General features: G+C 39.8%; 5 protein-coding genes across 10 annotated transcripts; 3 read left to right on the forward strand and 2 right to left on the reverse strand.

The window, feature by feature from the left end:
- Nucleotides 1-12,108: 12,108 nt before the first annotated feature.
- On the forward strand, nt 12,109-47,544 carry LOC138720380 (microtubule-associated tumor suppressor 1 homolog). The gene is made up of 2 exons (XM_069856567.1): nt 12,109-12,127; nt 45,315-47,544. The coding sequence occupies exon 2, from the start codon at nt 45,493-45,495 to the stop codon at nt 47,542-47,544; it is 2,052 nt and encodes a 683-aa protein (XP_069712668.1). The 5' UTR covers nt 12,109-12,127; nt 45,315-45,492.
- A 2,106-nt stretch (nt 47,545-49,650) lies between these two features.
- LOC138720383 (microtubule-associated tumor suppressor 1 homolog) lies at nt 49,651-70,560 on the forward strand. Its single transcript, XM_069856568.1, has 7 exons — nt 49,651-49,874; nt 61,580-61,735; nt 66,279-66,413; nt 68,472-68,576; nt 69,788-69,835; nt 70,035-70,158; nt 70,464-70,560. Exons 1-7 carry the CDS (start codon nt 49,679-49,681, stop codon nt 70,558-70,560), a joined length of 861 nt encoding a protein of 286 aa, XP_069712669.1. The 5' UTR covers nt 49,651-49,678.
- A 10,214-nt stretch (nt 70,561-80,774) lies between these two features.
- On the forward strand, nt 80,775-135,652 carry LOC138720128 (microtubule-associated tumor suppressor 1 homolog). Of its 3 annotated transcripts, none has more exons than XM_069855970.1 (10): nt 80,775-81,248; nt 104,108-104,325; nt 119,021-119,087; nt 127,443-127,645; nt 128,137-128,242; nt 129,947-130,020; nt 130,125-130,220; nt 132,624-132,740; nt 134,070-134,167; nt 134,973-135,652. In XM_069855970.1, exons 1-10 carry the CDS (start codon nt 81,128-81,130, stop codon nt 135,187-135,189), a joined length of 1,317 nt encoding a protein of 438 aa, XP_069712071.1. In that variant the 5' UTR covers nt 80,775-81,127; the 3' UTR covers nt 135,190-135,652. The 3 variants fall into 3 exon arrangements, with proteins under 3 accessions (XP_069712071.1, XP_069712070.1, XP_069712072.1); XM_069855969.1 differs by lacking the exon at nt 80,775-81,248 and adding an exon at nt 99,784-100,494; XM_069855971.1 differs by lacking the exons at nt 80,775-81,248; nt 104,108-104,325 and adding an exon at nt 118,021-118,211.
- Nucleotides 135,653-140,062: 4,410 nt separating this feature from the next.
- On the reverse strand, nt 140,063-161,831 carry PDGFRL (platelet derived growth factor receptor like). The gene is made up of 6 exons (XM_069854889.1): nt 161,777-161,831; nt 155,156-155,450; nt 147,060-147,211; nt 145,343-145,636; nt 144,895-145,034; nt 140,063-140,768 (listed from the first exon to the last, which is right to left on the reverse strand). Exons 1-6 carry the CDS (start codon nt 161,817-161,819, stop codon nt 140,577-140,579), a joined length of 1,116 nt encoding a protein of 371 aa, XP_069710990.1. The 5' UTR covers nt 161,820-161,831; the 3' UTR covers nt 140,063-140,576.
- Nucleotides 161,832-170,421: 8,590 nt separating this feature from the next.
- SLC7A2 (solute carrier family 7 member 2) lies at nt 170,422-193,926 on the reverse strand. 4 transcript variants are annotated; one of them, XM_069855952.1, is made up of 12 exons: nt 193,772-193,926; nt 188,842-189,232; nt 186,702-186,857; nt 185,110-185,275; nt 184,067-184,203; nt 183,206-183,428; nt 180,003-180,139; nt 176,838-176,940; nt 174,783-174,988; nt 174,330-174,496; nt 173,242-173,350; nt 170,422-172,630 (listed from the first exon to the last, which is right to left on the reverse strand). In XM_069855952.1, exons 2-12 carry the CDS (start codon nt 189,215-189,217, stop codon nt 172,443-172,445), a joined length of 1,968 nt encoding a protein of 655 aa, XP_069712053.1. In that variant the 5' UTR covers nt 189,218-189,232; nt 193,772-193,926; the 3' UTR covers nt 170,422-172,442. The 4 variants fall into 4 exon arrangements, with proteins under 4 accessions (XP_069712053.1, XP_069712050.1, XP_069712054.1 ...); XM_069855949.1 differs by lacking the exon at nt 180,003-180,139 and adding an exon at nt 180,540-180,679; XM_069855953.1 differs by lacking the exon at nt 193,772-193,926 and adding an exon at nt 191,745-191,849.
- Between the last annotated feature and the right edge of the window lie 49,157 nt (nt 193,927-243,083).

Here is a 243,083-nt window from a genome sequence, read left to right on the forward strand (position 1 = left end):
ACCCTCAAAGACAAAATTCTGGAGAAATAAAGACATCCTTCAGCTTTTCAAGGAACATCATTACTAAAGATGAGGAATGAGCATCAGCCTGTCCAATACAGGAAGAATTCCTGACAAAAATAATAATGTTATCAAATTCACTTTTCAGGTCTTTGGGTGCATCACAAAGTGATTGTAGGAAAAATATGGACTTACTTAGAGAACACTACCATAATGATTTCCTGTATAGATATAGTTACCTTTGTTTCTTACCTGATGGGCAGCCTCTTCATCTAAGACAGCTTTAAAAAACACCAAACTCTGTATCATAGACTTTGCTCACAAAAAGCTCTTACCAGGTGCACAAGGAAACATGCCACATTATGGTTCTTTACAATATCATTGAAGATACAGATATTTTTGAAGAACACAGTGGAAACTGATCTCTGGGAGCTGCCTTGTCTCTGTTATTCACCTCCTTTATTTCATTTACAGTATCCCCTTTCAATTGAATAGTGCTAAAACCAAAAATGTAAAATGAGACTTGAGAGAAGTCAGCTGCTAATAAAAGGTTCTACTGTCCTTTCTTGCTGACCCACTAATTTAAATGCAAGCAACTCTGATGTGATACCAGAGAAAGCCTTCACTGGGGTGTATTTATGCTTACTCACTAAACCCAACAAGTTTCAGCAGACTTAATAAATATTTTAAGCATGTATTATTCCCTGAAAGAAAAGACTACTGCAGACTTCATGGCCTATTTTACCATCAAAGAGACCAATCATAGCAGGAAAAGAACAAGTGACCAAAATTAAAATCCCTTTTCTAGGATGTATAGATTTTAAAGGCAGGGAAAATCTGGAATCCTTCTGACCTATGGGTCTCATTTTCTTAATATGAAGAACAATAAAAACTAAATACATCATAGATGTAAGAGTGAGAAGGAATATTTTCCCCCAACACCTCTGATTTTTTCTGTATCACGCAGCAAGTCACTGAATTCTTTGATACTCTCATCACGTATGAAAGAAATATGATTTAAGCATTTTACAGTGCACTTCAAAACCTCCTCAAGAAGCATGTAACTTAGGGACTACATTTTATTCTATTACAAGCATAGCCTACTCACTCTGTCTGATCCTGATCTATAGTCAGGATTCTTCAGTTTTTTCACTTGGAGAAAACCTAACTAGCAGTAGTTCCTAAACTGCATACAACATAGGAAGAGAGGTTAAGGCTTTTGTGCGCTGTCTGGGTAGTGGTTTAAGGTAGCAGAATGGCTCCCTTTCAGAAGTAGTTTCCACAGTCTCTGGGAGAGGTGTACTAAGCAAGTATTTCCGGGTATATTTAAATTGTCCACAGTTTTCCTTTAAAGATCACCCTTGCTAGCTTATATCCATGCTGTGAATTTAAAGAAAACAGGCACTGACTAAAGCAGAAGGCTCCACTATACTTAGACCTTATTGTCTTCAGTTTCTAGACTGGCATGATTAATTAAGGAAGTCTGCAGCTTGTGCTTCCATAGAGACAGCAGTGCTGAAGAGCAGGAAGTAATCAACTCTAGTTGGCACCACCATCCATTACATCGATATTCACAGAGAGAGACAGGATCAGTAACTCTTAATAAGAGCACTGCCTGGTATGGCCATTTTAAACACACTGCAAGCTGCTGGTTGTAAATGGCAATAAAATACAGAAGTACAAGTCAATGTGCATAGTATGGTACTTGAGTCGCTTTTCTGTGACATACACGAAGGAGGGGAAAAAAACCTCAGGCATACAAGAATTCCTTGGAGAATTCTAGTAGTACACAGGGGCTTAGAAAATGCTTTTTGCTACTACAGTTCGCATTTCAGACTATGACAAATACCCACTAATAGAAGGCTGAGCAACAGATTGTGGTTAAGGAGGGCGCCATGTGGGACAGGAGGGATGAGTACGTTTCCGCTGTACATCCCAACTCTGACTCAGAAGCTGGTCATAATAGAAAACATACATGTTTTTATAATCCCTTGTACAAATAAACTGACTTCTGCCTTCAAAAGATTCTGACATTGCATCTTGGTGGCTTACCTACATGCTAGTCTTAAGTTCAGCTGAAAGAAAGCAAGTAGCTAGCAATGAAGAAGAGAACATATTCATTCTCACTCCAATTCAATTTTTCCTCCTACTATCCAGGACTACTGGCCTATCAGAAAAAGGATTAGAAGTTAAAACAAAGAAAGAAAATGTCAATGAGTTTGTGATTTTATATGTCTGCCTTTTTCTTTTTCTGTTACAGTTCCTTATATAAAATAACACGCCTAAAATAGTAATTCAAAATTTATCTGGTTTATTAATAACTTTACTTACAATATCTTTACAGTATGAAATATCAACGACACATAATTTCATAGACAAATCCTGCTGCATCCCAGGTGAAGAGTGCTGGTGACATATTATACATATACCAAGTTTTTCATTTACCTGCAGTTTTCCAAGAAAATAATGTTCTTATTTCTGGTGCACCTGATTGAACAGTAATCTTGTTCAGCTTGCAAAGTCAAGTGGCTTGAACCCTAGACAGGACAGTATTTTCTTATGTAAGGCTTGTCCAGCCATTAAACTATGCCAAGAACACCAGCCTTCAAGACTGTTGCATTAAAGTTGTGGCGTTTTTCCCTAGTAAAGTTTCTTTGGTCAGTTAGAACAAGTATTCAGTGGAACAAAAGCAATACATCGGACTCATTCTAAGGAAAATAAGGATTGTTCCAGATATGACTTCATGTGAGATTTCTAAGTGATCTATGCTATAATGGAAAACATGGACCAAAACACATTAACTGCAAATAGGAAAATTTGTAATTTTTTCCCACCATTGCATAATTTTCCAACCAAATTCAGTATGAGTTTTCTCACTTTCTTCCCTTTGGCTTGTGTTACCACCTGGTAATGAATTCACATTCATTTTCTTGGTCCCATTGGATGCATATCCTTTCTTAAAAATGACATGGAGAAAAGGCTTGTTTTGTGTTTTCTTTACTTGTTTTCTCCCAGTCTCTTATTGTCCATTCAATAATCTTTCAAGCATAAAGAACAGCACTTAGTTTCAATCACCAAATCAAAAGCACAAACTGTCCCTCCATTAATACCAGAATTCATCTGTCCAGATGAGAGAAGACAGGGAATGAGAAAAGTTTTTCATTCTCTGGTTATCTGACTTTTCACCCTTTTGAGCAATCAGGACTAAATCCTGCCATAGGCTGCTGCAACAGCTTCCTCACAGCATTGCTTTGTGCCATCCTGTCTCAGTAGGGCTCAGATAGGCACATCCAGTTTCAAGCTCTTCCTCTGTGTTTCGTTGGCGCAAGTCTCTGTGTAGCACCCACCACCTTTATCACCATTACTGTCATCTCTCTGTTGTTTTTGTCTTGTTACAGATACCATACCTACTTCTAAATAGGACTATGCCAGCATAACTTGCAATATTAAGGTGCTGTGTGTCTAATGCAATGCACATTCACATACACAGAGATCTGAAACACCTAGAAGCCTAATGAAAGGCCAGAAAAGTCCTATTACTTATAGAACAAGGTCTAAGCAAAGAGCAGTGCAGTAGACCACTTTATATTGTCTTGTGAGCTGAGAAGCACCATCAAGTTAGCACCTATTTAAAACTGATTATGCATCAGCTGGTCTGGAGAAGTTGTCAGCATGTATTACTTGGCATTTGCTACAGGCAAAACGTGTGCAAGTTAGCTGAGCCTTCTCTCCTGTCAGAACACGCCACATCATTGTGCATTTGCCAGTGGCTAAGAGCCTCTTCATCCCCATATCCATATTCATCACTGTGCAAATGATACTTGCCAAACCATGCTAAGTTAATCTCACGTCCAAGCCTCACATTGGAGAGATGCTCCAATAGCAATATGACTTATTTGTTCCTTAATCACAGAAAAGTCATAGAAGCAAATAGTATTCAGCACTATTTAAACCACTGACCTGCTACAGGTAAGAATGGAATTGGTTTTACTTCAGCAAAATCTTATTTCTTCAAAATATTACACCTGTAGTGAGCTAGTGATGAAATCACTGAAAAGTAGGAAAATAAACTGGTTGTGTAAGCTTTTAATTTTATTATTTTCTCTTAAATAAGTCTTAATGCCAACAATTCTTCTGCAGATCCCTGTTTATACAGCTGATGGCAAACACATCTGGAACTGTTGCAGAGGCAGAGCCCTTAAAGGCTAAGGAGCAGTTTGCTTCCTGGCAAGAAACACTCTGAAATAGGGCTGTGCAACAGTCTCCTTGGACTTTTATCTTCACCTCCTTTCTTTCCCACAGATGATTCCTGGAACAGAAAGATCTTAAGGAGAACTTTTAGAAGAAAAGGTATTTTCCTGTAAAGAAAAAAAAAAAAGAAAGCAAAACCCAATCAATAATAGAAAAAAGCAAGAATGTGTGGTGCCATCTGCTTTTCATCCTGCACTCAAGACTGAAAGCCTCCATTCCCTGTTCACTGTGTCTAGTAGCTAGATTATCTCTCGCTCCTCTTCCAGTTTCTCTGACTTATTGCCAGTATCTTGTCTGTCTCAAATTTCTCCTCTAATTTGCTATGGGGTGCCACAGAAATTTGTTGTCAACCAGTGTCTCTTTATCACATCAAATAGTCCCACCTGTAGAGAGATCCAACAAGCATCTCTAGGCGCCTTTTCCATAGGTCTCTTCCTCTCTCACTACTTTTGATCTTTATCAGGTTAATGCCCTCATTTGAATATCAGCTCCAGTTCAGCATGACTGAAAACCAGGATTCTGAATTTTCTTTCTGTTGAGTCATCTCTTGACATCTACCACTGTTCTCTTAGGAAAGGACTAGGAAGTTTGACTGGAAGTCTTCACATTGTGGAATTAAGTGTCTCTCTCAAACATTTTCTTCACACAATCTGCAATTTAACCTTCTTTAGCAGCCATCCTCCCAGCTACTATGCTTTTTCAAGGTTTAGCCATCTCCCCTGCTGTAATATCCCTTCCCCACTGCCTTGACAAAGACAATGAAATTCACAACTGTACTCAGAGGGATTGAAAATACTGTTATAAAGATAACTGCTGGGCTGTTATGTTCACTATAAAATCTCCTTTTTTTTTCCTGTCTGAATAGACAAATAGCCATATTTGGTATTTTTGCATAAATCAGCTGATTTGGAAGTATTTTTGCTTAGGAAATGGCATATGTGGAAAATACCAAGGGATTACATCTGCAGGTACAGAACAGTGAAGTTGTCATTCTGTATATGGCTATGTAAGCTCAATGAAATAACACTAAAGAAGTAAGGGGGAAAATCAGTCAACTTTTCTTCTTACTAGAAAAAACAGAAGAGTAATTAAAATAGTCTAGAAGAATAATAGACAAATTCTCAGTCACTAATATCAGGAAGGAAAAAAACTATATAGATTTCTCAAAATATTCATAGGAATAAAACTGTTAAACTGATATCTTAACTCCATAGAAGATAAAACTCACTGTTTTCCATCCATATTACTCTATTTGCTATGAGAAAATGCTTACAAAAATTAGTGAACCAAGTAGTTCTCATGAATTGTACTAGATAGCACAAACCAATTCTTTAATGTGCATTTTAGAATAATGGAAGGAATAAATAATTAATAACACATACAATGTAGGACTTTATCTAACAGATAATGGCCCATGAAAGGAAGAGTTTTATTACATTAGGGAATCAAGTGAACTACAATTCTAGTGGTTAAAGCATTAGGAGTATGTTCTAATTCTTCATCAGTGCTGCTCATAAGTAGAAGACTGAACATTTTTTTAGTGAAAAGCATAGGAAAAAAATTCTTAAGGGATTAATTTAGCCCAGAGGTCTCTGACTTGTTCACCAGTACTTTTTGTGGGGATACCCACAGTCTGATTGTTTCCTGAACTGTGAAGGAGAAATAACCAGGATTCTTAGAATGAGCTTACTTATAGCCATTACAGGTAAAATCATCAGTAAAATGACAGGATTGAGCCCAAATTACCATTCAAAGATATTTTCAACATTTTCAGCAGGACTACTCCTAACGATTTTCTCCAGCACACATCATCAGTAAGTTGTCAAAACAGGAAGTATACTATTTCATTCAAATAGTCCTTAGGCAGAAAGAAGTCATATGAATGTGAAGTGTGTGGTAACAAAAAATAAAGAATATTCATTAGTAATTGAGCCTCAGAAGATAATGAAGACTTTCAACTGTGGTGCTATACTTTTCTTCAACCAAAATTGGCATTGGCCTCCAGAAAGGTTTGCTTTATGTTGCGCAGTACTTTAAATGCAGCCTGTATAATCAAACAAGAACTTGCCACTTGCCAAAAAAATTAAATGCAGTTATCAACATTCATTACATGTCTCCACTGGCCCTCTCCCCACCTCAAAGCAAAAAAAAGAAAAAAAAAAAAAGGAAAATCACAAGAGTGCGTTAACCTCTGCCCTGCTGGAATTTTATCTGACAGAACACACCTTTGTGATGCTGAGAATTAACCATAAACGCACCACTATGTAACATGAACAAACCCACAACATGGTGTTTTCCCAAATATGGCCAAGGTAAGACTTACTGCAGACTGTGACTCCACCACAGGCCCAGCTGCTGCAGTGTTAAAAGCTGCATCCCCGAAGCCTTGGCACCAGTTCCCGAGCCAGGAGACTGGCCACATGCCCTCACTCCCCACCACACCAGAGCCTTGGACCAGAATCTCTAACATCCAGCAAGAGAAGCATCTGAGCTGCCAGTTACTGAGACTACAACTACAACCTTCCTAGACATAGAGCATTTAGTTCTTGAGTTATACTTAAGCAGGATCTGCACTTAGACTTTGTCATCTTTCAAAAGCATGACAGGAGGAAGGGAAAGTCCTCTCAGCAGGTGAACAGATAGAGCTTAGTTCTAGAGACTCCCAAGGACAACACTGAATCCATATCTGACGCTTCCTAGGACATTCCCTTCATCAACAGTCCAGAGGCTAGCTGGAAGGTACGCCTTTCATTGTGCCTGCTGAAGGGCTGTTATTCTGAACAAACTAATCCACATTTATTGGGCCAGGGAAGCAAGGCATCACTTTGCAATGCAACAATTAAGGTACCTGACTGGGAGGGGGGAAATTTGAATTTCAATCCCTGTTACAAGACTGCTTTTCTAGTCGATTACCATATAATATTAAAGTGCACCAGTAACCATTAAAAGTCAAGAGCAGAAACTGAGTGAGCTACCTAATAACCTATTTAAACCCATCCATTACCCTGGACACCAACAGGACACAGACTTGGCCATCCTGTGCTGCTGCATTTTTACTGCTATTGATACTCAAGTTACCTGGTACTATTTCAAATGACTTACACCTGCTGCAATCCTATCTATTATTAAAGACAGACATGCACCTTATCTCAGGGTAGACTTTCTTTACAGCTCCTTCAGAGGTGTTTGTGGAGTCTACTCCTGATAAGCTCCTACTGACAAGAAATGAGGAAACACTGTTAAAAAATGCCTGTTACTCCTTTCTCTCCTTTTCCACTGTGTGATAGTCACCCCTTGCTCTGGTCTCCAGTTCTTTCCCATGCTTTATTCATTTTTGTGGTCTGGGTTACCTTTTCCTTCATCATCCCTTGTTTTCCATTTTTCCTCCTCATGTAAGTTTTTTTTTGCCTTTCTTCCCTCTTTTTCCTCCTCTTTCTTCTCCTTCATGTTCATTTTTAGCATTAAATAACATGATACTGTAATCTTCCTCCTAAATTTGTGAAACTCAAAATGCATGGACCAGAAGAGCTAAGGAGGGAAAAAAAGGCAGAGAAGCAAAAGTCATTTCATGGCTATTTAGCAAGAGAAGGAAGGGCTGTCATGCGGTTTTGATAAGAAAAACTGTTTTCCAACAGCTTTTGATAAGAGTCCTAGGAAGGGACTTCCAAGAGCAAATAATGCAAAAAAATGTGAAGTATGCACACCTCAATGACCTCTCTGGTTCCTTCTCCTTCCTTGCACTGAGAGCCCTTGGCCACTTTGAAATCCTCCGTGATGAGGTTTGACAAAAATTTTCACCTTGTAGTGATTTCAACTATCACCATCAACCTGAATACAATCTTCCCGGTGGCAAGATTTTAAAGGAATACCAGTGCAACTATCCTGAATTCCCTCATTATTATATAATTTTAAAAGAATCCATGTCTCTATTTTTTAAATTTACTTTTCCCCCGCTTTGGTTACTGCTGTATGAAAGGCCTAGATAAGCAACAAAGCCAGGACAAATGAAAGAGCCATCAGAGGGCAATGGCTGCAGTGAATGCTGAATGAACTGTGATCTTTGGTGGGATAAAGATAACATGAAAAGCTTTCAGCTGTAGTGATCAGGCGATGCTTCTGCAACAGGCATTTTCAAGTTGTAATTGAGATTAGCCTGGATACATACAGTTGGAGGCATGCCTGTGAACTTCCCTAAAAGGCTGGCTATGTAAACTATCTATTACTCAGTTTCACATGAACAGTAATCTAATGACACCACAAAAATCTCACCATGTCCCTCACTCCACACGTCCAGCCACAGCAGTGGACTTCAGCCAGGGTGCTTCAGCTGTGCTATGGAAAGGCTTGACTCCCAAGGTCTGGAGCACCATATAGACCCTCACTAACGATCAGCATTATTCCCTATTGGGATGTCAAAGTCTTGTACAATGCACAGTCTTGTAGCCTGAATGTCTCTTGCTCTAAGACAGATCACTAGATTTGCTTTTGTGTGCTAACTTAAAGCTCATGCATGATACTACTGATTCCAGCACGCTCTGGATGAAGCCTGTAAAGATGGGCAAGATTGCTTTCCATGGATGAGAATAAAATATTTTGTTTGTACTACTAAGCTAACCACAAACAAATAGCTTGCTTTCATGTGGTGATGAAACAAAGCAATCATGCTATATTCCTTTTTTAATTATTAGGTTGAAAGATTCAGTGTCTTCCTGGCATGTTAAATTCTGAATCATATTCATCATATAATATAAATAGTAGGCAACTGTATATAGTAGTGGAGGTGGAGGGGAAGGTCAGGGAATTAGCTTGATGTCAAGAAAGCATTTCCTATGGAGTCACCAAATCTGTCCTGGATACAAACTCCTACCTTGGCCCACAGTGAGAGGAAGGCTGCTGTGCCCTTTTGCACCAGACATGCTGGGTATGTGTCTCCAACCTTGCTGGCATTTGAAAGCTTCTCCTTGGACATTACACAGGTAAAACTTAGCTTGGGGGTTTTGTAAAGATGAGTAAAAGATTTTCCCTCTCTGCCTCCTGCTATGGGCAAGCCAGTGCTTTAGTACCAAATCCCCAGCAGTTACTCCATGAGGTCAGGGAGACTGCCACAGGATGTACCTTCCCACTGAGAGCCCGGAGAGGACAGATCCTAGAGGGAAGCATTGGCTCTAACTACCATTCAAATCCAGGATGTCAAGCATAAAGAAGTGGCAGCAAGAAATGCTGCGGCCACAGTGCTAAAAGGCAGAATTAAGGTTGTGGCCAGTCACCACTAAATTCAATCACTTTGTACCTGGGTTGCATCTGTAAACTATTTTGCATAAACACAGAGATTAGCAGAAGTCTGGCATCGAGCAGCTTAGGCCGTGGGGAAAATTAAGCCAGAACTTCCTGGGATTTTCTGTTGCTGTAACCTGGCTATTGCCCAAGTGTTGCTGCAGGCCATTATGCCAACCTCGTACCCACCACAGCTCTCAGCTGATTTTGCAGGAACAATCTTTGGAAGCTCCCTCTCTGGAAGTGTTCAAGGCCAGGTTGGATGGGGCCTTGAGCAGCCTGGTCTGATGGGAGTTGTCCTTGTCCATGGCAGGGGCGTTGGAGCTGAATTATCTTTAAGGTACCTTCCAACCCAAACCATTCCATGGTTCTAATCTGCCTTTTCGACACTTCCTTGTGATGCTGTGAAAAAGCCAAACTCAATAATCAATGCCAATTTGATTATTAAGCAGGTATTCTTTTAATAAACGGCACTGGGGTATACAGAGGGTAACCCACCTAATGTGTCCAGCTATTGAGATTGGTTACATGACTTTTATACTGGTTAAACATATATATTCATATAGATTCTGGGAAATAGTGGTTAAGCATACGTAGAATCACAGAATAGTTTTGGTTGGAGGGGACCTTAAAGATCATCTAGTTCCAACCCCCCTGCCATTGGCAAGGATGTCTTCAGAAGCATCTGATGGTCTTTATGTTACCTCCTTCCTCATTGTGTCCTCTTGGTGAGCTCAGGACTACCCTTTCAATACTTGATTTGTCCCTTGTTTCAACTAGTAGACAAGCTAAACTCCTGTTACAATCACATTCTTTCTATCTGCAAACTGACCAAGATTTGATTCTGTGAGAATTAATTGATAAGTTTTACTACAGCTGGTCTGTATGTTTAATTATCTTGTAATATAAATCTGTCTTGTACCAAGAGATAACATGCAGACAATCTCCATGCATGTACCAATAACCTGAAATAAACACTCTTTTAGACTTGCAAGAATTTATTGACGTGCTTAATTGTCTTGTAAGATGTAGCTGTTTTAGATCGAGAAACAACTTGTTGCAGGGCTGAAAGAATTTATTAATATGCTTAATTAACTTGTAAGATGTAGTTGTCTTAGGTCATGAGATAACCTTAAGGAAGTCTCCAGACATGGTTGTATAACCTAAATAAACATTCTTTGAGGACTTACATGGTTCTTTGTCTAAAACTAGTATGTATATCCACTGCTTTTGTAAGATGGTTTGCCTTTTCTAGAACAGCATCCAACTGAGTGCTGAATTGTAAAATTCAAATACCTTTGCTTTGAAGACTTTTTCCTTTTCAATAATTTTTGAGAGCTGCCCTGCAAAGAAGGACTTGTGGGTGCTGGTTGATGATTAGCTTGATATGAGCCAGCAATGTGCGCTCACAGCCCAGAGGCCAGCTGTGTCCTGGGCTGCATCAAAAGAAGTGTGGCCAGCAGGTCAAGGGAGGGGATTCTGCCCCTCTATTCCTCTCTTGTGAGACCCCATCTGGAGTATTATGTCTGGTTCTGGAACACTCAACATAAGAAGGAGATGGAGCTGTTGGAACAGGTCCAGAGGAGGGCTACGAGGACAATCAGAGGGCTGGAGCACCTTCCATACAGGGACAGGCTGAGGGAGTTGGGGTTGTTCAGCCAGGAGAAGGCTCTGAGGAGATCTTATAGCAACCTTTCAGTACCTGAAAGGGGCTACAATAAAGCTGGGGAGGGACTGTTTACAAAGCCTTTGAGTGATATGACTAGGAGCAATGGGTATAAACTGGAGAGTGGAACATTTAAACTAGACATAAGGAAGAAATTCTTCACCATGAGAGTGGTGAGGCACTGGCACAGGGAAGCTGTGGCTGCCCCATCCCTGGAGGTGTTCAAGGCCAGGCTGGATGGGACCTTGGGCAGCCTGAGCTAGCGGGAGGAACTAGATGATCTTTGAGGTCCCTTCCGACCCAGATTATTTTATGACTCTGTGCTTGCCAGTGAACAAGCGTTTCTCACAATTCTTGTCACCCTTATTGTTGCTTAAGCGAATTCATTCCCCTAACACTCTCCCGTCACTCGTTCGGGACGGCGCGGCGGGGCCAGGGCTCCGCTCCGCTTTCCTCCCCCCGCGCTTCAAAGCGGAGGCCGAGGGAGGTTTCTCCGCTGCCGGCGGAGCCCCGGCCGGCCGGGAGCCTCCCCTCCTCGCTGCCGCGCGGTATTTTTAGTCGCTGACCCAGTTCCCCGCGCGGGGCGGTGCCCGGCTCGGCGCCAGGTGAGCGCGGGGCCGCAGGTGAGGTGGGGGGGGGAGGAGAGGAGCCGCCCCCGGGGCCGCTGCGCTCGGGGGAGCTCGGTGTAACCCGGCTGCGAGCGGCGGCGGCGGCGTAAGGACCGACTTCTTGCTTTCTTTTCTTTCTTTCTTTCTTCTGAAAGAGCGCGAGTTTCTCGCGCCGGCGCCCGGATAACGGGGAGCGGGGACGGGGCTGGGTGCTTGGGGCGGGGAGGGGAGCTCAGTGCGGCCCACGGAGGGGGCGCGTCCCGGGGGGGGGCGCTGAGACTGTGGAGATCGGTCCTAGGACGGCGCTGGGTCGGTGCCGGGGACGCAGGTTGCGGGACGGGGGCGGGGAGGGGGGCGCGGGGCCGGGCGCTGGGTCCATTCCGCGCGTGGAGATGGCGATGGGGGGCGAGGCGGCGAGGGGTCCGCGCCGGGGGCTGGGGAGGGGGTGTCCGTGAGCCTCGGGGCGTTAGGTCTGCGTTTGCCTTTTTTTTTTTTTTTTAAATTATTATTCTGTGTTTTTAAAGGTACGGGCGCTACGCGTAGCTTTCTCGGTAGTGGGACTCTGGAGTCGCGGTTGACGCGTTTAAAACGCGGTTGAGGTTGCGCTCCCGGGCCGCTTGGGTCCTGCCGCCGGAGCACGAACGCTCCGGAGGGTTCAGAAAAGTATCTTTAACACTCGCTCCTCCGCTTGCTGCTATTTATACCACGCAGGATTGGCGAGGAGAGGAGAGCCGCTGTTTGGGAAGGACGTCGGGCTTAAACTTGATACCTTTGCGCCAAGGCGAGAACGCGGGTATTTAACGTTAAACGAAGGGAAAAGAGCCCCAGCAAACGCTCCCCTCGGAGCAGCCAAACCCCCACGCCACCTGCACTCCTCGCCCCCCTGGTGTTTTTCTAGTTCACGGTCAGAGCGGAGAACCAAGCGTCCCCTTCTGGTTAGGGGTACGTGGGTTCTTACTTAAGAAGTGGCTCTGTCAGTTTTGGCAGGTTGGTTGGTTTGTGCCTGTGGTGTGATGGACGCTACAGCTGGGTAACCCAACCCCACCTGAGGGGCTTGTCTAAAAGGTGAAGTCTCACGCTGTGGCAGATACGTGACTTTCACTGGATTATGTAAAATAAATCGCTATTGGTAGCTGCTTAGGCTTTATAAGGTTGGCAAGAGTTTAAAGGTATCTGAAATACAAAATATTCTTAATACCAAGTCTGTCAAATTAGGAGATGCTTACACTAATGAATAGATATTTATGGTTAATTTTCTAAGTGAACTCAATACACAGTAATACCTCTCTCTCTAAAGCGAGGAGAGTTAAGCTTTTCATATAAGGCAACTTTTGTGGGAACAGAAAAGCTTCAACGTGCTTGATTTATATCACTGAGATTCTCGGAATGGATGGTGATAAACAATGTGGCACAGCTCACTGTCTGGATTACTAAAACAGGTATTAAGAATTGTTTATTCTTTGTGACGTGCACTGTGCCGCTGTGGAACTACAGCGATGCATTGTGCTCACATGACTCCATACCAGACACTGGGTCTGACTGAGTTCTCCTAATGCTAATTATTGTGGGTGAGCAATAGATTGCTTTTTGAGCTCTGTTTTTATGGAACTTAATTGTACAGGTGGTAACGAGGCTGTATTTAAAATTCAGACAGTCACTTCTAGACTATTGCAGAGTTCTGATTTCTGGCCGAGATCAGGCTGTCTCAGAACTTTGGCTAAAATAGCGGTAATAATCTGCTAACTCTGGTGCCAAAACTTTACCTAGCATTGCTTTTCATCCAGGGTAAACATGATTCTATGTGTAAAGATTCCATAACTTCAAAATATTTGAACAAATGTCAGACTTTTTAGTAGCTGGCACCTTTAAACTGGTTTTATGTTATCTTTTTTGAACAATTCAGATTCACTAAATAGAAAGCCCTATTGTTGTTGTTCCTGGTTTTCAAATGTTTTACTTAGTCACTTCTGAGTTATTGATTTCAGCTGTGAGGCTGTGATGCAATGTAAAGGCCTTGAGAAAGTCAAGTATTGGCAAGAGTAATGGCACCTCTAATACATTTGGGGTTCCTGTTTGTAACTCTTGCACTTTATGGTTTCAAACTTTTATCTACAATCAAATATGGAAGAAGTGGGGGGTTTTTTTATTATGAAAAGCCCAGATTCTTGTACAGAGGTAGGTTGTTACAAAAAATTACGCCTTTTCAGGAGGCCCTCTTATTTTCTTTTTAATTGTAGGATTTAGCATTGAACTCAAATCTATTATGTCAAGTAGCTAATTATCTCAGCAATCTAGCAAAATAATTACTTAGACTTGTAATAGAAACTGTGGAATGCAGATTAGCTAGCTAGCAATGTGGGACTGATTTTATATCTATAAAAATTAAAGCATACATATGTTTTATATGTAAATATGCATTTTATACATGTATAAATGCATACATTATATATAAAAATGCGGCATGTTACATATTCTTATAAGGTGCTGAAGTGTGCCATTGCTGTATCATGATTGATTGTTTTTTAGAGAAACCTATATGAGTGAAAGCATCACATGTGGTATGACCCCACAGAAGCTTCTGAAGTGATTGCCTGCACAGAAGTCTTTGTTTAAGGAATTTTCTTCTCTTCATTCAGTTTCATAGTATATGCTGATAGTACCATTTAATTAGGAAAATCAAACCCTTTTGAAGTTACCTTTATCCTATGAATTCAGAGGATTACTGTCCGAGCTTGTGGAACCTGCTACTCAGACTACAGTAGTCTAGAGTGAAAGCTAGACAAGGTTAATGCTCTTTATTCTGCTTTACTTTGTTTCTTGTGCAGAGGGAAACAAAGAGTTAGTGCTTCTTCAGTGTTTGCGAAGTGTAACTGGCTGTTGTACAGTTTGTTTTAAGCAAACATAAAAATGAGAATGATAACAGTCTAGTTCGTTTTGAGGGAGTACTTGCACTGTGGAGGTTGTTCCTTTTCCTAATTCGTGTATGAAGATGTTTTGTTGACACGGCAGTTGAGCAGTTGTTCTGATAGATCCACGCGAAGAGTTGTTTTCTGCTTTCCTACTTTCTGTCGTCACTGAAATTATTCCGTAAAGTACATAGACTTTGCATAGGTATAGTTTATTACTTGAAAAACAGTCAGTGCTGTTGGATAATTTTATTTTTCCTATAAGTGACAAAATAATACTAATTATGAGTCTTGGTTTTATACATTACTAATGTCAGCACTTAACTTTCCACCAAACAGTAGATTTCTGTTTCTTGTATATTAACAGTGGTTTTATCTAATTTACATTTTCTTCCCTTGGATGAATTGCATTAATCCTTAATCATTCTGGTACTTTTCCACTGACGTAACTTACCTCAGACTGCTTCAGTTGGTGTTCTGTTTAGTTTTTGCATCAGGAAGAAGCGAAGCTGCTGCTAGTGGATGGCTGTGATGCGATCTGTGCATCGCCTGCTTGTATTGACTGTCCAGTTTGTGTCATTGCCATTTAGATTGTTCCCCTGTCACTTTATTTGACTTTATCATTAACCTTGTTTGGCTCTGCCGATTTACTGCAATCTAAACACTGAGTTGCCAGTGTGCTCTCAGCCATGTTCAAATATTTAGAGATTTCACAACTTATTTTTCTTTTTGCAATCTGTAATATCGATTTTAAAAATGGACACCAGCTCATTTTTGCATTTAATTACCACATTGCCACACAATGTGGGAATTCTGCAGGGAAATGAAACTAACATGCAAAGCACTTTGGAGTCAAGGTGTTGTAACGCGCATTGGGTTTTGATGAACTGGTTCCTAGAGCAGACCCCACTAAATGTGCACGTGGTGGTTGTCTTTCTGTTCAGAGTGACAGTGGTCATCGGCTGTACAGCAAGCTCCCTGAGGGTGAGGTAAAATAATCTGAAAGTTTGTGGTGTAGCATTTTATTCTAATGGCTGATATTCTTAAGTATCTCCAAAACCTTTTACTGTGTACTCTGTATACTGCCTCTTACAGCAAGAAATGAGAAAACCTTGCTTCCAGACCCAGTTTCCCTGCTGTTTACTCATTCACTTCAGTAGTGGACTGACAGGGTGGACAGGCCTTTCTCAAGCGACAACGGGGCTATTGAAGGAGGAATTTTCATTACTATTAAAAATATTTTTATGGCTATGTTAAGTAACTCTGTTTTTCCCCTGATCTGGCAATGTATGGTCAAAATAGGTCCAAATAGTGTACCCTGGACTTGTTTGTTTAGTTTGATGGCATCAGCCAACATCCATGTGAAATTATTTCCTTTTTCCTTTGAGATCAGCTGTAAATCCACACAACTGGGGAAAAAAAAAAAAAAAAGAAATCCTTCTAGTCACTGTACTCCTGAATGAGTGTGATTGTACTTTTGGGTGAGTGTGAGTGTTTGATACTGGGAGGATTACATACTTCTGATTTGCCTCTGTTCACCTCCTTTGAACCGCTAGGCCAGTACATCCAGAAGTGGCTTGCATCAGGCTCCTGGGGAGATGTGCTAACTGGTCATGTCTCTAATGTTGAATTGCAGCCGAGTGAATCATCTTGTCTGAAGAACTGAGGAAGCAGGAGTAGAAATGGGGTTCCCAAACCCCATTCCAGGAGGGTTTGGGAACTAAAGATGGGTATGCCAACAGGCAGTCCAACAAAGTTGTGGTAAAGAATATGGGCTGGTAAATAACCTGCTATGAAACAAGAAAGGCTATGAACTTTTCCAGTAGATATGGTTTGTGTACCCATTCTCACAATAAACAGGCTGTATCTCTGATTTTTCTTGGTGTTTATCCTGTATGCTCCTAGTGAGTCAAATGTGATTACTCTTAACTTGAGAAGGCTAAAAGCAAGGTAATTGTAGTATTTCAAGACCATGATGTGAGACCACTTTTAAACTGAGGCTTGTGCATAGCATGTGTCCTGTTAATGCCTGATCTGCAAGAGTCATCAGTTCTTGGGTAGAGTTTGAAGTGCTTGTTATTAATATCTGATACAAATGTTTTAGTGGTAGTGAAGTATTTCCTTTACTGTAATTATTAGAGATGCTTGAAATACCAGTGATGTGACTGTAAAAAGGGGAGCCAGGAATTGGTTGCAGAATACTTTCTCTGAGTTTGCATTTTTCCTTAAAAAACTCTTTAATTTACAGAATTACTGATTGGCTGGGAGATATTTTTGCAGGTCACTTTTTCCAGCCTCCACATCAAAACAGGCCCACTGCCTGTGCTTGATCAGGCCAGCCATGGCAGGGTCTGAGCCTTGAAAATATCCATGGATGGCAGTCTGTAACCTATTTGGATATTCTTGCAAATAACTTTGTTCAAGGAAAGAAGTAACTTGAACTAGAATGGCCAGTGAGTCATTTTAAGGATTACAGGCGAGGGTACTACAGAAGTCAGTTGGCAATTGTATCCAGTTTTGGGTTTTGGCACTGTGATCTTTCAGATGGAATGCAAAGAGATGTTAAAGGAAATTGGTCTGAAGTAGGGTATTGGTACCCCTTGCCTGTAAAATTATACTGTTGATGACCAGATAATTCATCCTGTTGCTGTTCAGGGCCCCAGCTCTTTATTGCAGCTCCAAGTTGTGAAAAGATGATAGTTCTAACTGCAGGTGCTTTGCAGTCCTTTGATTTCTGGCACCTGCTGTGAGAAATTTCCATATGCCCCCTTTGGGTTTACTTGCCTCCCATTTGACCTGCCTGTCCTTTCATCCTGTTGAGGTTGGGGAGTGTCACGTCCTTAGAATTAAACTTTAAGTTTTGAGAAAAAAATCCGCAAGTTTCCTGGGAGAAATTATCAGGAAGCCTGACTTTCTCTAGTGATATGTAGGTAAATGATGATAAATTGGAAGTCTGGTTTGTGGTTATAAGTACAGGTAGCTGGATAAGTAATTATCCTGCAGAAAAGCAGCATATGTACAATGTGTAAACTGGGAAGTTTGTGTAAGCTTTATCTAAGGTTTCTGGAGTTCTCCTAACCTGTGCTGGGTGGTGGTCAGTACGGCTTCCAGTCTGTGGAGCAAAAGCTATGGTAGACAGTTGTCACTTGTAAACTGGTTGTCCAGTCTTAGAGAAGCATGAAGGATTGTTTTATTTGAAGTAGTCAAAATCGGATATGCTTTCCCTCCCCTTTTTTTGCTTCTCATGCTTATTTTATTAATTTTGGTGTATTGAGTTCTGTGTTAGTTAGTGTGACTACTGTGTAGCTGCAGTATTCCATACTGGTAGTTTTCTTGTGTCTGTCTTGGCCTTTAATTTGCTCTGTTAAAAATACAGCTTGTGGCAAACTCATTCACCATGAATATTTGGAAATAACTGGAGTAGGTATTCCTGTTGGAAGATGTTGATCCAAAACCAAAACTGATATGCAGTATGCATCTCAATGTTAGGAAATTCTATTTGTAGAAACATTAAAACATGAATTAAACATTTAAATTAAAAGTCAACAGAAAACTTTCTTTAACAGCATCAAGGCACTGTCCAGTTATTGAATTTACCATAGAATGGTTTGAATTGGAAGGGACCTTAAAGATCATCCAGTTCTAATCCCCCTCCCACGGCTTCCATTAAAGCAAGTTGCTCAAAGCCTTACACAACCTGGCCTTCAACACTGCCAGGGATGGGGCATCCACAGCTTTACTGGACAACCTATTCCAATGCCTTACCACTCTCACAGGAAAATTCTTCCTAATACCTAATCTATATTTCCGTTCTTTCAGCTTAAAACTATTCCCCCATGTCCTATAACTACACTCCTTGATGAAGAGCCCTGCCACAGCTTTTTTGTAGGCCCCCTTTAAGTACTGAAAGGCTGCTGTAACATCATTCAGTCCTGTGTGTACATTATTTATGACTCATAGCTAAAGCTCTTGATGGTCCTGTGGGTTCTTTGTTGATGCTGACTACCTAATCATGTGAAGGGCTTCCCATTGATGCTGTCTCCACTGAGTCCACGTGAACAATGGTGCATGGGAGTGTAAACCTCACTTCTGGTACTACTTGTTTATGGCTGCTTGATGCAGGCCACTTCTGGATGTACTGGCCTAACGATTCCATAAGCAGTGTCCATCTATTGCAGCACTCTCTCATCTGATCTGTACACTGGTTATTGCTTTTCTTCCAGCAGCAGTCAAGGATCTCGAAACCATTAGTCTATGCTTGACTATAATCTAATCTTGGGAAGCATGTTGATGGTGGTATTCCCCTGTTGCAATGCTGCCTGATTGCATGGCTTGTCTGCAGGTTTTGCCTCTGCAAGACACCCTTGATGCTGACTCAACAGTTTTATTGAATTATAGATATGTAGGAGATGTCTGTAGAAATTTGGTGTTTCTTGGTGCTAGTTCTACTATCTGGACCCCTGCCTGTTTTCGAGTATGTTCTCTACCAGATATCATGTCATTGCAGGCATGCTTCAGGTGTAAGATTGCAGGAGCTAAACTCTGCTGCAGATTTCCACTACAGATAATGCTATTTTGTTTATTTGATTTACTCCTTGTTTAGGCTTACAGCACTTTATTTTCTTACCTCTCAAGCAGTGTGGAGCATGGGCTGTTTTCATTATCTCTGAAATCCCATCCTTTTCAAGTCTCCATTACCAGAAGCAGGGAAGTATTGGAAGAAAGGCTGCTGATAGGATTTGTAGTTCATAGAGCAGCATTATCACATAACATGTGGCTCAACCTAATAAATTTGTTGCCAGCATTGTCCTTCTAAGCAATGTTTTCCCTCACATAACAGACCACTTATCATGCGCTATTTTTGGATGCACTGAGGGTAAACTTATTTGATGCTCAGTTGCAGGTCATGAGATTTTTGTCAAGTTTGTATCTACAGGTGGATCGATGGGGTTGTTCCTTTGCAAGCTTTCTGTGAGTGAAAGGAACTCCTCACAGATATTAGTTCTGGTTGTGTCCTTACTTATAACTCGGTATAAACGCATCTCAAAGCTACAGATGCCCCCGTAATACATCTCTTTCCTCTCTTTTGTTTAGTGCTTATAAACTGTCCATGGGACCTGTTCAGGAATTGTTATAGCTGAATATTATGAAACTGAATTGTCTGAGTGTTGTCTCCTACTACAGTAATATAATCAGCTAGAGCCTTGATGCCAGGAGATAGTAATAGCTGGTTTTGCAATTGGCAGGGGTTGGCGGCCTTCGGCAGCTGGATGCCTTTTGCCATTTGCATTCTCAGTAGCTGCCTGGAAAGATGGTAGAGGCTAGCCAAGCAGCTAGGAAGCTCACTTATTTCAGCATGCTTAAATCTGTAGTTGCAGAATAAATGTTTTTACTCTGCACCCACTCATCTAATGAGTACTATCTTCTGATATGCATTTGGAGTTTTGCGGAGCACTGCTTCACCTAAGGCGACTTCTTCAACCTCTGTAGCTCCGTAATATTCTAGTAGTGAGTAATTCAAACCTTGTAAGCTTGACAGTTTTCTCAGGAGACTGTAAAGGCTCTTGGTGTTATCCACTTCATTATGTATACTGCTTGTGGTAAAAGTTTGCTTCTACCTTATTACACAATCACACAGATCAAGATATCTGAGCAGTTCTCTATGTGGTTAAGAATCATCATTACCTTTCTTTCCTTGCCCTGAACTTATTTGGGTTTGTGTGCCATAGGCTTCATGTCATAAAATGTCCTGCTGTGCTCAGCAAATGGACTCCAAAGTCAAATACCATGAAGCAAGTGACAAACTTATTGTAGGTTTCACAGTGGCTGTATTGGACATGGATAATATTTATTTGTGCTTCTCTGCTGTAATAGTGGGGCATCTCAACACTCAAGATAGTAAATCTGGTTCCAAATTGCAGCAAACTTGAGCTGGTGTTTCATTTAATAGCTTAGTTGCAAGGTGATAATTGAATAGCAGCTGTCTTCAGTTTCCTGGATGAGGAGGTTGTATCATTAGACCTTCTGAAGTCTTTCTAAAAGCTACCTCTACTGAAAGAGGTACTGTAGCTTTAGCAATTATTTTTGCAAGAAAAGTATTGAGTATGCTTTGTTGTTGTATTGGACTAGTAGTTTCCCTGCTTGCCCTGTAGCCTGTTATCTGGATGCTTCAAGCACAGAGCAGTGATGCCTGCCAGATTAGTTGGGGTGCCTGGAACTTCTTCCAACATACAGCTTTTTCTGCCTCTCCTAGCCTGGTGGCAATCAGTATTGTAATTCTTTCCCTCTACGCCCAATAATCTTTATAGCAGTGTCTTCTGAAAGCTGAACTGTTGATGTCCCATAGGTCACTGCACTGTTGAGCTTACCTTACTCTACAGTGATGTGTAGTCACAAACACACATTGGTGAAAATGTACTTTTTAGACAAGTAAATGCTGTGGAGCCTTGAGAGGAGTGACCATAATGTACCCAAAACTGAGAAGACCGAAAGTAATGAACTGCACTGGTTAGAGCATCTCCTCCAGCAGGAAGCTTGACATTTCAGCTGTACAGCTTGGCAAGTGGGCACACCTCCAGCTTTACTCTTGTGTGGAGTACCCGGTAGGTAAGTTGTCAGCTAAATATAGTAAGCTTGTCTAGTGTGTTTCCCCCCCCGCCCCCCCCACAATGATCTATTTTCAGTGCATAGTAAGTGGGAGAGTTTTGTCTTCTACAAGGTCACTCCATCATCGGCTTTCCGATATTTTCAGCTGTTTATCTTTCTTATTGAAGAAAATGTGGAAGCTGAACGGAGGTCTTTGGGATTGGCCTTTCTGGTCAAGGTCCCACCTGTAATGAGATGCGTGTAACTGATAAAAGAAGCCTGGTTCTTTAGAGGTCATTCCATATTATCCACAGAAGTTATATTTAGAGCTTCTTTATATCTGATTTGTGTCAGAGTAAAGCTACTGTTACAAACTGCTTATTTATAAACACACAGTGAATGCCAGCTTCCTGTAGATAGGCAGCTTCAAGCTCTTCGTAAAGTTCCAGAGGAAAAGACTTCTAGGAAAAAAATCAGTTGCAGTGTGTTCTTGATGGCTTTGTTTGTTTGCCTACCAATTGCTTCATATAAAACTATATTTATACTTGTCAGGTGTATATAGAACCAGTTACTGTAGAAAAGGTAGGTTTCTCAATCTCAGGACTAATCATGGTCTCCAGGTAGCAGAAAGTGGCTTACAAAACAGTTGCAAAAGAGCCTGCTGGCTCCTTCCCTGTTCTCTTTGCCTGATGTTCTCCCCCTCCCTCAAAAAAAAATCATGTAAAAATGCATTGATCGTATTTGTCCCATTTCTTATTTCGTTGTGAGTGGAGAATTGTAATGGTACAGCAGAATCTTGAATCTCCTAAATGTTGATGACCTTTCAGTGTTTGTTTTCTGATTTTGTCTGAGAAAAGCACAATTGCAGAGAAATCTTGAGTGGCAAATTCAACTTTTTTTTCCTCAAACTAACATTGACTAATATCTGTAATTGTACAACCTATTAAGAAGAATAATTGTAGCCACATTGTGCTTGTACATTCAGCTTTTAGTTGTAATTTATTTCACAAAGGTAGATGTGAGCTCAGTGTTTAGTTTTTAGATTATTTTGGTGCTTTGATTTTCTTTTGGATTTTTCTCGTAAGCCCTTGGCACCGTTTTACCAAAGGAAAAATTGCCTATGAAGTCTTTAAAACTTTCTGACTTTCCTAATGTGAAACAGTAGTGTTTTTAAACGCTACATATGAATCTGTAGCACCAGAAGGGGAAAAAAACACATAATGTGCCTGCGTCCTTATTCCAAAGAAAAGAAGTCTGTCACTGAAATGTTTATGGATACTCCAGAAACTTTTCCATGCTTTTTAGCTCTTCCTGAAATCACTTTCATAAAGTGTGAAAATGGCCTTTGTTCTCAGTGATACTGCCTGGAGAACAAATTTGACCTCTCCGAGCTAATGACTGCCTTTCTGGAAGCCAGTGACTTTGATGTTAATGTTTAAATATTTAAATGGATTTGGCATATTGCCATTTAAGTAGAACAGCATGTGCTTAACCCCGAGATTCAAACAGTTCCCTGGGTAGTCAAAAAAAAAAAAAAATTACTCAATAGTACAGTGATCTGGTAACTTAAAGGACTATAATTTAAGGCTAATCCTGAACAAGAGTATCCTAAAGGAGGACTATTGGTCTGATTCTTCTATTTAATTGATAGTGAAGAAAATTTTACACATGATATCAGAGCTTCTAAGGTGGATCAAAGTCCAGTATAAACTAGCTAGCTAAACTCTAGGAAATATAATCCTAAAGCATACTGATTTGCATGTAGGAATTTGAAACTTGTTGCAAACTGGGTAGCTTGTTAAATTCAGGTAACTTCTAATTCTTTATTCTTTTTGTTTGGGTTGGAACTCCAGCGGTAAGGAAATGTTTGATGAATGTAAAGCTCAAGTACTGAAACTCCCAAATTAAGTTTATGACTGGAAATGTAAAAAGTTAAATAAGAAAGCCAAAGGCAATTGTACTGGTGTTCTTCAGATGTCTAGCACTCTTTACATTAATCCAGAGGACTGCCTTGCCTGTGTCTGGAAGAGAAATGGGAGCTCCAACCGCGGGACTGCATCTCTAATCCAATTTTATTCTGACCTTAAGTTTACCAAGAATTCTGCTAAAACCATCCCTCTGGAGAGAGTGCTTCTCCCTTCTTGTGCCGGATAATGCAAACGCAGGTTTTCTGCCAAGTATCCCAACTATGTTCTGTTATTGGCCAGGTCACAGCCTTGCTCCGTTGGTGACTGAATGCTCTCTGTAAATTGCGGGAATGAAGCAGCATACAAGGCATGCTGAGATAAGCCTGGCTGCGAAAGGGGAGACAATTTTCTTTCCTCATCTTACTTTGCTACACAGATCTTACGTTCAAGTTAAGCAAGTACGTGAATTTTTCAACGTGTCAGTGTGAAACCTCACACTTGAGAACTCTGAATGAAAGTGATTATAAGTCCCGTAACTTCAAGCCTACGAAATAAATACTTGAGGTTGCAACAGCTACCCAAACAAACTAGTATTTACCTAACTCTCATTAAGTTGTGTGGTATTTGTATTTCAGCACAAAGTACAATGCTCTGGGCCAGTGTTACTGTTAATTGCTTCAGCTCATGTTTGCATATCCTAAAGAAAGGAATGATATTGCAAATGGCCAGCACAGAATTAATACATCACGTATTACAATATGATTTATGTGGCCTAGAGGGGTGGCACCTAAGTAAATGGTTATGAAATATGTGCAGTGCCAAAATGCATCTTCCTGCCAGCAGCGTGAGTGCTACAACTCTAACTTTAGTATGAAGTGAGCTACTTACTCTTTTGTATAATTCAAGCCAATAGTTGGAGACAAAATGTTATCATGATTTCATGTATTTGGGGATTTCATTATGAATGAAATAAATTTCTGAATAAGTAGCTGTTTCAGGCACCATGCCAGAAGGGGAAGGCAGATGTGCTTTTGGTTGACTAGCCTCTTCCTTCATGTCATCTGCTGGTGGTTCAGAGGAAAAGGGAATATCAAACTAAAGAGATCAGTGTTCACTTTTGAGTGCTTTACAGGTGGATAATAAAAAGGATAATGTGACAGTGAATATCTCTACTAGAAAACTTTTAATAGGAGCTTTACTGTACCTTCCATTTAAGATGAAATTTTAAAATCTTGCTTCTGAAGGAAAAGGCTCTTTTATAATGCTTGCGTGTTAAGTTGGATGAAGGAGAAAAGCGTATTCAGACTGTTGGCTCAGCTCTTAGAATTTTATGGTCATCTCTGCCCAGCACTGCCGTGTGTAGTTGGCTTGCTCTGGCACCGCCCCTAAACGTTCTTAGTCAAGAGAAAAGACTCCAGCAGTTGAAGTGGTAGGCAAACAATTTGAGAAACTTGTCCAAGAAAGCAGGTAGAACAAGTTTAATCAGTTGATGAAATATGAATGGATGGGTCAAACACGGTAAATTTGGATCTGTGTTGTTCTGAAGGGGAAAGGGAGGACAGAAGATTGGTTTGTGATCTCTTTTCTTGTAGGGATATGTTTGAGTTGTATTTAAATAGAGTGAAACCATTTAATCTTCATGAGGGAGATTATCATGAGTGAAGTGGGGAGTAGTAAAGGAGAAACATTTGCCCACAGCTCTGTGTTGACTGAGAGCAGCTTTTCAGAAAACCTGGATGTCATGAACAAGCCATAACAATTTCAAGTAGGGATCCAGGAAGGTCAGATAGTGATGAGCTGTTGACAGGCATGGCACGGCAGGAGTTTGGGGGCATATGGCTTGCACACATAATTTTTGGCTGGTGATGTTTTTATTTTGGAGGTGGTGGTGGCAAGCTGCCGTGTCCTATGTGCTAGCTGAGCAGCCGCAGGACTTAGCACTCAGGGACACTGTGAGTAGAGAATGCCTGTGGTACTGGGAGGGGAATGGTGGGTCTCTTTCAAATTGGATATCCCCCTGGTTAACGGATACATGCTTATAGCTCTAGTTCTGTTTGATTTCTGTGTGTGAGAGGTTGTTTGTTTTTTTTTTGTTCTGAGAGATGACTGGAACCTGCAGACAGCTATACCTGTCTGCAGCTACTTGTCCCTCTGCTTTTTTCTCACGGTGATGCATTGAACTGGCAGCCAGTATTTGAGGCATTGAGATGGGTTCTCAGTGACAAGCTGTGTAGGGCTGAACTTCTGTCTCTTCCAGTATTGTCATCTTCCATTGGTAACTCAGCAGAGCTGTAGTATGCTGCATTAGATGGAGGTTGAAGCCCATTGCAATGTAGGTGATTTTCACAAGACTCTTTCAAGAACAGAAGGAGACTTGGATTTTCCAAATTAGTTCATTTGACACCTTGAAGTTCTTTAATGCTACATAATTCACTGGTAGAGATTGTCATCCAGGAACGTGGGATAGCTTAAAGAGTTATTTCCTGTTCTGAGAGCAAGCATTTTATTCATTTGACATCTGCTAAAGGATGTCTTGGTAATATAAGAGTTTTCATCTATTTCTCTGTAGGAAATAGAGTTAATTGATATGCTGTGCCTTCTTTTAAGGATGGCGCATTATCAATTCTCCATTATAATACAAGGTAACTGTATAATTTCTTGTAAAACTTAGCTGCATCCTCTTGGTGATAAGGCATTTTATACCTTAGACTCCAGGCCTTTTTTTTTTTCCCCAGAAGTATTAGAGATGTTTTTTTCAAATTTCTTTGATTTTGTGACCTTTTATGAGATTTCAAGTTGGTTTCATTTCTTATAGCTTGAAAACCCAGTCATTTAACTGAACAAATTAAATGGAGAGAAAGTTCTGTTTCTTATTCAGAAAGAAATTATTCGGAGATGTTTAACTCTTCAACTCTAAGTTTCTGTACCGAAAGCCAGTGGTTTGTGTTTAAGACTCTGGCAGTGAGCACATAACACTAGGTTGTCTTGATTTGAACGGTGACTTGATTTTAATATAACTCTCATAAATTTACATTTAAATTGACTTTGTTAAAATGTACTGGTTCATATTTATTGCAATTCTTTTATACCCTGGGGAGAGAAATACTTGTAGAGGGTGAGAGTAACTTTACACTATCTATGTAAAATAGTGTTGTTATAGCTTTCCTTTTTTTCATTTTTTTTCATTTACTTTTCCTGCAATGCTGAATTGAGGAGGCAGTAGTGAATAGGTACAAAGGCAAATTATCCACTTTGAGGGTAAACCTATGATGTGGTTAAATTGAGTAGCGCAAAGTCTCCAGTTCAGCTTTTTGGAAGCACTGTATTCATCTTTCCTTGCCTGTAGCAGACAGGAGTAACAGACTGCGGTTTATGTCAGTTAAAAAAGGTGAGGGAGAGCTGTTAGCTCTGTAGGGCAAAAGTGAAAAATTGTTTGACATGTTGCAATATCACTTTTCCAAACAACTGTTCTTTCCTGAGGCTATCTTAAGGTAGGCTGAAATGAAATTTGTCCAAGCTGCTTTGCAGACTTTTTAACATAAAAGTATCTTCTAGTATAGCTAGCTGTTTGTTCTAATTCATGATGCAGAAGGGAAGAGTAGCAGTGGGGACGGCAAACATCTGCATGTCCATGTTCACTTCTCTTTGTGACTTGGAGTTCAGGGGCAATATTTTACACCCCTCTTCCCATCCCCCCTCTCCTATCCTCAGCATCTTGCAGTGCGAGCTCAGAACATCCCACTCCTTGTTGGAGCCCTGTGCAGACAGCATGGGTGGTACTGTGCCAAAACTCCTGGACACCGCAGCTGCTATGGAGTAAGTTTGTAGTCTGGCTCTGTATTTGAGTTGTGGTCGCGCACAGCTGTATGAAAACAGCAGTTTGTGTTTTAAGTCTTAAGGGTCCTTCAGTAACAGAAAGGGGAGTTGAGTCCTCCTCTCGTTCCTGATCCATCCAGACAGACCAGTTGCTTACTTTGTTGAACAGAGCTTTTGTCCCTCATTGTAAATAAAGTGTGAAGTGTTAAAGAAAAATACTTTGCAAGTATCATGTGTCAAATCTATGAAGTCCTCGTCAAACCTGCTCTGAAGACGTGTTGCTAGCACGCAGGGAGCTTTTGATGCAATGCTGGCAGCGAGTCCAAGGAAAATTCTTCAGCCTGAGCCTTTTATTGCTGCGTGGCTGAACGGATCTTTGAAAGCTGAAATCTCATGAGAGGGCTCTGTGTAGCCTGGCTTCTGTGTTTTTGTTTTGTTTTCTTTTCCCCTTAATGATTGCTTGTGCTCTGATTTATGCCACTGAGGACAGCTTTTGATGACTAACTCAGCCTCAACTCAACTCTTTTCAGAGGCTCGTGCTTTCACTGTGGTAAGTAGTTTGTGGTGTGTCTTTCCATGATGTCCTGTGAAAGGTGCTACTGTATTCCAAATAACTTTCTAAGTGTATTTCTTGAATTTGTTTATTCCATGCATGCTGCTATATGTGGCTCTTGCATTTATTCTTTGCTACTTAGAGGATAGTAAGATAACTTGTACATTATGAAGCTGCATGCCCAAAAGTAGTCCAAAGTAAACCTGTTAGTTGCAAAAATTACGTAGAAGCTCATGATCTTAGGGAGGGAGGTTTGGTAACCTCTATGAGATGAAGACCACGTACTGTCATTGATTTAACGTTCCCTTCTGTCTTAAATTTAACAGCTAAAACAGAAGCATTAGTGGCTTTTACAATTAATGTTAAAACCATGCCAGGCTGAGAGAGAAATGCCAAAAAACCCCCGTGCAAGTAGTTTCCATATGTTGCTGACACATTATTTCCTGGAAGGCTGGCTGATGTGTTGGCAAAACTAGTATTAAATGCCATTTGCTATTAAAGTTTGGGAAGAACGATCAAGTTGCAGCTCTTAAAATGGAGAGTTGGGAATGATAAAAGGCCTCCACTTAATGGTTTACTTTGTTCTCAGTGTTGGTGGTGGTCTTTGATCATTGATCTTTTCATGATAAGGCACTGCTTTTGTCTGTTGCTATCTTTAGCTAAGCTAAGCTACTAAAAAACTAGCTACAAGTATTTGAAGTCTAAATTGAAGGAAATTTCAATCACACTTCCCCTTATGGCAGGTGGGGAAGACCTATATCTAGAATGGGGAAAAATAGGAAATTAATGGTAATATTACAAAATGTATTTAAACCAACACAGTTCCTGACTTGAATGTATTATTAAATCATGATAAATACTTTCTTGTAGGCAGAACTAACTAACCTACAAACAGGCATCCAGTGTTCAAGGATAGAAACGAATGTCAGGGACAGGCAGATCAGTGACTATTTAAAAAGCTACAGTTCAAGTGATAGGGAGCTGCTTTTGGTACTGCTCTCCCTTGGTGATTCAAGGAGGTTTGGGTCAAGTAAACAGGTAGCCATGGCTTCTTAACTTTTGGCTCTGCTATGATTTTTACCTTTCTTTCTGAAGCAGATATGAAGGAGGGAAGGCTGAATGCGGGAGTAAGACCTGCAAATGGGGCTCTGTTAGTTAAAAGTAACAATTATTTCTAAAGAAATCAGAGAAGTAGCTTTTGAAGGATTGTAGTGCAATGGGTAGTATCTTAATAAATAAATTCGTCTAACAAAATTTTAAGAGTAATATCCGTTTTCGTGTCCCCGATTCTAAACCTGAAATGGCAGAGGAGGAATGAAGGAATTGGTTTGTTCCATGCCTGCATTTCTATACCTCACATCTTCACCTATGGCTTTCTCTTACTGCAAAGTAGGACTGGTAACAATGCTTCTCCAAAAAGCTCAAGGTCTGTCTTAATAAAATGCCTTTACCTTACTGCCACTGAAAGGTGAAAAGTGCATGCAAGGAAGTGTGTGCCTGTGAGGAATAGTGTCTAATACGCTGAAACCATCCAACTGGAAACTGGCTGGTGTCAGGTGTCCTGCACAGCCAGACAGGGTTAGCCTGTAGCACAGTGGACTAACATCTCCAACCAGAAGGTCTGGAAAAGTGCATTAAACCAAATCTGCTTAAATATTTAATGAAACAGTAATGATGAAACTGTTGTGGGCTCTGACCTACACTGCTGTCTGTGTTGAGCACAGATTTTTTTTTTAGAATGAAAAAGGGAATCGTTGTCATAGCTGACTAACGAGCTGCTTTTCATTAGTCTCTGGTCCTTCCCTCAACAGATGGAGTGGAGGAGTGCAGGCTGTGGAGACAGCAGTAGGGACCCTTAACTGATTCCCCTACTATGATCTGGGGGAGCATGGGATCTGAAGTGATCACATAGTACCAATTGCTGCCCGGGAATGGGGCAGGAGGTGGGGGAAAGGAAAAGTTGTATGATCCTCACACATCTTGTCCTGTTCCTGGTCACCCTACCTTAGACAGGGCTGGTTGTGGCAATGCATTGGGGTACTTGAGTAGCAAATGTGTCTTGCAGCTGAGGGTTCCTGACTTTCAGCTGTCAGCCTGGTGCTCTGCTTTGAGATGAGGCTTTGGGTGGTGAAAGCAGGTGATTTGTATTTGCATCAATATAGAGGCTGATCTCTGTTTGGTGTAGGAAATGTCTTTTGCCCTTCAACCGCTTGACTAGTACCTGAAAGTCTGTAAACACCTTCTATTATGAGAAGGAGCCAGTGACTGTTATTTCTCTGTATGTATTCTTTCTAAATAAGCATGACAGCAGTGGCATCTTGTTTCTTTCTGCATATGGTATGTATTAAGCAGAATACTTGTGACTCTCACTCACCTTTTTTTTTTCCTAGTCAGTAATCTAAAAGTCATCTTTGCTGTTCTGCTTTGGGTGGGGACTGTTATTCAGGCATGCTTTCACAGGTAGGATCTTATTTTTACTTTCTATGTGGATTAAAACTTTGATAAGGCATTAGACAATGGCAGGACAGAATAAACTACCAGGCTAGATCAGATAGGAGCTGAAAATGCTGGGTAGCCTTTAACTATTCCCCTGCCCTGCCAGGCATCCATAGCTTTCTAAAGTGTGTGGACTTATTGGGTTTTTTTCTTCTTGTGAGGAAAGTGTGGGGTAGCCTGCAGTCAGGAGAGTCTGGTTTTAGGGTGCATGTCCATGTCCCCCCCCCCCATCCTGTTAATGATACAGGCCTTGTATTTGTTGTTGCTGTTTTAAGTGAATGAGCAGCTCCAATTGCTCCAGTTCTATCCTTTTAGCTGTTAAGAGCTGCTGAGGTGGTTCTTTTTATGCTGGAGGGAAAGTCAGCTTTTGTGGACCTCAGCTGGTTCTGTGCATCTCAGCAGAGAGGTGGGATGGCATGAGAGGGCTGTCAAATGCTTGTGGCTTGTGTAACATGAGATGTATGAAACTTGGCAGCTTCCATTTGAGAGAGGTCTGGTGGTGAGACCACAGGAATGTTTTCTAAGTTGGTATTTGGTTTCCCTTCCTATACTGAATATTTTGAATGTGTTGACCTTCTGGGTACGTGCAAGATGAATCCGTGCAGGCCATGGTGTCGAGTCTGTGCAAATGTGGACTCTTGCTTAGTGAAGCGATGCTTATGGCTGCTAGTGCTCCGATTTCAGTTTATGCAGCCCAACTTCGTTACCTTACTTGATTCAGAATAGAAGTAATTCGCCTGTGGTTGGTTTGGGATTTAAATTAGTCACTGATCTAACTGTTGATTTGCATACTTGTTCTATGTTGGATGCTTAATTTAACAGGGATCTTGGCAAATATATTTGGTGTTATTTAAAGAACTAGTATTTTATATTTCTGTACTAGATCTAGTGTTTTCTTCTTGTACAATATAAATGAATTGCTCTTTATGTCAAAGCATAAGACAGAGATAGGCATCTGATTCATTGAATTATCCTAACAGTAAGCTCTAAAGTGTTATTGCAGTAAATCTCTGGCTGTGATAAAACTTGCGATTGCTTTGTCAAATAGCTTTAAAATGTGTTTTTCCTCTGTGCGGTCTTAATGAGCAAACATGCAAGTACCTCATGTAGTAATAAAGCTGAATACTGAGGTTTATTCAATTTTATTTGTGCATGTGGAAGTTAATGCTGAGCAGTCTTGTTACCACTCTCCTGCTGTGCTTACTCTGTCTGGCGTGCAGTTTGTTCTCTGCAAAATATCTGAAATATGCTTTAGTGTGATACACTAGAGATGTAAAAATTGACTGCTAAGCTGATGCACCAAGATTAGAGTTGAAGAGGAGAAGATACTGGTGGCTGTAGTGATTCCTGTGTTAGTCAAGATTACTTTGCTTAACGTACTCTCTAGTTTGCTGATATGTGAATGTCCACTTATTCTCAAGGTGTAATGCTCTTTCAGTGGCGTCTCTGGGAATCTCTCAAATATAATGGAGATAACCATTCTCTGATAGTATCCTGAATGCTCCTTCTCTGCCATAGCAAGTGCTTGGCTTGTGTTTGGTTTGTGTTACCACTTGATATGTAAAACACAGTCTCTTTGTAGTACGTGCTGATTTGTATACCTAAAATAATTTTTAGGGTTAAGTGTAGTTCATCCATAGCACTTAAAAGTTGGCAACTAACTAATTTGTAATGTAGATGGGAATGATTGAAGCCTCCAGATTCTCAGTCTTAATATGCAAAATTGGAATGCAGGGACACAATGCAGAGTCAATACAAATCAGATCATGTGCCACTACTTATACAGGGGTGGATGGTAAACTGGTAAGACTTAAAACTTTTAGAAACTGGGAGCTTAAACAGACAGTTGCTGTTGCTTCTGCTTTGAGTAAGGAGAGGAAGATTATGTGAAACAATACAGGAAACAATTAAGGAGACTTTAGTTTAATGTTATGGAAATGGTTACTTCTGACTTTCACATCTGCCATTCTCTGTAATACAGTAGTTTGTGAAGAAGGTGGTTGAAGGACTCAGTCTAACTAATTTGAGCACTTAGTGCTTGTAGGCAAGTTGAATCTTGGCCTTATGCCTGAGAGTTGTCCTGGTTGCTGTTGACAGTCCTGTTCTACTGACTTTCAGCATCCCCAGTTTTGACTTGGAACATCTTTGTAGGTGCAGTAAATCTAGCCCAAGGAGGCTTGCTATACTGAGTGTATTCCTGCATCTATTTTGATAGATATCCGTTCCTCTATTTTTTTGTTTCAGAAACTTTTTGGAACCATTTTAAGTGTAAGCACCAAATACTGCTTTGCAACCCTGAAGGCTTAGGCATAAATAGACTTTCCAGAGACCTCAAGTGAGTTGTTTCCAGGTGCCAATCCCTTCCACCCTTGCTTCTTGTGAGGCAGATTGCTCTGGAGAAAGTTCCTACTGCAACATTAATTACTTGCAGTTGAAGTTGTGAGCTCCGTGTTACCCAAATGACATGTGAAAATGCCTCTGGTATGTTTATCTTGGCTGTGAGAAAACAGAACCCCAGTGCTGGATTTGAAGGATAAACATCAAGGTGGAAGCAGTCTCCTCTTCCAGGAACATCCTGCTACCTGGTGAAGGAACGAGAGAGCACTCTAATACATACTTTCAGAAATTAGAGACATGAAAACGAGAGATCAAGAGGGTGGAGATGTATTGTGGATTACACCTGGATGGTGTGCAAAGCTCAACTCTTGTTTTTCCTTAGCATTCAGCAGTTAGGGTTATATATTTTCCTAACAAGAGAAGCTTCGTGACTTTCTCCCTCCTATTTATTTTCTCGGATTATTTGGCACTGGGTGCGTTTGTGGTTTAGGGTTTTTTTTCTGTTTTCTCAGAGTTTGTTGTTTGGTTTTTTTTAACTCATTCTGCCTAAGCAACCCTTCTCAATTCAGGCTTCTCCAGTGTTCTGGGATTTTGTGTACCAGAGAACTTGTTTCAACAAATTGTGCATTCAGAGTCCTGATTATAAGAATCCCTTGTCTGCGCACTGTGAATTGGTGGATTTCTAGATGGCAATGTAGAAACCGCAGCATTGCTAACATGTTCTGGTGAATTGATGCTGATAGATGAAGTAATTCTGTCACGCAATTTTAGGCTTTCTGAGACTGCTTTGGAAAAAATGTGTTCATCCTTCACAGGACAGTATTCACTTGTGCCAATTCAGTTAACTTTTTAATAGGTGTGAAGTAAGTAACTTTTTTTTTTTTTAAAGTGTTTCTTCCTCATTCCCACAAAAAAACCCAACACCCAAAACAAACCAACAAAAATCCCTCTTCTGCTATGCACAGCCCAAATTCCTGTCCAAATGTGAGAATTATTTTCTTGCTTCTTTAAGCTGAAACACCAGAAGCAGAGTTACTTATGAGTGTCCCAAACTAATATCAACTCTATGAAGCTGCTGAACTATGTTTATTTGTGTTAGCCCTGTGTAGGAGATTTGCACCCACATTGCAGAGGGGGGCAATACTTGCTGTATGAGATGCTGATGTTTGACTTCTGATATGGATCATGGCTTTCTGTACTGTTAAGTGACTGTCTGACCCAGCAGCTGCCACTTGGTTTTGGTACTTAAAAGAATTAAATAATGAAGGTCTGTGATCGACAGAAATCCAGAAATAGTTTTCTGTCTCCGTTGGCCTCTCAGTGATGGATGTGTTGTGTCCTAGGAGGAACAGCACAGAAAGCACAGTTTTGGAGAAATTTGGTCATAGTGAAGCTGTACCTCCTGATGATTTATGCAGTTTGGAGCAGGGGAAGTTTTGACTGTAAGAATATGAAGGCATCATTTAACTTGAATCTTTATGTTGTTGCCTGGCCCTGTGCAGCATCTCTGGAAGTTGCAGTATTTTTTTTCCGGTAACACTTTTTTTTTTTTTTTAATGTCAGTAATGGAAAAGCCCTTTTATCTGTGTTTTCTCCCAGCTGTTTTCTGCTGCAGATTGGTGTGTCTTACATGTGATTCAGCCCAAGAAATATAATTTGATAATTTACTGACAAAAAACTGAGCATCTGGCTGTAGGATGAATGCTTAAAGTATGCCAGATCAAACCAGTCCTCTAAATCATCAGGTAATGATCATCTAATGATCATGTAGTGTTTGTGTCTAATTCAGGCTTTCCTGGATTTGGCTTATGAAGCTAGTGAAGTCAAAGCCTAACGGGTTAAGTGTGAGATGAGCTACACTGCAGACTGGGTAGTTTATACCAAATCCTAGAGACTCCAGAGAACCAATCTGTGTCTGAGTGAACAGTCTGACTGAGGGAGCTGCATGGTAAAAGTTAATGTTTGATCAGTCCTTGCAAAGAGAGACAGAGCTGATCCTCAGAAAAGAACAGCCAAAGGAGAAGAAAGGCAGTTTTTGCCTGTTAGTCTTGTAACTTCTGTTAGGTTTTCAGTTATTCAAGGGTTATGATCTAGTTTATTATAAAGCCTGGATGTTGCTTTTTCACTTCGTAGCACAGAGACAGTACTTAACTGGTGTGTGCAGTGTCCTTGAGTTGTGTGCATCCTTTATCTCAAGGGAGGCTGTAGCAGAAGCTGAAACTCACTTGAATGCATCAGGTATGGATGTGGCACTGGATTTATAATGCTCTGTCACTGCCCCATGTGTTGATTTTGGTTAGTCTTGAGTTGAAATCAAAGCTGATGTTTCCATATAATGTACAGCTGTAGTTCCAGGGTGTCTGCAATGATTTGGTGATGTATATACACTTTACTCTTGTGGGAAGCTGCCAAGTTAGTAAAATTATTGAATGTGGAGAACCGTTTGAGAGGCTACCTTTTGAAGTTAAACACTTTCCAGCTCTCTGATTAAAGCCCTGGTGTAGAGGTTTGGCTATCCTGTAAAAGAAAAGGTAGGCTATAGGAAGCAAGCAGTATTTGGATTTGATCCCTAATTTTAAGCAACTTGATTTAAGGACAAATATTAAAATAATGGATTTGCACCACTGGAATCTTAAGGAAGAAGTTCTTTGCAAGATTACTGCATTCCTCTGGAGTCTCAGAGGGACTGACAGTACAGTTCTGCACAGGAGTTTTGAGCCCCGCTGGTGCCCTGCTGCAGAACCCTCAGCAGAAGTGCTGCTGCTCAGGGCTCAAGTGGAGCTCCTTCCCCAGAGCCAAGGGGATCTGCAGCTTACCACATATCTGCGTATCTGGATCCCTTCCAGATCACTGGGTGAGACAAATAACCTTGTCCTGGGAGCCTTTGATGCAATGTATGCCCAGTTCTTCTTTCTCTCCAGCCCTACTCCCACCATGTCCTGGTGGAATTTGAATCCTCACAGGGCTGCAGGCGGCCTTTCGGCGGCTATGTAAGTGGCATAGGGTGTTTGTACTTTCTAGAGAGCACTGGCTGCAGCCTGCTACCTAGTAGTGTTGCATAAATCAAGACATGTTCCATGAACAGCTCTGCCAAACTGTCAGGGCTTCTTTCTTGTTATTTGTCTGTCATAAGTGCAGTGCTGCGTTTAGCTTTACCCTCTTGAATTTGGAGGCTTTTCTCTTCTGGGATTGAGAGCAAACAAACAAAAAAATGTAGAAGGAATAAAAGATAAAAATAAACTCTTGTAGCAGGACTGATCGAACAGTGAGAAACAGTTTCCTTTGTAGGGAACATAATATTTTTTGACTATAAAAACAATGTCTGTGTTTTTTTTTCTCCTGAGACTACAACGTTTGGAACAATGGTTGTGAATCACCCAGTTGCTCTGTATGCTAGTTGTGCAACACTGCAAGGGAAATATTGGTGAAACTGTTAGTATTGATAGGATTTAAACTACTCCTCAGCAATACTTATTGAAAGTCCTCAACAACTGCTGCACCTTTATCATCACTGGGCTGGAGCTCTTAGCTGTTTGGCTGTTTGTTGTTTCCTGTAACCAGCTTATTGCAGTTTGGGTTGATTTTGTTGACTATATATAATCAATAGCCTTGAATGTGTTTGTTTTTTGTTTGTTTGGTTTTTTTTGTTTGTTTTAAGAGTAATAATAGCTGGTCTTTACTTGGCAAATACAGCAGCTTCAAAATTTAATTCTGCTCTGATGTTGTTGCTGTGTGAAAGTGCAGTCCTTACTTAGTTGCAGAATTTCTTGTAGAGTAAGTGGAAATTTATATTTGACTGGCTGTAGGCTTTCTGAATGAATGACCACTTGTGCATAGAAAACGTCTTTGAGTATGCAAAGCCTGCAAGCTGATTAAACTTCTGACCTGCTTAATGTGAGAAATCCTAAGCATATTGATTGATTCTTTGATCAACTCTTCAATTTTTACTGCGAAAGGGTATTGTGGTAAGGATGCTGCTTTTTCAGTCATTAGAGGCTGTTGATCTGCTTTCAGATAAATTGATCAGGTTATAGATCTTTTTTTATACTGATCAATCCACTGGAGCGAAGTAAAACTGCTATATTTACTGTATCTTGCTTCACTACAGGTTATGTTGAGAGTTCTCCAAATGCTGTGTAAACTAGTTCATATTATATGTTTGTATTTAAATATAGTTAGTTGCAGAACAGCTTCTCAGTTTTAGGTGGAGATCTGAAAGGATGCACAGTGCACAGGAGAAGATGAGTCTTTCTGTGGCCTTAACTGTCTGATTCCATTGACACAGTCACTGTCCTAGCCAGAATACTGATGTCTGCCACTGACAGTAGAGCTGAGGGCACAGATGCTTCATAAAAAGGTTCAAGAATATGAAAAGCTTCAAGTACTTCCTTAAGTAGTCTCAGCAGATGCTACCTAACACATTGTGGTAAACTTGCTTGACATTAAAACTGGATTGTAAAGGCAAATTTTTATTGCAGGAGTTATTTCAGTGGTAATGGCTAAAGCCATCTCTGCTCTAACTTGCCAAATGAATGACTAAGTTGTGGCTCATTGTTAGGAAACAAACCCCACTTTTTTTTCCAGGGTTATGACTGGCATTTTAGCTACCACCTGCTTCTTCTGCGGAGTATTTTTGCCATTTTGTACTTGCTGTTTTGTAAAAGCCTTGTAGTTGTCAGTCAAGAGGGTATTAGCAGCAGACAAAGTCTTCACCTAATTAAATATTTGTAGACCTAATAATTGGAGGGAGTATTTTAAAACAAAATTTATTTGAAAAAAACCCACAACCAAACAATAAAAGCAAATGAGAGCCCTGCCAAAACACCACCAGCAACAACAACCTGTCCACCCCAGTTTGTCTTGAGAATCCAAGGTATAATTGCTGTTCTGCACTGCTTCTCCGTCTGCTTCCTTCTCTATGAGGTTTGACTTCAGCTAGGATAAGCAGCACGTGGGGAATATAAGGCAAGCTAAGAGGATTGACATCTATGTAAGAGGAGAAATGTGTAATGGAGAGTAGAAAGGTTACTGAAAGGGCTGACCACTTAGTTCAGAACTGGTCTGCCCAACTTCTACTTTGAATGTTAGAATTTTAAGCAGAGGAAGAAGATGAGCAGCAAGGATGCTGATGGCTGAAGTTTCTTTAAAGTTTGATGAGAGACTTTAAAGTTTTACTTATTTGCTGTATGTGAGTGTCTGGGCAGATGCAGCAAGAATTCACAAAGCATTTTGTTTTCCCTGTCTTCCGACACAGATAATATTTTAGTCTTGGAGGGAAAATTCCTGTGAATAATCCTGGCTCACAGTTTTCATAACCTGAAGATACTAAAATGTGCAAATGTACCCTTTAAATGGTAGCAATAGAGAAAATCAGTTTGGCTGAATTCCAGGAAACAGAATGTGAGCAGTATTTGTAACCCATATCTAGTCAAGGAGCTTGAACACTGGTTAGGATTGTTGATCACAGGGCTCTGATAGTCTCAGTCTTGTTTGTGCTTAGCTATTCAATCAAGTCTTTCAAAAAGAAGGACTGGAGCTTTGACCTTCCAAGAAAGTGCCATGAATGTGCTGGTTTTTTTGGTTTGTGTTTTTTTTTTTTTTGAAGTTCCAGCTCCTTACTTTCATTTTGACCTGTAAGTTTATCCTTCTTTGCACAAGGACATACACTTCTGCTAAACAATTTACTTGTGATAAAATAGCAAAAAAAATCCCCAAAGCACCTTCCTAAAAAGGTAATGACCAGGAGGTAATAACCTCAAGTCATTCTTTGAAGTTCCTAAGGAGTAACAGACTGAATATTCATCTCATGGAAACCTTGGCACAGCTTTTGTTTATGACTGCAGTTGATAAGTGAATGATACTCAAGTGTATTATAACTGACCTTGTGTACAGTTGTGTACTGCATCACACTTTGAAATCCCTGTGAGTAGTCTGTGCTACTTTTAGCAATTAGTGCTGTCTTAATAAAGCTACAAATGAGACCTTGATTAAGTCGTAAGAGAGCGCTGGAATATCCAAGTGAGAGGCTTGTTGGTGTTCTCAGCTGCACATTTGAATACATAGCTTTGGTTTTGTTTGATCATGCACTTAATCGTGAATAATAAGGTACACTTCCTTGCACTGCCTTAACAGCTAGCATTTGGCATGTGTATGCTTATCTTTATTACTTCTGTGAATTTCCTCTTGTCAGTTACTGTAAAACAGAGTTGGGGAAAGGCAAGTGTATTTGCAGAACTTCCTGGTCTATGGGGTTGCACCTCTTAATCCCCAGAGTACTAGATGCCATATCTAGACACTGTTTTCAAGTATCTTGGTTATCTAAGCAAAAGATGGACTATGTTTAGAAAAGTCACTGGACCAGTTGTTCACTTTGAATGAAATGTTCTCCCAGAACATACCTTACAATAAAAATCAGAAGTTGGCAATTATTAGAGGCAGGAGAGTTGTCTTATCAAGACACTATAAATCCATTGGAATGTCTGAGTGTATTATATACTTTGAGTCAGCAGTGTGCCTTGGCAGCCATGAGGGCAAACAGCATCCTGAGGTGCATTAAACACAGCATAACCAGCCAGTCAGAAGAGGTGATTATCCTGCTGTATTTGGTGTTGGTGCACCCTCACCTTGAGTACCGTGTGCAGTGCTGGGCCCCGCAATTTAAGAAGGATGTGAAGGTTCTTGAATGCCTCCAGAGGAGGGCAACAAAGGTTTTGAAAGGGCTGGAAAGCATGTCTTAGAGGGAGTGGGTAAGGACTGTGGACTTGTCTAGTTTGGAGAAAAGGAAGCTAAGAGGTGACGTTATTCCTCTTACAGCTTCCTGAGGAGGTGGAGAGGGAGACATTGAGCTCTTCTCCTTGGTATCCAGTGGCAGGACATGTGGGACTGGCTCAAAGCTGTACCAGGGAACGTTTAGGCTGGTCATTAGGAAGCGTTTCTTTACAGAGAGGGTGGTCAAACCCTTGAACAGGCTTCCTAGAGAGGTGGTTGATGCACTAATCCTATCAGTGTTTGAAGCATTTGGACAGTGCCCTTAACAAGAGGCTTTAACTTTTGGTCAGCTTTCAAGTGGTGCGGCAGGTGGACTCCACGGTCATTGCAGGTCCCTTCCAACAGAAATGGTCTGGTCTTTTCTAATAGCTTTTTTTTTTCCCTATTTGAGGAAATTTGCTCAGTCTTATGTTTGTTTATTTAACTGTGCTTAGAGCTAATAGTCTGAACCTGAAGACAGAGACAGTAGTCTAATGTTCTTGAGGACAAGCCAACAAGGATGGCCAGCTTATGAAGAATTAAGTAGATAAAGACCCTTCCTCTTAGGAAAACTTTGGCTGTAGGCAAAGAAAAAAGTGTCCAAAAGCAGCTGAATGTTTGCATTGAACCAGCGCTCTGAGGTCTTGGTTAAAGTGCAAGCATTTCTGTCTCTGTTGGACAACCATTTAGTCACTGGTAGGAGAAAGCTGCTTGGATAGATGTACCTGTTGAACGAGCAGTCATGTTTTGTCCCAAGTCAGTGTCTCTCAGGCAACTTCAGGATGTCAATTTTCTGCAGCTGTATGCTGAATTGCCTTTCCGCTTGACCTCTTTGATACCTTAGCACCAAGATTTAGCAGCTTAAAATTTGTGTTCCTTGGTTACTATCACTTAGGTAATGCTGGTGCTTCAGTCTTTAAGCAGGGTCACAAATGGTCAAGTAGGCAGCAAAGCCTGATGGTCCATGCCTGTGAAAATGATGCTACTCATTCAGTCAACTGTGGCTGCATGATTGCTTGCAAACATAACATGCATGTTTTTTCTGATTACTGTAGCAAAAGCTTTTGGTTTGGGTTTTGGTTTTTTTTTAAATCATAGAATATTTTGCGTTGGAAGGTACCTTAAAGATCATCTAGTTCCAATCCCCCTGCCATCGGCAGGGACATCCCACTAGATCAGGCTGCCCAAGGCCCCATCCAGCCTGGCCTTGAACACATCCAGGGATGGGGCAGCCACAGTTTCCCTTGGCAACCTGTTCCCATGCCTCAACACTCTCATGGTGAAGAAATTCTTCCTTATGTCTAGTCTAAATCTGCCCCTCTCCAGTTTATAGCCATTGTCCCTCGTCCTGTCACTACAAGCCTTTGTGAACAGTCCTTCCCTTTAATGTTAAAATGGATTTCAGCAAAGCATGTATATGTTACTTAGCTGCCCTGTGGAATGTTTTTGTTGTTACACAGCACCTTCGTAGTGCCAGCACTTGATGATACTGTTTGTTCTTAGGCAATGCCATTAGCACATGGGCACTTCGTGTAATTCCATTCCTGGAGTATGTTGTACTTGTAATGTTATAAGTGCTTTAGTGAAATTGTTTTTAGAGCTTAACTCATTCTCTCTTCTAATAGTTTGATTTAGCTTGGTAACAGGCTAGTTCACGTCCATATGTGACACTACTGAGGCTATACAGGGAGAATTGAAATTGTGATTCTGTGCAAATGCAGCATTACTTCAAATTGCATTTCTTCCCAGTGCTTTCTTACGGAACCTGTGAGAGCAACACCGGACACAGAATGTTGGGAGGGATTCCTAGTCGCTGCAGATGTTTCAATAGACTCTTTTCTGGATGCTGCTATCTCTGCCTTCACGTGCACATGCTGAAAAGTTTAATGTGTGATTGTCTTGTATTCCAGAACACTGTCAAGTAAACTGGTTTGCAGTGTAATGTGTTGACATATGGAGTGTCTTTAATGGTTTCTGACTTCAGTGACACTGGTAATCATGACTGTAACATGGTTTTCTGCTTAACTACAAATACTGAAGACACGTTTTATCAGTGTATGTTCAGTTGAGTAGAGCATTTTTAGACTGCCTTCCCACATGTCTGGGCACAGCCTCTCCTTTCAGATGGCTTTTTTCCCTCTTTATACAGACTGTACAAACATAACTGATGGGTTTGAGTAAACATTATGTGATTGTGTGGGTAAAAGAACAGAGTTCCAGGTGGAGTAGTGGGAAAAGTGTAAAATATTACTGTCTGTGTTGTGACACTAATGCAAACTGACTTGCAATTCTTGCAGTAGTTTGTAGCCTTTTAGCTTGGATTGTGTACAGTAATGGATATGGCTTTGATTCCTATTTGCTCAGTGCTGAAGGAGTCTCTGTCCCTCTACATTTTTACAGCACACCCTTGGACACTCCTTGTAGGTTAGCGTAAGTAACAAAGTCTTGCTCTGCACCCAGTACTGCATGTTTTAGGGTATTTATCTTTGATCTGGATCGTCTGGCAGCTGATCACTTCTCCTTTTAGGAGGGTGTGCTTGCTGAGCTCCTTTTATCTTTTTGCCGAAGTGATGCTTCTGTTACCCCAAGCTCTTGCATCTGTTGAGGAAGTGGAAAGCTTAGAGCTCCGTTACCTAGGATTTCTTTGCAGTGTGTAAGCGCTTGAAATATGCAACTAAAATTTGTATAGTTGAGCTTTACTGAAGGCACAAAACAGCTCAAGTCTTTTGCAGCATACTGTAGGTCACATGAAGGCCAGGCATGTATAATACATCTTGATGTAAGACAAAGAAAACAAGCTTATTAATAGTATTTAGTTTAGAGAATTCCCAAAGTCATTAGTTGCCAGGAACAGTGTATTCTTGGGAAAGGCACTGTCACGTCTGTTTATCTGCTATTGACCAATGCTACACAGGAGGTGCTGCCTAAGGTTAATTTGTTATTCATCCTTCTGTGGTTGATCTTAAATCCAGAGAATGTCTCATCACCAGGAAGCATTCCTGTAAGCCTGATGAGCATATTGGTACCTGCAGAATTACATGTCACTTTTTTGTGGGCTGATGTTCATCTAAGTTACAGGTTTTGCAGGAATACCTCATTTTTTATGCAGGATACTTTTAGGACTTCACATGGGGGCATGAAGCTGGTCTAGTTGCTCATGAAGTATTGATTACTAAAGTGAAAATTTGCTTTAGAAATCAGTGGTTTATTTTTGTATATTCTTTGGTTATGTGAAAGTTAAGAGCACGGAATGAGCAGACTTCTATATGTACATGTACACATTTTTTATATGCAACTTTAACACTCTTACTCATGTGTCTACTCGGTCTCCAAACTACTTTTGTTTTTCTTGGAGCTTCTGCAGCATTGACTGGATCAAGGTTCACTTAGCTGCCTGTGTTGTTTCAAACTTTGGCATTCTTAGCTATGTATAGTGGAAGCTAACATGTCATTCTTGAAATTCTTTGGATCTCAGTCTCGATAAGTCTTGGCATATTGGAATTCTCTATTTTCAGCAGTGAGAATGCTCTTGAAAGAGATAAGACTGCTGGTTGGATCTGAGCTAATAGTGAATCAGAATGGAATCATAAATTTTTGTTTCATGACTGGATGAGCAAGCTCTGTTATGGGCTGGTCTCCAGACAAGTAGAAACGAGTTTTAATATGTAAAAACAACTGTGAAGGCAAAATTGGCAAATATTTTCCAGCAGTTGATTCTGTGATTGACTTAAAATAATAGAAAATTATTTAGGACTGGTTCTTGCCCCTCCTCCAGGGAAGATTTTTTTTTTTGCAAGAACTCTGCCTCAGGTTTCCTAATGGAAGATTAAAATGAGCGCACTAAAATTTGTTCATGCTTCTGTAGGGATTGTATGATAGTGGGTAGGCAAAGGGTCTGGACCAACCTTAAGGAATGAGGAGATTTTAAGTAGTCAAGCCATTTCATCTTATGGGAGAAAGGGGGAGCAGAGGAGGGTGCTGTCTGATCTCAATAGCCTGTTTCCTTGTTCCGTGATGTTTTTACCCTCGTTCCGAGCCAGATGTTCCAAGTTCCATGGAAAGACAAGGTTGGGGGCCGGTTCCAGCAGTTCTAGAATGATCTTAATTTGAGTGCTGCTTTTGTACTCAAAACTGCTCATGGGCCCTACAGCCCATCTGGAAAGCTTTATACTTTTCATTATTATGAAAAAAAAGATTTATTTTGACTGTAATTATTCAAACTATGTTTCTAGCTGAAGTAAATAAGGTTTAAGGAAAAAAATGTCAGCTTTTTGGATGATACATTCTTACTTCTTGTAACATCTTTCATTACTTAGCGCACTGGCTTTATTTTACATTTTCTGAGGTATTTGTTAAGAGTGTTTTCTTTCTCCTGCTGTGATTTCCAAAATGATTTCTATGGCTTCTCTGAGGGTTTAAATTTCTTTGTTAGAGAACAAATCTCCTGTGATGACAAGCTTGCTTACCAAAGCAGTCATTGATTCCTGTGCAGAAACATGATAAGGCAATCATTCTTCTATGTGCCCAGTCAATGCTGAGATACCAAAAATCTCCCATTATTATTATTAATAAGTATCAATAATTATTATTTTCGATCTTGTAGCCTCCTTGACCTATCTCAGTGTATTGCAACCTGTTTTGTCATCCTGGTTGAGCGAGTTGGTACGCATATAAATTATTCTGGTTTTCTGTTAGCTCTGGATTTATAATCTGTAGGGACTCTGCTACTCATTGTGGTTAACTTAAAATCAAAGAATTTCAGACTTCAATATAATTCTCACGTTACTTTGCATTATTCTGTCCATATTATATACTTAATCCTAATCATGGAATCTTAGAATAGTTAGGGTTGAAAGGGACCTTAGAGGTCATCTAATTCCACCCACACTGCCACGGGCAGGGACATCCCACTAGATCAGGTTACCCAAAGCCCCATCCAACCTGGCCTTGAACACCTCCAGAACACCACAAATTTCCTTGTCAACCTGTTCCAGTGTCTTACCACTGTTGTGGTGAAGAAAATCTTGCTAATGTTCATGTCCTGCTGCTCTCTTCCGTTGTTATATCAGTATCATTTGAGGACACCACACTCCATTTGCTCATCTTTTTTGATGACAAGTGTCCTCCTCCTTCCTGCTCTTTGATTGGCTGTCACTCCAGCTGTGTGATGCTTTATTTCAGCTTAGGTGTCTTAAGACGAATCTTTGAAGATCTTGAGCTGCCGTGCTATCCACTGCTTCCTCATAAGGCAGGGCAAAGGCCTTTAGTGCAGAGGAAAAACTGCTATCTGAGATTGTGACTGCCTTTGCTATGTCCATCAAGGGACGGACACTGAAATTTTTCTTAAGTTGGATTCTTAGTGTTACTTCTAATGTTGCTGCTCTGTTGTCTGTTCTAGACTTGAGCTTATACAGCAGCTTTTTATCCTTATTACAATTTAGATCTCTTTTCATTTCCTGTCTTCATGCAAACTTGTATTTAAGACCATATGCGTGACCAGGCATGGTCAGACTGAAGATCCACCTAATGCTGTGGCCCATCTCCAGCAGTAACCAGGGCTGAATGAAGAGTATAAGAACAAGATGAACATGTAGTGGTTATTTTCTAGAGTTCTGATAGCTTCTTGCAGCTTGTGACTTGAGTCAGCTGGGTATTCAGTTGTCGACAGATTTTTCTTACATGGCTCTTATCTGCTTGTGTAAGCTTTTGTCTTCCGAACACTGTGCAATAAGAAGCTTCATAGCTTGACTATGCACCATGTGAGGAACCATGCTGTTTTGTTGGGTACTGACTATTGGAAGAGGGGCAAATGATGGTTCATTTTCTTGTGTACTCCCACAGATACATTTTTCCTGTTGAGGAGCCATGTCTTTTGACTTGTTTTCTTGATTGTGTAGAAGTGAAGCAAGCCAAGTATCTGAGAATGCAACCCTAAAGTCACACTTGATTGGAACTGACTAAAGGCTTCAAAAGTTGCTTGGCAATGAAGGAAGTGGAAATGGTTTGTGAAGGTGAATGTATACAGATGGCATCATTGCTAAAGCCTAGTTTCCTTGAGGAAGGAAGGTCAGAATGGCTGCACTTGATTTAGACACATAGCTTAAGAATGGTTTCTGTCCTAGAATCCTGGTTTGGCTAATCTTTTTTAAATTTCTTTTTTAATACCAGGACTTTTGAATCATCTTGGTAAACATGAAAACAAAGAACTACTTTTCAACTATCTTACAGGACGGTTGACATGGTCCAGAGAAAAGCTATTTTTTTTCTTCAAAGAACAAAAGACTCTCCATTCTCTAGAATTTTAAATAAGTATAAAATGAAACTAGTTTAAAACTTAGCCTTCAAAATGAATGTTGAAAAGTTTGATGACAAAGCAAATAATGGCTTGAAGTCTTTAAGGGATGAAAATGGAAATAACTATGCATGTGACAGAGCTGCACCTTCTTCCAAGATTCATGGTAATTCAGCTGACCAAAATATAGTGACTGAGCTTGAAGATGATACTGCTCTTGAAAATAGGAGTAACTTTAGAAGTAGTCTTTTAAAACAGCAGTGTATTGAAGCACTTCACCTGCAGGAGACACCTGGTACACACAACTGCACAGGAGCGATGTTGGGAGATGCAGATGCTGCATGCCCATCTTCTGTCATTGAACAGACTTGTGCGTGTTCTTTGAACTGTGACTTGAAAGAAACAGGGAACTTACTGAAAGGTAACATTGCTATGGCAAAAATGCAAAATCAGAGTATCAAACAATCAGTGCCTTACAGTCAGACAGACCCCAAGCATGTATTGCCTCTTCCTGCTTCAGAGCAGAACATGCAGTCCCTGGTAAAGGACAGGGCATGCTGCCACTTGAGTACATTGGATGTTACTCATGTTATAGGTGAAACTCGGGGAACTGATCAGAATGATGACATGCATCTGAGGGAAACACTGATCTCTTCAGAAGCATGTATGAGAGAGAAATTTTATAGGAATGGCTCACCTGATTTCTCCTCCACAATAGTGATTTCAGAAAGCCCAGTTGCCTGTTCAGAGCTTGAAGTATGTCATCCTGCCTCTGCGTGTGTCGAGCGCTATCTAAAAAACACTGACAAGACTGATAAAGAATCACGGGAACAGGAAGCAGAGTCTGTAAAACTAGCTGCTGGATGTATAGATCCCTATAGGAGAGATACATTCTCACAATGCATTGATATTAATGAAGGCGACCAAGTGCAAACCTTGCAGGATACCTCTGGCCATGGTGGAACTGAGAATTCCAATGCTGAAAAATGCCAGGATAGTCCTGTAAGTAATGTACACCTTCTCCCACTAGGTAAAAAGAGTGAAGAACAAGTATCAAAGAAAACCACTGAACTCTTAACCAAAGAACAAAGTATCTCTGGAAATGCTGCTCTTCACTACACGCATGATGCCTCTTTCATATCTTGCAGTGTACCAAAATTTAAGAAGACTGTTTTGCCAGACCTGAAATGTGAAGCAACTTTTTTGGTCTTCAGTCCTGTGGCTGGTGAAAGCGATCCTGCTCAAAGTACCTCAACGCCTAAAGAAACATCAAAAAATATGACTTTTTCTGTTTCAGCCTTGGCAGAACTTGGAGACAAGTCTCCTAAACTAAGACCAAACAAGACATGTGTCAGAGGGAATGATAAAAGGCCTTTGCTTAAAGCTAGTTCAGATCAAAATGCAGGAAAACCAGTGAGCGGTTCTCCTGTTGTGTCAATGATGACCAAAGCAAAGAAATCAGAGATTGTTAGTTTTCCCAAACCTAATTTCAAAAACTTGAAGCCAAAGGTTATATCTAGGCCACAGTCAAGAGACAGTGCAGCATTAAAACAGTCTCTCCAGTCTGCCCCAAAACGATCAGCTGTCTCCTCACCTTCACTGGTTTCTTCCCCAAGGCAAATGTCCCCCTCTGTAAAAGTGCTGAAAAAGAAAGTAGATCTAGCTAAAGATACTAAAGTGGAACTGCCTGCGAATAAGCCCCATAAGCTACATCTTAACAAACAGCTCTTCACTAGCCAAGCCGTACATGCCACAACACGTCCCAGAAGTGCTTCCCACAAGGTTTCAAAGACACCTGTGTTAAAGCAGAACCCGGAAGACATTGGCAAAGCAAGCTCTACCCATTCGGCGTTCTTGTCTGCTTCTCCTGCACTTCCCACATGTGCAGAGAATTCAAAAGAGATGCTGAATGATAAAATGGAAAGTTCAGGCTCTTTATTGCAGCCCTGTGCTCTGAACATCTACCCACCCAGAGGTGAAAAAGAACAAAGCAGCAACATGGGAGTTCTTCTGGAAGGAGCCCTGTCAAAAGATGTAGCAAATGAAACGTTTGACCTGCACTCTGTTCCTTTGGTAAGCTTTTTTCTTTACATACTTACATACTGAATTATGTGATTTGTACATTTGGAAAAAAAGGGATTCTGCATGGCAGAAAGGGTGGAAAAGGTTTTGTGTCTGCAAATGTAACTGTTGTGTTGGTTTCTGAGGTGAAGTCTTTTGCTAATAAAGGGGGAAAAGAAATAACTTTTTACAAACTAGAAAAGTTTACAGTCTTCAGCTTTCATCTTATTCGATGGTATCCTTTTTTTTTTTTTTGGTCAAGTCTTTTTAAGACAGTACAGTTGATAAGATTTCTAATAAAAGCAAAGAAGTCTTAGTCAAACTGGTAAAATTGCATAGCATGACTCGATGAGTTTTTATAAATTTAACTTTTAACATGTGGTTTTATCAAGATAATTCTAGTGGTGCTGTCACTTTAAATAGACATTAGAGATAAATTGCTGTTTTCAGTATTTTCTTTCAACACATAATTTAGAACTAGATTACACTTCCTAAATTTACCTATAGAAATGCTGTATGTATATTAACAATAATGTTAAGTCACGCAAAACTTAAAGACCAACAAGTTGGCCAAGCATTTTATTTTTAACATCTTAATGTAACTGTCTGCTTTGAATGATTTGGGAGTTGATTTATTTGAAGTAGAACCAGGACTCATTAGAATAGTTAAGAGTAGCCACGAAGTACTTCTCAGCAGAGGGCATATACCTGGTTTTGGGCAGTCAGCCAGCTGGAAGGTGCAAACTTCCTGGCCGGGAGGTATGCGTGTGCTGGTTGGTTGGGAAATATTTTCAGATCAGTCAGCTGCCTGCCAGGAGAAATGTACAGCTTTTAAATACTCTGAAAGAAGGTTAAAAGAAAAGGAATGGTAGGGAAAGAAGGGGAGAGCTTCAGGGTTGATTTGATCAAGACCTTGGGCATCGTAGTAGGGATGTAGAGTTGGAGTCTTGATTCTATATGGAACCCCTCCTGTTGCTCACTTGTGTGTTCAGCAGTTTTCGCTCAATCCATGAAATGGATGCAACAGCTGTTGTCTGAGTTTTTGTCAGGATTTACTGGTTAGCCAGAAAAACTCCAGTGAAGCTCAGTATATGGAGGAAGCTACTTCAGGTAAAATAGAAGTAGCTGTCCACTTTTTTTAATGTTACAGAAGAAATTAGTCATTAGTATTTATTTATTATAGTAAGTAATTTAACTTGAAAACCTAAATTAACATGAAAAACTATTTTTAATTCTAAAGTCTTTAAGAGCTTGGCTTCTGTTTCATTCTTTCCTTTTGGTGCTGAGAATCGGAGGGAGTGCTTTTAATTCACTCTGTTGCCAAGGTGGAAAATTTTATGATACTAATTGTTCTACTGGTACCTGGAAAAAGCACTAGAACAATTTCTAGAAAATGTGTAGTAGACCAATCAGCTAGACTAAAATTAAGTGGTCTTCTGAAAAGTACAGATTAACTTCTGAAAATGAAGATGAGGATTGGAGTCAAACGTGGAAAGCTAATAAATATAACCAAATTGCTGCATATCAGCTTGAGTCACAGAAAAGCATATGAAGATCTTACATTCTTATGAGATTACCTTTACGGCCTTAACTTCACAGCATTAGTGGTCATAAATTAGTGCCTGTATAAACTGGAAAAAGAATTCTCTATGAAAGATAGGTGACTGCTACATAGAACCAGTTACTTAAACCTGTTCTGGGTCTGCTTCTGGATTTATGTTTTCTGTATGGCAGCTGTGTGTGAAAGATTTTAACCTCTTTCTGTGTTGTAACTTAAGACTTAGGCCAGGAAGCATATTGGAATGGCTGGTAAAGTAAATCAACCTAGATTAAGTGCAGTCATGTAACTGAATGATTTAATTTGAGTTTGGGGAGGGAGAGGAAGAAACTGTAAAATGACTTCTGTAGCCTCTTCAGTGTGTTTGTCATTTCCAGTGATTAGCTTCAGGCTTAGAGTATTGTGTTACTGAGAGACGTTCAGGAGATGATTCTTCAGGTTCTGAACTGCAGATGCGGACAATGTGACTGCAACAGCTAAGCATATACCTTACCTGTGTGGTCAGTATTTCATTTCAGATGCTGTAAAGGAAGATATTCAGCTTCTCACGGTGGTGTTGTGTGATTAAGGTGTTGTGGGTTTGTTTGTTTTTTGTTTTGTTTTTTTTTTAAAAAAAACCAGATGCCTTCTGTGAAAGATGGGACAGCACAAGGGACAAACATATCGAAGAAAAGCCCGGTCACACTACAAAGTGTATCTGCTCCCAAGGCTAAAGTGATGCCATCTGTGGTGCCCTTGAAGAAAGTGTGTGAAAATAGAACTGTCTGTCCTAATAAAGCACCTCCTCACAAAGGAGCTGTTCTGTCACCAAGCTCTGGTAAGAAAATTTTTCACTGGAATGCTACCACTTAACCAGTTTCTTAAAATTAAGATGCCTTATGTAACTTATTGCTGACAGAACTTTAAGGATGGTACGGAGCTGTAGTTCTGGTGCTAGAGATGATTCCATATAAATAGCAAATTGTTAATTCTGGAGGGGGGGGAAGGCAGGTTACGCCCCATCACTGCAAAATCTCGTCTTGTAAAGAATCTGTTTGAGAGGGTGCAGTGCTATTGGAAGAAGCAATATTTAAATATAATTATTAAGTAGAATTACAACTAAAATTACTCAAAATGAAGCAGTGAAGAGGATAAAATACATAGCTAGGATACAAAGCATTTATGGTAACTAACTATATGCTATCCCAGTGGGAGTAAGCCCTTATTTCAGGACATAATGTATTTTGTTCAGCCTAATTTTGATACAGCTCTATAGTTTCTAGAGAACATAATTGAAGGAGACACTACTGCTTGAGCTGCTAATTAAACTCAGACTTATTAATATCAAGGATGTGGTAGGGGAGGGAATCTCAAAATTGGTCTGTAGGCTACTGTTCAAATCCTGTGGCTGGAAACTACATCCTGTAATTCTACTCTAGAGATTCAGAAATGCTCTTGTAGGTTATGTGCTTTTTAAACTAAATGTGGCAATACAGCTAATGGCAAAGGTAGCCTAGCTATAAATGACTATACTACTGTACACTGTAATTGGGAAAGCGTGCACGCCCAGCTATACCCAGTAAAACCTGTTCATCGTTGTTTTTTTTTTTTTTTAACCCACTCGATCTAAGATTATAAACCAAAATACTCCTCGTAATTATTTAGAGGTGGTGAAGCATGATAAAAATCTGTTTCTGTAGTCCTTAATGGGATGAATCCCTCAAAGAAAGTAGATAGTAGGCTCTTTTCTGACTTGATCCTTGCTAATGTGAGGGTCTTGCTCAGTGAACTAGGTCCCTACCTGTAATCCACCAATTTCTTGGAAGACCTCTCTGTATACTAATTTACAAGTTTCCTATTTGTTACTAATATCTTAGAAGAACTGAGATGAATATAGATGTAGATGTATATCTGTCTCTTAAATATTGATGTGGAGTAGATTATGACACTTTCACTACAAATAAATGTAAACATGGCTAGGTTATTGGACTAACTTCTTCCCTTTGTAAGAAAATCAGATGCAGTTTGAGAAGCAGAAGTCATTTGCTGTTGAAAGCCTTTACTCCCCAAGTTTCTTGAGCTAAAGCTGTCACTCCTTAGTTTGTTTTATGTTGAAATTGAAGTAGTCAGTAGAAGACTCTTCCAAATTTTTCCTATTAGAAAAAGGCTGCTGAAGGTAAAATATGAAGCAGCACCTCAATGTTTCAGACTCATGCTATCATCTAATAATACTGAAACTTTAATGCTGCCCGTGATTAGAATCTTTTTTTCATGCTCTCTCCCCAGCCACCCTGGCAATACCCACCAGTCCTAGCGCATCTTACCATTGCTTATGTTGTGTTTTAGTGCGACAAAGTAGGATTTGATGCATTTAGCTACGTTGGGCTAATTTCCCCATCCCTTGCCAAGGGATTTCTTAAACAGGGTTCCTTGCTGTCTGGTAAACGTAGTACTGACACAGATCAGAGAATGGAAGTATGGAGTGGGAGAAACAAGGATGGGGAAAGGTAGGCGTTACTTAGTGGGGCTTTAGTAGCAACACCGTATTATATGACCACATCTTTCAGGTAAAACTTTATCTACTGCTGCTTACCCCATATATTTTTGATGTTTTTAAGGTAAAACTTTATAAGCACTTACTGTGGCCAAGTGCCATTAGCTAAAGCCTTCCTGTAGGAAGTAACTGTTTCTTTCAGTTAGGTCATTTGAGCACATCAGTATTGTGCCTTGATATAATTCCAACAGCACAGATAAATAACTTGGTAGCTGTACAGTTCTTTGCTGTCAGGATTTTTCCAGCCTACAGACAGACTAGCTAAATCCAGCGTGGTAGGGACTTCGGAAGGTCACCTAGTCCACCCTCCCCCACCTTCCCCTCCCCCACTGGCTGTAACTGGGTCAGCACTAAATTCAGACTGGGTTGTTCAGGCATTTGTCAAGTAAAATCTTAAAAATGTCCAAATCCTAACGACCTCATTGCTTCATGAGGTGCCAGCATAAATGCAACTAATTCTTAAGCAGTTGCTGGCAGTATTTAGATCGTTGGGCAGGAAGACAAATCAGTGTAATGAGTCCATTAAATATGCCAAACAAGGGAAATGATGATGTAACTCTGTCATTTCTAGTGTGTATGTTGTGGGAGACAAGCAGTTCTTTTGTCCAAAATGTATTAAAATATGTATCGTTCCCAAAATAATCAAGAGCGTGTAAACAGTAAATTCTGTCATGCACAGTCATTGTGAATTGGAAGCAGGAAACTCCCTTACAACCAAGAAACTAAAAAACAACCAACCAACCCTGTATAAAACACTAGTTATAAGATCCTTGTAATTTGGCAGGAGTTGAGATTTTGGCAATTTTCTTTCACTTGTAAATGTAAACCTTAAGTTTTCAGCATTAACGTAGTAGGAGCATGTCTTCTAAGGAAATTCCTCAATCCTCACCTGATAGGAGGTGGTGTAAGAACAGAAAGACTCATATGTCAGGTGTTACATTTTTGTGAGATTATTTGCAGAGCACATTAAGCTAGAAATACTTGCAGATGAGTGTTTGCCAGTATTGGTGTATCTTGGCTAACGTAAAGCCCGACTTTGCTTCTTTCTTTGCCTTAAACATCTTGTGGCACCAGCAATGAATAGTGGGGGTGGTGCAGTAGCAGATCTCCCCAAGGATGGAGCTTGGGATATCACCTGAGGACGTTATCTGTGGCACTGAGTTCAATGGAGGGGAGGTGCAGGAGTAAGCACCGCTCCACCTTGCTGGACCGAGCTCAAGGTCCAGAGCTGGCTGCTATGGGGGGAGATGATGCAGTGGTAGGCGCTGCCCCCCGCCCTGCCATCTTCCTCCACACACTGGACTGCCTGGGCTGAACCATCCCAAAAGACATGTGGCAGGGGGAGCACCCCAGCACGTACTGATGAGGGTCAGATGGGCCTTATAAAAGAACTTGTGAGGAACCACGTGGGGGGTTCTCACTCCCATGCTCTCTCTTGCCTATCACTTTGATCGGACCAGCCTGGACCATATAGCCTGGAAGAAGCTGCTGCCGTGACCACATGTTCCCGAGGAACTGCCGCTGCCCATTGATGTGATGACTTCTTTCCTTTTCTCTCTCTCTGGCTTTCTCTCTGTCTCCCTCCTGTTACCTTACAGTGTGCATGTGTGATCAGATCCGAGTGGCCACGGCTGCGTTCAGGGTCAGATTGTGATCTGAACAGGTTGGGATTTGTTCCTGTAACTTTGAGAAATTGCACCCCGATATCTCAGCTGTGCATCTTATTATTTTGATTTGTTTGTTTGCTGGAGCCAGGATAAATGTTGCTTTTGTTTTTTGCCCTGGGAATGACCTTGTTGGCCTCTGGATTGCTGCACAGATAAAGAAATCCACCTTCCCCAGTCAGGCCTGGATGCAAGCATATGGCTTGTGGGTTTGGGACATGACAGCTGTAACTCTGGAGTATTTGCTGAATTAGAAATTGGTTCTGGAAAAGGTGAGCCCAGCTTCATTCAGTGAACCAAAGTGGTTTGTGAAATGGCGAAGCCCCATTTCTGCAGCAAATCTAGAAGTTGGGTCACTTTTGCAAGCTGGACATCTCAAAATGATTTCTGTATCTATTTGTCTCAATTTCTCCATAAAGGAGAATGACCTGCAACTGCATACTCATTCTCAAACAAGTCTTATTTCTCTACAGCTAATTTTTCTGTGCTGGTGTGCGTAGATTTCTGTAGAACTGGATGACAGGCAGGATGTATTTTGCTGTGTTAGTTTTTCATCAGTGAAGACATTTACTAGAACTGAGAATACAGAATAAGTTGAGTTACCTGTTTTTTCCTAGAGGGCATGTGTAATTTTGGAGCCCTGGTTCAGGACTTTGAACCAGTCCCAGAATGAAAGCAAGTGTTGTTTTTGTTCCTAGCAGTTGCATGCAACCTTCTAATTGGATGTGCTTAACCATTGTGGAGGAGTAATTGCCCTGCTAATAGTTGAGAAATTATGGTTTGGGAAGAGTCACGAATTTCTCTCACTTGAAGGGAGGGGTGTGGAATGGGACTGGAGGAACCAAAAACCTTTGATGGTCCTATGGAACTAACTCTAGGTTCTTCTACTGTCAGCCTGTCCCAGCAACTGCATGTTACCACCCGTGCAGTTACACAGAAGCACTGTGATAGCTTGAGCCACAGGAAATGGTTAAATTTGTGTTTGAAAAGCATAAAATAGGGATGTAAATGACTTAATATAGATATAAAAATGTCAATGTCCAGCACTGCCTTTTTTTCTCCTACTGCTGACTACAACCTACCTACAAGTATGTAATGGGAGGGAACTTTATTTGCAGGGAAGAATTCTGATATGCTAGTACTTCACCTGCACTTCTACCTTAATATTATACCATTGAGTTAAACTTCCCATTATGTGGAATTTCACATTGTTGATGATGTCTTAACTGCAGGAGCTCTGTCAAGCTTTATGTGTAATTGAAACCATTTGAGGATACGAAGGCAGCAAAAATATTTACTGTTCAAGTCTTCCAGAAGTTAATGAAAGCCACATAAACCATCTTTGTAACCAAAACTTTTTTCACTGACAGTTAATTCTGACATTTTGTGTGCCATTTTGTCTCTGATTTAAGTCACTGATACACTGATTTAGTTCTTTGATGAGCCTAACTCAGTGGTATTCCCTCTTTTCCTTGCTCTTATTTTCATAGCATTTCACTAGCATAATGAAAGCTTGCAAGCTTGCATATAGAGAAGCTTCACAGTCTGAATTGTGTGTTACCTTAGAGATGATTTAGGACAAGTGAGACATTTTCCCGATGAGGAGTTTATCATACTGAAGAACTTCTGGTCTTCTGCAGCTGACTGAAGATTGGGGAAAATAATTGCCCATGTGCTATAGGAAGTATATTGAAATTGCATTAGATGACAGCAGGTTTAGTGATACTTTGAAAATACCAATCTGCTTGTTATTTTATAATTGCTAAATTCCTTTTGGTTGAATTTTGGCTTGATCTTACACGTCATTTTGGAAGCTTCTCTGAATTACACATTTAAAACCAGAGCAGGCTGTGACACATTGACTGTGTTCATTGAGTGTTGTTGCTGTTTATTTCACAAAGAAAGGCTTGTCATTTGTCAAGTCAAAACCAAATGATTTCAGTGGGTTTTCATACAGTTGGAAACATAAGCTTTGTAACTCAGGACTTACTGGTGTAGCCTTTTACAATACTAGTAAAGCAAAACCAAAATAATTTAGTTCCAATGAGCATTCCCACAATCCCTGAGTCTCTGTTCTGATAGTGAACCAGGAGCTAAACCAAGCATGGCTACTGCAAATCACTTTTCAAAATCACTTTTCCTGCTATCTACCATGTTACTCTCTAATGTTGGATTGAGGTGCTGCCAAGAGGAAACAAAATATTTTAAAAGGCAAAGATAGTTTCCACGTTCTTTGGCCTGAAACAGTCAGGACTTTTTTCAAAATGCTGGAGTGGAGGGTTACTGGTAAGTGTATCCATGTACTTTATCATGAATAAATCTGAAATACACCGGGATCCACAAATAATGCTTAAAATTTAGTTTCAACCAGTCTTTCTATGCTTTGTTTTTACTTTTGCAGAACAGCTAGCTTCTTTTATGGACCATAAAGGCAGATGTCTTACATGCTAGCTTATACAAGATAATTATTTGTCCTTATGAGATTATTTGGTCCCCTTTTCGCTTTCTTTAATACGTATATAGGGCTTCATTCCAGTAATTAAAGCCTGTGTTGAAAGTGTGCTTAAAACTCCCATATGCCCCTTCAGAGAGGTGATAAGGAGGAAACCAGTGTATCCGTCTTCATGGAGCATAATTTGCATAGACTATAGTATCGAACTTATCAAATGTATCTGAAAAGACTTCTGTCCAGCTGATCTGTTTGCAAGAGTTCAGAAAGCAGAGTAAGTTGTGACTTAGGAGCCTTGCAAGTCATCCTTTCTCTGATTGCTTTAGTTGGACTTCCTTGATGATGTCTCCACTCCACTTTGCCCTCACTTCTTGTCCATCCTCAAGAGGAATGGTTTGCTGGAAGCTGCCTGGAGCAATGTATATCCTTGTGCCAAGTATTGAGCTCCAAGCCTGTGCTTAGATATTGGGTCATTTGTGTACAGAATGGTCAATTCACAATTGGAAGCTAGAAAGGAGGCATAAAATGATGTAATCTGAATTCAGTTTAGTCAATTTGCTTTTAGCTTTTGTCACGTGCCTAGCAGAAAAATTTGGTATAACTTATCTGTTTTCTTTTGTAGCTTTTCATTAACAAGGAGCTCTCACTGTGGGATGGGTACTGCTCATGTTCTGCAAGCTTTCTATGGGTTTCAGCTTAAAAACACCTATTTAGAATGAACTATTTTGCATTTAGTTTTCTACATCAAATTGACATTGTAAAATGAGTAAAAGCGGAAGTGTTTTAGTTTGTGAGGTAATATGAGATATTGTTACTCAGTCCTTGGATGCAGTCTACTCAGGTTTTGGGGTACGGGAGGAGAAGGAGGAGATTGGAAACATTTGAAGATTAACTTAAACAATTTTTATTTCATTTTTATTTTTATGTATGACATATAAATGCTGTCAGAAATGTGGATGCATGTATAAGAACATGCTCCTTTAGGACTGAGGCGTGCACTGCTTCTTTACAGAAGAATTTCTTGGTGCCTAGTAATTTACTTGCAAGGGTATGCTGATGTGTCTTCAAGTAACTCTTCACCTGTACTGGTTAGTTCTGAATTCTCTGAGTGGTGGTAAAGGAAGAGAGAAATAGAAGTCCTCTTCCTGAAGAAAGTTGTACTTAAGTTTTGCTGTGGTGAGGGTTTGCAATGAATGCACAAACTCCTGCAACAGAATTTTCAAACATTTATAAATAATGTGGGTATAAAAGCTGCAAAAATTCTCAGTGCATAACATGAAGGAATGTGTGGTATGAAAAGCTGGAAAATAATGCAAACCATAATTGGACGTGGTTTGTGGTTTTCTTTGGTCTCAGCTTTTCTTGTAGTGTGTTGATTTGACTTTTCCTTGTGCCCACTATTACTAAAAGAACAGAACTTTCCAATAGCTCCATTAAAGCTAGTGAATTGGGGATTGTTTAAGTTGTGATGCAAACAGCTTATGACAGTCTCCTGGCAAAGCTGGAGTGGACAAGCTTTGCCACCACTGTGCAGCTGCCCTGCAAGGTGGCATAAAACTGCCTGCTGTCTGGAGACTTTCTGCCTGGGGTCATAGGAGAAGACAGCATGAATGTGCATACGTAGCCTCTAATAGTGCTGCTCTAGTTCAACCTGCAAAACGAAAAATTTAAAACTGAGTAAATCCAAAGGCAGCACGATGGCAGACAGTATTAGAGGTGGGGGAGCAGGTGTAAGTCCAGACTTGAGATCAGGGAGAAGAGCTATTTCTAGGTGCTGGAGAGGTCACATGCAAGGAGTTGATCCTGAGGAAAAATGGGGAAAGAATCTGCTAATATAATGCTAACGTAATGCCCTGTAGCACTGATGATCAGTTTCCAGTTTTAGACTGGGAATATTGAACTGTGAGAGGATGAACACATGAATACTTACCCATGTGGCAGCTCGGTTTTGGTTTTGGCACTAGCTTGCTGCTGGTTCTTTGATACCTGTGCCAAAGAGGAGCACTTCCATACAGGTTGTAGGTGAAGAGGAACCATCCATGGAAGGCTGCATCAGATGGGGAGTTGGGTCTTGCCTTAGTATGTAAACTGTTGTCTGATCAACTGTTATCCCTTGGACAAATAAATTTGTCTCATATAAATATTTCAAGACCCAGCAATAACTTAATATTCCCTGTCTTTGTCCGTGTATATTTTTAGCGGTTCAGGCATTATCAACAGGGTAATGTAACTGCATGCTGCCTTTTCTTTGGTAATTGACTTAAAAGAGAGGGCTAACTAGAAAAAGATTACCTGTAGGTCTCTGGCAGAATAGTGGAATGTGCTATAACCCTGCTCTATTACTCGAAAGAACACTTATATATGTATAGCATGTTATAGTATAACTAATATTGCTGAAGGGCTGATCAGGCAACCTGGGGAGCTTGCAGCTATCAGGAATCTGTTAATATTGCTATTGCTTTACAGTGCTCAAAATAGCAGCCATAGTTGTAAGAACATTTATGTTAAGATCAGTCTGTTGGAAAAAATACTGGAGTCCAGTTTGTCTTTCCATGACTTACTTGCTGTTTTTTGGCATCTATTGAAAGGAGCATGTTTTCTTGAAGGTTTACTCCCCTTGTACTGTAGACTTAGACTGCGCTTTTTCATCCTGCTTTTTTTTTTTTTTAAAAAAAAAAAGCTAAAAAGTTTCAGAGTCCTAAAATAAAGCCTTCTGGATTTTTAGAAATGCATGATACAAAAATTTCAAATTCAACATATTCAAGAGGAAGGCAAGGGAAGGCCAGACCAACTATTATTGTTAGCTTTAGGATTAAACAAAAACAGTGATGACAGAAGGCATCCATCCAAAGACTCCTTTTGCACTTAGTCTGCCCTAAGTTTCTGTTCAGGAAAGTGTTCCAACCATTTGTTTCCAGGTGTCATATAGTTCTGTGAGGGCTAGTTGTTCTGGTTGTAAAATGTGTCAATATGGTTTGAAATGATGGAGTTTGAATACATATTCAGCTTTACAGTCTGCCTTGTGTCAACGAAGTCCCAAGTTCACCAATACTAGCATATGTTTATTTTCTCAACTGGAATTTTTCAGGCTCCAATGCTATTTAAAGGAGGCTGTAATTTATTCTTGACAATAACCAGCTATGAGGGATTCATATGAGAGGATGACAATTTAAGTAAGCATATGAAACCTGACTCCAGAGCTGCTTGAAAAATGAGCTTTGCTCTTTGATTATTTCTATTCCAATATAAGAGATACTTTAACATAGTTGAAGTATTATGGCTGTTGCATAGAGACTTTTTTCTAAAGAACTGCTAACTCATTACATCACTGTAGAGGAATGTGATATTTCTAGTATTACACTTCAATGACTAGATTAAATAACTAATGAAATCCTATTACTTTGATGCACTTGCTTGTTGTCTTTATAATAATGGTTCACTAAATATCCTGCTTTTGTGCTTGTTTTTAGTACTTCTGTTTATATACTATATCTTCCTGCTTCTGTGCTCAAAACCTTTGCATTTAATTCTGTGCAACTCCTTTCTTAGGGAATAGTACTTGGAAAAATAAAGTAATTACTATAATCAAAGCCTTATAGCAAAGTACCGAGCAGTAGAAGAACTAGGAAGAGAGCGAAAGGTCATCTGTTTGACATCCTTCTGACACTGGGCATCATCAAGTTTGCTGTGCTCACTGCAGGAGTTTGAGTTCACGGCTGGTTTAGAGCACCACTGGATTCTGCTGTCTGCAGAGAAGCTGGGCTGGCTGCAAATTGTATATAAGGAACATGCTGTATGAGAAAAGACCAAATGTTTTCACGTGCTTGCCTTCACCCCACTTGAGTGAAGAAAACAGGGGTTTGTTTCTGTACCTTTTAAACTGGATGAACAATTCCAGTACAATACTGTTCAAGCATGCAACTTCGTCTTTAAACATAAGCAGTAAAATGCAGCTGATAAGCTGTGTTTGTTCCTCAAGCTGCCTTTTGAAAAGTATGACTTAGTAAGTTAAAGCTTTACAAACTTTGAGTGCAATTTTTTTACAGTGGTCTGGTTTTTGTTGTAGTTTGTTTCCTTTTGGGGAGGTGGGCTTTGTTTGGGTTTTGCATTTATTTTGCTGAGAGGCTTTTTAGAAAAAAATTTGGACTGGTCTGGGTTAATTACTTTTCTGGTATGTTTATACCAGGCTACATAAAGCCATATACAGAAGCCTGCATAGTAAGGCCAAGCATGTAGTAAAAGTGCACCTGTGAAGAGAGGTCTGACGTAAAGCATGGTTAATGACTCATTGAAGCTGTTATTAAACATGCATTAGGATATTATATAGGTGTTGTATATAGGGCTTCTCTTCTGTTACCAAGCTGATGTGAACTGAGGGAAATAGTTTGGATGTACCTTCCTTTATTAGTACTGTTCATGGTTTTGGGCGTTTGATTCAGAATACTTGGAGACACGTTATCTAATCCTGTCACACCACCTACTGTTGAAAAGCAGACATTGGCCGTGAATGTTCTTGCCTAAGTCTTAATGTTATCTTCTTAATGTTGTGCTTTCTTGGTTTTAGTGCAAACTGATGATTTCTTGGTCGATGGTATTTCAGTGTGGAGATCCTGCAGATGTCACAGCTAATTTTGTCATATTTTAACATCCTCTTATATAGGTTAAGCATAATGAAAATGTGGTTTATAGGGACAAGAATAAAGGGAAGGGTTTTCCCAACTAAATAGAAATTTAATTCTTCTAAGTCAAATCTGAAACGCTTTAGCTGTCTCTTTTCAAGTAAGATAAACTGCATCTCTCAGATTTGAAAACCGTAGTGACATCAGAAGCTAAGATGATTTGTAAAATGTCTTTTGTTATAGTAAGTAACAAAATATATATGTTTTTAAAAAGTAGCTAAATATCTTCTATATCTCCATTTTTGTTCTTGTACAAAAATGAAAACCTCTTTTCCATAGTTATTCAGAGGACTTTTTCTGAAGATCTTGATGTCGAAACTGACAGTGCTGGAAAGACAAGTCTTTGTGTACATGACTTCCTTTGGGTGGTTGTAGTTTTAATCTGGGTGCACCCGTTTCAGGAATAAAATAAAGGCTTAATTTAACTAAACTCACACTTTCTTGCAGAAAGTGTAGTTGCTGTGTTAGCAGTACAGGAATAAACTCCTTCTGAAGGTGACACATCTGTCTCCTTTATAGACGTTCCTCCTGTTTAAGTTAGCTGTTGGGCATTTTAATTAAACAAGCTGAAATGAAAGGAGTAATTAATGCAAAAATGTGCCTGCCCCAGTTGGCCATTAAGAACTTAGTTCTGGGCAGTGCTGTTTAACTAGTTCTGCAAAACTAGTCAGTTTTCAGTATGTTACATGAATAGAAAGTAGTTTGATACTCTGGTGTTGTGTTTGTCCTTGAAACTGTATTATCTTTTGAAGTGCCTGCTCAAATGCAAGGGGCGTGGGGAAACGTGTTTTGAGGGTGGGAACAAACAAAAGAATCTTTCTTGAATTGTCTTGGAGCCAGAGGTTATTTTTATGGGATCAGCAGTACAGCCAACCATAACACATGGACGTAGGAGAATGCTAGGAAGACTTCTTTTATGTGTGGAAATGTCTGCCTTGAAGGCCAGTCTCTAAAGCTCTTATCTTGTTCCTGAGATAAATCACAGGTAAAACAGGATCCTTTAAATCCTTGAACTGTTTTTCAGCTTTACAGGATTTTTAACTATGTCAATATGAGGTAGGTCAAGACATGTTTATATGTTATTTTCATGTGTAAATCTTTTACTTCTAGGCACGTATGTAGAATAAGCAATTGCTTGAAATTTTTTGCAACTCCTTTTGTTCTTTTCTCTCCCTCCATCTTTCCCCTAATTGACAGGTATAGGATCATTGCCGAGGGAGAAGCATACCTCGGTGAAAAAATCTACAGCCTCCTGGGCTAGCTCGGGTAAACTGCTCACCAAATCCAAAGTGCCTGTCAAAAGATCAGCGCTTGAGAGGACACCTAGCATCTCATCAGTCAGCAGCACGCAGAGTGAGCAAAGTCATTTCAGCAGTAATTTTAACTTTTCCTCTGGGTTATGGGTTTTAACTGATAGCCAGCATCAACTGCTTCTTGAAAAACCCCCTTGAAGGAAGTCCTCTCTGACAATGGCGTGTGTGACTTCTCATCATACGAAATATTATTAGTTCTCAGTCTTACTCTGTTTGCCTCTTAACTTTCCTTCTTGAGACGTTCCGCCTGAAGGAGCCTTGAGCCCTAGATTTTAATTTGATATGTAGAGGTTCCAGTACATCTCCTCTACCATCCTGAAACATTGCAAAAACAGTGGGCATTCCTGAGCAAAAATGACTTTTTTTACATATGGTGTAATTAGAAATAAGTCTGAACTGTGTGGATGGATTACCTGTCATAATATTTGGAACAGCACATTACAGAGTTTTGATACTAAGTGCTCTTTTTGCACTAGATCTCATCTGCTTTCAGAGTGTTAAGGCACAATATGTAGATGAGATCAAAAGAAGGTAAGTGAAACTGCTTTTAGAAGGTAAAACTTTGTGTGGGAATACTTCCGTAATTTCCAAGAAAAGTGTTAGCATTGGTGTATTACCTGAACCCCAAATCCATCTGGATTAAAACTAGGGAGAAAAATAACAGAACTAGCTTTGAGTTGAAGCTTTGCAAAGGGTCTGTACCAGGAGTTCTAGAGACAAAAAAAATCGAAGGAAATAACACAACTGACTGTCAAACACACTAGTATGCCTAGCTACGCATATTCAAATGAGCACATTCAAATATTCTGTTACTATCACGTCGTTTGTTGTATCTTGGAGACTGGGCAAAGGCCTTTCTTTTGTGCTAGATGTCATTTACATCTGTCTTCAATAGACTAAAGCAAACTGTGGTTTGATGTGTCTCTAGTTTATGTATGCGCATATGCATACATGTATAACTAAATTTTCTCTTGTTCTCCCCCCCCGCCCCCAACCTTGTAGCACCCTCATTTAAAAAAAGTAAGACCTAACATATTCCTCAAAGGAATAATAGTATATGTAATAAAATATGCAGTGTGTGATCCTGTGTAACCGGCTTGGTTCGGCTGCTGTGACGGCCATGTTGACTTTTGCTGTTCGGTTTAGGACTGTATCTGGAATGCCTAAGCAGCTTTGTCCTTCCTTCGCTTTACTGCCTCTTGTAACAAAGGAAAGGGTCATCGCTTCGTAACAAAGAAGTGTATTCAGATTAAGTATCCAAACAGATGACTCCTTATTTAGCCTGATTTGCTAGCTGGTTTAATCTGTTTTATCCACTGCCTTCCAGCTTACAATTTTTTCCACTCCGATTCACGAAGAGCAAGCAGGACCAATATGAGAGGTTGAACATGGCTGCAGTCTCTTTAGCTTTAAGCTCGCTTTGATCCTTTTTAAATGACTATACCAGGAGGACTCCGCAGTTGCACAGAAACTAATTTTTCTCCTATTATTTTCATCAATTCTACACTAACGCCACCGAGTGACTCGGGAAGCCACTGTGATATTACCTTACTGACATTGCTGTTAGTGGGATCTTACAGCTTTTGTATTATTCCTTTGTTAGCCACGTTTACTGGGAAAAGAAGTAGGTTGTATTCCTTTTTATTTCTATTTTACAGCATGTATTTTTTTTTTAGAGACCGGTCTATTTATGCAATGTTTTGACTTGTTGAGTTTCCACAAGATGAATTTTCTTTAGTTAATTTCTTATGCTTGATGGAATTTGTGTGATGGTCAAGTTTTGCAAGTACAAGTGTAGGTTACATACAAATTTGTATATCAGTGAGGTAAAGTTTTTTTGCTGAATCAAATTGGAATGAACTAATGAATATACTTTGTACTTTAATATTAAATGCAGTGCTGTTCCTGAATTTTATTCTTTTGTTTAGCCTATTATACAATAATGTAATGGGAGGGGGAGGGGAAATCTGTTTTTATAAACCTAATGTTTTTATTAGATTGTTGGAACACGCAAAGATCAAGATGGGAGGCTTATGCTGTGACTGTCATGAAATTTACAACAAACTATTGTGGTTTTCTCAACAGTTATAAATTGTCAGTCTCTTAGAGTCTGCCTTGTGTTAGTAGAGAAAAAAAATTTCAGAAGAGGCTTCTCCTGCTGTGTCAGATCAGCCCTTTGTTATGGGATGTCCTTGGATTGGTAGTTTCCTGTGGCAGTTTTAGGGGTTTTCTTTGTCTAACGAGAACTGGAGTTTTATGAATCTTTTCTCTAAAAACTTTATTTGAGAAGTTTGGAAATCATGAGTTAGAAATGCTTTTGTTAGTGAAAGCCTATTTTTGCATGCAAGCTATCAGTTTGAGCACTGGAAAATTTAGTTTTTAACAGTGGAAGGAACTTTTCCTTTTTTAGTCTTAAGCTAAAAATACTGTCATTTGAAGACACTGAAAAATTTAAACTCATGAGGTTAAGAGCAGAAATTAATTTTAATTGCATTAGAGGGATTGCCTATAAAGGAAAGTGTTTCAGAAGTTAAAAATGTTATTCTAGCAATTGATCTCAAGCTGCATTTCTGTACAGTCAGTACTTCACTAAACTTCCTTTAATGTGCTAAGTTTTCAAACTCTTCAAATCTTGGCCCAGGTGAGATCACTTCATACCTGTCCATATTTCAAGATTGCAGTAGCTACTCCATAGTAGTAGCTATTTCTATGAGTAACCATCTTTGAATTGCGTAGTGGTCAAAATTCGCAAGTTTGCCTTTTTTTCTGCATAGAGCCTGGGTAGCTGACTCCAGAGCCTCTAATAGGACTAAACAGAGCCCTAAAGAGTCCCACACTAGAAGTGTGCATCTGTACCCCAAGTGTTACTTCTATGGCATGCTTCTGCTTTAGAGGAAAGTAGCACAGCATCTTGTAGGCAGTTGTTAACTGCTTGCAGTAAGATCTGGGCAAAAATCCTTCATTTAGGGATTTACAGAAAAAGTTGAGGACTGCTTCAGATCTCAATACTTGACTCAAACCAAATTGTTTTAGTTATCTGATATTAATTGGGGTCAGTTTCTGGCAGAACAACTGTGTTAAGGATGTGTTGTGCAAATTTTTCCTAGTATACAGGTTTTTTGCAACTATTTAGCTTTTGTGCCTTTAAAGAAGCTCTAAGTTTCCAAGTGGAGGACTGCGGTTGCATATGTTTCTAAACTGGAAGGCAATTCTGTCTCTGTTTCTGTGGTTGAAAATGTATTGATTAATGGCCAAAAAGCATCTTTTTGAAGCAGTTAACTCAGATGGTTCATGGAGATGCATTTAAAGATACTACAGTAATCTCAAAACTGTATGTTCTATGTTTCAATGAACAACATTAGAGATGTAGTTCATGCTACCTTTAAAAAAATCACTTTAAAGATAACTTTAAAATATCACTTTTAAAACCCAAACACTAATCTGAGACAAACCTGGTATTGTACAACATCCTTCCCCCATCTTTTTTTTTTTTTTCTTTAAATGACTAGAGAAAAAAGCTACAGTGAGAGAAACTGTTCCAGTGTGACAGTTTTTGTTTGTCTCTGGTAAATGCTATGTCAATTTCTTATTCTTTGACTTGTCAGTACATAATTTTCTAGTAATTGAACCGAAGTGTACTCAGTCTACACTTTAGAAATGTTTTCATATTTTTTCTGGGAAAATAATGCTTTCCTCAAACTTCAGTTTTCTTCAAGGAAAAAAATTCATTGTGACAATAAGCTGAAACCTCACAAGTTCTTTTGATATGGAAGCAAATGTCTTCTGTAGCAACTGCACTGTTAGTAGTAAACCAGATTTTGATGTTAGATAGCAATTACTTATTGTCTCTCCTTTCCCAGTTTGGGTCCGTCTCCCTCTTTTTTGAGAAAGTTTTTTTGTTGCATGACTTCAGCTGACACAGGATGGGATCAGGGTAGCATAGGCAGCCTTCTGCTGTCACTGGGAAGATCACTGTTATGAACAGAGACTACAGGAACCTTTGATAAAACTTGTGGCTGGCGGATGCAGTTGGGCTTGCACGTGGTGGGTTTGATTTTTTTTTTTTTTTTAGTGCCCTGCAAGTAGGACAGGAGTGCAGAATCTGCTGGTGGTGTGTGCACGATATCATTGAAACAGTGCACTCAGCTGAAATGAGCAAGAACAGAGGAAGGTGTTGTGTGAGGAAGCTGTCTGAGTTTTATTTAGGTTTAATTTTAACAGTCAGCTCTGTGGCCAGAAAGTCTTTGTGTGCTAATGATGTTTATTCTTTTCTGTATTTTCTTTGTACAAAAAGATAAGACTTATGTATCTTGATCAATATACTTGTATATATAAAACCCCTTCTTATGCATAGTTCAAAACTTCATGTCTAGTTCTAGGAAGTGTTTCTAATAGTCATAGGCTGATCTGTTACAGTTCATCAGTCTGTCTGTACTGAAGATATCACAGGTGGTCATAATATTTTTATTTCAACTTGTTTTTCTCCTGACTTTAGCCAGGAGTAAAATAGGCTTGTTTTAGGATGTAGTTTTCCCCCAGCTAGATACTGCCTAGAGTCAATACTTTGTTGTTCTGTGTTGCAGCTGCAGGTGCCACAGTCGTGATCAAGAATGGAGAACGGCCTTCAAAACCAGTCTGCCAGAATGGTACTTCAGGATCTGTCCCTTTGAAAGCAGTGCCAAGACCTAGATTACACTCACTGAAGTCAAGTCCAAAAGGTATGTGAGTCTGTGTATAGATAGGGTGACACTACAGTTACTACTGTTAGGGTACCTCACCTTTTGCAGGTGGCTGCCTCCTGAAGCAACGTTTATTAAACAGTGGTCTCTGAAAGTAGTACAAAGAAGTGAAATCATAGCAGTGGTGCTTCAAGTTTTATAAGTTTTCATAGGAAGGCTGAAACGTCCTTTGTATTGTCCTAATTGACTGGGGTATTTCAGGCAAATGAGGAGGAGGTCTGTACTGGGATATGGCTAGGGTTTTCATGGTACAGGGACTAAATGCACTTTGCTATGTGGCAGGTGTCATTGCGTGGGGTTTATGTTGTTTTAATAAGATTCTTTTCTGTCACAAAGCTCAGGCATAGACTCTGTGGCTGCTGGTGATCTGTAGAGTGGACCTACCTTGAATTTATCCTGAGTGTATTGTTCATTGTCCTTGTATTCATACAGCCTTTGCATTATCTCTACCCCTTTCAGGACAGAAAGGACCTTTGGGGTCAGAGATGTTTTTTTGAATAAGGTACTATTAAATGAAATATCTTTTATAAATTAATGACATTACCCCATCTTTCCAAAGGAAGAATCCCAGAAACAGCTTAGCTCTTCATGCTGCTTTTTCTTGCTATTTTTTGTACTGACAGAAGTGGAAGCAGAGGTTTGCTCTGATTTTTAGCAGAGATAAGACAATAATGTTTCATTATCTGGTTCTGAAGGAAACATTATTTTTATATATAGTTTCTGGTTTTGTATTAAACACTGCTCTGCCTATTCTTATGCGACCAGAACCCCTTGATCAGCTAACAGTGCTTCTCCACTCAAGCCACAAACAGCAGTTGACAACTCATTCTCTGGCCAAAATTAAAGATATAATGGGAGCAGATAAATAAGCTTGCTCTCTCCCTCTCCTAAATCCTAGTTATAATCAGCTTGCTCCTGACCATCTTTGTGGTTAACTGGCTACTGTAATTGGATAAACGTGATTAAATACTGTGCTTCTGCTTTACGCTTAAGTTTTAAGCTGGTATCTAACATAACAGAATAAATAGAAGAGATGGCTGGCAAGTGTCATGCTTTAATGACATGCTTTAAAAAGATAAACAGTGAAAAGAAACAATTTGCCACAAACTGTAAATCACTTTGAAACGAGACGGATTACATGGCTGTCTGACAAGCTGATGCTTTTTGTTGGGGTCTAACACATGCAACGCAACTATGCATTGCTCAACATCTTCAGTGACATGGGTGCTGCAGTACCTGTGGGAGCAGTGTTGCCAGAAGAAGCTGGTATTCCCCCCTCGACCTGGTGTTTCTTGGGTTGTTCTGTTGTTTTGGGCCCTTTCCATTTGAAGAGGGCTGTTTGAAACTGGAAGAGTCACCTGGAGACTTAGGAAGATGATTAGAGTCTCTAACTATATTACCTATGAGCCTGTGTAGTCAGACAAAAAGGACAGTAAGGAGAGAAACTGTAACAGTCTGCAGTAACTTGAAAAGGACAACTATGAATGTGGTGGTGTCAAACTCTTCTCAGTAGTATCAGATGATGTGACAATGGGAAATGATTGCAAATGGTAGAGTGGGGGTTGAAACATTGCCCAGTAGGGCCACAGAGTCTCCTTTCCTGGAGGTTTTCAAGGCTGAGCTAGAAAAAATCATTGTCTACTGATCTTGTTTTGTTGGTGGCCCTACTCTGAATGGGAGGCGGGGTAGCTGGCCTTTGGAGGTCCATTTCAGCCAACGTTTCTGTAGCTGTGCTTTATTTGTTGCTGTTTCGAGAGTTGAGTAATTTCATTTTAGTGCTGAAGTGACATTTTTTTACTGATGTTTTCTTCTGCCTAGAGGCTTTATTAAAAGTATCTTTTTATTTCTTCCAATGTGAGCTCTTATAAAGCAAAGCTAAGTTTAAATATACTTGAAGTTTTCTAGAGAAGTGTCTTTCTGTATTTATTTGAGTAGATTTGTACATCTTGTACTTAATTGTAAATATGTAGTATTAGGCATGCCTTTAACTGCTGTCATAGTTCTACTTTTAAACCTAATCTAAGCTTCTGCTTCTAGGAACCAGGGCAAGGTCTGCCTCACTGAACCAGTGCACACCAAAATCATCTGGGCCAGTGCAATTGGCAAGGAAAGCCAATGAGGGCAGAGGTAATCAGCTGTTGGGTAAAGTCAGTTTTCACTTGTATTGTTGAATCCCTCTGTCTTGAGAAAAAGCAGCTATGCTCTGACTTCAGAGCCTGCTCTTTTTCCTTGTCGTTCACAGTATTGGAGACTGACTCTGCAGTGCTCCTTATGGAATTTTTTTATCTACAGTGGAAATAAAGGGCATTTGTTGTCCACTGTTGTTAAACTTGCATCACATGAGGACTCGGAATACTTGATTATGTCTGTTAAATGATATTCTGTCACCTGCTTGTAAGTGCATATAATTGCAGGACACAAACCAGACTGGATTTCCCAAGTTAATGTTTAATTTGAGCATGGTTCTTGTTAGAGCATGCTAATCGGCTTTGGCTGTTGAGGATAATATTTACTCCACTCTTTAACTTCCAATTGAAATTAGTAATTTTTAGCAGAGTGCATCGAAAGAATAGGTCTGGATCCTCAGGCATGCTTTGTATAACAATTTTCACTTTGGGAGCAAAGTTCTGTTTGTGTGACTGAGGTGCAGGAAACATGAACGGTAGGAGTGTGAAGCAAACTGTTTCCTATTGAAACACCTGCTATAGATCAGACAGTACTTCCAAAGCCTGAAGAAACCCGAGGGGTGTTGTCAACAGATGTCGTATACACTTCTACACCTGACTTTAGCACTTATACCTAGCAGTCTGAAAGAGTGCTTTCATTTAATTAATATCTTTTGAAATAATGAGGTTCTTGGGTCAGTTTTCACATGACTGTAAAACAATACAGTAATGGTAAATTAACCTTATCGCTGCTTTCGTTTATCTATTACTTGATTGCTAGCACATTTGAGAACTTTTAACTTATACCTCCTTTATATAGGTAAAATAACTGTAGCATATACGTGGAAAAAAGTTACTATGACAGTGGTGAAGAGGATAGTTTATCTGTGGTCCCTTATGAATAAGTAACATAAAACGGTGCTACCTCAATTAAATGAAGGGTGATAGTTGTAATGGAAAAAAATATTTAGCTTACTGGGAGTTCATCATGAATTTTCCAAATAGTTTAACCTTGTAATGCTAAATCTTACTGTTGAATGTGCTATCGGCCATTGCAAGAAAGGAACTGAAATTGCTAAGTTTGAGGGACTTGTGTGGAAAAAAAATCTAGAAAAGGCCCCTTACTGGCTTGAAGTGTAATTCTTTTTTTTTTTTTTTTTTTTTTTTTTTATTTTCTGATCATCATAGGTGCTCCTGGAAAAAATCGACACCAAAGCCTGTCTTGTTTGGGTTCCGGTGAGTTTTCTGAAGGCATTTTGTTTTCAGTGTTGCAACTTAAGTTAGGTTTATACATCATATTACTATATTGGTTCTTTTTTTTTGGGAGAACAGTTTTGCAATAGGTAATTCTGTAAACCAGCACTGAATTCCAGTTTCAAGGGATATGGAGAAAAGTCTGGGGTTTTTTTGTCCTTACTGTCTTCTGGCTACTCAGCTCTTAGAATATGCAGTCTGTGTCAGTCTGTGTTTCCAGTGAAGCATAAGGAGACTTTAACTGTAACCAAAAAAGGCATGGTGATGAAACTTGGATGTAGTTTTTGCTGTTTAGCCACAGTGAGGTAAGTAATGATTAAAGCTTCTGTATTGTGCCTTTAAAAAAAAAATAAATAGAATAGTCATGCAGAATAACAGGGTTTTCTTGAAGGTTCATGGTAAATGACCTTTTGGTGTCAGCTGTCTCTGTGTGTTAATGCAGACTACACTTGGATATGAATTTGAAATCATCTGAGTGTGTTGATGTGTGTGTCTGCCTGTATGGCAGTGGGAGGAATTACAGCTGATTAAGTGGCAGATGGTATTCCAAAATCTGGCTGAGTTTTAAGGGCTTCATATTGGGTTTGTTTTTCGTGTTTATGCCAATTAGGACACCTGGTGCTGGTTTCTATCTGCCAGAGAAGTCTTCAGATGATGTTTCTGCTCATAGCAATTTCCTGGTCTTTTCAAGAGAGTTGGCAGTCTAAATTAGTTTCCCAGTCAGCAGTGTGTATTTGTTGAATTAAAAGCTGCTTGTAATTAATTACTTGTTGAAAAGCCATTTTTGAAAGCTACTGAAGATCACTGGAAAGCCCTATGTCCTCTGAGTGAATAGCAGATGCCTTTCTGAGAGATCTGTTATAGCCAAGCAGATGTTATGAATTTGACTGTGGAATTATTGGATAAATCAGTTCTGACCTCTAATTCTGGTATTGTGACAGTATGTTTTTAAGTTCCTGTAGTCATAATGTGAGTCTAGTTGTTTTGCCTTTTGCTGTTTTGGTTCTCAAAACCATATAAATTGTGACTGAGTACTGACCTAGGTATCTTATAGCATAGCATAGCGTCACCAGGTTGGAAAAGACCCATCGGATCATCAAGTCCAACCATTTCTATCAAACACTAAACCATGTCCCTCAGCACCTCGTCCACCCGTCCCTTAAACCCCTCCAGGGAAGGGGACTCAACCCCCTCCCTGGGCAGCCTCTGCCAGGGACCAATCACCCTTTCCATGAAAAATTTCTTTCCTAATGTCCATCCTGAGCCTCCCCTGGTGGAGCTTGAGGCCATTCCCTCTTGTCCTGTCCCCTGTCCCTTGGGAGAAGAGGCCAGCAACCACCTCTCTACAACCTCCTCTCAGGGAGTTGCAGAGAGCAATGAGGTCTCCCCTCAGCCTCCTCTTCTCCAGGCTAAACACCCGCTGAACCTCGCTAGCAAGCATAAGACTTTGTACAAAATGCTTGCTTTTTTGTTTGTTGCTTTTATTGATACTTGGCTGAGCTAAGGTTAGTTTAGCTGTAGCCTGTCACCAAGTTTCATGAGCTCATGTGTAGTCCTTAGAGGAGGATCATACAGCTAGCAACATGTGTCATCTGAGGAAAATCTGGATAAGCAACAAAGTTTCTAAACTACAAACAGAAAATAAAATTATTTTTTCTTCCACTTACTTTTGATAGTTTTAAAATATAAGCCCTAAATTTAGCATGGTGCTTTCTCTGTTTTCCATGAAGATGAGTGATTAGTATGCCCCTCCTTTTTATTAGTTTAATATAATTTTGCTTGTGATTTATCTTTTCCAGCCTAATAAAGAATGTAGCTATGTAGCCTTGAAGTATTTGATGCTGTAAAAACACAGTTATAAACTCCAAATTTGCTGTAACATTTGGTGATTGTTTAGCAAATGCTCTTTAGCATCATAGTTTCGCTAGCTGAATAGCTTTATATCAGTGTTTGTCTTAATAAACCTGAAGTGTTACCTCCTGTGGTGAGTCAGCTTCCAAAATTGAATGTTAGGCTTTCAAGTTTCTAACTTGTACAGAGCACGAGTGTAATTTCCCATGTATGAATGCAGAGCTTTCTGATCGAAGATTTTGGTTTTTTAAGAAAGATTTGTTCCATCTTCACAATTGCAGATAGTTCTTACAGAATGAAAATATTGTGTGGCTGTTTGGATGTTCTGCAGTACAACGCCTTACATTTTAAGAAAAGACAAATGATCTATTTTGTAAAGAACTGAAATAATGCCAGCTGGTACCATGGAGAATGGGGTCCACTATCTTTTTTTTTTTTTTTTTTTTAGTGGCCTTGGTATTATAGTGAAGCTTTGTTCTAGTGATTTTTAGCTAGTCTAAAGTTTCTGTTCTTCTATTTCAGTGCTTTAGTTAACACTACAATTTTTAGCCTCATTCAGTGAGGAGATTCAACACCACTTCTGTTTCTTGTCTATATGCTCTGTCTGAAGAGTCAGGACTAATGTATTGCTTCAGGACTGTGATAATTACAATATTAAGGCATTGATTAAGTGTCTAGCTCAGTTGTTAATCTTGCTTTCCACATTACTTCAAGGATGGAAAAATACTGGGCATTTCTAGGATATCGTCTCTGTTCTCTGACTGCTTGAGCTCCTTATCCGTTTTCCGTTCACTTACAGCAATGATGCAAAGCCAGAATCTGCTTGACAAAGCAAGGCACAACATACTGTTAGTATGCCTGTAAAATCAGAGATGTATGTACTAGAAGCTCTTCATTACTTGTTCATGTTACTTACGTATTCCTTTTTGCGAATTCTGTATTTTTCATGGATGATATCTACAAGCTCTGTGATGTATTGTTAAAAGCAAAGGCAAAATTAACTTCTTGAGCATATTATGTTTTATTATACTTTTTAACCTGCTAACTTCAGGTAAGAATGTACATGTGCATTGTCATGTCTTAGTGTAAATATGACTAAAATGTTGCCTTTTTTGAGATGTCATTTTGAACTAGATGCAAAACCACCTTAAAATGCAAAATATTAGTCCTCTTTCCTTGTTTCAGAGAATATAGGCTGACCTTGTTTTTTTTTTCTCGAGTACCCAACTCTTGTTCAGAAGAACATTTATATAAAACACATCCTAGAGGTCTTAAACAGCATCAGAAAAAGCAAACCAACAAACAAAACAAAAACTTCACCCCTAAACCCCAACAATTATCGTGAAGAGTGTGTTGCAAAGACAGTTTTTCAAACAAGTGGTTTTTAAGTTTAACATATCCATTTTTATTTTGCACCACGAGAATGGTTAAACATTGGAATAATCTTCCCAGGGAAGTGATGGTTTTCTCTACACTGGAAGCTTTTAAGGCTCAGCTTGACAGGGTGCTAGGCCATCTCATTTAAGCTGTATATCACGTAAAAAGGCTGGAATAGATAATCTCTGAGGTCCCTTCCAACCTGGCATTCTATGAATAGTAGTATGTGGGATTTTTCCATGAACTAAAACTGCTGTTGAACCAACTCTGCTCTTCTTCCAGTGTCTTTTAGTACTGTACTCTGCAACTCATGGGAAATCAATTCCCTTAAGAGTCATACAGGAAACAGTTTGATGGGTAAATATCTTACTTTTTATAGCTCTTTCCTGTTCTGCACTGGAATAAACGAGGTACCTTGTGCAGTGAAGTTAAAAACAGGAGGAAGTTTCTGCTGTTGCTGGTATTTTGTCCCATGCTTAAGGCACTCTGTAGAAAAGAAGTATTTAAGTGCTTGTTAAAACTGGGCTGAGCCACAAGGACTTTGGTCCAGGTGCTCCATATTTCAGAGTTAACATCCGTAACTATTTCTAACCAGGAATTTGACTTTAGATGCTTTGAGGCTGAATTCTCGATCTCTAATAAGAGCTTCAGCTTTTGGAAATAAGTTGAGTTCATCAGTTTTTCTGTTTCTTCCCTTCTCTCCAAAAGAAAAGCCTGGAAGTTTTTCAGAAAAACTTTAACGGTTTTGTAAACCCTGTGGGACAAAGCAGGAACAAGATTAGATTCAGTATTAGTTTAATGTATTCAATATTTTATACATTGGAAATTCAAGGAGTCAAATAGCATAAATTAGCGTTTTTCCTTTATCCCTTGAAAAGCAACAAAAAGAAAAGGCCTGAACTCCTTTTTGCAGATATTGTACTGTGTCGTGTACTGTTTTTGTTGCCTTTCTAGCTGTGATTAAAAACCCAGCTATGGTCTTTTTTTAGATGTTTTTCATCTATGTGAATTACGAGGACTGTCTGAATGACTTAGTTGTTTTGTGTGATCTAGTCTTGGAATACCTTCAGGGCAATAAGGAATGTTCTTATAAACAAACAGCAAAGCTACTTAAGCTGTTACATGTGAACCAGCTATAAAATCAGGTCTTTATTTCACCATTTTTTGTAGAAATAAATGCAGAATTTATCTAAATCTATGCAAATTCTAGTTTCTTATTAAATGCATTCATTAGGGAGATATAACAATTTTTATTTTGAAGAGTTAAGGGAATATCTATAAACTTGAAATAACCTTTGATACCCAATAGCTGTTACTTTCTTAGCCAGAATTTTATAGTGTTAGGAAATAAAGTATAGTACAGCAACTGGATCTCAGAATTTAATTCCTTGGGTGAGAACTACTATGTTCCAGAAGCCTTCAAAGTGAAGCGGCTCGTGCTGATGTTCACAGAATGCCACCCTAGACTCTGAAGTCATCTGCTTTGAGTGGTGTTGATTTTTGGTTTTGGGGTGCATGGTGGGGTTTTTTTGATTTTTTTTATTTTTTTTTTTCAAAAAAAAGCCACATTCTCCTGAGGTAGCATATTTGTCAGAGAATAGGATTCAAAAACCAGAGACACGTGACAACACAGTCTTAATGTATTCTAGGTTGGTCCCTTCAGCTGTCAAGTAAGTGTATCAGTTTATTTGCATGCATGTTCCTAGTGTTCTTTCCAAACTCAATCTTCTAAAAAATAACATTTTGAGAAGGTTGTCTCTTGTTCCATGCTGAAAATCAGTACTGCTCCCTGGGCCTTCAACAGGTAGCTTTACAAAAAACAATGAATTTTGAAACCTCAAGACTTAGTATGGAATAACACATGGCCCAGGTCTGCTGGTATTCTGCTGCTAGTTTCTCAGATTGGTGGACCGAAAACTCTGGGATTATTTTTTCAACTCCAGTAATGAAGACTTGATGAGGGTCCTACCAGTTTTCCTATAGCGACAGAACTTTGTTCATTAAGGCCTCTTGTAGCATAATCCAAATGGTTCTCACGCTACAAGGTCTGCTTTTTTTCTGTTCATGCTTTTAAGGACGGACCTGTTTTCTGGATTGTAAATTAGATATTTCAGAGATGTTTATTATTAAATTGCAAACTTCTGTGAGAAACTTGCTCTCCAGCTCCACAGTCGTACTCCAAACTCTTGGTGACAAGTATGCAGACTTTCTATGGAGGATATGTTTGTAGTTCACTTCTGTGGTATTTATTCTGATGTTGGGAGCAATGTATGTAGTTCTTTTCCATGGTATTTATTTTGATGTTTCACAATAACAAGCCACACAGGAGGAGAACACAGAGCTGCGGTTTTCTCATACTTGTCTAAATACTGAATAGGCCAGCATAAGTAGAGGGGGCAGCTGAAATGGGTATCCACAGATTTTATAAGCTCAGTGCAAGAGATGGTTATAGAGAATTTCCCACCTGGAGTTCAAGGCTTTTCTATTGTGGAAGTCTGTCCTAATGGTTTTAAATTCTAGATTGTGTTTTTTTAGGATTAGCCAGAGCTGGTGTTTTCATTATTATTCTGTCTGAATGGATTTTAAATATCTAAATTCTCCCTGTTCTTTTAAGTAACTAGGGGGACAGTAGGTTTTTATTTTGTTAAGAGGCTTCAGAGATTTGACTGACCATCAGGGTCACATATCAGTAGGAAGCTGGTTTTGGTTTGTTATAGCCAACTGAGTTACTGTATGCAATGCTGAGTTACATGACCTTGGAAATGCCCTTCTAGTACTTGGTTCTTTCTCCGTCTTCTTGTCCCTTCCTTCTCCAGTTAAACCTATATATAGATCTTTTCTGATGTACTCAGACTTCTTCTTTCTCTCTGGAGTTCCTTAGATTGTGCACACTGTTTACATGTTAGCAATTAACAGTGAGTAATTCAGTGTCCTAATGGAATTCTTCCTTAACTTTGAGATGACGTGTATGGGGTATCCTGACTATTAGTGTCCTCTTACACTATATTTTTTGAAGTTACTTTAAAGTCCTATGACTTCTTCCTTCTAGCTTTCTTTAAGTACTTTCTTTCCCTGTATTTCTTAAGATATCTTTCAGCCAATACAGTAGCTGCCTGTATTGTTGTCATTAGCCCCTGTTAGGGAGAGACGTTGACATAATACTTCAAAGACTGTGGACTGTCCCAGAGATGTGAAACACATGGGTCATGTATCAAAGTAGGTTCAACAGCATGGAAACTGAATAAACATCTAAACATATAGAATTTGCCTGTGCACCTGAGTCTGTGAAGAACATACAAAGCTGACGGAGATAAGAAAAACACACCTGTCATGAGCTGCCTGTTATCTGTTCTGTGATATCCTGATAAACCACTAGCATATATTAGGACATATGCCTACCTCAGCTGTCCTTATCTGCAGTGTTGGTTTTCAGTAGTCTGTCTGGGTGGTGGTGTTGTGAGACCATAGATGAAGAGTTGCACAGTGCACATAAATCAGTATTGTGTAAATAAATAATTAATAAATCTGCAAGCTGTGGGCCTAAGTAAAACTTCTATTTTTCCTCTATTCCTTGAGGCCTGAGCTCACTTGCATATACACCTACTTTCTGTTTGATAGAGTACTGAATTTATAATGAGTAAAGGCTTTTGTGTAATAGAAGGAACCTAAATTATTTAGGATTTTAGTTCCTGCTCAGAGGCAGGAAGGGGTTTCCTTTTTTTTCCTCAGGTGAGGTTTGGAGCTTAAAATGAGTCCCAAAGCTGCAGACTGCATTTGGCACATCAGTGGATACTGTTGCCTGCAGGAAGGTTAGCTTTTAAACTGGAGCACTGACTGGAATCCAGATGGTCACAGGAAAGTGGAGAGGGGACAGTCATTTTTCAGAAGTAAAAATCAGGACAGAGATGACTCTATTGGCTCTTAGCAGTCTCTGGCTTATTACATCTCTCTTTGCATAAGTAATCAACTCTGAGTTCTTCCTGAAGTAAAGCATGCCAGTAAAATCCATCTGCTCCACACTGCCCATGCTGTCTTGTGACACTGAGTCAGGTGTCCTCTATGTAGGCTTCTTGGATCTAAAGATCTAGCCTCTGCATGCTTAACTGTGCTCTGATGGCTTTCTTAGTGATTGTTGGATGTAGAAAGAGGGACAGAGACACAGCAGAAACACATATGGGTGCTGCAGACTTGGCTTCGTGAGGCTTAATTGAAGAGCCTACAAATGCCACTGCCCTTTGCTCCATTCTTCTCAGATGGCTAATGCTCCCAGGGACTGGCAGATTTTAAATCTGCTGGGCTTAAAATAGGTCTAGCCGCACCATCAGTCCAATGGTTTTACTGGGTATTGATGCATTTAGCAATCCAGACTCAATTACATGATCAGAAGAGAATAGAGCCCCTTCGTCCATGCTGATCACCATTTTTGCCCTTGGAGCTGGAGAGAAGCCAGCAGTAAGGTGCTAGTAAATAAAATCTGTCAGTCCTTTTGCCCTCTGTCTGGGCTATATATCCTATTTTATTCTGCTGTTTTCTGATGCTATTTTCCATCACCCTTATCCAATGTCAAGATAGAAAAAGACCTCATTGTGATCTTCATGTTACACATGAAATGTAGACAGTACATGTCTGGCATGCTGCATTAGGATTCCATGGATTACATCCTGGCTTTGTACCCTGCCAGCACCAGGCACTAGATGGTCATAGTAGGAGTACAGACAGACTCGGAGGGGCTGGTTTTTCTGAGCCAAGAAAACAACACTAGCAAGTGCACAGGACCACGATGGAGTGTGGTGTGGTGGAACACAGAGCATCAGAAAGGCTATATGGGAGGAAACTCTCCAAGTTAAATCTCCCCTGGGAGCTGTTCAGATAGGGATGGGCAGTCCTGTTGCTGGCTGCTGTCAGAGCTCTGAGCATTGGGTGCAGGGTGAGGCTGACATGCATGGCAGGGAGTTGGAACTAGATCATCTTTAAGGTCCCATCCAACCCAAACAATTCTATGATTCTATTGCTTTTTATTAGTGCTGTCAGATCTGCTACTTCCTAAAGCAGACTTGTTTTAGATTTCTGGGGTTTAACAGGATTCCAGCCCTAGAGGTTAGAAAGGCATTTTCCATAAATGAGAAGGGTTTTTTTAAAAAGATGCCGTGATGTATCTGTTTATTCCTGGCCTACTTTCAAACAGACTAAGGATGGGAAAGAAGAGGCAATGCAGCTATTTGTGTGTCTCTTCAAGAGGAGTTTTGGTCTCTGCTACAAGGATTTTGATGTCCATATAGAGCTTTTATCTGTTCATATTTTGCCTGGTGATTCATTCCTTCCTCAGTCTCCAGACTGGTTCATTACATCGTTTGCCCTCTATTGAGATTCCTTGTTCTAGCTCCTGTTACTGGGAAGGAAGTTACTATTTCAGTCGGGTACTTCAACTTCTCTGATTTTACAGGCTCCTGAGAGGTCCTCTACCTTTCTGTGAGGTACTATCACTAAGATGGTAGGGGAGAGACAGTCGGTTGTTCTTTTGGTGTGGGGGTTTTGGTTTGGGATTCTTCTTTATCTTTTTTTTCTTCTTTCCTTTTTTTTTTTTTTTTAACCTGATTGGACTGCTTCTGCCTTTGTGAGAGCATCAAATTGGAATGGTGAAAGAACATCCTTTCCTTGGGGAGCTGTGGGTGACAGGAGGAAAATAAAAGGGATGTCCTGTGGGTGCCCTGGCAGAATGGTAAAACCTGATATGGCTGGGTGTTGAGCAGTGTTTGAAGACTGGCTGTAGGACCAGTCAGAATCTCAGATGCCTTCATTAAGAAAGGATTTGACCATAGTGATCTAATATTTGAAGAGATAGGCTAATGAACTATGATAAATATGCAAGGCTACTCCAGTGTACTGTAACAAGACTTCTTGTTTACTGCTGAGTGTATTTGCCAAGTGTAATAGTCTTCCAGCACAGAAAGGTATTTATGTCTTTGATAGTGGTAGATTAGGAGAGGGTTTGGATCTGCAGATTGTTGGAAAGATAGACGAACACACATTGCTAATGTGAAAGCTCTTCAGACTAGAAGGAATAGAGGATTTTATAGGAGTAATAACATGCATGCCCTCTATGTGCAGAGGCTTCCCTGGGAAGCAAACAAAAAAAGCTAATTTACTGTCTTTATCCTTATTTTGAATGGATTTGTGCAGGCTGAAGAAGCATTATAGTACTTCAGAGTTGGTGATATATCAACATGGTGGGGCATTAATATTTTGGTGCATGATCATAAAACATTGAGCAGTTTTCTCCCGCAGTATGTTGCGAAGGCTGGCTTGATGAGTCTGACAGTCTTGATGCTGGGCTGGAACTCTTCTGCTCTACTTACAGCGAGCTGCTTTATTGTCACTGCGCTGGCCTGTGTGATGCTAGAGATACTTGGGAACCAGGATGAAGTGACAACAAGCTATTTTTAGTTATAGGTGATGTTGTAAATAACCTAGAGAATTTAAAATGTTGTATGTCTTGAGAAAATGAGACATAGTATTCAAATGTAATAGATTTGTGGTAAGGAGGGGTCACGTAAGGCACCACTGGGATGAGACCTGTCAGTGCGATTACATGTGCTTTGGTTTATACCTGCTTCAGAGCAAGTTGGGTTAATTGTTTCTGGAACTGGAAAAAAAACATCAGAGGGATAGGGGCTAGAGAGCATTAACTGTGGTTTGGTGAAATGGTAGAAGTGCAGAATTAATGGACAAGTACCTAAATCTGTTGTCTATGAAAAAACAGGACACTGGAGGGCAGCTTTTCAAGCAACCCAGAAGAAGGTATGAACTGTTACTGTCTGGCCTCCTGCGCTGGCTGTAAAATATTTGGGTGTCCCTGCTCCTATTGCTGCCTAGCAAGGCACCTACTGACTGCAGGCAAAGTAGTGAAACATTTCTCTTTACACAGGAAGGTGGTTGGTGCAAGTTTGTAGTGCTTCAACAGCATGTATTTATAGTCATGGTTGTAGGTGAGAAAGATGGCATTTTGCGATCTCTAAAAAAGTGTTATTCCTCTGTTTTTCATTTTATTTTTATTAGTGGCTGCTGAAAAGGACTAAGGTATAGGCAAAACTCTTGAGCTCAATAAGTAGTAAGAAGTAATATTTTTTGAAGATAGCCAATTAAATATGTAGACAGCATCTGTTTTGAAGGAACCCCTGTAATACTGCATGTTTGCTGCAGTGTTTGGGTGCCTTCAAAACCCAGCTGGCAGAGACCTGTTCTACATTAATGCCTGCTTCCTTGCTGCTTTTCTGATAAATGGAAGCATCTGCAGTGTTGAGCTGCCAAGCTAAACAGTGTTTTCTTTAAGCAGATCTCAAATACTGAATTGTTCCTAAAGAATAGAAGTGTTTGTGGTTTTGTTAGGACTTCAAATGTTGACATAATTTTTAATGCCGAAAGAAACTGTGTGGAAAATATTAAGTGATAAATCTGTTTTGATAAATTCATGTCAATTGAAATAAATTGTTTAAAAAAAATGCACCCTGAAAATATTCTTGAAGAGTAGAGCTAGAATATGATTTCAGGAATATTCAAACAAACTCTTTAACAGTATCCAAAGAACAATTACATGGTCTGTGACATTGCTGGATGATATATTCATCTGTGGAGACCACCCACTTCCTCCTCCTCCCCTCTCCTCCTCCTCCCTTTTCTCCTTTCCTAGCTCCCAATCCCACGGAGTCCCATAGCAGATTAAGCATCAATGCTGTGATGCAATTCAGAGGCTGTTGGTTTTCTGAATCACTAAGTTGGTTTTATTCTGAGGACAAGTTTTGTTTCCACAACATCTGGTGAGGAGAAGCAGCCAGGAGCGTTTATGCTGTGGATATCTGCTTTGATGGATTTTTTGCATTTCTGTGCATAAGGAATAAGAGCAGAGGAATAGAGACTTGATTATTTCTTCAAACCTGTTTTCTTTAGCAAGAATTGCTTCACTTCTGCTGGTAGTAATTTAAAAACGTAGTATGTGATAGTACATGGAGGCTATTTCTTGCTTGTTTATCTTCCAATTGCACTGAAGACATGTTATGGTCCCCGAAATTTTCCTTATCCAACATGCGTGTACAGCTGACGGCAAAGGGGTTGCTCCGAAACATTCGTCTACCTTCTGGCTACAAGAAAAGCACGATTATATTTCATACAGGTTTGTGGTTTTGTTTTTTTTTTTAAATATGACAATTAGAGCATGTATTGAGGGAATATCTTGTTTACTTCAACAGTAGCTTATCTTCAGAAAATAAAACTACTCTGGGCATGAAAGTTTTAGAATTTAATACAGAAGTCTGACTTTTGAACAAAGTAGTTTCATATTCTAAGTCTCTGTGTGCGTGCAGCTGTGCTGAGCTGCTTGTTTGAAAGATGGTTATTCTGTTTATGAAACACAAATTGGAATTTACTCTTTCCTACCACAAGTGCAAAAATAGTATCAGGAAGTCTGTGCTTTTAAATATTTATCTAATCATTTTAATAATAATCTTCTGGGAGCGTTGTCTTTTCTATACATTGATCAAGTGCAGAAGAGAAACAGGGAGGGAAGTGCTAGCACAGTGAATATAGGCTGTCAGGATGTGGCTTTCTGTCTGAGAAATATTTGAGTATTTGCATGTATTATCTGTTACCATACGTGTCATGTTAAACACGTCTTATTTGCAAGTAGGAGAAGCAAACTTGTATGCTCACTTGTGTCCATACAAACCTAAAAAATATGTTTTAAACACATTCAAGACAAAAGCATGTGTGTTTAGCCCCTTAGCCCCCCCCCCCCCCCCCCAAAAAAAGCAAAAAACCCAAAAAAATAGACCCCAAAAAACCAAAACAACAAAGAAAAACAAGCAAACAAGCAGACAATTCTCATCTCGCTCTGACCTGATTTTCATCTTCAGTAGCAGGTAAAGCAAATAAAGCAAGTGTCTGGAACAGGAGCAAGATTATGGAAGCAGAGCTTTATTTCAGGACATACCTAACTCATTTTGGCAGAGAGTGGCAGTTTTTTGTTTATTTGTTTTAGCGAAGATGCATGACTTCTAGAGAAAATTATGACAGCCTACATATTACATAAGTCTTTTTTTCCACACCACTGTTTGTAATTTTCTTTCATTTCATTTAGGGAGGAGCAAGCATCTACATAAACTAGTTTTGCAGAAGCTCTTCCTCTCAGGCATTTCCTTGCTGTCTTGAACACCACCCTCTTTCCTTTTATTTTTTGGAGTTCAGTTCTATCAGTCAACTTTCTTTCACGTCCTCGCATTTCATATGGCAGCTTAAACCATTCTCCTTGTCATTACATATCCCTGGCAAAATAAATCCAGTTTCTTAGTTTTTCTGGATGATAAATTCAGTTACGAAAAATACAGGCTGAGTAGCCAAACGTTATATAGGCTTCTATTTGCAGCTTGCTTGAGTGACTTTAAGCTAGGATTTAAATACCTTGATGCTAAAGTATCTTATATAAGGGAATCTTTGTGTGTACACCTACATCCCTGATGTTGTAGAAGCGTTTATTTCTACAAAGCACATGTTTCAGGGACTAAAGTCCTAAAAGAAAAGGGGGGAAATAATGTACAGTCTTCCAAATGTTCATTAACTGCTACTAAAGTTTGTATAATTTTGAAAAATAAAATCAGATCTTAGTGCATATTAAGGGAATTGTAAAATTATAAGAATCTTTTTGTGGTTTTCTTCCATTTGAGTGGATGTGAAAGCAAAATCTGCATCCAGTATGCCTCTGTTAAATACAGCATGTAAAATAGATTGCTAACCCTGCATTCCAGTTAAGCAGCACTTCACTAAATTAGAAGTGCTGAACAGACCTTCTGTGTATTTTCCCTATGTGCAGCACATACAGATTAATCATATAGCATTGAAAGATCAGAGAGGTTTTTGCCTGGTCTTCCCATTTTGCTTTCCTTTCCCTGTGTCTTTTAGGAAGTCAGTGTGCTAGCCTGAAGTTGACCAGTGGTTAGCTAGAGCTGAATATACCTAAAAATAGGGCATCTGAAAATCAGGTCATGCTCTGTAGTGAAGAGTGCAAGTATGTATAGATATGCTGTGGTGCTAGAAACTGTGGAATTCATTGAAGCTTGTTAGTAATTATTTCAGGTTCATGAAACTTGGTGACAGTGGATCAGGCAATGAAAATGTAAATCACAAGCGTAAAAGGTTCTTTTTTTGTTAAATGCCAGGAGGAGCCATATTTGCTTTTGCAGCGCCAGTATATTTTTCTCGTAGTGGTTTAATTGGATTAAAATGATACGCAGCTTATTTCTGAGGTCACATGAGCGATGAGAAATAGAATATACTGGGGACTATATCAACAAATATATCTAAGAAGGGCGCAATTAGGGCGGAGGTGGGGGACAGGTGTGAGGAATTTTGGGGTCCGTGCAGGAATGTGAGTATGCATGAGTGTTATGTAAGCAACATACATTTCCAGTTTTGACATAGACTGCAATTTTCATAAGCAGTATCATTGATTTCATCCTTTGCTCCCTTTCATAATAGCATAGAGTGACAATCTTGCGTGACAGTAGAACATCCTTGAGATACTAGTTGAAATGTAGAGTTTTTAACTAGCATAGCGTGCAGGCAAAGTTGGATTCTTTGGTTACCATGTCCTGGCTAATGGTTTGCAGTGCAGTAACTTGAAGTTAGGATGTAAGCACTATTGGGAGGAAGAGGATGGAATTCGCTCTTGGGTCTTCATTCTGACTTGGAGATATTTTGTAGCGACATGGTGCAGTTTTTTCACAGTATGTAGTGTGGCTGGGTGTACTATGGCCAGACATACAGTTATTTACATGGTTAAGTTAACCTAGGTTAGTCATTGCTTTTGTAATCAAATGGGTCCTTGGGCTGGAGTATGTTTGCTCTGTTTGCATCTGGTCCCTGTGAAGGTGTCCAAGTAATTGGAGTAGTTCAGATATCTTACAGCATAAGCATACAGCCCCTTCAGGGAAAGCTAAATGAAATTGGATTTATTTTTTTTTTCTAGGAATGGAATAAATCCAGAGGAAATTTGCTGTGAAATTTGAAGTGGTTCTTAAGGTCATTCAGTTTGTTGCCTTGTACCTAGCTTCTACCACTGTGTGCTTTACACTGCTTCAAGGTCATCGTATCCAAAAGTTTCTTCTCCCTTTACATGCAGGCAGTGTCACTTTTCTCAGCAGCTAAAAGTATAGTACACCCGCACTGTTTGGTATATGTAACAGGTGTCCTCTTCAGCAAAATGAAAAGACTGAAACGCTTCAGGAAATACTTAATTTACCCATCCTATGACTTGTAAAGCTTATTCATACCAAGTAACTGCAACAAAAATCTCAACTCTTCAGAACTGCATAAAAATTAACATTTGCCTTCTATATGAAACTGTTAAGGATTTTTACCAAAGACTGACTGAAGTGCTCTAATGCTTTTCATACATAAAGAAGTGTGACAGAGTGAATAGTCATCTATGCATGTTTTTGTGTAAATGGCCAGAGAAAGACATTCTATTATGAATGATCCAAATTAGTCATTTTGAGTTTCTTATGTTTTCTCTTGCATAAAGGTAAAATTGTAGATAAGGAATAGGTTTTTCAAATGGAGGTCTAAGCTCTTGTGCTTTTTGTTCAGAGTTATTCTGAGGATTGTATACTGAACTGTACTGTTGCTTTTGTGGTAAACTGTTTTGTCTCAAAATGTTTTCATCCAGCCCTACCTCCTGCTCTTCCTCATCTTTCCCTGAGAAAACCATACTTAGTGCTCTTATCTCTCTGGTGACATCTATTGCTTACTAAACCTAGTTACTTTCTTATTACCTCAGGAATAAGAGATGTCTTGGAGGATGAACAGTAGATGTCTTTTCAGCAATACCAATTTAAAAAAAAATTTTTCTTTGTCTTGCTAGTAACAAGCAAACGTCACAGACCTGTTTATTTGAGCAGATGACATCCTTCTCCAATGCTATTTCTTTCCTAAATCCTGCTTCAGAGCACATTGGAAACAATGACATTACTTCTGCACATCACACAGCAGTGCACTTACAGGAAGATTTTGAAAGCCTTAAAGGGTCACAAGTTGCTTCATTGTTTATATGCTTCCCTTCCACCATCTTCACTTCTCCCCCACCCCTCTTGCACAAAGATTAACTGAAATCCAGAATCATGTCTGATACTAGTAGTGTCAATAACCAATACACTCAAGCCTGCTAAGTATTCTAAATCTAAAATTCTGATAGAGAGATTTGATACAGGACAAATATGTGAAATAGTTATGTTACTTACCAAGGAAAAATACCGTTTAGAAGTAAAGCCAGCTTGCTTGTTCTGGGCAAAAGAAGTTGAATAGTTGAAAATCATTTGTCATGAGGGGTTTTGGATTTAATCATATTCCTGCTGAAGACAATGAGACTTTCTGTTCCTGACTTAATCTGTTCAAGACTGGACACTAAATTACCTTCCTGATGTGCTTGATTTTATTCTTAAGTCACAGCCTCAGTAACCATGTAGGTGATGGCTAAATGGAGGTTCTTATTTTCAGGTGTCGGGGCTCTGTATTTTTCTGTTTGTGTCTATAGTTTGTACTTTGTACAAGTCTCATCCAGTCGGTGCATTTACAAGAGGTATAAAATGGAGGTAACACTAATTCTTTTGAAGGAAGCCTGAATAGCAAAAGTATAAAGCTGCTGCAAAACCCAAACCAAAACAAAAAGAAAAACCTGAACAGTGACAAAACATCACACATCACACCAAAATCAAAACTATAACTTATATGTGATCTTAGCACTTAAATTTTGCCTATATTTGATAAAGCATGAAAATGAATGTAAATTAATAGCTTTGCTGAAAAAAAAAACCTTTTGAGAAAGAACTGGAGCGCTGTCAAAAGCAAATACACAGCAACTTTAGCATTCTGGCTCCATTGTAGTGAGTAATGCTGGATTTTGTTATTCCTTCACTTAAATGGATTAATTACATGTGAAGGATGTCTCGCATATTTGTCAACATGAAATAAGTATAGCTGCTGCTTCAAGCTCAGCTTCATAGAAGAATAGCTAATTGGAGAGTAAATGTAGAAGAAAGAATATGCTTGTTAAGTGTGCATTTGTTCCCACTTGATAGGTCTAATAGGTGATAAAGATCTGGCTGCAGCTTCTATTGCTGTGAAATAGGGTGAGGTTTGAAAGTGGCAGGCAGCTACCATTACACTTAAAAACCTGAAGAGCTTTTGAATTACCTCAGAGGATTTCCAGCGTGGTAAAACTGGACTTAATCTTTTAAAAGCTGTCTCTACCAGATTTTCTTAGCTTGTGCAAATGAATCTGTTACCATAGTAGAAAAGACTTGCAGCATTCAAATAAGGCATTACTACTTATTCAGCCCTTTTAATTTGAGCTGTCTAAGGCATAAAGCAATAGGTTTTTTTGAGGAAAATGATACCATGAAATTTCAGTGCTAGAATGCAATGTTTTGAGTATTTACAGCCAGTTGGCTCACTCTTTTGTGCTACTACTCCTTGCTTTGTTGGCACAGGCAACTGAAAGTGGGAGGAAGGTGGAAGGCAAAAAAATTTCTTGCATATGCAATTAATCAGATATAATTTTATGTTGAGTATTGTGGAAAGGGTACTGATTTGGGACCACGCTTAACCGTTCTCATTGCAATCAGTGGCAAGAGATGATAATTTCTTATTATGGATTGGCTGTTAATTTAGTGTCATGTAATGAAACACTGTCTCCATTGTTTTTATTATTTAGTAATTAATATGGTAAACTAATGCTGAACTGTTAATTAAAGATTTAGATTAGTTACTGCTATCACCAGCACCTTTCTAGCCATGCCCACCAGCAAAGCTCTTTCCCGTTATTGTTTCTATTCTCCATCCTCCAGGGAGAGGAAAATAGCATTTGATCTTCTGAAAAATGAATACATAGCAGCATGACTTATATCTTTAAATTGTCTTTTTAAAAGAAGAAAACAGCCAACGGATCTACTCAGTTTATCTGTTTGCTTACTTAGATGTAAAAATAACTCACTTTAAATAACCCGGCTTGTATCTGGCCGAGGTATTTCTTTACAGTTGCTGTTTGTGAACCTTCCATTGGTGTCATCTTTACTAATGTCTACTGATTGTAGCAAGGATGCTAATAATGGTGGATCCTATGTTCAACTCCTAGTTAAGTTTATTTTTACTACTTCTTGTCATGGCAGTATGCTGCTTATACATTTATAGCAAGTAAAGGTTCTTCTGCAAGATGCTTGTATAAACAGTTTATATGTGATGTTATAGAAATACTTCTAGTTAGGCAGAAAACAGGACAGCTGGGAACATCTGTGGTGAAATCTCATACTTTTCTTAAAGAGAACTGGCAGTCCTTCCGTAGAGAAGTCTGGAAAGTATGAAAAGTAATACTCACTGATGACTTTACTTATTCAGTAATATTTTTAGACTCTCAGATATTTCAGTGGCCTTCATGTTTATGTGTGAGAATATTGCTAATATCAGAAGCACTTAAATTATTAAAGGTGTTATGCTTATACTTATTACAAGAATAGAATCTGTGCTAAGTCTTTTCAAATATTCAAAGTAGTAAAACAAGTATATTAGAAATGCTTCCACCAGAAGAATAAGCGATCTTAGTTATAAAGCCAGTTGCAAAGTATTTTTCTCCAGTTAAGCCAGAAGGCTAGAAACCTTTGCTTTTCTTAGCCATGAGCATGGGCTACTTGTATAACCAATACAAAATCAAGGCTCATTTATTTCTATGTATTCTGCTGTACAACACACAAGCTTAACTCGCTTATCAAATGAAGGTGTTTTGCCAGAAAAAAAAGGTCCTAATAATTGAATAGCATAACCCTATTAAACCTGTATTTCTGGGTTTGGGAGGGACCTCTCAGCCATGACCTAGGGTCAAGGAAGTCAAGATGCACTGTAATGTGCAGTGAATATTTTTCTTACCACATTCGTTACCAGCACAAGTTGGGATGTTTGTAGTTAAAGAACTTTAGTAGGGATTCACCTCACTTATGGGTTTTGCCCTTTGTGGTAAGTTTGGTATAACCCAGTGAACACCACAGTAACCCAAGATATCAGCTCCTCAAGAAAATTTCTGTAGTCTTCTTTCCCTCCTTTGCTATTCACCACTCTATAAAGCAAAACTGTAAGTCTGCCACCTTTGAAGTTGTTTGTTAGCTTAAACAGAAGAAACTTGAGATAACATTAAATGCTAAGAATGATGTAGTGAGTGTGTTAAACTTCTTCCACAGGAGCTACATGGTCTACACAGCAGGCACAGCAAGGAATCGCTTCTTGAGGAGAATGCTGGTAGCTGTCAGGCAGCCTTTGCCAAAGCTATCTTTAGTTGCACAGTTAGGTTAGGAGTCATTGGGAAGAGAAGTTGCTTAACTTCCAGATGCAGTCGGCAAGCAGTGGAAGGACTGTGCATCTCTCAAAGGGTGGAGATATATTTTATCTTGTGGCTAATAAAAGTGCTGGGTGCTGCCCACTTCTTTCTTTTGTTTTTAGCTTGGCAAGGTGTTGTCATATGGGCTCCGTTTGGTTGCACTCAGGCGGTTCCTGAAACAATGGTGTGCAACGTTCTAGGCATGTCCCTGGGGAGACATCTTTGCTGCTTAATAACAGGAAAGCTGTTTAACGTAACAGGAAATACACAAATAGGTCCTTAACTATGACATGGTGACTGCCAGGAATTGTGTAAGTGCATGTTGTGTGCCTTTTGAAAAGGGGATGTTCCAGCAGCACTTAGAGCTGGTATGGAGCACTTAAGATGCCATAGTTTTGGTCTTATATTTGCACTGAAACATGGAAGATTAAGTTCACATGGATGATTTTAACCAGAAGTAATTAAGTGGCTCTATTAAGATGCCGTTTTATTGTGTTGACCAGCAAATTGTGGTTCACAGCTTGGGTAGCTTTAAAGTTCCATTTCAAGGTTAATTCTAGACATGTATTCAACTACGCAGGTACTCCTTAAAACACACTATGCTGCTGCCTCCTAAAGTAAGTTTTCCTAAAGTTGTGAGGTTATATCTAATTTTGGCCATTGGTTAAATTTTCCTTCATTCCACAGAGACTTTACTTCATGTTAACTGTGTTTATATGTGTAATAAAAGGATGAATAGCACAGGTGCTTAAATTGTAAATCAAAATAGTAATATATATATATATAAAAGTAAATTTGACTTGTGCTATGTGAACCAGCCCAGTGGAGGTGGATATGTGCAAATACCATTTCTTGTCTTAGAAAAACAGTACTGATACAGAGTAACTCAGAGTCTTAACTGAGCTTTGAAACCATTGTAGAAATAGATATTCCTCTCCTTATGTATAGAAGCTTAATGCAACTTCCCCTACGTGATCTTCTAAACATAGCAGGTTAGTCCTCTGCAAACAGGGTAAATGTTTGCCTCTGCTCTGTTGTGTGAATGGATTAACACTTCTTGCAAAGTAATTGCTTGGTTATTTTTCAGTTCTGGGAAAACACTTAATTTGGGACTGAACCTGAACTCAAAGGAACTCAGTGTAGGTGGGGAGGAGCAGTCTGCTGTGTTGCCATTTTGGGCTGTGATTGAAACCGGTCCAGATATTGATTGAAACAAGGTCACTGGGTGATATCACAATGAACATTACTGACAATACCACATTAGCTTTTTCTGTATAGCTCCAAAGGGCTCTAGGAGTGATCGTCAAACGGATGTGCTAAGTCGAACAGTTACTGTAAACTTCACTTTTCTCAGGTCATTTCCTACAGATAAGCTTATTCTTGCCTCTATCATCACTGAATTTAATGTAATTTTTCATCCATGGACAAAATTTATGTCCTAGCTTCATCTCTATTTTATTCTCAGATATTTGTGACTTCTGAAATGTGAATCTGTATGTACGAAAAGGACAACTTCTATGTTAGCTATTCATTTTGTGGCTTGAAATTGCAGACTGAAGTAATCAATTTTATGAGGAAAATCTAAGAATTCAACTTCATAGTGATCTTTTGGTAGACAAAGTATGAATATTACAGCTTAGAAGTGCTATCATCTTGCTTTTTAAAGAACCATGTTAGAGAATTTGAGTCTAATCTGGATTTATTTGTCTTTAAATGTTTGTAGAGTTTGATAAACACAGGAAGCTGTTGCTGGATATGTTCAGAAGCAGTTTTGGCATAAAGGCAGTAATAGAAAATATAACTAAAGCTCTGGAGGCTTTTTAAATTCCCACTGCTTGTCCTACTTTTTCATCCATAGTATCCTTTAGGCAGCATTTCAGTGCCACACTTAAGTCCAGTGACATTTGTTACAGTCATATAACATCAGCTCATACTAGTGTGATTGAATAAATAGCTTCCAAGTTCAGACTAAAAGCCATTCTGTCCTCTCCATCCAAGACAGCTGCAGATACTGTGCAGGAAGGGACCTTGCATATTAATGTGCTAGTCTTGTGGCCAAAAATGCATTTTAAAGGTCTCTTATACAGTTGTTTTCACGTAAAGATTATGAATCCTTGCAGATTACTGAGCGTTACATAGACTCTTACTCTGAAAGATCTTGAGTAGTTCAAAAAAACTAGAAGGAAATATCAACTTATTGAATCTAACATTGTTGAGCAAATTGATGTTCTGGTAGTTAACTAATCATGTGTTGGTTGTGAAGGAAGCATTGGGACAGGCACAGTTAATTAAATGAAGTTCAGTCATTAACTTCCAAATTAGTTCTGGGTTAACTGGGATATGTGTCTTTGTGTTTATTGCAACAAAGTGGACCTCCATAGCACATAAGTAGAGAGTGACTTTCAAACTTACAGACTTAATACTTTATGCTACAAGAATACTGTGAATTACTTTTCAGTTCTTCCTTACAATTGGCGGTTAAACTCGAAGATTGTTGGAGCCAATTATAATTCATAGACTTAGAATAAATTTATGATGCATGAACTTTGTGGCACATAGAACGATTGTGTCAGTGATTTAATCTATATGAAGCCAGGTGAAGCCAGGGTTTGAGCTGGAAAAAAAGGTGTAAAAAAACCACAGGGAGGTGTTTTGTGCCAAGACTTGAAACAGTTGAGCAGTCTGCTGAAATGCCTTTTATGTCTAGGTAGTGTTTACCTTGCCTCAGCAGAGATTGATGAAAATGGCTTCTGGAGGCTTCTTCCAGCCTTACGTTTCTGATGCTGAGTGTGGTAGGGTAGACTACAGTATTAAGGAAAAAATGAGTTCAAGCATTGCAACTCAAATGGCTTTTTTTTTTTTTTTTTTTTTTTGACTGTGCTTCAGCCATTTCACCCCTGATTGCATGTGAGAGCTGGGAGCTTCAGAAAGGCTGGAAAAGAAAGGTTGTCTTGACATAACCCTGCTCTCTGGTGTTGTGTGAGCATTTCCTATACGTGCATGGATAATATAGCAGGCTTCTTCCTGAAACTGTACACACACACTCACTCACTCTGTCCCTGTTGAAAGTGCGTTCCCAGGTGTGAAGCTACACCATGTCTAAGTATCTGCAAACAGGGAAATTGGCAGCCCTGAGTGTATCCAAGAAGGATGTGGAGGTAAGAGGGAGGGATCAGGATTTGCACGGGGGAAGCAATTAATGGGATCTGGGAAGAGCTTGCAGATGGTATGAACTAATCATGGTGGGATTCCCTGTCCAGATGACTCTGGGTCCTGACTTCGTAGACAGAAGCTGTGGCACAAAGGGCAGAAATATGCCATGCCATGTACTTGTGTTGAAGCAGTAGAGGGCACCAGACAACAAGTAGCAACTTCTTGTACAGGAGGTGGAAATGGAAAGAAAAGACAGCAAAGGGAATAGGAGCAGAGAGGAGTGAGGAACATCAGTCTTCAACATCACTCTGCTTGTCTCTTCGGGCACGTGTGTGTTCTGGGGATGACAAGGCACAGCTGCTGCTATGAGAAGGTATGCAAGAAAACTAGGACTGCTTCAGATGTCTCTTTGCCTACCTGAATTAGAAACTTCCTTAAATGTAAACCCCTTATGTAAACTTAATTGCTGTCTTCCAGTACAGCATTTTTTTTCCTTGAAAAGCTAGGGAATTCAAAAATTTAAGATTGCCTGAGGCATGTATTATCATAGAATCATTAAGTTGGAAAAGACCTTTGAGATCATCAACTTCAACCCTACCTGTCTACTACTAAATCACATCTTTAAGTACTTCATCTACCTGTCTTTTAAATACCTGGGATGGTGACTCAACCACTTCTCTGGGCAGCCTGTTCCGGTGCATGATGACCCTTTCTGTGAAGAAATTTTTCCTTATGTCCAATCTAAACTTCCCTTGATATGGCTTAAGACCATTCCCTCTTGTACTGCCACCTATCACTTGGGAGAAGAGACCAACACCCTTCTCTCTACAATCTCCTTTCAGGTAGTTGTAGACAGTGGTAAGGTCTCCCCTCAGCCTTCTCTTCTTTGAGCAAAACAACCCCACTCCCCTCAGGCGCTCCTCATAAGACTTGTTCTCCAGACCCTCCACCAGCTTCGTCGCTTTTCTCTGGACATGCTTCAGAGCCTCAACATCCTTCTTGTGGTGAGGGGACCAGAACTGAACACAGTACTTGAGGTGCAGCCTCACCAGTGCTGGATACAAGGGCAGAATCGCTTCCCTGGTCCTGCTGGCCACACAGTTTCTGATACAAGCCAAGATGCTATCAGCTTTCTTGGCCACCTGGGCACACTGCTGGCTTATGTTCAGTTGCTGTCAACCAACACCCCCAGGTCTTTTTCTGCCAGGCAGCTTTCCAGCCACTGTACCCCAAGCCTGTAGCACTGCACGGGCTTGTTCTGTCCAAAGTGGAGGACACTGCACTTGGCCTTGTTAAACGTCATCCCATTGGCCTCAGCCCATCGATCCAACCTGTTCAGGTACCTCTGTAGAGCTTCCCTACCCTCCAGCAGATTGACACTTCCTCCCGGTTTAGTGTTGTCTACAAACTTGCTAAGGGTACATTCATTCCCCTCATCCAGGTCATTGATAAAGATATTGAACAGGACTGGTACCCAGCACTGAGCCCTGGGGAACACCACTTGTTACCAGCCTCTAGCTGGAAACAACTCCGTTCACCATCACTCTTTGGGCCGGGCCTTCCAGCCAGTTATTAACCCAGCAGGGAGTACACCTGATGAACTGAGGTAGAAAAATTCAGATGCCTAAACCAAGATAATAGATAGAGATATAGTTCACAGAGTGTAACTTGGTCCTCATTGGCCAAAGCATCAGCATACTGTAACACTTTCTCATGCAATTATTTTCCATATTGTTGTTGTCTTTGTACTTAAAAGTAGATGACTTGCTGCAGTGGGTTGTGGTTTTTTCAGTTGTATGAAGAGATGTTTCCTTAGTGCACATATGGTCAATCCCTCTCATATCGTAACATCCATGCTATAGGATTTGTATTACTAGTACAGTAAGCTAGTTTCACCATTCCTTTTCTCTTTCCTTAGACATGGATATGTAGCACCCCGTGGTTAACTAGCAAGTGTCAGGTTTTGTTCTAATAAAGAACAAGCTAAGAAACCAAGCATCAATATTGCTCTTGGTTATTTAGAAAATAATCAAAACAAGCCTTGTTCTACTGGTAGTCCAGCTAGTGCATGTTAAGGTTGTCTTCTGTAAATTGCATGTTTGGTTTGTATTTATCCTTGATACATACAGGCTAGATGAAAGGCTAAATCAACTGTAGGTGTTATGGTTCCACTATACTTGACTATGTATATTATGGGTACAATATTAAGACAGAATCACTTAATATTAAGTGTTCAAAACACAGTTAGTGCTTGTATAAGACAGGCCTGTGGCACATGAGGTAAAAAGTGTTAGAGACACAATGCTCAGATTTCAGAGCATTAGTCAGGCTTATGTTTGTACTATGCATTTAATAGGCAGACATCTGTCTGATACATTAATTACATACTTAAAGCAGTCCCAGACTTGAACATTAAGTCCTTAGTAAAACATGACTTCTGAAGATTATCCCTTTCAATCTTATAATCTGCTAGAAAATTTGGACGTTGTTTTTTCAAGTGGTTTGTTTGTTTTGTTTTGTTTTTTAAGTTCTTCACTGTCATCAGGGTTGACAAAATGTGTGGCTTTTTGACATCATCTCACCTGATACTAGCTTTGTCATCATCAAGACTGGAAAAGAAACTAATGATGAAGTGACAAAGAACACAGTATAAGGCACAGTTCAGGAGAGCCTTTATCATCAGACTTTCCTTCCAAACTTGCTCTTTAAAAATACAAAGGTTGCTTGATCAGGCAGTTGCAGCAATGACTGGTTGAGCTAACAATTTTCTTTGTGCTTTTATTTTGGAAGGCACCAGCATTCTGGAAGATAATGCTTTTTCTCGGGTGTGGTTTTAAGTATCTTCACAAACATCATAACCTAGCTCCTTGCCAAGCTTCAATATAACTTTAATTTAGGTTTTAAAAAAAAATTATGATCTCCAAAAATATAAGTCAATGCAACGTGGAGATAGCGCTTAATCAGTATAGCAACATATCATACCAAATTACCGACAAACAAAAATGTGTGTTGTTAAAATGTTTCCAGTAGGGGGAAGAGCACTGTGTTCCACATGATCAGTGTTGTGTTTGAGTGTCCTAAAACAGTTGTACAAGCTTGAGAGCCATATGCCATAGGACAGATGACATCTTAGGGAAACAAAGACACATCGGTGTTAATCACTCGCATGAAGGCATGTTTTTGGTTGAGAAATACTGAGGCTTTAATGGATTGTTAATTTTAATAGGCATGTACTCACAAGGAACCCAGTTCAAAGGCTTTTGTGGGTAAGAGTGTGTTTGGGTATGAACTGGAAAGATGATGTACTGAGGCTTACCTAAGAGCTGTAGTGCAATGTCATGCTTGTGTTGTTGATATTTTCCTTGCGTTGGATTCATGGCTGCCTCTATCATTTCCCGACTGCAGGGAGAGCTCTCTCACCCTCATAGAAAGATAGCAGGCACACGTTCCTAGCTCAGCAGAAGTCTAGACCATCACACTGCAGGGCAGAGGACTTGCTACATGCTGTTAGGTTATCACCTCAGAGCCTGAAAGTGTGTGAATTATGTGTCAGATTAACTGGCAAAGAGTAGGCTGGCGTCTGATTTCAGAACACTTGTGCAGAAGTAGTTAAGGGGTTGCTTGGGGTTGATAAGCCTTTTATCGAGACTGTGCAAAAGCTTGCTTATAAAGGTGTGTGGTTGGAAAACCGACCTTGCTTGCTCTCACTTAGTTTCTTCCCAGTTGCCTCTACTGCATGTTTCCTCTTCCACCCCTGTTTTTGTGTAAAATACCTGGTAACAAAATGGTGCCCTTGTTTCATGCTGTGATTTTTTCTGTCAACAAGCAGGAAACCATTAAAGAGCTGTGTGTGGTATATTATGGTTTCTAGGTAACAGCTTTAGGCTGCAGGACTCTGGCGTCGTCTGAAAACAATTGGTTTCTTACCTAATAGTCAGCTTTGTAACGGACAGGGAAGCGTTTGATATGCTAATACGTTCTGCTTCAGAAGAGACTTGTTCCTACCAGTGTGAAACTCCATGTGGCCAGTGCCGCAAGATATGTGTGTGTTAAGCATGCAATTAAAACATTACACAGGCATAGAGCTCTTTGAAGTACATAAGTACATCTGAGATTTCCTTTCCTTTTCGCTTTTTTGTGTATACTGAGGATATCCAGTTTTGTAGTAGAACTGAGGAGTGAAAAGGGACAGGATTTAAAACGCTTTGCTGCGGCTAGAAGTCAGTGCTGTAATACTGTAACTCAGTCAATGAGTTGTTATGAGAGGACAGACACAAACTTCAGAAACAGTGCTTCAGAGTGAATGCCTGGAATAAGATGTGATGAATCTGCACTTACCTTCCAGGCTGTACCAGCATTTAAGGAAAAATATGCTGAAACACCTTTGTACCCTTGCAAAGAAAGGTGGAGGGATTTCTGCTATGCATGTGTTAATCCTGCTGAGTCAGTTTAAGCATCTAGGTCAGTTTCTACCTGCCTGCAGTTAAATTTTGTTCAGTTCTTGCGACCTTTTTTAAAACATGTGATGGATACTGTTTATTTTATTCAGAACAACTTGAAAAGGATTTGATCACAAATCAAAATATGCTGGTGTTCCTGGACACAGGCTAGTGGCTGACCAAGAGTAGGGGAAACTCAAGAGGTTACAGTAAGAATAAAGGAAAGGGAGAGCTGCAGTTCTGCTCTATAAAGCATTTACTCATTTTCTTGAGCTTTAGACCATGTTGATGCAAAGGGAGATGTTAAGATGGGAAGTGCTGTTTCTCATTCCCCAGCTTCTTAAGACAGGACCAGTTGAATAAGTAGCTAGAAGAGTTTGAGATACAGTGTCTGCTTCAGAATTTCTGTTGGGCAAATTATTCAGGCACAACTCTGAAAAATAAAGTTGGTTTCCTGTGGATTGGAATGGGCTCATGACTGGTGTGCTTGACTTATGAACAGAGCAAGTTGGGGCTATCTGCACCAGCTTATACAGACAGGCCTGGGGCAAAGCTTAGAAATGGAGCATCCCTTTTTCAAGAGTCTGTTTGTACAGTCAACAGCTTGACTAAGAGAGACACAGCACCAAGGTGTGTGTTAGCTGCTTGCCAAGCTGGATGCCAGCAAAAATTACAGTTGACTGAGCTGTGCAGTGTCTGGGGGTATTGAAAGAATTAAATCCAAGTCTAGGCTGTTGAGCCCCCCAGAGACACTGTTAATTTCCTTTTGTGACTACTTTCCCAGTATATTTGTCTGAAACTGCTTCTGGGGGTTTATAGCCCAGAGCAGGAGATTTGAAAGAATTCAGTGTGGTAATTTACAGCTAGCCAAATTTCCAGGTCCTCTCAAACATAATGTATGTACTGCTGCAGATTAAACACATCTGCTTCCTTATTTGTGTGGATATTCTTAAGTCTCCCTCTCTGAAGCGCTGTAGTTTGTCACAGGGCGAACTTTAATATCAAAACTGTGAGATCAAATGGCTGATCAGTCGTTCTGCTGCATTACTTGAATAGCTTGTATGTGTTCTGGCAGGGGGAGGGTGGCGGGACAGGATGGTGGTAGAGTTGTAGAGGTTTTCTGAGGCTTCAGAACTAGCTTTGTAAAGATTAACAGACAAGGTGAAGTTATGTATTGACCCATGGGCTATTTCAGATGTGAGACTAAGATTTGATAACTCCTGAAGGGAAAAAAAAACCCAGCATCAGGCCCATGGGTAATGCAGTGCTGGGTCAATGGGACTAGCTCGCTCACAGGAGGAAAAGGTAGAGTATCTAAAGGTCAGCAGTGTACGTGCGTGTGTTCTTCAGGCTCTAATCAAAACAGGTAGACCTTCAAGTTTACTTTAGTGTTTATCAGTGAATTTGGAGAAATTAGATCCAGCTCAAAACTCCCCTGAACAAATTTAGCTATGAGTGTTTCATGACTGTTAATTTTGCAGAATACATGTTTTGTAATGCTTTCTATAACTTATTTCAGTGTAGGTTGTAGGATATGTTGGCAGCATTTCCTTAGTTCTGTTTTTCAGCTGTGATTTGGCTGATTTTATAAATATGAGTATATGTTTACTTTGCGAAGATATATTCTCATCCAAATGTTCTATCCTGTTACGTGTAGCCAGTACTCTACTCTGTAGCCCTCTCTAGTCCTTGCCCTATTTTTTTATTTCCAAGGAGAGCTTTTCTTTATGGTATTATATTATAGCAGAGAGCACTTGGCAATTGGGATGTGTTTGCACACATGTAGAAAGGAGGTTGCAGCCTTTGGGTTGTCAGAAAGAGTTAGATCTTGAACAGTAAGTCAATGAGCCAGGGGGATACTCCCTCCCCTCTCACAGAGAGACACCCCTTCCTTACCTGTATCATACTTGAAGCAGAAGAAATCAATTCAGCTGATTTCTCATTTGCTGCCAGGAAGTGTCTGACAAGGGCCTTGCAAGTGTTCACCTTTGTGAGATTTTTAGGAGCCACTAAGGTTGGTTCCTTACTGGTGAAGGCTGGACTTAAGTGTTACACTGCTGAGCTGAATTACTGCAGGTGTTGTTCTAGGTATGCAGAAATATGCTAGTGCTTATACCTGGCTCTCTTCACCTACCTAAATCTTTTGTCAAAGGATTCAAACTTCAGATTATGCTTCTGCAGTCTGTTTTGCGTACTGGTCCTAGTGGTGACTGTGTGACTAATAACGCTCAGGAGCTCTCAGGATGGCTGTCCAACTAGAAATGGGGCAAGGGGATGGGGGGGAAAGAAACTACACCTAAAGCTTGTAGCTTTGTGGAGGAAATCCTGTTAGAAAGCCTGTGTCTTGCCTTTTGGCAGGTGGTGTGGAGACTCAGGAAAAAGGTCCACCATCAGCATTGTGTCCACCAAGGGCTGTCATGCCACTGCAGTAGCAGGACAGTTGGAGGTACCTGTAAACCTTGAGGTGATCTATGGAGAGGATGTCTCTCTGATGCTTTCCTGGTCCCATGAGTATGCCTGCAGTAGTGTAGAAGGTGAACTGGAAAGGGGTAAACTTTGACTGCAAGCAGATCTCCCCAGATTGCTACTGGTCAAAGAAACATTGTGGCGAGTTGGAATCCTGCATCTGTGCATGCATGGATAATCAGCATTCTTTGTAACACTTCCCAGTCTAAAACAGTGCTGATGGGAATTACTGTGGTTTTGGATGGATAACATAGATCCTTTGCTCTGGAGTGTCTGTGGGATCATTACTGTCTTCGCAAGCATCCTGGAGCCATGACAGGGCAAAGACTATGGTGTCAAAGCTCTCCTGAGCTCCATCTTGTGTGCTGCTCCAAGTCCTGCTCTGAATGCTCGGTATTGCACTGAATACAGCTCACCTCTTTGAAGGCAGAGGCTGACACCTTCAGTAGACCAAGATCTACATTTTTTTGGTCACTTTTTTTCCAAACAAATCTAGTGACTGAGTAATTAAATAGCTATGTAGTAAAACAGTTAAAAGTGTGGCCATTAATTTGCCCATTTTTACTTGGAATCCAGACCTGTAGTGAGTTCTGTGCCTAAAAGTAAGAAGCCTTAGCTTCTACAAAGAAAACTTATAAGTTAGACCTGATAACTAAAAGGCTTAGTCACCTTAACCTGCCAAAAATATCTCATTAGACATTTTTCCCACATTGGTCTGGTAACTGTTTATTGTTTGTGGACTAGAGAGCTTCCTTGGAATCTGGCTTCTTCCAAAGATTCCTAAAAGTATTGCTAGCTGTGGGGATGAGGAGGGCATTCAGTGGGAGTGGGTCAATGTCCAAGGTGTTCACAGATGTACTCCCAAACCCTCACTGCAAATATTAGCAGGAGGATGGGTACATAAGCACCTTGTTGAATATACACTTGAAATAGCTAAGCACTGTTGAACTGTTTGGCTTTCAGCTCCTGCAGGCAATGTGGGCCCCTTTTGAGCTTTTTTGTTGGAAAGGAAGGGCCCTCTGGTTCCTGCAGAGTGCTTGGCTGCATTGTGACAAACCTGGTTACTGATGCCCCGGCACGCTTTGGTTGATGCACAGATCAAATGACTGTTGGGAGTGGCTTTTGGAGCGACATCCCACATACAATGACGTCAGCAAAAGATTTTAAAAAATTCAGGTGTGGCATAATCTGCCAATTAAACTGATTAGTGCTCTGGCTGAGTCCTGAGAAGGAGCTCTGGCTTATTTAAGTGTTTACTTAGTGCCTTTGTCTTGCCTTGAACAAGACTTCTACCTAGTACTTTTGCTGTAGCAGGCTGTGAATTGCAGTAGGATACCATACCAAGGGCTATGTGCTAGCTCTCTTGCTATCAAGGGAAATCTGCACCAGCTCACAAATGTCCCTGACTGCTTGGAAGCTGTGACACTGGAAGAGGTCCTACGACTCCCGTGGGATCAGGATGGCGTGCCTTGCTGCTCTGTTGGCAGAAGTTAAAGCTAGCCAGGAGGCAATGCATGCTGAACAGAAGGAGCTGAAGCATGATGTGGAAACATCGCAAAAGGAAATCAGAACAATGTTGGCACTACAGAGGAGCCAGCAACAGGTGAAAGAAGATCTCAAAGCAGAGGTGAAATCCAGTCACATGGATATAAGAACTGTGCTTGAGGAAATCCAGCGAGTAAGAGAAGAAATGGAAGTTCGATTAAATACTCAGGCTGATCTGGTCTTACTGATCAAAGAAGTGAGCACCAATTTAATGTGTGTAGACAAGGCTTTCCAGAAAATGGAGGAGAGACAGAAAGTTTTTACCAGCCTGCATCTTCCTACAAGAGAAGATGCTGAGCAAGGATTTTTCTTTGAAAAATGCTTACACAAGACACACATGGGTTTTGAAAAACCTGTGGAAGCTAACAAATTGGATGAGGAATGTGAAAAGGAGGTGCTTAGGGGTAAGACAATGGTGACTGCAAAAGCTGGGGAGAGAAGTGAAGTTGTTCCTATTTGTGTTTGTCAGGTAGTTTGTTTAGGCTACTTGGAAAGCTTTTAAGAAATGTTATCTTTTTAGGAATTTCATCTCTTGTTTAAAGAAGTAAGGTTTTTAGCTAGTGTAGGTGTTACTGCACAGACCTTCCTAGTACATGATAGGCAATGGATGGCTTTGATTTGGCTCTGCAAACCAAATAGTGGGTGATAGATGTTTCACCTGGTATTCCAGTAAGTGCACAAGATAGAGGGGCTCGTGAACCCAGCAGCACCAGGCAAGTTCTGAGATAGACAGCCAAGCATAACGTCAAGCAGTGGGCAATAACCTGGCATTTGGATGTAACTTTATGGAAGCCACCCTGATGTACAGACAGTTGTGTGTTTCTTGCTTTTGAATGCCTGCTAACTAGAGAAACCATGCATGGGAAAACACACTTTATGGAAAAGCTTGTGATGGGTCTAGTACTCTTTCCAAAGAACTGGAGTGGGCTGCTCCCATCCGTGTAGCAACTGCAGAGGGAGTGGGAGGGTTTTTGGACCTTTTCCAAAGTCAGGGTGTTCTTTTGCCAGCAAAGTCAAATCTGTGAAAGATTGAGGGATAAAAAGGCTTGTTCTTTGCAAAAAAAAAAACTGGTAATGTTTTGGGTTTGGCATTTGTTTCGTGGTATCGAGAAGGATAGGATCTTAGATGGTGGTTCTGTCAAGTTACTGTGCTACATGTGGTAGTTGAGAATCTGATTTCTAGTCTTCAGTCTGGTTGAAAGGCTTGATTTCTGATTGCGATGTTTTCAAGCCTGTTGTAGAGGAGTCCAGAACCTAACTTAAGGATGAAATTTGTTCTGCTTTATAAGTCTGCTGTACAAAGGAGGCAAAGAAAAGGCTAAAGTGAAATGGACTTGGGCTGGTAATCAGTACTGTCTTTAATTTAGTGCATCATTGATGTGTTGTGTCAATAATTAGACTTGGGACACTTGTTTTAATGAAAGCATGGCTTTTGTTTTAACATCACACTGTGCCTTCTATACAAGTCTGGAAACAATCTGTCATTGCCCAGGGGTACACAGGCCATAAATAAACATCAGAGTGTCACTGGTGTTAATCTGTAGAGGCAGCTCGTGGTACAGAGGGTTTATGCCAGCAGAGAAATGCTTTTCAACATTTGAAGTGACTGTGTACAGCACATGTCTATGATAAAATTGCCAGCAGGAATGTCACTGAATATATCTAGTGCATGTGTTTCGTTCAGCTTTTTTTAGTATAGTATCCAGGTTTGGCTTGGTTGGATGTTTGAATGAGCTTCTAGGAAAAGACTTGGTAGTCTGGGCACCATGGTAATAGCAGCAATGTGAAACTGGCAGACTGATAAAGGGTGGCTGAGTTCTGGAAACAATGGATATCTGGTGTCTTGTCATTTGCGCCTATGTCCCTGTATTTAAATAAAAAAAAAAACACAACACTTCATTAGGTAACAGTATATGATGCAGTTTTTTTCCACGAATAAAAATTGTCTGCAAACATTTGTCCAGGTTTACACAGCTTTGTCAGGGGCCTAAAAATGGATATGAAAGTCATTTCATATAGTTATTTAAATTATGACCTTGTAGCATCTGTATCAGTGAATTTACCCAGTACCCTTAAATCAAGAAGAGTGCTCTAGTTCTCTAGTTACAGTAAATGGAGCACTCAGGAAGGGAGGTGCAGTACGTGAGCCAGTAGGGCAGGGAAGGACTGACTGTCCATGTTTATTCTCTATTCCCTGCTCTTTTTTTCCTTTCCACTTGATTGTGGTTTCTTGTGATTGCTGAATGAGATTCAGAAGGTAACCATTATTATCCTAAACACAGTATTCTCCATAACATTGCTGGAAATCAGACATGGTTGCTTTCAAATGTGAGCTGTCATTCAATTAAGAGGTCTACTTAAGTAGGACATTGTTATGTCTGCACTGCAAGAAAAAAAGTGGTTGCATTAGTTAAAATGGTGGTAAAATTACACTGACTAGAACTGTCAGCCAAGCTTTTTTTTTTTTTCTTTCTTTTCCCCCTACAGATTTGTATTTTGATTTGAGTTATCCTGTTAATATACCTTTTAACAGCTCTACTTTACACTGCAAGACAGTGTGTTTCTAACTGAAGATATACCCCTTAGCAGTCAGCATCTCTGAGAAGTGTGGTGAACTCTTCAAGAATACAGGAGGATATGAACATGATAAAGCAATAAGCTGATAGTTCTCTAAGTATGAGGGATGACGGAAAATCCTGCCTAGAGAGGATTTCTTTGGGAAATTCATAAGTTCAGGATGCATTTGACACTTGGCTCAGTAAGAAAGGGACAGAGGACATCAGTATTTTGAACAGGAAAAGCATTTTCAAATGCCTGGAAAACAAGTGAAGGCTGTGCAAGACTGATATGTTAATGCAATATTTGATGTGTTGGTCAGACCAACATTAACGGAGAATCAAAACTTTTGTTATTAATACTGTCTCCAGTTGTGTGATTAAACCTTACGCTGCTAGGACTATTCCAGAGTCACTTGACAACCTTTAAACCAGGTGCCTTGGCTTAAGAAAGGATACATAAGCAACTACTTCTATTTGGTTAGTTTGTCTCCCCTTTTTTCCTGCATGTTTTTATTTTTCTTTTCTCCAGATCTCCCCTCTTGGTTTTTTTCTGTGCTAAGTAATCTGCTAAGATGTCTTCATTAAATTACCAAGAGATACTTATGTATTGCATCAGCCTTTTATTGCAGAAATGTTTGCTTCTTCCCTGTGTGGTCAAACAGGGAAGACTGGCCCTATCTGCACAGCTGTACTGTTCTACCTTTTGAGTCTGTAGGCAGCAGAGAAACCTGTAAGGACCATGGTGTTTACAAATCAAGCCTGGATTATGTAATGTGGTTTCCTCTGACATGAGATTGTGGTATACTGCGAAAGGATTGAGGTTGCAACATAGGTAGGAATGTTCAAGTAATGATGTAATACTTGGATGTGACTAGTGGAGGGCAAACTTTAATATATTACATTTTAGAGCATTTTTTAAAGTCTCTTCCATCTGACTGAAATTGCTGACACTATGAAATGCTTTAAGACCTCTGGTTTTCAAAGCTCAAACCTGAGTTGCAGAGAGGGGAGTTCTTGCCATGGAAATATATGAAAGGAAGAAAAAAGATCAAGTAAAATGGTTTTGTATTCAGTAGTACTTCAGAGCGCACGAAATATGAAAACCATGTTGCAAACAGAAGTGATCAACTCTTATGTTAGAAATTAGTTACTGGATAGGTAAGATGACAGAAATCTTGCATTTTTCTGAAATATTTATTCAAATCAGTGTGAAGAGTATGTTGAAAATTAAGCCACAAAATATGTGAAGGTAAGGATGAAGTGCAAAATATAGTATATGAGGTTATGGTGTTAGAAATAAACCTGGCAGGTGGTCGTGTCTGCTCACAATGCAATAAATCTTTCTCCTAGGTAGTATTTCAGGAAGTGTTTTTAAGAATTTAACTACTTTCTTTTGTGCCTGTCTTAAGTTTTGGTGAGACTTCAACGTAGAGTGTGTATTAATTTGTTGTTGTTTCAGTTGACAAGGGCAAGCAACGGAGTCCTCGGAGCTCATGTGTACAGACTCGAGCCTCCACAGATGTGCGTTCGACTGGCACAAAAACAGCTGAGTTGACACAGTACAAAACAAAATGTGAGACACAAAGTGGTATTATCCTGCAGCTGAAAAAATTCCTGACAAGCGGTAACCAGAAGTTTGAAGCATTAACACTGGTAATCCAGCACCTGCAATCTAAGGTAAGAAGTCACAGCTAATCAAGTTTTACTTGAATTTGTTGAACCCTTCTCAACAAGGGCTTCTGAAAATATGAATGTACTAATAAATAACATCTGTTTCCATTCCAGTGGTTTCTGTTTTTTATTGTGGAGGTAGCAGTAAACCTGCTCCTGGCATCAGCTGGACAGAAAAAAGTACAACCCCTGACCCCAAGTTTTAACTGCCTCTTTGCAGCTTCCCATCCTTTTTAGAAGGGAAGTTTTTTTAGGTGTTTGTAGTCAGTCCTTCAGGGTTGAGTATGTATCCAAGTATATACTTAAAGTTCTGCCCTTGTAGGAAGGACAAGTTTCAACAGTTAATCTGCACAACCTTGCTTTGTTATCTAACATTGGGTAGAAGGGTATATATGGGGTAGATATGGTTTTGAGCTATTTAAAATAGTGTGAGTTATAATGGTTTTATTTATTGAATCCTGCATTATTGGTGGTGTTTTAAAATTATCCACATTTCATTAAAAAAAATCTGAAATGCACCTGTTATTTAGAGTGGAATTAATCTGATGTGGTTTAATACTTGTTTCTTCTGGTCAGTTTGACATATGTAGTGACCTTAACAGTTTGATGTTATGCTAGAAATATTTGGTCTGCCTTGAAAACTTTAGAGAGTAAAAAAAACTGAAGTTAAGGAAAGGAAGGCTGGTTGGCAAAGTCTCATGGGAGACAGTACTTAAGGGCAAGAGAGCCCATGAGGGCTGGGAGCTGTTCAAAAAGGAAATCCTAGCAGCTCAGGAGAAAGCCATCCCCATGTTCCGGAAAAAAAGCCGGCAGAGGAAAAGACCAGCTTGGTTGAACAGAGAGATCTTGAGTGATATCAAGAAGAGGAGAAGTGTTTATGGGCTCTGGAAGAGGGGACAGGCCTCTTGGGTGGACTACAGGAGGAAAGTGAGATTGTGTAGAGAAAAAATCAGAAGGGCTAAGGCTCAACTAGAAATCAGATTGGCAAAGTCTGTGAAAGATAACAAAAAATCCTTCCATAAATATATAAACAATAAAAGGAGGACTAGGGAGACCATACAGTCCCTATTGGACGCAGAAGGAACAACAGTGACAGGGGATGAGGAAAAGGCTGAGGTACTTAATGCCTTCTTTGCCTCAGTCTTTAATTGTAAAGAAAGTTGTTCTGTCTGTCTACAAACCCAGGAGCTAGAGGAGCAAAATGAGGCTCCCATGATCCAAGAGGAGGTGGTCAGAGCCTTGCTAGCCGGACTAGACACCCACAAGTCTATGGGGCCGGATGGGATTCATCCAAGGGTATTGAAGGAGCTGGCGGATGTGCTGGCCAAACCCCTTTCCATCATCTTCCAACAGTCCTGGAAGACTGGGGAAGTCCCACTGGACTGGAGGCTGGCTGATGTTGTGCCCATCTACAAGAAGGGTCGCAGGGAGGACCCAGGAAACTACAGGCCTGTCAGTCTGACCTCAGTGCCAGGGAAAGTCATGGAGCTGGTGATCTTGAGTGCTATCATGAAGCACATGCAAGAGAACCGGGTGATCAGGCCCAGTCAACATGGGTTCACAAAAGGCAGGTCTTGCCAAACTAACCTGATCGCCTTCTATGACAAAGTGACTCGGCTGCTGGATGAGGGAAAGGCTGTGGATGTGGTCTTCCTGGACTTCAGTAAAGCCTTTGACACAGTTTCTCACAGCATTCTGCTTGAGAAACTGTCAGCCTCTGGCCTGGACAGGCGCACACTCTCCTGGGTGGAAAACTGGTTGGATGGCCGGGCCCAGAGAGTGGTGGGAAATGGTGTGAAATCCAGCTGGAGGCCAGTGACAAGTGGGGTTCCCCAGGGCTCAGTGCTGGGTCCAGCCCTGTTCAATGTCTTTATCAATGACCTGGATGAAGGCATTGAGTGCTCCCTTAGCAAGTTTGCGGACGACACTAAGCTGAGTGGAAGTGTTGATGTGCTGGAGGGTAGGGAGGCTCTGCAAAGGGATCTGAACAGGCTGGACCACTTGGCAGAGTCCAATGGCATGAGGTTTAACAAGGCCAAATGCCGGGTCCTGCACTTGGGGCACAACAACCCTATGCAGTGCTACAGACTGGGAGAAGTCTGTCTAGAAAGCTACCTGGAGGAGAGGGACCTGGGGGTGTTGGTTGACAGCCGACTGAACATGAGCCAGCAGTGTGCCCAGGTGGCCAAGAAGGCCAATGGCATCTTGGCTTGTATCAGAAACGGTGTGACCAGCAGGTCCAGGGAGGTTATCCCCCCTCTGTACTCGGCACTGGTGAGACCGCTCCTCGAATACTGTGTTCAGTTCTGGGCCCCTCACCACAAGAAGGATGTTGAGGCTCCGGAGCGAGTCCAGAGAAGAGCAACAAAGCTGGTGAAGGGGCTGGAGAACAGGCCTTATGGGGAACGGCTGAGAGAGCTGGGGTTGTTTAGCCTGGAGAAGAGGAGGCTGAGGGGAGACCTCATTGCTCTCTATAACTACCTGAAAGGAGGTTGTAGAGAGGAGGGTGCTGGCCTCTTCTCCCAAGTGACAGGGGACAGGACAAGAGGGAATGGCCTCAAGCTCTGCCAGGGGAGGTTCAGGCTGAACATTAGGAAAAGAATTTTCACAGAAAGGGTCACTGGGCACTGGCAGAGGCTGCCCAGGGAGGTCGTTGATTCACCTTCCCTGGAGGTATTTAAGGCACGGGTGGACAAGGTGCTAAGGGGCATGGTTTAGTGTTTGATAGGAATGGTTGGACTCGATGATCTGGTGGGTCTCTTCCAAATTGGTTAGTCTATGATTCTGTGATAGCAGTTACGGATTTATGCTGCAGCAATTGATGCAGGCTTTAGTAGCAGTTGCTCTCACATTTAAAACTAATGTTTCAAGATTGGTATAACTTTAATTTCAGCTTTTCCAATATGCACCGATTTTTATAGTCTGGTATACAAAAAGGCACTGAGTTGTCTTCGTATGTTGACAGAATCATAGCATCCTCTTCTTGTGGGCTAATATCCGATCACTCCCATTTAATTTTAAAATACTGCATTTAAGTCAAAGTCTGGTTCAGCTCATTAAGAACAGTGACTCTTAGCTGGTTTTGTGAGTTTTTTTTGATTGGATTTTTTTTTTACTCTTGACTGGAACACCTTTATCTGCTAGGGAACGAGTTTAAGTTCTTCAAAGCTATTTGATACGGGATTTTTGGAAGCCTGTCATCTAATATGAAATTATGAAACTTATATGTGAAATTTTTGCTGTTAAACTTCTGTACAATCTTGTAATTACATTATAATAAGCACCTTGATTTTTGGTAACTTTTGTAACTCAGCATCTTGGCCTAGATTCTTCTCTTAAGTATTTTGTATGGCAACCTTTTCAAATTCAGGGATACTCCAAGAAGCAGTGTTGAAAATAGAAGAGAGAACTATGAGGAAAAAAATAGTGATTTTGCTCCTTCTTCCTCTTTGTTATTCTTTTGCAAACAGAAAGAAAAAAATGTTACTTCTATCAAGTAGTATAAAATGAGTAATCTTTGAGAATTATGTCGAAGCACATGCAACCAGCAGTAGTTTGGTAGCTAGCTGAGGGAAAGACTTGGTAGGATTTGGATACTTTAGAGAACGCCAGAGGCTTGTTTTGGTTTTGTGGTTGTTCTGGTTTGTGTGTTTGTGGTTGATTTTGCTTGTTTGTTTGTTTTATTTGGGGTTTTTTGGTTGGGTGTTTTTTTTTTTTCCTTTCTGGTGGTGAGGTGTGGAGTTTAGTATAGCTAACTTAATCTCAACTGGCCATATGTTTACTTTCCTGAAGTATCTCTTGAGGACCCCTTTCTAGTCTTCAAACTCTTTGGGTAGGCTCACGGAGAAACTTGGTGTTAAGTTTTAACTCTTAAAGCAAGAGCATATAGCTTAATTGCTGTAGAGCCAACTGGAAGTAGCTTCAGCTTTTCTGGCTTAAAATTGAATAAATAAATCATGCTTAGGTGTTTACATGAAGAACAAAGCTGTGCTTCCATTCCTCCCAGCAGAATAAGTGTTAAGTGACCTGATGCCATGTAAGCTGATGAAACAGCTTTCCGTAACCAGGAGTTCCTCCTCTGGTGTTGGGCTGTGCCTACAGAAGGCTGATTCAGCTTGCAACTACCAGAAAGCTAACTGAGCCACAGAGAGTGTCTGCCAGACTAGTGACATGGGCCATTCTAAAGTGTGGTCAGAGCCAGTGTGAAGGTGAAGTAGGGTTGAGGATGGGCTGCCTAGCAAAATGGAGAAAAGAGCTGGAGTGAGCTGCTGGGTCATTTTGAGGCTTTGCAGCCCAACCCAAGTCTCTTGGCAAAACCTGCTCCAGCCTCTCCCACTTTCTCTGCAAAGCTGAAGTTACTGGGAGGTGATTCAGCTGTTGCATTTGCTTGGGTTTACTTTCCTTTTTTTTTTAGCTTTTCCTCGAGTCCAGTGCATTTCTGCACAAAAGCTTAAAGTTGCTTCTTATGACCTCATTTGAAATGGGATAGAGCTGCAAATGGTAATGACCTCTGTTGAAAATGCAGCCAGCCCATCTGGAGTGAAGTTGGGAGGCTGCTGTCAAGGGGTTAGATGAGATTGAGCAATGCTGCTATGCTGTTTCTGTCAGAGCAGGAATCTCTTGCAAAACTCTGCTTGAGCTCAAACTTCTTCAAGCTGTCACTATTGACAGCTGGCTCTGAAAATGCCTTCATTCTTGAGCTATCAGGGTTTGTCCAGCACGGGCTTATGCTTAACTACCTTTAACAAGTCTGTTCCGAATTAGAAAATCCTATAAACCTAATTTCTACCTTACAGGAGCTACTGTTGCGCTGGGTTAATACCAGATGGAAACCCTCTTTGCATCTAGAATACTTGAGAGCAATGGATGGTGTGGCCAGTGAGCACACCAGGCTGTGCTAAGTTTTTCCATTGTTAGACAGCTGTATGTTTACTAGTGGTGTTTGCAGTTTGAAACGTACTTCTGCCACAGAAGCAGGCTTAGTCTTTCTAGATTGCTGCGGTCCCCTATATCCACTGCTAATTCCTGTGACTTCATAACTATTTTCCTGTTTTTAAGTCCAGACTAGAAAGGAAAAGTGGCAGTACAGAGGAAATGGTGAAATTGGCTATTTACAGTAAGGGCTTAAAGTGCCAAGGAAAGCCATCTTCTGTTAACCTTTAGCTGCATTAAGCTCTGAAATTTGCGTCGCTGCATTTTAGCTGGTCTTTTAACTTCCCCTGGTATTAATTTGGCATATTAGTTTTGAATTTATTTTTTTGCCCCTTCAGTAACAGATGCATTTAAAGAAGCTTTAAATACATGGTTTAGCATGTCTGAGGTAAATCAGGACGTGGCTGCCGGTTGTGTATCCCTGCCCTCCCTTCCCTTGCCCTCATGTCTGCATAGGCTGGTGCTCTCCTGGCCTTGAGGAACCAGTTCAGGCATCCAGTCAGGAAGAATGATTGATTAGTTTTACAGGTCTGCCCATACCTGAAGTGTTACAGGCATGCCCCCTTGCAGAGGTTCACTGCCAGAAGGAGTGGGATAGGAGAACCAGCAGCACTGGGGTAGGATGGGAATGTGTGCCTGAGAGGTCCACAGCTGTGGGTAGTAGCCACATGCTCCCCTGGGAAGGAAAGCTCCAAACTTGGGTTACTTTTGTGATGTCATGCAGAAGTACATCACCAGCTGATGAGACTGGGACCATAATGACTCCTGCATGAGCTTCTACTTCTTGCCTCCTGAGGGGTCTCAGCCCCTTCTCCTGCCGCAGGGCTGCATCAGTGCTGCAGCTGGACAGTTTGAAAATCTTACATTTTCTGTCATGTGGGCTGGTTTTGGTTTTTTTTTTAACAGCACAGTACTACTTCGGTTTTAAATCTCATTGTGACTGTTTTAGGGAGATTTAGCTTTCAGGTAGAAAGGTAATGTATGAGGGTTACAAATGTTAGAGTGACTTCAGCGGCTTTGTGACTTTCAAGTGTGTCTTTTCCTTTCCTTTTAATGCATAAATTGCCACATTCAGAACTACTCAGACTGTTTTAAAGAAACTTTGGATAGTAAAAAGTCTAACTGTTATAAACAGTTATTTCTATTTTTCTGTTTAGTAAATTAATCTAAGTGTTTAGAGAACTCTCAACAGATTCTGGTGTAGAAATGAGCTTTAAATTTGTGTTTGTGCCTCAGGGTATTACAGAATTCAACAGAAACTGAATTTCACAGTTGTGCTTCTCTTGGTGTGGTTACAGGAAGACTGTTATTTGCAGTATGACCTTTACTTGGGAATAACTGTGATGACATCTTAAAGAAGTTTTCCTCATAGAGGGAAATGCCATTTGAGAGGCTATAAAGCCATGGCAATAATATGTGAATGTTACTAGTTGTGGATGTGACACAGGAAGCACCGCAAGTAATGTGCTAGAAATTGGTGGCTGAAACAGGCTTTTGTACTTCTGTGTGGAAATAGTAATTAACCATTAGTACATGAGCTACTACAGCTGGCATTTCCTGATGTATTTTGACTCTACAGTCTCTACAGTCATCCATATTAGTTTTTTTGGGAGCTCCTTTGCACTTTAGAGAGTTCTTTTCCATTTAGGAATACATGAACACTTGTATCAGAAAAAAAATTGTCCTGGCCTTTGTGGACATTCAGCAAAAGATGTGTTAATAAAATGATAAATGCATATCCAGCTTATGGAGCACAAATACACATTGCATGACTAAACACAAAACCACTTATACTAAAAGAAAGAGATTTGGAACAGTCTTTTTTTTTGGCCTATAAATCCAAATTATATTGGTAGGCCTATCACTTAGAGCAGTTGCCATTTGAGTTAAGTTTATAGTTTTGATTGTCTAGAACCTAACACCAAGCTTGGCTGCTTCATGTTAAGATTTTCATCCAAAGTGTACTTCTGCTCTTGAAATCTGGCTTTCCAAAATATTGACACAACTTTTTACAAGAGAGAATAAGGATATTTGATTTAGATAATGTTCATGACAGTAGCAAATTAGATATATTAATTGCATAATCAAAATTAATGGGAGTAGTTGGTGAAAGAAAGAAGATAATTGATTCTTGTTTCCCTCTTCTGTTGTACTGCCTTTTCAGATTGAATTCTAAACAGCTTTAAAAATGGAGTGTCATAAAGAAAATACTGTAATATTTTGCTCAAGCATAGGATCTCATGTTCTTAACATTTCAAAGAACTATGAAGATAATTAAAATTTTATAGACATGAGAACTCTTAAGTTGTGACAGTATAACTTGTCCAAGGGTCTTGGTATCTGATGGAGACTGTCATACTCGGAAGAGATGAACTGAGACAAAGAACTTTAGAAAATACTGAGCAGTAAGAACTTGGATAGTAAAGCTTAGATTTTTTAATTAGATCAGAATTTCTACAGGGAAGGAAGGAGTCATTTTATGTGGCAAGTGAAAACTAATATTGGGAGTTCAAAAACTCTGTAAAGGAGGAAACAGGCCATTACAGAGAATTAGAGTTAAATAGTGCTTATTACTAAATCTGGACCTAACTTTACAAATCTGTTGCACTAAAGTGGACATCACTTCTAAATAGGAAGGCAAAGATCACACATGAGCATAAGATCCTGTGTAAAGCTTGTAAAAGCATAAGGAGCCACAAGTGTATGATCTGTGTTAAATATTAAGTGACTCATAGGAATCCTGTTTGGCTGGTTCTCTGCTTTAGCGTTTCATGCACTACACATCAGGGAATAAACATCTGATTATCTACAAATAGTCTTACCAAATGGGAGTAGTAAAATATTCAATATTACAATGGACCTCTGGTAGCAAATCATGTAAGTGTTATCTTCTGAGGTTTTTGAAGTAGTAAGTCAAGGTGAAAACTGATTGCATATTTCAATTGGTAAGAAAGCAACACGTAACGCTAACAAGGCCAAGAATAATTTAGTAATAATAATTTCACTGTATATTTATTGTTTTGAGATGGTTAATGACATTATCACTTTATTACCATAATAATCTGCTACTTCTTTCAAAAGTCAACATGGAGTAGAGGATGTGAATCCTGTTTCCTGTGCCACTTCCTTGGTTCCTTTCTTTAGCTTGCTTTTGCCCCCGAGTGACTTGAAAGAAATGACATTTCCAGAGTGTCTTAAGTGGGATGCTGGGCAGGTGAGATTTAAAAAAAAAATCTAAAATCACTGACTTCTAACTACAAGATTTATTTAGAGGATTGGATTGGGCTGACAAAGAAGGAGCAGGAACTGGTAGAAATACTGTAGTATAAGGACCAAAATAGTCAAAGTAAATGTCATACTGCGAAGCGGATATGAATGGCCCTTTTGTTACCCCTTCATAATTACCTCCAGGCTATAGCTGATGACACATGAGTGAGTGGAGTTTATGCAAAGATGTGATTCAATTTTAACGTTACAGCCAATAGTGATGCTCATCTTTTCGTGAGTAGTGCAGGACAAGGATGGAGTAGACTCTAATTTCTAATGCTTTGTCCATAAGAGGAATAGCTGCTCAGATGAGAAACACTCATCTGGTATTAAGACTGTTGCAACTGAGACTGCACCAGTATTTAATAGTTAAATGATAGTCTATTCTTCCATACAAACCAAATCCACTTTCTGTAAGATCTAAATTACAGAACTGCGTGCAAATAATCATCTTTCTTTTTTTTTTTTTTTTAAGATGTTCAGAATTTCTCTCTAAGTTCAGATTTTTAGAGATAAGTGCATGTGGTTTGAAAAAAGATTTTTAAAAATCAGGCTGTCCTTTCCAGAGTAAAATTGATTTGGACCTGTGTGTGAAAGTAAAACGTGTTAAGTGCTTCCTGGCTGTTTTACGCACTCTGAACAAATTTTTATTTAGTGTGGTCTAATAAATTGTTTTTTCAAAAGGTATCATAATGCTTTTATATTTAACACCTGATGTTCTTCTTCCATAAGTCTTGACTCTTGAAATGCCTTGTTCATCTGTATTGCTGATAAGAACAGAAAGCTGATCCACAGCCTTCCGGTTCAGAGCCGTTTCCACCTTCCAGTTCTGCCTGTGACAGGTACAGCTCCTGCTCTCTGTATGAGACACAAAGCTTGCCTGCCCACGTGCTGTGGAATGCTTGGTACCAGCATTGTCTGGGTTTTTCTCCATCTTCTCTAGGCAGGGACCAGGTCACATTCCAGCATTAAGAGGGCATGTTCCAGCATGGTCACTATGTTTGTGTCATGGGAAAAGTTCCACGACGCAACCTGATTTCCTGAGATATTTCAGGACCTATGTGTGGGCAGTGTCTGTTCCTTTGCATTGTACTGGGATTTTGCCATTTTCTGTTCCAGTAATACATAATGCTGCTTCTGAACCTGTTCAGATACAAGGGTTTACAGCAGTACAATTTTGAGGGAGGTCTGGAAACATTTATCTAAGGATAAAAAAACTGAGGGAGAGGGTTTTGTTAAGTGATGGGGGCTTGCTAAGAATTTTGAAATACCACAAAGCTTCTGGACGAGGTGATAATGTTATGTGTGGTAGACTAGATAGCTGCGATAGGCAGCTTATCACAAAGATACTGGTGTGACAGAGCTGCTTGAAATCAAAAGCAACAGCCAGTCTTTCATATTTTGTTACATAAATGCAAACTCTCAGTATTGGTGTTTATGAATTCTTCTTTAGTACAACTCCAGAAGAGTACAGGTTTTGTTTCCAGAAGGAAAATGTAGTTGTCCCAAACGTGAACTGTGATGTACGTATAGTTAATAACAGAAGGGTAAAGTTAGCTTATATGCATACTTGAAACCCAGATTCTACTGTGGTTTGCTTTTTTACATCAAGTAGCTGTTGAAGGACTTGTAGATCTTAACATGGATGAAAAACTTGCAAAAGGTGACTAAGGTGTTTTGTCTGTGACTCTCAAAGGCAGAGTATGGGGCTGCCACACCAGGGCCACCTCATGTGGCACCAGCAGGGCTGTGCTGGGAAACCTGAAATGGTTTGTCTAGCTATTTGCACATCCTCTTAACAAAATAAGTGTTGCCAGTTTCCCATAAAACTGCATGCTTCTGGATTTGGGCTCTGCAAAGAGCTGTGAGATCTTTGAGGAACACCTACCCATTCCAGCTTGATAACTGCTCATAACCTGACCTCTTGGAAGTATGTTGTACCTTTCTGCCACAAACATTTGGTATAGGTATCTAGCCGGTTGGTTGGTTATGTGCTTGGTATAAATACCCTTTTGTTCATTCTGAAGTGTGAACTTTTGTAGAGCTTTCTGCTTTTAAAACAGAGTGATAGAAACTGTTTAGATGTTGATGCATATTCACTGTCATTTGTATCTAAAATGACCATAGGCTGATCTGTTTGAATCTCAAGCTGTGGCAAAAATAGCTAGTTGCCAGCAAAAATACTCTAAAGCCTGTGATTGGGCTGTGCAACTGCCAGTAACACAATCATAAATGACAAATTTCATGATTTATCCCTTTCCTGACTTGGTCATTTTTGTCTTCTTGAAATTGTAACGTTCTCCAACTCCCTAGCTGTGACTTCTTTTTCCATCCAGTTGTTGTGGGGCATACCTCACCTTCCCAAAAGCTTGCTATGGTGCACACGTTACCCCGAACTCCATTGTCAAGTTTTCAAAACATTTAATGGGTTTTTAACTGCCTAATCTTTCACAGAATAAGAAATGTTCAAGTCTCCTGCTTTATGCTGAGAATGTTTTGTAGCATCCAGTAGCAGAGGTGCGCTGCTTTTATTGCCTGTGGCAAAGCTTCTATACCCAAATTCTGTTCTTGTTCCTTCCTACACCTTCCATGTTTATGGTAGGGGGAATGTTTTGGCTAAAGCTCGATTGGACTTCTTGTGCCTTTAGAGTAGATTATTTTGAAATAAGAGAAATAAGTACTTAGTCATCCTTATATGATCTTGGCATAGATTCATAAATCTTACCAGAAACAGCTATAAATTGGATGAAAACCCTCATTGAGTCTCTGACAACTTAAGCGAGGATGATCCCTTTTGCCAGATTTGCCTGTATAAATGAACCATGACAAAATTGCTCTGTGCTGTATGCTCCCCCTTGGTTCTGCTCTCTCAAATTCTGGTATTGCTTTTTCAACTAGAGTCTTGTAAAGCATAATGTAGCAGGTTGCTCTATATTCCAGTTCAAAACACGTGCATGTCTGTCTTTAAATACTGAAGATGTCCCTTATGGAATTTTTCAAGTGGGTTTTGGTATTTCACTGCACTTAGACTTCAGGTCTTGTAAATGTGCATGTTTTCTTGGGGAGATCTCTCTATCAGTCATAGAATCATAGAATTATTTGGGTTAGAAGTGACCTCAAAGGTCATCTAATTCCACCCACTCTGCCATGGGCAGGGATACCTTCCATTGTATCAGGCTGCTCAAAGCTGCACCCAGCCTGGCCTTGAACACCTCCAGGGATGGGGCATCCACAGCTTCCCTGGGCAACCTGTTCCAATGCCTCACCACCCTCACAGTAAAATATTTCTTTCTAACATCTAATCTAAATCTCCACTCTTTCAGCTTAAAATCGCTCTCCCTTGTCCTATCCCTGCACTCCTGACAAAGGGCCACTTCCCCCTTTGCTGTAGGCTGTTATAAGGTCTCCCTGGAGCCTTCTCTGAGTCAAACAAACCCAAGTCTCTTAGCCTGTCTTTGGATGGGAGGTGCTATGGGAGTTCTCTCAGAACTTTTATATGAATGTGCTAAATTAACTGATAATCAGTCTGACTACCTCTTCTGGCTGCTTAACCATATGAGCAACTTACTTTTCTTATTTTAGGCTGGCAGTCTCTGTGGCTAGCTTTTTTTGAGTATATTCTTTAGCAGGAGGTGATGATACAAGCCTGTCTTGATATGTGAATCTATGAAGGGACAAGCTTGAGGCCCAGGTGCAACCAACACTACCAGTAAAAGCAAAAAGGGCTTAAGAGCAGCATAAAGCAAGAAATGTTTTAAATGTTTTTAAAAAATAAATTAGTAAGCTAGTGTTATTCTGGTTTTATTTTGGGTTTTTAGTCTCCACCTCTGTAAGTCCTTAGTATATTATGATTTCATGTACCCTTTTCTCATCAAATTGGTTTAAATAAAAAGAAATACAAAATGCGTGGACCATGAAGCAGGCCTTTTGGTGGAAACACTAACCAAAACTGATAGCCTTTCCAAAGTCTGCAGCATGGCCCAGCCTCTAGGCTGGGGGAGGGAAATTTGAAACGTTTTACTAACAGAGTGGGCTGGGAGAAATCAGGCAAGAATGATATTTTGAGAATTAGAATGAAGAATGAATGTGCAAACAAACAAACAAAAAAAACCCCAAACCAAAACAAAAAAAAAAGCAGCAAGATCTACTAAGTGTGTTTGTACTCTGGTTTAGTAATGGACAAGGTTACTGTAAAAGCATTGGAAAATCCCCTCAGGAGATCACAGCATTTGATAGTTAACTTTCTTGCAGGTCCCCTATGTGATTGTGTCCTAGCATGCTAAGATGCAGCTCAAATAACTGCAGCATTCACATTTTCATCATCAGATGCTGTGTCCGTAGCACAAACAGGAGCGAGATGACTCATCTCTCCTTCCTAAGCAGGGAAGAGCAGGGCAAGTCCTTTCAATAACCGAGTTTTCTGCTCTCTTGAGAATTTACTGTGGAGGGCAAGGCGTGGTTTTCAATCTTAGCCCACTGTCAGTGTAAAAAGCTCTTAAGTGCTTAATGTAAACTGCAACACAGCTACTTAATACCCCTGCCAGTATGTCAGTGTCCAAATAACTGTTGTGACTGCTGAAACTGTAGTGATTAAAAGGGAATCTTTCCCATACAAGGTCAGAAGGACAAATGTTTGTGTTATAGGGCTGTCCCTTTCTTCTAACCAGCCTTTTTAGCTGCAGAATAATTTCCAATAACTTGCAGCAGATGAGAGTGAGTAGCATAAAAATCACCCATTTTGATTAGTTTTGTGTCAAACCTCAATGCATGACTAGTTTCTGGATGCTCATTCCCTCAATTTTTTTCTTAAGAATGGTGTATTTTATTGCTTTATTTGTTTTGCAGTGTATATTCCCCACCTCCAGGACAGGGCGCTGTAAACTGGGGGACCTGGTGAGTGAGTACTGATACTAGCCTGGGGTCGAATTGCAGTAAGAGTGACCGGGGCAAACAGGGAACCTGCTGTACAGGTGAGGTTTTCCTTGGGGAAAACCAGGTGCAGGTGTGGCCTTGCAGTGTGCGAACTCATCTGCCATGGTCAGTTGCATAGTAGCTAATAGAAAAAGTCTAAGTGATTTTGGTGTCAGTTCAATGTTATTTTTTCTTTAATGTTTCCTAGCGAAAGGAAAAGCATGCAAAGTGAATTTTAAGCTCTTGCCCGCATAGGGGCAATGAACACAAGCCTGGGCATTGACAGCAGCAAAGCTGCTGTATCTGTGGCTCTCCCATTCAGCTCAGGCCTCCCGTGGCTTATGTTTGTATCGACAAATTAAGTGTGAAAGCAGAGTATAGCAATCTCAAAATAGCTAAAAATAAGCTCCATTATCCACAGAGAAGAGCAGCGTTTTCTTTCGCAGCCCTGGCTGTCATTTAAGCAAGTGGAGATCGATCGGTCTAATGTCTGGGGCTCGCCTTTCATAAAAGAAGGGCTGTGGCTTTAAGTAGTCGCTGTCTGCTTGTGCCAATTGCAGAAGCTGCAGTATCTGCTGCTGTCGGAGCGATCAGCGCGGAAGTAGGAGAACGTGGGGGTACAAGGTCCAGTCTTGCCGCTTGGCCGTGGCCAGACCAGCCTGGCTGGTGGTGCCACCAACTGCACGTCGCCTATGAGTGCCGAGGAGCTGCCGGAGTAGGACGGACCGATGGGCTGCTCTAGCAGCAAACTGTGCCTTTATTCTCAGTGTGCTGCAGCAAGGGTAATTTGTATTTGTTTCATAGCGTTTTGCGATGGCAGGGAGCTGGGTAGGAGCTTGGCGGTGAGCAAGGTGAAAGCGCCCCAGCAGTGAGAAGCCTGGACCTTGTCACCTTCACACTGCGTACGTGGGTATGAGGTGCTGGTTGCTGAGCTCTGCAGCCACTCAGCTGTGGCTGTGACAGTGCCTGCACATCTCCCTGGGCCGTGGGTCAGGGACAGAGGAGCCTGGCCGGCTCTTTTACCCTGTGGAAATGGGTGCTTCTGCTTGTTTTGAACACAGATTTGTTGTGATTCTCTAAATATAAGAAAATCATCTATCTTAAAATTAACTGTGAGCTATGGAGTGTATTGTATTCAGCTTTGAGCAGGGCTGTGCCTTTTCTTCATGGAAGACTGAGCAGACTGGAATATTCAGCAAAGTTTTGGGGTTTGTTTGATTAAGCTTAAGGTAAATATTTAATGCATGCATCTTTCACATATGTACTCTACTTCTGTGCCCTTGACAGCTATCAGTTGATTTGTTCTGGAGGCTTACGTTCCTACACCCACCATAAAATATATGGTTAATTGCTGCAAAGTAGGATTTTAATTGCAATTTTATCCTGGAAAAAGCTGTTCTTTTGTTTTAAAGTATAACTTCCTTAACAACAGAAGAACATCTGTGTATTTTGTAACAGCAGAATTGTTATCCTAAATGATTCATATCTTGGCTTCTTGCTCCTGCCTCTTGTTTTCCTACTAATAATTGGAAGGTGCCCTGCTCAGATCACTAGTAACCAAATGTTTGGGTTTGTGTTTTTGTTTCTGCAGAGGGAAGAAGCACTGAAACAGTGTAAAGAGTTATCTCAAGAACTAGTTAACCTTCGAGGAGAACTAGGTAAGACTTGGGTTTTTTTATTCTTCATGAGAATAAAAATGCACCAAAACAGATCTATTGAAAGGCAGATGCTCTGGTATTGTAATGGCAGTCATTTAATTCTCTAACTGAATTCTGCTCAGATGCTTTAATTGCTGCATTTCTCTGGAGCCCTGACAGCATGACCCCAGGTTCACCGAATTCCTGGCACTGTTCTCGCTGCGCCTAGCAGGGCCTCCTCTCAAAACATGTGTCTGATGACCAAATCACTCACTTTCTTAAAAAATGGGAGGATGGCTGACAGCATGTATACTTCTGTTTGATCCCAAACTTATTTATATCTGTCTCCTAGAGACTTCCTGGCAAATATCCATTGACATGTAATATATACTGAGCAAAATCTGCATATTGCTTTACTGCTTTGTAGGTGTATGAGTGTAAATGCTATCAGGCTGAGATTAAATCTTTGAACTCATTCTAGTGGACAGTTACAATATGAAATTGAGCTGTAATATGTAGAGGCTGGTTCTGTCAGTTTTGAACCTTGATATAATTGCATTTTATGGTAACTTCATATAATTTATTTGAATTAAGAGCATAATCATCTAGTGGAGAGCAAAAAGTTATTGGATTGAAAATGGTAGCACTTGAAAGTGAAGCTGCAGTTTATAAAAGCACACTTCTGTTATGATGAAGCCACTTTAAAAAAGGAAAAAGAAAAAGCATTGAAAGCAGAAGTACTACATGCAGAGCAGTTTCAGATGCATCACTTATTGAAAACTTGGAAATGTTTGTTTTAACACGATTTGGAAATCGCGTATTGTCTCAGGCAAACTTGAGTGGGAATGTAGGTTTTGTTATGTGCAGGTGGTGTGTCTAATATTCAGATTATTTTTTAGCACTGATTAATAAAGCAGGCATATATTGGCAACTCCTCAGAGCTGGAATGGTGGTAGGGAGGGAGGGGTCTCCCCATCCCTCCAGCTGAAGCAGCAGAGCACAGCTTCTCCACTTGTCATTATTGTTGTCACGCAGTTTAGCAGGTGATGTTAAAATGCAGCTTTGTGGGAGCTTTATTTGACGCTGCATAAAATTGCAAATGTGTGAATGGGAGGTATTACAAGCAGAGAAAGCCTTGCAGTCTAAGTAGATAGATGAGCATACCAAGGACACTGCAGAAAGGTTCTTTCTTGAAGCATGGCACTAAAAAGCTGAGTCTTCTCTGGAGCTTGGTGCAATCTGGCATCTGTCGAGCTGCAGCTGTTAACCTGCCTTCTGATGAAGCACCTGGACTGCAGTTTTGCAATTGTTTTGGGCAGGTCTTAGGGGTGAGCCTGGCCTTCCTCTGCCTTTGTGTCCCTCTGTTCTACGTTGTGCCAGCGCTGCTGCTCAGGCAGCCATGCACCGAGCCCTGCTGCGAGCTGCCTGGGTAGCTAGAGCCAGCTGAAAACTAGTGGGTTCAGATGCTGCTGTATCAAAGCTGCCTGGTCTGGCTCAGTACATGGCTGGAGGAGCACCGGTGCCAGAGCAGAAAACGGAGAAGGAGCAGCAGGATGGAAGGTTGTTCCCCCATCGGCTGAGCCAGCACTTCTGTCACCCTAGAGTGGCAACAGAAAACTGAACTCTTAGTGTGGAAATGGGCTGCTTTCATTCCTAAAAACTTGTGTTATAAATACTATAAACTATACTCAGTTATTTTCATTTCTTCAGAAGAATTGCTATCAGAGCAAGAAAGTTTTTTCTTCCATGTGCTTGAATCTTAAGTATTAATTTTCCTTGATCAGTCCTGGGATTATGTTTGTCACTTCTCAGGAAAGGAAAAAATCAGCTTAGATGGGCAGACCAAAAACTAGCCAGCACTTTTGCCCGTTAACACTTCTTTTTTTTGAACACTTAGTTTTTCCCAAGGGTGCCTTACTCTTAAATGAGCTTCCCAAAAACCTATGTTCATGCTTTTTTTTTTATCAGCCTGCTGAGCTCATACATGGGACTTCTTGCAAGAATATATCATTCAGTAGGTTGGTAATTAGAAAGAACTTCAAATGCAACCAAGCTTGATGGATCTGTGATGCCCAAGTGCACAGAGCTATCAGCTCGGGATGCTGGCTCGCATGCTGCTGGATGAAGTCATCAGCCATTGCCCTCCCAGAGCTGATCTTTCTGGGTCAGCTCTGCAGGAGGATGTGAATGGCGGCCTCAGGCTCCCTTCCCTTTGTAAGGTTTCCAGACCGTGGTTTCAGTGGAGCATTTACCTTCATGCAGCTTCTTTGTCTCAAAACCGTCACACTTCTAGCCTATCTGTACTTCTCTTTGCAGCACATAAAGGGAGTGAATGTAATCATAGAAATTATAAACTGTGCAAGTCTTCAATTCCATCTGGCTTTAAAAGATTTGTTTCAAAAATAAAAATTAGGAAAAATAAATAAGCTAGCCAGACCTACCTTGTTTACAAGGTGTTAGAAAAGGATTCTTGTAACAGCAGCGTTAGCTGAAAATAATCTATTTAAATACACACCTGCTAATCAGCTTTCTACTGCCTCTGTTAAATGGATATAGCTGAACTGAAGGTTTCCATAGGCTATTTTGATATAAGTACTGTGATTTTTTGATTCACAGTATGATCTAGGCACACATGGGCTCAGAAAGTATAAGTACAGTTTGAATCTTACTTCAGCCATGTGTACGTGCTTTTTGGAGTCCCAGCTGCCGTGTATTTAATGCCTGTTGGTTTGCAATTTGGGAACCAATAGTCCTAAGAAAAGGAACCCGTTGTGCCCAGCTTGGGGTAGTCTGAGCCCTGGTGAGTTTGAGAGGCATGTGAAGTCTCCTGCAGCTTGCACCCTGCAGTTGGGACTCCTCAATTTCTTTTTTTATTGTTTAATTGCGCACAATCCTAGGCTCCTTGATTTACCTTGCAAAACCAAATTGGCTTGCTGTCAAATTGTCCATTTTGCTATGTTATTCTGCATGACTCCTACCGAAACACCTTTTTGTTGAATTAAATGAATATGCAATATGATCCCTGAACCCGCCTTCGGAAGCAACTGTGTGGCTGTGAGGGGAGGACAGTTACCAGACACTGCTTTCTGCTTTTAGTAGCTGAGGGTGAATGTGTGAGGGTTAGCAATGATGATGTGTTTGGGGATGGGCTTTTCCAAAGGAGTTAAAATTTGCTAACAGTTGAGTTCTGAACTTGGATTTCCTTAAAAATCACCATCCACAAACAGTATGTTTTGTGGCTTGGATGTGAACACCTTGGTTCTGGAAGCCCAGAGCAGGTATGGATGTCCTGTTTGTCACCCATTCCCTTCTTATTAAGGTGCAAATTAGTGTATAAATTATTTCTAGATACTTGTTTAGTTATGTAAGTAGAAGTTGCAAGATCTGCATATTTCTTCAAAGATATGAAAAGTACTCCTCTAAATTAATTGCACTCCAAACTGTTTCGGAGCCTCTTTGCATCTATGCTGGACATGGTCCAGCTCAGTCCTACTACAAAACAGCAGATGCAGAGCTGACTCAACCCGTACCCGCATTGGCCCTTTGAAAATTGCTGTTTATGCGCCTTTTTCAGCGGGCTGGAGAGGCCTGTGTGTATCCTGTGCAGCCAGATGCCAAACCCCTCTCTCCCTGCTCCATTTGCTGCATTGCAATTGATAAACAGTATTTTCTTCAAAATACCTTCATGCTATTTTTTTATTACTAAACAAACTTTAAAATGTTTTCAAAGTTGGGACAAAAACAAGGCTGTTGTGTTTTACAAACAGATGGAGTGAATGTGATTTGGTTTTCAGGTTTTTGTGATGGTTAAAAATTCTTGGCAGACATTTCTATCAATCATTGGCGGTAGAGCCTAATTTGCCATAAGTCGTATACTTGCATGCCTGTAGTGTTTTCAGCATTGGAGCTTATCTCCTGGCAGATATCTAAATGTTTCACACATGTATTCAACCATACCCACTTAAATGTAGCTTAAAGTATGGGGTTTTGGGTTTACCTGCCTTGTTTCAACTTGCCCAAGACCAAAAATATGAAATGTGGCTTAACATATCCTGTACTTTTAGTCTCATTATAGAAGTAACACGCAGAGAAATGTGGTCATAAACTTTGAAAGCTTGTCTAGGTAGAAGAACTGGATAACTTTTTTTACAAAGTACAGTATGGGGTAGGAAATGAGCCTTTGTGTCCACATTAGACTTGCTGATCAACGGAATGTATGCAATAGATCTTGAAATGTGAAATAGAAAAATAGAACAATGAAGTGTTACGCACTGTGACATAATGCCATGCTAAAGATTTGATGCTTTCTGGTAATTATCCCCTTTCCACATCCCCCCCAGCTACTAAAATGTTGCCGGTTACTGGCCTAGTGACCTCTGTTTCCGCATGTCAGACGGTCTAATGGCTTTCCATAAATCCTAACTAGACCAGCAAGTTACTTAGACAATTTTATAAAGATAAATTCTGTTAGAAAACTGTTTAGGATTTTTTTAAAAAAATCTTTTATGTTCTATCATCTTAGACCTATGGATAGGGTGACTTCAGGGGAATGTGAGACGAAAAATGTTTTCTGTAAATATTTTACCTATAAGGACTGAACTGGATGATCAATTGCTTTATAATTAGAATAAGAAAAAAAATGTAAGAATGATATATTGCACTACTCTAAGATCTTATCTCTTGGCTACTTTTACCGAAAATATGAAGTATTTCTTGGGGACACTACAAAATAAGGCAACTTTTGCTGTCCTGTCCTTCAGCTGGTGCTGCTGTGCGCGCAATTTGGATCCACTGCCCTTTTTACAGTTGCAGGGAATTACTGTGTGCCTTGTTCTCTTGGCTTCAGTCTTGCAGGCATTTGTTTTATAGTTCTGACACATGGAAAGCTTTGCAATGAAGTACCCAAGATGCAAGAGAACCTTGTTAGCTACTACAGATGAATGTTAATTTTACACATGAAAAAAAAAATATTGCATGTTTGGTTAGAAGATACACTGTTACCAAATCTCAGAAACTTCCTGTGAGTGCTGGAGGTCACGGTTCTGCCCAGAACCGTCAGACTTTTTTTTTTGTTTGTTTAAATAGGTGTTTATAAACTTAAAAACACAGATTAATCTTGCTCCCTGTTTTAATTATACAGAGGAAGGCAGTGTTTTATGATTGGGAGGAGAGGCTGGGGCAGCAAAGTAGAGGAAAAATACTAATAATGACTTTGCTATTTGAATAAAGAAGTAAATCTTGCTTCTGGTGGCCAGGTACACCATCCCATATGCTCTATCCTTATAACTGTTTGGTGTTACAGATGAGATTGAATAAACTATTGGACAAATGGATAGCACATCATTTAATCTCTCTGGCTTGATTTTTCTCTCAAATGCTGTTGGACCATTTGCATCCTCCTCATGTTTTGCTAAAGGTCTGTGGTCTGTTACAATGCGTGGCATAACAAAGATGCAGAATTGTGGAGGGAAGCACTTTGAGAGGAAGCACAGTAGTTGTACAAAAACTCTGAAGCATGCTCTTCAAGTGTCTCTGAAGTGGATGAAAAGTCTAAATAGTGATTTTGTGTGTGCTGCTGCAAGAGCACTTATTCCAGTTATAAACTGTTCTTCAAAATCAAGCACCATTTCTATGTTTGGTTAATCAGAAGTTTTGCAGCATTCCCCTTTAAGTGAATGAGCGGCCAAACTAAGGAGTTACTTGCCTTTTTTATGGCTTGTTCTTTTCTTAAAACAAGGTAATTTACAGTTATAAAATACATGATTCGGACTGGAGATGGATTGGGCTGGGCAAAGTACTTGCTGCAGAAACTTGAATCTCAAGTATGAGGATAAATTTTGGATTATAGGACTTCTCCTAATTCCAAATCAAAATTCTTCAGTTGATGATTTTGCTAAAACTTCACACGTGCTGTTTCTTGCACCACCATGATACTGGGACCTTACTGGTGGTGTTCTGCTGCTGGTTAGGACAGCAAGGATTTGAGCTAGGCTTGCTGTCTGTAAGGAAGCTTTGCAGCCTTCAGCTTTGCAGAGGCCAGATGTTACCTTCAAGGTAATACAGCATTTAACTGCTAATGCAGGTTTTAAAAGTTGTTGCTTGCCTTTCTAACATTAGTCTTCTCATAAATCTGAATTGCAGACTGGCTGAACAAGAACCCATGTGTCTATTTTCTTTGACAAGGGCGTGGTTTGCTATTTGCTTTTTTCTGAAGTGTTTTGCATCATCTGAAGTTCTGTGTGCTGACATTTAAAGATAAGACAGAGATAGTTAGCACATTCTTCTAGCTAAATGGAGGCAACGAAATGGCTCTGGCCTTACAAATAAAGAATTGGATCCCCCATTGAAGGAAGGAATTGAATCATTTTGAGGATTTTGCTACAGTTATCTCAAATGAGGCTTGTGAGTTGTCTGTCCTTCAGCAATACCACCCTTGCTCTGCTATAGATGGTCAGATCCATTTTGCATACAGTTAGCCATGTAATGTCTCCATTTGGCTCTGTGCCTGGTTCCTTGCAGTGTAAAATAATGTCCCCTACCTGTGATGTTTTCCCTTCCCTAAAAGGTGACAATACCAGCATATATATTCAATAACGTTACACCAAAGCAATGTGAAAGATGTGTGAATGCTAGTTCTTCTGGTTTTGTTGCGAAGAGGGCAACAGAACTGTTACAACAGAAGTTTGTAAAAGGAATAAAGATAAATAAATAAAAATCTTTCTTGGTGATTGTGCAAAAAGTATAGAAAACTGAAATCTGCTTGGGTTGCAGAGGATGTTATGGTACATTTCAGTTGAGCCATTAGTTGCATTGTTGCCAGGCACAGGATGAACAGCTTGGTTTAAACCTGTCCTGATCAGCAGATCTTTCATACAGAGCTAAGCCTGCTGTTACAACTAATTCAGGCAGACACACATACAGATTGATTTCCATGTAGTGCAGGTCACTCTCCTACACTTTCTAGTTCAACTGCAGGTTCCAAGTGATGACAGCAAGGCCAAAACTTCTTTAGTTTCCTTAGAAGAGAGTGCAGATACTGTCCATCAACTTACTCACCCTTGATGAGCCATAGCAAAGGGGGAATTGGACATTGTGAGGTGCTCTGCTGGGCCAGACTGCTTTCCCTAGAGCTGAGCCCAGTACTGTTTTGGGAATAGGTTCTTGAAGATACTGTAATTTCTATTTCTTAAAGCTCAAACACAGCTACGATGAAAATTTCCTGTACTGCTTGTATAAAAATTCATGAATCTTCCCATGCTCTTACGTGGAGTTTGGGTCATGTGCCAAGCTGCTGTGACGTGTATGTGTGGACTTCTCCCATGTTTTATTCAAAATCAAGTTAATATTTTAGTGGATTTTTCTCTTACAGTAGACACTCATTGGACTAATTTATTTTAAACCAAAGTGCTAGAGTTTGTATAGAAGCACCTTTTCTTAAGGTTGCTTTGACCATATGCTAGCGTTAAAGGTCCTGTTTCACCATCCTTCCAGGCTTTGGGTACAGCTGGAACTGTGTAAGGTACTTGCTCCAGTCATATTAACAGTAGGAAAATGACTCCTCCTATTTGGGTGTCTCTGTCTGGAGATGGGAATGCTAAATTTCAAACTCAACAGTACACATAACTAAATTCTGCTTTTGTCTTTTAATTAGCTGTAAATACGGGGAGACAAACCCAGGCAGTCTTCTTAGCAGAAGTTAATGTTACAGAATTACACAGCATTTCTTTGTTTTCTTATTACTCTGCAGTTTCTGCCTGAAACTGCTCTGTATCTTGCATATTTAAATATCTTTGCATATGCACATTAGCAGTGTGTTTCAAATTGGTGGCTCTGTATTGCTTTGTATCAGGATGTCTGTGTCAGGCTAGACTTCTTCTTTGCTGCATATCTAATTATGAATAACATGCTGAGTGGATGATCTTCAGGATATGAAGACTTTCAAATTTAGCTAAGTGGTTAATATATCAGCAAGTGAAGTACCCTGACAAATACACTACAGAAATGGGACCAAATTAGGTGAAGTAGCAAATCCAATTAACTGTTTCATTGCAGCATTCCAGGATGTCTCCTGAGACATGCATTCTTCTGTGTCAAGACAAACTGTCACACTTGTGCTTTTTATATGGGTTCCTGGTTTAACTAGATTCAATTAATTTGCAGTGTAAGAAGCAGTGAATTAGATATTTTTGCAAAGATCTTTTCATGTGTTCTTGGAGATGGTATTCATTTAATGGATAAATTATATTTGTCTTTGGATTTTGCCGTGTTGCTGTGCAGAGTGTTTACTATCTTTAATACTTGGAATGAAGACAGTGAAATTCGCATAGAACTTGTTCCAATTACTATTTTTTTGGTTTTCTGTTTTGTCACCTCCAGTAACCACTTCTGCAGCTTGTGAAAAATTGGAGACAGACAGGAATGAGCTGCAAGTTGCTTATGAAAAGCTAAACCAGCAATATCAGAATGATTTTGCTGAGCGGGAGGAGAGGCTTAAACAGTTTTACTCTGCAGAATTTAAGAAACTCCAAGGTATCTGCACTGAAGAAGTCGAAAAGTACAAAGCGCAACTCCAGGAACAGGTTTGTGGTATTTGAAGTATAAATGTTCTCTAGCAATCGCTTTCTGCTACAAATAACCCTTCAGATAATATTGTTTTATTAATAATGGAGCTTTTTTAGTGGAGGTGAAACTCTACTTTGCTGCATCTGTAAGAATATTACTACACTATGCTGTCCAGATCTTAAGCTTGTGTTTAATCACAGTGGTGATTCCTTGGAGCTTGACTTTTAAGATTTATAAAGACACATACAATCTGCAACCTTGTTCTGCAACACCTACGTATGTGTGACAGATGCATACATCATCCTGTTGGTAGCAGTAAACAGTAAGGCATCATTCTCATCTATTGAGTGTTGTACGTGGCGTAGCTTTTCCTGTGACAACTCTTTAATGCTACCCAGACTATTTAAAACATACTCAGTTTACCGCATAAAGTCATTAGAACAATACTTTAAACAAGGGTTAAGTTGACGTATGTAAGGGAGGCAGAAATCATGGTGTCTTCTTGTAGGTGGACAACTTGCATATTGCGCATGAAAAGTTTAAGCTGGACCTCGAAAACAGCCATTCAGAAAGAATAGAGGAGCTGAAAAAGGAGCATGAATCCTCTTTTTCAGGCAAGTATTTTGTATTCAAGTACCCTATATTACTGCTAGTTACGTTCAGACTTTTTCATTGGCTGAATTCCTTGTTTTGGAACTGAACAAGTCTCATTTTATGTAAAGAAATCCCCATGATCCCCTTGTAGTTGAATCACAGAATCATAGAATGGTTTGAGTTGGAAGGGACCTTAAAGACCATCTAATTCCAACCCCCCTGACGTGAACAGGGACACATCCCACTAAATCAGTCTTCCCAAGGCCTCATCCACCCTGGTCTTGAATAGCTCCAAGGAGGGACTATCCACAGCTTCCCTAGGTAACCTGTTCCAGTGCCTCACCACCTTCATTGTGAAGAATTTCCTCCTAAGGTCTTCCCCTCTCCAATTTATAGCCATTCCCCGTTGACCTATCACTACATGCCCTTGTAAGAAGGCCCTCCCCAGCTTTCTTGTAGATCACCTTCAGGTGCTGGAAGGTCACCATGAGTCTCCTTAGATTAGAGCCTTCTCTTCTCCAGGCTGAATGACCCCAGCTTTCTCAGCCTGTCCTTGTATGGGAAGTGCTCCAGCCCTCTGATCATCTTTGTAGCCCTCCTCTGCACTTGTTCCAACAATTACATATCCTTCTTATGTTGAGGATTCCAGAACTGGACACAGTACTCCAGGTGAGGTCTCATAAGAGAAGAATAGAGGGGCAGAATCACCTCCCTTGACCTGCTGGCCACGCTTCTTTCAACGCAGCCCAGGATACAGTTGGCATTCTGGGCTGTGAGTGCACATTGCCAGCTCATGTTGAGCTTTTAATCAACCAGCACCCCCAAGTCCTTCTCTGCAGGGCAGCTCTCAATCACATCATCCCCCATCCTGTGTGGAAACCACAGATTGCCCTGACCCAGGTGCAGGACCTTGCACTTGGCATTATTGAAACTTTTAAAACAGTGAGTGGAGATGACATTTTATTTCAGTAAAATAAATCTTCAGTAAAAGATGTCTGAATTTTTGTCTGAGCTCAAAATCTCAAGTTGATGAGTAATTGTTCCCGCTCCCTTATCTCAATAAGGAGCACCTCAAAATTGAAACTGAGGATAAAAGTAGGGTTGTGTGTTTCCCAGATGACATGGGGAATATTGAGAAATATTACGCTCTGCTTACTGCATATTGGGGCAAAGGTTGTTTTTTCTGGAAGTGGTGGTGAGTGGGCTTTGTTTTAAATGGCATTCATCTAATTGATTTACATGATGATGACTTTCATCCTCCCTCCAAATCCACTTGATAGCCAAGTTTCCAATGATGCTTCTGCATCATGAAAACTGGTGACGCTTCCACTGCAATCAATGAGGAAACTCCTTTGCATGGCGTCTCCACAGTAGGAAAGGAAGTGTTTTCCTAGAGGCTTGTGGAAGACACAGTTTGAATTTTTTGCTGTTTTTCATCAGAAACCCTGCTTTTGTCAGATGTGGCTCGAAGAATTGAGCATATAGATGAATGCTTTAAAAATCTACATGCTGTCAGCTAATGAAATGCATGTGTGAGGGGACAATCAACAAATCTGAAGCATCAACAAATCTGTACGTGCATTGTATCAGTTAATGATAAGTGTTCTTTCCATGTTGTCACTGACTCTGCATCTGTGTGTATATGCATTGGCTGACTGTGCTGCTTTTCAAAAACTTTCACGTCTTACATGGTATTAAGAATCTGCAAAAATGGTTTGTTGCAGAGCTCAAGAGCACCCATGAATCTGAAAAGAAGTCTCTTGAAGATTCCTTTAAAGAGAAGCAGGAATTTCTAGAGGTTTGTTAAGGGTTGGGGTCACTGCAACAGTCTAAAACTTAAAAGGCAGTTTGGAGATAAGCACTGAATTCTTGGCCTGACTGTACTGTATGTTTTAATTTCAGAAAAAAATTGATGAATTAAAATGTGAAAATGACTCCCTGAGCGAGAAGTTGAAATTAGAAGAGCAAAAACAAATAGCCAAAGAAAAAGCCAATCTTGTAAGTTTTGATCTTCAAAAATAATGCCGATGAGCATATATTGTAAGCCTGGGTTTATTCTGGTGCATAATATGATAGTTTTGCAATCCAGCCAGATAGGGCTTCCATGCTTATTAATCTTTTATGTAAATGGCTGACCTGCCAGGAGTTTTTCTCAAGCACTACAATGTTGTCTAATAATGTTACCATTATAAATCTATAAAGCTGCTGAATGTCTAAGTCAGTGGTGTAAGTTATAGCCTAAGCTGAATTCAAGACCTACGTGTATGCAGAGGTTGTAACACAGCTTTCTTCTGGACAGTTGATAAATGTTGTAGTGGCGCTGCGATCCTTGTGGGCTTACGTTATAACCACAAAAGTTTTTTCTTGTACTTGTCTGTAATGCATTTATTTAAATGTTGATTCATAATTGTTCTTGATTTATCCTTCAGATAAACTTTTACTTTGTTCTGCCTTTCCTCCCAAGGCTGCTTTTTATCTGTGATGCTTCTGAGATAGAAATGTGGTCTGAGAGAAGTTTTTCATGCACTGGGAGGGTTAGACACACAAACATGTTTTTCTTTGTGGTTACCTGGAAATAGCTGGAATACCACTATATTGCTTATCCAACAAAGAGAAATTCCATGTTTAAAAACTCACTTAGGATGCTTCTAGTACGAGTTGCCCTAGCTTTGACTGGAATTTTTTTTTCCCTCTTACTGCTTATTCTAGTAGCAGGACAGAGCTGCCACAAGAAGAATCTATAGCCACAATATGATGCTGTAGTTGGGAGAGATGATAGCAAAAAGAACGTGTCGTACACTGCACTTAGGAGATTGAACTATATTCCATAGGCATGTTCAGATATTGTTTAATTTAAAGGAACAATAGTCGAATGCCTTTACATAGCTGCAGAAGCACTTTGCATCCTGACAGCATAAGACACATCATAAGTTTGAGGCTTCTTTCTGGGAAAATACTGACTTGACCTAGTATATTCTTCTGTATTAAACACAAATTTTGCACTATCAGAATTCCCATTAGCCCTTTACAGATAGAGGTGTACTTCTAACTCCACCAGTATTATTTGGGTAGTGTCACTTGATATTCCCAGCTTTTTGCTAAAATCTTATGTAGCCCGTTCAGTATTTTTTATCTGGCTGTGTTCTGCTATGAGTAGCTAATGTGATGACTCAGATTTAAATTTACAAAGACATTTTTAAGGCCATTGGAGTAAAGGAGGGAAAGGAAAAAACCCACTGCAAGCTGCAGTTAAAAGTTTCAGGATCACTTTCCTTGCTAGCTCCTGGATTCCTTGTGAAGTCACAGACAGGAGAAACAAAGTTCGTATGGTCAGCCGCTTTCTGAGGCAGCACAGCGTTCCTACCCTCACATGGACTTCTGTTCAAAAGTAGGAATTAAACTCTGTCCTGGTGGGACTGCACCCCGCGAAGTTACAGGTACTGCCGAGTCTTAGGTTTCTGATGCAACACCAATGCTGTTACTCAGTGCAGTACATCAGTATTGTTACTCAAATAGGCTAAAACAAGTTTTTCTTGTTTTTAAAGATAAACTCAGTTACACAACACACTTAATCATTGATTTCTGTTTGTGTTCCACTTGGACTACCTGGAAATGGACTGAGACTTCCCTTATTTCTCCTTTTTGCCTCTGACTTTGACTTTGAAATGGAGAGAGTATGTTTTACTCTGCAGTATTTGAATGGTTCGTTAATCTGGAAAGCAGATCTGACCCTGCCCTGTTCCCCTTCTGCTCTCCAGCTCCTGGAAAAGTATAAAAAAAGGCAAAAAAATAAAAAGAGTTTAACTTGCAGCATTGTAGATAAGTCGTCATGGATGTACAGAAGTGCAAGATTTTTATGTGCAATTGCATTGCTAGACTTTAAGAATGTAAAAATGAGAATTTTTCAATTTCTGGTTTGGAACCTGCTGCCTTCAGACTCAAAACAGAGAAAATGAGTACATTCAACATTCATAGTGTTAAATTTCTGGTGCTTTTTTAACTGCTCCAGCAGCTGAAAACTCTTCAAGTGTTTACTGTAATTACCTCTTGGGATGGGTTATGAGTAATATAAAATAAATTTTGGAACTCCTAGCCTTAAAGGGAGCCTTTGGGCACTCCTGCAAAACAAGTTTTGCTGTGACAGCTTTAGTGCCTTCCTTTGACTCACAAGGGTTTTTTACATTTGTGCATAAAGCATTTTTGAACAGCTTCTAACGAAAAACTGCAACTCTTCAGCTACGCCAAAGGACAAAAATTCAGAGAAGGTGGTAGCAGATTTCAACTTGATTTCACTTATCACCTGAAAAAAAAAAAATTTCTTGCTCTTTATAAATAGCAGATAAGCACTTAGATTGTTCCAGAAATTCAAGGTACTAAGCAAACTCTGTGGAAATCTTTCAGAAAAACCCGCAGATTATGTATCTGGAACAGGAGCTGGAAAGTTTGAAAGCAGTGCTGGAGATCAAGAATGAGAAGCTCCATCAGCAGGATATAAAGCTCATGAAGATGGAAAAACTGGTGAGCTTTCCTTGGGGGTCTGGCAGGTTTGGGCCATCTCTCTGAGTTTTGTTCGGGCAATGAACTTAGGCTGGCCAGACTTATGTGCAAGGATTAATATTTTTGATAAAAGGAAACATGAGATGATGATGGGAGATGGTTACCTTGCAGGTACAACTGTATCTGCATTGGGCTGTAATGTAAAGAGGGGGAAGGAATCACCAGTTGCTGTAAATGACCTTTAACCTCTTAATACAACTGGTTTGCATAAATTATTGTTAAGTTAGTACAGGGTTATCTGAGAGGCTCTTCCAGATTTCCTTTCCTCTCCCCTCTCTTCTCCCCCATCCCCAAAAGGAAAAATCCTTACCTGGTATGTTTGCTTTAGTGTTCTGGAAGATGGATTGCATTGTCAGGAAAACATTAACATGGAAATGATTCTGATTAAACAAGAAGGGATCAAATATGAAATGGAATAAATGTTTTAATCTAGAGTTGATTAGCTTAGGTCAATCACTTTAGCCATTAGCTTTAAGCTACTTGTTCAGCTCTGTGGATTTTCTCCTGACCTGTGCATAATCCCACATGAAAAGGCAATTTGAGGGGCAGAGTTTTAGTTCTTCAGCATGCTTATTTGTGGCAGGACAGGGCCCTTATCCTGGGTGGGGCCTTTAAACACTGCTGTAATACTTGCTTAAGAAAGGTTTTAATGAGGAAGCATAGAAAGAGGTTTGGATACAAAGGAATACATTCATGCCAGTTGTTCAGTATTGTACAGCATCATTTGTTGCCCTGGTCTACAATTACTAGTAAACTACTAATAAACCATCATCTTTTCTGACAGACAATGGCCACAGTATAGAAGCCCTTAGATCATCCAACTATTTAATCACTGTTTTTCCTTTACTTTTGGCATGCTGCAGCAGCGATGTGGAATTGGGAGAGCAGAAGGGCAGAGCAGTTTATACAGGGACCTCTTCAATGTGTCACGTTAGCATGTTATTTCTAGACAGTCTTTGTGACAGCTTCTCTACCTGCTGCCCATCACTGACAGAAGTTACTAGAATGTGCTGGTTAACTAGTAGATCCCTTATTCCATCCTTCTCTGTTGGCATCTAATCGGCACAAGTGGCAACATGCCAACATTATGCAAGGTGAGGAGGATCTGTTTCTCTGTGACAGAACAGGCAGCCATGACAGTAGGTCAGTCTTGCATTACTCAAGGTTTTTGCACTTACTGTAACAATGTCTGCAAACTACATGTTACAAATGTTTGTAAGATCTCAGTTCAGTATCTTGATCAGTGCAATGTATGGGTTTTATTTTAAACTGTGACCTTTTTCCCCTTAGCTGGAGAACAACACAATATTAATGGATAAATTAAAGAAGGTTCAGCAAGAAAATGAAGAATTAAAAGCTCGGATGGACAAACACATGGAGCTTTCAAGGTGAAAAATATCTATGGACTTGGAAGATGTTTTTATGAACAAGAAATGTTACAGGAAAGAAAATTCTGTGTAAATATTAGTGACTGGGATTTTGTAGTAATCTGTAAAAAAGCACACCCTTTTCTTCTTCACTTGTACCTCTGCACATGTGCATTCCTGCATAGAACAAGTAGGAACAGACTGTATGTTCTTCAGTGCAACCAAACAGTATTTCAGGAAAGAAAAGGCAACTCAGAAATACCATCTTACTATAGATTGACTCTTTAAGTATCTGTCTTGTGAGCTAAACATGGTTTGACTTATAACTACTTCAGCTGAGAGAATCTAGGCCATTGGAAAGACCAGTGTGTTTTATTTAGCAATAACAGAAATATTTAACGTGTGTAAAATGGGTCTGAGGTTTTCCTGACTTCAATTGTGGCTTAAATGGATGGGCAAACTCTTCCATTTTGAAGGAAACTGAAGAAATGCAGCCTTTATGTAGAGCTGAGCCTGCAACAAGATCAAAGGCTCCAGTATGGCCATTGAAAGCATCTGTTATTGTTGAATAGGACAAGGCTCACTTTAAAGATGCTTTTTCTGGTCTTTAGGAATGTTTCTTACTGGACTTTTCTCCTGCTTCATGCAAGGTACCAATTTAAATACAACAAGGATGAGAAAATGCCAAATCCTCATTTTAAAGAAGTAATTTAGTTGTAAGCCAAGCAGGGATTTATGCAATTTCAAACCTTCCCTTAAAAATTAAGTTCAACGCTGTAGCCTCCAATTTGGGTTATGAGTTCTGATGTAAATCTTATGTTCGCAGGCAACTTTCTACGGAGCAAGCCGTTTTACAGGAGTCACTAGAGAAAGAATCAAAAGTAAACAAACGCCTGTCAATGGAAAATGAAGAACTTCTGTGGAAGTTGCACAATGGTGACCTATGCATCCCAAGAAAACTGTCTCCCAGTTCTCCATCTGTGCCTCTTCAGTCCCCACGGAATTCTGGTAACTTCTCTAGTCCTACAGGATCACCGAGATGACATCTCTTGAGAGAAAGAGCGGATTGCATTTCACTTGTGATCTGTGGAACTGATCCTAACTTTAGTCACAAGAGCAAGAGCTATATTAGCTGACTGACACTAAACATAACTGGAAACCATTTGGTGCAAAAATGGCGATAAGAGACTGAGAATATGGGAGGAGGACACTCATATTGCTCCTCCTGAAAAGACTTGTTTATGACCTCTACAGACATTGTTGCACAAAGCACTTAGAGAGCAAGGAAAGACTTGTTCATTGCCTTTTCACCTAACTATAAGAAAAAGCTCAGGGGCTTAGAATAAAGATCACAACCTTTATAAAATGTTCCTTATCACAGACACTTTTTTTAAGGCTGTGTGTATGCGTGCGTGTGCTGTGGATGGAATGGATGTAACACACTGTGCGTGTGTCTAAATGCTGCCTTCTTTGCTGTGTATGTAATAAAGGATAAAAGCTGAAGAATATACATTGACATGTACTTTCTTAAAGATGTTGTCAGGATGCATGCTTTTAGCAAAGAGGACCCTCACTCTGGGAATGAGGAGAAACTGCCACTAGTACTACGTAGGCTGGTTTCCTTCATCATTCTGGCTTCAGTTCAGTGAAAAAAAAGTCATAAAAAGCTTTGTCAACTGACATGTTAGTGTCTTGGCTGACCTGAGTATGCAACTTTGAATTAATTTTAAAAACAAACTGAATCACAGCCATATTTTGCATGTATTCTTGGTTTAGTATCTATGCACAACTCTGTTGTTTATGAAGAGACATGTTTTGCAGGGTACAGTGGATTTTGGCTTTCAAGTCAGCAAATCATAGTCGGAACCATGGTAGCCCTGAAGGTCAGAAGTTATTAGTAGAGTTGCTGATTTATAAACCTAGGCCTATCATCTTAACTGGTGAAACGGAATTGCTTATTTCTCCAAACCAGCATGTCTTCTGTCAGCTGAGGATAAACAAGATGTAGATTTGAAAGCCAAAGAGAAAAAAATGCAATAAATTGTCATTAGGTGCATTCTTAACTCAGTTCTCAAGAAGAATCTTAAGCAATTTGTGAATTCCAATGTATCTGCTGACACACTGCCTTTTTAAGTATTAGTATTTGTATTAACATTCTTCAGTGTTGGCTAAATTCACCTAAGGAAGAGGAAGGAGGTGGTTGTTGTATATTTATCTTCATCATTCTGTCATACCTTCCCTCTTAGACTGCAAGCGTTTTGCTAGTTCATTTGGCAAAAGACCCTGGGCAAGAGATTCCACAGAGCAGGGGAAAAAAGTTGTCCTGGCTGTTGGAACTGGAGGCTGAGGGTGTCATAGGCTGAGCTGCAACAAGGTAATCACGTAGACTTGCTACACCTTTGGTCAGACCCATTTAAAATCTGTTTTACCCAGTGAACACACGTTAGTCGACTTCACAGTAGTATTGCAAAACATTATCTGTGGGTTTTACAGTACCACTTCCAGGATTCCTGTTACACGGCTGTTTTGCTAATGCCGTTAGGTAGCTATACAGTTAACTGTTACAGTAAATCAGGTCTACTGAGTTTCCTGGTGTTTCCAGTAGCTTGGGACAGGAATCGAGAGGAGGGAAAGTGTTTAAAGAACTCAACTCGAGAACCACTTCAAAGCATTTTACCCAAGACTTGAAAAATCTTGGCTTATAATGAGGAACACAAACATATAAACAAGACTTTTAACAGTGCTTATAAAGTAAATAAACTTGTAGTATGCTTAAACTTGTCACTGAGTCTTTCATCATTAAATTTACTTTATTTCCCATAATGTACAAGTTAAGGGTAGCATTTCTGTGGAACATGATGCTTTCCTTTAATCCTCTTTAGGGCACTGTGCATACCACTTGTTAGTGGTGTCAGTACTTCAAATGTTTCTTAGGGGTTTCAAATTTAACTTATGAAAATCCTTTGTGGGTTAAAGCTTGGACTAAAGTGTATTTTGGAACATTCATATTTTCTATGGTCAAAGAGATTTGATCACGTGTATTTGAGCTGAATACTTAATAATCTTTTTGTACTGACTGAAAGGCTTTTTCTCCTTCTTCTATCAGTCAAGGGATCGTTAAGGAGAAACATTCCTCCAAATGCTAAAAAATTACAGTACCTGCTCAGCATAGCAGAACAGCAATAGTGAAGCTTCACTGCACCAATCATTAATGTTCAGCTAACCCTTAGAAAATTTTAACTACCCTTGTTACTCTCACGTAAGCAGAAGTTACGCAGAGCTTGCTTGTGATTATTAGCAATTCAGTTTTAGATGGCTGTTGAAAAAATGGAGATAACATTACAAAATAAAATACTTGAGTACTGTTGGCTTAATGCAAGGACCCCATGTGTAGATGTCCTGTAAAGACATCCTACAGGATTCATCTTATTATATTACTCACTTTATTCACAAATTTTTTTGTGTAAGAAAAGCCACATAGAGTTTAGTAACCTAACAGGTCAGGTCACAAGAAGAGTTGCCTAGCCACTGCTAAGAACTTAATCATATTATTTGCAACATTAGTGCCTCAAATGGAACATGCAAGTAGAGTGCATACAAATGTTTGAAGATCAAATATATATAGTACATGCCTGTAACAGAGAAGGGGGAAGGCTTTTCCAAGCTACCAATAAAGAAAAGCAAAGTATGGTGTAGTAAATAATACAGAGACTGTTAATTTGTTTATAGTTTACCTCTACAATGCAGGAGACCATGTGTTAGTAAGGGCTTTGTTCAATCCAGTAACTTATGTACTTTTTTTGTAATTTCTTTAGCATAAAGTTTCTTTCAGGAAAAGCTAGAAACCTGTTCCCCACAAATATATTCCAGAGGTCTACTGCTAGTCATGCAAAGAAAATCACTTGGGGTTTTTTCAGAAACTCAGTCCTAACTAGCAGTTCCAGCACTAATGCGAAGTTGCAAAGGAAGTCACAGTGATGTTTACATTGGTACCAAATAGTTTGTTGCCATTCAAAATATCGGTAACATGGTTCACCTCATTTCAATATTTTTTCTCTAAAGCTTGTTGTATAAGTTTTGCACTATTTTTTGCTGTAAGGGTTGCAGTGAATAATTTCTTTCAAGTTTCTCATGGCAAACACAAAAGACATTTGCATGTAAACTGATACAGAATCATAGTATCAAGGAACTCATGCAGGAAATTCCTTCTAGACAGAAAATAACCACTGATCTTTAAAACCATAGTTGCCTGACAACCAGGAAGTTATTTAGAGCTGAGCTGGATCTAAAAGGGCCATCAGGAACCTGGAATAATTATTGAACCCTGAAGAAACAAATACCTTCTGTCCATTGCTACTGCCTTGCCTTAGCAGAGTGGTGACTTAGGTATGGAAATAGAAACAACAATACTGACAGGTTTAGGCTTTGACGAGTCACTTAAATTTCATTTCTGGGCTTCGTTCTTGTACCCTGTGGCACTGTTTATGTCAAAATACATAACTGCATCAGTGCAAAAGAATCAGGCCTGCCTGGGAGGCTTTTGTTAAAATAAGAACTATGTAAAATATATACTGTAAAATAATTCTCATAGTTTACAATGATGAGAAATATTGTGATGAGGCTGGGGGGGGGAGGAAGGAACCAACCACCAAATATTCCTCCCTAAAGGCACTGCATCTGTGCTTCTAATCCGTCTTGAGAACTGTATGTGACCTGTACATGTAATGATTAAACCCGAGGGAAACTACTTAAGCCATAAAGCAACAACGGATTTATATCGTCTTTTCCTCTCCTGCCAAACCGTCACCAAGGATGTGATGCTACCACATGAAGCTACTTTGCTTCCAGAGGCCAACAATATTCCAGGCACATGAGAAGCACTCTCCATGAAGCCCACTTCATGAAATATGCATAGAGCCATTTCAGTCTTCACCGTGGATATTTATCATATCATTTACATACAGGTTAATGATGTTTTTCAGAAGCTGCCGTTTTTACATTAGTACTTACTAGACAGGACTAGTGATATCTACTCTGCACACCTGCTCGGTAGTTTGAGTGGTCTGGAGCAAAGGGCTTACTTCAAGCCTTTACCAGAAGAAAGCTTTAAGAATTCCAGTCAAATTGCAGGCTGAGACACACTGGAGTGTGTGTAACCAAGGTTTAACTCTCTGTATGCTCAGAATAAGCTGGTTTTCACATGCCTTGTAAATAAACTGGCTTGCTTTAAGACTTGTGGTTTTTTTTTTTTGGTCACACAATTTACACTACTGAGTAGATTCGTAGTGAAGTTCTAGCTTAAATTCATTCCATGCTTGAGCCTAGGAAGAAAAAACGTTGCCAAAATGTCCAACAGCCTTGTTAGCCAGGTTTTATCTTTTCTCTGGAAGGCCTCTTTCCTTGGTTTGGTAACTAAACCCAAGGTGAGAGCAGGGTGCTTATTTATCCAGATATAGTTCTGTGTAAATGAAACATCTTTCCTTTTCTCTCAGGTAAATCAATGCGATTAAGTTGGTATTGTTATTAACCCGAAAAGAGATTCTGCTGAATAACTGAACATTACTCTAATGTTACATTTGGCGGTTTTTCTTCTATAAATGATACTACATTAATAAATGCAAGTTTTACCTTTAGCAAATGTAATTCAGTACATAATTTAGTAAACGTAACGCCATGCATATACTGAGGAGTGAACTCACACTATGTATAAGATACATCTTATAAGGTTGTAAGAATGCAACAACATGAGGAAAATCCAACATAGTCAGCGACTTACAAGTCTCTAGAGACATATTCTAACACCTTAATAGATATTTAGTATTAATCTTCCCCAGCACTCGAGTTTTATTTGTGAGTTTGTCTTTATGTATATATGAAATGAACGAACACACACACACATAACTCATTCACGTTTTCATAATGTTCAGAAATTTAATTAGTCGTGCAAAATAAACATTTGCTATTGTCTAATCCTGTTGGTTTTGTTTTGATTTTTTTTAAGAAAAAAACCCCAAACGTACAGTACTCTAAAACTGCACAGCACCACAGGAGATAGACCTGCCTGGTGGATTTTTGAGGGTATTTAATATCCTCTCAGTTCTCACGTACACAGAAAAGTACAGGTTAACCTTATGAAAGAGTTTGAGGAAAAGCACCTTATGCAAAGGAAAGCCCAAGAGCACCTATTCCTAAATATAATAAGTCCTATGCAGGCTTAAACTTTTAATGCTTTGTAGTAGTTTTCCTTACTCACAACTGACTGTTGGTGGGCACAGGGAACTCTGTTTTGACCTGCCAAGCTGTGAATACAGAATGCATTGACTTATAAAGAGAGACAGTGATAGAGAAAACTTCATTTAAACATTAATAAGAAAACTAACAGCTATAGTGTCAAATAACATACAGTTCATTCTATGTTCAGAAGCCTTTCTTATCGATTTAGTTCAACTTTAGTAGCTACTGTTGTTTCTCCTTGGAGGTTCTGAGCTATACAAATGTAGTTTCCAGCATCTCTGGCTTCAAAATCCTCAACAACAAGAACACTCTTTGAGATTCTTGTGGTATGTCCAGTTCCTCTGTTTATCAGTCTCCAGAAGTTTTGGATAATCACAGGCCTCTTGGACTGTTTAAAAGAAAGAAAAACAACACCCACCCACATAAGAAAACAGGTGATTTTGCAAAGCGCATTAGTGACACCACCCTATCAAACTGTGAAACAAAAGGTCAGATAGTAGAAGCCTATATCCAGAAGTCAGTCTTAAGTGATGAAACTGAAGGTGTCTTGCAGTCACAGCAACACTCCTGCATTAAATTGTGACATACCAGTAAGTTATGCCAAACAAGGTGCTATGTATCTTTAGATTAGTGATGGGCTGCCAAAGCACTGCCTGGAACGCCTGAAAAAACTCAGTTGTAATTGTGGGCCACTTACTGGGGTTGCATCTGGGTACTTAATCAAGTAGCTGAGGTAGCTTGGGGGAGATGTCAGGATAGGCGTATGAACTTAGTTTCAAGATTTCAGCATGTCTCAAAAAAGGCAGGCAGCAGTGGCATGAGTGAATTAGTTGAACAAATCTTACCTAGTTCTCTTTTAGCACAGAGAATAGCTTTAAAGCATGTGTTGCAAACTGACTCCTCCTCCACTAGTTTCAGAAACACTGTATTAGGTAACGTACAAGCAAACAGTAAAAATTCTTAAGTGCTTCTAAATTAATCCTCACATGACGCTTCTTTAGAATCACAGAATCATAGCATCACCTGGTTGGAAAAGACCCACCGGATCATCGGGTCCAACCATTCCTATCAAACACTAAACCATGTCCCTCAGCGCCTCATCCACCCATATGTATTCAAAAAATACAAATGTGAATGCTTAGAAAAAAGCCTTTTAGCTACTGCTGTTCCTGTAACAGTTTTTTTAATGGACTGTTTTTCAGGTCATACTCCCTGGCATCCTTAATCATGTTGCCCTGTGCTATAACAAGAACCTGGATAAATGAGTGAGACAGGTTTCTGCTTGGAAACCATCTCCTCTTGCTTCATGAAATAGGTGGATCAGCCATTTACTAATATGAATGCTACAAGGCTTAAGCTAATAGTTTCAAAAGGACAAGTTAAGACACTCATCTAGAGCCAAAGCTACAACCTTGTACTTGCAAAATGACCAGTACAGAAAAAGCCGCCAGTCTTCTTGAAGCTTAGGGATGAGTCACCGTGCACTCACGGGATGCCTAGGAAGTGGCAGGCATTTGCAGCTAGCAAGAACTGTTTTGAAAAACTGGTAATCTCATCTAGAAATTCTTAACCCTTTAGAAGGAGCCAAGCCACTCAGCAGACCTCTACCAAGCAGAGCACTACCTTCTGTTCCCAGCCTGAAAACTAAGTGCTACCTACAATCAAGTACTACCACACAGTTAATTTAAGCCTAAGTCATTAAACATACCAAGTGGAACTTCCCTGACCCTAATGAAAGTGAGGGTGAACACCATGTAAGGTAGACACTATTTGCCTAGCTGTGCTCCAGCTAGCCCAGTTTCTCTTGAACTAATTGCCTTCTGCTTTGAAGCTGGTTTCAGGGAATCATATTAAGGAGTGGATCAGCATGCAACAGGATGCATTCACAACAGGGGAATGAGCAAACGCAATTATCAGGGAGTGGCAAGGGGAAAAAAAAAAGAGGGAGAGGTTAGTGACTACAGAGATCAGATGAGGGTCTCTCATCTCAGAGAGAAGGGTACCTAGGAGCAAGCAGGGATTAAAGTGCTGCTTCTGCTCAGGGATCAAGTGAGAGGTGATAGCCAGTTGCTGCGTGGGGTGGTAGCGGGAAGCGAAAACTATCACTTACCTCCCTGCACTGAAAGCAGCAGCAATGAATGGGAACCTCCAGTGAATCTTACAATATTGTCAGCCCTTTTTCTTGCACAAAACAAAGTGTATCTGACCAGCGCCACTGATGGCCTTCTTTCTTCTCCCTCTGCTCCCACCGTTTTCCTTTGCAGTATGTGAATACTTTCTGAATAAATGCTAAATATCCAACTCTGATATTTACTTAACCCTTTTGTTGGGGCAGACACCCAACACGACCCTTCCCTCCCTGTCCCCAGGCACAACTGGAGCTGAGTGTTCACTCCAGCAGATAAGCACATCAGCCCTTTCCATGGCAGCTGGCAGGCCACGGGACAAAGTCTCTCTCTGTCCACCATGTAGCTGGGTGCAGTGAGAGGGCGTAGTTCTCTGCTGATAGTGCAAGTGCCATGCACTGCAGCTGCAGTATCCACAGCAAACAAGGCAGGTAATTTGCATGTGTTTAGCTGTTTGTATTCAATCAGTGCTAGAAGGGTGTAACTGGAGTGCACATGCCAGTGCTGATCGGTGCTACGAGATCCCTGGAAGCACCTGGGCCAAGAACAGCCAGCAACCAAGCTTGGGCAGCCATTCAGCTATGAAAGATGTAAAAGTAGCAAGGGGTGGGCACCAATAAGATACAGAATTTCTCAAGGCCAGGCTCAATCCAGAATTTAATTACTTTAATTGTTTGTTCTTAGCAATTACAGTGAGTTAAAAAAGACATAAAACTGGGGTTTGTGTAGCCAGTTAATGCAGTCCAATAAACACAGCCAGAAAAAAAAGGAAACAACCAAAACACACAATCCACAACACAAAAAAAAAAACCTTAACAGAAAAACCATACCAATCAATCAAAGCTAATGTGACCAGCAGGGGTAATTCTTCTCCCCACCCAAGAGAGTGAATAGGACTGCCAGAGTTAAAGGCCCAGCTTGAAGGACAGACACACTGCCATTTGCTGATGCATCTCACTCAAAGTAATCCTAAGAGATACATTCAGAGGAAAACACTGGGCATTTAACTCAAAACCCACTGTTGCTCTGCAGCTCCCCAAACTTGGAGGCACTTAATTTTTCCCTAGCATTTTTATTTACTTCTCCGACAGCTGCAAGTTTCTCCGCTTGTTTAGACATCTCTCCCTTTCCTTCCTAACTTCAAATGGACACCAGAAACAAGAATTCTGCCAAACTCCTCTGGTGCTCCATCCAGTAGTTACTTTTCAGATCAACTAGCTCATGCTTTCAGTACCAAGCCCCTTGCCAAATGCAGCTGAGGCTGCACTCATGTAACAACAGTGTCCGTGCAGGGAAAGGAAACTGATAATTGTCCACAAACTCTCAGAATTCGATAGTCCCAGCACAAAAACTTATATGACAAGCAGCAGGAAATAAAAAATAAGGTGGAGGGGAGAGGAAAAAGTGAAAAGAGTGAGCTAATATCTAAACTAGGACTAGAAACCTGGTTCTACATACCTGGTGCCCTCACCACCAGTTCAAATCCCTTCGTGCTCACTTGCACGCTCACTATTTTTTCACACACCTTCCCCTGACAGCAGAGTGCTACACTCTTTTAATGTCTGCAACAAACTTCTGGGGATTTAGATTTGAATTTTCTCAAGTCTATTAGCACTGAACTCCACCCACTCACTTAAAAACTTATCTCTGCTGTTAAATTAGTTAATTCTGCACTGGCTCAGGGAGACCAGTGCTGACACAAGTACCTTATTAGCAAGCCCTGAATCGTCCTTTGACAACCTGGGAGCAGAAAGGCTGGCAAATGGAGTACAATGCAAACCCTCTGGTCCTAGAGGATCCTTTTCCTCTGGTGAAAGGTTCCATCTTCCAGCAATTCTTCCTTTGCAATTGCCTGACTAGGATAAACAGCAGTAGAGATCAGCCTGGGCAAAAGCAGATCTCTGTGCTTCTGGATGTGGACAACAATTCAGCCTAACGATTCTATGCTGTGATGATTCATGTCCCTGAGACACAGAGATGGATGGGGTATCACATGCAGAAGCACCAGTAAGGCTTTGTGGCTTGCCCTAAAATAGCTGCCTGACACTAGCTGGCTTTGACCCTTGTCTGAGGCTTTTCTTTGTAAATGCTGACAGAGGCCAAGTGGAATGGAAACTTGAGGGAGGAGCGAGCTTTGCTGAGCCTGATTTTTGCTTACATGGGTAAAGCTCTCCAGCTTCATCCCCGTGCTACTTATAGGCTCTCAGGGAAAGATGGGCTGAAGTTCAAAGGGCATGTGCTGCAGCCTTCTGCCCATGTGCCTGAGTTAGCAAGAGGCAGACACCACAATTTGAAAGAATCTTTACTCCAAATCTAGACACTGACTGACATTCAATGTATTGTCTTTATGAAGAAGAAACCATTTCAGCCAGGGCTTACATCTCTTACCTCTTGCTCTGGGTACTGCCATCTGAAGTTCACATCTACATCTGGCTCCCCAAGAACTGTGCAGCTTACATGAACGCTGTCACCGACTTCAGCTCTAGTGGATGATGCTGCGATTGTGGTTGAGGGTGGGCCCTTGGGAACTGATAGAAAGATAGTTTTTTGGAAGCAGAAAATTAAAGTTAAATATACCAAGAGAACTTAAGAGTCAATTTCTGCCTCAGTGTGCTTAACGCAACAGGTAAGTTATGTACACCTGCAGCTTTCCTGTCTACACCAGGAAAGGGCTAGAATTTAAACCTACAAAGTTTTATCACATATACTTTTGATCAAGATTTTAAAACTCTGATTACATTATTTACTTTACAAATAATTTTTTTAAATTGTTTTCTAAACAACATCAGCAGAAGAAACAAAAGTTTGTGAAAGCATATAGAAAACTGCACTCTACCTTCCACGTACAGTAGGTGATACTTGATGGAAATCTGAGGTGCTCCCTGTGACTCTGCCTTGCAGTAGACAATACCTTTATGATCAGAAGTAGGGTGCTGGTAGACAAAACCCTTCTTCACATCATAAGTAACATCAATTCCATCTATTTCAATTTCTTCTGCTGGAAATTCTCTGTGTAGAGTCACTTTTGCTGAAGGAGTAGTGACACGACATGGGATAACTGCAGGTTTATCTGGGTTCAGGTAGACAATATCAAAATAGCTGGGAGTAGGTACAAAGAGTTCCTCTTTATCTGTGCAGAAAAGTTGACATAGAAAAAATATGTATATCTTGGTTTAACAGAAGGAAGAGAAAACACATATGACAAGAGAAAATAGCTATGAGCAACATTAAAAATTAACCCAAAGCTTTTTGCTTTAAATACACACACACAAAAGAAAAAAAAGAAAACACAAACAACTTCTTGAATGTGAGCATATATTTACAGATGCTTCCATTAAAAATATTAAATAAAAAAGAAAGAGTATTCTTTACTGTTATCAAATATTTTTACTCTTACGAAAATCTTTGGAATTCCTTTTTAGTACGTTTCCAAATACTCATCTGGTTCTAATTCTGTTCACTCGCCCATTTTTAAAGGGTAAGACACACAAAAATCAAAACACCATTGGTAAGATAGGCACTACTAGAAAGACATATTCTTTGGAGCTACAGCCTTTTTATAAATATGATTTTAGGCAAAATGTTTGATTTACTGCCCTAAGTAGCTGAAATATTTAGTGCTTTTAGAATGACAGTTGAATGCTTCAGAACATAAAGCTGAAATTCCTTTTTCTAGCACAAACATTTACATAATAACTTTACTGAAAAGTTTAGAAAGGCTAGAATAAAGGAATGTATCCTCAGAACATCAAGCACTTCTGATAAATGGCTTCTGCAGAGTCTCATGGTCTCAATTTAGCTCCAAAACATATCGCAAACAAACCTATCTTGTACTGAAATATTTGCTGGCCAAGAATGCTTTAGCTCTAATCAGGCAGTGAAGGCTGTTTTACCATTCAGAATATTTTCCGTAAGAATAATTTAACCATTTGATTTCAGCTCTATTGCACTAAGTAGCAGTATATTCCACACAGTTACCCACTATGCTCCTATTCATGCAGTGTTACAGCTATAGTTAACTTCAAGGTGTGGAACAACACGTGTGCTTAGGAGTGTTTTGCCTCTCAACATGCTACATAGACTCTTGGGTGAAATTGTGGCCTTACAAAGAATAATGAGATCAAGATTCTTAAATTAGCTCAGGTAACGGGAAGGGTGAGGGCAGAGTGTCTACATGGTCATCTGAATGCCTTGACAAAATGAGTCTCCTGTATAGATTTATTTTCTTTATCCAGGCACATTTTCAAAAATCAAACTTTTTTTTTACTGGTTTTGTAGAAGATCCTCAGAATGTGTGTTAGTATTTTCAAAGGAATTTGCTTTCCATTGTACTATGTATTTATGCATTTAGTATAATCCGTAGGGAAAACGGAATCATAAATCACACTAAGCAAGTGATTTGCTGCTTACCAGCACTGTCTTCCTTAAGACCGACTAAAAAAAAGATGAAAATTGTGGAAGAAAAATCTTGACAGTGAAATTGCTGATGTAGCTTTATTCATGTCTTACTAGCAAATATATTGCCATTAATAATCCCCCAGTGAGGTAATTACCTGTGAAAAAGATGTACGTTGAACCTGTTTTAGTCTCATCTTTCCTGCATTTGTTACCATTGCACAGTTGAAGCCAGCAGCTATATTCACCTGTGTCTGCTGCAGTGGAGTTGGTGAGGATCAGCTCACTGTACCTGTCAAGCTGCTTTATACTGGGGAGAAGAAAAACAAAAAGGCACAGACAAGAAGGGATGTATTTGCTCATAAATTTCTGTCAGCTCACTTCTGCTTCTGAATTTTTTATTCCTACTCTGTGCCTGACCTTCCTTTTGCTTTCAAAGCTGCATAGCAACTCCCTCTTTTGCTCCAACAAAGACCCGCTTACATGAATAGTTAATGATTTCAACTACACATGAGTGATTGCAAGCTACTGTCCTGTACAGTTCACTCTTGGATACCTTCAGTCCCCATTTTGATATTGGGCTGAGGCTGCTGTAGACAATATGTTTATCTATGTTTTGTTTCAGTTTGTCCACATATGTCCCATATTTTCATGCTCCAAGTCAACCTACATGCATCCGAGTTGGTTTTTCATGCCATTAATTGTTGCAATCCTTCAATGGTAGATAACAGAGTTAATTCAGGAGTAATAAGTAGCAGCTACTTTAATAACAGTTTGTTTGACAGTTTCTGCCTGCTTTTGATGTGAATGCTTTCCCATCTTGCTTTAACATACTGGTCCACGTTTCCTGTTGCAATCACCATCATAAAGAGCTTCTATCTCAATTTGGATTTGTTCTGCAAGTAAGTAAGTCATTTTGCATTGACAGTGAGGTGGCTTAGGGCAGAGGAGCAGGCATCCTCTCACTGGAGCCTCCTCACCACCCCTCAGCTATTTCAGAGCATGACCCTGAGAAATGCTGGAGGTGTACTGGCAGTGTCATCAGCGAACTACACTAAATTCAGCCTATGTGATTATTTCAGAATTGATACGCTTTTTTTCCTCCTTCTCCTGAATGACATCTGTAAATGTGCAAATATTTATAAATATGCAGATGCTGACAATCTTCCTAAGGGTCAGAGGTCCAATTCATGAAATTCAGCAACTACAATATCATCTTGTTCTTTTTTTATTTTAAGCTTTGCTTTCCTGGCTCTCTCCTGCAGACAGATGGTGTTACAGACAGATGGCAGTCTGCTGTGTTGCCTTTCAATAGATTGCAAAGGTTACGGTCCACAAGCACCAGTTCTCAACAAACCCTGTGAGGACAGCCATCTGGGAGTACTGATACACTCCACCAAGTGCTCTAATCTTTAAAACTGTAATTCTCAACCACCTGCCTTTAGATGGTAGCACATCCAGAACATGAAGGTTTCCCACTTTCCTTTGTGGGACACCAAGTTACACGGCCATTTCTGTTCTAAACAAGTCACGAGAGCTTTTTCCTGTTTTAGGCATTTGATAGCAAACTTCTTTTCAGTGTTTCAAACAGGCTCTGGACAAATACACAGCTTGCATGAAGTCTGAATAGCTCCCCACACTTCTACTCATCTGTACATCCTCTGAACACTTATTATCCTCCTATTTCTTCTTATTAATATAGCAATTATTCTGTAAGGCAGATGCATAATTGAATAATTTATTTCTAGCTTTGAAGAAATTCTTATCCTCTAAAAGACCCTGTCACTGTCTAACAGCTGTACTATAGATATGCCTGACCACCGTATGCTCTAAATGCTCTGTTTTGCCTACATTTCCATTGTAGGCAGAAAACTGCTTAAATAGAGAGGCAACTGCTTCCAGCTACATGCGCTTCCCAAAATTTCTGACTCCCTAGGTGTTCTGCTAGCAGTTTGCACTACTACCAGCAATCATAACCAATGGCCCATGTAACTCAACATTCAGCCTCCAGACAAGGCCAGTAGCTTAGAAACTAAAAACTCACCAAACACACAACCCAAGTAGGGCTAACTGAGGATTACCTGTTCCATTAAAGCCCTCAGACACCAATAATACACTCAATCATAGAATCATAGAATCACCAGGTTGGAAGAGACCCACCGGATCATCGAGTCCAACCATTCCCACCAATCTCTAAACCATGCCCCTCAGTACCTCATCCACCCGCACCTTGAACACCTCCAGGGAAGGCGAGTCAACCACCTCTCTGGGCAGACCGCTCCTTTGCCTAATGACCCTTCCAGTGAAGAATTTTTTCCTTATGTCGAGCCTGAACCTCCACCACAGGGCAGTTTTGAGGCCTGTCTAAGGAAACAGGTAAATCATGTTTCCTACCTGCTAGTGCACTTGTCCTAAACAACCTCATCTGATTCCACTTTTTGGAACCATGTAATTACACAGGCATAGCATTTTCATTTTTAGTATATACGCTACCTTATAAAATATCTTCAGTTTTTGGATAATGTAAGATTACTATCTTACATTAGATTAGATTAGATTAGATTAGATTAGATTAGATTAGATAGAGATTCCTATCCATACAAGAGATCCTGTTGTGTATCATACTCAACAGGAAGAAAAGAGAAATCAAAAACATGTCCTAGCATGTATTAATATTATTATTGTTTAGTTTCACAGTTCACACTTCACAGGCTGCATGACTACATCAGCATAAAATGTTCTGTAAGTATCCAGTACTAAATGTCAACACTACAGTGAAACCATTAAGCCAAATATTTTTGCCTCCAACCCTTAAAGCAGACACTGAACCATAGCTTGAAATCCCAACAGACAGAAAAATAAGGTCAGAGTTAATTAATTATTGTACAGTGTGTTCTACTTAACTGAGAACAAGCTATCCAGTAATCAATGGAAATAGCCTAGTGAGGTAGTCATCCACAAACATGCACTAACAAAACCTGGCAACTGAGACTATAAGTGTTGAGACTTGTGACATGACCACATAAAGCAGACAAAACAGGCTATATAAAGTAAATTAAAAGTGGTAGATCCTGCAGCTGACCAATATTTCCTGGATAACTTTTATTTCATTTATATTTCAGATGCTGGGAAATCTGATTCAGAAGCCAAAACTTTACTGTACTCTACACATCACAAAGTAAAAATGTTGTATATAAAAACATTTCAAGACTGTTTAAAGAAACTAGAAAACAACTCCAAAATCTTATTCCATACATTTAACTTACTAAGATTTAGTTAACTGAAATTCAAAAGATCTTGGCCAGAAGAACTATGACAAGTTTTGAAGCACAAACAAAATACATATATATATATATATATATATATATAAAGACAAAAAGACAGCATACAAAGCATCACTCAAACAGTATCTAGCAAACTCCTCTCAAGCAGCTACATTTATACTGACAAAAACAGAGCTTATCTCATATACAAGCTCACTAGGAGAGGAACATAACATCTTACTGTTTAACATGAGAAAAAAAATCCCTAGCTTTCAGACTTCAGAGCACATGGAACAAAATGAAATTCAGTTATATACATGAATTCACTTAATGTCCCACTAAGCCAGCAGGAGCCTGCATTCACTGAAAGCAGTCTAATTTTGCCCTCTACAACAGTTTCCTCAGTACTTGCAAGAGTGATTTTTGTCCACAACCCCATGCACATACAAATATGTGTGATGCATGTCCAGCACTTTGCTCCAGCTTCTTCCCCTGCAGCAGCTCTATTTCACATGAGTTTATTTATTAGATGAAGTTCTGTGATAAATATGACTGACCTTTGGTAAGAGAGAGATCCATGATACAAGTCAAGCAGAGAAGAGACCGTGTGAAGTTAGACTAACTTCATCTAAAGCACCTTTTTGCTATCAAGCATAAGAAAGCGAAAATATGCTGGCCCTTATTTTTTTATATCTGTCTCAGTTTTTGCTCCTTCTTACACATTGTAGATCCATTTTCTGTGTTAGCCTTCAGTCATTAATTTGTTATGCACAGTCTTACAAAAGAGCATTCCAGCCCCAGCCCTTCTGTTCTGGAGGGGCATAAGCTACCTTTGACTGTTAACACGGCCAAGATTTTTGGCCAGTTCAGCCAGTACACAAAATTTTCAGACAAAAAGTTATCTGCAGCGCGTACTTACACTGCATAATGCAAGAAGGCATTACAGATAATAAGTAGTCCTGAAGGTAGTTAGTGTGTGTCCTTAACTCAGGAGCCTAGTTTGCATGATTCTAACTTTCTCCTGAGTTGCACTGCATGATACAATCTCTAAATCTGAGTAAATAATTTTAGTGTATACTGTTATTTACTCGAGTTAGGATAGTGGAAAGAGAGTATTTCTCCTCTGGCCCAACAAGAACCAGCCAAAGAGGAGTCCTCTTCCTTTCACTCAGCATCTTTCCCCCTCCCTGTATCATCATTTTAGCATATGTCAGCAACTACAGACCTGTATTAAATACTGAGATTTTCCAGTATTGCAAGCAAAAATATTTTATTTACCAGGTTGTAAACTATGCCTACAAAGACAAACTCAAACAAAGCATAGCCACTAATGCTACAGAAATGGCTTTTGTAATTATAATCTCTTCCATCTTGGAAAAGTCTTCCAGGCTGCTATATTCTTCTTAATGTGTGGATGAGTTACAACTGTGATACGCATAGCATGGAGACAAAGAATAAAGCTTTCATCTGTACTTCTTTCCACAACCACCCATAGGAAACACATTACATGGATACTAAATTTAACTAGTTGCAAATCAAAACACCCTCTTCTCCCAGAACTACAGAGAGGAAACAGAACGCAGTGAGCATACATCTTCAGCATCAGCTCCTGCCCTGAACCTCTGCTGTTAACAAACCCTCCAACAGAGTTACAAATGCCCTCACTGCCCTGAACCTTAACGATGGTCTCTTCTGCCTCTTTCAATTGCAATTCGATTAGATGCCAAGGTCTTTAAAGCCTACTCTTGTATCAGTTAAGAGTCAGAGAATGTTAGCAGTTTCCAGGAGACATAAACCACCTTGCTTATTGTTAACACTCCCACCAGACCAGCTGAATTTGCAAATCCCTCCTAATATTTAAACTAAAACCAGGAACTGGATGCCAGAGCATCTGTTGCTGTAGAGACATACAAACTAACAAAAGAACAGTAGTCGTTAGTCCCCAGCAACTGCATGGACCTCAGCCACTGCCCCTCTTCCTCACTTACCCTCTAGGTGTGGCAACCCTCCCCTCCTTCACTTTCCTCAGAGCCCAACAGCTCTCGCTGCTGCCACCAGCTCTGGTTTGCACCAGTGCCCCAACTCCAGCACAACCAACATGGAAATCCAAGAAACAAAAGCATGGCCCAGTTAATTAGCTTGGGTTTCACTCCACACCTCACTAATTGGTAATAAAGGGATTACCTTATACCTGATCTTTAAGCACTCCAAAACTGTTAGACGATAATGGGCATATATCTACCTACGTGATTAAACAATTTTTTTTGTAGGTTATTTGCCAATGTTTTTCCTGACTTTTCTGCCTCTGCCCTATATGCAGTACTTTGTTTTAAAACAATGAGTGTAGTATATAATAAATTTTTTAAATTTGCCTATTGTAGTTGGTGCATGGTCTTTTGTATGCTGCCAGGAAGACCTAAGCTCCTCCTGAACGATGGTAAAAATAACCTTTTCTGCTGCCAGTTTACTTCCAAATACTACCAACTGAACTAACTAAATAACAGGCTATATTGTGATATTTATTTATGATATTCAATCAAAGCCATCTAAAACCACAGAATGTGATTCTCATATTTCATATTTTATAAAGCAGACTTTGTTTCACGTGCATCTAATAGCCCTAAAGCAAAGATCTTTAGGTAATTACCAAAGTCATGCTAAAAAGGTGATGAAAATCTAACCGCATGAGATCCTGTTGTCAATGTCTCCATAAATTATTACTATTACTATTTTATGACTCTGAAACATTCTACTAATCTGTTTCAATTTCCCTCATTAATTATAGAACCTTCTGCTTACATTTAAAATGGTTGATTCAGTCTAACTTAACCTTCAATAGCTTACATGAAAATAATTTCTCTAAAGCAAAGACCATAATATTACAGTGCAGACCCTCAAATATAAGCCTAACATACTACTAAAAAAATACTTAGGCACATTATATCCACTCATCCAAAATATTTTACAGCATTTATTTTGTGTGACATTATTAACTTTTGTTATATTGTTAGAATATTAAAAATACTTTGAATGTGAGTGAGAACAAAAAAATAAATTGCTGAGGCAACAGAATCCCAAACTACTTCACACTACAGAATGCTGAACTACCCAATTTAGAAATACATACCTTCCCCCCTCCATTCTCTTAAATACTTGTATTTTGTCCTGTGTGCATCACTAGAAAACTATTTAATTTTGCAAGAGAGGAATAGACAGTCAAACAAATAATGAAGAAGCATTCAGGTTCCTCGCCAAGAAAGCTGTGAATACTTGTCTTGACTTCTTCAATGCCAGATACTAACACACAGATAACATGGCAGGCAGGCCTACAAGACCAAATCATGCTAGCAACCTATTTGCAAATGCTCAAAACATACTATACATTTGGAAACAACAGCCAGCAACACCCCCCCCCCCTTGATATTATTTTGCACATTCAGCGCTGGCTTGCTGGAAGGCCAGGTCTCTATGGCAGCTGCTGAACGCCACCTACTGGAATAAATCCAGATGAAATATTTTTCTGCAAAAGAAAAAAGCAATAGCTGTTTAAATTGGCCCCGAGAACTTCTGAGAGATATTGCTGCGATAAGCCCTTAGCAGAAATAGGCTTGCTGCCCTTACTCTGACAGAAGCCTTGCAATAGCTACAGAGGTTTATTCAGACAGTGCAGTTATTGAACTGCTCAGCAGTCAGGGGGCAAGCAAATAAATACTCACAGAAGTACTGGCTCACAAATTTCAGAAGGCTATGCTAAAGATCACAGTCTCTTTGGAAAGGAGAAGAATATATCTAAAAAATTAATTAACTGAGAGTAATTCTAAGCTAGCACCATACCTGTAAACAAGTGAAACGGATCACAGATATTCAAGCAACCTTAATTACTTATAGAAGGCAAAAGCAATTCTACTTAATTTAGGAAAAAAAAGGACAATAGGAGCTGATACCTTTGCTCATACCTCTGTGCCTCTTTAACCTAATAATCCAAGAAAAGTTGCTTCCACTCTTCCTTAGGGCATTGTTCACAGTGCTCCACAGTCTCATTACTTGTCTTTCAGTCACATATATTGCCATAAAATAGTCAATGAGAACAAACACCACTCATGGCAAAGAAATGCTTGTGGAAGACCTTAAGCTCCTTACATGCCCCACCACTTTCAAATACAGAACTAAATGACTACATTTAATCTACATTTAGCTATGTGTACTATCCTCAACAACTGTGAAGGCAAAAAACTATACGGGTTTTTGGAGAGATGTTTAGAGCAACAGGACACTCACCTGGTGGTGGGGCAGAGAAAGGAAGCATCCTCAGCTCCTCTTCCTGCCCTAACAACTGTTTATGTGGTTTCCATTAAGATGTCACTAGATGAAAGAAAAAGTCTTCCTAAACCTAAGGTGACTATCCTCAGCATTAAACTCTGCCACACCACAAACCTTGCAATTCCCATTGGCACACAAGGTGAAAAAGTAAAGACCACTCTTACTTGCTCATTAGCAAAGTTGTTAATGTATTTTTTTGCTAGCTGAGAGATGTGGGTTTCAGCCTCTTCAGAAAATTAATCTTAGTGTTTTAGGTGGTAGCTGCACTAGAAACCAGTACAGTCGACCAGGAGGTCTTTGTAAAGCAACAGAGTTGGTAATAAATGCCTGACATCCACACTCACGCATTTTGAGAGTTTAATTTCCAGCTAGCTCTAATGTGGCTCCCTGTCAGTGGCTGGAGCACACTTATGTCCTATTGGACCACATCATCTACTTCAAATTCATCTGAAGGAAATTCAGTTCACATGCTATGAGATTATTCCAACAGTGCAAATCACAGGGCAATAATTATGACAACTGAAAGATGCTCATCCTTTTGTACTGACATTAGAAACTGCTAGGTGAAATATCTTGATTGTAAAAGATAAAAAAACCCCTAGTGGTGCTGAAAGTGGTAGGGGAAAAAAAGTTCTGGATTTTTTTTATCCTCAAAATGAGAAACAGCTTACCTGAGTCTGGAGTCTTTAAAAGTGTCTAAGTATGAAGGATAGTTCCAAGTAACGTTACTGCCCTTACATCGCAGTTCTATACTTTCTCCTGCAGACAGGCTTAAAGAGGCAGCCAGTTTCTGGAAATGACCTTTATCCGTCATCTGTGTCAGTATGGACTGGGATTTCAAAGAGGAGTCAGCAGATTCTCTCTCCTTCATTCTGGGGATTTTGGGTTTTACTTTTTTGTTAACAGGTTTTATTCTGTTTTCCCCAGGTTCTTTTGGACGCTTACTTTTTGCAGCCTGTCCAGTAACTAGTAAAATAAGGAAAAGAAGGCAATGTTACTCATTAAGAAAAGGCTATATGGTCTTTTTGCAACAGAAAAAAATATTTTCCTTATTATCACAGAGAATAACTAACATTTTATTCTTCCTATAAAGGAATGACATAAAAATCAGTAAGAGTTAATTTCCATAAGTTTTTTAAGTCTCTGACATGACCCACTTTCCTAGGGAAAAAGGAAAAAAACACAGCTTCAACAACATGTGGAAAATCTATACTTACAGTTCACATAAACAGACAAATATGTAAGGTATGAGAACTTTACAAATGGGAAGGGAAAGAAATACGGCATTTCTGCCTCCAGTTACTTTTGTCATTTCTAACTCATTGCCATTTAGTACACAAAGCTACACAAGTTCTCTGACACACACCCATCAATTCTACATAACCTTTTCATACACCACCTTACTGTAAGAGAGACATGAAGAAAAACTGGCAAGTGTGGAACTTCATGACAATTTATAAAATACCGATAGTGATGCACTTTTTTCTTTAACAGTAAGTACTGTGAAAATACAAATGGCAATTCAGTCACTTGAAGGTAGTATTTAATTGATCACTTCTCTGGAACAGCCATTTATTTTCATGTGGACTGTCAAAACAGAACCTTATGTAGAGAAAAATGGTAAACAGAGATGCTGAGCTGCCTTTAAAACCAAAGCAAAACAAGTGGAAAGGGAAAGGGAAAGTGAGATGTCTCAAATTCAAAGGAGAAAAAATAATCAAGGTACTCCCACTTTAACTGACAGCAGGAAGCAAAGACCTTTTGTGAGATGAGCCTAAAACTGCTGTCCTCAGACACCAAAAATCGCCACTAACTGTGCCTGACAGCTAGTTCACACTGAACATGGATTTTCCACATGAAAATGCTCAGTTATTTTATTGTACAAAACAATCAATGGGCTCCCTCGGGAGTTAAAAATAGCCCTGCTCTATATACCGAGATGGCATCAATTAAAAATGGTATTGGCTGCACTGTGAAGAGCAGCACTTGCAGATTCCTGATGGTTCCCATGACATTCCTCATACCCCTGCTGGACACCTTGCATTGCTTCAGCCTTCTACTTCTCCAAGTCCAGGCTGATGTACACCACATCTCTTTCACATGGCACAGAACCTTCTGAGCACAAATTTAAAAAACAGGAAATTCAATCTGAACATAAGAAAATGGTTTGTTTGTTTTTTTTTTACTGTGAGGGTGGTCAAGCACTTGCATGGGCTCCCCAGAGAGGTTGTGGAGTATCCATCCATGGAGATATAAAAAATCCAACTGGACATATTACTAGGTGGTCTTGCTTGAGCAAGGGATTGGACCGAATGATCTCAAGAGGTCTCTTCCAATCTCAGACATTCTGTGACTGATCTCAGCACGCAGAGTAAGGCTGCCTGCATAGAAGTATTTGCCTTCTGGTCTCACAGCAATTGGAAAATAAACTGGGAGACAGTAATGCTGCAGTTGTCTTGACTTTCCCAATGCATTTTGAACTCTTTTGGACTCTTATTACATAAGAATAATTTTTCTCAGAGGCATGTATCCGTTTATTAAGGTACATCCCTCCTCTGCCACACATTTTTCCCAGTTCTACGTTATAAGCATTGAAGTTGATTGCAAATATGCCTCACCACCTTAAAAAAAGCCACAAACTAAGGAGACTAAATAGAAATGCCTTTCACAGATTGTGACGTTTTAAGATAGAAAATACCATTATAGTTTGTGTAAGGGAGAGTGAAACAAGTATTTATGCTTCTTCCAATTTTTCTTCACAGCTGTGATGCCACTGGCCATGCAAAATTGACAGATTTGGGGAATAATGGTAACAAAGGATAATTTCAAAGTGGTTGCTGCCTCCCATGGAAAACCATGAAGTCATATTTTACTAGCTACTTGAAGCACATCACCCTAGCGAATGACACACTACATATATTACAGCAGAAAAACATGATTCTGTGATTCTGCGCTATTAGTTATTACTCCATGAGCAGCCTTTTCTTGTCTCACAGCATCCTAGCTCCCATGGAGTCTAACAACAGGCTTCTCAAAAGCTTCTGGGAATCTGAGCAGATCAACCAACTAATTTATAGCCACTTTTTATATAAAGTCCTCCAGAAAACAAGTTCAGCAGATCTGCAAAACAAAACACACTTCTAAAGGACCAAAAAACCAAACTAACAACAAAAAAAGGCAGCCATACAAAGCTACACAAACTCTTCCATATTTCATGCCTATTTATTTATGAGTTCAATTTACAGAATGCAGAGATCTGGCTTTCTACCTGTACCTCCCTCAAAAAAAATCTTATAATACTAGCATATTTTAATTTCCCTTGAAAGGAATAGTTACATGATAGGTTATACACCCAACTGAAGACTTCAGTGATTTCAGATTCAAATTTATGTCGTCGGTGTATATCATCAAATCACAGCACTTAAACACCACAAATGTTGTGGATTTTCTCTAAAGCCAATTTTTTTGGCATATTAATGAGGCACATTCTTGGAGCCTGCTATTCCAGTGTTCAGTAGGACACTGCATTTGAAGTTTCTGATATGCCTATCATGTCACCATCCACCACCAAAACCTCCCTAAGGACCTCCATGGAAAATGGTTGGACATAAATAATAAAGTTTTTAAATTAAGTTTTACTTTTTGTACATGTTCTTCCATATCCCCACTCCTGCCTGCCTTACAAACTTTGTGACTATCTCTCCCTGCCCCACCCCAACACATAAAAAGAAGAAAAGGATTCATAGCTGGTTTTATCCCTGCTGCCAGCTGTTTCCCAAAATCTTTCTGGTCTGCCCTATTCTGGTTTTTATATTTAACCCATATGCGAGTTAATGAGCTTCCTCTTCTTACATAATTCCCCCTTCCTAAATTAAATGCATCAGTCAGTTCTTAGGCTTTTATTATTCCTACAAGAATATGAAAACTACAGTCTGGCTGTTCTAAACATCTGAATCCAATTACCTGAGCACTGCTGCAGACCAAGTCAAGAATTACTGCATTTTGGGGGAGTCCTCAGAGTAGCAGCTCTAAGAAGTCATCACTTGTGGAATCTAATCAAGTGCACTCAGCATCATACCCCAACATGCATGATCCAACCTTTGCAAGTGCAATTCTTCCCTTTGCTTTTCTATCCAGTCCTTGCTGCCTCTCTAATTTCCCTTAACAGAGCAGTATTTCCCTCCATCACGTTGTGTGGTCAGTAATAAGGTTGTTTGTTCTCTGCAGGGCTGGTATTTCAGTCCAGATGACTTCCACTGACAAAAAACCACCAGAAACCAGATTTGACACTAAAGCTTTCTTCAACGCTTACTGCCACGTCTCCTTTGGGTTGAGCAATTCCATCTTCCTGTGTAGTTTGTGCCCTAGTATTACAAATTCCTGCTGACAGGCCTGAGAAGTCTTTTGGATATTCCCATTTCAAACCAGCCGTTCCAGTTCCCTGTTGTACTTTCCAGATTTGTCTGTAGAAGCACACATGCTTGGGTCCAGCCACCCTTTTCTTCCCCCCACACCCTGCCCTACTGAAATAGGGCTATTTGTTCAAACAACACTTTGCCATTTCCACTATGTTCTGCCAACCTCAATCCTTATATTTGTTCAAAGGCTTGTTCAAAGGTTTTTACAACCTCAACCCAAGGAAATGCATCATCCTAAACTGTGTGCTCTTCCACACCAGACACTCTGCCTCTAGGAAACTGTTAAAAGCTCAGCTATGAAAACTTTTCAAATTAACTGCCAGAAGCCTGGTTTTGATTTTCTCTAGATGAAGTTTTCCCTCTCCACACAAGCTCCCTCTGTTACATGTTTCTTCAGTTCCCAGTGAGTCTGAACATTTTCCTCCTATACCACACTCCCAGCTTCACAGTGAAGCTCCTGTCTGTCTGACCTTGTATTTCCCTACAGGTGACAGCAAGGGCATTTCAGGAAACAGCACTAGTGGAACTTTAATTTACCTACACAGAAAACCTCATTTTGCCTCTGCTGCACCTTCCCAAGGGGCAAGTTTCCAAGCAAGCTGTGACTACTCCGATTTTCTAGCTCTGATCACTTCCAAATGTCACTTCTAAGATGCACTGTACTCATTTCCTCCGCTACAGTACATCCAAGGTCCTTACTAACTCATTATGCCAAAGCAGAAGACGATGATTTGATACATCACAGCAACACTCAATGCAGCACTTTTGTTCCTGGTTGACAGTATTTGTCTCATCCCATCCTTTATTATTTGTCTGTCCCTTGTTATGGCAGATGTTAACACACAAACTTCAAGAATATGTCAGTCACATAATGCTAAAAGGTATCCGGTTTTGGCTTGAGACATCACCTATATCTGTATGCACATTCTACTGGTTTCACAGCTGCACAGATTACAACTCGGGAGGTCCCCTGATCTCCTCCAAGCGTCCACCTAGAGAACTTCAGAAGAAGATAGTGAGCAAAGTCTCACAGAAGGACAGAGAAATCTTGTTCTTTGTCCGCCAGATGTACTCATTCTGTGACAGGGCCCATGCTACTTCTCGGCAGCATCAGAGGCCTTTCAACTCTCATTAAAACTGACGAATTCTTCCTTGGAAAAGAAAAAAAATCGAGTGTAAGGTTACCATAAAGTATAATTCTTAACTACCAGGATTAAGATGAGAGGGAAGAGTCTTTTTGATCACAAAAAAACCCGTAACAAAACAGGTCAGACACATCTCTATGGTACTTCAAATGAGAAGTTAATCATCCAGACACTCATACAGACAACACAGAGTGACATATCAACACTCATATGGACAATCCGGAGAGACCTATTTCACTGTTCATAACCTTCCGAACTTAGCTTATATTAGTTCATTTTGAAATCATACTGTCTACACTAGGACTTGCACCTCTAACTGAACTTCTTGAAGACAGAGCGTGAAGCCCCCAGTCAAACCTCAACGCCAGCTAGACAAACTAAGTAAAACACACGCCTGGGGAATCTTTTGCCTGAGTTACAGCTCATTTTCCAGTCTGTGGATTTTACTGTCTATTTTACTGTCCATTTCTCAAATAGAAAACACTTCTTGATGTAGTAGTGCACACCCACAGACCGGACCTTTCAGAAGAAATCCTTGCCCACACCACACTGGTCCAGAATGCAATTCCTTTGCATGTAATCATAAGAAAATCTGATTGGAAAGGACTTCTGGAAGACCCTTCCCTCCCCCATTCAGTTGCTCAGAGCCTTGTCTGGCTGAGCTCTGACTATCTCAGAGGCTGGATACTCTACATCCTCCTCCTGACAACTTCTTTCAGTTCTTAACACCTCTCAGGGTGCAGGATTTTTATGTTCTTAAAAGGACTTTTTCCTTACAACCTCCTGGCCACTGTGGTCCACGTCTCTTTGCCATTCACCATGCCCCTCAGAGCCTGGCTCTCCACAAGCCTTTCCAAAGGCTACACAGGCTTTGTCCCCCAAGCCTCCTCCTCTGTTGAAAAATAAATGACTTGTTTGTTTGTTTCTCCTGAATTATTTTTCTTAAGTTTATTTACATTTGGGAAGAGGGAAACAGCCTCTCTTTTGTTAAGGTCTATGCAAGTGAAGAAGAGAGGTCTCCGAGAAGACCTTATAGAGACCTTCCCATACCTGAAAGGGGCTACAAGAAAGCTGGGGAGGGACTATTTACAAAGGCTTGTAGTGACAGGACGGGGGGAACGGGAATAAACTGGAGAGGGGCAGATTAGACTAGATATAAGGAGGAATTTCTTCACTACGAGGCTGGTGAGGCCCTGGCACAGGTTGCCCAGGGAAGCTGGGGATGCCCCATCCCTGGAGGTGTTCATGGCCAGGTGGGATGAGCAGCCTGATCCAGTGGGAGGTGTCCCTGCCCATCACAGGGAGGGTGGACTTGGATGCTCTCTTAACTTCGCTTCCAACTCAAACTATTCGATGATTCTATGAAGAATTCGTTACGAGTGTCCCTTCCCAGCCCCAGCCCTGCCTCACCCCGCACCGAGACCTCACCACAACCTGAAACTTAGTTGCAAGCCAAGTTGTCTCCTCTCTACAAGCGAAGCCTTTCTACCTTCCGGACCCCGCAGCTGCCCCCGGCCCCTCCCCGGGGCTCAGCCCCGGCCTCGATCACCGCCCCCGCACGCCCGGCCCGGGCTGACCCCTCCGCCCCGGCCCCCGGGGGCTCGGGGGGGAGCTCGGGGGGGAGCTCGGGGGGGAGCTCGGGGGGGAGCTCGGGGGGGAGCTCGGGGGGCAGGGGCTGCGCGCAGGCAGCTGCCGAAGCCGCGGGAACGCGGCGAGGGTCGGTGCTCACCGTGCAGCAGCAGGAGCAGCAGCAGCAGCGCGCGGAGCCGCATGGCGAGAGCGGCCGGGGCGGCGGCGCGGGGAGGAGCTGGGGGTGCCCGCCAGGGAGGGAGAGGAGAAAGGCTTCGGCTCCTCGTGTCCGGCACCAACCCCTCCCTCCGCGGGTCCTTCTCCTCCCCGGCGAGGCTGAGGGCGGCCATAGGCTGTTCCCGCCACACGGCCGCCGCTGCCCCACGCGGGACCGAACGGGGACGGAGCCGCATCCCAGCGCATCCCGGCCCCCGGGGCACCTGTGGGAGCTTGAATTAGCTCCTCGGTCACAGCTGCTCCTTCCCCTCCGTGGCTCGGCGTTTTGGCTGCCATCGGGCCAGAGAGCCGGGAGCAGAACGGAGCGTGGGGCAGGCTGGAAGGGACGCATCGGTTTGACTTAAAAAGGCAGGTTTGCTGTGCCAGGCTGGAACGAACGCACTGGTTTGGCTTAAAAACGCAGGTTGCTCACAAGCCTATACTAAAACTGTTTGTTAGTCATGCTTTGCAGCTTGCAGTGAAAGCGCTACCAGAGAATCATAGAATCATAGAATCACCAGGTTGGAAGAGACCCACCGGATCATCGAGTCCAACCGTTCCTATCAAACACTAAACCATGTCTCAGCACCTCGTCCACCCGTGCCTTAAACACCTCCAGGGAAGGTGAATCAACCACCTCCCCAGGCAGCCTGTTCCAGTGCCCAATGACCCTTTCTGTGAAAAATTATTTCCTAATGTCCAGCCTAAATCTCCCCTGGCGGAGCTTGAGGCCATTCCCTCTTGTCCTGCCCCCTGTCACTGGGGAGAAGAGGCCAGCACCCTCCTCTCTACAACCTCCTTTCAGGTAGTTATAAAGAACAATGAGGTCTCCCCTCAGCCTCCTCTTCTCCAGGCTAAGCAACCCCAGCTCTCTCAGCTGCTCCTCATAAGGCCTGTTCTCCAGCCCCCTCACCAGCTTTGTTGCTCTTCTCTGGACTCGCTCCAGAGCCTCAACATCCTTCTTGTGGTGAGGGGCCCAGAACTGAACACAGGATTCGAGGAGCGGTCTCACCAGTGCCGAGTACAGAGGGAGAATATCCTCCCTGGACCTGCTGGTCACACCATTTCTGATACAAGCCAAGATGCCATTGGCCTTCTTGGCCACCTGGGCACACTGCTGGCTCATGTTCAGTCGGCTGTCAACCAACACCCCCAGGTCCCTCTCCTCCAGGCAGCTCTCCAGCCAGACTCTTAACAAGCAGGAGCATTCAATCTTAGCAGCTTCCCTACAGAAGTTACGTTTCCAGCTATTCAGTTTTGCTAAAGCACCTTAATAGGCACAGTTAAGTCACAATTCACTAGCCTATAATAAAATGTTCTGTTAGTCGTGCTTTGCAGCATGCGTTGAAAGCGCTACCAGAGAAGACTTTAGTAAGCTGCAGCATTCAATCCTGTGAGAAACTCTCATTCACTGGTAAAATATTAAAAAGGGCAAAGTCTTCGAAGCAAAGATAATACTTTTATTTTACAATTCAGTGCTGAATTGGATGCCTTTCTAAAAAAGGCACACAATCCCACAAAAGCAGTGGATATATACTAGTTTTAGATCAAGAAGCGTATAAATCTCTTCAAGGTTGCTCATTATATTTTTGGAGTATTCAATCATGTCCGGAGACTTCTTTCAGGTTATGTCTTGACCTAAAACAACTACATCTTGCTAGACAACTAAGCATCACATCTGAAGATTGTCTGCATGTTATCTCTGGATACAAGACAGATTTATATGACAAGATAATTAAACATACAAACCAGCTGCAGCAAAACTTATCAATTAATTCTCACAATCCTAATAACTTCCTTGCAGTACTTATGCTTAAAGCTCTAAAATTTTGCAGAGTCGCCTTAATAGGCATAGCTGCTCAGCAAACCTGCGTTTTTAAGTCACACCGGTGCATTCATTCCAGCCTGGCACAGCAAACAGATTCCCAAAAGCCTGCTCAGGAAAAGCTGCCTCACAGTGGAAAAACAGAGCAAGTAGCTATGTGTTGCTCTCTGGGGCTCTGTAGTCCATGACACAGTCCTTCTGTATGACTGAAACTTCTGTGAAACACCCTGAAAAGGTGCAGGCGTCTCATCACTGCTAGGAGATGAACATGATAAACTTGACCTTTGCAGTGTGGATGTTTATGCCAACACTGAGCTGTAAAAAAGCCGTTTCTTGAAATCTGAGGGTTTCCTCGGAGGAAAAGAGATGGGGAGATATGACTGGAGGAGTCACAAAGGTAGGTGTAGGGCAAGATGAAGACACTGGACTGTGAGGAGGAAAAATAATGGCTGTTAGAGGTCACAGGCAGACCCTGTGGTGGACAAGACCACTGCTTAGTGCGAGTCAGGATAAAGTAAATGGGGAACAGCGTCCTTGGCCACAGCACCAGGGGCATAGCAGGCGTGAGGATAGAGCATTTATAGACCTTAAGGAAATCTAAGTATTGTCTTCATCCATTAAAAAAAAAAGTTATAAACCTAATGCTCCCCTGCCCTCATAAATACATCACATGCAGAGTTCAGAAACCTGCTTGCTTGAGCCTGCTCCAAGACTTCATCTCAGTCCATCTGGTCAGTGGTAAAGCAGACAGTGGGGCCCACGTGCAAAGCAATATGAGGAAATTTCATGACCTCTTTTTCATTCTACAGCCATATTACAATTCTGCCTAGAACTTTTAATGGGTTTTACACAAGGACCTCAGTATACATCAGCACATCCTAAACATTTAATCCGTTACCTGTAACAGACTAAGGAAAATCTTATTTTTGTTGCTACAGGATGTTTTAAAAATCTAAGATTATTTCCCCCTTTAAACGGTTAGAATACTAAGTATTACATTCTAAAAGGTTATCAGGCTTTGTTTTAAAGGAAATGATTCTCAGGGATAATACAGAAAAGATGTGTAATATAAACTGCAAACTTGTGTTGCAAATATTTATAGCTCTTGCTTCTGATAAAAAGTGGGGATTTTTTTTTTGTATTGCCTGCAAAACTACTAGTTGCAATTCTTATGTGCCTTCCTAGGTCAAATTTCTCTTTTCGTTTCCATACACAGGGTAGGCTGCATATTAGTATATTTTGGAAAATATGGTAACAGCACTTGGAAATAACACTCAGACTGCAATAATTTTAAGACATATTTAAGCTGACATGTACCCTTTTCCTAAGTAGACACACAATGAAGAAAGAGATTTTTTAATGTTTCCTAGTTTCAAATGGATATGCATGAAAAACTAGTTACATTTTCATTTATAAACATCAGAAAAACTAATGTAAACCCACATATACTGACTACAGTTCTCTATATGAGAAAACTGATAGCTTAAATACATCTTTTCAGGTCAATGCTTTAAAAGCGATACTTGCAGAATGACTCTTGTCCTCACTTAAATCAGTGGCCATATTCCCACTGCTTCATGGGTCCAAGATTTTCAAGATCACTCTTAGTACATCTGTAAGTACAATGCGGTTATTATTAATAATTTGAAAACTTTATAAGGAATTCTGTAAAAGAGTTGGAGTGCATCTAACATCATACCCCCACCCCCCAGTCTTAGCAACAGTGAACAAAGATGACTACCAAAATGTATTTAAAAACAGTACACCAGATTAAGCTTGTCCTGGGAATGTGGTTCTCAGTGTCAAGGCTATTGTTATCCATTGCCCAGACTCATGCTTTTATTTTCCTGATATACCCACAGGACTATTCAAATTTGAGGAAGTTTGTCTTTTCTTTTGGTTTGCATTTTTTTTCAAGAAAAGGAAAAAGAAGACAATGGCGAGTTTATCCATCCAACTCTGAGGCTGGACGCTGCCAGGACAAGGCTTGGTGCTTCAGGAAGTTGAGCACCATAAGCACCAAGGGCTATTCATTCCCTCTGGAAATCAAACCTAACATCATCTCTGGTTTGGCACTGTAAAACAAAATGCCCAAATCAAAGGATGTTATTCTCTATTTCAGTGACTTCTTGAGTGCTTGGAAGCAACTCAAGCAACAAATGCTGCTACTATCCCCATCTGCAGACCACTGGAAAAAAGAAAAGATTTAAACATAAACCATAGTTGTTTTTTTCCCTGTGTAAAATGTATATGAGTTATCATGTTATTTATTTTAAATTAGTTATGATTTGTATACTATCATGACATTACATATCTGACACACTAATGATTATAAACTCACAGTCTTATTTTAGTATTTACTAAAACTATAGTGGTGGTTGAAGTTAGAGCTGTTGCATAAAGTACATACAAGTGATTCAGATTTATTTAAAAAATATAGAACAAATGCCCAATTGTTATCCCATGAAGCACATTTTACAGTAAATGAAGAGCAATGTTATTTCCATCACAATTTGGAACTAAGGTAACTAAAAATATTGCTGATTACATTTCTGTTGGAAAAATGAAAAAAAACCAAGCACCGTATTTTTAAATATAAGCATTTTTACATTCATAAGAATTCAAGACTTTTCATTTTGGTAGAGCACTTCAAAGAAATACAAGTTTGTAGTTAAATTGCAGCATAATCATTCTATCTACATTTTAAATGCTCAGCAGCCTATAATACAGAAATAATCACTACAATGTACATATGAACAAAAGGAAAAGTTGAAATGGTTATAAACACTAATGGTTTTTAAAATGATGCACACATAACTATATTTAAGATATGTAACAGATATTTCATGGTTTACTTTCTGGTAACATAAAAGAAGAAAAGCCCTCCTGAATATTCAAATCCTTTTATCCTTTGTCCTGACTACAAATAAACTTGATGAAGCTGGAGTTTACCTGGCACAAGGGTCAATGAAAACATACAAAGACAACAGAATTTGTCCAACTGACAATACAAATAATGATATATATACACATAGTTCTTCATAATGCATGTCTATGCATAGAAATCCTTTGACTTAGCTCATATTAGGAGTTTGATTTCTAAAATCAAATGGAAAACAGATCAGGAGATAGTAAAGGCATTATATTTAGCTTTGGAAATGTCCAACTATTAAAAATGCAGAGGTCTTCAAAACACATACCGGAAAGAAATACTAAAGGTACAGGAAATTAAAAACAAATAAAAAAATCTTGCACTATATGAAATACCACCTGCTCTTTCTGTAAAATTTGCCTAATGCTGCATAAACCCAGTGTTTTCAACTAGCATACTGCAATCTATACAATCTCCCAGGGAAGCCTAGGAAGAATTAGGGCCCAAGAGCATTAAAAGGTGCTTTTATTTTCTTTCTTACGTAATCAAGTAACACATGCCAGCCATCATGTGAATTAAATTCCTACTGTACAAAATGCACAAAGGCATCACCTTCAATCCTCTTAAAAATGATTGCACAGTCCCACACAAATTTCCTGCAGGGTCACGGAATTCACCCAGGGTGTTCAGCTTTCAGTATCTTAAGATGCTTACAGCACATCTTATATTGGTACTTATTAAAACCTCCATGAAAACGGTATGCCTTTTATTTCTTAAATATATATATCTTTGCATAAATTTTAGGGGAAAGGTAGCTAGACTTGTGCATTTGTCATCTAGTAAAATACAGTATATATTTAAACTTTACTAAGTTTTGCCTCTAAATTCATTGAATTATTTGAAGTTTTTGGAGGACATGGTTAAAATTCCTAAGTAACCTTATACCACTACTATTGACATTTATTACTGATAATTCTCTAACAGCAGGTAATGTAACAGATGGTGACATAAACATAATATGACATATTTCAGGAATCAAACTGGCATTTGTTGGGCAAGAAAAAGCATATTATTATTAACACTATTATTTTTATCCAGGATAACAAGACAATGAAATCTAAGATACTTCATAAAGTTTCCTATTGCAGAAGTAGCAATAGTTGTGGAATACCACAAGAAGGTCACATTAGTTAAAAGGAATTATCCTTCAGAACAAAAGGTTTATTTGTTCTCTCTTAAATATGCTTTGGCTTACTTTCTTAAATCCAGCTAGATAAGGGCAATTCCTCTATCTAAAGGCACATCCAGAATGTACCAACACAAGTACATGCTTTGACAGGTTTTTGTCCACAAAGGAAGAAAATACCAATAAACTACCTCCAATAATAGATAATTTGTATTAACACACACCATTATTATTTTCACAGAACAATTTTAAATACCAACAGCTATGTTAAAAAATAACAATAACGATTTAATTCCGCTGGACTTATGCTTTCAGCTCCTCTCTCAGTAAGTACAGGTATACAGCAAACACAAGAACAAAACCAGGATTTGTATCACACATAGGTAGGTCCTGTGTAAGGATTAGCATGACTGTCCTGCAGACAGCCTGCTCCTGCAAAGTCCCATTAAAGCATCTGGAATTTCAGGACTGAATATAGCAAAATTAGCAGAAATATCTTATTTCTGGCTTGCCATGTTCTTAATCAACCACTGACTAATAATGACTTTATATACACATATAAATAAGCTTTGTGCAATTGGAGCAACCAAGAATACTCAATGGCTTCTCTTTAATTTCATTTTATATCTCTTTAGTTAAATGGATAATGCGTCTGCTGCTGCTGCTCCCATTTCCCGTAGCAACATTTGTGCAGGCACATTCTTTTCTTTTTAGATAATTAAGTTCTTTAACATAGGGGGAGAAATATTAATACAAGTGAAAGGGGAAACTGCCAATACACACAATGCTGACAATACATTACGCTAGGTAAATAAGCTGGAAAAATTAGTTTTTTCTTATTATATCCAGAAGCATTAACTAGCACTTGCTTTAGTCAGAACCTGATTATACTGACAGCGTCCCCTCAAAGGAAAATTCTAGTGCAGTATAGAAATCATTTTAATCAGTACCTCAAAGTTACTATGGACTAATGTCAGACAGATGCAAACACGTAGACAGGCGTGCGCACGTACATTCTATATGATGGCTTGGGAAGGAATGGGATCTTCCTTGCATATTGCAGAAAAGCAGCAGTATGCATCTTGGGAGTCCGGCTTGCCTGCCTTGTGGCATCAGCATCCACGTTAAAAACTAAGTGTCTGCTTCCCACACATTGAGATGTCTAAAGAATGTTAGAAGAGCAGCATTCCCCTGTAGACTTGTAAAGATGTCATGCAAAAGCTTTGTCTGAGCACTGCTGATTTGCTCCCACAGCTTTTGCAGCTGAGGATTGAAGAATACTGGGCAAGACCGGTTAAGAATGCTGTCTGAAAAGATAACCACTGAAGCCGTATTCTTGACTGAGCTGCAGCTGATTAGGAAAAGCATCAGCTTCTCTATTTCAAATACTTGTGGGATTAAAAACAACAGAATGTACATTAATTTACTCAATTTTTCTGTAACTTTAAAATAAAACCTTTGTTTTGGCATTTCTAAGGATTGCTAGATTGGATTCCTTTCAAGAGTCTGGAAAAGTAATAAATTTCTTACATTTCAAGCAAGAACTCATAGTTCTTTTGTCATTTTTGGCATAAAAATGGGTCCCAGTTGAGAAGTACAATTAAAATAACAGATGCAATTAACACAGACAGCTCTTTCATTCTCTGCATTAGAGATACTGAAAATTATCAATAGTGCCAAGAACTGTCCTGAGAATTCCTATAAAATCAAATATTTACTTAGCATTTAATCTACTTCTATAAGCCTAATATGAGATTTGAGCATTTCTTTAATGGCATCTTGTAAAACAATGATGAATTTTGGAAAGAAGTGGCTATAACAGGATCAATTCTGATGGATTAGGGTATATTAAGGAACAGTATGCCATTGCCACATACCCTATAGTTTCTCCTCATCCTCTGTGTCCCATCCATTTGTAAGGATCACCAATCATTAGAACAACAGTCCTTAGGACGACAGCAGTTGCAGTGAGAGGATGTATATGCTGGAATTTCAGATAAGAGGTAGCACGTGTTTTACCTGTTGCATGCCTTTTCCATTTCCAGATTGCTACTCCTAATTCTGAACAGCCAGTAGAGGCCACTGGTGCCACACGACACGTCTATCCACTGGTTGCTTCCAGCACTGCAGTACCCTCTGCTCCCAGTTCAAGATGAGGAGAGGAGAAAGGCTGAAAACCTGCTTCATGGTGGATACCAGTCTATTGTAGGGATCCCTATCAAGCCTTCAGCTTTTAGGCACATTAATTTCTTGAAACAACAGATGTCATTTTAAGACTAAAAAGTGTGATTCTATTGCTGTGAAAAACAGGAGAGAAACAGAAGCAGCTTAACTAGGGGGTTTTTGGGTTGGTTTGGGGTTTTTTTTGGATGAAATTCTAGCTGTTATAAAAAGTAAGGTGTTTTCCACAGTCAGCCAACACAGCTGTCATAGGACCTGAAGTTTTTATATGGAACAACAGAGATCAATATCAATGATTAGTATGAGCAACAAATTGCAGCTCTCCATGACGAAGACAAAGACAATTTTTAGTTTAGGGAAGTTATTTTCATAAATACATTCTTGCAAAATAACTTCATATTGTGGTATCCCTCATGGGACTTGAACCTGCTACTTGCTGAGAAAAAGTCTTAAAATGCTTGGGTGCCTTTGACATTAAACATGACTTATTTTGTTGAAAGAACCGTTTCCATTTTCACTAGCTATAATAAAATTGTTCACCTAAGCTACAACAATTTCATTCTTTACATAAATTGGCATTTGGACATCCATCCCACGTGAATGGATTTGTTAATGTAGGCTCGGCTCACATAAAACTGCTATGCTAACATATGTTTAAGGCTTAGTGAAGCACTGAAGTACTGTTTGGACAAGGATTTTTTTTCCAAAGCCTGCACCTCTGTTTTTTTTAACCTCCCCTTCCATCTCAAAAGAAGGCTGGGATTTTGTACGTTTATTTTTCTGAGGAGAAGCAATGTGTAACAAGTAATCTCAGAAATATCAGCTCTGGCACATGATCAAGGAAGAGAAAGTATAAGGAGAATAAATGAATAGTAAGGAGGAAAACTTGATGACTGATGTATGCAAGTACCAAATTATGTAGTCAGGGATAAAATCCTGGCCCTTCTGAAAACAAAAGCAGAATACTTGCTAGATCACATACGAATGTCGCTGTCAACACGGTAAACAACAGATCATTTCCCCATTGCTTTTGCAGAAAATAACATAACTCCTCTTGGGAGTATTTTATACAGAGAGCATCTCTGAAAGGAAAAAAAAATCACAGAAGTAGAAATCCTGAATACTATTTAGAGAAACTGAAAGTCTTTGAAGTATCATCACTGTTTGAGTCCTCCGTGACTAATGAGTAGTAAGGGTAAGCAATTATTTATTTTTATGTAAGTATATGATCGTTTACTTTTTGCAAATTATCGGATCTGTACAACTACCATGCATTTTGCAAATACTTTCCAAGCCTGTCTGCAATTATAGATTGGATCAGGTGGTGGTCTCTTAAACTGAGTGATGGCTGGGGTGAAGCAGAAGCCTCACAGTCTGACAGTGCTTCAGTTAAGAACAGAAGCACCCTTGAAAGCATATACTGAGCTCCCCACCTCAAAGGTGTGTCAAACTGCCAAGTCCCCGCTTCTGACAACACAAGCGGCCTTGCCAAGAGCCAGTCAACACGTACTGATTAACTCAGTCCCACCTTGCCAAGAGGTGCCAAAGAGTTTTCAAAAAGTATAAAATTGGCACACAAAACCCCTTTTCTTTGAGGAGAGAATTGCTCACCTCTGACTTTGTCAGATGTTCCCCAAAAAATAACTACTAACTCAAGTTTCAATTGTCACTTCATATATATATATATATAAAAATATATAACCATTTGTTAACCAATTATAATCTTCTAGTGCTAATGCAGCACATGAATTTATCAAGGGTAATCTTAAATTTGTTTAATCTGTCACTAATTAAATTACTTACCACTTCAGCAAAATTGTCTTTCTGACAGGCATCAAAAAACTCTCTAAATTGCTTTGGTGATGGCCCGCTTGGGCTCATTTGCAGCAAGTATTAACCCTGTGGGTGACAGTCTCGGAAGATACGCTCACAGGTGACACTAATCCTGGCACATATACATACATCCACATAATTCTTTAGTCATAAACCATCAACTAAGTCTGGGACTAGAGACAGATCCAGTCACACCTAGGCTCCTCTCCGAGGGAAAGCACAGAAGGCAAAGGGGTCCATCTTGAACCTCGTAAATTAACAGGAGGGCATCCCTCAGCCACCTGTCATAGCCATACCTATTTAACGTGACAGTTACTTCTGTAGAAAAAAGAGAGCTATTAAATTGTGACTAAAATATGTAAGGGGGATATGGAGAAGGTACAAAAGGCACTTGTGTTCACAATGCAGTGTCAGCATTTCTGAAATTCTTCATATTTTGTGATTGCCGGTGATTTTGGATGACAGTTCAAACAATACACCCAAAGTTTTGCTTGGCAAATGGTAATTCTCTTGTTTGCTTTTTAATTTAAATATTAATCTCCATGCTGTCAGTTCTGAAATGATGAAGATGGATTAGCAGCTTGTCGAAAATATCAGCCAGAACTTGTAGTAAACGCTTTCAAGAGGCATGACGTTGGCAGAAGGCTTTTGAAATTTCAGTCCGCAAGTAAAATGTTGATTCAAAGTTTAAAAGACTTGTATGTTTGCATAGATTAACATTCACTTGTCCTCTCATGTGCAAGAAACTGATCACTTTCATTTGTATTTTCAGGTTCATCCACTTCTTCCACAGGATTCTTTTCTTGCAGCCCACTATTTTCTGAACAAGAGTCATCGTCACCATTGCTACGATGACCTTCAATACTGTGCCTGATGCCATAAGCAAAATAAATAATGAAGCCTTGCAAAAGGAAAAAAGAAAAGTCAATAGGGTTTTCAGGCATGTAGTGAATGAAAAAGTTGTTTGTTATTACTCTCTGGCTGAACATATTATCTAAAACAAGTTTCTTCTTTAGGTATAAGAATTAGAGCTCACACTTCAGGCATTTCCTCTTTCTATGGAAAGTGCTGGCACTGAATTACAGTGCATCATTTTTGTGTAACTGAATGCTCTAATAGGTCATGGAAACTACTATCTCTCACTTATGCCTAGGTGGAATGAACTCAATTTTCCATATCTTAAAGGAAAATGGCTGCTATACTGGGAAGAAAACTGGCACAAACAGGTCTCTGAAAACTTTTAACTATATGTACTAGGAAAAACAAAATTGTGACTTATCGGAATTAGTACTGTATCTTTCATTCTTCCTATTATCTCTAAAATCTATTTACAATTTTGACTGCATATAAATACCCCTCCTGAGGCGTGCTCCTGTTTTGATTAGAAATATCAGCTAACTTTTTAAAATACGGACTTATATTCAAATATTTAAATGAACAGAGTAAAATGTTCTGAGATAGCATTCATCAGTCCTAACATAAGAGGTCATTGAAATGAACAGAAGTACCTACCAAGTGCCATCCAGAAGCTAAATCTGATCCAGGTGTCTCCACTTAATTGTACCATCAAGTAAATATTTACCAGGATACTGAATGATGGTAAAAATGGCAATAGTGGAACCTAAAAGGAAATATTTAATATGTCTGTAGCATTGAAGGACATTTCTTGTGTATCACACTTCAGTTATAGAACGCAAACTGGAGGTGATGTATCAAATCACTAAAAAGAATGGGAAATTTTTCTTCTTGAATTATCATGAATTTTATTTCTCACTGGGTCTAACCATTTGTTTCTGCATATCTTAAACTTTTAAAATAATTTCTTTTAAAAATATATTCTCTGAGGCTCTGAAGGGAGAACTTTCCAGTTTGTGCTGAACATATACTAATGAATTCATGAGTCTACAGCTGAAAAATAACAATTGTGTATTTTTATATATTCTTCTTTCTGAATTGTCTCCCCATTTCCACCAGGTTCCTTGAACTTCATCACTATACTTCGTTATTTCCAACAAGTACTCCATTAAATAACTGATCTTAGAACTTAACTGAAAGCTCAAAACAAAAAGCAAATACTCTGGGAGGTACAAACTATTGTAATCCAAACGACTGCACACAACACAGGCAAGTGACTGCACACCAATTAGTTTCTGAATTATTTTCCAGTTTCTAAGTGCTTAAATTAAGGTCTAAAACTACTTAAGTCTCAGCAATGTGCACTTTGGGGATGTGTCTAAAAGAATACCGAGAAGATCTGTGATGTCAGATCCACTAATTGTAATAGGAACTGTTCGCATCAACATCAATGCTACAGCCATTTTCTGCAGCCATGCTCCTATGCATGTCACAAGTTAAATCTGTGGGAAATTAAACTCTTTCTCTAGTCCTGAGAAGACCTGGACTGGACTGCACATGCTGATGATTCAGCCATGAGCATCTGCTACCTTTACCTTCCCAAAAAAACCTGCAATAATGGCAGTGCAGTAATGTAATACTGCCTGGAAAAGGGCCATCTCTATCTCTCCTCCGGCCCTTCTCCCACTTATTACAATTCATCCAAACCTCTCATAAGAGGACAAAATAGAGAATATGTTATTCACCATAAAGGCCACTTTCTGCTGGTTCTGAGGCTGCCTTTGGATGAGGAGAATGGTAACTATGAAGGATGCCACCAACACAACAAGAAGGCCAGTACTCCAGGGCTCCAAGTTAGCAATGGAATGAATCCCATAAGTAGTGAGGACACTCAAGACACAAACCAAGCAAGCTGTGTGAAAAAAAACAAAATGATGGAAATAGGAAAGAACTTACTTAATCTCTACATTGAAGAGGATGTGACTTTTAAGAAGAATGATAGCATTACGAAATGTTACCAGGAAAATATCTTAGACTACAGATTAAATCCGTCATGAAGTATAAAAGCATTCTCCAGAATGACATGTTAATGATGACCAAAAGAAGGTATGTTATCACTGGAGTTTAAATTTTGTCTTTAATAAAATTCCATTATTGATGTTAATGCATTATATGAGTTTGGGTAACTGAACACTTACCTAACAGACTTACTAAAATGTTAACAGTAGTTGCAGTCTGCTCTGTAGGTAAGCTGGATGGATAAATCAACGTCTGAAGACTGAAGTGATTCTCTTGTATCATATTTATCTGTGATTCACTTACTGCAGATTCCCTTTCTGAAGCAGTCAAAGCTGCTTTTTCTGGAGAATATTTTGGTTGCTCGTAGGTTAAATTGGGTTGGTACCTATGCACAAAACAAACAGGATAACAAAAAAAAATTAAACTTACTTTGAGATTTCAAGCAACGTGACTCTAGGAATGTATTTAAATACTTAATTATTTGCAGTATAGATTTAGAATTTCCCAATTTGCAACTGCACTGCAACAGCATGTGTTATTAGTCACTAGCATACATAAACAATGGTGACTCACTTTTTTGCTGGGTTTGTCTGTGGATTTTTTGGCAGTTTTTTAAGCTATGTAAATTCACCAATAGATCAGATGAATGACAACTCTTGTACAAAAAGAGGACATAAAATCTGGTGGTCAATGGCAAGGAAAGGGTAGGGGATCTTCTTTAAGCAGTGGCAAGATCATTTGAACTTGCTTCCCATACTGTACTAACTGGCATAAACTGAACTCTTATATCTCTTTTGTTAGAATGTAAGTGTATTTTAAGAAATATGTACATTTAATAAGTCACTGTGCGATAAAAGAAATTTCTCTAAAGCATAAATTATTGCAACACTGAATTTGAGCAGAATTTAAGCTGTTAGACTTTTCAGAGTTAGAGTGCAGAGCTAAAATCTCATTGCAATTACAGAGGCTTAGTGGAATAGCCTGAATGACTAGAATGCTATCATGGATTGTTACGCACTTTTTAGAAAAGACAGGCCAGCAAGGTCCTGGGTGCATTAAGAAGAGTGTGGTCAGCAGGTCGAGGGGGATTATCCCCTCCCTCTACTCTGCCCTAGTGAGGTTGCATCTGGAGTACTGTGTCTAGTGTTGGGTTCCCCAGCTCAAGAAAGACAAAGAACTACTGCAGAGAGTCCAGCGGAGGGCCACAAAGATGATCAGGGAACTGGAGCATCTCTCTTAGGAGGAAAGGCAGAGTGAGCTCACTTTGATTAGCCTGGAGAAGAGAAGACTGAGAGGGGAACTTTAGAATGCTTATAAATATCTAAGAGGTAGATTTCAAGAGGGTGGGGCCAGACTCTTTTCAGTGGTGCCCAGTGATAGGATAAGGAGCAGTGGGCACAAACTGGAACACGTGAAGTTCCACCTTAATGTGAGGAAACACTGCTTTACTCTGATGGTGCCCAGGGAGTTTGTGAAGTCTCCTTCTCTGGAGATATTCAAAACCTGCCTGGACAGACCCCTGCTGTAAGTAAACCTCCTTTAGCAGGAGGTGGACTAGATGATCTCCAGAAATCCCTTCCAACCTTGACCATTCTGTGATTCTGTATTTTAGTCTTAAGTAATAAAGAAGGACTTTTTAAGTTTAAAAGAGCAATATGTAATAAATTGAGCTCTAGCTACCAATATATAAATATTATTCCATAGCTTTACAAACAGAAGAGATACCAGACTTTTACTGACCACTTGCTGAGAAACAGCATTTCTGTTCCCTTCTAAGGCTACCACATCTTGAAACACTTGTCTGGCCTTACGTTTTTAATGCGGGTAATATAAGCAATTATTTGAACTTTGCATCCTGTGAACTACCTAGAACATCTACAATTTTCATATATAGACCCCGCAATGTAATAGGCCAGATATACAGCATAGCTTGTATTCTTATCCAAATATAATTCATTGAATTTTGGACACAAGCTTACATGTAGTAACTGCAGGACTAATGCCTTGACCAGTACATCTTCCAGAAAACAAAAGGAGTCTAGATTTCACATGAAGCTTTGATTTGACTTTCTTTGTTGGGTCACTGCTTCTTAGTAATTATTTATATGTATATGGCTAATTTTAAAATATTTAGCTATCTAGCAAAAATCATACACTGCAAATGTCACTTCTGTTTATATATTGACCAACAAAAAATAAACCAATGCAGAATTGAAAGGATGTTTTTGACTCACCTAAGAATAAGGACACAGGTTGCCACAAGTGAGTAAGCAAGAAGTGTACCAATAGACATCATGTCCACTAAAGCTTTTAGGTCAAACAGAAATGCCATTATAGCTAAAAGGGAAAAGAAAAGACAATGCAAAATTTGTATTAGGCTAACATCTTGAGAGCTAAGATTTTAAAACTTTATTGCTTTACTGGCGGCAATATGAGTGAAATCATGGCAGTCCTTAAAAACGCATTTTTGAAGTCATTGCCAACATTCCCAGATCTAATTCCATACAGCCGTGAATCTCATTCATGTAGATATGCACTGATGAGCCATACAGTCATGCTGCATAATCAGGTGACTTGTATTGGACTTATTTGGACACGTGGCTTGTTGAACTGGGGCCACATCAAAAGTTCATTTGTATAGAGTATGATTCTAACTAGGGTACAATAATCCAACCCACTAAGTCAGTGTCATGTAAAATGCCTGTTGAGCTCAGAAAGAGCTCTATGTAAAGAGGACTTCCAGGAGTTGTCTCAAATAAAACAGTGTTAGAGGGGTTTTCAAATTTATTATCTTACCAAAAAAAAATTAAGTTCAAATTGCATTCAGGAAAGTCTAGCAAAATCTCACAGGAATTAACATTCTTAAGATCAGTGAAATCAGAGCAGAAATTTCCCTGATACTGACAGTAATTATGGCAGTCTTTCTGTTTATAAAAGCTATTACCACATTCTTTTGGAGATTCTGGAATGTCTTTTTTTTTGTCTGTGCTGTTTGCACACAGACACACATAGCTCAAAGAAATTAGCACAGATCATCACTAAACAAAAGGCTAATATTAATTGATCTGAAATACAAGTAGTCAAAGAACTTCTTAAAATATTTCTATTTTATTAACATTATTGAGATGCAGAAATAATCTAAAAATACTTAATCTTTTGAATCACCAGTAATCTCAACATAAAAAGAAACTATTAAATGTAGACTTTATACACTGTATGTATATGCACACACAATTTTTTCTATATTCAGAAATATTTATATGTAATATTTATGTTATATGTTTCCTGACATATTTGTAGACAGGTGTGTAAGTCTACACACAAACACACAATCCTCTTTTTTTTGATCCTGAAGGTTGAAAATAAAATGTGGTTTCTTTGAAAATAAGCCTGCTGTGTTACAGAAATTTTATATTAACTGTAAGTCTCTTTTTCCAATGAAGGAAGGAGGACCATCCTGTTTTCTTTAATGACAATGGATGTTCCTAAATCCAAGAAGCCATTACGAGGTAGACTTCTGAATACCTCACTGCTTTGCATGCTCAGAAGATAGGTAAGCAAAGCCAAAGAAGACTAGAACCTACTACAGTCTCATATAGAGTTGCTATGTGTAATTTTTAATCCTAGCTTCAAAAGGCTAATTTGTAGCATAGGATATTCTTTGCATTAGAAACAATCTGAAAAAAGCCTATAAGTAAAAGACACAGTATTGCTTTTCCAGCTCTCTTGATTTGACTCCAATTGTAAGAAACAACAGAAGATCAATTTATGGTGAAGAAACCTTGGACTGTCACCACAACATTTTGCTATGTGCAGAGTTTCACAAGCACAGTTACCACATGTGAACAGGTAAGTCACAATACATGATAATTGCCTGTAGTCTTGACCTGGTAACTAATTCAGAGGCCAAACATCTGATCTCCTTAATATTTCTTAAAGCTATTAAATGATCCATGCTATGAATTAATAGCAAAGTCAGATAATATGAGCTGTTGCATACATCAGTAACCATTCTGGCAAATGTATTTATGACAAGTTACCAAATATGCATCTGTTTTTAAAAACAGACTCCTTCTCCAGCAGCAGATAAAGCTGGAGTGAGTTGTTGGCACACCAGATTCCCCAGACTGTCTAAAACCAGTCCAAGCGATGGCTGCTGCTAGCTGGAGTCAGGGCTGCATAACTATATGAAGCAGTTTACCAGCTGATTAATATGGCTTTCTTTCTTTTCATCATTACTGTGATTTCAGATAAAGATGTTAATTTCACCCCACATAACTGCACTGCCAAATTATTGTAGGAGAATATGTCAACATTACAAATTCAAATAATATAAAGTCAAAACAATAAACATAATTCAAAACAATTTCTCTGTACTCCAATCGAAGAAAAGGGAATTGATAATAATGCTTTATCTGTGAACTATCTGGACAATGACTGTGCCTTCCACATTATTGCCAAGTACATGGCATAAGCAGTTCCAGTCCTGTGGCATCTAAGGATGACTGACTATGAATAATAATCGTATTTTAGTCTGGGTTCTGAACTTCTTATTTGATATCCATTTCAGACAGAACTGCTAAACGTTGTAAGGCATGTATTTCATATTTTAATCACCTCTTGTACTTATGTATTTGCCTTTGAGTTGAATATTTCTAGACCTTTCAGTTTTTCTGGGCAATTAGACATATCTTAGAAATGACAATGAAATTTGGGCACAGCTTCAAGTACCTCAGCAGGAAGCATGGACAAAAGTGAAACATTTCTACGTTAAAAATCTGTCTTTGTGAAACATTAAGAGTTGGCAACAGTTCCCAAAGTGCTGTTTTGCTAAAAATGTATGTGGGCATGTATGTGCATACATACATGTGCATAGACACATAACACCACAACACACACTCCACAATCACAATTTGGTAAGCCTACACAAAAACAGAATCCTTTTTTTCAGAAGAAAATTTAAAAATCTTTGTATTTTACACAAAAGTTGATCCTGCTGCAAATGCAGATTTTTTTTCTCTCATGTCTCATAATAAAAAACCTGACAGTTATTTCCCCCCCTTATAGATGTGAGAAATACATAGGTGTACATCAGAGAAGGAAACCTCGTAAGCAAAGCATCAGCCTAAGGGATCCAAATTAAATAACAAGTTTATTACAATACAAGAGGCAAATATTAAAAAAGAAAAAAATAATAATTATGTGACATTAAGAACATCATCACAACCATGACTGGCATGATCTGGAGTTCTTGCATCCTTTGATTACTCAGTAATTTTGTTCCCATTATACATGCAAGGAAAGTTAACAAGCAGCCCTCTTCAAAAACACAAAGTACCATGCACGTGCACAGAGTGTTTAAATCTCAGTTTTAAGTAACATGGGCTTTGAAAGCTTACCAGAGATGACCCCTGCTGTCAAGGTGGCAGAAACTGGTGCCTGCCTCTTACTCACTTTGGCAAGAAAACTAAAGAGTAAACCATCGCGTGCCATGGCAAACAGAATTCGGGGCAAAGGGAACATAGAGCCGAGAAGACTAGAACAGAAAAATGTATAGTTCAAATACAGGTTATTAAAAGCATGATGCTTTACTGGTAAACCCAACTACACAAAAAGAAAGCTTGGAAGAGTTAATGGGGTTAGGTTTAGGTTTAGTTTTAGTTTAGGCTCTGTGTCGCTGCTCCTGTTTTTTTGTTTGGTTTTGGGGTTGTTGTTTATTTTGAACCTAAGCTTTGAAAGCACTTGAGATTAACCAATAAATACAAAATCTGTGGTAGAGAAAAGTTTTACTGGTAGCCTACCCTATCCTAGCAACAATCAGATTTGATCATTTCAGCCCAAAGCAAATCAAAGCTGTACAACAGTGCTTTATTTCCATATATGCAACATGTTTAGCAGTGCACCTTTCTTTACAAGGATCAACTCTTTAGTCTCACCTGCTACTGCACCAGACGATAGAGTAGCAACTAGTGGGGTCTTCGTTTTGGAACTGATTTGAGCTAGACATTTGAAAAGCAACCCATCCTTCGCCATAGCATAGATTACACGTGGCATTGGGAAAATGGATCCAAGAAGACTGAGTAAAAAGCAAACACATGCAATATGGCAAACAGTACATGCAGAGACAAGATAAATAACATTAATTAATGGCAGGTATAGAAACAAAATTTATGATTGTAAGATAAACCTAGAAAGCCCCATAGCCCAAGATACTACAGATCAGGCACAAACAGAAATTTCTTTTTCTCTGTAAAGTTGATTACCTTTTTAAAATTTACTTTTTAATTAATGTAGGTAATGGAATTGCTTCATCAGAGAGAATTTGAATTAGCAAAGTAACTCTTGCCATCACTGTAGTTCTTGGGCAGTAGTGGACCAGGAACATGTTCCAGGTCACACTAACTATGCAATTAAGCTTTAGTATTCCTGGAAAAACTCTGCCAGTCAGCAGCAGCAGCAAATCAATAAGCATTAGCATCATCTCTTACACTCTGCATTTCCATGTGAGGCTGCTGATTAACATTAATTCAAAGTAAGCACCATACAGTTATAATTGGGCACATTATTTCTTTTGATTAAAGCATCTCTAGCCAAGCTTCACTAAGATTATTTCTTTTTTTTTTGGAAGAAGTAAAGCTAATTAATTCAGATTTGTTATTAGCAGAACACAGAAAGCTTTTAAATTGTTGATAACTCACAGCTCTTTTTAAACATAGTTTTTAAATTAGGTGGCTTTTTCCCCTCAAAGCAAAATAATTGTGATTAAGAAAACCAAAAACATTGAAAGGACAAAAGGCAAACCATAGCCAGTAAAATCTCTCCAGCAAGCACACTTGTTTTTAACCAGGTGAGTGGTTGTCTTTCTTACTTTAGGGAATTGTCTGTATTACTTACAGAAGGCACAGCTTTTACATACTACAGATGCTAAGTACCTCTGGTAATGCTTATGAGACACAAGGTTAGACACACTTAAGTTTCACTGCACATGAACTCATTTTGATGTATGAACGTACCTTCCAAAAATGAATGTTTCCTAAATCAGGGTGCCAATTGATTTTTCAAATAAGGATACTGTTAACATTCACTGCCAAATATTTTGCTTTATAAAATTTATTTATCCTACCCTTCTTTAAGTACATTCACATCAATAACAGAAATATTAACAAGTACCTTTAGCAGGGGAGACAAGTTCAGGACATAACATAATAAGAGGTAACTATATGAACCACAAGCAATGATCCCAACATTTTTCTTAATTATAATCCTAAACCAAGGAATATGAAATACTGTTTCCTTTGTTTTATTCTAAACTGACATCAGCTAGCGGACTGAAAGGTTAACCTCTCCACATGAGTAAATGTATTTGTTCAGAATACACTGGGAAAAAAGAGATCAACGGTTCAAATTTCTGAAAAAAAAAACATTTTAGCATCTCAGTTAATTTTGGTTTCCAGAATTAATTTCTTTAATCTAGTTTCTGCTTATATATCACTTGTAATATTTATCAATATAGAGGAAAAAATCAGTAAAACCCTCCAAACTGAGGGGACCATGACAGCTAGATCGAAAATAATTATACTCCCAGTATATGAACTGTGTAACTATGACATTCAGTCAGCCCTACAATTCTCTTAGCGTCATTCTGGAACTATTCCCTTTTTCTATCCCCTCCTATATAAAAATATTCCTTTCCTTTAAATCATTGCCCACAGTCAGCATGCTCATTTTCTTCAAGCTAATGCTTACAGGGTTATCTCAGAATAATGTTAGCATTAGTGCTTCAACAGCCATAACATTTTCCTTTTTGGAAAGGCAGCCAGTATTCTTGGTGCTGAAGATCTTGTAAGTGACTCCTTACCTACATAAGCTCAGGCACAAGATTGGCATCCACATTTTTCTATCCCTCAATTTCAGTATCAAGCAATTTTCTTTTTTATGAAAGAGTTTATACCACCTTATAATTCGGGTGTAATCTATATGAACACATACTAATTTATCGCATACTCTCCCTGATCTATTTAATCAAAATAGCATGTTAAGTTAAGGCTACATCCACAGTTTAACAAAGGGGAATAAATTATAATATTTTCACAGCTATAATCTACATCTCAAATACCCACGCAGAAACCACAGGAAGGGATGATGTCAGAAGACAGACTGGCTACTGGAGTAAAACAGAGACAGGCAACGAAGATGAGGAGTGGAGCTAGTTAACCATCTCTTCAATTTTGCCTGCAAATACACAGAGCCCATAAAGCCACTGAGTCACTGGGAGTGGACAGCAAGAAAGGACAAAATGGGTGAGGTTTATTTCATCAGTTAATAAAGATAACTTGCAGGTCATATGTCTGAAAATACATATTTTAATTAAAAAAAAAGCACTTTCGGGTAATAAGCCAAAGACAATAACAGTACAATTTAAAAAAGGAACTTAAATTAATGCAGCTACTGTGATCGTGACCTGCTTAAGTCTAAAACACGCTTATAACACAGCTAATCCTTCGCATGAACTGAGCCTTCAACATGAACACATGAACATATATTTAAATGTCATATTATCCATCAGCTTTTTCAAATAAAATTAGATTTTCAATGTCTTTACCTTGTGGACAAAGCACAGAGGGATCCCACTGCTACAACGTATTTCGCAGGACCCCATCCAACATATTCAAATGCCACTGGCAGAGGACTTTTCTCATCTAGTAGGCAGTATGGCATCATAAGTGTCAGTGCAGCTGAAACCCCGAAATAGGCCATGAAGCAGACAAGCAGAGACACCACAATTCCTATGGGTATAGCTTTCTGAGGATTCTTGACCTCTTCTCCTGAAAAAAGGGAAGAAAAAAAAAATGCCCCACAAAAATACTTTCTCATTTCCATCTTCATCTTTAAAAGATGACATCAAAGACAAATTATTTGTTAATCTTTGCCATGGGAATAATACTAGTAACAGAAGTTTAAAAAATGTGTATAAAATAAGCTTGGTATTTTGTTGCCAGAAATAGCATTCAAAAATAGAGGTAAACTAAAGAATATAAAATATATTCTATAATTACAGTAGTCAAAGCACATAATATCTAATTATTTACCTACAGTTTATAAGTTCAAGGTATTCATTCCCTATCAGCCACATACATTCTCTCTTTAGGAGAGAAACCTCATCTCAGAGAACTGTAAAAGCAAGCAGGTGATTAACATGATTTGGGCAGAAAAAAATAGTATATTAAGCAGTTCTCAGACTTAGAAAGCAACAATTAATTTATTTAGAATAGGAATAAAATAAGTAAAATCCACTCCTTCCTCCCAGGACAATAGCCACATTCAGGAATGAACTGAGGCTCATTCTACATGGTCTGAAAGAGGTTTTGGAGAAGACAAAGGATGAACAGTAGACAGATTGTTATGTTGCTGGAGAGGGGTGGTGTTACTTATACAGGTACGCACACAGATATAAATACTATACCAGTTGTTGCAATGCAGTCAAATCCTACAAAAGCATAAAAACAGGTTGCAGCACCAGCCAGTGTTCCTGTGAAACCATATGGCATAAAGCCACCACTCCCATATATACTTGTCACATTTTCATCAGATGAGCAATTCCTATAAAGAACAAACACACAGCACAAAAATAACTATTATTATTAGCAGTAGTAGTAGTAGTAGCAGCAGCAGTATGAGGAAGAGGAGAAGGAGGAGAAATATATGCATCTTCCTCTCCTACCATTCTGGAAAAACATGTTACATCGCCTTTGTCAAGATGGAATACTGCATTACGAAACTGCATAAGAAGACATTTTCATGTCAGTGCTTGTAAGACAGACAAAAATAACAGTAAATGGGAAAATATCTGAGTCACATAACTATCATCTTACTTATTTCGCAGTCTGGAGCAAAATATAGTTAAACACTAATGATATAAACAACTTTTGCTGTCATACTCCCATTGAACTGTAGAATATTTTATGCTGGAAAAGACCTTTAGGATCCTTGAGTCAAACCCTTAACCTAGCACTGTAACTCCACTGTTATACTGTGTCCCTAAGCACCACATCCACATGTCTTTTAAATATCTCCAGGGATGATGACTCAACCGTTTCCCTGGGCAGCCTGTTTAAATGCTTGATAATCGTTTTGGTGAAGTAATTTTTCCTACTATCCAATCTAAACCTCCCCTGGTGTAACTTGAGGCCATTTCCTCTTGCCCTATCACTTTTTTACTCAGGAGAAGAGACCAACTCCCATATACTACTGTTAATACATGGCTTAAAGATTATAAGTCAGTAACCTCTCAAATGCTACGTGCAAGAGGACTGAAATAAGATGATTTTTAAAGGAAATCACAAACAAGAAAATAAAAATCTACTCTTAAGGGAATAAAAGTTCATCATTCCCAGCAACAACGCTATTAGTTGATACATTACCTGCAATACTGCAAAGGCAAGTATAATAGAAAATTGCTTGGAATATGAACAAGTAAACAGATTTTTAAAAAAGAAAAATAATTACTCTGTTACTGCAGTAAGGTGTATTAGATAGTCTTCACTTATTTTCCAGTTGTCAGCATCTCCTTTCACAAAACCAGAAATCATAACGAAGAGTAGGACCAAGATGTTAATAGCAGTGAAAATTTTATTCACCCATGCCGATTCTTTCACTCCAAAGGATAAAAGACCTATAAAATAAAAATATTTTGTAGATGTGAATGGTCCCTAATAAAATGGTGTCCTAAAGAAGACGTACATGCAAGTACTGTAAATAATACTAAAAAGCAGCACTAGATTTTATAATTCCAAAAAGTGGTAGCACAAATTTACCTGACTGACAGCATGGCAGTAGGCAAGGGTATCAGAAACCATACAACTGAAAGCTTCTTTAATTGTATTTTTTAAGTATTTAAAAGTATTTTAAGCAATTGTTATGTATTGCTTTTCTGAGATTCCAATTCTTAGTTCTATTTTATGCAATAGAGCAAAAACAGGTACAAAGATTCTATGCTTAGTAAGAACAGATTGGTAGAATCTATTGTGTACAGAACAATTAGTCATTAAATCAGTAAAATAATATAAATTATTAGAGTAATAATGTGATCTGTTCGCTATAAATTTTTCAGGGCATATGCACTATAGAATAAGAGTCCCATTTCCTAGCTCATTAATAAAACCCTTAAAAGAAATGCATGCCTCCTGTTCATAAACACCATTAAGTGTACTAAGTGTTTAGTGGAAGACCAGGCAGTGAGCAGATCAGGAAAAATTAAATACAATGGGAAAGACTTCACAGGTTCTTTGCAATCTTAAGTATTTCCACTAATATCCCATACATGCTTTCCCTCATTATTTAGAGATTAAGTCTGAAAATCTTAAGCCTCCCAAGATAATGCCCAACACATGCCCAACTCAGTTGGAAAAAGGAAGTTTACAGAGGGTGGAAAAAGGGATTGGCCACTTGAGGGGAATATAGCAATGCTGTCAGAATATGTAAAGATGCAATGAGGAAGGCTGAAGCCCCACGGGAATTAAATCTGGCAGAGGACATCAAGGGCAATAAGAAAGGCTTTTTCAAGTATATCTAGCAAAAGGTAGACTAGGGAAAATGTGGGCCTACTGCTGAATTGAGGTGGGTGCCCTGGTGATAAGAGACTGCAGAAAAGGCATAGTTGCTGAATTCCTTTTCTGTTTCAGTCTTTACTGCTAAGGCCAGCTCTTAGAAATCCCAGACTCTGGAGAACAGAAAGAAAGTCTGGAGAAAGGATGACTGTCCCTTAGATGGTCATCCTAAAAGCATTCACCAGCAATAAAGTCATAAAAACTACACAAAACTATGTAATTTTCCTGTTATCATCAATCTGTATTGTAGGCTTTATAAAAAAATACTGACAAGAGATTATTTCATATCTCATCTTAAAAAAAAGACTGTACACATGAAAATTAGACTATATAATTTAATTCCCAGAGTTATTGTGCACACATACACATCTAAACGTCTCTGATGTTATACAGGTATTTCTCATAAAACACAAACTACAATTTAGCATTTTTTTCTGCAAGAAACTCTATGACATCACAACCACCATAAATGAAGCCACATATGTGTCTTACCTGATAACAGCAATATAAGGAATACAGCAAAGAAGTCAGGATACTCTGCTAGCCCAGAGTAATTCATTTTGAAGTAGGTACTGAAGAAATGACCAATCTGTTTTCCAAGAAGTTCGTCAAAGGTACCACTCCAGGCTCTTGCTACGCTTGATGTACCTTCATAAAATACACACATATTTAGGGCTTTGCATACATACAAGTATAGAGTTACTTCTACAGAAAAATAAATAAATCTAAGCATGTTGCCACTTGCATTTTAAAAAGCAGAGCTTGTGTTGAAACAGTGGTTTTTCGATTGCCCAGTGATTTTAAAGTTACAGAATATTTCAACATAGTTACATAATTAACATAGTTACATAGTTAACAAGGCCAAATGCCAGGTCCTGCACTTGGGGTGCAACAACCCTATGCAGTGCTACAGACTAGAAGTCTGTCTAGAAAGCTGCCTGGAGGAGAGGGACCTGGGGGTGTTGGTTGACAGCCGACTGAACATGAGCCAGCAGTGTGCCCAGGTGGCCAAGAAGGGCAATGGCATCTTGGCTTGTGTCAGAAACGGCGTGACCAGCAGGTCCAGGGAGGTTATTCTCCCTCTGTACTCGGCACTGGTGAGACCGCTCCTCGAATCCTGTGTTCAGCTCTGGGCCCCTCACCACAAGAAGGATGTTGAGGCTCTGGAGCGAGTCCAGAGAAAAGCAATGAAGCTGGTGAGGGGGCTGGAGAACAGGCCTTATGGGGAACGGCTGAGAGAGCTGGGGTTGTTTAGCCTGGAGAAGAGGAGGCTGAAGGGAGACCTCATTGTTCTTTATAACTACCTGAAAGGAGGTTGTAGAGAGGAGGGTGCTGGCCTCTTCTCCCAAGTGACAGGGGACAGGACAAGAGGGAATGGCCTCAAGCTCTGCCAGGGGAGGTTTAGGCTAGACGTTAGGAAAAAATTCTTTACAGAAAGGGTCATTGGGCACTGGCAGAGGCTGCCCAGGGAGGTGGTTGATTCACCTTCCCTGGAGGTGTTTAAGGCATGGGTGGATGAGGTGCTAAGGGGCATGGTTTAGTGTTTGATAGGAACGGTTGGACTAGATGATCCGGTGGGTCTCTTCCAACCTGGTTATTCTATGATAATAACATATTATTCTACAACTAAATTATTTCTGTATCATTTATATTTCATGTCATTGTGGAAGACACTTTATTTCTAAAGTTACAATGTAGCATATGTTAAACAATACAAACCAGTGTAAGAAATTTACCAAAGAACATGAAGGGAAGCTTGTTCACTTGGAAGTAAAGCAAAACCAAATCTTTAGGAAGATGTATATTGGTTCAGGCAGCATCTAAGACTAATATCTTCCTCTGGTAAAGTATGTATGTGACCACAGCTAAATACAACCTTATTTTTACTGCTCTACCACGAAATACATTTCAATACAACATTCAGTCATATTGATTTTGCTCATTCGATTTGAGCAACAGTCCCATACTTAGGTATACATATACAGCCAGGCATGCTTATACACAATATAATGGATGCTTGGAAACCGTACCTCTGGAAGAAAATGTTTTCCAATCAAAAAAAATATTGTCTCTGCTGAAGCATTGAAATAGTTATTTGACTATCTCCCACATAAGCATTGTTTTTATTCAGATCTGGTCAACCTTGTATTTTATGGGATTACATGACAGGACACCATTTAATTAGCACGAAGCTACAGTAACAATTAGTACTTAAACTTCATGACCTTCTTTGAAGTGAGATACTGTAGTGATAGCATCCCTGTAAATGTCCTTGCTGTGTGTTCAGAAAAACACATGCTTATTGATTTCACTGGGATTATTCTTGCTGAGCAAAGGTGGCAAAGAAATCCTATTATTTCTTGTGCATCATTACTGAACTGACATTCACACAAGTTATTCAGTCCATGCTGCTCAAGACAGATTAGTTGCAAAAGCATCTTGCAAAAAATCTCTTTACAATGGTGATGCACAGGAGGAAATAACCTAATGAAATACTTTGGTTATTTGACCTCGGAAGGAGTAGAAAGCCATAGTAGTTAAGTACAGACAGAGAAAAGAAAGACAGACCCAAATCCGTATCATATTTGCTGTTTCAGAAACCCTTGAGACCAATGTTTGTTCTTAATCTTACCTATAATATAGGATAAAATGAGATTCCAACCAGTGATAAAAGCCCACAGTTCACCCACAGTTACGTAAGTATACAAATATGCAGAACCAGTCTTGGGAACACGAGCGCCAAACTCAGCGTAGCAAAGACCTGCCATCACGGATGCCAGCGCAGCAATGAGGAAAGAAACAACGATACTAGGTCCAGAATCAGATTTGGCTACTTCTCCAGCAAGGACATAAACACCAGCACCAAGGGTACTTCCTACTCCTAGGGCTATAAGGTCCACCGTCGATAAGCATCGGCACAACTTGGAATCCTCAAGACTTTCACCACTGACGTTCTTCTTTCGTACCAGACACCGAACAAAGGACAAAGCCGGTCCACAGGGCAACATGATGGATGTAGAGGCCTGAAATGAAATAAATCATTGTGGTACATAAAAGGTAGCATAGATATCAGTAAGAAACAACTAAAGAAACATATTTGTATAAAGAACTTTAATCACACCTCCCAGTTTACAAATTTACATTCTTCTATGACATTAAATGTATCCTATGCTGTAGCTCATGAACTCAGAAAGAGCAGCCTTTCTTTGGGCCTGAGGAGGCACTCCACTTCCCTAAAGCCAGGTTTGTCTACCCTGGCCTGTACCACAAAAGGTATTTCCAAGGTGACGATGTCTTTTTGGTTGTTTTTTTTTCCACAATGACACTTCTGAAGCTGTAGCGATCACTTAGGATGTTATGAGAAAATACTCATTATGCTGTCACCTATGGTGAAAGGCAGCAATGCTCTCATGACTACCTGCCCTTCCCCTTAGCAACTTCAGTGTTGCAGAAGCATGGCATCTTTTTAAGGAATTTTTTTTTTTTTTCAGTATTTCATTAACACGAAAAAAAGCTCTGGCAGATATGGTTCTTGGAACACTAAACAGTTTCTAAGACTTTTGTTACTCAAATGGCATCTCAGATTGCTTTGTTCCTTTGCAGCCTGGGACAAGAAATCCTGAAGGCTGTAAAATCATCAGTGGTCAATATTACGTTTTTTTCTGCTGAGAAGGAATCCTTGTGACAAAATAGGAGCTTTTTCCTGCTTCTGCTTTCTCTGATTCTTGTGGAGGAAACAGGAGGCTGGTTCTTGAAAGCCACAAGCCAGTAAGATGAAACACCTGTTCTGATTCAAACCCACCCTTTCTTCTTTGCCCTCTGAAAACTGGGGGACAATCAAAGACAAGGTTCAAGATACAAACTTTGTGTTTGTAGAGGAAAAAAACCCCAAAACTTTCCATACATGTAAGTAATGTACCTTTTTAGGTATATCCATCCTAACACAGATTTGAGAAAACACATCCTTTTACGATGACCACTGCAGTCCAGAACATCTTACACTGTTTTCTATATGAATGCATGATAAACAATGTATGAACACTGCCTCACAAAGTCTGTTGCTGTGTACTGAGTGCAGAGCACTACTTCAGGCATGGTCCTCTTTCAGTTCTGTCCGAGAAATGGAAAGACTCTGGTACTGATGACTTCATATTTGATAGAAAGGTGCAGCAGGAAGAACAGATAAGATCATGAGGCTATTTGGCCTTCACATAAGACCAAAGGACAAAGGGTCTGCAGAAATAACTGACAAGTTTAACTTTTTCCTGTGGTATCCATTGTAAGACAGATCCTTTAGCACATTACCCACCGCAAGAGAACAACCGGGACTCTGACTCAGAAGCATGTAATACTGTGGCTGAGAACGTCTCACGTCTCACTCAATACTAACCCATGAGGCAAAAAAGGTAACAGCTGGGTGGCAGCATTGTCCTAGATAAGCTTACACTGACTGCAACTAAATACTTCTAAAGGGTTTTATTCCTGTGCTGGCATGGTTGGGCAAATATCACTTTTTCCGTTTCTGTTGATCTTTAGGACAGAGAGGACACATGAAGTAGGGTAAGTAAACATAGAAACTATGGTATCTCCTACTTTTTGACCTGCAGGTCTCAGTATCTTCCTAATTGCTCCTTTTTATTTCCTCCTTTTCCCTTTCAGTCTAGGCCTGCCTCGTCCTGGACATCAGAAAAAAACCGGACATCAGGATGTTTTTCTGAACATCAGAAAAAATTTTCACAGAAAGGGTCATTGGACACTGGGACAGGCTGCCCAGGGAGGTGGTTGAGTCACCATCCCTGGAGGTATTTAAAAGACGGGTGGATGAGGTGCTCAGGGACATGGTTTAGTGGTTGATAGGAATGGTTGGACTCGATGATCCTGGAGGTCTTTTCCAATGTAGTGATTCTGTGATTCTGTCCTAGCAAACCACTGTGGCCCCTGCTTCCTCTTCACCTCTCCTGCCATGAGCTTCACCAGCATTGTCCCAAGCCCCTGCTGAACAACACGCACAGTTTATGAGCCCTGGCTCTTCTCTGAGCCTTCCTGGGCAGACACGTGTGACAGCTTATGAAATGGAGGTTTTGATAATACATTTAGTAATCAATCAAGAAGGAAGTGAGCTCTCTTAATGCTCTCCGGCTGACAAGAGCTCACAGTGCTTCTGAGGCACCTGTCCTATGTTTTTGAGGTCAGACTTAGATACCTGCCTGCCTTTGAACAACAGCATTAAGCATGTAGATGAAAGTGCCATCAGTCAGGGTGGGCAGAGTTGTTTATGCAGTTTAAACAGAATAAAGATTGAATCTTGAAATTATATACAGTTTAAGCATAGCAAATTAGAGACACAGAATCAAAAAGTAAAATGCTCTTGCACCAACCAACAGTGTTCAGTTATTTACAATTAAAGCAAGGGGCAGACCCAGCCTGTTGCTTCTCTTATGCGTTCAAACATGTGCCAGGCTCCACTTCATTTATGTCTAATTTACAGAGACATTTGTCACAAGCAAACACCTATGAAGTCCATTTGTCACCGACCTTGGAACATTCCTCTTGCTGTGTACAACTGAGGTTGCAGCTCTCTGGCTTTGCACGCACTGGGTCACTGCACTTTTGAAGTCTCTTTTGGACCAAGTTTTTCTTCAGCTACAGATTACTCTATAACACAGAGTATGTCTCCAACAGTTCTCCGAACTGCCTTAGGCTCGAGGACCAATGTTCAATCTGTATTTAAGCCTCCTCCTTCCTTGAACACATTCCTAGATAGAACAGCAATGCCATCCACATTGCAGCTTACAGTTTTATCCCTGCAACTGCATGCAACAAAAACACAGGCAGGACAGTAGGACTTAGTTTAGACAGGAAAGGAATTGGACGAACCTATCCAATACAGGAAAAAAAAAAATTAAAAACTTCCCCACATATTATGGACATTCATGGTATTTTTCAGGGTACCTGAATAAGCACAGATATTTCTCCTGTCCCTTTTGTTCTTAACTGTCTTGGTTTCTTTTTCTCTACAGTACCTGCTGGTAGACCCTTCTTAATTTCAGTCTTTTCTAGCCAGTTGTAAACCAGATAATTTACTGCTTAATTATCATGCATCTGAATGCTAATCCAAGAAGCTGAGTTCAGCCTTATAATTCATACCTGCTCTTCCATTCAGATGGATAAACAGGAACATTTAATGGTTGTCTATTGTTAGCCCTCTTCTAGCAGAAAAAGTTTGGTATCAAAAAAATTCTAACTACAAATACAATACAAGAGACAAAGTCTCCATGTGCAAAGTTTCTATTCATGCTTAAAATGGCTTTGACTACTTCACAGTCTAAAATCTACCATTTTTAAAAAGTAGTTTCTAAGTAAAAAACCCTAACAGCCTCCTACCCCAAAACAAGAGACAAACAGTAGGTGGATATTGAAGCAAAAAACTAACTTATATCATTTATCTCCACACTCTCCCATTAAAGTGACATTTGATTTTAATTATGTGAAATAAGTGGTTTCAGTCAGTACACACCAAAACCAAGCTACAGGTAGGAAACCCCAAAGTTTTGCTGCAACGGCCAACTTTCCCTGTGAAATTTTCTGTTATAAGCTCTAATAAAAAGATAAAAAAATCTCCTATGGAAAGTAACTGTCATGAAACAATATAAAACCTCTGAAAGGTTTCATACTATTACCGAGACAATGTTTAAAGATTCCTGAAGCAAAAGGAATTCAAAGGTATTTTAATTATGAACTATTTTGTTGATTTAATATTATATCCTATAATATACTTTAAATGTTAAGTGCAGTAGTTTAACATTGTAAACAGCATATTAATTAGGGTGAAAATACTCCAATGATTTTGTAACATATTGAAAATGCAACTATGTAAATATATACTGATTACATACAGGTTAATTAAGAGTCTTTCATTGGCCTCAGCTACCTGAAAAAAAAAGCTGTAAAGGTTTATATTTTATATTTTCCATCTGTAGAATTTATGATAAAATGTTTGTTCCCTCTTAAGTTAGCCTTACACAAACCTGCAGTATTGCATTGATTAGATCTAGTGCAATAATACATGAATATAAAAAAATTCAGAGATTAAGCAGAACTAGATATAGTCTACAGTTTGTGTGTATGTACATGCACAGACAATACATGATTTTACTGCAAGTGTTCTCAAAGTTGATATTGTACCCAAGACTTTCACAAAATTTCAATATTAATGGAATATTTAAAGTGATGTGTTTAAAGAATTCCTAAAGTCCTAAAACTGGAAAGCAGCACCTGTAACGTAAATCTAATATGTATAAAACAGAGAAGATAAGCTTCATCATCCAAAAGCATAAACACCTTCCAGACTGGGAAAGAAAACATAAATCATATCTTCTATCTCTTAACACTGTAATCTGCATTTCATCAAAGGCACAATAATGCTGCAATGTACACTATATTTAATACTGCATACCACCAGTCTTGCTACTCAAAAAGCACATATGTTAAAGGCAAAGTTTCCTACAATAAGCTATGTTGCTTTCAAATTACTTCTTTCAGCAGTAAACTTTATAACGAACCTGATTCAGAGCAAGTTCAGCTGGTCAAACTTGTGCTCCTCTTGCCCACTCCTGAACTTCTGCTGTCTTAAACAGAAGAATAATCACTGAAAGCGATTTTATTAAAATATTTGCTTTAAAAGACAGCTGTAGGTGGCATGAAAGTGGTTGGTGCTGGAGGGGTGGAGGCTAGGCAGCCCAGGTGATTGGAGGGCTGTGAACTCACCAACTATTTTTTTTGCCCAGCTAAGGCAGTCTCGGAGAGAAAGTCTTGCTGCTCTCCAGATAAACCATACCTACTCCCTTCACAACACAAAATCTGACTGGAATGTCAGATTCTACATTCAGACACATCTACGTGCTTGCATACAAAATGCACACTGTTGTGTGGGGTACCTGCCACACACCCTGAAGGAAAAGCAAAAATATGGATTGGTCTCCCATTGCAAAAGCAAAGCCTTCCCACTGCCCTTGTAAAAAAATAAACTGGCTTTGAAGCATATTGAAGGATTTGGAACACTTCGAGACCTGAATCCAGTACTGTAACATAAAAACTGCTTTCACTGAGTAAATATTAGAAGAATATAAATAATTTGAAGAATATGGCTGTGGCTAGGAACAACACAGAAGATAGCATATTTAGTCTTGTTAGAGCCCATTCTGTTGAACTGGGGTAGATGCACAATATATCCTTTTCTTCGAGAATAAACCAAACCCTACTAGACCATTTACAGCTGTATTTTTATCACTTTTATGGCAGGCAACCCCACCCCAAACACTTAGAGCATTTCCAGTCAACATTATTCACAGCATATAGTTTCCCTTAAAACACCTGTGTTTTCAATGCCCCTTTTTGGTCAGAGAACACTGAAAAAATGAGTCTTGCAGAGAAAAGCTCTATATTTTTCAGCGTTAAAAAGTCTTTCCTAAGAAAATCTGGAGAAAAACACATGCAGCATGACAGGCCCCTGCAACTTACTCTCAGCTCATGGTTTTCTCAGCATGCTGCAGGAGCACAGAAGACTCCTCTTCCTTCCCAATGAAAAGTCTTGTTTCCTGTACCCATGTTCAAGGGCTGAAACAACCTTTCCTCAGCTCTCCATGATCCAAGGAGAAAAGATCAAAGAAGAGTGTGCTTCATGGAGATGGACTGGACCAGGAGTCCAGATATCGTTTCTTACCTTATCCAAGGCTATACTTTTCTTGATGTGCAAAAAGGTGTGAAGAGAAAGTGTGTGTTTGTTGAAGCTCTCACCATAACAATACTCACTCTTCCCCTCATGCTGACCTCATCCTCGTTAAATACGAACTCTGTCTCCTTCCCAGCTAATCACCAGTCATGCTAGAGGTGCAAGTTGCTTAACAAGTTAGGTTTCTTGTGTGGAAATACATAGAAACTACTTTTACAAAGCATAACTCTCAACTATGAGAACATGTAGGCATATTGTTCCAAATCCACCACCCTCTAGCAAGTCCACAAATGACCTGATAATTACTTGCATGGATTTTAACCAACATCCTCAAGGCCAGTTCTGAATCATTTACAACCATGCAGATCCATTAGGCTTTGCTGTTAATGCATAAATTAAGTGATTTATTGCTTAATCATGAGAAAAAAAATCCCTTCTACTTAAAAAAAAAAGAGTAGAAGCTATAATTGCTTCATAATCTGCTGAATACAGAGACTCAATTAATACTTGACTTTTGATACCCTCTGGGACTGCCTTTTCAAAAGTGGATCTACCACTTTTGCCAGAAATAAGAAATGCCAGAAATAAGATTACAGTTAAGTCAGCTTTAGTATTAACCAGATCACTCTTCGCTTTCTGCCTCTCTTCATTTTTTTTCTTGACCTTATTATGGTACAGATTTGCTACAGACACTAAAAGTTAAAAACCGTTTTTTTTAAAAAAAGAAGAATCCCCATTAGTCTGTGAAACTCTTGCACAGACTGCAACAAAATACTGCAGAAGCCCGAATGAAAAACTGATTAAAAGCTGCTTTCTTGTTGACTCTGATTTGCCCCACAGACACAGCCTTGCAGCTATTGGCCAAGAAGCTATGGAGTTTTACATAACTAGAGGTGCTAAATGCATAAACGTATCCAATATAACTACCCCTACCACAGAAGTTAAACATTAACAAAATTACTTGCAGGACCAGGGCCTTAGTGAACCATTGCAGTCCCTCAACGGTGCTCTGCACAGCACATACTGCTTTGCATTGGAAGTCAGGACTTAGCAAGTCAGGATTTGTAACAAACATAACTTTTTGACATGCACAAGAAAAAAACCACAATATGGTTTGTACAGTTTGTGCAGCTCTGATGGGATCTGAGATGTATGGGTATTTATAAAAAGGACTCAAGTGCCAGCAAGAATCTTTTCTATGTCAAGATAAAGAACATTTTAGTAGGTCTGAGATGTGGTTCTGAGAATAAAAATCGAAGTTACAATAAAAATATATAATTAGTGTGATCTATGTGCTAATCTACATAGGATGATCATAAAAATGTAAAAGAGAAAAAGAATCTTTCAACAGTAATGCAGGCTCTTTCTATAACCTTAGGACAAGATAATATCTGAAGATAATAGATTACAACCAATACTTTTAAAGGGCTTCCTATTTATGAAAATGTATTTATTTTAGATTGCTTTGCATGGTTTAAGCAGATTGCTAAAACTAGTTCCCACAGAATTCTCTCAACTTTTGTCTAATAATTCTCTTTCACTTTGTACTTAGAAAGAAAAATACCTCAAATCCCAACCTTCTGTAGGAGAAATGTAATTCATGCTATTGTAAATAATCACATACTATTAGACTAATACAGGCAAAATCTGCATTTCATATGTAACATTTGTATTGGCACAAATCCCTACTAGTTATTTTGACCCAGGAATAAGTCATTTAACCTCATATTAAGCATGTCAAAAGCAGCTACTAGCTATCATTTGTTGAATTCCAAATATTCCCAAGGGCCAAAAGAAAATAGTTGTAGTGCTCACTCATACTGCTGTCCCCAAGACTAAAACCAGAGTTTTGGAGATGCCTTGGAGAAAGAACATTACTATTTAAAGCAATACTCTTAAGAGAAAAAAAAAAAATCCACACATACTTGTTTGGCCCAAATCCACCTTGAATACAGGATAAATATAAATACAGATAGAAAAGCTTGTAATGTATACAAAGAATAGCCAAGAAAAATCAAAGCTAAAACGTTTGATCTGCAGTTTGAAGTGTGATGCCATGTCCTGACAAGACTAAAACTAAGCAGCCTTGCATTTCCCTGAAGACCTGGGAAGAGGAGGCTGAGGGGTGACCTCATTGCTCTCTACAACTACCTGAAAGGACGTTGTAGAGAGGAGGGTGCTGGCCTCTTCTCCCAAGTGACAGGGGACAGGACAAGAGGGAATGGCCTCAAGCTCCGACAGGGGAGGTTTAGGCTAGACGTTAGGAAAAAATTTTTCACAGAAAGGGTCATTGGGCACTGGAACAGGCTGCCCAGGGAGGTGGTTGAGTCACCTTCCCTGGAGGTGTTTAAGGCACGGGTGGACGAGGTGCTGAGGGATATGGTTTAGTGTTTGGTAGGAACGGTTGGACTCGGTGATCCGGTGGGTCTCTTCCAACCTGGTTATTCTGTGATTCTGTGATTCTGTGAAAGGAACACCAGATGCAGCTCCACACTGCAGCTGGGGAAGGAGCATGAGGAAGGCACCACGGGGCCAGTTGATGTGTGACTGCACTTAGTCATCCGAGGCACGAAGTTACAGGAAGTCTTTCAATAAGACTAACGAGAAAGATCTACCAGAAAACAAAACGTTAAGACATTCTGCATTTTTGAGATGTAAGCTATTAGATGACTTCTTACTCTGCTTTCCCATTAGGCTGATGGAACTCACGTTTAAAACTGAAGGAAAAAATAGTATTCTAATTTTGACATCAGTCTGCGCTTGAGTCAGATGTGTGGTAACATTCCACTGACCACGTATGTTTTCTTCTAATGGCAACTTAGGTAGGTAATTAGACACATTTCATAGTAATTATCATAGCCTATGTAAATGCAACAAATATTTAAAAATTATTTAAAAACTTTAAAAAATAACTTAGCAAGCTTTTTAACCAAATAATGGGGCTTTGAGTTATTAATAATTAATAGTTACATCATTATTTACAAAGAAAGTATTCCCTGGTTGTTTTGAATGTGTTTCCTTTATGGTTTTTGAAGGTGGCCTTGCTCTCGTTATCACTTTCTTCCTTACTTTGATTAACCAATTGAAAATTTATTTCCCAGTCCAAGAATATAGGACTGTCATCTTTATTCTCTCTCCCCCCAGTCAAATAATCTCTTTCCTCGGTTTACTTGGATTTTTTTATTATTACAGGAATATTTGTGAGGGGTTTGGGATGTTTCATAGAGTCATAGAATAGTTAGAAAGAAGAAATTCTTCCTAACGTCTAGTCTAAATCTGCCCTTCTCCAGCACAAGCCTTTATGAATAGTCCCTCTCCAGCTTTCTTGTAGACTCCTTTCAGGTACTGGAAGGTTGCTATAAGATCTCCTTGGAGGCTTCTCTTCTCCAGGCTGAACAAGCCCAACTCTCTCAGCCTGTCCTCACAGGGACGGTGCTCCAGCCCTCTGATCATCCTTGTAGCCTCCTCTGGACCCATTCCAACAGTTTCATATCCTTCCTATGTTAAGGATTCCAGAACTAGAAACAATACTCCAGATGAGGTCTCACAAGAGCAGAGTAAAGGGGCAGAATCACCTCCCTCGACCTGCTGGCCACACTTCTTTTGATGCAACCCAGGATACAGCTGGCCTTCTGGGCTATGAGCGCACACTACACGTCTATTTGGGTTTGTTTCTCTTTAAAAATCTTTCCCTTGGAAAGACTAAAAGTGTTATTTTTCCTGTATCAATAAAGGAAAAATCTTACCATTTACCATCTTTTACAAACATTCAGTTTTCCTATAAAAAACAATTTTGTCTAGAAAATTTCTATTAACTGCATTTCTGCTTCACTCTTGAGGTATGTCATAAACAATCATTTTTCATGCTGGAAAATGCCCATAAAAAATATATGAAACAACATTGACAAATGAGTAGAGAAATATTTAAAATATGATCTTCAATTTTTTTTCTGTGCTAATAGGAAGATATGATTAATGACTTCAGGCTCAAAATTAAACTCCAACCCTTTTCCTGCTGAAAATTGCATTGCTTTGCACAAAAGCTGGTGATTCTCTAAAGAGGCTTAGCCACTGATTTTAGAGTAGAAGTCATTAGAGCTGTTTCATATGCCCAAGCTCCTGAAGTGGTTTCTTAAATTTCTATAAAGCCTACATAATTTTGGCCATGCGTTCCTATGCACTTCCACAGGGGAACCACGAAGGGAACAGCTCTACAGCTCTTACTTGTTTCTACATGACTTTTTATGGCACATGGAAAAGATGCCATATTACAGGGATTACAAAAAACCTCAACAACAACACCTAACCAAAGTGTTACAACTGTCTCAGAATGGAACACCTAAAATTAAGTACATATTAATTATCTGCCAATTATAACAGTTTCTAAAACTCAATTTTCCTTTCTCTTGCTTACAGAAATCCGGGAATTAGATTCATAAATTATTTATATTCCATATTTTGTTTATCTTAAGTCAAAGCCAGTAAGAATTAATTTAAGAGCTTACATAAAGGTTTTAACAAACCAAATATTTCTCTGAAATTACAGCGAAATATTTAAAGTAGAATTTATCACTGTATCCATACTAGATTCTAAATATTCAATCAGAGAAGTATTTTGCTTCCCTTCTGTGTTAAAATGGAACTATGACATGCCCAACACCAGTGGCAGACATCACTCAGACCAGACAAAACCAGTGTTGTAAGTGCAGTGCTGAGATTTATCTTGGGCTTATATATCAGAACAATGCAAAAAAACAGGAATAGTTAGGTCACACTATATAAATAAGCTCCATCTGCAAGACTTAATCCCAGAAGTGTTAAGTAGCACTTTATGTTCTGAAGTTAGTGGTGTTAAGACCACGCTGCATTCCTTGGGGGTACTTTCTGCACCACTCAGAATCAAACACTACATTTTTCAGATATGAAATCCTTAAAATAATAAGTCACTGCAAAGTTATTATAGCAACCCTGTTACAGAGCATTACCCTTTGACATTAAATGTAGACACTCCAGCCAAACATTCTGAATATACACCACCCATGTCAAGATCTTGTAAATCCTAGTGTCTAACATTATTTATAACTAAGGCAACTAATGCCAGAGAGTTCCCTTTTCATTCTTGGCTTTAAATAGCACCACAACATTTAATGCATCAGGAACAGAGCTTGAAGAACATTATAACCTTCAACTGGGTAATTTTCTGAAAAGGCTTTAGAATTTCTCAGAATTTTTTAAAGCATGTCAATAAACATCTTGCCTGTGTAACATCTCATGGGTAAAACATGACCAAGACTTCAAAACACAGCAGAAAACAACACCGATCTTGCTAGTCATGCTCTGGGATCTTGATCACAGTTTTCCAAGTGGCTGAGCAACAGCTATGGGAAGTGACTCTATGTTAGCCTAAACATGCACTGTGGCTTTCCAGGGATCTTACACTTGTATGGGCTGCAGTGCTCGATTTTGTCACATAATAGAGTATGGCAGACAGCAAGGCTCTGTTCAGTATCTTCTCAAGATACATAGAAAATCTTTTGTGAACTTCTCCTAAGAAAGAAGTATTCTTTTTTACTTAATCAAATCAGATTTAGGCACGACAGTTGCATAACCATGCTGAAGGCTGCTGCTTCGCAGATCTATCCTGATCTAACAATGCATAAAGCTTTAAACATTGGCAAGTCTGCCTGCAGAAATCAGATCTTCTCTTTATATAAATCCAGAACAAGTCTAGCAACAGCAGAAGTATCACTTCAGCAGAGCATAAAAAACCCATGTAAGATAGCCCAAGCACAGGTTCATGAAGCGATGAAGATTCTGAAAACAATAAATGACATATGGAATAACACAAAAATCTCAAACACAGCCCAGCTTGTGCGTGTGTGCGTGTGTGTCTGCACTCCCAAGCACCTCAAAATACACCTCAAATGCACAAGCAAATGCCTAGAAGTCCAGATACTGCAAATAACTAGACTAGTTACCACCAAAAAGATATTCTTCCACATACTGTTTCTGTATGTGGGTTTGTGTATGTGCGCATCAATATAAACTACAGTATTTCTCGGATAGCTTCTTAGTGCCTACTGCATGAAAGGATAGCTTATTTCTGGGTGGCCCAGATCACAATTTTTGAATAAAACTGTCCTCCCCCCTCACTTTCTCATGAGTTCTGGAGGAAATAGCAGTAAACTGAGTTCAAAGTGCCTGTCTGTGCAGAGGCATGATCTAGCCACAAATCATTCCTTACTTGCCCCGGGAGAAAAACGCAGCCAGGATGGATTCAATATCTTAGAGTTAGCAAAGCTTTACGGATGCTTTCTATAAAGTGCAAGAGCACTCAGTCCCCATATCTAGAAAACCAGCTAGGAAAGGGAAGAGATCGGCCTGGCTGAGTTGAGACCTACTGGTTAAACGAAAGAAGAAGAGGGAACTGCACAGGCAGTGCAGGCAGGGACAGGTAACCTGGGACGTGTATAGGGACACTGCCAGTTGTGTAGTGATGGGGTCAGGAAGGCCAAGGCACAGCTGGAGCTGAACTTGGCAAGGAAGGTTAAAGAGAAGATAGCCCCATGATGATTGGAAATGGTGACCTCGTATCAACAGATGAGGAGAAGGCTAAGCACTTAACAACTCTCTTGTCTCAATCTTCACTGATAACCGCTCTCTTCACCCCTACTGGGTCATGGGACAGCAAGATAGTGACCAGAGGGGTAAATCCCCCTCCCTCTGTAGAGGAGGATCAGGTTTGTGACCACCTGAGGAACCTGAACATTTATAACTCCATGGGACTCAATGAGATGAATCCCAGAGTCCTGAGGGAACTGGCAGATGTGGTTGCCAAGCCACTCTCCATGATATCTGAAAAGTCATGGCAATCAGGAGAAGTCACTGGTTACTGGAAGAGGGGTATTGTGCCCTTTTTTAAAAATGGTAGAAAAGACAACCCTGGGAACTACTGACCTGTCATCCTCACCTCTGTGCCTTCCATGATCCTCCTAGAAGCTATGCTAAAGTGCATGAAGGACATGGAGGTGATTAATGGCAGACAGCACAGCTTCACCAGAGGCAAATCCTGTACGACCAACTTAGTGGCCTCTACGATGGGGTAACCGCAGTAGTGGACACGGGTAAACTGATGGATGTGATCTATCTGGACTTCTGTAAAGCCCTTGACATCGTCCCCCACAACATCCTTCTCTCTAAATTGGAGATGGTTCGGTGGATAAGAAACTGGTTGGATGGTCGTATTCAAAGAGTAGTGGTCAATGGTTTGAAGTCCAGATGGAGATCTGTGACAAGTGGTGTCCCTCAGGGGTCCGTACTGGGACCGGTGCTGTTTAACATCTTCATCAATGATATAGACAGCAAGATCGAGTGCACCCTCAACAAGTTTGCAGATGACACCAAGCTGAGTGGTGTAGTTACCACACCAGAAGGATGGGATGTCATCTAGAGGGACCTAGACAGACTGGAGAAGAGGGCCTGTGAGAACCTCATGAGGATCAACAAGGCCAAGTGCAAGGTTCTACACCTGGGTCGGGGCAATGTGCAGTTTCAATTCAGGATGGGGGATGATGCTGCCCTGCAGAGAAGGACTTAGGGGTGCTGGCTGATGAGAATCTTGACATGAGCCGGCAATGCGCACTCACAGCCCAGAAGGTTAACAATATCCTGGGCTGCCTAAAAAGAAGCGTGGACAGCAGATCGAGGGAGGTGATTCTGCCCCCCTATTCCACACTTGTGAGACCCCACCTAGAGTACTGTGTCCAGTTCTGGAATACTCAACATAAGAAAGCTATGGAATGGTTGGAACAGATCACAGGAGGGCCATGAAGATGTTCAAAGGGCTGGAGCACCGCTGCTATGAGGTCAGGCTGAGAGAGTTGAGGTTGTTCAGCCTGGAGAAGAGAAGGCTTCGAGGAGATCTTCCAGTGACCTTCCAGAACCTGAAGGGGGCCTACAAGAAAGCTAGGGAGGGACTTTTTACAAAGGCTTGCAGTGATAATACTAGGGTGAATGGGTATAAATTTGAGATGGGAAGTTTTAGACTAGACATTAGGAAGGAGTCCTTCATGATGAGGGGGGTAAGGCACTGGAACACGTTGCCCAGGGAAGCTGTGGCTGCCCCATCCCTGGAAGTGTTCAAAGCCAGGTTGGATGGGGCCTTGGGCAGCCTGATCTAGTTGGAGGTGTCCCTGCCCATGTCAGGGGGTTGGACCTTGATGTTCTTTAAGGTCCTTTCCAACTCAAACTCATTCTATGATCCTAAACTTATTTCAACTCAATTTATTCATACTATTTTTTTTCTTCCCTTTGTTCAACAAAGGACAAAAGACCAAACAAAATAATGTTCACAGTCTCAACTGCCTGGAACTAAAACAAAGCACATTTGGAAAAGCTTGTGTAAAAGAGAGGAGATGGACTCTAAGTGAACATGAGTAGTGTTCAGAGGATTTCTTTGTTAGAAGTTTATCAAACTGAGTATAAGACATACAAAGAAAGTACAATAACAAGCATTTGCTGGATTAAAGGTTGTTTGGAAAATGCCATCAAAACCAGATGAGAAGCCATGGATATGGAAGAGTTAATTTTTGGCATTTGTATGAATTCTGAAGCAGTATAAAAGATCAAAGAGAAGCTACTGACAGTTTGGAGTACTACACCCCCTCCTACCCCAAATGAACTAAACATCTCCCTAGAAGTATAACTGTGTATTAGATGGACTCTTACTGTTAGGCTTCACATTAGATGCTATCCATAAATTATTCCTCATGACATCTACGCGCAATAGAACTTATCAATTCCCAGAGACAGCCCAAATTATTACGCCACAGAATACCCACTCTGCTGGGAAGTATTTTTAAACTCAGATGAACTGAAAATCTTCCTGTTAAAAGAAAAAAAAAAAAAAAGTTGGCCTGTAGCTGATGAGCAGTTTTCTTTTCATATCTGTCAGCTTTTCAGATTATGAGCAGTGTTTTGCATTATAGCTAAAGTAAAATGACTTGGTGACCCCATTTATTTGGATAATTCTTGAGACTGATGTGGCTCAAATTCATGGAACTAATTTGTCTGGATAACAGCTTTACAAAGGTTCAGAAAAGTCTAGACATTTTCAGTGTGGGAAAAAAAAGATGCACAATCACTTTAATACAAACTTTAAAAATAATATCCTGCAGCCATCCTTTCATATTGCAAATTGTGCTTCTAAAGTCAACAGCAGATAAACTAAAGCAGCTGAAAGTAGCTGTGTTTGTACAACACTCTAAGGTATCAAGGGAGATGGAAGCAGCCTTTGATTCAACTATTTTGCAAGAAATGACACAGCAAAGAAGATTGGTTATTTGCACCACTATAAGCTCCACACAATTTTTAAGGCAAGTGAAATTCTACCTAATGATAATGTGATTAAAAAGTAAGCTACTTCTCAAGGAACTAGTTAACTAGTTAACTAATTTCCTACCCACAACTGACCAAGGCTCAGGCAGATCTCTTATTCCCTAAGAAGTCTGAGCACAGTTTCTTACAGGCTAGCATAGTCTACCTAACCTGAGAAAGAAATAAAATGGAAGAGAGGGAAGATACAAACATTGTGTTTGAGTTTTACTTCACTTTCTCTCACTACAGCTACAATTGTAGCTTGGAATTGGTTTTAAAACTCTAATGTCCTTCAGCCTTACTCCATTCTGGCCTGCCAAACTATGTTTCAAAATTGGTTTAACTGGAACTGTGTTCAAAAACTGCTGCCAAGTTGGTTTTGCTTCCAGAACAGGAGGGGAAGGAAGAGCCAGCATTTATTTCTTTAAAAAAGAAAAAGAGAATACTTAATTCTTTATGCTTGACCCAGAAATTCAAATAGTTATGTATAATCAAAAAGACTGAAATCCCTTCAAAATTCAGAGCTTTGTTATAAAAGCATTTGAATTTACTACTGATTGTAGCCACATGGCAAAATAATTTCCATAAATACACTTTTGAGTCCTACTTAGTGAAACAAAAAGAACTTTTCAGCCATGCTAAGACAGAAAATAACTCTGCAATTATTCCTACTGCAGTAACACTCCCCTCGGAACCAAGGCCTGACCAAGAGTTTAATCTAAGAAAAATCAGTAGTATGAGAAAAGCAAATGTAGAACAACCAAATTCAAGTGAAGTGCATGGGGTGGTGTCTTCCTACTGATGTGCCATCAATTTTCCTTACTGCTAAAACAAGAAGCTCTAGTGTAGCCATTGATGCTACAGTGATGCTACCTTCAATCAAGAAGGGAAACCATTTTGTAAAGTTCATCCTTCAAAGACACTTCAGTTGATTCAGGCCAGAAATTTGGTTTTTTTCACCTCACAATTCAAGTTTGGCTGGCTGCTTCCTGCAGAATTACTTTTTCAAGTCAATGGTTTTCCCAAGTGGAATCAATAGGATTGTTTCCTGCCTAAATTCTAACATCCTAATTTCTTCCCTTGGTGCTTCTTAGGTTATGCAGATCCAATATTTTCCATTACACAGTAAACGTAACCCTTTCAATAACTGTCATTACACTTCCCTTTTTTTTTGGCAAAGCTCTATCAGCAGAAGATATAGAGTCAATCTGGAACAAGAAATTCCCCTCTGAGTACTAGATTTCACCAGAGTGTCATGTGCATACTAAGAGCAGCCTGGTAAAAGAATTTTTTATTTAAATTAGATTACATGGTGCCATATTTAGCTCAATTTTCATGGACTACTGCCAAGGTAGAGATAGATAATGAAATCGTGGTAGAATCTTATCTCTCTTGCTGACTATTACTACCAACACAGAGTAAGCACATCAGTCTCAGAGCATGGAGAGCAACAGTGGGACATGCTTGGTTCAGGACTAGCTGCAGGACTGTCACCAGAACAAGTTTTGAATTGCAATCTGAAAGAACAAGAGAGTTACATACAAGTGAAACCCCATTGATACTACAGTCAGTGCAATGATCTGACTGCAGCATCTATAGGCAGAGCTGAGTCACCCTTGGTATGTTTACACTGGCATTTTTGTTCAGATCAGATGCATTATTTTCAAACTATTCTCCCAGTCATCCTGATGCTTCATTGTGCTTTGGTTCACTCCATGGTGCAATCCTGAACCATCCTTTTGAATGAAAGTTAATTGGAATATGTGCTTCAGAACAGCACCTAATGCACTCTAACTAGTATCAAGTTCAATCCATGGGACCAGACAAAAGCTAAGGTGAAACCACACAGAATCACACACACCCCAACACAGAAATGGTGCAGCCAGTGACTCCACAGCATCAAAAGTTTCCCTGCAGAGCCGTACCAGTTGCTGAAGTAGACACTGCTGTTGCACACAGGTAACAGTGAATCCTGAGCTGCAAAGGCTGCAGGCTGGTCTGCCAACCCACCTGAATGCAAAAGTGCTTACCGGACAGTTGAGCTCTGTGCTGCCACTGCTTCATCAGCAATTACGACATAATTTGAACTAACACCTCAAGCTGGTATTTCCACCAAAGTAAGTGGTATATTCTGAATGGATGCTTGCTCCTGTTTTCTTTCCTTGAGCCAATATAAATATTTCTGTGGCTCCAGAGTGAATTAAACTGGGGAAGGGAGACACAGTAATACTAAGTAGGTACAAAGAAACAGTCAATTTTTGAGCCAGATTAGTTTCTTGATAAAATTTACTGCAGAGCTGTACAAACTCTTGTACCAGCATTACTACAGGGTGACGCAAGGAGGCTACATCGGTGCAGCAAGTGTCATTGCCCATTTTGGTGGCCGTGCCAGCTGCAACATTTATGAAATGACAGACTAAAAATAAACTCCTTTTGGTGCAGCCATGACTCTGAGTAAGGACAAGTTTATTCTCAAGCAATGCAGAGCTGTCAAGCAAGCTCAGAACCTGCAAATGCCACAACAGCCTGAATGGCAAGACTAAAGTCTAGGATGCAACACTGCAGCAGTGTTGATGATGGATGACTCATAATAATGCGTCAAATCTGATACCTTCATTGGCAGAAATACTTATTAATCTGTTTTGAGTAAACTCAGACAGGTCAGTTGTTAAGTTTGGAGCATTAGGGAAACAAATATTTAGAGAATACCAGTTTTAAAAGTTTATTCCATTCCAAAGTTTATTCCATTCCAAGTTCTGCATAATGAACTGAATACTGACACCACACCCTGCACACTGATGTGGCATTCACTGTCTGATGGGAATGCCAAATAAACCTCGGATTCCAAGTTACTTGATCTGAAATTCAAAAAGTATAATGAGGCTTCTACAGAAATTATATAGACAGTATTAGTTCTGCTTTACTTATAAGAAAATACTTTCCAAGTTCTATTTCAGTGTGCCTTTATTTCAGTGTGAATACTCTTATTTTGGTGCAAACTGTAGGAAAAAGCAGCTGAGAAAGACAAGGACAGCAGCCTACAGAGGCTCCACGTGTACAGAAGGGGTTTCTTTACTTATTCATTTCGGTCTTCAGTTTCTATAGCTGTTTTCTCAGTTTCTGGAGGACACTGTTACAAAAGCTCACACGCACTGTGTGCTGAGATGTTCTTAATATATGACCTTGGAATTCAGGTAGGAGGTACAGCTGAATTCTAGGACTCATTGATCCAAATAAATACTAAGCAGACCTTTCTCACTTCCCTATTGATACAAATTTCATACTGATAGCTACTCACCTAGTTCAAAGGGTTTAGTATATGCCTTCTAGTACATAGTATATGTCTCAGTAGACTGAATGGGCTACAGCTGGCATCCAGGCAGTATCTTCTTCCTACAACCAAATCAACACCAAAGACCAGCAAAATAACCCACCCAGGATCATAGAATAGAATCATACAATCGTTAAGGTTGAAAAAGACCTCCAAGATCATCAAGTCCAACCATCAATATAATACCACCATCCCTACTAAAAAATGTCCAGAAGTGCCACATCTACATGTTTTTGAACACCTCCAGGGATGGAGACTCCACCACTTCCCTAGGCTGCCTGTTCCAATGCCTCATCACTCTTTCAGTAAACAAATTTTTCGTAATACCCAGTCTAAATCTTCCCTGGCACAAGTTCAGGCCATTTCCTCTTGTCCTATCACTTCTTATTTTTGAGAAAAGACCAGTACCCACCTCGCTACAGCCTCCTTTTAGGAAGTTGTAGAGAGCAAAAAGGTCACCTCTGAGCCTCCTCTTCTCCAGGCTGAACAATCCCAGTTCCCTCAGCCGCTCTTCGTAAGACTTGAATGGGAGCAACATTTTTGTGATTTACATTCTTCACTACTTACCATGGTCAGCAGCTCCTCACTATGCAGCCTGCTGTGGGATCATGTTCTGAAACATCTATTTGAATGTCTGGTATATACTACTTCACATTTTGCAACCTTCAGTGGGATTTTAACACTGCAGTTTCTCTCTTCTTGGTCTGAAGCATATCCCACTTCTCCATTTCTCAAAGGCTGATACAATAGAGTCATAGAATCATAGAATAACCAGGTTGGAAGAGACCCACCGGATCATCGAGTCCAACCATTCCTATCAAACACTAAACCATGCCCCTTAGCACCTCATCCACCCGTGCCTTAAACACCTCCAGGGAAGGTGACTCAACCACCTCCCTGGGCAGCCTGTTCCAGTGGCCCTTTCTGTGAAGAATTTTTTCCTAATGTCCAGCCTAAATCTCCCCTGGCGGAGCTTGAGGCCATTCTCTCTTGTACTGTCCCCTGTCACTTGGGAGAAGAGGCCAGCACCCTCCTCTCCACAACCTCCTTTCAGGTAGTTATAGAGAGCAATGAGGTCTCCCCTCAGCCTCCTCTTCTCCAGGCTAAACAACCCCAGCTCTCTCAGCCACTCCTCATAAGACCTGCTCTCCAGCCCCCTCACCAGCTTCGTTGCTTTTCTCTGGACTCGCTCCAGAGCCTCAACATCCTTCTTGTGGTGAGGGGCCCAGAACTGAACACAGGATTCGAGGAGCGGTCTCACCAGTGCCGAGTACAGAGGGAGAATAACCTCCCTGGACCTGCTGGCCACACCCTTTCTGATACAAGCCAAGATGCCATTGGCCTTCTTGGCCAGCCAGGCACACTGCTGGCTCATGTTCAGTCGGCTGTCAACCAACACTCCCAGGTCCCTCTCCTCCAGGCAGCTTTCTAGACAGACTTCTCCTAGTCTGTAGCACTGCATAGGGTTGTTGTGCCCCAAGTGCAGGACCCAGCAATACCAACTCTTTGAGCAAGAAAACACATTTCTTGCAATGGCTCCCACCTCAGAGTACACGCTCAGAAAGTTATCTTTCTGTTCTGCCCAGTAACTTCCTCAATTCACCAACAATATTGAACCAAAGCAAATAAATTTAAGCAGAACTGCATCAGTCACAAAAAATGCTAACATGAAGGACTGCAATATTTCTGATGGGCAATCCAACCTTTCCCCTCCCGGGCCTCCTGAGTAGAAACCTGTGGTAAAACATTCAGCCTTACGCAAGTTCCCTGGCTGACCCAGTTCCACATCCAGGCAGACAATTTCTATAGCCTATCCAATTCACAGATTTATTTCCCAAGTTGAGTTTTGTGGGGGATTTTTTGTTGTTGTTCCTGAAATCCTGCTTGCTAAATTTTCTAGAAGAAACACAGAAGTTCTCGGTTTTCAAACCAGCAGCCACACTAGTTGCTTATGAGAATAAAATTTCTATATACCACTGTTTCAGGTCCTCCTCCAGCCTTTGGGTGAATTTTTCAAGGCATTTGTTCAGCATCAGAGAAGATTCTATGTACTGCACTTGCAAGCTTGTTTCCCTAGAAAGCAGATGCTCGACGAACTACTGATTTTCTCTTTTGACTCCGATGATCTGTTTTCAAGGGTTTGCGATCTCCTCCTGCGAGGTGGAGAAATTCAGTGTTGTCTATCTCACATGCCCTGCTGTGCATTTCCAAAGTCCTGTTTCTCTGAACATAGCAGAAATCAAAGCACAAGGAGGGAGTTTCTCTGCTTGCAGTTCCAGGCTTCTTTCCAGCCACAACTTCCAACTCCAAGCTGTCCCTCCAGGGAACACTATAAGCACCATTCACATCATTCTGTGTTTCTGCTGCCTTTCTGCCACCTGCGAACAGTTGCAATTAAATCAATTCATTGTTTGACTGTGCCTTATCAGCAATGTTTGTTATCAGATCCTTAGAAACCATATGGAACATTGAAATCCACACTTCTGCTAGCTAGGTTTGCTCGTAAAAGCCCATGATATTTTTAAGTATCTTTCAAATACCTTTGGATCATCAGACAGACAGGAGACTTACACAAGATGTGTCCCAGTTAATGATTATCTTTTGTAATTTTTTGCGGTGCAGGATTAAAGTTTGTTCAGCTGTATGGTTTTCTATAGATAAGAGAGACTAGGCTTTTGGAAATAATAGCACAATCTATTAACATGACTTTTCAATGGGAAACTGAGAACTTAAGTAAATTAAAAAGTTCCAAGCCAGCAGTTTGGACATACTGAACCAATAACTGGGAGGAGAACAGGAGGAGATTGGGAAGAGTTGACCGATGGGTGAACTTAGCAGGGAATTTTTGGGGTGACGACCACCTGGCACCCCCGAAGACCCTCTCAAAGCATGCACAGAAGGTGCAAGTAATGGTTTGGCATTTAGCATAATTACACATAAATATGTGGTTACATGCTTGATAAATATCTATGGGTTTGGGTTTGTGTAATTTTGTGTATAAATGAAGGTGACAAACCTCTTGGTATGTGCTTTGGTTTGAGGGAAACCTCCAAGCATCCAGGGTTTTTGCGAAACTGAATAGAACAATGTTCGTCTCGGTGATTTAGTCATTGGCTTACTGCACATCAGGTAATGGATCCATATTTTGGACAATAGGTTTCAACCACACTAAAATACTAGGTTCCACTGTTCCCTGACTTAGATTATAGGAAGATGCCTATCCCACTCACCATCTTCTTCAGGAAGAATGATTTGTACCAATTATCAAGCAGTTACTTGGACAATATATTGTAATATTGCATGTTTTCATAAACAGGCAGAAAATAATTTTGAAGAACTCTGACAACTTATAATAGTCTAATGATAGATGCAAATGAGAGCTGAGGGGAAGAAGAGGGATGTTTGGCAACTAAGGTAACTTCACCGGTTCCTATGGAAATATTCCCTATTTACAATGTCAAACCACAATCAGAATCATGTCAAATACACAGTAATGGAACTACAGTTATAGTAAAGATGTAAGAGATTCAAATAGGGACTATCCAAAATACTTCATTAAAAAAGTAGTTTTTCATGCAACCTATTTACCAAAAAATGTCTACAGGACAGCAGCAGCAAAAATGTAACTGTGAGTGACATCATCTTGAGCAACAAGGTATGCTCTTGTTAAAAGGAATCAAACTATGGAACTGAACTCTACAGGAGCTCCTATGTTGCAGGAAAAATAGAATTCTAAACGCCCAAATTTACTTCAAAAGTTTAAGGGATAAAGCTCACCTATGGCACACCTATGACCTTTCTACGACCAAAGTTTTTGCAACTGCTTTGCCCCATAAAAAAGAGGATAAGAGAAATCACTGCATGTTTTACAGCTATGTGGATCATATTCAGTGGTTTCTCCCAATGGTACCATTTAAGCAGCTCATACTGCTTATTTTATTCTATCCTCTGTGTCCATCCCCTAGTAGTGGGTGCACAGCCATGTGATAAACTGAAAGAGGGAACTGATCCTTAATCAAAAGTATCACAAGGTTTCCTAATCCAGTTCACTGCACAGTACCACAAATTGCTGCGCAGGCACAGAGAGATGGTTCCTGAAGCAGGAACAAGAGATAGCAGCCTGGAGCACAACACAAGAGCTGACACAGCTTCAGTAAAAAACACACTAAATGTAACTATGAGTCCATCCAGACTGCAAAAGCTACCTGTTTCCCAAAGCAGAGCGGATACATTTTAATCAGTAACAAAGAAATAGCATAAACATTCACTTTACATAACCAGAAAGTAGACTTAATTTATTATGTGTGGATAAAAATGCAACATCATCAGTATTTTACTGCAAATTCTGCTCTTTTTGCATCTGGTTCATTGAACTAAGTGCAACCCATCTGTTACCACACAAGACACAAGAACAGTCAAATAGAAAAAAAAAATCGTATATTTAATACAAATCCAAAATTATTTACTTAGACAACTAATGAAGTGGAGTATATAGGCAATTAAAAATCCATACAAGGCTTTACAGAGTACTACAAAATTGCAGAAAGGTTTATAAAAGTTTATATCCAGGACAATTAGAAATACAAAATGGGGTTATTAAGTATGATGTTGAAACTAGCTCCTCAGAATAAGTCACATGCATGTAATAAGTTAAATTGGTCTAATAAAATATTTCTAATACTCAGTCACTGCATGGAACACTGCAAACAATTCTGAACTGGATACCCAGAAGCAGTGTCCCAACAAGGAATAAATGTTGAAACAATTAGAACAGATTTCCTTCATTTAGGAAAAGTATGTTACAAGCCTGATTTTTCCCTCTCAGACAATTTTTTCTCTCCCCACCATGCAAAAATCAGACAGTAATACCTTGCTGCTGTAAGACAGTCATTCTACCAGAGCACCTCACAATAAATTGTATCTTGCTACTGCACCATATTTTCAAGTAACCGTTTCTGCCACCATGATGAAAGCTGCATTTTCACAGGATAAATAAGGAGAAGGGTTTTCCAAATGACATATGAACATCTACTTTTCAAATCCTGAAAACTTCTCTTTGTCTTGAAAGTCTAAAGGAGTCTTGGCAATAGTTGGTCAATATAACTGCCACAAAAAATACAATTTCAGCAGTTGGACATTGAAAAGACAGCAGGGAAAACTAAACAGAGGTGGAGGAATTAAAAATCAAGACTGGTAGGAAGGTCCTATAGAAGAATCATATTGTAATCAGCAGAGCTACAATAAAACTAAGCTCTAAAATCTAAACATATGATTTTTGGGAGTATGTCTATATGGGGAGGGCAGGGGAAGATCATAGGTTAGCCTTCATGATGATCTTGGCCTAAAGCATCCATGAACTCAAGCTCTGACATGTCAGTCATGCACTTCAGCAAAACAAAGTCATTACTACTGTTGCCAAACAGCAAGCAATATCTTACTCTAATGCTATATTGCTTTTACTTTAAAAGGATAGTAAGATATTCTTAAAAGAGATAGAAGCAGAGAACACATTAATTGTGAAGTCACAACACTTTCCATATGGGAAAATACATTTATGAACAACTCATTTCTGAAGAAGAATGTGTTTAAATAATTCGGTGTCCACTGTGGGATTGTTCTAACCTATTTATTTTATTGTCAAGGAAATTTCTGCTAGCAAGTCTGCAAGAGTAAAACCAAAGACCACAAAGTATGCTCTTCTTCCTTATGTTCTGAGAATATGTAAACAAGCCAGCACTGACTGTTTTACTTACATCACATGTTCAGTTTTCATACAAGCCAGAGAATGATGCAGACCTGATTTGGCTCGTAACTTAAGTTCTATGAAGCACATGAATTTATGCAAAATGTGTGTGACTGAAAAACTGAAGTTCTCAGGTGATCTGAGTTCTACAACATGCCTTAAACAAGGTACTGACATTCATGTGCTCCAGTTTCAACTCTAAGGAGCTAACACCATGTGGGTCACCATTGCTTCCCAATGCATCATCTCATCTTTAGCCACCACTGCTACAGAAAACCCAACACCATAGAGAACTTCATAATACTCTTTTTTGCCATACAAGCGGCAATTAAATAAGATTAATGTGCTGAAATCCCACACAGTTGTTTAGACCACAAGAATAGTCTGACTAGATCTACTAGGTTTGGTTTCAAGCATTTGGATACTGGCAAACAATAAGGGCATCAATTTTACTTTCTGTCAGGTATTTAGATCTTCCACTTTAATGGACAAATGACAAGTATCCATTTGGCTTTGGACATAGAAATAGTGGGAGAAGGCAGCTATGGACCTTACAGAAAATACTTCACCTCTATATGTCTATTTCCAAAGATGTTTTTAGTTCCAGCATGGTCACTACAAATCTCTACAGACCATCAAGTTATTCCTCACAAACTGATGTAAACAAGAAATGTAGCAGTCTCTACTGCACAGAAAAATAAGTTGGGAAATGGGAAAAACAGCACTGTGCGAATATGAGGAACAGCAACTCACCCTGAGGATTCCTTAGGAGTCAATGTACTTTATGAAGTAACTTGAAAAGATTTTCTAATCTTTATTCATAGTAACTATGTCAGACAATTCAGAATAGGGCACAGAATTAAACTAACAGAAAGGATAAAATACACTGCAAGGGATGAAAAGGACAGGTGCATCGGCCACCTTAAAACAGTGAAAACCCAAAGTAGGGTTTTTAGATACAACAGTAAACTCTTCTCACTGATTATACTTTAGGAAGCACAATTTGAAATTTCTCTGGACTTTTCCAAATGACAGTGAATATTATAATTGCAAATTTTATAGTATTTCTAACCAAACATTGTGTACTTCTTAATTCATATCACTGAATTTTATATTGGACCTTTTTATTGATCTGGTTCTAGATAACTGTCATTTTTCTCTTATTAGTCTGTTAGCACAGCAATTCACCTAGTGCATACTCATGCACATATTCAAATCATATTTTTTTTGAAATAAAAATTCATTGATGGAAGAAGCACTTTTACAAACAGCTTGGGACTTGACTCTTCATACAGGAGGAGACCTCATTACACCTGCAGAATGGACACTCCTCATGGCTAACTTCCCAGGGCCCCTCCTTGAGTCTATGTAAAGAAAGATTATGGATGCATCTTGGTAAGCAATGCATAGGTGTAACCATGAATATGAAAACATATTGCTGAGAAAAACAGCAACAGAACCTATAAATTCCCATGTACCCATTGCTGCAAAAACACGATAGCTGTCAGTTTCCATACAAAGCTTCTGATGCTTCATCATACATACTTCTTCAGTACCACTCTTACATTTACCCTTGCCTTTGAACCCTTACAGTGGAATCCTTGTTAACTAGAACCATAAGCTCAAAAAAAGTTAGAATTATACACAAACAGGTTGAAAACACACTAAACACATGAATTTATTAAGGAGGTTGAAACTGGTTTTGATTTACTACAAAGCTAGAAGCAGCTATATATTCACACACCTCTATCAAGGACATTTTTACTGAGGTCAAGAACCTTGGTCTTATTTATGCATAAAGACATATTTATGCATGCATACACTAGCCAACAAACTGGGCTTCAAGATCACAATTTCTTTGCATTAAAACTTCAAAGTGCCAGGCTTCATCCCAGTCTGAATAATCAAAAGTGGAATTTTAGTAACATCAGTTAAACAGAACACTACTCCACGCATGGATAATCTTCATCACATGTGGCAAAAGACTAAAAATGTATGTTATTAATACAAAAAGTCATCGCACCTTTCAAGATATCATTACGGCTACTTATGTATTTGTGGAGTTGTATTATTCCTGTCCCAATTTGTATCAGAGCCCAGTGGGGTTTATAAGAATTGTGTGTAGTATCAAATGGAATTAATGCAACGGTAGTCACCTGCCTACAGGAGCTGGGCAGGCACCATGTGGTTTTCTGTACGTGTATATAGCATGTTTGTATGTATTTATATATATATAAGAAGAAAATATCACAGAATCACTAGGTTGGAAAAGACCTCCAGGATCATCAAGTCCAACCATTCCTATCAACCACTAAACCATGTTCCTGAGCACCTCATCCACCTGTCTTTTTTTTTAACAGTACCTTTTTAATAGTACATTTTTATAGTACTTTTTTTTTAATATAGTACATTATAGACGCCAACAAAAACAAGTTTAGGTTTTTTATAGGCCTTATGCCTATTTTTACTGTCAATGTTTTTATGCCATTAGGTAACACAAAACAGAACTCAAAACACCTTCCACACTGCGTAATCCAAATTCTAATCCAAGACCCACTGCGTTCTGACTCTGCACAGTGTCTACATGAACTTCGCATAGAATTTGTTTTATTTTGTCTTTCTAGCATAAGCAAACTACCATCACCTTGTTTCAATATATACAAGCTCTATGTGCCATGATCTCTTGTCTTGTATTCCACATCTTTGGAACATCTGAATGCCTCCCAATCGGTTTGGTTTGGTTTTAATCAGTAATAATACAAATAGAAATGTTTTTAAGGGTTTTTTTAAAATAAATACGTGCTTAGTGTTAATATGCTTGAAGACCGAGGGCTTGAAGGACTTTTCACAGCTTAAGCCAAACTTCAGTAAACTTCTATCCCTTTCACAGGTAAATTCCTTTTGCTGCAATGATGTGTTAAGCACATAATGATGAGAAACTACACTCAAACGACTCAAAGCCCTCCCCAAAGCTAATTTAGTGCAGCTGATTTAATGGATTTCACTCAGACTAAAGACTCCCGAGAGCTTCACAACATTCCGTCAACCCAAACGGTGCGATAAACCTCAAGGGATAAACAATCGTTTACAATGAAGGATTCTCTCCCGCCGCTTCAGATATGTTAGATCTTAAATGTTACCTTAGCGGACTGGCTTTCGCCAGCTGCCGGGAGCGTTACCCGCTGGGCGACAGACGCGTTTACTATATTTAAACGCGGAGAATCTCACGTTTCCTAAACGTGCTTTACAGCAGCTGGGACCAAGCGGCACGGACCGAGCTGCTCCAAGCGCCCCGAAGAGCCGAGGCCGCGTCGCGATTCACTAAAAAACCCGCACCGAGCGCCCCGTCCAGCCCAAGCCGGCGCTTGAGCCGGCTCGTGGGACACCCAGGGGAGGGCCCTTCCACCCATCCACGCCTCCAAACCTTTGCAGGAGCGCCAGGAGAAGGTCCCGCGCCTCCAGGTGAGAGGCGCTCGCTCGCGTCTCCGCCGGAGCCTTCCCGGGCGGCGGGCGAAGGCAGAGTTCAAAAAGGCTTCTACCTCCCTCTCCCCGCGTTAAGGGCTTGAAACGACCCCTCGGAGCCCTCCTTCAGCGAGAGGGATCAAAGCCCCGCCGTCCGCGGCGCCGAGGAAGGGGAAAGGCTCCCTCAGCGGCTCCTCCCCTCGGGGAGCCCCCACGCCCGCCCTGCCCACCCCATAATCCGATCCCGGGCTGCGCAGGAGGCCGGTCGTGTCCTGGATGGCGTCGAGAGAAGCGTGGCCTGCAGGTGGAGGGAGGGGATTCTCCTCTCTCGTGAGACCCCACCTGGAGTATCGTGTCCAGTTCTGGAATCCTCAACAGAAGAAGGAGATGGAGCTGTTGGAACGGGTCCAGAGGAGGGCAACAAGGATGATCAAAAGGCTGGAGCACCTTCCATACGAACACAGGCTGAGGGAGTTGGGGTTCTTCAGCCTGGAGAAGAGAAGGCTTCAAGGAGATCTTCTAGTGACCTTCCAGAACCTGAAGGGGCTACAGGAAAGCTGGAGAGAGACTGTTTACGAGGGCATGTAGAGATAGAACTAGGGGCAATGGCTATAAACTGGAGAGAGGTAGATTTAGACTAGACATAAGGAGGAAAATCTTCACTATGAGGGTGGTGAGACACTCACACAGGTTGCTCAGGGAAGCTGTGGCTGCCCCATCCCTGGAGCTGTTCAAGGCCAGGTTGGATGGGGCCTTGGGCAGCCTGATCTAGTGGGAGGTGTTCCTGCCCATGGCAAGGGGGTTGGAACTGGATGATCTTTAAGGTCCCTTCCAACCCAAACTATTCTATGATTCTATGATTTCATGGCCAAGCTCCAGGGAGCAGTGGGAACAAAAGACAAAGATCTGCTGTTGCTCTCCTAACAGATAACGCTTCAGAAGTTGCTTCAGGGATACATCGTAGGCAGAATTTGGCTGAGAGCAGCAAACAATGTCACAGAATGGGATGTGGTATCAAACCATCATATGTACGATGGCTGCTTCTTTCCATTCCAGTGTTGTCAGTCCACTTAATAAATTGCCTTTTACTGTAAGCCTTGGAATACTTGTTTGAGATGCCTGGGACTTGGCAGCTCTGTCTGTCCACAGGTTGGAGAGTTTTTGTGCCTCCTTCTCCTTCAGCCTAAATAATTCAAATAGTTCCCTTGGGCCACATATCTCAAAAACTCATTTTCAGGCTAAGAATAATGTTAGGCTAAGAATAGATAATGCTAAGAATAACTAATATTAAGGATAGCCAGAATAAATCTTACTAGCATAATCTCTTTTTCCTGCATATATTCTACTTACATAAGTCCTTTCCTTTCAGCGCTATAATTTGAATAAGTCAAATAGTTGGGCATAATTTTAAAATTTTTGGCCTTGGATCTGCTCATCTCCTTTCTGTGATATTCAGTCACCATATGGGGTGGGGTGTGTGTGCTTATATACATGCATACTTGTTTATACACACATACATGTATCCCTACAGTAGTGTTTGAGAAAACAGAAGTTGTTTTATGGCTACCAGAAGTAACAATACAACTAACTTGAGAAAAAAAGTCTTCTTTGTCTTTGTGTATTTACGTGACATCTTTAAATTTAATTCTTTTCCTCAGTTCATAACTTTCCACCAGATTTTTGTATTCTGATAGCCAAATCCTGTGCTATCTGTTGGTCACATAAAACTAGCATTTCACTTCTGGGGTAAACTGTTACATAAATTGCTATGAACAGGCCTTAAAATTGCTTCAGATAATATTTGAAAAAGACTAGTGATCACACATCATTGCTACCTATCCTCAGTTCGAGCTAGTTGCCTAGTTTGCATTTAATCAAAAAGAAAGCTAACCTATTTTTGTAAAGATTTTATATCAGGCCTACAGTGCATTCTACCTGTTCCACATCCATGTGATTTCCTGAAAAGACTGATGTCATCATCTGTCAAGAATACAAGAAAAGCCCATGAAGATCTGGTTCTGTTTCAGCACCCTTAGATCTCTATCTGTTTGTTGTTTTTTTCTTTTAGAGGTCTTTCAGATTGAACATATTCCCTTCTGGGATTTTTTGGTTCTAAGTGCTATTTGCTGTTCAGACAAGTTGTCTGTCTTAAATAGAGTTCTTTCCACAATGAACAACAATATTCCTTACAGTTAAGTAATTAGTATTTAATAGTGTAAATTTCAGCTGTTAGAACAAAGGACTTTTTTTTCTTCTGTGAAGATGCCACCTGAAGTGGCCATGTGTATGTGTGTGTCTTTATCAATACTGACTGTAAGAGTGACTTTAATTATTTACAACCAGTTTAAATGGGGTTTTGAAATGTCACCACCTAAACCAGGAGAAACGGCCAGATATTATCTCAGCCCTAATTATACTACATTGCTCTGTTAACAACCGAAATGGCTTTACCCAGCTCTCTCAGTCACTGTGGTGGCTTTCAAATGTGGACAGATCTATAACTGCTTTTATAAAAAGCAGCAGAATGTCACAAGCCTCAGCTCATGTGTTTCTGGGAGGTCCAGTAGCCCTGCACAGCCTAAGCTTTTCTTTTCTTCAGCGGAAAGTCCTTTCCTGCTGACTATGCAGCCAAGGTAAAGTGCCTGCTTTGGGAATGATTCCCACTTTGGTGTCTCAAACTCCGATTGTCAGCCTTCAATTTATCGCTGACTGTTTGTATAATGTGTCAGGTCTGATTCAAATGTTTAGTATGTACTAATGGATCACCTAATTAAAGTAAGTAGCAGTTATTGCAATTTGCTGTTTTTTTCAGCCTCACAGGGAATGCGTGTATCCTACAGTCAAGTGTGCAACTGCAGCTCACAAACATACTCACAATCCAGCTTTAAATCAGCTAGCTGAGAAACCAGTAGAGTCATGTAGTTCAGTGGTGACTACAAACATGCCCAAAACGTTTTTGTTTATTTACCAAAGCTTCCTGGGCATGTTTGGAGTCAGCATTGAACTCTGTATCTCCATGACTACAGGTAAACAGACAAAAATTAGTCCATGTGAATGAGATCCCAGCTGTCATCACTACAGTGTTAGACACTGCCTGGACTGCAGTATGGAAATAACCATAAAGTAACTTTGTTGGCCTTATTGACACTAGGCATTGTGTAGCACCTTTCCCATCTTTAACCCTAGGGTCAATCTGCTGAAATAAAAAGGGCAGAAACATACTTGAGGAGTGACAGGTCAGTGACTTAACATTGCATAAGTGAGCTTATGGCTCAGAGGAACGAACAATTTTCTGTTTATCTGCAGAAGTATAAATCGTGGACCACTCTTGCAAACACTCAAGTTGTATTCCTGTTTGGTTGGACTTCTTTTACTTCTAAATTCTCAGGATAATTTATCATCCTCCCTTTTCTGGACATTCCAGGTATAATAGGGAGTGTCATCAGCCTACTAAGAAGTAATTATATCATTAACATAAGCACTATAGTGAAGATTTTTTCATTATGCACACCAGTCATTCAGAGAAACTATGTTACAAATGGGAAGCCTATTCAACCAAAATGTTGGTAATCAGAAAGTTATTTGTTCTTGCCCTTGACACGTGTGCAGGACAGTAGTTTTGACTACATGTTATAATCCACACCAATAAATGATGTCTATGACATATTAAAGCTTCTGAATACTATTGAAGGGTACTTTTAGAGTAACTGGATTTGTAAATATGGAAATTATCCTAAGTCCTCTATAAGATTACACTGCATTACATGTCAGAAGTCAGATGTTAAAATAATTAAGTGCAACAGTTAGTCTCACCAAATCTGTGGTACAGAATTAGTTATGTGAAATTTCCAGTCACCTTGCTTATTATTGCTGCACTCAATGTGCTATTAGTAATGTGTATTGCAGAATATAAAATATTAGCCCAGACTTATAGGTCATTGATATGATATACAAAAAAGCTCAAAAAAGCAGAGAGGCAGGGTGACAAAGAGTAAAGAGGGAGGGAAAGAATAAATGTCCCTAACCAACCCAATATTCTTAATGAAGGTATCACACCTTATAAAATTAATGTTTGCTTTTATGTACTTAGCTATGGGTGCACATAGATTAGATCTATGAATAATGTTTTCAGGGAAATTTTATCTGAAGGATGGTACTTATTGTTACTTCTAAGGTGCTTGTGTGCTGTGCTGGCTGGTGATTTGGGGGGAAGAGGCTACGGTCTTTCCCCCCTCACCTTCTCCACACAGTTCATGGCTATGTTATTCATAATCATCAATTCTGTGAGGAACACAAATGTCATAAAAATAACGGCATTCTTCTTTGCAAACAGGTTAATACTCATCCAGCCTTGACAGAATTACTTAGCAGAACAGAAGGTTCATGTTTTGGCTGCCTGGCATACATTTAGCCAGTAGATAAATAAGAGCTTATATTATGCAGGACAGATTGTCCTTTAAACTTTTCAAATACAAACACAGAGTAAAAAAAGTTTCCAAACAAACAAAAAAACCAAAAAACTGAGAGGTATTTTTAATCTGTGTTAATAAATAAAACACCCTGTATTTTATTAGATTTAACAACAACAAAAGAAGAACATTTAAATAAATGACAGAAAAGTAGTGTATCTCTGTAAATAATTCATTACCCACTTGCAGGGAAAAAAAAGCTATGAATCTTTAAAAGTATATTTACATGAACAATGGATGACAATTTTTATTCTTTCCAACAGTTTGGGGGTTTATTTTCTTTAGAGATCTTGGCTGTGTAGAGTCAGAAATGAATTATTGCTTTTCCACAACAGTATCAAAATTGTTCTATCTTCAGCTGCATAAAGCAGGCCTGTCATTTGAAATGTCAAAGGGGTGTGCCAAGGGGAGTGTAAGGGGGAGTGGCAGGAGAGCTGCAATCATTTTCTGTTTTCCAGTGAACAAGGCTGAGGTAACCGACAAGCACCTCTAGCAATTTATGACAAGTCTTAGCTGTTGAGCAACTGACTGAGGCCATGTCAATGAAACCTAAGAGCAGAAGGCACGTGTACCAAGAAACTTGCTCAGCCTCATCAGCAAAGAAAACATGCTTTTTGTTACAGTCATCAGCAGGTTACTTTTATATTAACCACTGCTTTATAGTCTCCATACATAGACTCCATTCACAAGCTTGACATATTCTCTTCTGGAGTCAGAGTTTGCCTAAGTACTTAAGTTTTGATTAGCCATAATGAATCACATGAATTGCCTCAGTAAGTTATATTAGGTGACTTGCTGAAACTGACCAGACATCATGAGTTTTGGCACATTTAAAGAATGAAGTGTGTTTTATGGGATTGCAAGGGTTGACTTCTTTTCATCTCTTCTACTTTTCCACATGAGCTGTGCATCAAAGTGACACCTTAGTTTGTCTGAAAGAAGCGGAGTAGGTAATCTCTTAAATTAGGATAGGGTTTGTGATTTTGTTTTTCGAGTCTAAGACAAGAAATAGGTGGAAATTTTGAGGTCTGATCTGTGTAGATTGGCCTGCGGAGTACAGGAATTGTATGCGTTGTTTATGCATATATGCATGTAATGCATTACTCAAAAGACTTCTGCACAAAAGTACTGTCTGCTGATGGAGATGTCTGGTATGGGAAGCAGCAAAAAGAGAACAATAACGTATTCCAGCAGAAGTGAAATGCAAAGTCTTAAACAAAAACTCCTTTCTAAATATGGCTCTGCAAAAGTCATGCTGTGGGGTGCCATCATCATTATCAGCTCTGCAAGCTCAGAATAGCTTAAGAACCATAAACTTTTCTTCTTTCCCGGCATCAACAGAACTCATGGACTGTATGACTTAATGTCCTCAGACATTTAGCTGTTTTGTAGAGTCCTAAGTTTCCATTTAGAGGGGGAGAAAATATCTTGCCTGTGATTTATAGAGAAAGCTCAGAAAACCAGATACAGATGCTGTCTTGCTGAACTCCTGGGATTCCTGAAAAAAAGAGTTCATACTTGATAACAAACCTCTATGTAAAGATACTCTGGTTATCTCTTAACAAACAGGTCTTTGATTCTGGATTCTGGTAAATATCCATATGGAGTCTTGTGTCACTGCTGCTAGATTTTTCCTGACATGCAAACTTGCATCTCTTAAAGTTTGGTCAGGCTTTTCTGTATTACATGCTGATTGTGCACTGTAGACACATTGTGAGAAGCATGAGCTACTCCACACGTTTCAGTCAGATAGTAAGTTTTAATGACATGGGCAATTTTACATCAATGGCTTTGGTATTAATTAATTGTCTATTACTTTGACTCTGACCAGACCTGTTAGTTTTATTTCTGCAGTTTTACACCATATCCTAGTACTCCTACCTACCAGAACCTCCAACTTTCCTAAATCAGTTCCTGTGATTCAGCATGTCTCTGTCACTCAGAGGACTGACTGAAAATTTTACTAAATCACTTTTCAGAGTAAAGCAATACTTATAATCAGCTTTCCCAGGAAGATTCCACTGACCTTTGGGTTTCTGTGTAGTCCTCCACACAGCTATTCTTCCCCTTCTCTGTGGCCAAAGATGTGAGAGAAGAACTTCCCACAGGAAAAGGGTGGGAGAGAGCAGCCAGATGTGGAAGACTTAAACAGCCCTTCTGCCCTTGGAAAAGAAGGAGTATAAATATATACTGACACATTTTTAAGTTCAGTTCTGTCTAGCGTGGAGGGACGGAAGTTGTCTGAATCATCCAGTCCCAGTTACACCACTAGGGAAACCATTGTGTCAGCACACACCGCTCTGTCTCTGCACAACATTCATTAGTTACTGAAACATTCCCGGAGGAAAATAATGTTTACAAAACCAGAGCTTGTAATTGACCAGAGAGATAGCACAGATTCTGTAACTAGCTACATTGTATATGTCTTTGCTCATCTGTGTTTGCATATGTATACTTTATATATAAGTAGACATCATACATATATGTACTCTGAACCTGCTTAAAAGAACAACTTGTTTGCAGCAACTTTATGATGAGATGAACGAAAATTTTTAGGTGGTAAGGAAGAAAGCAACAGGTTTGGGATATTGCGTATAATTTCTTTTAATATTTTGTAACATTTGGTCTTTAGAAGTTGTTTCTTCAAAGAAAAATATCACCTAGATAACTCCTACAACTGCCACTGGATATTGCATTTGAATTTTTTTTTCACTTCCTCTTCTCAACAATGTAATAGCAGGTATGAACAAAATGGTTGAATTGTTCCACTCCTGCAGTTACTTTTCATGAATAAGAGATGATATGACCATCAAAATATATCCTGCAAAATTCTTTGAACCCGTTAAAGGAAAGTTGGCAGTAAATCTAGGATGTTATTCATATGATGGATTTGTGCACCACCTGTCTTCATTCTGCTCTTCATTTTCATAGAATCATCGAATGAATCATAGAAACAGAACATTTTGGATTGGAAGGGACCTTGAAAATCATCTAGTTCCAATCCCCTTGCCATGGGTAGGGACACCTCCACCAGACCAGGCTGCCCAAAGCCCCATCCAACCTGGCCTTAAACACCTCCAGGGATGGGGCAACCTGCTCCAGTGGCTCACCAGCCTCATTGTGAAGAATTTCCTCCTTATGCCTAGTGTAAATCTTCACCCTCTCCCACTCAAAGCTAATCCCCTCGTCCTATCACTACATGGCCTTGTAAAAAGTCCCTCTCTAGCTTTCCTGTAGGCCCCATTTGGGTAGTAGAAGGCTGCTATAAGGTCTCCTCAGAGCCTTCTCTTCTCCAGGCTGAACAAGCCCAACTCTCTCAGCCTGTCCTCATATGGGAGGTGCTCCAGCCCTCTGATCTTCCTTGTATCCCTCCTCTGGACCTAATCCAAGAGTTCCATATCCTTCTTATGTTGGGAATTCCAGAATTAGACACAATACTCCAGATGAGGTCTCACAAGAGTGGAATAGAAGCGCAGAATCACCTCCCTCAACCTGCTGGCCACGCTCCTTTTGATGGAGTGAAGGATATGGTTGGCATTCTGGGCTGCGAGTGCACATTGCTGGCTCACATTGAGCTTCTCGCCAATCAGCACCACTGAGTCCTTATTCACAGGGCTGCTCTCAATCACATCATCCCCCATTCTATATTGAAATCGGGGGTTGCCCCAACCCAGGTGTAGGACCTTGCACTTGGCCTTGTTGAACTTCATGATATTCTCACAGGCCCACTTCTCCAGCCTGTCCAGGTCCCTCTGGATGACGTCCCATCCTTCTGGTGTGGCAACTGCCCCACTCAGCTTGGTGTCATTGCAAACTTACTTAGGGTGCACTTGATCTCACTGTGTGTATTGATGAAGATATTAAACAGCACAGGACTCAGTACAGACCCCTGAGGGACACCACTTGTCACGGATCTTCATCTGGAAATCAAGCCATTGTCCACTACTCTCTGAATACAACCATCCAACCAATTTCTTATCCACCAAACAGTCCACCCAAAAGCCATATCTCCAATGTAGAGAGAAGGATATTGTGGGGGATGATGTCAAAGGCTTTACAGAAGTCCAGATAGATCACATCCATTGCTTCTCCTGTGAAATTTCTTCAATAATAAGTATGATTCACACCCTATTCTGATGCACAAGACACACTCCAGTAAGCATACTAAATATATGGAAAATGCTAAAATAAATGTAGTCAAAGAGATTGCCAGCTGTCACAGGAAGATTGCCTTAATGAAAAGTTGCCTTGTGATGTATGTGTATCATACTGCAATCTGTAGTGTAAATACTCCCAAAAGAGAGCTGTATCCTGGCAAATTGAAGGCTGATGGAAGACACGATCATAGTGTGTATTTGAAAGGGTAAGTTTCGGGGAGAGAGAGAAGCTGTTTAGATTGGCAAAAGAAGACGCTGGCACAAGAAGCCCATGAATACTTTTTGGTGGGGGCATATGAGTCAGTATCTAATTCTTTGTAGGAGTGGTGTGGAGGGGGCAATAAAAGTAACCCATTTTAAAATGAAGCTAGCTGATTTTATGAAGAAGATCATATAACAGAGTAGTTCACAGCCTAAACATGATGATCCAGAGGGTCCCCATCAGTCCTTTGTCTTTTTGAAAGGGTGGATATATATTTTCATTAGTAAAGTAGTTTTGCATAGCACTGTCTGTCTTTGTAACAGTGCCTGGGAAACGTTAGGCCTAAGCACAGGGACTTAGAGACAATTTGTATTTGGATTGAATTTATTTTCCAACAGAAAGACTGCAAGAAAAAAGAGTTTGTTTTATTATTATCCAAAGCAGCAAGACATCCAACATAGAACAGAACTGAACTAGTTGTAACAACGCTGTAACTATTTGGCTCTAAAAGCTATTTAAGACATAGAACTTAGCACCCTTGCAAGTGACTGTTAAACACTGACTGTACTGATATAAAACCAGTTCTTTGCAGTGTAATTTTATTCGTCACTGCTTACTGTCAGAACTAATATAGAGCATGACCTATTAATCTTGGTGTTGAAAGCCTTCTAGTGCCAAGCTTTGTTGTACTCAGTTTGCTTAAAAATAGCAGATTTCTAGAGCAGAAGCTAATGTCAATAGCTAAGGTACAATTTCTAGTCAGCCAGCTATTGCAGTACCACTAATAAATACCTGCAAAAAAGGTACAAGCCTCTTCTTTTCCCAAGAAATCCTGAATTTATGCAATTTTCATAAAACTGAGAAACTGCATTGAAGATGCATGGCTTCAGCCTGCATGAAACAGCACAACTCCCCACAACCAGATTCATATAAGCAGCTTTTGGTCACATGTGCTCTGAGTTGTCCCTCCGGAATAGTATTTCAGGACCTTGCTGCTCTTGTGTTAAGAGATATTCCTGTTTCAACCTCAGATGAATCCACAGACAATTTACTCTTTTGTTATATTATTATAATATTTTATTATATTATAATATAATATATATTATATATATAGTATCTATTTTATATATATATATATATTTAGTGTGAATACCATTCTCTAGTTTGAATATTTTAAGTGAAATAAACGTATCCTGTCTCCACTTTCATTTTGCCTAGCTCAGTAAGCACAGAGCTTTTAATCTTCTCTTAAGTGATAAGTTCTTTGCATCCCTGATCAAACTAGTAGCTTTTTCTTACACCCATTAAAAGTTAGTTCCTATTTCTTGAATACGGATGAACAAAATAGTGGACTGTTTCATACAGAAGGCTACTAGGTCATTGTACAAGATGCTAATACATCATGTATTTTTACATGGAATTCAGACTAGGATTGCATTGCCTTTGTCATGTTTGAACTAGTTTCAATAAGTTAATTTAATAATTTACATGCAATTTCAGATTTGCAGAAATTGTCTCACATATTATAAACAGCTGGCTTATGGAAGTATGAAAAATGGAAGGTGGTTAAATCTCTGTCTTTTATTCAAGCAGGAGGACTAAATCAGAGCCTACTTCTCTTGTGAACCCTGGATAGCAGCCAGCTGTCTGGGTGTAGTTTGCAGTAAGCCTTTAAGTTCACAGTAGCTGATCTATAATTGTATTTCTGTAAGATGTTCCTGCTCTGTGAATATGGAGTGTAGATTTTTCTGCTTTGAAAACATTTATAGAATCTCTTGTGTGCAGATTCTCTGGTTTCTAGTAGGTAGACATTGTGCTCATTTTGCAGCTTGTTGTTCGGATGAGTCTCCCACTTCCTCTATCCCGCAGCCAAAACTTTTGAGAAACAAATTACCTTTCAGAGTTCTATCCTTTCTTCTCTCTCTCTCACACCCTGCTTCCTCTCCCATAAAACCCATTACCACATTCACTGCCTTCAGATGTCACTGAGGAAAACTGACCACCTTTGAAAACCAGACCAGGTACAGTTCTTGCCCTATACACTTTTTATAACTCTCCAGTTTTGTGGGAAAAATTTACCGTCTGAGTACATAGAAATTTGCCAAAAAACCCAAGAATGCTAAAAAAATAGAATAGAATAAGAAAGCTAACGAAAATTTAAGACTTTCTGTATGGCTAGGCACACTTCCAGCACATCAGTCTATTCAGTGTGGACTTTCCCATGCCCGGTATAGAAGCCACAAGTGTTACTGCACATTAATAGTTAGCCTCTACAAGCTGTGTCAGTCTTCTTGTCCACAGGGACTGATGTTCACATATGGGAGTGGGGGTGGATCTGGCAGTGCAGTGTGGGAGCCAGATCCTCTCAGAGAAATCTGGAAGTGGTGAAGGTCATCCAAAAGTGGCTTGGGCTATCACCGTCACTCCAGCTTGCAAGTGTAGATTTCCACTGAATTTGCTGCTGTCTTGCCTAATTTGTTATCGGAATACTTCCATGGGAGTGTGATTTAGCAGTGTCACAAGAGGTGACATCATGAGATGTTATTCCTCTTTTAAGCTACAGGGGACACGGAATGTTCACACTGCAGAACTACAGGCTTCTAACTCAGTTTCTTTCTCGCCTCCCCCAGAGCTTCAATCACAGCAGCAGTGTAATTTAGTGATGAGATTGAATATACCCTTAGTAAGCCCACAGATGACCCTAAGCTGGGAGGAAGTGTCTATCTGCTTAGGGTAGGGAGGCTCTGCAGAGGGATCTGAACAGGTTAGATTGATGGGCTGAGACCAATGGTATGAGGTTCAACAGAGCCAAGTGCCGATTCCTGCACTCGAGACAGAACAAGTCCAGAGAAGAGTGACAAAACTGGTGAAGGGGCTGGAGAATAAATCTTACAAGGACCAGCTGAGGAAACTGGGGTTGTTTAGCCTGGAGGAGAGGAGGCTGAGGGGAGACCTTATCACTGTCTATAACTACCTGGAAGGAGGTTGTAGCGAGGTCAGTGTTGGGCTGTTCACTCAAGTGACAGGCAAAAGGACAAGAGGGAATGGCCTCAAGCTGTGCAAGGGGAGGTTCAGATTAGACATTAGGAAAAATTTCTTCACCAAAAGAGTTATCAAGCACTAGAACAGGCTGCCCAGGGATGTGGTTAAGTCACCATCCCTAGAGATATTTAAAAGACAGGCAAAAGTGCTTAGGAATATTATTTAGTAGTGGACAGGTATGGTTGGACTTGATCTCAAAGGTCTTTTCCAACTTAGTGATTCTATGATTCTAAGGTTAGATGTGCTGAATGGATCCTCCAGCCTGCATTGAAGTACTTGTGCAGCTTTCCAACTCAGCCCCTGAAGCTGCCCAGGAGAAGCTGTGGATGCTCCCTCCCTGGGAGTGTTCAAGGCCGGGTTGGATGGGTCCTTGAGCAGCCTGATCTAGTGGGAGGTGTCCCTGCCCATGGCAGGGGGGTTGGAACTGGGTGATATTTGGGGTCATTCAACTCAAATCATTCCATGATTTTATGATTCTAACACAGAAATTTTCATTCATGGAATAGGCATGCTAATTGCAAACTTATTCAAGAGAAGAGAAAGTGCCTCTTATTCACGATTCAACCTTTTATGGTGCTGCATACACCCTGGAAACTGCTGACCCACTTTAAAACTCCCATTTAAAGCCTCTTGTGTCTGTGTATGTTCAGAGTATTGCAGAATAAGATTCTTAATCAAGAAATAACCTTCCATTAAAAGGGAAAGAGTAGTTTAGGGTAAAGGAGGGCAGGAGAGAAGGAAAGACTTGCAACTGCCTTATGCAATGTATCAACCAACAACAATAACAGAAACTTATATTATCTATTATTCGAATTTTTTTTTTAATACAGCTTGGAACAGACTTTGATGTACTCCCTCCCAATGATACTCTGATGCATTTGTTACTAGTACTTCTGTTGAATAGGAGCCTTTGTCCTGTTCTCATTTGCACCTTACAAATAACGTTAATTTTAGTAAGATGTTTTTAAAATGAGATCTCAGACTTGATGCTATTTAGTTCTATGCCACAGGTTATATTCAAGAGGAGAAAGGGTAGCAAATACCATCTGAAAACAGCTATTTTTTAACAGTTTTCTCTTTTAAAAAACTAGGAATATCTCAGGTTGTACAGATCAGAAAAGTCACATGGAGAAAAATCATTTACTTCACACATCATTGTCAGTAATAAAACTTCTGTGCCTTAAACTGCCTTGTTAAATATAAATTTAATATAACCCCTCATTGCATTCAGAGTACTAGATAATATATTTTACAAAATCAGGAAACAAAATATTATTTTGTTATTCTTCTGATATACTAACATGTTATTTCTGACTACAGTGTTCTTCATCCCTTGAGTGACATGGCAGCTGCAAATACTCAGAGGAAAAAAAATCATAATATGTACCAGGCTCCAACAAATATATAGCGCTGAAATCTGTTGAAAAACCTGTAAGTAGGAATCTGGATTTAATTCAGTGCAGTGAAATCAGCTTCTCGGGTGGAATCTTGTGGGAGTTCCATAGCAAAAGGGCATACTTCCATTGTCTTTACAGTATTTAAAATACCTGCTCCAAGATCTGCAGATGCCAAAGTGATGTGAAACCTTAGTATGCTTGTAAGAAGAGAACTGTGGATGAAATTATGAGAAGCACTCTCTGCTATAACCTTGTTTCTGGAGCAGAAAAGCTGTATGTCTCCTTGCTTGCTTTTGCTCAATCCTGAGGAAAGCCAGAGTCTGGTAGGTTGACTTTCTGCAATAATTTTTGGGGCAAGGCTTGGTATTGGACAGTGTGATTTACATATATCTCTGTGGACATTTTATTGCCAGACAATGCTACTTCAGCATACCTTTTTCTGAAGATCTTTAGCGCTTGTGCCTTTGCTGCCTTGATAGCTGTGCATCCTACTAGTTTTTACAACTTGACTCCTCTGTTCATTTGGAGAGTGTCATACAGCACACTTTTCAAATGCAGAAGGTTACTGGCTCAGGAATCAGTTAATCCTGTAATTTGTTTCTAGTTATTAATACAAAAACCTTTTAGGAAAAGAATAATCTGACTTCGGAGTACTCATTAAGCTGCCCAGATGACAGACATAATTCCTAATCCCTTCAATAAATATCAACAAAGAGCATCAAACAGTGAAGAATTTGGCAGCCAGAAATGGACTTCTCAAAGGTCTGGAAAAATCCAACCTTCTACTCTGTAATTGACTTTGTAATTCACTTTCTGCTGATAAAAGTAATATATTGGATGATATAGCAAATAGAATCAATTGATGAATCATTAATGTAGTGAATGCTGGAAAAATGAGTTTATAATGGAAGTCAGCATAGATTGTCAATATTTTATTTTATAGAAATGATGGGACATAGAGTTCATTAAGTTTCATGCCTACAGTTATTGCCATATCAAAATCTAACCAAGGTCACTGTTGCAAGGGAGAACCACATGTGATTTAACAACTGGAAAATTACACAACGTTCTAAATCACACAGACCTTGGATTTCTACTCTACTAAATCCACATCACATATTTCTATTTAAATAAGCCCTCAAGGGCTTTATTTGACTGATTGTTTTTTAACTGGGGAACATACTGTTGTATTGTATTTGCCAATATCAAATAAGGAAATAGATACAGACAATAGGAATGAAGACTCTATGTACTTTCATTTAGGCATCTGCTGATGGTATCTTCCACTTAATATTTCCTATCGGTTACCAAAAGTTATGTTTTGATGGTCACATTAAAATGGTCACAAAAAAATCACAATGACATATTATCCCTCACAGTGAAAATATACTTGAGTGCTATTAAGTGACAGCCTAGGAAAAACATCTTTTCTCCCCAAAAAGTATATTTCTGAACTGTTAAATCATCTCAATTAAGTCCTAGGCAAATCAATGAAATTCTTATCTTTCTAAATGTAACAATTCTTACTGTCATGCTAAAAATGTTTGTGAAGAGGGACCTTTGGGATCTTTCTAGTTTCACTTCAAATAAATGTTTAACCATAGGGTATCTGGAACTTTTTCCTAAAAATGTATTTTCTGAGGTTTGTGGCTCTTATAAATTCCTTGTACCATGAAGACTTCTTTTAATCACTGTGTTTCTCTCATCTAGTTCACCTTTCTTTTGTCCATTTCTGCATTACAGTGAGAAGAGAAACAAGTCAAACAAACAAGATAACTATACTATTTCACAAATTAACAATTAAGGGTGAAAATTTCAAGTCGCTGGAGTAGGAAGGAAATGAATTGGCTCCTTTGCTTTGGGAAATATACAGCTAAAGGGTTTGTCCAGCAAAAAGTAGGTATCTTGCCAAGAAAACAGAACAACAAAAGCCCAAATATCTAAAAGAAACAAAGTTATCTTGAATCCCAGTATTTTCTTGCATGGTTCTGCAAATCCTTGCTGAACTTACCCTCTTGGAAAACACAACAGTAAGGTTAAGACTTACAATAATTCAATTATGTATAAATGTTTTCTAAAATCATAGAGATTGTAATATAGAAGCTATGCTTGTATACTTGGAGATTTAGAGAAATTGTTCCCTGAAATTTATTTTCTGTGTACAATACGTAATGAACACTACAGACAGACATTTCTGAAGTTCAACATACGTGAAACAACAAGGCAGGGAATCTGTTCCCTGAACAATGGTCCACAAAAGCACTTCTACCTTGTCAATTTGGCAATTTGTTTTGCTCTTTCTTCCTCCCTCTTCCCCTGCCCATCAGATGTAGTGAGAGACAGCACAGCTAGATCCAACTGAGACTTACTGTGGTACTGCTGGGAGGAAATTTCTGTAGTAGAGCACTCCTTGACAGTGGAGAAATATGTGTTACCACGTGCCATTCTCCTCCCCTCTGAAACAATCCCAACATTTTCCCAGAGCATTTTGCTTTCAGGAAACCCCTGAGATGCTGTCATTCCTCATGAGAATCACCAAACAGTATGTTAAAAACCTTAAGTTCTGCATGCAGGAGAGCAGCCAGTTCAGGATTTGGCCCTTATCTTTACTCTGGTGTTGATTCTCAGCCATAAAGAAGATGACTATGAGACACAGGAGAGTGACATGAGGACTAGAAAAAAACTCACATGGTCACTCAGTTGTGTTAGGAAAGGGCTGGACGTGCCATTGACAGGAGGCAAGGAGCTTTCTGCTTTTGGGGTACATCAAGCTCACCAAGGGGTTATGATTCACGCTGAAGAAGACAAAGGCAGGTCAAAAACCACAGTAGGTCCCTGAGGGGAGCTTGTCAAACATGTTCACAGCAGAAGAAGCTGTCATACAATATCTGCAATAAGGAGGACGCTATACCAGAGGGGTTTTCACCCAGAGGGGTGAAAACCCAGAGGGGTCCAGGCTAACAACTCTGGCCCATTTGGAATGCCTTCAACTTTAAGAGGCTATCAGAGCACCTGTATTATTAACCTCCTCCCTAACCACTGTCCCTGCTGCATCAGGAAGGACAGAAAAGGGAACAGACACACACCCTTTGCTGGGCAGGGCATGAATACTTTAAGAAGCTTCCAGGACTAGATGATCCGGTGGGTCTTTTCCGACCTGGTCTTTCTATGATTCTATATACACCATGTTGACATAGGAGAACATAGGAGTCTTTAATGCTGGTTTCCTGTGCTTTATAGAGTACTGAGGGTTTGGCTTTGTGGCAACTGTGGATGAAGTTTATACGCACACAGGTAATTTCCTACTGAAAAAAGTCCATGTAGGTATGTATGTGCCCCCCCCTGCCCTAGTCATGTGCTTCTGTTTGCCAAAATGATGCTGCACTTTGGGGTTATGGAAAACAGCTTTGCATATAAGGACAAGAACCCAACTAGAAGGAATGCCATATGCTCTGCTTATGAGTAAAAATACAGTGAAGTAGCATTTGCAACACCTCTTCTTCTTTTCATTTCTGTTTTCAATAACGTTTCCTGATCACACTGGGGGCTTAAGTCAGGGATATCTTTCCCCATGGTCCTAAAAGCAAGGTAAACATCTGCCTGTAGTTCAGTCACACTGAGAAGCTCCGCAATCCAAAGATGAGTCACTCAAACATTGTTAAGAGTCCTTGTATCGTTGACAGTTCAGCAGAAAAAAAGGCTGAGCACTTTCTGTAGCTTCTAGTGGCTTCAAGACTGCTGTTTAGTTGCTGTTTGGTATGGCAGGTATGGCATCATCCAGGCAACACCCAGCATTGATTTACAAAAGAAAAGACCCTGAATGAAAGAAAGAGTAGGCTCTAGGGAAGCAGACCATCTTCGTTAGGGAAATAGTCCAGCTCTACTTATGGGATGAAAAAATCAAGTATGGTGACCGATGGCGAGGATTTACAAAGTAGCCAAAGAGCAGACAAGAGATCAATGCCATTGTGGAGGAGACATGACCTTCATGACTTTGCAGGTTAAGACATATCAGGTTCAGTTTCCTAATATGGTCTCATGCTAGCTTTCCTCTTGGGGAAGCTACCAGATTATTCACACCCTCGTGTCTAGAGACAGCTTTGCTACAAGCTCCTAACTCCACACCTGCTGGGGAGGGGACAATGCCAGAGCATCCCTCCACAGCCCAAACTGAGTGAAGAACAGCTGTTTGGAAGCCACATAGGATATAACACTTCAGTAAATCCTTTTGAGAAGAAAGTTTCTGTTTTCCTTTTTCTGTTCATTGGACACATAGCTCTTTGTTTATTTTATCTGGCTGATTTGGTTCCATCTTTCTTTAATTCTGCTGACTACACTAATATTTAATGTGGTATTACATTCCTGGCACTGCTTGCTAACCACATTGGCCAAGGTATTGCTACGCAAGTATCAAACACTGTGAAGTTTTATTTCGTGATTAAGTTCTGCAGTACCACCTTGTACTACAGAGGGTATAAGGACATTTACTCTGTTTAGGCCTGCTCCTGCCCTAAGTTTCAGCTGTGGAGAGCCCCTTGTGAAAGGATGCCTGAGGCCAATAAGCAGCAATAGATGAAGTGCAGCAGGCAGTATAATTTTGCTGGCAATAGACTAGCACCCAGTTTCTCCTTCAGAGTCCTCCAGCATAAAGTAAAGTGCTGGAATAAATGCTCCCTTTTGGCTCTGGAGGCAGTCGGCATAAGCTTGTATGCTCTCTGAATACCCGTTCTATATCAGGGAGACCTAAGCTGCAAGAAGAGGCTAGATAACTGGATGCTGATGTACCCCAGATGGAAGAGGGTGCCAGCTTCTTTGTCTCTTAAAAAAATTAAAAGTTGCAGAAGACTTGCCATCACAAGCCTATAAATGCATCAGCTGGGTAGGAATAACATGGGTGAGAATGTAAATATTGCTGATTTTCCCACTGTGAATTTTGACAATGACTGAAAGTCACCATGTTCTTGGGAATGCTGCCAATGCTGCCCAAATGATAGCAGGAGCTGTCCATAATGATCATACCAACAATGACCACTGCTGTGGAAACTAGCTGGCCAACAAGCATGACTGGGCAGTAGCAAAGGTCTACAAACTGGTGAGCATCCTCTTTTTCACAGAGATAAGTGATGAGAAAGCAGTATATGGGTGTTGAAGGGCAGGCAGTAAATAGAATCTTTCAGATGTGAACCTTCATATCTGCAAGCTCTGCCCCCTTACATTCAGCTTGGGCTACAATTATATAGTCCTATTTCTAGCTTTATAGAGGCAAAATCTTTTCTCACTCTGAGGAGACCACAGTGGACTCCAGTCAAAGCCCAGACAAGGACCCAACATTCTGCTCTTTAAGGAGCATTTCCTCAGCAAATTCTTCTAGCTGCACTAGTAGCTATTTCTGCATGATGATCAAATCTGAATATGCGTTGGGGTTCCGTTTGGCATGGTTCAACAGCATCAGGCCAGTTGCGCTAGCCTGGCTTACAAAACAGCAGCAGTAAGCAGTAGCATCTCTAAGGCAGAGGGAAGGATTGGAAAGGATGAGACTCTTGGGTGTTGCTCTTATACAACCTAGTGATGTGCAACACACATGAGGCAGATTACTGGCAAGCATAGCCACAGATAGGTCTGCCCTGTGTGGGCACCAAGACCATGGAAACAGCTGTTGAGCCAGTAGGGTGTGAATCATTCTCTTGAGATTTGTATAGACATAGATCAGCGATAGAGGTGAAGTTGGCAAGTAATAACTCACTTGGTTCAGAGGTTGTGGCATGCAGCAGAAATACAGTGTAGACATATGCTTTGTGTGTTGACTATAATCATTAAGTTAGTTAACTGTTAACCTGAGAGCGGATAGTTATGTACAACCACATCTGTAGCTATTTAGAGTTAATGATACATCTTGTCTCACATGTGTTTTTTTCTAGAGATTGCATCCTTTCCACTCAGATGAGGACCCTTCATCCATGATAGTTCACCCATCCCAACTGTGAACAGTGAGCAAAAGTATGTTGGAACAATATCGTGGACATTCCACTCTGGGAACAGATTATGCCAAACACTGTCTTGTCATGCATAACCCATGAAAATAATTGACAGAGATCAAGAACACAAATAAAATACTACACAGGGTGAGAAACTTTAAGGAGTTAGAGAAAAGACATTTCCTGAGCCTCAGAGCTTTCAGCCCAGGAATGTCAGAAGCAGTTCAAACTTTCTTCAGAACTCACCCCAAAATTTAATTTTTTCCCATAAGCCAAAAAGCAGTAATGGAACCTGGAAAATACTGCCCAGGTGGAAGTGAAACAAAGTGAATTCAAGTATAACACTGGACAAATTTTGGAAAAGCACATGTGAACTCAATTATAACACTCTTTCAGTCTGAATACTGAGGTTTCTATGACCCTTATTTAATAAGCCATTTTTCAAAACCTAAATTGCTTGTCAGCAGCTTAAGATTATTGTGTAATATGATCCTCCTTTTCACAGGTTAGTAAAAGAGACTTCACTGACAACTTTCCAGTGTCAGCTTATCTCCTTAGTATTAAAGTAGATAAGGGGCTGAGGCAATCACTTGAAATTCAGCAGGATATCAAGAGGCATAATTCAGCCAAAACTGATTCTGGCCACTTACTGTGATGGCTGCTTGTCAGTAAGATGATAGGAATAATGTCAGTTTCAGTTGTTCTGCATATTGTGTTTTGCATCAGTGCTTTATTTAAAAAGAAAAAATCCCAACTTTTAAAGTGCAGAGAAAACCAAATGATTATCTGAAAAATATGCTTCCATATGGTGTGAATTTGGGATATGAAGCAGTTTTACAGTGAAGTTTTTATTATGTATTATTGGGGAACAAATGCCTTTTTTTCCCCCCTCTACATACAGCATTGGAGCTTCTGTAAAATTTGGACAGCGATCAAAAATAATTTGCTGCCGTCACAAACTCATGCATAAACGTCGTAGCTGAAAAGGTCGCATTTGCTTCACTGAATTATGATCATCATAAGTCAGTGGGAAGTTTCAAGATAATTTAACTCTTCAGTATTTTAAATGCAGCTTAAGCTAATTCTTATACAAAGATCATGGGATGCATTTCCTCTTTTATTCACTTTTTCTTTCATCTCTGTTCTTTCTTTCTAAATTGAAATATACCATGTCCATTTCTTTTTCTTCATGTTGGGGAAAATACAGATTATTAATACAGTCCCATAAGTTAAGAGAATTTTCTTTGGGAAAACGTTGGAAGCTGCCTTGCTATCATGATTTAATTTTTCATTGAACAATACTACTTCAGACTACACACAGTTGTGGTCTGCTTATTTTCTTCTCATAAGTTGTTGCTGAGCCTGTGACTGAGTATTTTAATGAAAAAAAAGACAAAAATGCTTTCTTTTTTGATTTTTTTTTTATATCAGTTAGGGACTATTCCCTGCCTAGGATTCTGGATGAGATATGCTAAAAGTAGTCAGAGTTTTACAGATGCTATAATCTGGAGAATCCCTGCATGACTGTCTAGGAGCTGGGACAGCTTCTACTCAGAGAGAATTCAATTACTCATTGTCCTTCGTGGTTGGTACCTGACTCTGTAAGTAAGCCACTTGCAAAATATCGAATTCCCATTTTTAAGTGGAAGAAACACATTTTTCTGCTAGATTTTAATGAAAAATAAGTTATTGAAAAATTAATGAAACAATTTTCTTCTAAGTTTCTTTACACAGCTGGAGATCTAACTTAGAAGTAGATCTGCTCAGATATGTTTGAGCACAGCTAATGTGTGGGGGAGGTGGAGGCCTCTTACAGGTTCCTAGTTCTCAGTATAGTCTCCCATCACAGCAGTGTCTGGCTGAGAAGCAATGAAGGGCAAGATGAAGCAATTGTTTTTTACTGAACTATCTAGCCAGAAGAGTGTATATAGAAATATCTATTAATATGTGTATGGATTTCCAGAATGAGGTAAATCTCTAAACAGTATTTACACTACTTCAAGAGGTTTAGAATTTTGAATCCTCTTGTAAAAGAATCTGTTTCTCTACCAGCTAAATTGAGAAGCACTTTTCTCCATTCCCCCCTACAGTCCTTGTTGTAATAACTTAGCCCTTCCTTTAACCGCTGTACTTTCCTTTAATATATGTGTAATGATACACATCAGCCCAATTATATCACAGCTGACCTCCCAACACTGTACTCTCCAGGTGGTTGTCCTACCATATGTTGTTATGAAAAACACAACATATTCAGAGTAGCTGGATTATTCTAATCTCTTTGGATTGTTCTCACTTAACAGACAGTTATCACTTTGCCAAAATCTTACTAGTTTCCTCAACTGGGAGAATCTTCATGTGAGCAACTGTGCATATAACCTGCCAAATTCCAGAATTTTCTCTTTCATTTCTCTACTATGTAGTTCAGACCAGTTATCATATGTCTGGCCAGATAACATATATGATTTATCATATATAATGTATCATACGATGTCTGACACAAAAAAAATGAGACTGTACCTGTAACTCTTTTTATTTAACAAATTAAGAAAATCAACTATAATCACTTATCATATAACGTATCAGTTCATCTGTGTGCAGAACTGGATCAAAAGTATTTCCATGTCCAGTGGTCTGCTGCTATTCTTTCCTGCATGAATTTGCTTTTATAACAACGCAACAATGTTTTATAACACAGTAAAATCAAAGACTGCTTTGAGTAATTCTCAAAGGAAATGCTAAAAGGTCAACTCTAGTAACCATTAGTTGAGTTAAACAATAAAGTGAAATCTGCTCTCTGCATCTTTTACCTTGTCACATGCAGCTCCTGCTAGATTAACCAGAGGTTTGGGTGTCCAAGTGCATTCGCTATGAGGAACTTTCCTGTTCTCTGAAAAAGTTCAAAAGTTATGTAACAAATAAAAACAAACACGCTGTTTCTGAATCCATGGTACTGATTATCCCAGGTGTAAACAATATCAAGACACCTAAAAACTGCAAGTGTATTTGCACCTTTGAGCGTTCGGCTGCTATCAGTGCTAGCAATAGGCAATAGGCAAGGGGTAAATAGGAGTTTCGATGCTACAGTGTATGAATACCTGCCACATCTCCTCAATGAGTGAAATTACCCTGCTTCATCAGCCCCCAGCCAACTCTTACGGGTTTGTTTTCTTGTGATTTTCATTCCTCCTGTCTACTCTTTAACTCACTTGGTTCACTGTCACCACTTATTTTCAGTTGGCCTTCTTGCCTCTGTATAACACAAAAATAACTGAAAACTAGACAGCCAAAACAAAGCAAATAGTGCAGCAAGCTCACTTGGCTTGCAAAACCAAAGCCAGATAAACACCAACCACAGCATAGGCACAGGAAAGTGCAGAGCTGAAAGCTGAGGCAAGAAGAAGGAAAACAAGCTAGTGCTCTGCCTTGCTGCATTGGCAACAGGTAGTTCAGCTCAGCCATACTGTGAGCCTGTTACAGATAAACACAGTAGTGTTGGGCCAGGGCATTTCTTCTCTAGCATCTTGGCACCAAAGAAAGCTCATCTGGAAAAAAGCTGTAGTACTGCAAAGCTACAGTGTCTGCTAAGGCAACATACTCTTAAGTGTGGTTTTGTGTTGGAAAGACACATGCGAAAAATCTTCAAAAGACGTCTTGTTTCTTCAACAACATCCTTGCATTGTGGGTCTTCCTAGAGTTATCATGTACTGGGATCTTAAAAGAGGTAAGAAGAGGTCTGCATCACATTATACAGTTCCTGTAACAGAATTCTGCAAGGAGTTTCTGCCACTCCCATTGACATTAGTGTCCAAAGTCCTTAAACATGAATTTAAGGCATTTTGGCATTTGTATTTCAAAAGGCTGTGATAGTATCCTCCACTAACATGCTCCCAAAGGCTAATATTTACAATTTGAGAAGTAGTGTGAAGATCTTTAACAAAAGGAAGAAATAAATTATAATTTTATTACCTTCAGCAGGCATTAAAACAGTAGAGCAGTGCTGTGAATGTGGTGGAAGAAAAGAATTTTCAAACTACAGAGCAGATCTGTTTAAAATGTAGAGTATGATGATGTACTGCTATTGTTAATCCCTAATTACCAATGTATAAGTCACATGATTCTTTAGCGTATTACTGATGTAGATACATTATTTTAAAAAATGTATTAATATTTGTACTTTATGGGAAAAAACATAATTGCTTCACTTTTTTCCTAATATAAAAAGCCTCCTTTGTCACGGATCTTACTGGATATTTCCATTAGGAGAAGGCGGATAAAAAATTAGGTGATTTAGGTGTAATCCAGATTGGTTGGTTGGTTTGTTGTCTTCAACAAATAATGTACAAAGACCTGTATGCTGAATTACAGGAGAAAGTGTTTCCCACAAACCACTTCTTGCCAGCACTGTGTCCAGAAGCATTTCCTTTGTGAGATGCCACTGGAATAACCACTGGGGGTTATTTTTGCTTCATCCATTATCTATAAACCCAGAGCTTCAATCAAACCAGTACGGTCTGCCCACAGTAACATGTGCTGCCCTAACCTCCATGTCTTCATCCCACATACCAGACTTTTTAGGTGGAGGATTCCCTTGTCCTGGATATAGTTGTCCCTGCAACAATGCTCCTAAAACCATCAATTTCAAGTTGATTTCATCCCTGTGTGATAGTATCGAATATATATCTATAAAGCTGAATGGCCATCTGTAGACTACACTTGAAAGTAAGTGTTAATACAAGTACATAAATTTATTCCTTGTGTTTGTAGTATGCTAAAATGCAGCCTACAGGAGACCACCTTTAAACTAATAAAATATAATTTTAAAACACAAATAAATCTATAAGGCGTTCCAGATCTGACATGATTCAAATCCAGGCCTATCTCAGTATGTAGCAGGAGATGCAAAATGTCTGAGTGTTCAGGTGACTCCATTGAACATAACATAAAACTATGGAGTGCTATTTTGTCTTGTTACCCTCGCTGTACCTGTACTATGGATTAAGGATTTAATTTCCAGGATTGTCAAGACAGCAGTTTCTATGAGCATGAAATGCAATGAAAAAAGTCACAGAATTTTTAGAAGGTTGTACTTACTGCAAGTTTCCATAATAATTGCAGTAGACATAACTTCTATCTAAAACTGAGTTCTATTTATAGCTGCACTCACCATTAATTAATTATTTCACCAAGTCAAAAACTCTGGCAGGATGCTGAGCAACTGATTGCTACCCAAAGTCTCCTCTGAGCAGTGTCTTAGTTTTGCAAGCTATTGATGAATAAGAAGCAGAGATAAAGCACATTCTCACTTAAATCTGTACATGTTTTTGCCATTAACAGTAGGATTTGAACTCGTCTGTAATGAATTGCAAGATGTACCAGAGAAAAAGTAAATATCTCTGGAGACAGAAAGAATAACTCTGCTTTCTTCCAACTTTACTTACTCACTGGATGTAGCAAATGCCAAAAGATGATAATGTATGCAGTGAATCACATCAGCTGTAACTACAAAGGAAACATATTTCATGGCTGGTTAATTCTTAATTGATTCTGATTGCTCTGGCTTAAAACAGAGAGCAGAATATGCCTCTGATCAAGAGTCTAGTAAAGTCCACACTTTACACAATTCATGCACTTTTACGGATGCTGTCTATTGAATTCTCAAACAGCAAATAGTATTTCCAACACTCATTTCAGACCTAAGTGAACAGAGTGAAATGGAGTGATGAAAAAACTCCAAGAAGAGACGAGGTTTTAACCAGTTGATGGTGTCTCAGATTATGGTCATATCAGTGACTCCTGCTCAATAACAGCTATTGAACTGTAAAAGAGAGGAGGGCAGAAATGGGCTAAAACAAGGAGGAAGGAAGCAGAATGGTCAGATCTGGGGATGACTTATATTCCAGTCATGTAGTACTGTTTCTGTCTCATCTAACCAACGAGTTGGCAAAGAAAACTCATGATGGTGAATGACCTAGCTATGCCTTAGCAAGAAAGTGACAGGATTGAAGAAACACTGGCAGGACTGGAGGCAGTTCAGCAATTCCTGTCATTCCCTTTCCTCTAGGGTAAAACGCATGCTTATTTTGGGGAGCCCCATATTATTTTCAGCCCATATTTTAGCTTTCATAAAACACATTAATCTTGCTCTGTTCTCTGCAGGCAAGAGAAGGATATGTAGGGAGCTTCTGGTGCTGTGGAGCAGAGCACGCTTACCATGGTCTGTGTGCTGTTTGACAGGCCTCCACAATTGTTTCTATCCCTTGATGAGGCCAGTTCCAATTTCTAGGTATTGCTGGAACGCATTGATCAATACAGAATACCTGGGCATTTTTCACAAGCCTCAAAGCCTATGGTTTATCAGAAATAATGTGTTATCGACCCTAGTAATTTGCATATTGGCATAAACACTGGAAAGTTTCTCTTTTTGCTTGGAATATGACACCAATTCAAATCTGTTCAGAGACAGGTGTTGTTCTTTGCACAGGTAAGCTGGGGAAACCAGCTCTGCAGCATTCCCTTTTGATCCAAGAGGTAACACATCTCTTGGACCAGGCAAGGCAAAAAAATGGGTCAAGAAATTTCAGGCCTAAGACTGAAAATTGTGTGTCAGAACAAAAAAATCTCCCCTTGTGCAAATCTGAAGATGCAGCAAAATCATGAATTATAGAAAGACAGACACTCAGAGCTTGAGATAAAGAAAAAATCAGTGCTTCAGTTCTAGAAAGTGCAGCTTTTTCCTTTAAGATGCAGCAGCCGCTGGACCAGGCAACAAAAAAACAGGGGTAGGCGATCTCAGACAGAGCTCCCTTTCACGTTTCAGATCTTGCCTTTTCTGAAAGAGAGGAGAGAGCGATGTAATTTTAGATAAAGACAAAACACTGCCGAGGAGCCACCTCTAGGCTGTGCCCCTCGGGGCCCGGGGGAGGACGCGGCAGGTGAGGTCCAGGGTCGGTGCGGAGTATCCCCGCGGAGCAGACTGGATATCAGGGAAAA

This window comes from Phaenicophaeus curvirostris, chromosome 4, assembly GCF_032191515.1.
Source record: "Phaenicophaeus curvirostris isolate KB17595 chromosome 4, BPBGC_Pcur_1.0, whole genome shotgun sequence".
Classification (NCBI taxonomy): Eukaryota; Metazoa; Chordata; class Aves; order Cuculiformes; family Cuculidae; genus Phaenicophaeus; species Phaenicophaeus curvirostris.

What these genes read in the sequence shown, in the direction of transcription:
- LOC138720380 (XM_069856567.1), top strand. Translation starts at nt 45,493, where the DNA reads ATGAATGTTGAAAAGTTTGATGACAAAGCAAATAATGGCTTGAAGTCT.
- LOC138720383 (XM_069856568.1), top strand. Translation starts at nt 49,679, where the DNA reads ATGCCTTCTGTGAAAGATGGGACAGCACAAGGGACAAACATATCGAAG. An exon ending in ATCAGTCAGCAGCACGCAGA is followed by an intron (nt 61,736 to 66,278) that starts GTGAGCAAAGTC and finishes TCTGTGTTGCAG; the next exon opens with CTGCAGGTGCCACAGTCGTG. An exon ending in TGCTGTTTAGCCACAGTGAG is followed by an intron (nt 70,159 to 70,463) that starts GTAAGTAATGAT and finishes TATGCCAATTAG; the next exon opens with GACACCTGGTGCTGGTTTCT.
- LOC138720128 (XM_069855969.1), top strand. Translation starts at nt 100,005, where the DNA reads ATGGCGTGCCTTGCTGCTCTGTTGGCAGAAGTTAAAGCTAGCCAGGAG. An exon ending in AGAAGCAGGAATTTCTAGAG is followed by an intron (nt 130,021 to 130,124) that starts GTTTGTTAAGGG and finishes TTTTAATTTCAG; the next exon opens with AAAAAAATTGATGAATTAAA. An exon ending in AAACACATGGAGCTTTCAAG is followed by an intron (nt 134,168 to 134,972) that starts GTGAAAAATATC and finishes TTATGTTCGCAG; the next exon opens with GCAACTTTCTACGGAGCAAG.
- PDGFRL (XM_069854889.1), bottom strand. Translation starts at nt 161,819, where the DNA reads ATGCGGCTCCGCGCGCTGCTGCTGCTGCTCCTGCTGCTGCACG. An exon ending in TTTAAAGACTCCAGACTCAG is followed by an intron (nt 147,212 to 155,155) that starts GTAAGCTGTTTC and finishes TCTTCTCCCCAG; the next exon opens with TATAAAGCAGCTTGACAGGT. An exon ending in AACGTACATCTTTTTCACAG is followed by an intron (nt 145,637 to 147,059) that starts GTAATTACCTCA and finishes TTTTCTGCACAG; the next exon opens with ATAAAGAGGAACTCTTTGTA.
- SLC7A2 (XM_069855949.1), bottom strand. Translation starts at nt 189,217, where the DNA reads ATGTTGCCCTGTGGACCGGCTTTGTCCTTTGTTCGGTGTCTGGTACGA. An exon ending in TGACTGCATTGCAACAACTG is followed by an intron (nt 183,429 to 184,066) that starts GTATAGTATTTA and finishes CCCTTTTTTCAG; the next exon opens with GAGAAGAGGTCAAGAATCCT. An exon ending in ATCGTCTGGTGCAGTAGCAG is followed by an intron (nt 176,941 to 180,539) that starts GTGAGACTAAAG and finishes TTTCCCTTTTAG; the next exon opens with CTATAATGGCATTTCTGTTT.